At 38.1% G+C, this 288,358-nt stretch overlaps 4 protein-coding genes and 1 long non-coding RNA gene across 16 annotated transcripts; 2 read left to right on the forward strand and 3 right to left on the reverse strand.

The window, feature by feature from the left end:
• Nucleotides 1-1,182: 1,182 nt before the first annotated feature.
• On the forward strand, nucleotides 1,183-117,173 carry PLS1 (plastin 1). 5 transcript variants are annotated; one of them, XM_017658459.3, is made up of 17 exons: nucleotides 1,183-1,374; nucleotides 17,244-17,352; nucleotides 64,894-64,992; nucleotides 74,929-75,092; nucleotides 77,070-77,199; nucleotides 80,580-80,712; nucleotides 82,138-82,219; nucleotides 90,310-90,475; nucleotides 90,557-90,699; nucleotides 92,657-92,752; nucleotides 96,056-96,251; nucleotides 100,834-100,912; nucleotides 103,919-104,033; nucleotides 108,548-108,681; nucleotides 109,078-109,201; nucleotides 115,469-115,593; nucleotides 115,877-117,173. In XM_017658459.3, exons 3-17 carry the CDS (start codon nucleotides 64,923-64,925, stop codon nucleotides 116,010-116,012), a joined length of 1,893 nt encoding a protein of 630 aa, XP_017513948.2. In that variant the 5' UTR covers nucleotides 1,183-1,374; nucleotides 17,244-17,352; nucleotides 64,894-64,922; the 3' UTR covers nucleotides 116,013-117,173. The 5 variants fall into 5 exon arrangements, with proteins under 5 accessions (XP_017513948.2, XP_017513945.2, XP_036852325.2 ...); XM_017658456.3 differs by lacking the exon at nucleotides 17,244-17,352; XM_036996429.2 differs by lacking the exons at nucleotides 1,183-1,374; nucleotides 17,244-17,352 and adding an exon at nucleotides 26,295-26,445.
• Nucleotides 97,108-120,101, reverse strand: LOC108395861 (uncharacterized). 2 transcript variants are annotated; one of them, XR_012129501.1, is made up of 5 exons: nucleotides 119,909-120,101; nucleotides 111,682-111,817; nucleotides 111,431-111,498; nucleotides 104,382-104,438; nucleotides 97,108-97,510 (listed from the first exon to the last, which is right to left on the reverse strand). It is a non-coding gene; the product is annotated as an uncharacterized lncRNA (long non-coding RNA). The 2 variants fall into 2 exon arrangements; XR_012129502.1 differs by having other exon boundaries at nucleotides 104,313-104,438.
• A 15-nt stretch (nucleotides 120,102-120,116) lies between these two features.
• TRPC1 (transient receptor potential cation channel subfamily C member 1) lies at nucleotides 120,117-185,282 on the forward strand. Of its 7 annotated transcripts, none has more exons than XM_036996427.2 (13): nucleotides 120,117-120,757; nucleotides 131,149-131,303; nucleotides 137,210-137,308; nucleotides 143,632-143,834; nucleotides 149,163-149,294; nucleotides 154,829-155,024; nucleotides 163,964-164,300; nucleotides 170,338-170,477; nucleotides 172,471-172,614; nucleotides 180,095-180,270; nucleotides 181,693-181,894; nucleotides 182,197-182,391; nucleotides 183,381-185,282. In XM_036996427.2, the coding sequence occupies exons 1-13, from the start codon at nucleotides 120,586-120,588 to the stop codon at nucleotides 183,606-183,608; spliced, it is 2,379 nt and encodes a 792-aa protein (XP_036852322.1). In that variant the 5' UTR covers nucleotides 120,117-120,585; the 3' UTR covers nucleotides 183,609-185,282. The 7 variants fall into 7 exon arrangements, with proteins under 7 accessions (XP_036852322.1, XP_036852318.1, XP_073088431.1 ...); XM_073232330.1 differs by lacking the exon at nucleotides 131,149-131,303 and adding an exon at nucleotides 135,221-135,294 and having other exon boundaries at nucleotides 120,441-120,757; XM_036996423.2 differs by lacking the exon at nucleotides 137,210-137,308 and having other exon boundaries at nucleotides 120,118-120,757.
• Nucleotides 185,283-192,320: 7,038 nt separating this feature from the next.
• PCOLCE2 (procollagen C-endopeptidase enhancer 2) lies at nucleotides 192,321-254,787 on the reverse strand. Its single transcript, XM_036996432.2, has 9 exons — nucleotides 254,362-254,787; nucleotides 253,220-253,328; nucleotides 214,271-214,526; nucleotides 210,392-210,516; nucleotides 207,217-207,353; nucleotides 201,808-201,962; nucleotides 197,145-197,228; nucleotides 194,943-195,110; nucleotides 192,321-192,941 (listed from the first exon to the last, which is right to left on the reverse strand). The coding sequence occupies exons 1-9, from the start codon at nucleotides 254,442-254,444 to the stop codon at nucleotides 192,811-192,813; spliced, it is 1,248 nt and encodes a 415-aa protein (XP_036852327.1). The 5' UTR covers nucleotides 254,445-254,787; the 3' UTR covers nucleotides 192,321-192,810.
• Nucleotides 253,335-254,348, reverse strand: LOC118967990 (uncharacterized). Its single transcript, XM_036996433.2, has 2 exons — nucleotides 253,760-254,348; nucleotides 253,335-253,618 (listed from the first exon to the last, which is right to left on the reverse strand). The coding sequence occupies exons 1-2, from the start codon at nucleotides 254,169-254,171 to the stop codon at nucleotides 253,371-253,373; spliced, it is 660 nt and encodes a 219-aa protein (XP_036852328.1). The 5' UTR covers nucleotides 254,172-254,348; the 3' UTR covers nucleotides 253,335-253,370.
• Nucleotides 254,788-288,358: the final 33,571 nt, after the last annotated feature.

The following is a 288,358-nucleotide window of genomic DNA, read 5'->3' on the forward strand; positions in this document are numbered from 1 at the left end:
CCACAATTTGTATATCAGTTCACCTGTCGATTGACCTTTGGGTTCCTTCTGGTTTGGGGCCATGTGGAAGAAGTTGCTATGAACATTTGTTTTCAAGTCTTTGTGTGAACATGTGTTTTATTTCTTGGGTAATGCCTATGAATGGAATAGCAGGTTATAAGACAGATGTGTGTTTACTTTTTTAAGAAATATTTTGTAAGTTCTTATACACTTAACTCCTCCTGTATATCTGGGCTCAGATAAGGATATTAAATCCACTAATCTCTCTAGGCGGAATGCAGAGATAAGTCCTTATCAACCCACCTACTTCCATGTTTAACTGCTTATTGATTCCTTTGGGTTCCTAAAATAATTTCAATGTTCTTTTTTCTTCACCTCTCTAGCCCTACTAATACTATTTTAGGATTTCTTGGGCAACTATTTTGTACCCAGTACTATGCTACACTGAGGGCCACACAAGACTATGTGTTAAAGGGGCAGCAAAATAGAGACCAGCTCTTGTTGCCTGGACAGAGCTGGAAGGACAACTCTAGATTATGCTGGGGGCAAAGCACCCAAGAACTCCTGAGGCTGCATTCCTTTTACTTGACTCACTTACTAGAGGAAGAGGAAGTATCCCACCTTTACTTGAGACTGAGCTGTAGTTATTTACTTATGTTTTAAGCTGGTGTGGCTGTTAAATGAAGAGGAAGTGTTACATGAAATCCCCAAAGCGGGAAGAGGTAGAGAAAACTTTCCTTTTTTAGTATCAAATACCTTTTCTTTTGACCAGCGTTTGCCAAGTGTGGTACGGGGACTAGTAGCACCAGATTCCCCTCAGAAAAATGTTAGAAATGCAGATTGTCAGGCCTCACTCTTGACCTACTGAATCTGAAACTCCGGGTGTGAGATCTGTGTTTTAACAAGCCCTCCAGGTGATTCTGATCTGCAATCAAATTTGACAGCCACTGGGCTAAGCTCATTCCAATAGTGCAGATGGTCATCTTTAGGCTTGAGGGCACGTCCAGAGTAACTGTGCTCAACAGGGATAAGATGCTGCAGCGCCCATCCACCTTCCTCCCTCGCCTCTACCAGCACCTGCAACTCCTTGGCCTTCTGTCCTTGGGAATCGCAGCCAAAACCTGGCAAGTGGATTAGCAGTTTGCTGGCCCGGGTGTTGGCCGAGCATGCGTAGTGGCGCAAGCACGGCCCCTAGGCGGGCACGGCGAGGTAGCGGCAGAGTCGACCTGCGGGTTTCTGGATCCCCAGCAGGAACTGCGGGCTCGAGGGCAAGACAGCTGCAGCAGGAACGGGGCGCAGCGGTGGTGTCCGAGAGAAAGGCTGGACCATAGGCACAAAACAAAGCCCTACTTAGCAAACGTGCAGCGGCTCGAGGTGAGTCTCTCTCGGTTTCCTTCGCTGGAAAGGCGGCTCCGTCGCCCGGCTGTGCAGTGCGACGCCCGCCGATACCGGCGCGCTCCTGCCCAGTCCCGGCAGCTTGTAGTGCGGTCAGGTGTTAAATCGTGTATTTATGCCGCTTATATGGAAGTCTGAGAACTGCACTATGATTCCGGGAGTGAGTTAGGCATTTGTTAACTTTTCTGTTTTTTATCTCTCGCTAACTTTGAGTGGCGGCTGGTGAGGCTTTCTGATCCAGCCTGTTTCGCTTGAATTCTGACTGGTTTATTTGCCTTTGGCCTTTTGATGCATAAGATCAGTAGGGCTGGGGTGAAATCACATATGTGGTTTCTGGTTTTGGTGCCTTTCCTGGAGCTAGGGGCCTTTGAATGCGGCATAAAAAATGTCAACTCCCCTCGAATTTGGGTGCCAAAAACTTTTCGCATTTCAGCTGCATTTTTTAAGTAGACTTTCTAAACTGTAAAACTTCCTCATTTACTTTCCTACATTACTGTTATTTCAGGCTTCATTTGGTACTATTAAAAGGAGGAGGTCTTCTAGATGACTAAGAGTTCTCAGTTTTCTCTCCTTTATTTATTCTGACACATTCCATTGCTCATACAGAGATCTCCTACCTGGGGCTGCGGTATTGGGTTCATCTGCATGGAGGCTGTAAGTCTGCTGCACAAATGTCTTGGATAGCCTGTGAGTCAAAAAACTTTAGGCCATGAAAAAGTTCACACACCGAACATTATTTAGGTAAAGTATTACATTTATGATGTGGGAAGCATAAACAGAATTAACAAGTTTAGGAAAAAGAAAATTTTAGTTCAGGAAGAGAAACCTGTATGAAAGCGAATACGGACACCTGCCTTTCCCTCCACCCACCACGATGAATGTTTTAATGGCAGAAATAATATACAGTTGGTTTAGTGTTGGACTGTAGAGCCTTTTGAGGTCAGTCAGTTCAGCTGCTTCAGATTACAAATGAGAAAACCGAGACCAATGAGGTTAAATGACTTGCTGTGGCCTCTGGAGCCCCTCCTTGGGGAGAGCTGGGCCTGGGACCCAGATTTTCTGATTTTCAGGGCTCTATTTACTATTCTCCTGCTGATGCGCTCTTCAGTTTGATTAGCCTATGAAACTTTCTTCTCTTCTATTTCCTTATACTATGTAATCTGGTTTAAGCAGAAAATTAGTTATTCCTGCTACTGAGCTTGCTAATGCCTTGCAGATTCCTTTCAAAAAGTGCCTTCTCACTCAAGCCCCACCTAACAATGTGCTGGTTTTGAAACTGCCTCTTTCCTTGCTTCGTCACAGTGAGCCCTAGACTCAAAATGCAGGGTTGCCTCCTTCCCTGTTGAAGTCCATGCTGCAAGGTGTAGCCCCGGGGTGACTTCCTAGAAGCCTTCCCTCATTACTGTGGTCAGAAAGCAATTCTCCCTCTTCTAAACCCTGTAGCATTTATTACTGTTGACTGTGCTGCCAGTATCCCGTACATCTTTAGTATCTAAGACTGTTGTATTTTAGCACATCCCAACTTTCCAGACCAGTATGTAAGCTCGTAGAGCGTAAAGCCTATGACTTAGACATCTCACCCAGCACAAAGCACAAAGTATGTTCTCAGCAACTGTTTGTGAGAGGGAAGAAGTGAAGTGTGGACAGTTTTATAGTTTGATGGGGTTGTTTCTATAATATGGGGGAAGGCCACTTTGAGCTGTAGCAAGACAGTGGCCAAGTCAAACCAACCTGATGGTATGATCTCATATGTTAATAAAAGATCAAGGATCTGTTAGGGGAATGCTGGGGCAAGGGGTAAAATCATAATAGGCCAGAGTTGCCCAAGACCTGGATTTAAGCAGGTAACTCTTAAGTACAGAGTGGAGAACACAGATTTAAGAAATGATGTAAAGGAAAAAGCATTTGGTGAAAAACTAGATGCAGAGAAGAGAAGACATGTTGAAAACTAGTTTCAGGTTTGGGGTGTTGGTAATGGCTTTTAATGCTCTTTTTTATCTTATTTATAAGTACCTCCAGTTGTGACATTACCTCTTTCTGTTTCTTAACACTTATTGATGTGGTTGTCTTATTTCCCATTCTAGATGATAAGCTCCTTAGGGGATGATCTTTAACCACTTTGCAGCATTAGACACTCAGTTTTTGCATGAATGAACAAGTAAATAAGTGTATTTTAGCATGGGAGAGGTGGACATTTAGTATCTAAGAGCTAGAAGAGAGCACTTTATCCAGACCATCCCCTCATCCTGTGGAGGAGCAACTGAGATATGCTTAACTAAGCTAGTTAGTGGTGTAGGCAGGGCCTCTGCTCAAGTTTCCTCACTACTGGCCCCTAACTTGTCTCGTTAACCCTAACTTTTTGGGATTATTGGCCTCAAGATTAATTTGAGTTGGTGGCAGGGCACTCCGGTTCGAGATATTCTGTGGATTGAAAGCTATCAGAGACCAACCTAGATGGTGGGATTTGATGGCCAATGGGACGATGTCTGTGTTGTTTGAAGGGATGAGACACAAAGGATGACTGGCCACATTTCAAGGCTGAGTCCAGAGTGAGGAGGGGTGAAGCTGCAGTCCTGGGAATCTGCACTCAGTGGAGCTGAAGAAGAGCCTGGAAAGGACACGGTGGCTTCTCTTGTCAGGGGCAGGAGGCTTAAAGAGGTGGTCCTGAAGTCCTTGGACTGGGAGTATATCTGGGAGAGACATTCTACATTACCAGGGGGTGGTGAGTGATGGCCATGGTATTTATGACCCAGGAACTTGGGGGTAATGATGAGGGAGAGAGATAGTATTGTGATCAGACTCTCTACCTGGAAAAACAGGACAGAAGGTACTACTTCTGAACTCAAAAATCCCATTTCAGGTGGTTTGCAATATTTGTTTACTTGGAACAGATATTGCAAATAGATGTTTTGCAAATCAAAACTCAGCCTTTCCATTGAATGGCACTGAGCATCGAGGGAGCTATGGGATCACTCATCCTCCCATGAGAATCACACTGTGGGTGATCATGGTCTGCAACTGGAGATTCTTGTTCTTATGAAAGAATCAAGAAGAGACAGAACTAGAGAGATGATTACTAGGGGAAAGGGAAAGGTTGACCAGGTATACAGGGATTACCTTTTTTTTTTTTTTTAAATCATGCCATTGGTCAAAATTGATTGAACAACCAAATGCAAAATCAGGTCGTAAGTTGAAGTTAATGTTTCATACACTTAAGAAATGCCCAAATATTAAACTCTGGAGTTATATACCACAATCCTATGTAAAATGGCTATATTATATAACTTTCTCAAAATAATAATAGTAATATTAGTATTATAGAATAATAATACTAGTAATATTAGTGTTATAGAATGTTTTCCATGGACCAGACTCTGTATTGAATACTTTACAAGCAATGTGATTGAGTCTTTGCTAACCTTCATGTGAGATTGGTTCAATTACTATTCCATTTTAAAGATGAGAAAACTGAGACTTAAAAAAATCACATTCTGAGGCCACACAGTTGAAAATAGCTGGGCTGAGCTTTGATCCCTGCCTGACTTCATGCACTGAGAGCTCAAATAACTTAATCAAATATCTTAACAAAATGCAAAGTGGTAACTCTAACAGATGCTTAGAATTACCACAGATTTTAGCTAGTGAAACTCCCAACATTCTATGAGCCAGAATTTAATCGAGTAAATGACAGTGATCAATCTTTCTGGTTTTTCTTTTTTCTTTTAAAAGGATTCCACTTAGTCTTTATCTTTTTTATACCCATGAAACATCCCTGGAGTCAGAGCCAGCAGCCCTTTCTCTGGGCACTATTTCTGTTCTGTTCCAACTCTCATTTGGGGGTAGAGCTGGGTGATGGAGGTAAGTGGGTAGTGATTCAGGAGATTCTTCTGGAGTTGTGGGTGGAAAACTTACCCCATGTATGAGCCTAAGGACTCTTGGGCAACCAGGTTTGTAAGAATTTTTAACCATGGGGTGGCAGGATCCACTGCTGGAACCTCCTAGAATATCTGTGTTTCTTGACCATTACCCAGATCTCAGGTCTTTGAGCTGTGTTCAAAACCCCCAGGGAGAATCCAGATCTGAGTTCATTCTCCTGGGATCTCAAGATGGGGGAGTTCTGAAGTCAGTGTGGACTTAACTGCAGTTGGAGGTGGGTGTAAATACCTCAGGGAAGGCCTCAGATCAGGGACAAGTAATTTAGGCAGTACTGGCAGGCCTTGGATTTGACCAGCCAAGCTGGCTAGGAGAAAATGCCCCCCTCCACCTTCTTTGCTGAACCTAATTACTCTTAAGAGAGCCTCAAAATGGCATCTTACTGAGAGCATTCTTCCCCTTCCTGTGCTGTCTGGGTCCTTGTTCCATTTCCTGCCTCTGCTTCACTTTCTTCTGTGCTAGTTCTGTGCTTTCCTGGGGCCTGGGCTCTGGAAATGAAAGAAAAGGCCACCTGCTTCTGGCTTCCACCCATTTCAACCCATCTCAGTGTCTAAGAACTCTTCACGTCACCCAGCAATTTCCAGAGATCCAAATCTGCATTTTCTTCTAGATGATGATGAAAATCACAGAAAGAAAAAGAGGCCTTGTGCTGCATTACAGGTTTATTGGTTATAAAATGGTTATGCAGTTTTGATTGCTGGAAATTTTGCTGACATACAAAATCACAAGATGTGAAACTGTGTCAACTTTGATCATCTTATTTCTTTTCAGTAACAGTGAAAGTGCCTATTTTTTTGGGGGTGGGGTGGGAAACATGTAGCATGGCTTCTGTAAAAGCAAGTTGCTTTTTAGTAATACTGCAAACATAGAAGGGATGAGAGTCAGAGTGACAAATAGAGTTTTTCTCTTATTTAGAACACTTGTTTCATCAGAAAGTATTTTATTTTTTAGAGTTACAGATAGTTGTTCATGAAGTCCAGTTGTGATGGGACTTTAAACTTTACAATAAACCAAATTTTTATGATTGACTCTTTTGAGTAGTTCAGAGCTATGAAAGTATAAGAATATTTGAATGATAATTCAATTCACTGCATACAGATTTGCCTCCTTCAAAAAATCCTAGTGAACCACAAAGAAAACATGAGAAACTTTTACTTTAGTAAAGTAGATGGATGTCTTAGTAAAGTGGAAGAAGGTTTGGGTGGGTGGCGGGGTGCTTCTTCATGATAAAAAGCAGGTTTTTAGGAATGGCTGACAAAATAAACTCAAAATATTAGAGGAAACCAGATTTGCTTTATTATTGAGAAACTCAATAAATAGTTTAAAGTTCTAGTCCCAGAAAATAATACATTTTTAATAAAAAATGATGAAAGCCCCTTCAATATGTTGGAGAACCAAAAAGTGAGATTTTGGTAGCATTTTCAAAATAGAATTTGGATTCAGTTTGAATTTAAAGCATTGATAAATGGGAGTAAAAAAATCAGTCAAGTTAATTAGTCCTTGGACCAAGGTCTACTTGTTTAAACTCCACCCACCCCAACCCCCCTGAATTCCCATGTAGGGCCCTCTGTACTCCATGAATAAAAGAGTAAACCTATTCCCATAGATGGCCATTGTAAGATTCAAAAATGATACATGACAATCTGTGACCTAAAACTGAATCTAATCAAGCAATGCGAATGCCTTGTATAAAAAGTACCAGCTGTATTCACACATTGTTCCCATAGCTGGTGCTCAGAATCTAGATTGAATTGTTCAAATAAAAACACGTTCAGAATTGACTCATTACAGTGAATGATCAAAGGCATGAGTAAAGTTCTTGTCTCACTTCACTTTGTCATCTTAAATGCCATCTTTTATGGCTATAATATAGGTTTCTATATTTTGGTCCTTGATATGTACTCTGCAATGCAAACTTGAATTTTGAAGCTTGATAAATGAGTTTCTGCTTAGGGTTCTAATGCCTTTCATCAATAATTTGGTGGTAATACAGTATCAAGTTAGTGCATAAGTGAACTTTTAGCTCGGTATCAAGTTAGTATTTATAACCTTTGAGAACAAACCAAAATTTCTCAAAGACTCCTGAATTCCTTCCCCTGAGGGCTCTCTCAGCTTCTGTCCTGGTGAAGTCTCCCTTTTCCTTCCTTTCTTCTCAAGTTTAAGGTTCATTGGAATATTCGTTTAGCCCAGTGGGTATTTCCAAGAGGGGCCCAGTTCTGGCAGAGTTTGTATTTCTGGGTCAGAGAGGTGCCGGCCATGAAACATGGCTCATAAAAACTCAATGAGGTATTTTAGTGAAAGTTGTCATGCAAGGGAATTAATTTTGGAAAAACAACAATAATAACAATTTGCTCAGTCTTTTTCCTTATCCTAAGACAGCCCAAGTTAAACCCAAGATCACCATCAGTGATAAAAGGTTATCTGAGAATCTCTGAATGTTTAGTGGTCAATCAGAATGAGCTCCTTAGGGTAGTTTAAAGATAGATATCTGAAATCAGCTGGCCTATGATCAGGGCCATGGATGGGAAGTCAAAGTCTGATTCTGTTTCTGACCTGATGAGAAGGGAGACCTTCTCTTCAGCTACAGGTTTAATGATTAAACAAATCAGTGAATGTGAAAGCAATTAGTAAGCTATAAGGTAAAGAGGTAAGGTATTTATTGGTAGTTGTAATTTTTTGACCTCCCTGCCTTTCCTTGATAAGTAGCCAGGGACAGGCTCCCAGTGCTACAGTGAACACCAGGAGGAAAGGCCTAAAGGAGAGCAGTTAGTTCTGTTCAGGGGGTTCAGGAAGGTGTCAAAGACTTGTGAGCTAAGGCTTGGAAGGAAAGCATGAGTTCAATCTACAGAGAATAGACAGAGGAAAAAGCTTTCCACGTGAAACGGACAGCATGACCAAGGGCACGAGACAGGAAAGAACTGGCCTGCTCTGGAAACTGCAGTTACTTTAATGTGCTTTAAAACGTGAGAATGCATAAGAATCACCTGGAGAGCTTGTTAAAAAGTAATATATCCTGAGTCCCAACTCCAGAGTTTCTCATTCTTTAGGTCTAGGGTGGGACTAGAGAATTTCATTTCAACAAGTTGCAAAGTGATGCTGAGGCTGATGCTCTGGGAACCACACTCACAGAACCACTGGGCTAGAGTGTAGGGTGTGTGAGTGTGGATATAATGAGAGTTCCTGTGGCCAGGATTCTCACCTGGCCCTGGTTGGCTGGCTCACTGCACACCTGTGGGCAATACATTGTTATTGACTCTATACAAAGAGCCCTGCCAGTGCTCTGGGTGACATGGTGGCACGGCTGCAGGAGAGCAGAGCAGAGGCTGGAGTGGTGGCAGTGCCGAGGACAGAGGCCCAGAGGCAGAGACAGGCTTGCTGCACGCAGACTCGCTCTGAGTGGATGGGATTTTAGTGATTGACCTGCTACCATGGGAATAAAGTTGGGTACAACCCTTTCACCCCAAGAATGTTCTACTGTCATTTCTTTGGACACACTGACTCCATAGTGAACTTGTTTGGGGCTGAAACCCATTGGTAAGACAGTGAGATAGATGAGCTAGAAAGAGATTGTTTTCTTTTGAAATTGTCATATCTTCACAAAATTAATGTTTCAGGTATTTTTTGTTTTGTTTTGTTTTTAGTCTCATTTACCAAATGATTTCTGCCCTCTGAAAGTACCTTACCCGCTCCTCCCACACCCCACAAGAAACCAGCCCTTTTCTTGTATTTCATATTTTTAAATAATTCTGTTCACCCAGTATGGCCATTTCACTCATGGAAAGCTGAGTGACTGACATTAGCTAGATGATGTTGGGAGCTGGCCCAAAACAAGCATGGATGACTAATATACTCAAGGGGTATGTATTGGGATTTTATTTGGATAATCTGGCTACAATGGTAAATGTCATTCAACAAGTACTTTTGAAACAGCTGACAAGCTCTGACCTAAGGAAGCAGGATGTGTACAGTTGCAGAAAGTTCCTTCCCTGCCCTCAGAAAACATGCCGTCTTATATAGGAGGATTAAGATGTATGAATTCATGGCTCTAGCCCAGGGCAGCTGGTGCTAAGTGCTGTAAGAATGATAGAAACCAAATGTGGCAGGACTGCGAGAGTGGAAGGTTCACTTTCTGTTGTAACAATCAGGGCAGGCAAGGCAGAGTTGAGGGCATGACAATTTATGCTGCCTTCTGATAAGCCATCTGATGTGAGGGAGCATTTGTCTACATAAATAAAGTAATGGAGGAGAGAGCATCTGAATTCGACATGGAAGGATGGACAGATGCTTACCAGGTAGAAAGTGGTCAGTTGGGGAGAAGTAACAAGAGGCATTCCAGACAGAGGGGCAACTGAACCTCAGAGTGGAGGTGCCGCAGGGAAGTGCAGATTCAGCCAGCGTGAGTGTCCTGCTTCATTTTGGGGAGTTCAGGGAGATGAGACTGGAAGGGCATTTAGGGAAAATTGTGGAGCATTTTGGGCATGAGGTTACAGGACTTGGACTTTTTCTGTAGGCAGTGTTGAGGCGTAGGCTTATTTTGCCTTACTCTGCCAGTTCCCTCCTAAGCCCAGAGCACATCCGAAGAGGAGAAACCCCATTTCTTACAGTGCACTGATATTACAGTGAAATTCATATTCTCTTCATAATCGCTTGGAAAAACACCTTAAAAAGCTTTTCTGGCTCTGATTTTAATATGTGTATTTCAGTCATCTGACATACATGTCTTTCAAAAATAGGTAAAATTTAAAGGACAACCAATTTCAATTTCTGAGAGACAAATTATAAAAATGAGACAGAAATAAATCACTAAGTCTGGTGATTATAGTACTTGTTCTGTGTTTTTCTGGGAAGATGAGGGAATTCAAAAGTTAAGGCTAAGGATACAAATACGGTGTCCTAAATATATACTCTCAAGCTGACTTCAAGTGCTGAAAGATTCCAACAGTAGGGGTGAGTGAATGGCAATGTGATGTCTCTTCAGAATTGCTTTAGCTGCACAGTTGGGAGATGTCCACTCGTTTAGTACTAGTTCAGAAAAGCTTGTCTCTGTGTATGAGAAGGCACTAAGGCCTGGGTGGTCTCTTGAATGTGTGTGTCTCCTAGAAAGTACTCTAGGAGTGTGGAGAACTACAGTGTGGTGAGAAAAGCAAAAGGTGAATTTGTACGAAGTTGCCACCCCGGTGCTGCTGCTTGCCAGCCGACTAATAAAAGAGGCAGCTTAGTGGGTGAGGCAGAGCTGAGTGACTCCCCTTTGCCCAAGATCCGCAGCCGAGGGGCTCAGTGGGTGGGGGAATTTCCAAACCATTCAGCCAGTCTTAACCTTGGTTTTTGTTGTGATGTGATGTTCTTGATGTTTTGTTGTTCTTTTTGAATGTGGATTAAATAAGACAACATAGGTACATTGAAAGATACTGTGCATATTTTAGATCAAAATCTTCTAATACTAAGATTTATTCTAAATTCTTGGGGCCGCAGATATGGCCATGTAGAGTGTGAGCTTCTTGCAGGCAGAATTGTGTCTTTTTCACTTTGTATCCCCATTGCCTGATGCATAGTAGGCACTCGAATGAAAGATAAAAAGGAATGAATGAATGAATAAATCTATACCCGCCCTCATACCCAATATTTTTTAGCTTCTACTTGGCTTACCTTAGAGCCAGTGTGCTTTATTTTCACACTACTAACCTCAGATCTGTGTTTTACTGACAGTAAATCTTGAGAGATACTCCAACCTTATCCAAGAGACAGCTGCAAAGCTTGAATTCAGAATATCAGGATCTTTGTAGATTCATATGCATTCTAAACTAATTCCAGAAATGAATGAAATAATATGTAGTAATAATGTTTTACAGTATATAATGCTTGTATGTAAAACTAATTTCACTTCTAAAACTCTCACATATAAATTGAAGTTATATTCCTGTCAAAGTAGTTTGTTTTAAGGGAAGTCAGATTAGAAGTGAATAGAGTAGATTATAGAGATGCTTAAAGAAATGTATATTAACATACTAAGCTGTTAGAGGCTTAGATACCTGTTTTTCTGCTTTTAAATAAAACAAGAACCAAAAATTACTGTATTCTACCTTAGGTTTTACACTGTCTCTGATATTAACAGTAATAGAGTTCTTGCTTCATGAAATTAGACTTGATATGAAAAATTCATCTTTCATTTTGAACAAAGTAGTTTGATTTTTAAAATTATATTTCCTGTTAATATACATCTGGAATGTATTGGAATAAAAAAATAAACCTTATAAATTTTTATTGAGTTATATTCTACTTAAGTGATATGTATTGTTCTGTGGGACACTAAACTTCAATTAGTATTACATTTCTCATAGGACTAGGACAGTGAATAACAAGAGAACTGAAAAAATTGTCATTTTCTAGTAATTTAGGGGAAAGGACTGCATTCTGAGGTAGTGTACTAAAAGGGTACTCATTTTCGAAGCTTAATTTATTAAATATCTGGGAATATTCTTTTGCATGCTATTTCACATCTCAGGCACACTTTAGAAAGGCCTGATGTTATATGTGTTGCTCATTTGATCTAAAAAGGCTCATTAAACCTTGTGTGCACAGATTCATTCTTTTATGCTTTCACTTTAAGCAAATTTTGCTTGAATAGAACTAAATGGCATTCCATCAGTGTTCTTGGTGCACATGATACTTTTTATAATACCAGCTTTATTGAGGTAAATTCATCTACCATACAATTCACTCATTTAAAGTACAAGTCAGTTTTAAAATATTTTCATCACCCCAAATCCACTAGCAGTCTCTCCACATTTCCAACCACCCCCCACCTACCCTCTGCCTAGGCAACATCAAATCTACTTTCTGTCTATAGATCTGCATATTCTTGAAATTTGGTATAACTGGAATCATACAATTATGGCCTTTTGTGTCTGGTTTATTTCACTTATGATAACGTTTTGAAGGTTCATCCAGGTTGTAGCATCAATACCTCACTCTTTATGGCTGAATAGTCCATTGTGTGGACCACATTTTATCCATTTTTCAATTGATGGACATTTGAATTGTTTCTACTTCTTGGAGATTAGGCATAATGCTTCTATGAACATTTGTGAACAAGGTTTTTTTGGGGGGAGGGGCATGTGATTTCATTTGAGCATATACCTCGAAGTGGAATTGCTGGGTCATACAGTAATTTAATGTGTAACTTTGAGGAGCTCCCAGACTATTTTCGAAAATGACTGCACCATTTTACATTCCCACCAGTAATATTTGAATGTTCAAGTTTTCTAACATTCTCATCAGCACTTGGAATTACTTGTCTTATTGATTATGGCCATCTTGGCATGAAATGGTATCTCATTATGGCGGCATCTTTTTTTTTTTTAAACTAATGAACTTTATTTTTTAGAACAGTTTTAGATGGACAGAGAAATTAAGCAGTTAGTACATAGCTCCCATGTGCCCCACACTGACACAGTTTATTATTAACATCTTACAGTGGTATGGTACACTTGTTATAATTTTTGAATACTGTTACATTATTATTAATTAAAGTCAATAGTTTATTCATATTTCCTTAGTTTTTACCCAAAATCCTTTTACTGTTCCAGGATCCTGTCTAGGATACCATCTTACATTTGGTTGACTTGCCTCTTGAGGCTCATATTGGCTGTGACAGTTTCTTAGACTTCCCTTGTGTTTTGATGACCTTTAAGGTTTTCAGAAGTGGTCCAGTCCATTACAGGGTGCCCCTCTGTTAGAATTTGAGTGTTTTCTTCTTTTCTTTTCTTTTTTTATGATTAGGCTGCGTTGACATTGGTTTCTACTATTGAAAAAAAAATGAGAGCAATTTACTTGGAGTATAAAAATACATGATCAGAATTAGAAATCAGCAGAAGTGTGGTAAATAGGAAATTTTTAGGAATTAAAAACATCAGTTGCCTGTGGAAAATGAGCAGAAATTTAACTTAAGATCTTTTTTTCCCAGTAAGGCTTTGATCACACCGGAAGATGCTTAGACTAGTAGAATTTTTGTGACTGGCATCTAAGGGCAAAGCCAAAGGTATATTTTTCACTACTTTAAATCTATCTGAGAATGTCACTTTGCTTATAATAAAAAATAAAGTTAGTAGAGATTCAGGTTGACTTGAATGAAGGATCCCACAGTTCAAGGCAGTAAGGGTCCAACATATTGTGAGTATTTCCACCTACATCTGTTCCAGTAATCCCCATGGGTACCTGCAAGGGAGGCAGGGAGCGGAGGCTCGGAGAGGCTGTGTCATTGGGCCTGGCTCGCATAGCTTTCAGTAGTTGAGCTGAGATTTGAACCCAGGCCTGTGGAAGTTTATACCCTGCTGTTCTCCAGGCCAGGCCCCAGAGTTTCCACTGGTTTTAAATCAGGAATGTATCGAAGGACACAGGCTTGAGTCTTTATCTTACTGGATATTTTTACTGCCAGCTGGAGGAGATAACATCTTTCTGTGTTTAAAGGCCCCACCGAAATCAGTCTGTCCAATTAACAGCCTACTTGGTGGCTGCTAACAAAGATGAACTGAGCCAGGTTTGCCCAGGGCACTACACCATCTTGTCTGTCTGTAGAGAACTAACACCAGTGCTGTATGTATGTCCTGAAATGGAAGCCCAAAGGTCATGAAGCAGGAAAGGTGCCCTACAGGAGAACAATATATTCCACTGAGGTTTGTCAATGGTTATGTTGTGCAAGGCACATTGCTCAATGTATGTCTCAGAAAGTTTTATGGATAAATGAGTGACATAGAAGATTTGGTTTTAAATATATATCTTTGGATAGGAGTAGGTATGCTAATGATCTGTGAATGCACTTGAAATGAAATAATAAAATTGCACAATGCCTGTCTGAGGAAGGTTTGGGAAATTTTCCTACTTAATTCAGCTTATCCTTGTATATGGTCCAAATTACTTGATCACAGACTGATACAAGGTTTCTTTCTGCTCAGTTTCCATGAGTCAAGGTAGAGTAGGCTATGTTGCAGTAACAAATTAACCTTGAAATATCCATTGACTTCTTGTTAACATAAATGTCAGTGTGCATATGCTTTTCTCCAGGGAAGCTATTCTGTATGCAGTGACTCAGATCCAGGCTGCTGTGATTTTTGTGATTTTTCTGTTTTAACATGGGACTTCCAAATTATCTCAGCAGGATAAGGGGAGCTAGAGGATCACATGCTGGCTCCAAATTACTGTGATGTATAGTGACATAGATCATTTCTACTCACAGCCCGTCGGCTAGAACTGATCCCATGACCTTTCTGGAAGTGAGCTGGTAGCCCACGGCTATTCAGTGAACCATAAATGTCTTTTCCTCACCTCTTAGAGCAAGAGAACTGGTTAGTTTGCGAACAAAACAAAACTCCAGTAAAGATACAAAAGTGAACTGAAATATTTAGTGATAATTACCTGATAATAAATTACTAGTGAGTTTTGCCATTAACTAATGAAATTTGCAATAATTCAGGTATGGCTGATTCAGCAACTTGATCTGCATTTATGGATATCAAGGCTACATCTTCTAAGGGCCAGTAAAGTTTATGTCTTTTACATCATAATTCTTCGGTTGATGGTACTTACTGAGGTATTCTTCTAAGTGTTTTACATAAATTAAATTAATTCAAAATGAAGACTGTGATTTCATCTAGATGGGAAATATTCTCCAGGTCCATCAACTTCCCATGTTTGAAAGGCTAACTAGATTAGACCAATCACCATGCTGACAGCTGTCCTCTAGACAGAAGATTGTCATTATACCCTTGTATAAATGAGGCTCCCTAGTTGAAGGTTGCACTCTGAATGTTGTTTACCTAGTGCAGAATATAGTGAGACCTACTATTTACTGTGATATGGATTCATACTTCTATATGCAATTTAAGATCTTGCAGACTTTTTAGCAGCCCTATCTAAAAATAAGTTTGTGGTGAACTAAAGCCATAGGATATTTTTTTCCTGCATACGTATGTTTCTTCCAAACTGACTCTGTTGTAATGCCTTTTTTTTTTCTTAAAATAGACTGCTAGTAAATGCAGAACTCCTCTGTTAGATTGTCCTCATGATCTTCCCTTGTCCCATTCTCTTCAGGGTAGCCTAAAATTCCACCATTAGAATCGCAAGGTAACAAAGACCCTAGCTGGGCTGCACAAACCGGAGTAGTCCTCTCTTGTTCTCTGCTGAGAAAGGCTCTCTGTTGTTTGAGAACAACTATGCTTAGCACATATGAGGAGCCCCACCTCAGGCTTTTTATGCTGATACCATATTAATTCATCAAATATTTACTAAACACTGTTTGGGTCAGGCACTGAGCTAGGCCCCAGCAGTCTCCACCCTCATAGAAATGATAGTGTAGATTAAGGGTTGGCAAACTTTTTCTGTAAAGGGCCAGATAATAAATATTTTAGGCATTGTGGGCCATATGGTCTCTGTCTCAACTACTAACTGCTCTTGTAGCAGGAAAGCAGGCACAGACAGTATGTTCACAAATGAGCATGGCTGAGTTCTAATGAACTTTATTTGTGGGCACTAAAATTTTAATTTCTTACAATTTTCACATATTTTTAAACTATGATGCTTTTGATTATTTTTCAATAGTTCATGTAAAAACTGTTCTTAGGTCATAAGTTTTGGGCAAGTAGGCAGTAGGCCAGAGTTTATTGACCCCTGGGCTAGAACCAGCTCTATATGGTTTTATTCTCACACACAGATTGTGGACTGCCTTAATGATTATTTAAATTTTTCAAATTCAGTGCTTAAACTTAATTAACCTCATCCAGGACTTTATTCAGTAAACAGCTCTCCTGTCAGTTATTGGTGAGTGTTATTTCTGCAAATTGAAATTTAGCTATCTACATAATACAGAAGTATGCACACACATATATTACTTTTATGTATATGTATATACACATATACATAATATATAAGTTCATACACATATATTACTTCTGAGGACCACTAATTTTATGAAAATCACAAATCACCACTATTTAAAGTAATAGCTAATATCTGTTAGGCACTTAACTATATGTCGGGCACTTTACTTAGTTAGCCCTTTGCTGTTTAATCCTTTCCAAAGCTATGAAGTTGGTAATATTATCATCTTCATTTTTGGCTATGAAAACCAAGACCCACAATGAATCACCCAAGGTAATGTAGTTACTAATTACAGTCTATATTCATTTCCAAGAATTCTAACTCCAGAGCCAGGGCTCCTAATGATGTATTCTGCCTTCCTAGGTACTGAAATACCTGCATTAATTAGATATATTGTGTTTTTTTAAAATTACAATGTAAGAAAACAGAAGTTGTGAATAAGATTAATAAAGTATTTTTCCCAAGAAGCAAGTATGTAATTGAAAAAGGAAACATTTAGGAAGCAAGAGTTCTAATAGTTTTCACTGATTTAATTCTAACTTGTTTCTGTCTGTGAGCAAATATGTCCAACTCAGACTCTAACTCCGGATAAACAGCTGAGCTCTTTCTCTTTTCTAAACAAACTGAATTATCAGTGAGATTCAGGGCAAGGCTAGATTGACAACACCTCAAGTCTGCTCAAAAGTCATAATACAGATATTCGGTATATAGGCTTTACAAAATATGTGAAAATACTCTGCAATCTGCAAATCATCTTCCAGAGGGACCTTTGTTACAGTCCATTCTGGTGGGCCTCTCCATGATAGATACAGTTAGCGGGACTTTCATTGTTCTTCCAGCTGGATCAGTAGAAAAGGTGAGCTCTCAAGCGAATATAACCTGTGAGAGATGCCTGGTGGGGTGTTCAAAATTTCCCGATTTACTTTTGAAACTGTTTTATGTTGAACCAAAAGGAAAAGGACTACAGAATTCATTCTTGCCATGGAAAGTCTCTAAGAAGAAAAGAAAAGTAAGATGTGATACATTTTATTTTCTCATTTAAGTGCCGACTTTGGAAGGAGAGAAGTGAGGAAGAGGAGGAAGAATTTTGAAAATCAAATATTTACCTTGACACTAATCTAATCTTACCGACAAAGGCCAAGAATTCAAAAGGTACCCAAACTTGTGCCCCTCTGGGGTAAGTCTGGATGTGACACTGCAGTCATTTGATTGTGGCATAGTGGGACTTTCAACCAGTTCATTGTGCATGCAAATAACAGATGATTAAAGACAAGGAAAGATGTTTGTGTGGTTTTATTGCAGTGATCGTTTCCTAACTAATAGTTCTCTTAAGTTTTTCAATTGTCTAGCTTATTGCTAAATGAAAAGGGCTGTCTTTCCAGAAAATAAACTTTTATTTGCTTTATCTATAATGTAAGTGTGCCACAAAATTCTATATTTGGTAACTTCTGATTATGAAATTTTTATCTTATAACAATACAGGATATGGCTACTTTTTATTTTATGAGTTATAGCCTATTTATTTTGAGTCTCTTTATCTTCTCTCTCCTCACCATCCACAAGGCTGGGCCACTTTGGGATAAGCACTTGTCCATTTGTTCATGATTCCTACAAGTATGGCTTCCTGACTGAGTGGAAGCAACCACTAGTTGGGGAGAAAAAAAGAACATATTTTTCTTTCTCTCAACTGCACAATACTGTAGTTAGAGTTCAGGGATAGCTCAGGAAATTAACAATGGCAAGTGGTAGAGTTTGTGCTTAACTACTCTTTGTTCGTGTATGCTTCATGGGAGGAAGGCTGTGGGAAGAGGAGCATGGCCGGCAATCATCAGGATGGTGACAAATTTGTTTGCACTTTGTGTAAAGGGAATGGCTGTCGCTGGCCTAACCCAGGGTTACCATGTTGAAATGTGGGCTCAGTATTGCCTGACCTTCTGATTTTAAAGGAGAAAATAAATTTTATTTTAATCTCCTCATTTTATATGTGCACTCTAAAATTAAAAAACAAAAACAAAAACCAGCACTAATGAGCCATAGAGGGCATGTGTCCAGGCAGGATTTGTTCCCTGGTGCCGTTTTGTCCCTTTGGCAGCTAAGAGAGTGTCTTAATTTGGTGAAGAAGTTGCAAGAGCTCTGAAAGGGGTTGCCCTGGGAGTGTAGAGGCCATATAGCAGGCAGACCTGGCATGGGTTTCACCCTATGCTCTCCCTTTCCGCTTGCTGAGGGACTGCGTGTGAGCTTTGCTGCTCTTACGGAAAACACGTTGCTCTCTGTATTTCTCTCCTACGGTAAGAGGGCCTGGGGATGCTGAGCCCTCTTCAGGGCACCAGGAGCAGAGTGAGGCTGAGTAGAGGTGGGGCAAGATTGGTTTCACTGCAGGGGTGGAAGCCTCGGTGTCACCTGAGCATCGAGACTCGCAAATATCTTAGGATCTGGGAGAAAATGGCACAGAGGCAGAGCTGCCAGAACCAAGAATGGGAAGTGGGAGCAGAAGGTGCTCAAGAGGTACTCAACGGGGCTTTGCTTATGTGCGTGTGGAGGGAGCTATTGAACTAGCTAGCCTGGCCTGGACAGTTATTGACGATTGACCCAAAGAAGTCATCTAGGCTGAATTTCCTCAAAACCCCATATCCTCTCTCCATTTACACCCTTTGGTGATAACTGCATGTTCTTCAGGAGCAGGAACATTACTCAGTATGCATTGATAATGTCATCTGGAATTATGGCTTAGACAAGACATGTTGCTGTGATTCCAGAACAAGGCCTCAGCCTTTGGAATTCCTGATCATATTCCCCATCATTCCCATGATCACTATGCTGGATGTGCTTGGGTTGATGGGGCTGGTAATTTGTACTCTCTTCTTTATTTGATGAACTGATTGAGAAATAAAGGCCTTTCAGGGTTCAAAATCTCAACTTTATTCCTGGTGGAGCTGGACCAAGATTGCAGCTGGGCCTGTGGCCAAATGGTCTTCCTCATATCTTCCCTTTCCTCCCAGAATTTTAACTTGTACTCACCCCATCCCAGGCGACCTGCCAGGTAGTTGCCTCTGTGTCGCTCACCACTGTGTCGCTCACCACGTGTCCTGAGAACGAGATCCAGGTAAAGGCTGAGAGGGCCAGTTGGGTGAGGACGGTGATGCGGGCTTCTTTGGCCCTGCTCGATGAAGTGGTGGTTCTCAGGATGGTCCCCAGCCGAGCAGCATCAGCCGCAGCTCACAACTTGTTAGAATTGCAGATCTGTGGTCTCTAGCCTACACAAACAATCAGACCCTGGAGGGTAGGGCCTAGAAGTCTATGTTTTGACAAGCCCTCCTTGTGATTCTGTTACAATTAAAGTTTGAGCACCATTGCAGTAGAGGAATGAGGTTCACTGGACCTAAGACACTTACCTCTCGCCATTGAGATAAGTGAGTTCCCCTCCTTTGGGGGAGAGTAAGAAAGGGGTGTAGAGAGAGAGGCCCAAGGTGCTGTGTTAGCAGCAGGCCTTTGTGGAAACCAAGGAGAATGGTTTTCCCCAGCAGATAATCCTGGCCCCTCTAGGAGACTAGAGCCTGAGAAGGACCAGCAGGTGCAAACATGAAGACTTGCTTTAAATGCCTCTTTTCTCGTTTGTTAATATTTCCTATTATAAAGGATCAAGGAGAGAAAAGGGAATGATGAAGGAATGAATGCAGGCAGAGACGAGGAACACCTACAGATTTAGAAAGAAAATAATGAAACAGGTATTGCATTCCTTCCTGCATCATTCTTTATAATTAATTAAGCACAGGTTTTATATTTCATTAAATTTTTAGTCTGATTATTTTTCTAGTTGTGACCTGAACGACATACCATTTGACTGTGACAGGATCACCTGCCAGCAGTATGGACTCGGCGACGCTGTGCTGTTTGCTTCCTGTTTGTGTCTAAGCAGTTTCAATTGTTTAACTGTATATTGTTCAGTGACATCATTGATGTCCTTCACAGTCACCTGGCAGTCAAGACTATTTCACTTGCTTTGTACCTTTAGCAAGTAATTCAGTTTCACTTTCAGCTTTCCTCAAATCATAATGGAGGCCTTGTTAACCACCAAAACGCTCCGTAATGCAAGGACTGGTTTCAACCATCCATATAGTTGGCATTTCATATTCTAAGGTGAAAAAAAATAAATTTCCTAAATGCTTCTGCTTGGGGAAAATGTCTTTTTGCTTCAGACAATCTTTCTAGAGGTCTAGAGTACAACTGTGCCTCCTTGGGTATATACAGGCTCAAAGACATATGGATATTCTGGTTTCTTTTATTTTCCCCACACCACAACCTCTTATAAACATACTCAATTCCAATGCAGTCCAGAGTAGAAGCTTATTTCCATTTATTTCCAGATTTTGTTACCATGATGAAAAATGCTAGAGAATTCAAACTATGCTTATAAATATGTTGCTGTGACTTAATAAAAAAATAGCATTGTGGTGGTAATAATCATAGTAACTATGAGCATTTCATAATGTATATAAACATCAAATCACTATGTTGTACACATGAAAATAATTTAGTATTGTACATCTCAACAATACTTGAATTAAAAAAATTACAGTATGAATAGTTTGTTACCTATTAACATATTGAATAGTTAATTTGTTTGAAGAACTGTGCCAAATTTGCGTAACACCCATGGGTGAATAGGTCTTGTCATTCCCTTTATACAGATGAGGAAACTGAGGTACAGAGAACTTATGTGACTTGCCCAGAACCTGTCAGTAAGAGGCAAGAGTAGCATCAAATCCAGCTCAGTTTATATCAAAACTATACCTGTCAGAGTCTAGCTTAGTAGAAGGGCCAGCTCCTGACCTAACTCCTGACAGGGATTGCATTTGGGTCTTGGTCAGAATTAGCGTGGTCTCGGGTGGTTGGTGGGAAAAGTGGGGAATGCTTAAGTAGTATTAGTCATTCATTAGGGGACAAAGTTCAGAAATTCTTAATTTTTTTAAGAATTTTTTTTACACTGTTCAGATTCCTCGGCCCTACCCTAAACCTTCTGAATGTGAATCATTAGGGATGGGGCCCAAGAATCCTCATTTAAAATACACCCCCTGGGTTGATCTGATGACTGCTGGTGAGAGCCACCACACTAATTGCTGGCTGGCATTTAATGACTACCACAGTTACCCTGGGCACCCCCACCCACGTGTCGGCAGGTTTAGTGCAAAGGGTGCCCCTGCTCAGCATTATTGGCAGGATCTTGAATATTTAAATTGTTGCAGTGTTGGTTTTTTTTTTTTTTTGTTAGTGAAGTTGCATTTTTTTTTTGAGAGAGAGCATCTCTAATATTTATTGATAAAATGGTTGTTAACAATAAAATTCAGTATAGGGGGGTCAATGCTCAATGTACAATCATTAATCTATCTCAAGCCTAATTCTCATCAGTCTCCAATCTTCTGAAGCATAACGAACAAGTTCTTACATGGTGAACGAATTCTTACATAGTGAATAAATTCTTACATGGTGAACAGTACAAGGGCATTCATCACAGAAACTTTCGGTTTTGATCACGCATTATGAACTATAAACAATCAGGTCAAATATGAATATTCGTTTGATTTTTATACTTGATTTGTATGTTGATCCCACATTTCTCCCTTTATTATTATTATTATTTTTATTTTTAATAAAATGCTGAAGTGGTAGGTAGATGCAAGATAAAGGTAGAAAATATAGTTTAGTGCTGTAAGAGGGCAAATGTAGATGATCAGGTGTGTGCCTATGGACTAAGTATTAATCCAAGCTAGACAAGGGCAGCAAAACATCCACGGATGCAGAAGATTTCTCTCAAAGCAGGGGGGATGAGGTTCTGAGCCTCACCTCTGCTGATCCCCAGTTTCTCACCTGATGGCCCCCCTGCGACTGTGCCTGTCTTAGGTTGTTCCTCCCTTGAGGAATCTTACCCGTCTCTGGCTAACCAGTCATCTTCCGGGGCCATACAGGGAAATGTAAAGTTGGTAAGTGAGAGAGAAGCCATATTGTTTGCAAAGGTTAGCTTTTTACTTCTTTGCAGATTTATGCCCTGTGGCTTCTATGCCCAGCACTTGTCTCGAGGTATCTTTACCACCTAGAGGAATTATGATGCTCGGTAAATTCGATATGAGGCACGAATTCTATTTAAGGGTTGTAATTAGGAAGAAAGAAGAAAAGCTACAGATGTAGCATATGGAAGGAAACATGGGAGGATTGATTATTTCTTTGACATATCTTCTTGTAGAGTACCTTAAGTATGTATAGGTTTTAAACTACTAACTAATTTGCACACACATATTAACATAATAGGAATACGGTGACATAAACAAAGCAAATCTATAATTACCATCCATCTCCAGTGAAGCCAAGAAAACCATTTAGGCACCCTAGGCATTTGTGAAAATTTGTCTATGATATGATGGATATTTTCCTACTGTACTTGAACAGTCTGAGAAAAATCAGACAAATTAAAGCAACCCATTTCTGGGATCTGTTCACCTCCCATATGTTCTTTTAACCGTAGATAGTCTATAGTCATAAGATTTTGGAGAGCTACAACTTGCACCCCTCCCAACTCCTGGTTGAGTTCCAACAGTACAGATCCGGTCAAATTCGTTGTCTCACTGTATGCACATGCCAGCCTAGACATCTCCCTCCTCATTCCAATGGCAAGTCCAGGAAACGGTGGGGTGGACGCAGCCACCACCGCAGCATCGCCCGGATCCCTGTGGAGGCTTTTTGATGATCATCCCCCGGCACAAGTCCTCCAGAGAGTGCTGATGCCGGAAACTCCTCCTCATATCGTATCTTAGTTCATTTTCTGGGTATCCAAGCTAGGCCTTGATCTTCTGCATAGAAACAAACAGACCCTTTGCCCACACTTTGACATGCCCTCTATACCACTGTGCAGAACTCATTGGAGGTCAGCACACAGGGACTGCTTTTTTTTTTTTTTATTAAGAGAAAGGAATATTATCAGAAAAGAGTATCTCCATAGCTGATCATCTGACACCCTTTAAGTGATCAACATTAAGGATATTTAAAGCATGCGTTGATCTTTGATTTACCAATAGTTTTATCCTATCAAGGAGTAATCCCCCTTTTCTTTCTTTCTTTCTTTCTTTTTTTTTTTTTAATCTTTAATCTACACTTACATGAAGAGTACTATGTTTACTATGCTCTCCCCTATATCAGGTCCCCCCTAACAACCACATTACGGTTACTGTCCATCAGCTTAGCAAAATGTTGTAGAATCCCTACTTGTCCTCTCTGTGTTGTGCAGCCCACCCTCCCCTTTCTCCCTCCCCCCACCATGCATGCTAATCTTAATACCCCCCTTCTTCTTCCCCCCCCTTATCCCTCCCTGCCCACCCATCCTCCCCAGTTCCTTTCCCTTTGGTACCTGTTAGTCCATTTTTGGGTTCTGTAATTCCGCTGCTGTTTTGTTCCTTCAGTTTTTCCTTTGTTCTTATACTCCTCAGATGAGTGAAATCATTTGGTATTTCTCTTTCTCCTCTTGGCTTATTTCACTGAGCATAATACTCTCCAGCTCCATCCATGTTGCTGCAAATGGTTGGATTTTTCCACTTCTTATGGCTGAGTAGTATTCCATTGTGTATATGTACCACATCTTCTTTATCCATTCATCTACCGATGGACATTTAGGTTGCTTCCAATTCTTGGCTATTGTAAATAGTGCTGCAATAAACATAGGGGTGCATCTGTCTTTCTCAAACTTGATTGCTGCGTTCTTAGGGTAAATTCCTAGGAGTGGAATTCCTGGGTCAAATGGTAGGTCTGTTTTGAGCATTTTGATGAACCTCCAAACTGCTTTCCACAATGGTTGAACTAATCTACATTCCCACCAGCAGTGTAGGAGGGTTCCCCTTTCTCCACAGCCTCGCCAACATTTGTTGTTGTTTGTCTTTTGGATGGCAGCTATCCTTACTGGTGTGAGGTGATACCTCATTGTAGTTTTAATTTGCATTTCTCTGATAATTAGCGATGTGGAGCATCTTTTCATGTGTCTCTTGGCCATCTGTATTTCTTTTTTAGAGAACTGTCTGTTCAGTTCCTCTGCCCATTTTTTAATTGGGTTATTTGTTTTTTGTTTGTTGAGGCATGTGAGCTCTTTATATATTCTGGATGTCAAGCCTTTATCAGATCTGTCATTTTCAAATATATTCTCCCATACTGTAGGGTTCCTTTTTGTTCTATTGATGGTGTCTTTCGCTGTACAAAAGCCATTCAGCTTAATGTAGTCCCACTTGCTCATTTTTGCTGTTGTTTTCCTTGCCCAGGGAGATATGTTCAAGAAGAGGTCACTCATGTTTATGTCTAAGAGGTTTTTGCCTATGTTTTTTTCCAAGAGTTTAATGGTTTCATGACTTACATTCAGGTCTTTGATCCATTTTGAGTTTACCTTTGTATATGGGGTTAGACAATGGTCCAGTTTCATTCTCCTACACATAGCTGTCCAGTTTTGCCAACACCATCTGTTGAAGAGACTGTCATTTTGCCATTGTATGTCCATGGCTCCTTTATCAAATATTAATTGACCATATTGTTGCAGTGTTTTTAAAAAAATCAGAAAATAACCACACAGGATTCATTTTTTAAAAGGATATTTGGGGCAGATAATTGGCTTTTCCTGTGAAGTGAAGTCTGGGGGAGTGTGGACTCAGACATGGCAGATGTAGGCTTTAGTTAGGAGATTAGCAGAATTCTACGCAACAGCAGCAGGGTCACAAACATTCATAAATGGACCTCCTTGAAATGATGGAATTTCAAATGCAAGAAACATTAATGGTCACTTCATTCAATTTTCAATGGAAGGGTTCCCAAGGCAACGGCATCTGCGCCCAGGAAATGTACTTTGAGCCTGTGTTCGAACAGGCTCAGTGAAGGGAGCTTCAGTGTGTTGGAGGTAGCCTGATCAGTGTGGACCACTTGGTCAATATCTTTTTCCTTATACTGATGCAGAAACATGTTCCTGGTATTTCTCTGCCTAATTGTCTGAGTTCTGCCATCCTGTGGCTGCACAGACTGAGAGTAAGCTTTTTTCCATATAGTTGCCTTTTTAATACTTAAAAATATGTGAGTGTATTTTTAACGATCATTGGGGTATAACTTAGAGATAGTAGACTTTAACCCATGGAGACAATTCTGTATGTTTTGACAGAAGTATACACACAATCACCACCAAGTCAGGATACAGAACGTGTTCATTACCCCAAAAAGTTTCCTTGTGTCCCTTTGCAGCCTGTCTCTCCTTCCTCTCCTATTCATTTGCTTTCTCCATAGATTAGTTTGCATTTCCTAGAATTTGCATGTAAATGGAATCATGCAATATGTACCTTTTTTTTTTTTCAGACTAGCTCACATACAAAACAGCTTTTTCTTTCACTTTATGAAGCAGTTTTATAATAGCCACTTTTCACTTTTATGGACCTATCATAAAAAGTGTTTAAGGTTTACTCTTCAGAGAAGTAACCATTCAGTGAAAATGGATTGTAGACTTTATAACTGAAACTATTCTTGTCTCACTAAAAAGTAGAATTGGACTATAATCTTTGAGGCACTGTCTAGCTTTAACCTGTGTAATTCTACATAACATTTCCAGTTACTATTCGAAGGTAATTTTTTACATTTGCTTGAAATTAGTCCACTGTCTGTAAAACAAAAAACAGTGAAAAAATTCAATAGGGTGTAGGGTTTGTTTTTTTTTAAGTTTAATACAATTTTCCTAGTCTTTCCTGTGTGTACTTAATTGCTTAATGATTTTTCATGTGGTTAAAACAAAGTGCCATTGCAAAATCAAAGTGGCAGAAGAATACTTACAGAAATAGTATAAGATCTCACAGGGCAGTCCCATTCCTTGGGAGGAAGACCTGCTTCAGTGGAATCTACAGGGTTAAAATGAATATCCTGGTATATATTTTTAGTTACAGTCATAATCAAACCAATGGTGATGACATCTACATTTTTGCCTCTTGATTTCTTTATAGTTCCAAACCACACCCATGTTACAAATTGTCCTTTCTACTTGAGACCAAGTTCTTTTGAGATTAAAATCGGTAATAGTAAGCAGAACGCTTTAGTGTGGCCATTGCTTGTTTCCTTGGGTCAAACACTGACTTTGGCAGAGGATTATTTGAGGAGAGACACAGTTTAGAGAAACTGAGTTTTAAATCTTCTGAATTGCTTTCTGGACCGCCAAGTCTTGGGTGTTAATAAGACCAACAGAAGCAGGTATGCAAAAATTTCCCTTATGTAAATAGCAATAATCTAGCCTCAGAGACTGGAGTCACTTCTTCATATGTTTATTAAATTGGTATAAGCCCCTCATGGCTTTTTGTTTTGTTTTGTTTTTAAGTGACTTCTTGCATTAGGATTCTGGGTGGCTTTGCATAATCAATGCAAATAGTAATCACTATTAGTGAGGGTCACATAATTCTTAATTCTCTCTTAATTTTTCCTTTTTGAAAACTATTTCTTCCTTAAGCAATACTTGTTAGGTACGAAAGGACTATTGGTTTATTCAAGATTGGATTTTAAAAAACTAAGTTCATAATTTTTGATTTGGCTTTATTTTCCCTTTATAAGTGTATACACATTCTTAGGAAAATGCTAAGGTGACTGAATATACTCCTTCTGTGTTATCTGGAATGTGTATGTAGTACTGCATCAAAGCCTGATTCTTTCATCCAGTGAACTAGCTCTTCTAGTCTGTAGTTTAATCATAGATAAGCAAAACTGTTCTTTTTTCTAAAGGAACTACACAGATACATAAAACAAATGGCAATAGAAGATATTGCAAGTGCTAGGGACGTGGTAAGATTATATGGAGTCTAGAGTCTGGAGAAAGTATCTTAGTTGAAATAAGTTCTTTACCATTATTTTTGCTTTTCTGCATTGTTAAGTACCAAAATGTGCTTGGACATAGTTCTCTTTCATTAAAAGCTTTTTTTTTCATTGTTTCATTGAATTTGGGAAGAGACTGAAGGCTTTCAGAAAGAGAGTTTCCTTCTAAATACTGTACAAATAAGCATGCAGCCTTTCACTGTGACCATTTTTTATGGTTTCTCAAGTTGGCTAAAGAACCTTATGTCTTTACAGTCCTGAAACTGTAGCAGCCTTACTTTAACTCTTTTCTTAGCAAAGCAAAAAATGAGCGAGCAGTTCCCAGCCATGTAAAGCTGAGAAGGTCTTGAATGATGCATGTCCAGGAAACTTGGATACTGATACTGATGGCAATTTGCATAGATCTTGGTGCCAAAGAATTAAAGTCTCTTTTGTTTTCTTAAAAGAGGCTCGCTTTTAAAAAGTTGAGTACGTTTCCTTTTGTGCAGTGACCTGAGCTCTCAAACTAAAATAGGAAGTTAAGACTTACCTGCTCAGCTTTTTGAAGCAGTCAACCATTTACATTTATTGGTATGCGTCATAGAATAGAGTTACTCTGTGGCTCTTCTTAGAGAAGTGAACATATTATGACCAATTTTTTCTGGAAGTGAATGTGATGGACAAATTTCACACACCTCTTAAAAAAAAAAAACCCTTTATAAAGGCTTTCTTAGGAGCCAGAATTCTCTTCCCTGTATTATACTCTAAGCCCAACAAAACCTCTGCCCTGTGCCAGGCCTTTGATAATGAACCAGCCAAATGCTCAATTGTGTGCTTGCAGAGGAGGGGGATAACATTCCTTTATGATCCTCAGTTTAGATCAGCTTACTGCCCAAAGCATGATATTTGATTACCCTTATTATGTTACTTTGCGTAGTTACAAATGTTACTAATGGTGTGGCCTTATCTCGCCATTTAAAAAGTCCATGTTCACGCCGACTTACATTTGGTGCTGTAAAAGGGCGTATTGCTAAGGACCCCAGAGTAATATGAGCGTGTGGAGGATGGAGCAGCACTTGGGGTTAGGTGTGCACTGTAAGCACCTGTATCTTCAAATTCTGAATATATTACACTGAGTGCTTTTTTTTCTTCTAAGTGCTGATTTTATCTCTAACATTCAGTGTGTCTGGGCCTGAACTGCTTCAAGAATTATAAAAGTTTTGGGCCTTTTCTGAATATCCTTCTGCTGGAATTGAGGTTTTTAGGGTTCCTTCTCTTTTCTTCCAAACACAACCCATTTCTCAGTCTGGCAGCACAGAAGAAATGCAGTCATTAACACAGTAGCAGCAAATGGTGGAAAGAATTCCTATCCTATTTTGTGGTGGATAGAAACCCTATATCCTATCCTATTCCTATCCTGTTTTACCTTACCCCCTTACCTATTTCAGCAGAAGTGGGAAGTTGAGCTCTTTCTCCCAGAAACAGTGGCTCCCATGTTTTAAATTTATTATTCAAGTGCTGCTTAATATATATCTTATGTGTATTAGAGCAGTGGAAGATGAAATCTGAAAGAATAATATGATTTTTAAGAATATGTTGTGAATTTGAAGTGTTTTATAATATCTTTACCTAACATCTCAAAGTACAGTACACACAGTCTATTGCCAGTGACTGTAAAACTTTATTTTACATAGTCTTGGTGATTTTGAACTTTTTGTCTTGATTGTCACATTTGCCTCTGTTTTATTTTCTGATGTAGCTGGCAAAGACTCATTAGGAGTGGAGGTGGCAGCTCCTCTATTTTCTTAATGCTTGGATGAGTAGTGTATTTTCAGCACCCAGTTTCTTTGCAGGCATCATTTAAAGCTACTTACCCATTTAGTGAAGAGAGGTTTAATATCTGCCAGGGCATATAGTCCAGTAACCCACTCAGCCAGGCACACATAAACGTAAGGCAGTGATCGAAAGAGTCCAGCCTCTGCTTTGTGGAGTGTCTACTCCTCTCCTGGGATATCCCTTGAAATTCTTTCTTTTGTGACCTGGGATCATCTGTCATAAGGATCAATGAAGGGTGCTAGCAAAAATACAGATGTTAAGTATTTGTAAATTCCATATCATTCCTTAATGTTTCTTCCTAGTATTACTTACTGCTCTTCAGTGGAGACTTGTTCTTGGTGACTCTGTTGTCTTCTGAGGAACCAAGGATATGGCCACAGTTTTCTCATCTGTACTAGAGGAGGTTGGACTGGGTGACTTGTGAGGGTTTTGTCTGAGATTTTTATGCTTTTTAGTTTTCTGGTGTTTTTTTTTTATTAGTACATGCCTATTAACTCATCCTTTTAAGTAGCTAACTCCCATTGTTTGGAAGTTTCTATAAGGAACAATTTTCATAAAAAAAGACTGACATAGTAGGATATGCCTTAGAAGTCAAGATTTTTGAAATATGTTACATCCCAAACCACGACTTTAAAGGTCAGTTGCCTTATTCTACAGGGCCCACCCAGCTTAACCATTATTCTCTCAGGAAAATCTTTATCAGACCTATTTTTGAAATATTTGCTTCCTCTTTTTCCTCCCATATAATTCCATTTATACATTTTTATCAATAGACATGAATCATGATTATATATGTACATGTTTGTCTTTCATGAGACACATTTATTGCTCAGTTTTATATCAGCAATTCTTGCTGATTAACTGATTGTTTTCCACTGAAAATGTTGAAGAATGCCACTGAGAACATGTTCTTCAAGAAATTATTTTAAAATGTTTTCTTTCAAAGTAAAGTTTTTGGGAAAACCTGGGCTGGAGTTCTTCACCTGGAGTCTGTAGAACTCTATGCGGTCCCTGAATGGGCTTGAAGGTGGAGTGTGCATCTGCAAACTCCCTGAAATCATATGCATAATTTAGATCTTTGGGCATTTTTCTGGGTGGAGGACCTGTAGCTTTTTATCAAAAAGGCTAAAAATCAAAAGACCTTTAAGAATCAATGCCACAGGGAAAATATAGGCATTTCAAATATAAACTATTCATATAAATTTGTTTATTTTCCAATCTGATTTTTCGCTTTTGTATGTTTTCAGCTTTCTGCCACATTTTGGGACCATACTACACAAACCAGCAGTAGTAGTAACAATCCTTAATATTATACCTCTGAAAACACCATGCTTCGTTTCCTATGTACTCATGAGATTAACTTGCTTATCAGTGATAGTTCTAGAATATATAAGTACATATTTTACTTCTTAGGAAAAAAGGGAGAATTGGGGGTTAAATTAGAATTAAGAAAGTAAAAATAACTACATACATTATTGTTTGTAAATCTCTATATTAAGTCATCTAATTTTGATGTCTACATAAAAGAGGCTCAGATCTCTCCCTTGAATATCATGTGAAAACATGATTCCTCGGTTTCCTTGACATCCTATTTTATGTCTTCATTGCTCTTGCACATTCAAGAGTCAGTGTGGTTTATTGAAAGGAATATGAGACAAAAAACTGACACATAATGAAAATAGTACTAGTTTTCATTTACCAGCAGATGACATGGGCTGCAGGTTGACCTCTCTGAGTCTGTTTCCTCATATGTAAAATGGGTATAAAATAATAAGAGGAAATAGATAATACTGTCATATTAATATTAACATAAATGTATAATATTTATATATTTCTATAATTATAACAAAATTATTCTCAGTTCCGTTTAACTGACTGGATTGATGTGAGTCAAATGTGATAATGTATGTGAAAGTTTTATAAATTAGAAATTACTTAAGTGTTAGATGTATTTTCTCCTGATAATGACGTGTTCCTCACAATGTCATGGTGGTCTACTTTAGTCTTTGGTTTTAGGCCACCATGAAGAATCAGTTTCAAACTTATTTTTGCTTTCACAAAGTTTAGGTCATTATTTTTAGCTAAGAATAAAGTCTCTAGTGAATTTGCCTGAAATGCTTATAATAGCTGAATAAACAGACTTACAGGAAAAATCCGTCACATTAAATCACATAAACAAAAAACACTGGATCAGCCAATTAATGTTATTATAAGGCACTGAAATTAACAAAAGTAAAATTTTCTAAGGTTGCGAAAGTTGGGTAAGGGCCAATCTAACTCTGTGAGCAGAATGATTAAACTCTCCTGTGGCAGGTCCAGAGTACTTTCCTGGGCCCAGCCTTATATGGAATAGTAGACACATGGACCTTGACACCATTGTTTGAATTATACAACTCTAGTGCTTACGCGCTGAGTGGTATTGGGCAAGTTATTTAACCTTAGTGATCTTGAGTTTCTTTATCAGTAAAAATAGATGTAACTTCTGCCTTTGGGGGTTGTTTTAAAGATTATAGATAATTTATATAAACTGTCTGGAACATAGTAGATTCTCTTCATACTATAGATAGTATAAGTTTTGAAAAAAAATACCCTATTAATTCCATGTTTGTGCATTCTTGTGTGCAGCCTTCCATTGAAATGTTAGCATTAGGGGACATGCTATGTAATTTGCTTTAAAAACAGGATTTCTGCTATATTTTCTTTTTATTAAGGTGTCATTGATATACACCCTTATGAAGGTTTCACATGAAAAACATTGTGGTTACTACATTCACCCATATTATCAAGTCCCACCCCATTGCAGTCACTGTCCATCAGTGTAGTAAGATGCCACAGAGTCACTACTTGTCTTCTCTGTGCTATACTGTCTTCTCCGTGACCCCCCACAAAGCATGTGTGCCAATCATAATAGTCCTCAATCCCCTTCTCCCTCCCTTCCCACTCACCCTTTCCCACCCCTCCCCTTGGGTAACCTCTAGACCTTTCTTGGATTTCCATTTTTAATTTTTTGAGGAACCTCCATACTGCTTTCCACAATGGTTGAACTAATTTAAATTCCCACCAGCATTGTAGGAGGGTTCCCCTTTCTCCGCATCCTTGCCAACATTTGTTGTTCCTTGTCTTTTGGATTTTGGCCATCCTAACTGGTGTGAGGTGATATCTCATTGTGGTTTTAATTTGCATTTCCCTGATAATTAGCAATGTGGAGCATCTTTTCATGTGCCTGTTGGCTATCTGAATTTCTTCATTGAAGAAATGTCTATTCTATATCCTCTGCCCATTTTTTAATGAGGTTATTTGCTTTTTGAGTGTTAAGGCATGGGAGTTCTTTATATACTTTGGATGTTAAGCCCTTTTGGGATATATTGTTTACAAATATATTCTCCCATAGTGTAGGATGCCTTTTTATTCTGCTGATGGTGTCCTTTGCTGTTTAGTTTACAGTGTGGAGTTTCCTCAAAAAACTAAAAATAGAAATACCATTTGACCCAGTAATTCCAATCCTAGTTATTTACCCAAAGAGAGCAAGATCTCAGATTCAAAAAGACATATGCACCCCTATGTTTACTGCAGCACTATTTACAGTAAGCTTTTTAGTTTGATGTAGTCGCTTTGTTCATTTTTACTTTTGTTTCCCTTGCCCAAGGAGATGCATTCACAAAAAAGTTGCTCATGTTTATATTCAAGAGGTTTTTGCCTGTATTTTCTTTTTTTTAAATTAATTAATTTGGTGTCATTAATATACAGTTACATGAGCAACATTGTGGTTACTAGATTCCCCCCATTATCAATACCCCATTACAGTCACTGTCCATAATCATAGTAAGATGCTATAGAGTCACTACTTGTCTTCTCTGTGCTATACTGCCTTCACTGTGTCCCCCCCTACATTATGTGTGCGAATCGTAATGCCCCTTATTCCTCTTCTCCCTCCCTTCCCACCCATCCTCCCCAGTCCCTTTCCCTTTGGCAACTGTTAGTCCATTTTTGGGTTCTGTGAGTCTGCTGCTGTTTTGTTCCTTCAGTTTTTGCTTTGTTCTTATATTCCACAGATGAGTGAGATTATTTGGTACTTGTCTTTCTACGCCTGGCATATTTCACTGAGCATAATACCCTCTAACTCCATCCATGTTGTTACAAATGGTAGGATTTGTTTTCTTCTTATGGCTGAATAATATTCCATTGTGTATATGTACCACCTCTTCTTTATCCATTCATCTCCTGATGGACACTTACGTTGCTTCCACTTCTTGGCTATTGTAAACAGTGCTGTGATAAACATAGGGATGCATATGTCTTTTTCAAACTGGGCTCTTGCATTCTTAGGGTAAATTCCTAGGAGTGGAATTCCTGGGTCAAATGGTATTTCTATTTTGAGCTTTTTGAGGAACCTCCATACTGCTTTCCACAATGGTTGAACTAGTTTACATTCCCACCAGCAGTGTAGGAGGGTTCTCCTTTCTCTGCATCCTCGCCAGCATTTTTTGTTCTTAGTTTTTTCAATGCTGGCCATCCTTAGTGGTGTGAGGTGGTATCTCATTGTGGTTTTAATTTGCATTTCTCTGATAATTAGTGATGTGGAGCATCTTTTCATGTGCCTGTTGGCCATCTGAATTTTTTCTTTGGAGAAGTGTCTGTTCATATCCTCTGCCTGTTTTTTTAATAGGGTTATTTGCCTTTTCAGTGTTGAGGCATCTGAGTTCTTTATATAATTTGGATGTTAACCCCCTGTCAGATATGTCATTGACAAATATATTCTCCCATACTGTAGGATGCCTTTTTCTGTTCTGTTGATGGTGTCCTTTGCTGTACAGAAGCTTTTCAGGATGATGTAGTCCCATTTGTTCATTTTTTATTTTGTTTCCCTTGCCCGAGGAGATGTATTCAGGAAAAAAGTTGCTCATGTTTATATTCAAGATATTTTTGCCTGTGTTTTTTTCTGAGAGTTTTATGGTTTCATGACTTATATTCAGGTCTTTAATCCATTTCGAGTTTACTTTTGTGTATGGGGTTAGAATATAATCCAGTTTCATTCTCTTACATGTAGCTGTCCAGTTTTGCCAACACCAGTTGTTGAAGAGGCTGTCATTTCTCCATTGTATAGCCATTGCTCCCTTATCATATATTAATTGACCATACATGCTTGAGTTTATATCTGGGCTCTCTGTTCTGTTCACCGATCTATTACTGTGCTTTTGTAGTAGAGTTTGAAGTTGGGGAGCGTAATCCCCCCAGCTTCATTCTTCCTTCTCAGAATTTCTTTGGCTATTCAGAGTCTTTTGTGATTCCATATGAATTTTAAAACTATTTGTTCTAGTTCAGTGAAGTATGCTGTTGGTATTTTAATAAGGATTACATTGAGTCTGTAGATTGCTTTAGGCAGGATGGCCATTTTGATAATATTAACTTTTCCTATCCATGAGCATGGGATGTATTTCCATTCTTCTTAAATTTCTCTCATGAGTGTCTGAATAGGTATTTCATTCTTTATGGTGCAAATTTAAATGGAATTGTTTTCCTGATTTCTCTTTCTGCTAGTTCATTATTAGTATTTAGGAATGCAACAGATTTCTGTGTATTGATTTTATATCCTGCAACTTTGCTGAATTCAGTTATTAGTTCTAGTAGCTTTGGGGTGGATTCTTTAGGGATTTTATGTACTATATCATGTCATCTGCAAACAGTAACAGTTTAACTTCTTTCTTACCAATCTGGATGCCTTTTATTTCTTTGTGTTATCTGATTGCCGTGGCTAGGACTTCCAGTACTATGTTGAATAAAAGTGGTGAGAGTGGGCACCCTTGTCTTGTTCCTGATCTTAGAGAAAAAGATTTCAGCTTCTCACTGTTAATTATGCTATTGTCTCTGGTTTTTTCATATATGGCCTTTATTATGTTGTTGAGGTACTTGCTCTCCCCATTTTGGTGAAGGTTTTTATTGTAAATGGATGTTGAATTTTGTCGAATGCTTTTTCAGCATCTATGGAGATGATCATACGATTTTTGTCCTTTTTATTGATGTGCTGTATGATATTGATGGATTTTTTAATATTGTACCTATACTTACATCCCTGAAATAAATCCCACTTGATCATGATGGATGATCTTTTTGATGTATTTTTGAATTTGGTTTGCTGGTATTTTATTGAGTATTTTTGCATCTATGTTCATCAGAGATATTGGTCTGTAATTTTCTTTTTTTGTGGTGTCTTTGCCTGGTTTTGGTATTAAAGTGATTTTGGCCTCATAAAATGAGTTTGGAAGTAGGCTCTCCTCTTCTACTTTTTGGAAAACTTTAAGAAGAATGGGTATCAGGTCTTCACTAAATGTTTGCTAAAATTCAGCAGTGAAGCCACCTGGTTCAGGACTTTTGTTCTTATGTAGTTTTTTGATTAACAATTCAATTTTTTTGCTGGTGTAATTGGTCTATTCAGATTTTCTGTTTCTTTCTGGGTCAGCCTTGGAAAGTTGTATTTTTCTAGGAAGTTGTCCATTTCTTCTAGGTTATCCACTTTGTTAGCATATAATTTTTCATAGTGTTCTCTAATAATTCTTTGTATTTCTGTGGTGTCCATAGTGATGTTCCCTTTCTCAATCAGATTCTGTTTATGTTTATAGACTCTCTTTTTTTATTGATAAGTCAGGCTATGGGTTCATCAATTTTGTTTATTTTCTCAAAGAACCAGCTCCTGGTTTCAATAATTCTTTCTATTGTTTTATTCTTCTTAATTTTATTTATTTCTTCTCTGATCTTTATTATGTCCCTCCTTCTACTGACTTTGGGCCTCATTTTTCTTCTTTTTCTAGTTTCATTAATTGTGAGTTTAGATTGTTCATTTGAGATTGCTCTTCTTTCTTGAGATAGGCCTGTATTGCTATGTACTTTCCTCCTAGAACTGCCTTCGCTGTGTCCCACAGAAGTTGGAGTGTTAAGCTATTGTTTTCATTTGTCTCTTTATATTGCTTGATCTCTGTGTTTATTTGGTCATTGATCCATTGATTATTTAGGAGAATGTTGTTAAGCCTCCATGTGTTTGTGGGCTTGTTCGTTTTCTTTACGTAATTTATTTCTAGTTTCATACCTTTGTGGTCTGAGAAGCTGGTTGGTAGAATTTGCCAAATTTCAATCTTTGTGAATTTACTGAGGCTCTTTTTGTGTCCTACTATATGACCTGTTCTTGAAAATGTTCCATGTGCACTTGAGAAGAATGTGTATCCTGCTGCTTTTGGGTGTAGAGTTCTGTAGATTTCTGTTAGGTCCATGTGTTCTAATGTGTTGTTCAGTGCCTCTTAGTCCTTATTTCCTGTCTGGTTGATCTGTCCTTTAGAGTGAGTGGAGTGTTGAAGTTTCCTAAAATGAATACATTGCATTCTATTTCCCCCTTTAATTCCATTAGTATTTGTTTCACAAATGTAGGTGCTCCTGTGTTCAGTGCATAGATATTTGTAATGGTTATATTCTCTTGTTGGACTGACCCCTTTATCATTATGTAATGTCATTCTTTGTCTCTTGATACTTTCTTTGTTTTGAAGTCTATTTTGTCTGATACGAGTACTGCAACTCCTGCTTTTTTCTCCTTATTGTTTGCATGAAATATGTTTTTCCATCCCTTCACTTTTAGTCTGTTTATGCCTTTGGGTTTGAAGTGAGTGTGTTGTAGGCAGCATATAGATGGGTCTTGTTTTTTATCCATTCAGTAACTCTATTTCTTTTGATTGGTGGTTCAGACCATTTACATTTAGGGTGATTATCAACAGGTATGTACTTATTGCCATTGCAGACTTTAGATTTGTGGTTACCAAAGGTTCAAAGATACTAACTTCTTTAGTATCTAACAGTCTAACAACTCATTTAGTCCTCTGTTTCAAACACAATCTAAAGGTTTTTTTTCTCCTTTTTCTTCCTCCTCCATTCTTTATATATTAGGTATCATATTGTGTACTCTTTGTGTATTCCTTTACTGAATTGGGTAGTTGATTTAGTTTTGTGTTTTGTTAGTAATTAATTGGTGTACTTCCTTTCCTGTGGTTTTATTTCCTCTGGTGACAGCTGTTTAGTCTTAGTACCACTTCCATGGATAGCAGTCCCTTCAAAATACACTGTAGATGCAATGTGGGAAGTAAATTCTTTCAACTTTTGCTAATCTGGAAATTGTTTAATTCCTACCTCAAATTTGATTGATAATCTTGCCGGATAGTTAAGGCCCTTCTGGTTCATTGCTTTAAATATATCATGCCACTCCCTTCTGGCCTGTGAGGTTTCTGTTGAGAAGTCTGATGATAGCCTGATGGGTTTTCCTTTGTATGTGATCTTTTTTCTCTCTCTGGCTGCTTTTTATACTCTGTCCTTGTCCTTGATTTTTGCCATTTGAATGAATATATGTCTTGGTGTTGTCTTCCTAGGGTCCCTTGTGCTCGGAGTCCTGTGCACCTCCATGGCCTGAAGACTATCTCCTTACTCAGATTGGGGAGGTTTTCATCAATTACCTCCTGAAAGACACATTCTATCCCCTTTTCTCTCTCTTCTTCTTCTGGTACTCCTATAATGTGAATATTGTTCCATTTGGATTAGTCACATAGTTCTCTTAATATTCTTTCATTCCTAGAGATCCTTTTTTCTCTGTGTGCCTCAGCTTCTTTGTATTCCTGTTCTCTAGTTTCTATTTCATTTACCATTTCCTCTACCTCATCTAATCTGCTTTTAAATCCCTCTGTCATATGTGTCATTTTGGATACTGTGTTTTTCAAAGTTTCTATCTCTTGAATTCTTCTTTGAGGTCTTGAATATTTTTCTGTAGCTCTGTGAGCATGTTTATAATTTTTGTTTGGAATCTTTTTCAGTAATATTGGTGAGTTCAGTTTCAATTGGCCCTCTTTCTGGTGTTTGTGGGATTTTCATTTGTACCAGGTTCTTTTGATGGTTCCTATTTGTAAAAATAACTTGGTGTAGGTGGCGCCCTAGTGCCCAAAAGCTCTACTCTGGAGCTGCTCAGCCCCTGGTGTGATGGCAGGTTTTGCAGGCAAGCAGTGCTGGTGCCTGCCAGTCAGGAGAAGCTCTTTCTTCCTTCCCAGTTGCGGTGCATACCTCCACTGCCAGGGCCAGTGGGCTGAGCACCCAGGGAGGAGCCTCTATAGTATTCCCTTGTAGCTGCTGTAGGCATGGCCGCCCTCTGGCTGGCCTCGTGCAGTGGCAGGGGCAGCAGGTTTGGGAGCGGTTGCTAGTAGGAGGATGGAGTGGCAGACTACTGCATATAGCAGTGGGAGGTTTGGAGCTATGTTCCCAGCCAGGGGCATAATGTACCTGAAGCTTCTCAAAGTTCCCAACCTACTGGGCTGAATGCCCTGGGACAATTTTGTCTACTTTTCCTTTCTCCTGAGCAGCAAACTCTGTGCAATCCTTGTCCCTTTAGCAGCCCTCTTGCTGTTGGGAAGTCTCTCAGACTGCCCACCTTTCTTTTGTCCCAGTGCAGTTGGTTGTGGGTACTTTTTCTCCCCAAGCGGCTGGAATCTCAGTGTTTCTAAGTATTCCACATCTCTTAGTTTCCAACCCTACTAATCTCCATAGCACCATGTAAGGTAGGTTCATGCTCCCAGAGCAGATCTCCAGGGCTGGGTGTTCAGCAGTCCTAGGCTTCCACCCCCTCCCTGCTCTGTTTCTCTTCCTTTCACTGATGAGCTGGGGTGGGGGAAGGGCTTGTGTCCTGCCAGAGCATGGCTTTGGTACTTTAGCCTTGTCTGTGAGGTCTGCTCTTTTCCCCAGATGTAGGCAGTCTGTCACAGCTTTTTTTGCTGTTGCTCTTTCTGGATTAATTTTATTTGCTATATTTTCATATTATATGTGGTTTTGGGAGGTGGTTTCTGTCTCACTTCTCATGCCGCCATATTTAAGCAAATGTGTGCTTTTTTTCTTAAAACCAAGTGAAGGTGAATGTTAGGTAAAATGCATTATGGATGGAAGGACCACTGTACAGTTACAGGATGTGCCCTCATGTAATATTATGCTGTTTAAACTTTCCTTCTTATGTTAAATTGTGAAACATGCAAAAGAATAGTGAGAATAATATAATAAACATTTTCTCTACTCAGGTTTAAGATATACAATAATTTACCATTTATTTTATGTATCAGCTTTGTTTTCTGTAAGAAATAAAACATTAGAGTTATGATTAAAGTCCTCCCTCATTTTCATTCTTTCCCTGAACAGCAATCCTAAAGTGCCATGTGTGTTAATTATTCTTCCTATCCATCTGTCTATATTTTTCCAGTAATAATATAAGTTGCTATTTTAAGTGCTTTACAGTTTTCACAAATGATATCCACTCTACACTTTTCTCATTTAACATATATTTCCAAGATTATCTCATGTTAATATAAATATATTCTTGTATTTTAAAACAGTTCATTTTAATGGTTGTATAGTATTGCATGAAGTGAATATAATTATCTAGTCACCTGCTATTGGAATTCAGGCTGTTTCCAAGTTTTTGATACTATGAATTGTGCTGTGCTTTTACTTGTGTTTTGGTATATTTGTGTTTCTCAAGGGTAAAAGTTTCTCAGGGGTAAATTTCTAGAAGTGGAATTGTGGGTCATAGCCTATGATCATCTTCACCTCTTTCTGATATTACCACTTTGCAGAGCAATGTGCTTCTTATTTCTTATATCCTCCCCAGTACTTGGTGGTACCATCAGTTTCATTTTTGGCAGCCTGATGGGTTTAAGATGTTAGGTCACTGTTTTTATTTGCCTTTCCATTTTAAGTAGCTATTAAAATAATGTCTAAAATCTGTTGCATAACTTCTTAAAACATCATACGTATATCTAAGTGAATTCCAACAGCAGGTGGAACAATTTCTGCCTAACAAAACTTAAAAGCCATGCCCAAAAGGATCAAATCTTTCCAAGTAATTTGGCTTCATCTGAGAACAAAGATCAAAATAGTTTTAGGGCATTTTTGTAGAAACAGAAAATAAATGCAAAATATTGTGTTTAATTGCAAGGGATATCAAGTAGTCAAACAATCTTGAAAAAGCACAAAGTTAGAGGCACCACACTTTTTGATTTCAGAGTTTGCTACAAAGCAGCAATAATCAAGTTGTTGTGGTATTGCCATACAGACCAACAGAACAGAATAGAGAGCACAGAAATAAATCCCTGTGCATATGGCCAAATGATTTTTGACAGGGATCTCAAGACTATACAATGGAGAAAAGACAATCTCTTCAACAAATGATACTGGGAAAACGGGATATCCATGTGCAAAAGAATGAAGTTGGATCCTTATCTTATACCATATACAACAGCTTAAAATGGATCAAAGACCTAAAGGTAAGATTCCTAGAAAAAAAACATAGGGGAAAACCTTCAGGACATTGCATTTGACAATGGTTTCTTGGATATGAAACTAAAAGCACAGACAAGAAAAGCAAAACTAGACAGATGGAACTGCATTGATTAAAGACCTCTGTGGATCAAAGGAAACAAACAACAGAGTGAAAAGGCAACCAGCAGAATGGGATAAAATATTTGCAAACAATATAGCTGAGAAAAGTTAATGTCCTGAATATATAATAAGGAACATCTACAACTCAACAACAACAACAAAAAAATAAATAACCCAAATTAAAAATGGGCAACAGTTCTCTGAAGAAGTTATACAAATGGCCAAAAAGAATATGTAAAAATGCCTGACATTACTAGTCATAAGAAAAATGCCAGACAGATGGCAAAATAGAGACACTTAGACCTAACCATATCAATAATCACATTAAAGTTTTACTGGCCTAAACACCCCTAATAAAAAACATGGATGGTCAGATTGGGTAAAAACCGAGCACAGCTGCTATGTGTCTTGCCTTGAAGAAACACACTTTCAACATAAAGACATAGATATATGTAAAGTGTGGGAGCGAAAAAGACACACACTGGTAATACTAATCAAAAGAAAGCTGGACTCTGGCTATATGAACATGAGGCAATGTAGATTTTAGAGTAAAGACTATTCCTAGAGATAAAGAAGGTTATTTCATAATGATGAAATGATGAAAGAGCCAGTCAATTCATATTTATGTACCTAATAGCAGATCTTCAAAATAAATGAAACAAAACTTGATAAAACTGCAGCGAGATAGAAACCCACAATTATAGTTGAGGGTTTCAGTTGAACAGAAGCAGTAGACAGAAATTCAGTAAGGATATAAAAGACTTAGCACTATTATCCAGCTTGACCTTAATAATATTTATAGAACACTCCACCCGATGGCAGCAGAATACATTTTCTTTTAAAGAACACACAGAATGTTTACCAAACTAGATCACATGCTATACCATAAAACAAGTTTCAATAAAGTTAAAAAGATTCAAGTGAGATAAAGCATGTTCTCATTATAATGGTTAATAAATCAAATAAACAAAATCCAAAATATTTGGAAAGTAACACACTTGTCAGTAACCCAGGGGTGAAAGAAAAATTAAAAAGAAATTAAGTATTTTGAACTGAATCAACATATAAACAGCATATCAAAATGTGTGGGACAACCCTAAAGCAAAACTATGGGAAACTTACTACACTAAACAGCCATATTTGAAACAAAGAAAGGACTCAAATCAGTGACTTTACTCTCCTCCTTAAACTAGAAAAAGAAGAGCAAAATAAACCCAAAGCAGTATAAGTAATAATGATCACAGCAGAAATCAGTGAGACAGAAAACAAGAAAAAAAAATCCAACAGAGAAAAAAAATCTGTGAAATGAAAGCTAGTTTTTGAGATGATCAGTGCAACTGATAAAGCTCTAGCCAGACTGATTAGAAAAAAAAGACACATATGGAATGAGAGAGGTGACATCACTACAGACTCTATAATGTTAAAAGGAAAATAAGGAAATATGATGAACAACTTTATTCTAATACATTTGATGACTTAGATGAAGCAAATTCCAAAGCTTATTGAAGAGGAAATACATAACATGAATAGCCATAAATCTATGAAAGAAATTGAATTTGTAATTACAAACCTTCCCACAAAGAAAATTCCAGGCCTAGATGGCTTCTGATGAACACTTAAGGAACTAATAATACTATCTCAATACAAACTCCTCCAGACAAATAGGAGGGAATGCTTCCCAACTCATTGATGAGGCCCACTATTCTGATGCCAAAACCAGACAAAGAAATTACAAGAAAACTACAGAATAAGTATTTGCTAAAGAAAAAGCATATGTCCATATACAAAATTATATATATGATCCTAACAGCTCTTTTGTAATAACCAAAATCTGTAAACAACATAAATGACTGATTTATCCATACAAATGAGTATTACTCAGGAATATATAAAGGAATGAAGTATTAAAACACACAGCAACCTAGATAAATCTACAAATATTTATGCTTTGAGTAAAATAAGCCAGTATAAAAGAGTATGTATGCATGATTCTATTTATATAAAACTCTGGGAAATGCAAACTCATCTACAGTGACATTAAACACATCACTGATTGCTTGGGAACAGGGAGAGATGGGAGTGAGGCATTACAAAGGAGCATGAGGAAGCTTATGGGCATATTATGTCATTATCTTGATTTTAGTGATGGTTTCAAGTGTGTATAGTGTGTCAAAAAAACTTGAAGTTTTGAACTTCATGTGCAGTTTAGTGTATGTCAGTTATACCTTTAAAAAGCTGTTAAAAATAAATGTCTCTAAAATTGAGAGGAATAAAACAATAGAAAAAATCAATGAAATCAAGAGCTGGTTCTTTGAGAAAATAAACAAAATAGATAAGACTCTTGCCAGACTTATTAAGAGAAAAAGAATCAACACACATCAACAGAATCAGAAACGAGAAAGGAAAAATCATGATGGACCCTGTAGAAATACAAAGAATTATTAGAGAATACTATGAAAACCTATACGCTAACAAGCTGGAAAACCTAGAAGAAATGGACAACTTCTTGGAAAAATACAACCTTCCAAGACTGACCAATGAGAAACACAAAATCTAAACAAACCAATTAAGAGCAAAGAAATTGAAGTGGTAATCAAAAACCTACCCAGGAACAAAACCCCCACCCAGGAACAAAACCCCCAGGCCAAATGGATTTACCTCGGAATTTTATCAGACATACAGAGAAGACATAATACCCATTCTCCTTAAAGTTTTCCAAAAAAAAGAAGAGGAGGGAATACTCCCAAATTCATTCTATGAAGCCAACATCACCCTAATACCGAAACCAGGCAAAGACCCCACCAAAAAAGAAAATTACAGACCAATATCCCTGATGAATGTAGATGCAAAAATACTCAAACAAAATACTCAACAAAATATTAGCAAACCAAATTCAAAAATACATCAAAAGGATCATACACCATAACCAAGTGGGATTCATCCTAGGAATGCAAGGATGGTACAACATTCGAAAATTCATCAACATCATCCATCACATCAACAAAAGGAAAGACAAAAAACACATGATCATCTCCATAGATGCTGAAAAACCATTCGACAAAATTCAACATCCATTCATGATAAAAACTTTCAGGAAAATGGGTATACAGGGAAAGTACCTCAACATAATAAAGGCTATATATGATAAGCCCACACAGCCAACATCATACTGAACAGCAAGAAGCTGAAAGCTTTTCCTCTGCGATCGGGAACAAGACAGGGATGCCCACTCTCCCCCCTGTTATTCAACACAGTACTGGAGGTCCTAGCCACAGCAGTTAGACAAAAGAAAGAAATACAACCAATCCAAATTGGTAAAGAAGAAGTTAAACTGTCACTATTTGCAGATGACATGATCTGTACATAAAAAACCCTAAAGACTCCACTCCAAAACTACTAGAACTGATATCAGAATACAGCAAAGTTGCAGGATACAAAATTAACACACAGAAATCTGTGGTTTTCCTATACACTAACAATGAACTAATAGATAAATCAGGAAAACAATTCCATTCACAACCACATCAAAAAGAATAAAATACCTAGGAATAAACCTAACCAAGGAAGTGAAAGACCTATACCCTGAAAACTATAAGACATTCTTAAGAGAAATTAAAGAGGACACTAGCAAATGGAAACTCATCCCATGCTCCTGGCTAGGAAGAATTAATATCGTCAAAATGGCCATCCTGCCCAAAGCAATATACAGATTTGATGCAATCCCTATCAAATTACTGACAACATTCTTCAACGAACTGGAAGAAATAATTCAAAAATTCATATGGAAACAGCAAAGACCCCGAATAGCCAAAGCAAAGCAACCATGAGAAGGAAGAATGAAGTGGGGGGATCTCACTCCCCAACTTCAAGCTCTACTACAAAGCCACAGTAATCAAGAAAATTTGGTACTAGCACAAGAACAGAGCCGTAGACCAGTGGAACAGAATAGAGACTCAAGACATTAACCCAAACATACATGGTCAATTAATATATGATAAAGGAGCCATGGACATACCATGGGGAAATGACAGTCTCTTCAACAGATGGTGCTGGCAAAACTGGACAGCTACATGTAAGAGAATGAAACTGGATCACTGTCTAACTCCATGCACAAAAGTAAATTTGAAATGGATCAAAGACCTGAATGTAAGTCATGAAACCATAAAACTCCTAGAAAAAAACATAGGCAAAAATCGCTTGGACATAAACATGAGTGACTTCTTCATGAACGTATCTCATCAGGCAAGGGAAACAAAAGCATAATGAACAAGTGGGACTATATCAAGCTGAAAAGCTTCTGTACAGCAAAGGACACCATTCATAGAACAAAAAGGTAACCTACAGTATGGGAGAATATATTCACAAATGACAGACCCGATAAAGGGTTGACATCCAAAATATATAAAGAGCTCATGCACCTCAACAAACAAAAAGCAAATAATCCAATTAAAAAATGGGCAGAGGAGCTGAACAGACAGTTCACCAAAGAAGAAATTCAGATGACCAACAGACACATGAAAAGATGCTCCACATCACTAATCATCAGAGAAATGCAAATTAAAACCACAATGAGATATCGCCTCACAACAGTAAGGATCACTACCATCCAAAAGACAAACAACAACAAATGTTGGCCAGGTTGTGGAGAAAGGAGAACCCTCCTACACTGCTGGTGGGAATATAAATTAGTTCAACCATTGTAGAAAGCAGTATGGAGGTTCCTCAAAAAGGTCAAAATAGACATACCATTCGACCCAGGAATTCCACTTCTAGGAATTTACCCTAAGAATGCAGTAGCCCAGTTTCAAAAAGACAGATGCACCCCTATGTTTATCGCAGCACTATTTACAATAGCCAAGAAATGAAAGCAACCTAAATGTCCATCAGTAGATGAATGGATAAAGAAGATGTGGTACTTATACACAATGGAATATTATTCAGCCATAAGAAGAAAACAAATCCTACTATTTGTAACAACATGGATGGAGCTAGACGGTATTATGCTCAGTGAAATAAGCCAAGCAGAGAAAGACAAGAATCAAATGATTTCACTCATGTGGAGTATAAGAACAAAGAAAAAAACTGAAGGAACAAAACAGCAGTAGAAACACAGAACCCAAGAATGGACTAACAGTTACCAAAGGGAAAGGGACTGGGGAGGATGGGTGGGAAGGGCGGGATAAGGGGTTGGAAAAAGCAAGGTGGTATTATGATTAGCATGTAAAATTAGCGTGTAGGAGAGGGCATGGGGAGGGCTGTGTAACACAGGGAAGACAAGTACTGATTCTACGCTGATGGATAGTGACTGTAATGGGGTATGTGGTGGGTACTTGGTGAAGGAGGGAGCCTAGTAAACATAATGTTCTTCATGTAATTGTAGATTAATGATAACAAAATTAAATAAATAAATAAATGTCTAGTTTAGAAAGGATGTTCATGACAAGTTGTAATGTCCTAAAGAAACACTTACAACATAATATTTAAAAGTGGAAAGTTTTATGTGTAAATTATGCTTTAAAAACTCCTGAAAAGCCTATGAAGGTATAGTCCAAAAAGTTAACTTTTGTTTGTGTGTTCAGTATAGAATTAAAAACAGAAAAAGAACAAAGCATAAATTAAAGGATATCCCAAATTCACTGTGCAATATTACTTTTTATCTGTAAGTAAACATCATACCAGATGTCTATACATATATAAAATATGGAGCTGCTTTAAATGCCCAAACTCTTTCCCCATTCTTTTCCTGTCTCCTCACCCTCCTGCTGTCAACACTCCCAAAGAAGCTGGACAACTTCATCAGAAGATGTGATTAGGGACCAGGAGATTTTGTCGTCTCTCAACCTTCTTTCCTGTCTGCTTGCTTCACCTGATGTTTTGAAATTCATTTAAAAGAGAATCAAGCTTTTTATCCTATAATTAAGTCATTTAAAATATATAATCCCCTGAAAGAGACAATAAAGTAATGCCTGACCTTTCACGTATGCTCTCTCATTTGTTCCTGACAACCCTCTGAGATTGGTTTTATTACTTCCAGAGAGGTCAGATGCCCAAGCCTGCACAGCTGGTCAGATGAAAAGCCAGCATTGCATCCTGGATTTGTCAGGTTTCAGAGCGCAGTGGAAGGCAGGAAGCCACAGGATGCTGAGAAGGAAGGCTGGGGCTACTGCCCTGCATTAGGGCAGGAATGCTGGCTTGAAGGATTGCTATATTCAGCAGTCCATGGCCTGCTTAACTGGTCTAGAGCACTGTTTTTGAAATACAGGGAGAACAGTGGTATTTGAGGGCTGGCAGAAACATGCCTGCTTTAAAAAGACTGGGTGTGGTGCTGATGTGTTGAACTCTAACAATACCATATGTGTCTTTGAGGCTCATTTTGGAATGTAATGGTATACTACAATCTTGTATCTGGTTTTTTTTTAAACTTGTGTAGCAAAGATGAATTCTCATACTTTAAAATTTAGGTGTGTAAGAAATGTCTTTCGTTTTCTATGACAGCATAGTTTCTACCATCGGTACCCACATAGTGGAAGACTTTGCTAGTCATACAGGGTAATTCACTTATGGCTGAACTCAGTTGTCTTTCCTGGGTGGTATTTAAGTTTTCAGAAATTTCCTTGTGTCGTGGCATGGCTGTGAGGGTGAGGAGTTTAGTTCAGGGCTCCTTTGTCTGACGCTGACTTCTGCTGAGCCTTAACGTTCCTGTCTAGTTCCTGGGTGTGGATGCCCCTTCCAGCTGACACCTGCTGAAGTGTCTCAGTTCTCACTTGGTCTGTGCTCCTTGTGATATTCCTTCACTAAGGTACTGAGTCCCCTTCAAATCCACTTGCTTTAGTAGTGGAATGGTGGGGGGGATGGGGTAGGGGGTTCTGAAACAGTAAGTTACTAGTTAGCAGGTTTACCCCATTATACCTGACATAACATGTTGTCTCTCCCCAGTTCCCTCTTCTCCCTGGAGCACTTTCTGGATCGTTTGGCTATACACAAGCCTCTCCCTCTTCTCTTAATTCATTGTGTCCAGACCACACTATCTATTCTGTGGCACCTCTTGTAACATCATTTTACATCTTAACATCATTTTAATATCTTTTAGCATTTTTTTTCCTGCTGAATGTTATTGATTACATGCATAATGGTAGCATTTTTATTTAACTTTCTAATTCTCTTCCCCCCAACTAGTTCATAAGCACCTGGAATGCCTAGACGATGTATTAAATGTCCTGATGCTCTATGTACAGTGCTTAGCAGTTGACTAAGTGCATAGCTGGCTGAATGACTTTAAACTTTTGAGTACGGAGAATAAATCTTTCTCATATCTCCTTAACATAGTGTTGAACACTGCACAGTCATAAACTGTTTACTTAATTTAATTGAATTGAGATTATGTTCCTCTTTGCACATGGATTTCCAGTGCCCAAGACAGCTTGGAATGACCATGTTTGCTACAGACAGCTCACTGATGATGATCGAAGTCAGCTGGGAGAATTTTATAGCTTAGGGAAGACAAAATGAGTGTTTACATTCATGGTATGCCAGAGATAGGAAATAATACAAAACCAGAAAAATCAAACACTTGGCTGATAGTATTTGCAATGGCAGTTGTTCAAGAAGATGTAAGTAAACAGTGAGTAGATGAAACTAATTCACTTCTCTGAGACTAAGGGAGGAAAAACTGCACTGAGCAGATGATTTCCCTGACCTTGTATTTGTTAGGGTTTTAATGATTTTCTGCACTTGAATTTATAGAACAAATATTCATTGAACACCAACTGTGGATAAGCAGTGTGTTAGACACTCAGTATTCAGAGATGATCTCAGGTAAGGGGTTTCTTACATCCCCAAAAGCATAGCCCTTGATGGTAGTGAGATACAGTGTGTAAAATGGCATTAACTGAAGTGTTGAATGACTTTCTTTGGCATTGCTGAGGGACTGCTTAGTCTGAGGGCATTGAGGAAACTCTACAAGTGGATGGTATTTAGCTGGATCGGGAATGATTACCCGTAGTTTACAGGGTGAGGAAAGCATAGAGGGAATTCTTGGAAATGGACATGTATAAAGGGTTGGTATTAAGAAAAAACTAACATGTATAGGATCTGCTGGTGTGCTCGGTAGGACTGGAGCCTGTAATGTGAGCAGAGGTGGTGTCTGACTGTGGGTTTGACTAGATTGTGGAGCATTCCTTTAGTTACCAGTTTGGATTTATTCTAGTAGTACTTCAAGGTTCATCCTGTCACTTTTTTCAAGATTATTTTTAACTACCATGTGGGATTGGTTAAATGTGAGTCTTTTCTAGATCCTAAATAGCCAAAGCAATCCTGAGAAGGAAGAATGAAGCTGGGGAGATTATGCTCCCAAGCTTCAAGCTCTACTACAAAAACACAGTAATCAAGACAATTTGGTACTGGCACAAGAACAGACCCATAGATCAGTGGAACAGACTAGAGAGCCCAGATATAAACCCAAGTATATATGGCCAATTAATATATGATAAAGGAGCCATGGATGTACAGTGGAGAAATGACAGCCTCTTCAACAGCTGGTGTTGGCAAAATTGGACAGCTATATGTAAGAGAATGAAACTGGGTTATTGTCTTACTCGGCACACAAAAGTAAACTTGAAATGAATAAAAGGCCTGAATTTAAGTTATGAAATCATAAAACTCTTAGAAGAAAATATAGGCAAAAATCTCTTGAATATAAACATGAGCAACTTTTTCCTGAACACATCTTCTCAGGCAAGGGAAACAAAAGCAAAAATGAACAAGTGGAACTACATCAAACTAAAAAGCTTCTGTACAGCAAAGGACACCATCAGTAGAACAAAAAGGCATCCTACAGTATGGGAGAATATATTCCTAAACAACATATCTGATAAAGGGTCAACATCCAAAATATATAAGGAGTTCACATACCTCAATACCAAAAAAGCAAATAACCTGATTAAAAAATAGGTGGAGGATCTGAACAGACAGTTCTCCAATGAAGAAATTCAGATGGCCAACAGGCACATGAAAAGATGCTCCACATCACTAATTATCAGAGAAATGCAAACTAAAACCACAATGAGATATCACCTCACACCAGTAAAGATGACTACCATCCAAAAGACAAACAACATCAAATGTTGGCGAGGATGTGGAGAAAGGGGAACCCTCCTGCACTGCTGGTGGGAATGTAAACTAGTTCAACCACTGTGGAAAGGAATATGGAGGTTCCTCAAAAAACTCAAAATAGAAATACCATTTGACCCAGGAATTTCACTCCTAGGAATTTACCCTAAGAATGCAGGAGCCCAGTTTGAAAAAGACAGATGCACCCCTATGCTTATTGCAGCACTATTTACAATAGCCAAGAAATGGAAGCAAGCTAAGTGTCCTTCAGTAGATGAATGGATAAAGATGTGGTACATATACAAAATGAAATGTTATTCAGCTGTGAGAAGAAAACAAATCCTGTCATTTGCAACAACCTGGATGGAGCTAAAGGGTATTATGCTCAGTGAAATAGGCCAGGTGGAGAAAGACAAGTACCAAATGATTTCCCTCATTTGTGGACTATAAGAACAAAGCAAAACTGAAGGAATGAAACAGCAGATTCACAGACTCCAAGAAGGAACTAGTGGTTACCAAAGGGAAGTGGGTGATGAGGGAAGGAGAAGGGTATTAAGGAGCATTATGATTAGGATACATAATGTAGGGGGGTCACGGGGAAGGCAGTATAGCACAGAGAAGACAAGTAGTGATTCTATAGCATCTTACTACGCTGATGGACAGTGACTGCAATGGGGTATGTGGTCAGGGACTTGATAATATGGGTGGATGTAATGACCACCATGTTGCTCATGTGAAACCTTCATAAGATTGTATATCTGTGATACTTTAATAAAAGAAATGTGAGTCTTTCTTTCTTCCTTTTTTTGTCTCTTTGTTATAGAAGTAATGTATGGTCATTTTGGAAAATATGCAACTATATAGAAGATAATTATTCATAATCTCATCACCCTTATTCCCCCAATAGCTTCTGTTATCATTTTTGTATAAAGTATTTTTTGCTCTTCTTAAAATATATACTTTAAAAAGTTATGCCTTGTTTTTTTACTTATGAATGAATTCCTTCTTTTACCTTTGAACATTTTAGACATTTACTTCAAAACTATTTCTCTTTCATGATTTACAGTTTGGAAGTCTCTTACTGACTTCTGTGGTGGTGGGTTCTTATATGATTTGTAAGTTTTGTCTGTGAGCTCATGTTGAGAGCATTTTCTTCAGCTGGAGTTCAGCATATACTCTGGTTCATAGAGGTCTTCCCAGTGGCAGTTTTGCTTCTGTCTCTGTTAGATCCATATGGATTCATTGGTTTCTTGGGTTCCTACAGTGATATGATGTGAATTCAGTCCATGTCCTCAGACCCAGGGCAGATTTGGGGTTGATTTCTTATGGGGGCCTTGTTTCTGTTCATAGTCCATGGTGAGCATCTCTCTTTACAGAGAAGATTGCTCCTTCATGATTTCTGGCTTTATGTTCCACTTACAGCTTTCTGCTGTGTTCAAGGCCTGAAATGAATGGTTAGGTTGGCTCTATTTGGGGGAAATATGTTGAATCTGATGGGCTCAGAGTAGGAGCCAAATACTGAATAGAGAGAGTCCAGGACAGCAGAAATGGACTTCCTGAATTAGCCCTGATAAGACACCAGAGTGTGGACTAAGGCAGTGACAAGTCAGGATGGAGAGGAGGGGGATATTCCAGAATTTGGAGGTAAGTGGGGAAGAGGGTCAAGATGACTTTGAAGACCACAGCTCAGGGGATTGAGTACATAGACGATTCTTAGATGACTAGGACTGACCTTGGGAGGTCACTGCTTCCAGACTTGTCATTCAGAGTCTGGATGCTACTGCTTTTGAATGGATGATATGGGCCCAGAAAGGGAAATATTTCTCTTGCTCACTGATGACAGAAAGGGTCTTCTCCACTGTTGCTATTCTCATATAAACTCTGGGGTCCTAGTATATCTCAGAATGGAGAGGGACCTATCTAACAAACATTGGTCTTCCTAAATGATCATGTTGAGTAGGCCTTAGAGCTAACTTTGATTTAATTCAGAAAAATGAGAACTATAATCTAAGAGTTGTAGAAAATTTTATACCTTCGTAATTTACTAATTTTAGTATCCAAAATTTCTTTATACTTTGCTTTGGACTAATTAAACTATCAACAGTTAACAGCTCCTACAGTGATTGTGCTCTTGTTAATTTATTTCTAAAGCTATACAACCCAGGGCATATAAACATTAATGCCTGTGTGTCTTGATTTTGACCGTATTGTTCCTTAGTGGTTTTTATTTCGGGTTCTCTCTCTTTTTTTTTTTTTTTGGCTATCATTAATCTACAATTACATGAGGAACATTATGTTTACTAGGCTCCCTCCTTCACCAAGTGCCCCCCACAAACCCCATTACAGTCACTGTCCATCAGCATAGCAAGATGCTGTAGAGTCACTACTTGTCTTATCTGTGTTGCACAGCCCTCCTCATGCCTCCCACCATATTATAAATGCTAATCATAGTGCCCCCTTTCTTTTTCCTCCCCCTTATCCCTCCCTTCCCACCCATCCTCCCCAGTCCCTTTCCCTTTGGTAACTGTTAGTCCATTCTTGGGTTCTGTGATTTTGCTGCTGTTTTGTTCCTTCAGTTTTTTTCTTTGTTCATACACTCCAGACATGAGTGAAATCATTTGGTACTTGTCTTTCTTTGCCTGGCTTATTTCACTGAGCATAATGCCCTCTAACTCCATCCATGTTGTTGCAAATGGTAGGATTTGTTTTCTTCTTATGGCTGAATAATATTCCATTGTGTATATGTACCACATCTTCTTTATCCATTCATCTACTGATGGACACTTGGGTTGCTTCCATTTCTTGGCTATTGTAAATAGTGCTGCGATAAACATAGGGGTGCATCTGTGTTTTTCAAACTGGGCTTCTGCATTCTTAGGGTAAATTCCTAGAAGTGGAATTCCTGGGTCAAATGGTATGTCTATTTTGACCTTTTTGAGAAACCTCCATACTGCTTTCCACAATGGTTGAACTAATTTACATTCCCACCAGCAGTATAGGAGGGTTCCCCTTTCCCCACAACCTCACCAACATTTGTTGTTGTTTGTCTTGGGCGGTGGCGATCCTTACTGTTGTGAGGTGATATCTCATTGTGGTCTTAATCTGCATTTCTCTGAAGACTAGCAATGTGGAGCATCTTTTCATTGTCTGTTGGCCATCTGAATTTCTTCTTTGGAGAACTGTCTGTTCAGCTCCTCTGCCCATTTTTAAATTGGATTATTTGCTTTTGTTTTTTGGGTTCTCTTTTGATGTAAATACTCTTACCCAACATTGTCAGGAACTCTGAGAACATCATTTTACCCCTCAGTCTAGATGCCAGTTCTCTCATCTATGGGGACTGGATTTTATAAAAGTTATGAATCATTAAACCTCCCTGTGCTGCAACGTCTTGATTCTGATGCCTATATCTAATAATGAGGTAATGGAGGTGGCCCTGCTTTGGAAAGTATATAATGCTTAATAAATATAAAATGCTGATTAATTTTTCCAAAGCCAAGATTCTGGTGAGAGAAAACTTCCAGAGCTTGTAGTGGGTAATGCTTCCTTCCTGTCTCCAATAGCAAAAAGCAAAAATACCTCATAGTTCTTGGGCAAATATCTAGTTGCACTGTGAGGGCGTCCATCTCTTGTGCGTAGGGAAAAACCTCAAACCTGCTAAGTTTGGGCTGGTAGCAAGCAGACTGTTGAAAAGAATGATAAAACAGGATGTTTTGTTGCCCTTGTCTAGCTTGGATTGATGCTTAGTCTACGGGCACACACCTGATCATCTAAATTTGCTCTCTTTCAGCACTAAACTATGTTTTCTACCTTTATCTTGCATCTACCTACCACTTCAGCATTTTATTAAAAATAAGAAGAAGAAGGGAGAATTGTGGGATTCACATATAAATCAAGTATAAAAATCAAACGAATATTCATATTTGGCCTGATCGTTTGTAGTTCATGGTGTGTGATCGGGACTGAAGGTTTCTGTGGTGGCTGCCCTTGTACTGTTCACCATATGGGAACTTGTTCACCGTGTGGGAGCTTGTCTGTTGTGCTTCAGAAGATTGGAGACTGACAAGAATTAGGCTTGGGGTGGATTAATGATTGTACATTGAACATTGAGTCCCCTGTACAGAGTTTTGTTATTGTTAGCAGCCATTTGATCAATAAATGTGAGAGATGCCCTCTCAAAAAAAAAAAAAAGTGATGAAACTGTAAGCTTATTAATTGTATTCTTTAAGAAAACTGTAGCAATAGTTTGATAGTTAATTCTTTATATGGCATCTTTGCATTTGTTTGAAAATATTTTTTGGTACTACCTATTTTTATCTGTAACTTATAGAAATTTAGGATTTTAGGAAAGATTGCTGTGGGTCATTGAAAACACACACACACACACACAAGCTAATTCCTTCCTTTGCCAGTTGATAAAAAAGGTCAGAGTTGAATTCTGCAAATTGTAAAATAAAGTACTGCAGAGTTTCAACTCCTGTAAACACTGTGCTAATATGTATCTTTACCTAAAAAGCAAAAAGCTTCCAGTTTAAACCAATGTGTGTTTTGGAGGTTGAAGTTCAAACCCTGACATGGAAGCACCCTGGGTAGGCTCGCTTGGACACAAGTTGGACTGGAATGTCTGTGTTGCTGTGAATCATTTACATTAGATATTCTTGGCTGGAAATGGAGGAAAGGGGATTATAGCCTAGGAAGTAATGCTGGATTATTCCAGAGCACTTGGAAATGACTCATAGCTTCCTGTTCTCTGACAGGTTTTTGGTGTTGGTATTGAAGCATTCATTCTGAGTGAGACATTTGGCATTATAAGCAGTTAGAATCTGGGCAATTATCTCCCTAATGTATAATTTCCTGTGACTACACACAGGAAATAGGAATAGGTACTTTCCCAGAGGCAAAGAAAAAAATGTGAAATATTCATATTCTCACAAAGTTCATTTAAATCCTTCCCTGAGTTTCTAGTAAGACAGATCACAGTGTGTCCACACTTCACCCTAACCATTCTATACCGGAAAGCCAGATTCTAGGGCAGCTTCTAACAAGAAATGGTCACAGTGTGTAAGTTGAGATACAGGTATGGAAAGGGTTGTATGAAGACCATCACTAGGAAGGCAATATGTAACTAAAGGTGCAGACAGGCAAACTCCCTGGTCTTGGATCCCAGCTCTGCCACTTATTATGAAGTTTTGGCCTCTGTTTCTTTAACTGTAAAATGGGAGTTGTAATATTACTGACCTCATATAGTTGCTCTGAGGATTGAGGGAGATAATATATGTATTACTTAGAACAGTGCTTAGTCCATGGTGAGCACCTATGAATGCTTATTACTGTTAAAGGGAGAGGGAAGTCTCCCTTGCCTTGTTTGAACTGCCATTGTGTGTAAATACTGTGTTTTGTGTTTTCTGTGGAGAGTTTGGGGGAGATTTTAGGAGTCTTGTTTCTATGACCTTCTTGTCACAGGTGTTCTTGATTGGTGTGATGAGTTCAGGTCAGGAGAAGACTGTTAAGTTGGCCTGCTTAATTGCTTGGAAGTCGGATTTAAACCTTTGTGTTTGCTGCATGAGCTCATGCAAACATAGAGACTGTGCAGAAGGCAAAAGAACTTAGGACAAAGCAAGCAATTTTCTACAGCTATAAGGTCTTGTCTTTGTGGAATCCCCTGACACTGGGATGGGCATGTAGCCTGCACTCTGCTTGGTAGATGGTCATCCCCATGTTGTGGTCAGCACAGCTGGAGACAGTGTTGTGAAGTGGCACTTCACAGTTTCCACCCTGGAGCTCCTTAGATCTGCCTGGCACCTGTCCTTCCAGACCCTCCCTTGTTCAGCCCTTTCTTGATTATTTGAGCCAATCCCCAGTCCCCGTCCTGTGTGTTCCTTTTTTGGTACATTTTGCCACAGTCAGTTTTTGTTGCTTACAGTCAAAATACCTTAACTGGTACAAATACCAAGAAGGTAGATTAAATGTTTCCATGGTGTTGGGGTCTGGGTTCCCTTTGAGGTTCTGGGGCAACATGAAGAGCAAAGAAGGCAGCAGGAGTTGTCATGGAGGGTGCTCAAAAGAAGCCACTTTATTCTGCATAAAGCTGTACTTATCACACTACTACAGTGCTAATTCATTGTTGCATAAATATTGGAGATGTCGTGTGGCCTTCATGGCCAGGTGTCTGGCCTTCAAGGCCCTTATCTAGCTCCTTTCCCATGGGTACAACATGCTGTGTTTTTAGGTTTCTCAAGGCCAGACATATTTGGTGTGAAGCAGTGGACAGCTGTCCTCACAGAACAGTAGGAAAAGTGGGGTGTTGGGGGGATTCCCTACACATGGTCAGTAGATAAGGGGACACAGATGAAGCTGAGAGTCTTTAAAGTCAGAGAGAATTCCTTTTTAGATAGTATGGTTTGGAGTAAGAATATCACTTGTTTTCTGAGAAACAGAGAAGTGAATTGTTGACTTGTGAGAGTGGAGAAAGGAGGAGTCCGCAGGCTGGCCAGCATTGGCCTGCTCTAAATACAGACATCTTTGGAGATGGCAGGGGTCATTTTTCATTTCTTATGGATGGAAGTTACCAATAAGCAAAAAGACTAGCAGAAACAGAGGCTTTCAAAGGAGTAACACCTTCTGAATAGGCTCACTCACCATCATTATCACCAGAAAGTTAAAAGTGGAGTGTTTAACTAAATATTTGTATTTATACTGTATCATCTTACCACCTCAAAATTTTTAAGTTTCTTGAGGGCATATATGTTGTATTTTTTCCTATAATAAAATATTACAAGGTGATAAGATGCTGTAATACAATATAGAGAGCTAAGGACTCCATTTTGTTAGACTCAATGCTCTGTGGGGAGACAATTAAGAATTTTTTCCCTTAGCTGGGATTTGCATCTTTTTCTCTCTGCCTGTTCATTTTTCAAGGTCCAGCTCAAATGGTACCTCCTCGGTAAAGTCTTCCTTGACTCTTCCAGTTAGAAGATTCTTCCTTTCCTACTTGTTTCATTCTGGCTTGTATTAAGTTCTGGAGGTGACATTCTAGTTCATTCTGAGGGCTGACCCTCCGGTAGGGCTGTGTGAGGCTGTGGTGAGCAGGGGATCCTGAGGCAACTGCAGGCTCAGTGGGAAAGCGTTGCAGTGGGTGAGTGACCCCTCACTGGGTGAGGGAATCTCGTGTACTCGCCACTGCTGTCATCTGTGGTTTATTGATGCCCTTGCTAGACTGTAAATTCTTTGACAGCCAGATGTGGAGGGTTAGTCATCATTAGACTGCCTCCAACACTTGGTACAACACTTAGCATCTTAGATGTTCTCAATAAACATGTGCTGAAATGAAATGAGGGCAATGAAGAAATTCACTGGAATTTGAGCTCTGCTTTAAGGGCAGGTAAAGATTTGGATGTGGGAGAATACAATTTCTAGGGATAGGAAGTAACATGAAGGGAAGTTATTGGACAATCGTGAAAGGCCTCAGGAGAAAAAGAAGTCTTTTCTCTTGGATATTCGGGAATAAGAACTGTTAACAGGGAAGGATTAGAGTCTAGAGACATAAGTTTGGCTAAAATTGTTGAGGCCATAACCTGATGAATGAAATTGAAGTACAGATTAAAGGGACAAAAAAACAAGAGAAGATTCTGTTGTGGAAGACATTAGCTTTTAGAACATTTTCCTCCTCTAGAGTTTAAAAATAGAGAATAATTAGGCAGCTTGTGTAATTTTGAACAGTGATACTTTGACATCTCATGAAATAATTATGAACTGGAAGTACAAAACAACAATAAAAGCAGCAGATATATATCCTGAAGAAACCTGTCATTTCTACTATTTCTACTTAGAATTTATTTCAGGCCAATTTCTTTGAGAGGTTGCAATTACATTAGACATTTGATCACATGTAAAAATGCAATTACAAGAATAGATGGGGAATTTTGTTTTTTTCATCCTCATTTATTCCTGAATTCCTGGTTACCATGCATCTTTCTTGTTCCCTCTGTTCCTTGGAAACTGCCCCACGGCAAATTAGAACATGGGTGCTGCTGAAGTGTGGGTCCAGTGATTCTTGGAAACTGAGCTAATTTACAGGGATGTGATGTTTGGGGTTGCCTGCTCTTGGTGGGCTGTTGGATAAGCCCACAGACATCTTCAGTGTCTATTCTTTCACTCTCAGGTATTGGGTGAATTACCTTTTCTTTTCTCTACCTGCGGTGCATTAGTCATCCCGATTTTAATGATTTGTTGACTTGTTTATTATTGCAGTGAGAGTGCCCTGTGCCCTGCCCTGCCTCTCACCAGAAGGACTTGCCATTTCTCATATTACTACTCAGTGTGTCATTTTTAGCTACAGATGAAGGAAGAGAAAAATGGGAAGAATCTTTCTGGATAGAAGGAAGGAAAAAAAATTGGCAGAAGGTACAGAGGCCTTTAGGCTGTGAATGTGATCTTCAGCTCTGCCAATTGCTGTGAGAACTAGAAACTGACTGTTCTGTAGTTCACTGATGCATTGAGTTTCTGGGATCAGGTGTAGTGGTAGTAAAATACAAATTATGGCAAAAATAATGCTTCTTACCTAGATGTAAATTTATTCAGACAATATAATTATGTTTAATTTTCTTTCCCAGTTCAGAATGTCCAAATCCTCTCTGTCCTTGGAGGAACTGGCCCTTCTTCCATTTTCTTTTTGTAAATTATGTCTGTTATTGCTCTTTGTGTATCAGTTTGGACTCTTTGTTGCAAGAAATAGAAACCCAGCTTAACTGGCCTAAAAAAAGTATTGTCAAGTAACTGAAAAAGTGTAAAGGCTTTTTAGCACAGTGGGATTCGGGACTCACTCCTGCCGGGTCGTGCTTTCTAAAGTTCACAGTTGGCTCTGCTTTCTGTCTGTTGGTTTTGGCTCCATTCACAGCCCCGGGTTCTCATCTTGTGGAGGCCTGATGGCTGCAGCTGCTCTCCTCGCGAATCTGACCCAGACCCCCGTGTGCGACTCTCATTAAGAAAGTTCCACAAAAGCCTTCTTGTGTCTTCTTGCCTCCCGTTGTGTTCTATACCTATGTCTAAACCAAGTTCTGTGTCCAGAGAATATGATGTGCTGATTGGCTTGAACCTGGAGCTTTACTCAGATGGCGTGGGTGGATTAGAGGGAATGAGTGGGACCCCAAAACTGAAATGGTGCTGTTATCAGAAGAAGGGAAATATCTGCTAGAGAAGTAAACAAAACATCATGAAGAAATTATACTTCAAGTGTTGCTGATATTGTAACAAGGGGAAGAGGGGGAGTAGATGGGATATAAATAATACATGAGGAGTGAAAGATCCTGGGATGGTGGGCAGATCCAGTTTACCTGAGCTAGGAATCTGTGATCAATGGGCTCCTGACCTGCTCGCCCCTCTTAGAGAGGCTGGCAATTGGAAATGCCCCTCATTGGAATTAGAGATGTGATGACTGGTGCGTAAATGCGGTTGGGTATAGACCATTAAGAGACAAAATGTTTTTTTTCTGGCCCTTAGGATGAGCTAAATTGATGGGAATATGTCTAGAGAAAAGCACAGCATTTTCAACAAGGCCCTAAGGAGGCCAAGTGAAGTACTTTAGAATTAGGGAGGTTCAGAACCAAAATGAATAGCCCAAAATTCTAGTGTGACATACATGGTGTTTTATAATAACTCAAATTGTTTGCTAAATTTAAAAATCAAATTTCACATAAAAATATGGATTTCTGGCTTCCCTTTAAAGTTCAGAAGATCTGGCGCCCTTGGCCTAATTCTTCTTGGCAACAGTCCATTGGAGCTCAGAAGCGGCTTCCCCGTGAGCCCCCACTGGCATCGTGAACACGTCTAGAAAAGGGTGCAGGCTGAGGGGTCAGATGTGAGGGCCTCCTTTCTCATCCGGGGCTTCAGGGACCTCTTGGATTCTAGTCAGTTCTCCAGAGAAACACCAACAAGGCTTTTCCCATAAAAGTCAGGTATGAAAGAAATGTATCACATTTCTTTGTCTTTAAAACAACTCTATCTTGACTGTAATACTTCATCCTGCCTGAGTCTGTCTAGACTTTCTCAGGTACCTGACATCTGCCCTTTATCTTCTGTTGTCCTGGAGTCTCAAATGGTGCAAAGGCTTGGAAACCCATCGGCCACCTGGAAATGCCCATTGGCTCAGTCTGTGGGTCCCTCGGGTGGAGGTTCTGCCGCACCCAGTCCTTACCTGGGGCAGCAGTCTTCCTTGCTGGCATCCACAGATTTCCCTCCTCCCCGAGGGAATAGTCTCTCCCTCTGTCTTTGTCATCTATTGGCCTTTCCTGCTGTCTCACTCCCAGGCACCCAGCCTAAGTAAGCCCTATGAAAGTTTGTGCTTCTACCCAAGAGACTGAGGAAGCACATTCCAGGCTGGATTTGCCTTCTGTGCTGCCAGAATTCCTAAGACAAGAAGCAGTTGTTGCTTTAATTGGGGTGGAGAGTGGGAGGAGAAAAAACACAATTTGATATTTCGACATATTATTCTGCAACAACATTATTAACTGTTTCAATTGATCAAGATTTAGGTTCCTAAAACTTTTTCTCCAAGCCTTGAAGGACTTTGGAAGTTTTTTCCTGCTCAAAACATAATCTTGTGTCATCTTTATTATTTTATTATTTTTATTGAGTTTAAACATTTTTGAAATTATGAATTATTTAAAACAAAAAATACTGAAATGTATGGAAACAATAACCAATATCCATATACTTAATGCTCAGGTTGAATAGATGTTAAATTTTGCCATAGTTGTTTCAAATCTATCTTGAAAAACAAATAACAGATCCAGCTTCAGCCCCAGCTCTGCCCTGTGCCTCCCTCTCCAAAGACAACCAGTATTTTGAATTTGTTGTGTCATTCCTATGTTTTTTTTTTAAGTTTTCCTATACATGTATGGCAGTGTAAATGGCATGTACAGTACTTTGTGTTTTTATAATTTACAATAATTGGTACGCTGGATGTTTCCTTTAACAGTTTGTTTTTTCCATTTTCTGTTTTTTAGAAACAGATAGTTGTAGTTCATTTATTTACTAACATATTAATATTCTGTTGATTAAACAATAAACTATACATTCTACTAAAGAAAACAGGCATTTGCCCTTAAAATATAAATGTGGTTGGAATAACGAATACTTTAAGGGTTTATTAGACATTCATACTTAAGTGTGAAGTAGTCATCAATGCTTTCTTTAAAACTACCTATGACACTTGTAGTGAGAGAATAGTGATGTTAATTGAACTACATGTAGAATTTAAGAGCTTGGGCACTTGAAGCAGATTCTTTTTAATTAAAAAATTTTAGTTGCAGTATAGTTGACATGTAACCTTATGTTAGTTTCAGGTGTACAACATAGTGATTCAATAATTTATACATTATGAAATGCTCACCTTGATAAGTATACATACCATCTGTCATCATACAAAGTTATTACAATATTATTGACTATATTCCCTATGTTGTATTATTTTGTCTACCTTTTCTGGCAGATTACCTAATCTCTGTAGGCCTCTAATTTACATTTTAAGGGAGGATGCTTGTTCCATCTGTCAAAAAATAGATAAATACGTACTGAGCTCATGTTTGGGGAGGTTAGCATAGTTCCAGGCCCACGGACCTCAGTAAATATTTGCCATCATTTTTTTTTATATCGTTAATGTACAATTACTTGAACAACGTTATGGTTACCAAACTCCGCCTATTATCAAGGTCCCCCCACATGCCCCATTACAGTCACTGTCCATCAGTGTAGTAAGATGCTATAGAATCACTACTTGTCTTCTCTGTATATACTGCCTTTCCCGTGTCCCCCCTTCACCCCGCTACATTATGTGTGCTAATTGTAATGCCCCTTTTCCCCCATATCCCTCCCTTCCCATACATCCTCCCCAGTCCCTTCCCCTTTGGTAACTGTTAGTCCATTCTTGGGTTCTGTGAGTCTGGTATTTGCCATCATTTTTTACATTAATTACTAGAGAAGGGAGAGTAAGGGAAGGAGGGAATTTGGGGGGATGGATTAGGAGGAAGACTGCCAGACCTGAGTTAGTGGCTACCTTGAAAACTCAGAATGTCAAGTCACCCAGGCCAACACTACAGTGGAAGGAGGAAAAACAAAAGCCGGGAAACCAAAAGGTGCCAGTGAAGGCAGCTTGGGTCCCTCACGTTTGGGAGCTTTACGGTTGATAGAAAGGCATCAAAATCTAGTTGGTGCTCGGCTGTTGCTAATGTCTGTTTCTCTGAAACTGGTCTGAGGGCTTTTGATGCTGCCAATCATTAAGGACTGCTGAGACTTATTTTGGTAAAGCTTTTAAAGGCTAAAGGAAACTAGAAATTTGAGGGAGGATAAAAGATCAGGTCCAATTTCATCTAAATTGAGAAGTTTATTTTTAGAATATACTTCCTTAACTTTCCAAATATATATTTCATTGTGTCAGGGCACACTTGAGGATAGGAGAGCTAAAAACAAGTCTTTAATTGGTGAAAGAAGGTTTCACTTAAAATGGCATAGGCTAAAAAAAACTCCAGAAAAGCAAAGGAGAAAAGCAGTGTTAGAATTATGGAAGAAATATAGAGCCCATGTCAAACTCTATCAGAAGATATATCTATCTACAGAATCCACATAGCCTGTTCTCTTGGTGGGTGTCTGCTCAAGTGATCCTGGCTGCCTCTGGGCTGTATCTTTCAGCACTGACCTTGGGAAACTGTGCTCTTCTGAGCTGTCTCAGGCATCTGTCTCAGGCATTCACGTGTGTATGCTTCAGTGCCAGGTATTTGGGTCCTGGTTAAGTGATCTTCGTTTGTAAAACTGCAAAGGGAATTCCAATTACTAGGTATTCTAGAGTGTTTGAGGACTGACAAGTTCTGTGCTCAATAAATATGAGTTGATCTAGCTAGAATTTTTTTCCCTACAACTGTAAAACTTTACAAAGAATTTTAGAGTGCTGATTCCTTCTAAATTGCAAGCTCTTATTTCATAAGTATATATATGTTTTTCATAATGCATGCTTCATATATTATGTAAATTGTATGATTATCATACAAATATGTATTTATATGCCTGATATCAGGTTATATTTGGGAGCCTGCATTGCATACAGGCCTAGAGGCAGCAATGAGACGGAGCTGGGATCTGCCATAACTTAGCTATGAGACTGAGTTATTTACTTTGCGAACTTGAGAAAGTTACTCAATCCTATGAAGCCTCCAGTTGTCAGTTATCAAAATGAAGATGGCACCTACTTCATGGAGTAGTGAAGATGAAATGAGAATGGATACAAAACACCTAGGTCAGTGCACGGCACATTAATCATGTAAGTGTGCAACTAGTAAGAACAATAAATACTGGATTACTAGATATAGGATCATCGGGCTCTTTTTCTAAAATGTTACATACTGTTTTGAAAATTCAGTGGATGAAATACATTCTTCCATGAATTTTCATATAGTCAGTGCTATTTTATTGTAGCAGAAACTTTTTTTTTCACTGAAAAACCCCATAGCAAGCAATTTATCAAATCAAACAACTGTATTTTCTTCACCAACAGTATATGTTGCTTCCAATAAATTCATTATGCCACATAAAAATGTATGTTGTGTTTAGTTTTTGAATAATCCCAGCATTATCATAATTTTGCAAAAACTTTGGAAAATGTGGATACTATATATTTATGCATGAGTCTTTATTTTAAAAAAAAAAGCAATATATTTTCCACTGACCCCTCTACTGCTATATCTTCATGCCTTTGTGGGAATCTATAAATTGTTTTATTATTTTAATCATAGTATTTTGCTTTGTGTGAAACTAGAGCTGCTCTTATTTAAAAATGTCACACAGATATAGGTACTGTATATATTAATGTTATCAATATTCAATAATGTGTACTTTCAGACCACTAGTATTTATTGTTTCAAGTGTTTAGCCACAATCGCCTCTATTGTTTTTCAGTTATTTTTCATTTTGGTAGGCTTATAGTTTAAAAAAAAGGAATAAAAAAGTATATACTGAAAAGTAAGGCCCTTTCCCACTCTGCTTCCAATCCTCCATTTCCCCTGCAGAGGCCATCACTGCTGCGTTTTTCTTGTATCCTTCTGAAAGGTGCTCTGTAAACAAGCAACTGATGTAGCTCTCCTTTCCCCAACCATACTTACTCTTCTGCTTTTTCTTTTAAGAGTATATCTTGAAGATCATTCTATATTCTTCTGTTTGTTTCATTTAAATGCCAGAGGACTTGAAGCAACTGCTTGTACTAACAAAAACAAAGCTTTAAAAATAAGAAACAATGTTATATGGGTCAACTGCTTTTTCAGTAAGTTTATGTGCTGGTTTTGCCTGATAATGAGGGATTAAAATAGTTTCTGTAATTAACAAATGACATAAATTTGAATAGGTATGAGCAAAATATAGAATCCCAGGTATATTTATCATTTCAATTGCAAGGTCAACACACGGACTGTTAATTTACATCCTTTCTGCGGAGTGCAAATGCTAAAACTGGACCACTATTTTTACAACTTGAGACAAGGGATAGAAACCACTTTGGATATGGGAAAGGATATGCAATACCCAAACCACTGAGGTTCAAAGCTAGCCACCACAAAATTAGCATTTTGCAAAAATGCAGACTTGGGGGATTGTACTTAAAAATCCTAAAAGGACTGCTTAATCTCTTTCAGCACAAAATAAGTATGCCTGGAAATAGTTTTAAATATAGTAACATTCTAAAAGAGAAGTCAATAAAATGTGACTATTTAATACTAAAATGGAAGAAACTGTATCTGGGGAGTAAGATGAATTCCATTTACCCCTTTTTCCTACTTTACTAACTTGAGCTCTTTAGATTTTTTCAGTGGGCAGTGGCATATATATGTTTAAAACCAGAAGATTTAATTATACATTTAATTAGAACCAGGCCTCAGAATAACTGTGAGAGAGAGAAATCTCATTTTGAAATAACACCAAAAATGCTAAACAAGTTGGGGTACAGATCACAAATGACAAATGAGCCATACTCTTCAAGAGCTTCTCAAAATTTGGTATGATTTTTAAGTGACCAGTGAAATTTTTAAATAAATTATTTCAAAAATGATGTGCTTTAGTCTTCTTGTGGACATTATTCGTATCTTCAAATTTTACTTTCTGATTGCTTTACATTTATGAACGCTACACTTTTCCATGTAGCATTGATGTAAGTGAAAATTATGTGGGCTATTGTGAAATGTCTATGCCCTGTATACATGTAAGGACAGGATGTAAACAACAGGTGTCTTTTTTTCCTTTATTGAATCTCTGCTATTGTCTGGCCGACCTATGCTGGGAAGGAGTGCTCCTGGGGATCTATTCCTATTTCTTCTTGTTAGCCAGACCTCTAAGGTGATTCTTCTAGATATTTTATTGCCTGTGTATTCTGTATTGCTTAAATAAAATGTTTCCAAAGGGCTAATGTTCTTTTATGACATTGCTTTTTCTACCTATAAGGACCCAAAGGCAGTCCTTCCTGCTTCAAGATGGAAAATAGTACTACTACCATTTCTCGGGAGGAGCTGGAAGAATTACAAGAAGCATTTAATAAAATAGGTATGCTTGAGAACAACTAAATATGATATTGTTATTCTGCTTGATACCAGACTCCCATGAATGGAATAATACCTTTTATTGCTTCTACCACCTCTCCTAGATGTATTCCTTTTTTTTTCCTATCTAGGTTAAACTGGATTCTTCCTTTCTTTCTGAAAGATAAACTAAGACTGGCTTGAATTTCTAGAAGAATTGGACTTTGAATTCTTTGATGATTTCTGTGCAGAGAATAATCCAGGTTAATAAATGACAGTGTAGCTGAATATGCTTAACATGATATTCTCATTACAGAGAAAAACTATATAGAAATCCTTCCTTGTTTATGAACTGTACTCTGCCCTTCGTGTGCTTGTCACTAACAATAACACTTTCATACTTCATTCAGAATATTTTAAAATCTTAATACTGTTTCAAAGACCATATGTCTTGTTTTCCTTCAGGCATAATTTAAAAAATTTTATTGTTGTTCTTAAAAGCATATGTTTCATTTTTCTTCCACGTTTTGAAGCCATTTAATGTTTTGTCTTATGACATTATTCTGACAGCTCTGTATTTTTCTTTAAAAAAACTGCTTCATATGCTGGATTGTGGTTCTTCTGCATTTTGCTCTTAGGAAACCTGTGAGAAACAATATAAATGCCACCTTTTGCTCTAGTCTGCAAATGCTTGCAGGTCAAAAAGGCGAGCTCAGTGAATACACATAGGATGGTGACACCACCGATCTTGCCCCTTCCTCAGCAGGCTTCTCCTCTAGGCTTTGTCACTTTTTCGTAGTAAAGCAGTCCATGAAAAACAGACTTGGATGGTAGACCATGGAGGATATAATGAACTCCGTTTGTTTTGTGCCTACATTTCTCACAAATTAGTGACTAATGACTAAAGTTAATATAGATGAAATGCAATGCACATTGAGTTTTAGGACCAATATGAAGAAAAAAGACATGAGTTTAAAAAATAAAGTTTTCCAAAAAAAAAAAAAGACTAATACTCTCAGGAAGCTCATGACTTAACAAATCGTTGCTATGAAATAAAGTGAAATCTGCAAATCTCCGGGTACTTTCACTCTTCCCTGCACAACACCCCCAGAATAACTCGTATCTTCCAAATACAATCTGCATGGTAGCAGAATAGGCACATTCACGCCTCAATCCTGTATGCTGACAGGGGGATGGTATATTTGTCATTAGAGTATTACATAAATATGGTATGACTTCTAAAACATCACTGTTCATAAATACCTTTTTTAGAGTATTGTTTGCAGTGCCAGAGTCTCTTCAAGACAAAAATGGGCAGTTACTGGAATATTCTGCTCATTTTGAGCATTGACAGAGAAATAATGAAAATGTATCTTCTAGTTTGGTATTCCTGTTATATATAGGTGGAGTTTGGTAACTTGAATTAAAGTGCTACCTAGGTCTTAGTAAAATGAATGAAGTAGCAATCTATTTTATTTGTTTAGCACACCAACTTGAATCTTCATGATTCATGGATATATAATCTTGCAATATTTATTCAATGATATTTTGAATAAATAATTTACTGGAACAATTTTGACAGCAAGATAATTTGCTCTGTGTGAGGGAAGTGCTAACACTAGCAGAATATGTACTTGCTGGCCTTATTTATAAGATAAATTGCTACTCATGAATTTAATAATCCCTCTGCTAATTTGTACCAAATGACTTTTCCCAGAGACAGAAGGACATGCCCATCCATCCTTTTCAATGGTATATTTTGGGGTCCCTGAGAAGTAGGGGGATTAGAATATTTGTCTTATTTTTTTCTCTTTTTAAAATTGTGGTAAGATAACCATAACATAAAATTTATTATTTTAACCATTTTAAAGTGTACAGTTCAGTGGCATTAAGTACATTCAGATTGTTATGCAACCATATCATTATTTATCTCTAAAATGTTTAAATAGTCCCAAACTGAAACTACACACCCATTAAATACTAACTCCTCATCCCCCTGCCTCCTTGGGCTGCCATTATTCTATTTTCTGTCCATGAATTTGGCTATACTGCATACCTCATATAAGTGGAATCATACAGTATTTGTGAGTTTTAGTAACTGGTTTATTTCACTTAGCATGATGTCTTCTAGGTTCAACCATGTTGTAGCATGTGTCAGAATTTCCTTTTTTTTTATTAAGGTATTATTGATCTATACTCTTTTGAAGGTTTCACATGAAAAAAACAATGTGGTTACTACATTCACCCATGTTATCATGTCCCCCCCATCCCCACTGCAGTCACTGCCCAACAGTATAGTAAGATCCACAGAATCAATATTTGCCTTTTCTGTGCTAAGCTGTCTTCCCCATGATCCCCCTGACACCATGTGTGCCAGTCATGATACTCCTCAATCCCCTTCTCCCTACCTCACCACCTGTCCTCCCCCACCCCTCCCCTTTGGTAACCACTAGTCCCTTCTTGGAGTCTGTGAGTCTTTTGCTGTTTTGTTCCTTCAGGTTAGCTTAGTTGTTGTACTCTGCAAATGAGGGAAATTATTTGGTACTTGTCTTTCTCCACCTGGCTTATTTCACTGAGCATAATATCCTCCAGCTCCATCCATGTTGTTGCAAATGGTAGGATTTGTTTCTTTCTTATGGCTGAATAGCATTCCATTGTGTATATGTACCACATCTTCTTTATCCATTCATCTACTAATGCACACTTAGGTTGCTTCCATTTCTTGGCTATTGTAAATAGTGCTGCAATAAACATAGGGGTGCATATGTCTTTTTGAGTCTGAGAAATTATATTCTTTGGGTAAATTCCTAGAAGTGGAATTCCTGGGTCAAATGGTATTTCTATTTTTAGTTTTTTGAGGACCCTTCATACTGCTTTCTGCAATGGTTTAACTAGTTTACATTCCCACCAGCAGCGTAGGAGGGTTCCCCTTTCTCCTCATCCTCACCAACATTTGTTGTTTGTCTTTTGGATGGTGGCCATCCTAACTGGTGTGAGGTGATATCTCATTGTGGTTTTAAGTCGCATTTCCCTGATAATTAGCGATGTGGAGAATCTTTTCATGTGCCTGTTGGCCATCTGTATTTCTTCTTTGGAGAATTGTCTATTCATATACTCTGCCCATTTTTTAATCGGATTATTTGCTCTTTGGGTGTTGAGGCATGTGAGTTCTTTATATATTTTGGCTGTTGACCCCTTCTCAGATATGTCATTTACAAATATATTCTCCCATACTGTAGCATGCCTTTGTGTTCTCTTGATGGTGTCCTTTGCTGTACAGAAGCTTTTCAGTTTAATGCAGTCCCATGTGTTCATTTTTGCTTTTGTTTCCCTTGCTCGCGTAGTTGCTCATGTTTATGTTCAGGAGATTTTTGGCTATGTTTTCTTCTAAGTGTTTTATGGTTTCATGAATTATATTCAGGTCTTTTATCCATTTTAAGTTTACTTTTGTGTATGGGATTAGACAATAATCCAGTTTCATTTTCTTGCATGTAGCTCTCCAGTTTTGCCAACACCAGCTGTTGAAGAGGCTGTCATTTCCCCATTGTATGTCCATGGCTCCTTTATCATATATTAATTGACCATATGTGCTTGGGTCTATATCTGGACTCTCTAGTCTGTTCCATTGGTCTATAGGTCTGTTCTTGTGCCAGTACCAAATTGTCTTGATTACTGTGACTTTGTAGTAGAGCTTGAAGTCAGGGAGCATAATCCCCCCAGCTTTATTCTTCCTTCTCAGGATTGCTTTGGCTATTTGGGGTCTTTTGTATTTCAGTATGAATTTAGAACTATTTGCTCTAGTTTGTTGAAGAATGCTGTTGATATTTTGATAGGGATTACATTGAATCTGTAGATTGCTTTAGGCAGGATAGCCATTTTGATAATATTAATTCTTCCTATCCATTTTATGATCATTGGATGTTTTTCTATTTGTTGGTATCTTCTTTGATTTCTCTCATGAGTGTCTTGTAGTTTTCAGAGTATAGGTCTTTCACTTCCTTGGTTAGGTTTATTCCTAGGTACTTTATTATTGGTGCAATTGTGAATAGAATTGTTTTCCTGATTTCTCTTCCTGCTAGTTCATCATTTGTGTATAGGATTAAAACAGATTTCTGTGTATTAATTTTTTATCCTGCAACTTTGCTGAATTCAGATATTAATTTTAGGAGTTTTGGAGTGGATTCTTTAGGGTTTTTTATGTACAGTATCATGTCATCTGCAAACAGGGACAATTTGACTTCTTCCTTACCAATCTGGATGCCTTGTATTTCTTTGTGTTGTCTGATTGCCATGGCTAAGACCTCCAGAACTATATTGAGTTAAAGTGGGGAGAGTGGGCATCCTTGTCTTGTTTGCGATCTTAAAGGAAAAGCTTTCAGCTTCTCAAAGTAAAGTATAATGTTGACTGTGGGTTTGTCATATATGGCCTTTATTATGTTGAGGTACTTGCTGTCTATACCCATTTTGTTGAGAATTCTTATCATGAATGGATGTTGAATTTTGTTGAATGCTTTTTCAGCATCTGTGGAGATGATCATGTGGTTTTTGCCCTTCTTTTTGTTGATGTGGTGGATGATGTGTATGGATTTTCGAATGTTGTACCATCCTTGCATCCCTGGAATAAATCCTACTTGATCATGATGGATGATCTTTTTGATGTATTATTAAATTTGGTTTGCTAATACTTTGTTCAGTATTTTTGCATCTATCTTCATCAGGGATATTGGTCTGTAATTTTCTTTTTTGGGGGTGTCTTTGCCAGGTTTTGGTATTAGGGTGATGCTGGCCTCATATAATGAGTTTAAAAGTATTCCCCCTCCTCTTCTACTTTTTGGAAACTTTAAGGAGAATGCGTATTAGGTCTTCACTAAATGTTTAATAAAATTCAGCAGTAAAGCCATCTGGTCCAGGTCTTTTATTCTTAGGTAGTCTTTGATTACCAGTTCAATTTCATTGCTGGTTATTCATCTTCAGATTTTCTGTTTCTTTCCGGGTCAGCCTTGGAAGGTTGTATTTTTCTAGAAAGTTGTCCATTTCTTCTAGGTCATCCAGTTTGTTAGCATATAATTTTTCATAGTATTCTCTAATAATTCTTTGTATTTCTGTCATGTCTGTAATGATTTTTCCTTTCTCATTTTTTATTCTGTCTATGTGTGTAGACTCTTTTTTCTTGATATGTCTGGCTAGGGGTTTATCTATTTTGTTTGGTTTCTGGAAGAACCAGTTCCTGCTTTTATTGATTCTTTCTATTGTTTTATTCTTCTCGATTTTATTTATTTCTGCTCTAATCTTTATTATGTCCTCCTCCTACTGACTTTGGGCCTCATTTGTTCTTCTTTCCCTAGTTTCGTTAATTGTGAGTTTAGACTGTTCATATGGGATTGTTCTTCTTTCCTGAGGTAGGCCTGTATTGCAATATACTTTCCTCTTAGCATAGCCTTCACTACATCCACAGATTTTGCAGTGTTGTTTTATTGTTGTCATTTGTCTCCATATATTGCATGATCTCTGTTTTTATTTGGTCATTGATCCATTGGTTATTTGGGAGCATGTGGTGAAGCCTCCATGTGTTTGGGGGCTTTTTCATTTTCTTTGCGTAATTTATTTCTAGTTTCATACCTTTGTGGTCTGAGAAGCTGGTTGGTACAAGTTCAGTCTTTTTCAATTTATTGAGGCTCTTTCTGTGGCCTAGTATATGATCTATTCTTGAAAATGTTCCATGTGCTCTTGAGAAGAATGTGTATCCTGCTGCTTTTGGGTATAGAGTTCTGTAGATGTCTGTTAGGTTCATCTGTTCTAATGGGTTGGTCAATGCCTCTGTCTCCTTACTTATTTTCTGTCTGTTTGATCTGTCCTTTGGAGTGAGTGGAGTGTTGAAGTCTCTTCCCTTTTAATTCTGTTAGTATTTGTTTCACATATGTGGGTGATTCTGTGTTGGGAGCATAGATATTTATAATGGTTATATCCTCTTCTTGTATTGACACCTTTATCATTATGTAATATCCTTAGTTGTCTCTTTTGACTTTCTTTGTTTTCAAGTCTATTTTGTCTGATAAAAGTACTGCAACACCTGCTTTTTTCTCCCTATTAGTTGCATGCAATATCTTTTTTCATCCCTTCACTTTTAGTCTGTGTATGTCTTTGGGTTTAAAGTGAGTCTCTTGTAGGCAGCATGTAGACAGGTCTTGTTTTTTATCCATTCAGTGACTTCATGTCTTTTGATTGGTGAATTCAGACCATTTACATTTAGGGTGATTATTGATAGGTATGTACTTATTGCCATTGCAGGCTTTAGATTCATGGTTTCCAAAGGTTTGAGGGTAACTTCCTTACTATTTAACAGTCTAACTTAACACACTTAATATGCTATTAGAAACACATTCTCACAGTTCTTTTTTTCCTCCTCCATTCTTTATGTATTAGGTATCATATTCTGTACTCTATCTATCCCTTTTATTACCTTTGATGACAGCTATTTAACCTAAGGAACCCTTCCACCTATAGCTCTCCCTCCAAAATACACTGTAGAGATGGTTTGCAGGAGGTGAATTCTCAGCTTTTGCTTATCTGGGAATTGTTTAATCCCTCCTTCAAATTTAAATGATAATCTTGCTGGACAGAGTATTCTTGGTTCAATGCCCTTCTGCTTTATTGCATTAAATACATCATGCCACTCCCTTTTGGCCTGTCAGGTTTCTGCTGAGAAGTCTGATTTTAGCCCGATGGGTTGTCCTTTGTGTGTGATCTTTTTTCTCTCTCTGGCTGCTTTTAATAGTCTGCCCTTATCCTTGATCTTTGCCATTTTAATTATTAGATGTCTTGGTGTCATCCTCCTTGGGTTGATTGTGTTGGGAGATCTCTGCACCTCCATGGCCTGAGAGACTATCTCCTTCCCTAGATTGGGGTGGTTTTCAGCAATTACGTCCTCAGAGAGACATTCTATCCCTTTTTCTCTCTCTTCTTCTTCTGGTACCCCTATAATATGAATATTGTTCCATTTGGATTGGTCACACAGTTCTCTCAGTATTCTTTCATTCCTAGAGATCCTTTTTTCTTTCTATGCCTCAGCTTCTTTGTATTCCTCTTCTCTAATTTCTATTTCATTTATCATCTCCTCCACTGTATCTAATCTGCTTTTTTTTAGTATCGTCCTTTGTGTTCTTCAGTGATTGGATCTCCACCCTAAATTTGTTCCTGAGTTCTTGAATATTTTTCTCTACCTCCAGGAGCATGTTTATGATTTTTATTTTAAAATCTTTTTCAGGAAGATTGATTAGTTCAGTCTCACTTGTTCCTTTTTCTGGTGTTGTTGAGATTTTGCTTTGAACCAGGTTTCTTTGACATTTTGTATTTGTATGTGGTGCCCTCCATTGCCCATAAACTCTACTCTCTGGAGGTGCTCAGCCCCTGGAGCAATGTCAGGGGGTCGCAGGGGAGCAGCACTGGTGCCTGGGGAGAGAAAAGAGCTGTTTCCTCCTTCCTGGCTGCTATGCCTGTCTCCACTGCCAGAACCAGTGGGCTGAGCACACAGGTGTAAGCCTCTATGCTTTGCATTTGTAGCTGCTGTAGGCTGGGCCTCCCTCTGGCTTACCTGACACCAGGCAGGTTTTGTTGGTTTGCGAGCCAGTTGCCGACTGGCCAGGAGGAAGGCGCAGCAGGCTACATATCACGATGGGGGGCCTTGGAGCTGCATAGCCAGCCAGGGGGATGGAGCTCCTGAAGATCGTGGAAGTTCCCAACCCTGTTCTGTGAGGTCTGTTCTTTTCTCTAGGTGTATGCACTTGCACAGCCTTCTTTCCTGTTGCTTTCAGGATCAGTTGTATTAATTATGTTTTCATATTATATGTGGTTTTAGGAGGAGGTCTCTGTCTCTCTCTCACTCCACCATCTTTAGTCCCCCTCCAGAATTTCCTTTTTAAAGATAAATAATATTCCACTGTATGTCTATACCACATTGTGCTTTTCCATTCATCTGTTGATGGACATTTGAGTTGTTTCTACTCTTTGGCTATTGTGACTAATGTTGCTATGAACTTGGATGTACAAATATCTGTTCAAATCTCTGCTTTCAACTATTTTGGGTGTATACTCAGAAGTGGTACTGCTGAATTATATATAGTAATTCTGTTTAATTTATTGAGGAGCCACTGTACTGTTTTTCATGTTGGCTGCACCATTTTACATTCCCACCAGCAATGTACAATGATTCCAATTTCTTCAAATCTTTGCCAGTACTTGTTATTTTCTTTTTAGTGTCTTTTTTATAATAGCCATCTTCATGAGTGTGAGGCAGTATCTATTGAGATTTTGGTTTGCGTTCCCCTGATAATTAGTGATGTTGAGCATCTTTTCATGAGCTTATTGACCATTTGTTTATCCTCTTTGGAGAAGTGCCTATTCAGGTCCTGTGCCCATTTTTTAACCAGATTGTTTATTTTTTGTGTGTGTTGAGTTGTAGAAATCTTGTTTCTTTTTAAATTTTCCTTATGGTTATCTAATCTATGCCTTGATTTCCTTATCTTTAAAATCATAATAATATTATTAACTATTTCAAGATGAGATAAGGTAAGTCAAGTTCTTAATCACTTGGCACAGAATATGTGCTTGTTAAATGTTAATCTATTGTCATAGACATCCACACTACATAGATCATAGGAATGGATCTGGGATTTAAATTTAAGCACACAGATCTGTTTGTCTTCAGGTCCCTCTTAACTATTCTTGTAGTTCAGCATGATAGTTAGCAGGTAAGAAATTTTTTCTCATTTTTGCTTATTTTTAAGTAGTCTTTACCACAGTGCTGGTGTAGAAGTGAGCTGGCCCAGTCTATTTGTCCATTTCAGAATTATAGGAAACAATTCTGAACTGGTGGTGTATTAAGTAAGGAGCTTTTGCTCTAAATTCAAAGAAAGTAGTATTATTATTGTACTGTCAAGCAAGTTAGCTTCCTAGCTAACCTTTGAGATTATAGCAATATTTTGGTAGCTGGTTGAGTCTAGTTTAGAGGTCCTCCATTGTTCTGAACTGCATTAATTCTAAAATGTATGAGAGTTTAAAAGAAAAGTTTCTGTTTTTATCATTGATTAAGTTATAGTGATGACAGCTCTTTTACTAAGAGGAAAAAAGAAATACAGAAATAATTACCGGATGAGCAAAGAGAGTATCCAAGGTGGATCCAGGCAACTACCCAAGTAATTAAAAGCTCTGTTGCCAACTCTGGGCAGAAATATTTTGTGTGGCCTTTGTTCTCTGTCAAGAGGTGATATCCAGTCTCGAGGGAAAATGCAGGGAAGGGCATCTCAGTGACGATGGGAAAATGCCTGGAAACCTATGTCCAAAAGTGCAAATATAGGTGTGAAATTATTTTGAACACTTAATCTCAAAATGACAATGACATCAAGCATGATTCAGCCTACATAGTGTATCATAAATACATAATGAAGAAGCAATAAATTATTAACAAATGAAACAGAACTGCCACAAACTAAAATGTAGAACAGAAATGCCTTACGTGTATTTTACACGATGCACATAATTTATACAGAATGTGGGCCAGCAGATTCATTTTGTAAATTTCATGAGGAAGTTAAAATTTGGATGGGTATATCCTCATGACCATTGCTTCTAGATATCTGAGACTTCCCCATGCTTAGTTCTGGAAACTTAGTCATGTACTAAACCTGAATTTTTCATCTGTCAGACAATGTCCATACTATCACTTAAAATGCATATGATAGGCCCAAATATTTGGGGATAAAGTTCATTTAAATATGAGTTTTCAAATGAAGTGTATAGAATACTTTGTAGACTTCAGGTGCTTACTGGAGAAAAGGTTACTGCAATTGTGAAATAAATCTGAAGGATTCTGCCTGCCTCTGATGCTCCCAAACAGTCTTCTGAAGTGTACATCTCCAACAGAAAATACAGATGATATCTGACAGCTCGTACTTTCTCTTTATAGACATTGACAATAGTGGATATGTGAGTGACTATGAACTTCAGGACCTGTTTAAGGAAGCAAACCTTCCTCTGCCTGGCTACAAAGTACGCGAGATTGTGGAGAAAATTCTAGCAGTTACTGACAACAACAAAGATGGCAAGATCAGCTTTGAAGAGTTTGTGTCAGTGAGTAATCTACTCTTCTACTGGCTGTTATAGTATTTCAGTAATATCATTCCTCTCTTTGGTTAAATCTAGCCATAGAGACCATAAAAAGCATGACTTTGAAATGATGATGATGATAACCACAACAACAATGTTCATGTATCATCCATAAAACAAAGGGAAAAAGCCACTCTCAAATTGTTGGAATGGAAGTCAGGTTTAGATAATAATAGCTTGTGCTATACTAAAACTACAGTTCAGTTCAATAGCTATTGACTGTCTCTGGGTACAGAATATTTTAATATCCTAGTACTTGGCCTTAAGAAATGACATATTTTTTGTAACTGAAAGGGCTAAGGTATGGAAGCTCTACCCATAGAAATTATTTCCTTGTGATAAGTTATATCTTCAGTTTCAGTAAATGCCACTGATAAATTTTGATGCTAATTACTGTAACACTGTTCCATTATTAAACTACCTCAAGGCTTAGGGAACAGAACAAGATAAAAATAATATATGACTCAATCATTAAAAAAAATAGATTGTAGAATTGAATATTGAAAGTCATGTATTTAAGACCTTTCAGGCCAAGAGATATGACTTGGCTAAGTTGCCACTGCCAGTTGGCAGTTGAGCATGGGCTGTTTCTTCCCCCATCAACACCGCCATGATGGTATTTTTCATTTGGAAATACAACCATTAATATAATTGAGTAAATATTTAGGAAATGTAAATTGTTCAGGTTTGCATTCTTTATTCATTAAGTCAATATCTGAACCCCTCTCCTGCCAGGAGCTTTGCTAAGCACTCTGCATAACCTGATGAACAGTAAAAGATGCGGTCCCTACTCTTCTGGAGTTTTTATGTGGTGGGGCAGAGAGAGTCACACAGATGGGTTAAAGATAACTGTGATAACTGCTGTGACAGAGCACTACAGGTCCCTTGAGAATTTATAGTGAAAGAAATTGAACTTGGTGGGAAGGCTAGAGAAGCCAGGGACTCAGGCAAAGTGTCCTGGAGGCTATGAGGACTAAGCTGAGAGATGAAGAAAGATATTAAACAGGTAAAAGGGGTGGATGAGGAAATGAATAATGTGCGAGGCAGGCTTAAGGGACAACCTGTGTAGAGGCTGTGTGGCTTTAGGGATGGTAGATACTCTTAAGCACTTGAAAAGAAAGGTCAGCATGCCTGGAGCTGAGATAGAGAGGGTAAGGGATAAGGCTTGGTAACTGGGTTGGAGGTCAGGTCATGCAGGGCCTAGGGGGACTTTCACTTTTACTCTAAGAGCAATAGGGAAGCCAGTGATGTGTAGTAGAGTGTGAAGTGACATGTTCAGACTTGCATTTTTAAAAATTCACTCTGGCTTGTTTTTGGAGAACTGATTGAATTCAGTCTAGTCAATCTCTAGAGAGTCCAGTCTGAAAATGAATGGGGGAGGGTGTTTCTCTGAGCCTATGTCATTTGCTACAAGAGCTGACATATTTACTTTAATGGTTATACATTTGAGAACTTCCGACAGGAAAATACCTTCATGAAGGCATTGAAAAACCTTTATCATGTAGTTACTTTTTTTTTTGCTATCATTAATGTACAATTACATGAACAACATTATGGTTACTAGATTCCCCCCTTTATCAAGTCCCCACCGTATAACCAATTACTGTAGTTATTCTTTAGTTATCAGTAGAAAAGATCATGGCAAGTCTAGAAGAATAATTTCCATGTGTTCAATTTAAGCTTAATTATAACAAAATTTCTTTTTGTGGTTGAGGTGCGAACATTGGTCCATTTTGTGTTATGGGTAAAAATGACATGAGCATTATCAGTAACACAAAATGGACCAATGTTTGCACCCCAACCACAGAGAATAAATACCTGGTTAGTTTTTATTTTGATGTCATTTCAAATAAATAAAGAAGCCTTATTTGTTATCCTTTATGCTGCAAGGTTTTTTATGATGATCTGATCAAGGTTTACTTGTACTTCTATCCATTCCAGCTAATGCAAGAATTAAAAAGCAAAGACATCAGCAAAACATTCCGAAAAATAATTAACAAGAGGGAGGGGATTACTGCTATTGGAGGAACTTCATCCATTTCCAGTGAGGGCACCCAGCATTCTTATTCAGGTAACGTCGTACTCCAAAAGTGACCTTTAAGTCATTGATTCATTCAACAAGTCTCATGTTTCATCAAATCTACGATGCCATTCATTGTAGTTCACACCACTGTTTCATGGACCATAGAGGGAAAAATCAGATTAAATTATAACATGCCATCACATTTGAACTGCCTCTCAGTTTCAGAGATGTCAGAATAAAGAATCCTAGAATAATCGAAATCAGTGAGTTCCCACTATGTCAAGCACAGTGCACAACAAAGAGATTAGAAACAACAAAATAGAACTTTATATTTCAGCACTGAATGTGCTTAATCATGATCTTTGAGTGGATTTTTTGTCCTGACTGGTGAGGTGAGTTTCCTTTTAGATGTGATCTAAGAATATGCGCAGAGGCTTATTGCCAGGACGTTTCCCTTCCATTTTCCAAGGAGCTGGGATTCCAGATTCACCTTTTATCAAGCAACCAAGCGACTAGAGAGCACAGCACCTTGTTTGCTTCATCTGACAGAATCACTGGATTGTTTCCCAGTAGGAAATCCAGAGTCACAGTAACTCTTAAGATGAGATGCCTTGCCCCAGGTTAAGCTTACTTCTCAGGGTTGAGGTGTCTAAGAACCTTTGGACAAGTTCTTTTTATTCATATTAACATGATTAAAACTATGCCTTTAAAATTTTTGACAAAAACTCACCGTAAATTCTTCCCCTCTTTCTTCCTTTGAGATCAGAATCCAGTAATTATCCTCCAGATTCTCTTCCTTTCAACAGGATTTTCCTCTCACAATATACTCACACTTCTCCCACCCACTCTATTTTTTTCCTAACCTTTTCCCACTAAGGAAAAGGCAGTGATCTGTAACTGCTACCTCCATTCTTTGAAAAGCATTCACTTCTTAATTCCATCCTGTCTGCCCACTCTAATGAATAATACACATTAAGTTAAGTGCTGTAATCTAAAGTGTACAGCTTGATGAATTTTTACATGGGTAGGCACCCTACAGCTATGTCCATGTAGCTCCCAACCAGGCTGAGTACCCTGAGTGGCTCCCTCATGCCTCAAATAGTAACTGTTTCTCCCCAGAGGTAACTATTTTTCTGATATCTTTCACCATAGTTTTTTTTTTAACCTGTTTGTTGGCATATCAGGCACATAGTAAACTACATAAATTGCATTATTCTTAAGTCTGTAGCTTGATAAATTTTTACATATGAATACATCCATGTAACCATTATCTGGAACAAGATAGGACATTTAATGTTTCTTAAAAGAATGGCCTTATTGAGATATAATCGGAATACCATGCAATACACTCTAAAAGTGTAAAACTCAGTAGTGTTTAGTATACTCACAGTTGTACAATCATCACTACTCTCTAAATTTAGAACCCCTTCATTATCCCCACATGCCCTATGCTCATTATCAGTCATTCCCTATTTCCCCCTTCCCCCAGCCTCTGGCAACCATTCCTACACTTTCTATTTCTGTAGGTGTGCCTGTTCTGGACATTTCTTATAAATGGAATCATACAGTAGTGGCCTTTCACCTGACAGGCTTCTTCACTGGCATATTGTTTTTAAGGACCATCCAAGTTATGGCATATATCGTACTTCATTCCTTTTTATTGCTGAGTAATATTTCATTCAGTGGATAATTTTGTTTATCCTTTCATCAGTTGATAGACATTTGGGTTGCTTCCACTTTTGGGCTCTTATGATAATGCTTATGAACATTTATGTACACATTTTTGTTTGGACATATACTTTGAATTCTCTTAGATATGTATCTTGGAGTGGAATTGCTGGGTCTTTTGGTGATTCTATGTTAATATTTTTAAAAACTAGCAAACTGGTTTCCTAGATTCTCACAAGCAATGTATGAAAGCTCTGATTTCATCACATTCTCACTAAACACTTGTTATCATGTATTTTGTTTATTGCAGCCATCCTGGTGATTGTGAAGTGGTATCTCATTTGTGGTTCCTGTACATGGAACACCCTCTCTCTCCTTGCCCATCATTACCTGTTAAAAATCCATCTTTCAAGGAAAAAAAAGAAAAAACAAAAATATTCATTTTTCAAATAGTATTTTCTCCATATAGCTTTTTTTGATCAGCCCAACCAGAAGTGATTCTTCCTTTCTTTAAATTCTCTAAAACATTGCTTATATCTCTCTTGTGGTGTGTTTATTTCCCTTACATTGCATTTCTTTGTGTGTTTGTCTTATCTTTACATTACATATCTTATCATTACACTAAAAATTACTAGATGGGAGGTACAATATCTTAATGATCTTTAAATCCCTAGATTTTAAGTGAAGTAAGAAGAAAGCAGATTATGATATATACAAAAGAGAAATATTAGCAAATATTTTTGTCTTCATTCACTGTGTATGTGTGTGTGTTTGTGTGATGTATTGAATTTGGGGGTACCTGCCAAAGATGCCCTTAGGAAAATTACCAATTTCTAGGAATTGGGACAATGATGGGGAAGGTCAGCTCAATATATGCTACCCTGCAATAGAAAGGAGAATTTTATTTGCTTTGAGGATTTATATTGTTAAATGACTTTTGTATTTACAGAATAATAATAAAGCAGAGGGACATTTTCCCTTTAAATTTCTTCCTATCTTCCCCACTGCTTATTTTCCCCAAAATTTTCTAACTAGAGATCAGTGTACCCATGCTAGAAGTCATGTGTTGAGAAGTTGAGGATGAAGATGGCTAAGAGTAGTACTGGTACCTAGATTTGTGTCAGAAATTCCATAGAAATGGAGTTATTTTATTCATTCAAAAACTCTTATTGAAATCAGTATTTTGAATCTAAGCCCCAAGTCACAGCTGCAAATTTGGGGGAAGGAATGTGGTGAAATTTATTGCTGAGAATGTTTATTTCCTTTTTTTTAAATTAAGGTATTATTGATATACAATCTTATGAAGGTTTCACATGAGCAACATTGTGGATACTTCATTCCCCCCTATTATTAAGTCCCCAGGATATTTATTTCTTGTGTTTTTTTCTTCTGGCATGTGTGTTCATGCATGTGTGTGTGTGTGTGTGTGTGTGTGTGTAAAATCTGACCTCTGAAGGCTAACTTCTGATTCATTAGCTCTCAGTAGCAATATATATTTAGAAAAATTTTAGAATTATACCAAATATTTATTGTGTTCATTTAAGCTATGTACCTTACTCTCCCCTAATAATATCAGATGAAAAAGTGGAATAAATTCACCTTTCTTCTTAAGCCCCTAAGCCCTCTTAAATCCTTTAGTGTTTTAGTAGAGTTTTAATAATCGGCATTTATTATCTTTGAACATTAATTAAACCATATATTTTTATAGTATGATTAACTTTGTGAAGTGAGATTTGCTAACTAAGATTTTCTGTTTTCAGAGGAGGAAAAAGTGGCTTTTGTTAACTGGATAAACAAAGCGCTGGAGAATGACCCTGACTGTAAACATCTCATACCCATGAATCCTAGTGATAGCAGTCTTTTCAAATCTCTTGCAGACGGCATCCTTCTTTGGTGAGTTGGGCACTGGGTTAAACGGGCAACGTTCTTACTGTCTCCACCGATGAGCATCCAATGAAAGCGACAATTCATCATTGTCTTTTAAAACCAGTTAAGTAGCTACGTCTACACAGGGCTTGAAGAAGTTACGTTGCATTCAAAATTAAATACCATGTTTTCCAAATGGAATCTCTTATTTTTCTGGTGCCTTTTTCATCTCTTTCCCTAACAACACTAGGAAACGTTTGAGTTATTCCTCTGATGTATTTTAAAATGTTCACAAGATTTCTTTCTTCACCTCTTAAGAAGAGATTATTGACTGGGACAGGAACACGGGGAAGTGTAGGAGAAAGATATACCTCCTTTATGCTCAGATTAAATTAATGCTTTAATTCGGTCTTGTCATGTCTTGGGCCCTTTGCAGTCTGTTTCAGCTTACATAAATTCTCTAAGGGCATGTCTTTGTCTTTGTGGTGTTTATAGTCTCAACATACTTTTTGTACAAAGTACGTGTCTTTATTTTTTAATTTATAAAAATATAGAAAATTTACAAAGATGAAAATAACCATCACAGATTTTCTTATCACCCATAACTAGGTGTTATTAACATTCTGCCGCATTTTCTTTGTGTTTTTTTTCTGCGTTTTTACTTAAAAAGGAAAAAGAACCTACCCATGAGTATAGGATATTAGATTTTAGTATATTACATATGAAACATACCTAGACCTGATTCTGTAACATCATTCTACAGTTGATAGGTAGTAACTGCACTAGCTGGGGTGAGGATTTAATAAAACGGGTAACTGTTGAACCACTGTGTTGTGTATTTGAAACCAAGATTTTATAGGTTTTTATGAGATTTTATATCAATGATACTTTAATAATAAAAAAAAATACCTTGACCTGCACCTACAATACTGATTTTTTCCTCTGAAGAATTGAATGGGTATTTTCTCCTATCTTTATTTTAAAATATAAAATCTAAAATACAGAAGCAAAATTTATATTAATTTCTTTAAAGATGTTTAAATTATTGAAATCTTAGGAAAATCAAGTCTCTTATTGCAACAACAGTAATTTTAACACTGTCAATACCATTTTATGAAATACAGCTTCTATAGAATTCCTTTTGCATTTCAGGCTGCTAAATATTGATAATCACTAAATGAAGTAAAGACAAGGCTCACATAAAGAAAAGGCAAGACTATTTTTAAAAATTAGGAGGAAATGCTAAGATTACTATTATAGTGAGTGATGGATTTGTTTAGGTTAGGGAATATTTCTTAGATTTTAAAAATTAAGTCCCCAACATGAATTACAGTATAATATTTTAAAGAAACTTAAGAACTGCTTTTCAGAATTTAACTATTTTGTCTACTTTGTAAAAATCAACTAAAAACATTTCTGGGAGTCTTAAACTAAATTTCCTTTTCTCTCTAGCAAAATGATCAACTTATCTGAACCAGATACAATTGATGAAAGAGCTATTAATAAGAAAAAGCTCACCCCTTTCACTGTTTCTGTAAGTATTTGTCCTGTGCTAGCAATCACGTTACTCTGCTATAAAATGTATGGCCCATATTAATGGATGTTTAGGCCTGAGCAAATTTATTTTCTCCCATTTTTACTATTGAGAAATAATTGACATACATCACTGTATAACTTAAGGCATATAGCATGATTGTTTATGTATACTGTGAAATGATTATCACAATAGATTCAGCTAAATAACCTTCTCATATAGCTACAATAAAAGGAAAAAATTTTCTCCTTGTAATGAGAACTCAAGATTTTCTCTCTTAACAACTTTCCTATATATCATGCAGCAATGTTAGCCATAGTCATCATGTTGTGTATTACATCCCTGGTATTTAGTTATGTTATAACTGGAAGTTTGTACCTTTGGATTACCTTCATCCAACAATTTCCCCTCCCCCAACCTTTCACCTCTGGTAACAGGTCTGATCTCTTTTTCTATGACTTTTTTTGGATTCCACATATAAGTGAGATCATACACTTTCTCTGTTGGATTTATTTCACTTAACATAATATCTTCAGGGTCTGGCTATGCAAAACCTTTGGTTTAACATAATTTTGGTTTCCAGTAAAAACTAGGCTTTACTAAGTAAAAACTCAGCTGCATTTTGTAATGAATGAAATTATGATTCAAATTCTTTGGATGAACTTCTTTCCTTAAGATAATGGTATTAAGGTTATGTTATAATTATTGAGTTATTTTTATTAATGATTCTTTGCTTGATGTCAGTGTTCTTGTTGGTTGGTTGAAATAAGAATACTGAATAGTTTTACCACATTTTACCATTTCACAGAATTTCAAGCTGTTCTTTTTTTATCAGATTGTTCTGCAGTCAGCTTCTCCATTCAGATCTTGTTAAAGTCCAGAAATTATAGTTAACACACTTTTCCCCTCAAAGTCTCTAGATCAATATGTGGATATCATTATTTATATACTTACAAGGAACCAGTCACTATTCTAAACACACTATATGAATCATCCCTTTCATTCTTCCCCACAGCCTTAAAATAAGGTAGATACTGACTTTACAGATGAGGAGAGTGAGTCACTGAGAAGCTGCGTGATAGCAGAGCCAGAATATGGTCCCAGAGGTCTAGCTCTAGAGCTCATCTTTTAATGTGTGTGCTACAGTGCCACTCTGATGTGATGGTAGTAATAGCAGCTAGTTAATGCGCTGGTCACAACGGTAGCTATCAAAAGTGCTACTGATAAACTATTCCCTTCATTTCTGCGGGCAAGCTCAATCCCTGATTTTGCTGAAGTTAAGTCTCTTCTATAGGAAGCTATGTCCTTAGGGCAGTGGTATATAGTTAGTCTTGGACTATCTGAGGAGTACTCCCATTTCCTGTTACTTTTGAGAAGTAAAGAATTGGATGTTGACTAACATGCTTTCTCGTGTCCCAGTTTCCAATAAGCCAGTCATGTTGCATATCCCTAGCAGAAACTACCAATTTCTTTTGAAGAAACCCATTTTGATTGCAATTTATTTTCTTTCACAACTTGTGTCAGGATGCTTCCTCTATCTGATTGCTGAAAATATTCATATGCATCTTATTTTTAGAATACACATCACACATTTTTATATGGCACTGAATCTGAAACTTACCATTTCTTACTGTTCTATAAATGTATGCTTGGTTTTACTTTTCATACTTGTGTGCAGTGTATTAAAGAAAAAATACTCTGTAACTATTTTGCAATAGCTATAGAATGGATCTGAGGGACTAAGACTTTTACAGTTTTATTTTTAGAGAGAACATTCTTCCAGTATGAGTGGTAATAATAGTCTAGGTCTCCAGGAGGCTTAAAAGAGGGCACTAATGTAGAATGAGAAAAGACAGGCCTTTGGGGAAGGGGCAGAGTGTTACTGTGGATATTAAATCTGTCTTGTTTGTTCAGTAACTTTAGAGCTCTGGGAATAGATCTACTAGAAAACCAGTTTCCCATGAAACTTTATTCCAAAGAAGCCTAATTCATTTGTAAAAGATAGTGAAAATATAGTTTTTCACCTTATGATGATGATGATAGGTTTATGCATTATCATGATGTATAAAAGAAAAATATGAAAGGATGAAAGTGATGTATAAAAACCATGAACACAAGGGAAGAGGGTGGACCAGGTAGTAAAAAGCAGGACTCGGTTTTGATCTTGGCAACTTTTTCATCTCTTTTCTTCTACCCAGTGAACTTCTGAGCTGTGTCTTCTTGCTTGTTTATCATTACTGAAAGAAAAATTATTTATGTGAATTAGACTGAAAACATGTGATTTAGGGACCTAAAAAGTTAGGAAACTAACAAAGAGAGGATATAAGAAATTTAATCTGTTCATTATAACATGTTAAAAGCTAGTACAATTAATACACTCATGTACAAAGTATATATGTATATACTTTATACTTGCATATGTAGATAATTATACACACATATATATGACCTTCATTTCACCTTAAATACAATTACAGTTAAAGTAGGGAAAACATGAATCTCATTTGGACATTCCAAATGGAGTAAAAATAAGGATGAAATCTGAATAACCAACCATGCCTTTATTCCTGCTAGCCCAGTAAGTATATAACACAACCCTCTAAAAATCATTAGCAGAAGTGAACTTAGTTGGAATTGAAACAATGGGAAATGGAAATTTGCAAAGTGGCATGAATGAAAAGAAGGAAAACTTGCAGTACCTATTTGAGACTGTCAGTAAAGAATTGGTTAGTTAATTAATCAAAATAGAAGGAACATCAGAAGCCATCTAGAACAGCAGTACAAAGTTTTCTACCTGGTACACTGGGCTATATCCTAGGCACAGACAGTTCACTTATGCAAAGAAAAGATGGGAGACAATGGATGGCTAGCCCAAGATAAACTGCCATGTTTGCTGTGTCTTCTGTTAATGTCTCTGTAAGGTGAGGTATCTTGTTTTACAGATTAGGACACTGAAACACAAGGAGAGACACCTCTGTCATGTCACAGTTGTGGGTGCCCCATTGTCCCTGTTTCTCTTCACAAACACAGGCCTAACAGGGCTTTTGTCCTTATTAAGATTTGGGGTGCAACCTCTTTATGGGGTTCTCCTGTTATTTCTTCAAGATGTTTAGAACTGGCTTTAGAAAACACCTGGTTTTCCTATTCCCTAGTTACCAGTAGGACAATAATGTTTTATTTTCCAGTTAAAGCCTACCATTTATTTGAACTTAAAACTGCATTTTAGCTCCTTGCTTTGAATCCATTTTTTCAGCCAATTACTTTTATTTGCTATACTTGTAAACCCAATATTTTTCAATAAAATTAACATCAAAAGCTGGCTCCCCATATATCACCAACACAACCTGTTGATGAGACAAAGCTAATTTTACTGCTTACTACAGTAAGAGAAAACACCAAAGTCCTGGCAGTATCTTGGAGCTGGGAAAGTGAGGTCAGAGTTTGAGAATTGGAATTGTGGTTTCAGGTGAGTCTTTTAATGTGGGAGAGGGAGTGGGGAGATGGGTTAGGATTGGATATGGAACATGATACCAAAATCTGTATTGGTGGAAATAGCAAAAGGAAGATTTCAAGGTAAAGGAGTCAAAGAATCTTAGAGATGAACTGTCCACTGATGTTTCCCACTGAAGAACTGATGATCTTTTCAAGTAGTACCTGTTATGAACAATCAAACCTCTGCCTTCTTTTCCTGGAAGAATAAGGTCATGCCCATGAAGACAGAGGTATAGCTCAAAGCCAAGTTAATGTGGGGAGTAAAGTGTGGTTTCCTTGCCATTGTCCAGGGAAAAGAAGTAGTAGAAGGTTTGGCTCTCAGTAGTTATTGGGATCGATTTAGTGAAATTACATGTTTCTTTTGGCCACAGTACCATGCTGTGAATGGTACAATGCATGTGAAATGGGTCATTTTGAGATTAATACTATTATTGGAGTAATTTTCTATGTTGCATTGTGGGGAATCACAACTAGAGCAAATATCCTTTATGCTTTTGGGAGACAAGATTGAAAAATATTACTGGTCAAGCCTAAATTGGCAGAAGCTCTCTCTTGTAAGTTATATTGATTATTTTAAGGTAACAAGCACATCTGAAGATATTAAAACATTTTCTAAGGTATCCAGAACGTATTTGAAGTTTACTGATAATATTTTCATATTTACCATGTTCATTTGTAGCGAATTATGAGGTCATAAATATGTTGAAAGATTCTCTGGTTTTGCCTTCTTTTGGGAGAATTATATTTAAGTGAATATTGCTTATTCACTTTTTTGCGATTTTTCTAATTGCAAAATTACTACAAAAAAAATTTAATTCCAAATGCTTACATCAATTACCCCAGACTGAATCCCCAGAGATAGAGCTGTTTATCTGGAGCCCAGTAAGATAAATAGCTTCAGCACACTGCAAGAGGGAGTGAACCTTTGTGTGGACCTATCCCTGTAGAAATAAAAGACAAAGACAGTCTCTACCCTTTCCCAAGAAATAATCAAACACAACAACAAATCCCCTAGTTCTTAAAGCTACCTCTTTTTATCTTGGTGACTTTTTGTCTGACTCTACTGATTATCACCATTAAATGGCCACAAAAATAAGGCCTAGCAGTAAACCGGCCACTGTATCCTTCCAAAAGGTAATGGGGAAAAGAAATCCTCAGTACATACGATGCATTTGTTATCTCTAGAGAAGAAATTGGAGGAAATAAAAAAATCTAAAAGCTAAGGTAAGCCTAAGTTTTTCTAATTCTGTGCCTTTCTCAGTTTGCTTTCTTACGTTGTCCCAAACTGTTTTCTGTGGTTGGTTGTTTTTTTCTTTTTCTTTACATTTGTATTTCTGGTCACTGATACAGTACTAACAGATGGCAACTAAAGGACAAGTTAATTAACATTATTAAATAAATATGCCTTTGCTTAAACCCTTAGTTTAAAATTAGTAGCATGTGGGTAAACAAGTTTTAAGAACAAGAGTTACCTTTTAGGTTTGTTGGAAAATAATTCCAAACTTACAAAGAGTTGCAAAACAAAAAACTGTATAAAACCATAATATACCCTTTACCTAAATTTACCTACTAATGGTTTACTCCACTTGCTTTAGTATTTTCTCTCTCTGTTGCCCTCCCGTCCACTCTCTCTCTCCCCCCCCTCTCATTTGTGCATGTATGTGTGTACACAACATTTCTTTCTTTTGAGGATAAACTACATGCCTTGTGATCCTTTACCCATGAATTCCTTAGCATATATTTACTAGGAATGGAATATTATTCTCTTACTTTACCACAGTATATTTATCAAGTTCACAAATGTAGACATTTAGGGCCATAAGATATCTAATTCTCTTCATAGCTGCTGTTAATTTCTGTCATTCGGTTAAGATGTTGCCTAGTTTCTATGTAATTACTGTTTCCTTTTTCTTTTTCTCCCTTACAACTAATGTGCAGTCTGCAGATACCTTGCTCCGCACCAGAATTTCTCCCTAGACCGACTATGCACTGATGACTCTCTCCTGATCTGGTCTATACCATGATGGTCACACACATTTTCTTTAACTCAGGCTCTTCCTCCATGCTCACGTGTCGTCTAGCTGGCATTCTGCAATAAAGAAACCGCTCTTATCTTCTCTCCCCCTCTCGGTCATGATACGGACTCAGGAATTCCTACTTTTTTCATTCATTCTGTGCTTAATTCATTACTGTGCTTAATTATTTTGGTGCTCAAATTGTCCCAGATTTGGCTATAGAGAGCTCTTTCAAGCTGGCTGTGGGTTTTTTCCCCCACTTTTAAAAAAATTGTAGTAACATACACATAACATAACATTTACCATTTTTAAGTGTATAGCTTGTTGGTGCTAAGTACATTGACATTGTTGTTCACCCAGCACCACCATCCATCTCCAGGACTTTTTCATCTTGCAAAACTGAAACTGCTACCTATCAAACAATAACTCCCCATCCCCCCTGCCCTTATCCCCTGGCTCTATGGATTTCACCACTCTATGTACCTCATATAAGTGGAGTCATACAGTATTTTGTGTATGTGTGGCTGGCTTATTTCATTTAGCCTAACGTCTTCAAGGTTCAATTCATGTTGGAGCATGTATTAGGATTCCCTTTTTAAGGCTGGATAATATTCTATTATATGTCTGTAGCACATTTTGTTCTTCCATTCATCCATGGATGGACTCTTCAGTTGTTACTACTTTTTGACAATTTTGAATAATGCTACTTTGAACATGGCTGTGCAAATATCTGTTTCAGTCTCTGCTTTCACTTCTTTTGAGTATATACCTGGAAGTGGAATTGTTGGAGTACATGGTAATTCTATGTTTAATTTTTTGAGGAATCGCCATACTGTCTTTGATAGAAATGGTACCATTTTACATTTCCCCAGCATTGCACAAGGGTTCCAGTTTCCCCATAGCCTAATAATAGATATCCTAATGGGTGCGAAGTGGTGTGAGTTTGATTGACATTTCCCTAGTGATGAGTCATGTTGAGCATCTTTTCGTGTGCTTTTGTGTATCTTCTTTGGAGAATTTATTCATGTCTTTTGCCCATATTTTAATCAGGTTGTTTTGTTGTTGTGGTTGAGTTGTAGGAGTTTTCATGTATTCTAGATATCAATCCCTTATCAGATATATGATTTGCAGATATTTTCCCCCATTCAGTGGATACCTTTTCACTCTGTTGATATCATCCTTGATGCACAAAGCCTTTAATGAACTGACTCCTTCCTAAAAGTTACCTTTAAAATTCTTGAGAATTAAAACCTGATTGCACATCATTTTTCAAAGAAGTGTTTCTAAATAGGGAGAAATAAAAAAATCATTAGCCCAACACTAATAAACTGACAGTATTAGAATTTCTAGGAGAATATGTTATTAAAATATTTGCATAATGTGATATTATAAAATGTTAATAATAACAATTTCCCTCTTCTTTTTGTGTGTGTGGAATGTTGGGAGATGATCCTAAAGATTTTTGATTGTCATGCTAAGGATTTGGACTTGACCCTCTCCTTTCCCTCTATTTCTTTACTCTTACCCCTTCATCCATTTATTCAATAAATGTTTATTGAGCACATACCATGTGATAAGAGCTGGGAAAACAGTTCCAAGCATATGAAAAGCCTCTGTTGTCATAGAGTTCATACTCTAATTGGTGGTGATGTAATAATAAACACGCAAGTATATAATCTGATGGAGAATGATAAGGAGTAAAACAGGCAATAACAAGTGCCAGCAGAGCTTGTGGTGATGCTTGCTACTTTGTGTAGGCTCATCAAAGAAGGCCATTAGGTGGTACATGTGAGCAGTCTTAAAGGAATTGCGGATATTAGGCGAAAGTGTGTTCCAGGCAGAGGGAATAGCAAGCTCCAAGGCCCTGTATAGCTGTAACAGAGAGGACACAGTGGGAGTGACAGGGAACTTTGAAGGGATTTAATTAAAGCTATACCTTCAGGTATATATATTTTTATTAAGATCACTGACAGCAGAGTATTGTGAAGATGGATTGTAGAGAGTAAATCAGAGAATAGGTGTAAGGAAGGAATGAAGGAGCCTAAAGAAACAAAGGCACTGAGTTTCCAGAGCTATTTAGAAGGTGGAATTGACAGCAATTGGCGACTGGATGTGGAAGGCAAGGAGGAAGGGGGGTCCTACTCATATTTCTGACTTCGGTAGAAAGAAGACAAGAATAAAGGTTGGTCCTATCACCCAAGTTAGGAAATAAATAAGAAAAAGCCAATTTAGACAAGGAATTAAAGAAAGGCCAGAGAAGCATGGCAAGAAAATTGCTTCAGTTTTGGACATGTTGAGTTTGGGGTACTTGTGAAACATTGAGGTAGACATAACCAAGTGAATATATAGGTGTGGAGCTTAGAGTCGGGACTGGAGATATGGGTTGAGAAGTCACTGGTGTATAGAGATGATAGTTAAAATGGTGGGATTTTTTTATTTTAGTAATGGTATTTTGCTTTTAACTACTACTTACATTTAAAAATCTGAAATTTTGCAGTCCTTTGTCTCGTATATACCTTCACACTTGATGACAAGACTTTAGAAAGTCCTTTCTCATGTGTATTTTGCTTTGTGGCCATTCAGGAAAACTTAAACCTAGCCCTGAATTCTGCCTCAGCCATCGGTTGCACGGTGATCAACATTGGTGCACAGGATCTCAAAGAAGGAAAACCTCACTTGGTCTTAGGACTTCTCTGGCAGATCATCAAAGTTGGTCTTTTTGCTGATATTGAGATTTCCAGGAATGAAGGTAAGATCATCAAAAATACTTACTTTTCCCTGACATATTCTTACTACAGGAAGAATTTATATTTCAGTGGTTTCTTCTCAGCTCTGATTGCCTTGCTGAACGAAGGTGAGGAACTGGAGGAGCTGATGAAGCTTTCCCCGGAAGAACTGCTGCTGCGGTGGGTGAACTACCATCTGTCCAATGCAGGGTGGCGTACCATCAGCAACTTCAGCCAAGACATTAAGGTTTATATTTCAATGTTCATTTTGTGACATGAAATAAGGATGAGGAATGTAAAAAAAACTAAAGGGGTTCAGACCTAAATTTGAACTGAAATTTAATTTATAAGGACACAGTAGAAAATGAAATTTTGCATTTCTCTGTCTGAAGTGGACTCTCTCCCCCGATTGTAGTCACAAAACTTTTTATTCCAAAACACTGGTTTGTTGGCTTTCAATAAAGAACAACAACTGGCTGTGAGAGGAAGCAGATGCTAGCCTTAGCCTGTCAAAGCATTCTTTCCCATTTTACATGCCACAGATAGAATAAATTATGAGGATGTCAGTCTTAATTGGGACTGAGAATTCCACCTGTTTGCTGAACTAGAGGCCCATTTGGGCCTGACCAGGTGAACTCTCTTACTCCCACTTTGCCAGTAACCAGCTAACAACAAGCCAAATTATCCTGAGGACACAGGGAATCAGTAGACAAAAGGAGGTCTTCAGGTATATCTCTCAACCAAGTAGCTTAGTAAAACACTTACCTCCTACTGAGAGAGCTCTTTCAAGGAAACTGCAGCGTTCATTCTGCCTAACAACCCTCCCATGGTCACTGCCAAGAAAAGCATTGCCAACTTGGAACCCTGGGACATTTTCTTCCCCATCCTTTTTTTTTCCATACTAATCAGTGTTGGCATTAATTCATATTTTCTCTTCAGGTATATTAACACTATCAGTTAGGTTATGTTCACTTTGAAGTGACATTGTATTTCTCTGCTTTCATCTATCGTATGTTCATTTAAAATTTTATTTTGGGGGGTTCTGTTATTTTAGAATTCAGTTGATCAGATATTTATTAAGCTGCTTTCATCTATCGTATGTTCATTTAAAATTTTATTTTGGGGGGTTCTGTTATTTTAGAATTCAGTTGATCAGATATTTATTAAGCTGCTCCTGTGGGGCATTATGCCAGGCACAGGAGATGCAAAGACCTAGCTCTTGAGAAGCTTACCAAGCTGTCCTTCTAATTTTAACATTACACAGGGAGATAAACATCTAGTAAGTACATGGATGTTGCAGTTATCTACTGTATAACAAGCCACTCAAAACTTAATAGATTAAAATAATGATTTATTGTTTCTCTTGATTCTATGGGTTAATGCAGCTTGAGAGGTGGTTCTGTTTCAGATGGTGTTGGTTGGGATGACTAACTCCTTTGCATTCAGCCATCATTTGGGCTGGTCTGGAAGGGTCCCACTTGCATGTCTGGCCCCTCACTACTTCTCCACAAAGCCTTTCCACATGGCTAGCTTGCACTTCCTCACAGCATGAAGGTCTCAGATAGCTGGACTTCTTACATGGAGACTAACTTCAAGGGGGCAGGAAGCAGAAACTCTAAAGATGGGCTCAGAAACTCCAGAGCATCACTTCCACTACATTCTGTTGGTCAAGGCAAGTCAGGAACAAGGCCAGTCTGAGTTAAAAAGAAGGGGAAATAAACTCTGCCTTTTGATGGGAGGAGCTACCTGTATGTACAGGGAAGAATTATGATAGCTGTCTTTGGAGACAATTTCACTGGATGATCGAATATGCTGTGGTCACAGCTTATTTGTAGAGGTGAGCTGTGCAGTATAGAGGAGGGCCCGTAATTCATTCTAGAGAAACCAGGGGAGGCTTCCAGAAGAAAATATTTGACCCTCAGCTTAAGTGTTACTGATAGCTGGGAGTGTGAACGAATGAAAAGGTGAGGAAGGGTATTCCAGATACAGGGAAAGTGTTGCTAGAAGCTCTGAGATGCAAAACATGGTTGCCAGAAGCTCTGAAGTGAAAACAATATAGTGCATTCAGGAACCTATAAGTAATAAAAGTTATTACGTTCTATGCATTCTTGGAGATGAGGGCAGTTTCTTCAGTTTGAGCTTTTCCTAAATCCAGTGGCGGTTTTACTCGTTTTTAAAATACGATTTCATTTCTTTCCTTGAAGGATTCAAGAGCCTATTTTCATCTGCTTAATCAGATTGCACCTAAAGGTGACCGGGAAAATGAACCTGCCATTGCCATTGACTTTTCAGGATTTAATGTGAGTACAGTTTTTAATTTAAAAAATTTTATTTTGGTAAAATATACATAAGATTTACCACCTTAACCATTTTTAAGTGTACAGTTCAGTGGCATTAAGTACATTTGCATTGTGTGCAACCATCACCACTCTCCACAGTGAAATATGTACCCATTAAACAGTAGCTCCCCAGTCCCTTCTCTCTCGAGCCCCTGGTAACCACTGCTCTACTTTCTATCTCTATGGATTTGATTAGTTAGTGCAGATGAATGTAGAGTGCAATTCTCTATGGCCAGCATTCACAGGGGGAGTCCTCAGCCCTTCATTAAAGCTCAGCCCTCAGCAGCTTTTTTTGCCCTAACCTCCAAATCTCCAGGCCAAGTCATCTGGCCCTCATGATTGAAGAGATGGAATTGTACATCTGACCTTTAGTATGAAATCAACCCTACATCCCCTTTCTCCTGGTGCAGTGAAACTGCAGCTCACCAGGGTGCTTTTGTGACTCACTGTGTACCTTGAAAGAGAGCAACAAGCCATTTTTAAGTTGCTAAGCAACCATCAGTTCTTCAACTTACATTCGTAAATATGCAAAAGATGGCAATTCCTTGTATTAATGGTGTAGGAATGACTGATACAGATCCAAACCCATCTAACACATTTCCTAGAAAGCCCATTCTTTTAGCAAAAGTTTTAAATCCTGGGGATAGTTCTATCCAAACATTAAAATCTGGTCAAACCGTAGAGTTGGTATGAAAATCTAAGTGCTTCAAGTGCAACATCCCTAATATTTAGTTTTAAAAGCAATTTGAGGCATTACTAATTATATTTCAGATTATTATAATGAAATATCTAAGAAACCTAGTATTGAAAATTATGCAAAATTTGCAAATTAGATTGAGTCAAAAAATCAGGAACTTAAAAACTTAAGGAAAATTTCAAATATATACAAAAGTGACCAAACTTAGTCCATTGAACTACCATGTGTCCCATCTCCCAGGTTCAACGACTATCAATCCATGGTGAATCTTTATCATGTACCTATTTCCTTCCTGTCCAGTATAATTCTGAAGCAAATCCTAGATGTCAGTAATTGTGTCAATAAGTGTTTCAGTCTGTATTTCTGAAGGACAATCTGTATAAGGTATAATAAGGTCCAATATATTAGATCTTATCATAGTTAAAAAAAATAACAGTAATCTGTAATACTCAAGTATCTAGTCAATTGACATTTCCATTGCCACATAAATGCCAGATTTTCTTTTTATAGTTTATTTAAATTAAGATCAAATTAAGGTCTACATATGATTAATTTATGTCTATCTTAGGAACTTTTTACTGCTCTTTAATGGCTTTGAACCTACTGCTCTCTCAGATTTCATTTACATTTTTACTTCTTTGCATCACTGGTGTATAGAACTGGATAAGTCATGATCCTTGATCGTGTTAGTCTCATCATGGGTCCATGCATGTCCCTCTTTTCTTTTGTTTTTAGTTGTTTTGAAATTATAACAGGCCTGTATGAACCCTTAATCCAAAAGAAGCTAAGACCCTGACATAATTGACATTTAGCTGTGCCATTTTTTCCCTTCCCATTTCTCTGCCTCACCTTAATGTGATAATCACGGTCTTGAATCTTAGGTTCATTGTTCTTTTGTTTTTTTTCTTTCAATTAAATAAATTTCATACAAAATTAAATTTTTAGTTTTACTTTTTACTTCATATAAAGTTTATGTTGTACTTAGATTTCTAGGACTTATTTTGAGCATATTGATAAGAGTCACTCATATTGCTGTATGTCGTTGTTTTAATATAATACAGTTTATTCAGTTACTCTCCTATTGATAAGCATTTGGCTTTTTTTCCAGGATTATGCAATTGTGAGAAGTGCTGTTCCTTCTAATTTTAACATTTTTTAATATATGTCTCAGCTTGTTTTTCATTGAGAAAAGATCCTACTGGAAATACCATACAGGGTAGAGTGGGTGAGACATCTAAGACTCCTTGCCAGAGGCACTCCAATATGGCTTGAACAAGTTACCTACAAAATTCAACCAGTAGGATCTTATTGATATAATATTTGAGAGTTTGGTTGAGTACTTCAGCAAGGAGGGTGAAATATTCCTCTGAGCCCAGCAAGACTTGTTGATTTAAAAGAAATGGGGAACTTGACTTGTAATTCCTGTACATTCTGAACTTATTTTGAGCTATTATTTGATATGTTTCCAGAAAAATAATTGCTTATAAATAAGTATATCAAAAAAGCAAATAATCCAATTAAAAAATGGGCACAGGATCTGAACAGACACTTCTCCAAAGAAGAAATTCAGATGGCCAACAGGCACATGGAAAGATGCTCCACATCATCAGAGAAATGCAAATTAAAACCACAATGAGATATCACCTCACACCAGTTAGGATGGCCAACATCCAAAATACAAACAACAACAAATGTTGGCGAGGATGTGGAGAGAGGGGAACCCTCCTATACTGCTGGTGGGGATGTAAATTAGTTCAACCATTGTGGAAAGCAGTATGGCGGTTCCTCAAAAATCTCAAAATAGAAATACCATTTGACCCAGGAGTTCCACTCCTAGGGATTTACCCTAAGGATGCAGGAGCCCAGTTTGAAAAAGACATATGCACCCCTATGTTTATCACAGCATTATTTACAATAGCCAAGAAATGGAAGCAACCTAAGTGTCCATCAAGTAGATGAATAGATAAAGAAGATGTGGTACATATACACAATGGAATATCATTCAGCTATAAGAAGAAAACAAATCCTACCATTTGCAACAACATGGATGGAGCTAGAGGGTATTATGCTCAGTGAAATTAGCCAGGTGGAGAAAGACAAGTATCAAATGATTTCACTCATCTGTGGAGCATAAGAACAAAGAAAACACTGAAGGAACAAAACAGCAGCAGACTCACGAAACCCAAGAATGGACTAACAGCTACCAAAGGGAAAGGGACTGGGGAGGGTGGGTGGAAAGGGAGGGATAAGGGGAATAAGGGGCATTACAATTAGCACACATAATGTGTGTGGGGTCATGGGGAAGGCAGTATAGCACAGAGAAGACAAGTAATGATAGCACCTTACTATGCTGATGGACAGTGACTGTAATGGGGTATACGGGGACTTGATAATGGGGGAATCTAGTAACCACAATGTTGCTCATGTATTTGTAGATTAATGATACCAAAATAAAAAATATATATATATGCATAAAAGTAAAAAAAAAATAAAAATAAGTATGTAATACAGTAAAAAATTATGCTAGTCAGAAGTTTAATTTTGATCATTTTTATTTCATTGTTTAGGAGAAAAATGACCTGAAACGTGCTGGATTCATGCTTCAAGAAGCAGATAAACTAGGGTGCAGACAGTTTGTTACTCCTGCAGATGTGGTTTCAGGCAATCCTAAACTTAATTTGGCTTTTGTAGCTAATCTTTTTAACACATACCCATGCCTACACAAGCCTGATAATAATGACATCGATATGAATTTATTGGAAGGTACGTTCTTTCTGCCTTTAATTGGCTCACTGTGTGTATCTTCTTGTGGTGCTGTCCTACTTCACTGTCAGAGGTAGGGGAGTGTGGTGGGACATGCAGTTTATTGTGTGTAGGCCTGTGCATCCATTAGAGAATTCGACTTAAAGAAAGTGGTTACTGGTTTTGATTAACACAGAATGCTGGGGTAAACCTTACTTTCTGCATTTCTCCCTAAGAGTTTAGTGAAAACTATCATACATTTAAAATATTCTCTTCAATGACCACAAAACTCTACCACCAGTATGGACAATAATCTATGGAAAAAAATAGTTTTTGTAGCTTTTTTCTTCTTTGAAAGCTACAGTTTGACTCTAGTAGTGTTCTCTTTTTAATGTTTTTAGTATGCATGAAAAAATTTACAGTATTCATTATTTGTGTGTGGGCTATTCATTATCTGTCTCATGATTTGTAATACTTTCCTGTTTTGCTTCATGAAATGCAGATTTGACCCCTCCTAATGTAGGTACTGTATTTAGTACTTTTCTCTACTCCATATTCATTCTGATTGTTCTTTTCATGAGTACCATTTATTTATTCTTTCTGAGTTGATATTTCTTTTTTGCATTATTCATGCTGTGTTTTTCCTGTCTTAATATGCCTAAAGAATAATGACAACAAGCAAGAAACACAAATGAAACTTAATTAGAATATTAGAGCAAGGCTTGATTGTGTAAACTGTCCACTTAATTTGCCTTCTATAATAATGGAATATGTAATTGTAAACACATTAGAAATCAGTTTTGACAATTGGATCTCGTGATTTTGTATAAAGTCTTTATCCCTCTCCTGTGAATAAACACACTTTTATCACAACAACTCTTTGAAAGGATCTATTTAGGTTCTAAAATAGATTATTTTGTATAATTTATGTTACTTTTACTGAATGTCATTGAAGCTTACAATATATGAATCATTGTAATGACAAAAGCAGTCTCAATATCTAGTTGTTTCTCTTTATCTCTGTTTCCCAGCATCTCTTTTTTCTTCTCCCATTCTCATACCCTTTCTCACAGGCATACAAAGCCCATGATAGTACAAGAAGTAAAAGTAAAAACAGTGGCAACAGTAAGTGGCAGTTGTCAGCGGTAGAGGCCAATCCTAAAATTCTCCATTTGCCCTGGTCCGGAGCAAGTAGTCCTCAGTAGGGATTCTTCTTGATGGGGAGAATTTGATGTTGTGGTGTTCCTTCTCTCTCATCACCGGCCTTGCTCCCTTCTTCCCTAGTGAGACAGAATGAGCAATCAGTTTCACGATCTTTTTTTTTTTCAATTAATGAAAAAAGTTTCAGATTTTACATAAATGTTCTATGACGAATATGATTAGTTCAGTTCACTTTTCCTCAAGTTCAGTAAAATAAAGTCTATATTCTCTACATAGACAATGTAGCGGAAAGGGAAGGTAGATAAAAATGTAGATTTTTTCAGTAGAGAAATTTAGGGCAAGTGATTCGAACTTTAATAAAGTTAAATAAAAAGGAAGACTGCTATGTTTTTATCAGTCTGGAAAATTTCAAAATCCCTCTGTGTCTTACAATAGAAGGCATTGTTTAGAGTGGCATATTAAAAATGATCTGCTTTTTATACTCACTGAATTCTTGCTAGATATCTTTTCCAACTTGCTCGCTTTCCTATTATCACGTTTGAATTCTTTTGCTAGTGTTCAGCATGCTTTTGGAATTTTTCAGTGTGAACAAGATTGCTAAATATTTCCATTAGTATTTACTATATTCATATAAGATACTGTGGGAAATATTTATCAGTCATCTTATTTAGAACATATGTATGTCTTGATACATCTGCCAAAAATGTGTTTGACTTTGACTGTCATTGGAATTTTTTCTTTTGTAAATTTGTCTTATAGATCCTTATGAAATTTGAAGCTTGACCTTATCACATCCCGTATTCACATATTTAGTATCATCATTGGCAAGGAATTTTATCTGTATGGACTTAAAATTAGAAGCCCAAGCAAACTTAAACCTTCATATTAAATTGAGTCAAATACGTGGGCTGCATATAGTGAGAGCATCTCAGAATTCATTTGTGGTGATAGAGAATACATAAGCCATGGAATCAGACTGTTCAAATCATGGTTCCACTATTGAATATCTGAGTGATGACCTCTGTGAGCCTTGGTTTTCTCATATATAAAACAGAACTAATAATACTTATTTTGAAGAATTACAGAGCAAGTTAAAATGACTTTTAGTAAATGAAAGAGTTGAGCATACACTATGTGTGCTCAATACTGAGCAAATCATGAAGAGGAAACAATATATCACTTAGCATAGTAAGAGTTACATATATGTTAACTCCTTTTCCTTCCTCTTAGTAGCCTACTTTTTATTCATTATTTTTTTTCTGAAACTTTTATCAATTTGTGGCCCTGAAAATGAAAAGGGTTTTCCATAGTTCTTTCTTTTATATCAGCAATTCAGACTTTACTTCTAAGATTGTTTTACTTGTCTTCAATCGGGCAACATTTCTAATCTGAAATACATATGTTTTTGTAATGCTTTACCATGGCTTTTGCACAAATGCATAGTGCTTTTTGGCTTTGAGCACTTGTTTACCATGATAATTTGAAATGATACTAGGTAAATAAATGCTCACTTATAAAATCTATTTTACTTTCTAGGTATCAAAAGTTAAAATAATTTTGATATCGAAACAATAATTTGACATAATTAGTTGAGAACGATAGGGAGAAATATGAACCTCCAAAGCTTATAATAGTTTCAGAACTGTCAAAATACAAGTTTCGTGTTTTTTTAAAAATATTATTCACTGTATCATCAGATTCAGCAGAATTTGGATATTACTTTAATTAAAAATTAAACTACTGTTACACTATCAATGTTACTAATTTAAAACCATAATTTGGATATTAGATTGAAATAATGTAAAATTATCTGATTACTATAAAAAATATATATACAGCAAAATAATGTAATAGAGCAACAACTAAGATAAATCGAAGTTAAATGCATCAAGCTGTTGATTATAGTATGTTTAGATTTATGTCAGTTCAGGGAAAGTCCAGATATTTGCATCTATTTAATAATTTGCAAACAAGACAAGCATGGTTTCTAAAAATACTTGGTTCAATTTCATTCTTTTTAGAAAGGTTGTCATATAGCTTACTTACTATAAAGTGGTAGTGGCAGATAGAACATACTGATCATTCATCTTTTATGCAAATCAGAGGGACAAAATTTAAGCAAGAAATTAGTTATATAGCTATATAATTTAATAGAGTAAGTATTAAGCAGAACTCGATTCCCAAAATAGCCATTAGGTAACATCATTGAAAACCACATGAAAATACAGTAGACAGATTATATTCTTAACAGTTGGCATGCAAAACACAATCCTTTAGATTTTGCAAGTTTTGGTTTCTCTTCTGCATATGCAGGTTTATACTATGTGTGGAACTTAGTCTGAAGATGACTGCAGGGATGTCGCTATAGGAATGGGCCTCTGGAGCTTAGATGATTGTAGATAAATGGTTATACATTTATATGCCATATTCTCCTGGGAATCCCACATGAGCCAAAGTCTAGAGAGTGACCTGAACTTGCCTATGGTTTAGAAGTGGTAAGAGGTGTAAACATTTCAGTTTTCCAAAAGTCCGGTGGTGAGATATGGACTAAGCCATTCCATTGTCCTCTAATTTTGCTGAAAAAATAGTCATTTACAGTAACTTAGGACTCTGCAATTCAGGGGATGACTAGATGGCAAACATGGCATGGGGCACCCACATGTCTCTCTCCCTACATTGGGGCGCATGCTTCCCTCATACATGGGATAAGCACTGGTATGAAGGGAATGCTTGGGGAGCTTAGGTAATCACAGGCTACGTAACAGTGCCTGCAGGAGTTTCTTCTTGAGATGATCTTTGAGGTCTAGGAACTTACTCTGAGATGTCTTTCTCTTAGCACCCTGTGTGGGGGCTGTGTCCCTTATGTATTTTCAATGGACAATCTAAAATAACTCAGAAAGCCTGTAAAATAGTTACATCCTCTCATTGCTTGTTTTTATAGTCCCTGTAACCCCTCTTTCATTGCTGTCTGCTGTAATTAAAATAAAGGTTCGTTTGCTCAGAACTTTCCTGTGTAAAACCATAATCTGTATAAACTGAGAAGTACTGCATTGGGAAAGATGCAGCATTTTCATTTCTGTTTAATATGCTAATATTATCCTGACTGCTGAAAGGTTTTATTAATTTTTAGACAAGTCTTTTTGCATATAATCATAACTAGAGATATGACCAGTTAAGTTTATGTTATTTTTCTGAACAGAGGAACCCATGGCTCAGTAGTTCACAGACCATCAAGTAAAGGACTCTAGGTGGAGAAATTTAGAGTAAATGGAGGCTTTCTAGATACAGGGGAAGAGGGACTTTGGTAATAAGAGATTGTAGTATCATAGGAACCATGGCAGAGCATGTATTGCCAGTTTGTACCTGCCAGGATGGTTTAAAAATCCCTTTTTTTAAAGTCCCCTTTGTCCTGAATCATCATGTGAACTTGTGTCTACTATAGGAGAAAGCAAGGAAGAGAGGACATTTCGGAACTGGATGAATTCCCTGGGGGTCAGTCCATACATTAATCATTTGTACAGGTAAATATTTTATTGTGTTTCACCTTATAGGGAGGTTCCAGCTTTTCTATTTTCAAACTGTAGGTGTGTTTACATGAGAACATTTTCTAAAAATCAGAAGAATTTTAGTCAACATTTAGAATCTCAGAATGCTGGAGACTGGCAATACAATGGATTTTAAAAGTAAAATATCACTAAAATAAGAACATGGTAATGTAATATTTTAGTGATGGTATGTTAGCAAAGGTAATCCATCTTTTTTATAATTATTGATCAGGAAAATAAAATTTTCAACTTTAACAAATTAATATTTTGCAAATTGTTCTTGTCATCACATCAATATTTTTCATTATAATTCACTTTATTTTTGCCAAAACTTCAATCATCCCATAATTTGCTGTGTTTACTTTTTGTAGTTTGTAGAAATAACTTGTTTTCCCTGATGTATTTAATTGTTGTAATCTATCTTACTCTTTCTTGTTTAAAAATGACAACACATTAACACTGGTAAGACTAAGAAAATATTTTACTGAATCATTTTCAGTGCTCTCTGATTGTGCAAACAGTATGTCTTCACTTTAGGATAGACCAGCCTGCCTTAAAAAACGCAAAAGGATTCAACTTCAGCTAATTGTATATTTTTTAGAGAAAAGGTCTACTTAACTAAACCTATTAATAATTTACAGACCAAGAAAACTCCTTGATCAATTTTTTACTAAAAATTTTTAATATAATGTATAAATTATTATGAATTGTTACTTAAATATGAACTGAAGATGAATGCTGCCAAAGACCAAGTGCACTGGCTAAGGATTTATGATACAGTAATTTCTGCTTCTAGGTGTATATTTAAAATATACTTTAAAATCTAAAACCAATATTGCCTTGGTATGGTAACTGGCTTTGATGTGATAGGCTCATACTTGATAAACTCTTTAAAAGTGTGTAAATTCCAGCTAGATGATAAACTAGAACCACCATTTTATAGTAGCAGGGCAGTAAAGAATGCAAATATTGGAGGTAAGGAAGAATTAGATCTTTGTGGATAAATTTGAAAGTATGTCTGTTATATAGAATTGAGAGAAAATAATAATAGGTCTAATATCCCATTTTTATTTTGACATCGAGTGTATACACATTTGCATGTGAATGTTTTAAAAATCTGGAGGGATGAATACCAAACTATGCAACTCAGAAAGTAAGAATGGAGAAAAGTGAAGAGACTTTTTTAATCTTAATAACTTATATATATTTTCTTTTTATTTTGTTTTTTACAGTGAACTTGTATTTCTTTTTTAATTAAAAAGTAAGTGTAAAACTAGGGGATTAAGATTTGACCAGACTCATGGTAACTTCTTCATAAATGTCAAGAATAGTTTTCTCTGTGGTTGAAAATAGAGAAGAGAATTGGCCATATATATTTTTTAGTTTAAAGAGTATTTGTAGCCATTTAAATCCTGAATTGCTAGCACAGGATTTCTAGGCATATGTAATTTTTTCTTGGGAAAGGGAATTCAGAAAATTTTCGAAGCAACATAACCTTAAAGAGAACCATTGGACATAGAAAAACAGTAGCCAGAGGCCTAGTTGGTACCAGAACCACATGGCCTTGAATTTGTGGCTGATCATATTCTAAAGTTCACCCCTAACTGATTTTAGCTTCCATCTGTAGTATAAAAAAACCTAACCCAAACCAAAGGATTAGAACAATTTTGACTGATTTTAACTAAAAATTCTCTCCTCTGAACACAAGTTGTTAAATATATTTTAAGAACTATTTAGTCTTAGAATTTTTCTATAACATATTGGTTCCTGGAACACACATTGAATTCTCTGGAAATCATTTCAACTCCCTGGGCCTCATTTTCCCTATTTGTAAAACATGAATAATAATGCCATAACTACATAGAAGTAAGGGTGAATTCACCTTAAGAAGAAAATTCATGAAATAGATGAAATTCCAGAACTTTAAAATATTGTAGTGATTTTTTTAAAACATTCTTCATGTGTTTATAGAAAACCTAGTCAGGTCTTCATGAACTTCGTAATAGACTTTCTCCCTCCATCACTCAGCACAGGGCTCAGCCCCATTCACTGCCACATGGAATGTGCTCAGAGATGCAAAGTAACTTAAATATTAACCTTAGCAAAACATAACTCAATGAACAAGCTGTTGAGGGAGAAAAGCCACATAATACATCAAAGAGCTGACAATTTTTAAATCAGCTTTATGTCCTTAGCATACAGAATCGAAAAAAATCAAGAGACATACTTGAGTCTATTTTTCTGAATCCAAAGTAGTAGTGTTCTTGCCTCAGTAACTCCTGCTTGCTCATAAATTCCTTCCTCTTAACACTCATTATTTAACATGAACAGCTGAGTCGCTATTGTGATAATATAATTTAAAAAAAACTTTTCAAAATCATAATACATAATACATGAATTTATTCTCTTATAAGTTTCAGCAAGTAGATAAGTGTATAGAATTAAAAAAAACACGATTATCTTTCCCTTACTCCTCCATATTCCTTTTTTCCTGCCCAGATGTAATGGCTGTTAACAGTCCATAGTGTAGATAGATATTTAAATACTCTTAATTTTGAAAATAAATTTAATAAATAATAAACTGTATAGTGTTCTGCCACTGGTTCTTTACACATAATATGTCTTAATAAGCTTTTCATGTCAGTTCCTAGAGATCGACCCTGTGATGTCTTATGGTGGCCCTGGAATCCCTGGTATGGATAGTTTATTCAACAGCCCCTACTGCCAGGCATTTAAGTTGTTTCCAAATTTATAAATACTGTGGTGATAAATGTCCTTGTACATATATCTTTGTAAACATTTATGAAAATAATTTGGGCAGGTTCCTAGAGATTAGAAGTTCTGGTTCAAACAGTTCGTCCTGTCATTCTTTAAGCACTAAAAGGCACTGTTTATTTTTAAAGACAGCCCATCTCCAGTGTGCTTAATAAAATTAGGTTGTACAAACATTTCCTCCTCCTTCATCTTCTTTTCCTGTTTTAGTGACCTTGCAGATGCTTTAGTGATCTTTCAGCTCTATGATATGATTCGCGTGCCTGTCAACTGGGACCATGTCAACAGACCGCCTTATCCTGCTCTTGGGGGGAACATGAAGAAGGTGAATGAAATAATGGCCATGGTTATGTTATCATTCTGGTATAAAGCAGAGGATATAAGAGTTTCATAAAGCTTAGTAAAGTGTGGTAGGCCCCACTGTTTAGATTCAAACCAAAATGTTAAACTTAATAGTTTTTTTTACAAGTGTACTTTAATAAATGTTCGGAAAGATGAAGGCATTCCCCCTGATTAGACACTTTACATTAAACATTTAGTCTTTTGCAAGTTGTAGTAATGTTCTTTAAGACGTATCATAAATGTACTCCTATTTTATACTCACCAGAACTTGCCAAATCTTTATTGGTTATTCATTAATATTTCTCAACAAATGTTTAGTGATTACTACTACCTGTACAGTACAATGCAGGATATAAAATAGTACAAGGTATGAGGTCCTCAGGAAGCCCTAAAGAAACGAAATAAGATATGTGTGCAGACAATTACAATGCAGCGCAGTATATACAAAGGTGAATATTATGAGTCCTAAGGAAGAAAAGGCCACAGGCTGCACTTACTATGAGAGGCTTCATGCAGAAATGGTATTTGAGTTAGAGTTGGAGAAATGGGTAGAATTTTGTTAGAAGGAAACTGGAGAGGGAGCTGAGAATTAAGAAAAGGCATAGGGAAGGGAAAGTATAAAATGTATTCCTGGAAATTGGGAAAATTAGTTTGGCTGTAGCAGAGCATTCTGATATCTTGTATCTTCAAGGAGTGTGAACACTAAAAATTTGGAATGGAGGTGTTGAGAACCTTGAATGTCAGATTAAAAAGTTTGGGTTTTAATATATATGCAATAAGAAGCCATTAAACTTTTTTGGGCAGGGCAGTGACTTGATTACAGTTGGTGGGAGAATATGTGGCAAATGAATGGTAAAGAAAAGTGCTCCTCTGTCCTCAAATAGGGGATCTGTGGTATCCTTGGTGTTCATGTTTGTTCTGTTGATTTTAATATTCAGCTTGGTTCTGTTTTTGCTTTTCCCTTCTGTATCAGGATTATTTGCTTTCTAAAATGAAAGTCTGTCGGACTTTAAAATTTTTATGCTTTCATTTAACTTTACCCTTTCATTTAAAGTGATGTGAATAATTTAAATATATAATACGAATTAATGGACTCAAATTGCTCTAACTTATCAGTATGGCTATTATGAAGTCTACCTGCATTCTCAAGACTTAAAAACTATTTCTAGTTGAGTAAGTGAAGCTGTAACCATATTCCTGACTAGAAAAACTAAACATTATAGATATATTAAATTTTTGCCAATTAACTTATAGGTGGAAAATAATTCCAGTTAGAACCCCAGTATGTCTCTTTTTGAGATTAGAACTCCAGTATGTTTTGTGGATGGATTTAGAAAGTGATTCTAAAGTTCTACTGGAAGAAGCAATGGACCTAAATCATTGAGAACATTTTCAAAGAATACAGAGGAGCTGTTAGAAAATATGTAAAAATTTACTATAAAGCTAAAGTAATTTAAGAAGGATAAAGTAAAATGTAACATTTTAAAAAGCGTTTTTAGTGTTTTAGACATGACATGGAAATGAGCAGGATACAAAATTGTCTAATACTAATGAATCTTACTTAAAATACACACACACACACACACACACACACACAAACACACACCACATATGCATTAAAAAGGACTTCTATGTCTTATTCCAGATCTTTAGAATGAATATGTATGTATGTATAGGCTTTATAATTATTTTAAAAAACATTTTTAAAAGAAAAAAGGGATATATAGTATGAAAAGTAGATAAACGGGTAACGTAATTTAAAGAGATTTATATTCATGTTTTTCTGTGATTGGACTGACATTTAAAATTTTATTTGATTTGCTTATAATTCTCATGGTATTAGAATTCAGAAAATTTTGTTACTAATTTCATGTAAATTTTTAAAATAAAAATTTCAGATGCAAAGTATAGTAGGAAAACAAGTTCAACCACTCCTTATACCTGGAATTTTAATTATAAGATGTCATAAGTGAATTATATGTAGAATACTTCCTTTCGAAAAATACTGTTTATAGAGAGTGCAACATAAGGCCTGAAATAAATTCAAGATGTGTAAAAATGAAAAAGCAGTATTTTCATGATACAGTATCATAAGGTCTTGTTTTATAGACTTTGGACATTCATCACCAAACATCATTTTGCTCTATTTGTAAAGTCCATAAACCTGTATCACTTAAACCGTCTTTCTTCATTATTTCTTTCTACTTGGAACCCTACAGTATCCCATTATGTAATTTTTCTCATTTCCCAAATGATCTAAGCTTCACTTTTGTTCAAAGCTTTTGAAATGCTTCATAGTTATTTCTTCCTGTAACTATATAAGACTGCTTTCTTCATTTTTTTCTTGCTTTCTTTGTGTTCATTCTTACCTTTCATAGGTTCTTCATCTTTAAGCCCAACACCTCTAAAAGTTTCCAAAGCTCAGTGCATGGCCCAATGTTCTTAACTTTCTATGTTTACAACCTCAGGGAGCAGATCTATTTTTAGTGCAAAGTACCACCATAAACAGTGCTTGCCTCTAGGAACCTAATTTCTTAGTCCTTCTCTAGTTTGGTACCACTCTTAGAAGTGTTCTTCCAAATTTGGAATCAAATGCTGCCAAAAAATAGAGCACATCTTTTCTCTTATGCTAGCATCCATTTCCAGGTGTCCATTCATTGCTGGTCAAGCAACAACTTAGGTCTCTGGACTAGTAAAGTAACCCTGAACTCCTTTTTCACTATCATTCCCCTCAGGAGTTTTGAGCAAACTAACTGTAAAACAGATGGCCCTTCATTGAAACACATTTTACACAAGTAATTGTTATGAGAATTTGCTAGAAAATGCTGTCATTGACATGGGTGTTAGTGGAAAATATGCTGGTTTTTATCTTTCTTGTTCACACAGTTACATAATCAGAGTTCTGGTATTATTTTTCATAAATTAGGAATCTATTCCACTTTTTTCATTTTCTTTCCCAACGTAGCCAAGTCCTCATTACAAAACAATTCAACCTGAGATAATTTTTTTTTCTATGAAAAAATATATTTCCAGGAAAAGTGAGAAAGGAGCAGATTTGCACTAATGGGCATTGCTCTATATTGTTTGCATAGAAATGCTCTGCACTTCCATTGCACATCTTTCTGTTAGGCAGACTAAACCTATAATATGACTACCTGAAAAAGAAACAATTTAGATTATCATCTCCTTGCATTTTAAAAAAGTGAACACACATCAAAGATTTTATTTAACTTCTAAGGGAACCTGGCAGATGTCATAGCAGGTTCAGAGGCTCTTCTTGCATTTTTATGTGTAACAAACTGACCGTTAGGCATTTGGACTGTCTTTTTTAAAGAACAATACCTATTTATTTGTGCAAATTCTGTTATTTTGTGGTCCCTTTCTCACCTTTCCTGGGAAAGTTTTCTTTTTCTTAGGAAAAAAAATGTATCTCAGGTTGAATTGTTTTGTAGTGAGGCCTTAACTAACTTGGGAAAGAAAATCAGGAGAAACGAGTTATACTATTTTTCTGTAACTGAATGTTTACTTTATTCCACAAAGTATTTAGTAAGCACTCTTTACTACTGTGGTACTAGAAGATTATGAGTGCTTACAATTGCACTGCAGAAAAAGACTCAAATATATAAGAATTTACATATCTATGTATATGTACTAGATGACTGGAAATATTAATCCTTAATAGAGGCCAGAGTAAACAAAAAACTTACTAAAGAAAGGACTTAACCAGAGTTATGTCAATGGAAAGTCGTAGATATGTAGGTAAATAACTTTGTGTTAATTCATCAGATTCTTACTGTAGGCAGGGCACTGTGATGGGTTCTGGGCTGGTGATGGGGAGAATGTTAAAGATTTGTACATGTTATAGTTTTTGTCCTTTAAAGGGAGTTTACCCTATAGTTGGCAAGAAAGCACATAAAATGAAGATGGTACCTAAGCATTACAAAATAAGCTTTTTGGGAGTTCAACAAGGGATAGATGGTTATTAGTTGGTACAGCTTAGGTTAAAACTTTTGTTGAAGAAAGTGGGCTAAAAGATGAATTTCAGAGGATGAGTGAGATCTGGATAAAAGAATATGGGAAATTAAGTTAAATGCCTTAATAAAATAATTTTTTTCTCTATTCCTTAATTTTAAATTTAAACAAAAACAATTTATTACCTCTATTAATGTAATACAGGAAACGTAGGTTTTTAGTTACAGATTTGCTACTAATAAGCTGTGTAATCTTGGACAGGCAAGATTTTTAAGGGTAAGATCTTGAAAGTTTTCAGCTAGTTGTTCCTCTAAGTTAATCCCTTGGTGTTCTGATATCTTAAACTATTAAATAGGAATAATCATTGCCTTAATTTCACTGGGTTATTATGAAAGGATATTCTGTCATATAAATTTAAGGTGTCATCATAATTATCTGTCAGATGACTGAACTATGCTGGCATATTCAAGAGATAGATTTTTTAAAATCTGTTTTTATATCAAAGCTTTTAATTATTACTCATAGATTGAAAACTGTAACTATGCAGTGGAACATGGGAAGAATAAGGCCAAATTCTCCTTGGTTGGCATTGCTGGGCAGGACCTAAATGAAGGGAATTCAACACTTACTCTGGCATTGGTATGGCAGCTGATGAGGAGGTAAAGGCTGATACTTTAAAAGTGACATTTCCTGTTTCCTTCAAAAATCATCTGAACTAAAATTTTAGCTATTTTTGAAGAATTATGAACACAGAATACACAGTGCAACATACAGTAATTTTAAGTGATGTATTGATATTTTGTAAATTATACTTTATCATAAAAGTGGGTTAATATCTAGAAATACAGTCACTTTTATTAATGACTCTTAAAAACTGCTTTGAAACGAGTTTAATTTTTTTTAATACCATATAATGGTTTTGTTTGTGATCACTGAGCTTTATAACTCTGGAATGTAACTAAATGCAAATATCAGACTAAAATCAGCAATATTTAAAGTATGTGGAAGCAAATTTCACCCCTTTCAGTCTCAAATGTACCTCTTTTCTCTTATAGGTACACATTGAATGTGTTATCAGATCTCGGAGAGGGTGAAAAAGTAAATGATGAAATTATTATTAAATGGGTCAATCAGACTCTTAAAAGTGCAAAAAAAAATACTTCTATTTCCAGCTTCAAGGTAATCAAAACTTACTTAAAATTTTTTTTGGTAAGAAATTAAATATAGGAAGGAACTTTTATTGGGAATTATATTGGTGTACATTTGGAATTACATTAATGTTACATCTCAGAAATACAAAATTTATGAGTTTGGGCATATTAATTATTTGGCACATGTAAACCAAAATGTACCAGCTTGAATTCTTATAGTTTTGATTCGTTATCCTATTGAGTATAAATGCAGATTAATATTATCAGACTCTGATAATCTAATCTTAAAAAAGAAATAGAATTGAGCCAAAAAATCCAGTTGTCAAATGAAAAAGATTAAAAAACCATTGTTTATGTGGGACCTATAATGTTTTGTGCTCCCTAGCAGCAGTCTCAGAATTCTATTGACATCATTTCCAAGGCATAACAGAGCCAGCCAAACCGAGTCAAGTGGGAATTGAGAAAACTGGTAGGAAAAAGAAAAATCTTGTCATCTGGCTTCATAATGGCATTTAACACTCACTTTGAGCATTTGTGGATGATTCATGAAGTTCTCAAAATGTAATCTGCACATACATACCTACTAATTTTCATGCATTTCCATTGTGTTCTGCTTTTGCATGCAAGCTGATGTAGCTACAGATAAGCATGTCTGCTTGTACACATTCATTCAGTGAGCCTTGTGTATGTGATTTTATGTGAAAAATCAGCAATTTGTATTTTTTTAGTGTAATAAAAAAGCGCAAACAGGTAAAGCCCTGAGCTCACCTGAGCAATCTACCTATCTTTATTTTCTACTTTGCCTTTGCTCTATGTTAACAACATTGTAAACAGAAGAAATGGCAGAAATTGACATATTCAGTCTTCTCATCTTTACCAAAAACTGAGCCCCAAAGTAGTTTGAACAGGACAGCTGGATTTTGGCAGAGTCCTATCTAGTTCAAGTGGTTTTTTTTTTTCTTTTCCATCTTAGAACTAATGACATTGAGTTTTTAATTGTTGCTTATTTTAAAAAAAGATTTTTTTAGCCCATGATTTGTCTTTATAAATCTTAGATGAAACAAAAAAATATAAAACAAGAAAGTAATCATTAAAATTATACATGAAATTTTATGTGTTTGTACATTAATTTATGGAAAATAAGCAAGTGTATAATTAAACATGAGGAAATATTTAGAAACAAATTAATAAATATTGGACTCTTACTATTAAGTAACAGGTGAATTACTATTTTCATCATTACTATTAAGTAATTTTCTAGGTAAAGAAAAAGATAAAGAATATAAGAAATTAAAAATATATATATAAAAAATTAAATTGCCCCTCAGAGTGTTCACCTATTTGAAAGATAAAATTTGTATATCTGAGGAGTTAACACTACTACAGAGTAAATGATAAAATCCAAAGATGTAATACAATTAATATTATGGATAAGTCTAATTGGTCATTTCCAACTGAATGGTCAGTGACGAGTGGAAAGAGAAACCTGGATTTGATTTGAGCATGAAAGTTGGAGGAGGAATTTGAACTGGTGGAGAACAGGAGGGGGATAACAAGCTAGAAGGGGTCCATCCGGAATAAATGCGAGTCTGAGAAGGTTAGGAGAAATAGTTTGACAAGAGAAGATGATTCCAAAGGGATGTAGAGCAACATATATGCAGGGATCCAGACTGGAGAAAGCCAGCCTTAACAAAGGGTATTGCTAAAGGGAGTAGTGTAAAAAAAAAAGACTTTCTTAGGAATACTGTTCTGAACATTGGTGAGTGGGATGGGTTGGAGGAAGAGTAGTGTAAATGCAAGGACAGTGCCTAAGAAGCTGAGGCAGAACTCATGGTATGAAATGATAAGGATCTGAACAGAGTTGGAGGTGGGCACTGAGAATGTTAAGAATGGATAGTTATTTGCTATTGCAGAAGAACAGGTAGGATTTGGCTTCTTGATTGAAAGCACAGGAGAGAGGATAGTTAAAACTCTTGATGTTTTAGGCCTGGGTAATTGGAAAGCAGATGATAACACTGACAGAAATGGGAATGTAAAGAGGTACAGCTGCTTTCTAGAAAAGGTGACGAATTCAGTTTTAAGCTTGTTGAATTTGAGGTAATTTTCAGGAAATGAGGATTGGATGAAAGGAGATATTAAAACTGGGAATACAGACTTGGTGATCATTTGGATAGAAGAGATAGCTGAAAAATGAGAGTACATACACCGTTTAAGGGAGAGAGCTCGCAGAGGAAAGCAGACCTGAATATGGTTTTACCTGGAACTGAGGTGGTAGAAACATACTGCAAAAGTGCTCAGCATTTAGTAGATGCTTGTCCATAAAATCTTTAAAGAGAGCATAAATACTTAAGAAATGTGGCAGTCTGTGCTCAAAAATAGTTCGGTGGGGAGGTTTTTTCTAACTGTACAAGGCATTATATTTGAAAGCTATAAGTGGTACTAGTAAGAACCTATTATTTATAATCAAGGCAGTGCTATTCCCAGAAATTTTAGAATAGACAAATTTACCTTTTTTAGTTGCGAAGTAATTTTCCTTCAGCAAGAAGATAAGAAGGTGGTACATCAGCCAATAATATTCATAATTACCATTTATTGAGTCCTATGTGTCACTGTTAAGTACTTTATACATTATTCTTTTAATTCTCTGAATAAAATAAAAAAGATGAGCATTAGAGAAGTTAAATAACTTGTCCACTGTCATACAACTATTAAGCAGAATACCTAGATGTCACATCCAGATCTGTCCAACCACAGGCTGAAAGCCAAGTTAACAGAGTTGTTTGGCCCCAGGTTTGACTTTGGCTGAGCCACTTACTGTGTTACATACTGCTCATTCATTCCTTAAGTATTCAGAGTTTACCCTGTATCAGGTGTTTTGCTAGTCATTATGGCTACTTAATGCTGTCAAAGAGCTCACCATTGTTGAGGGAAGGAGGCAAATAAGAAAACAGGAATCACAGCAGGTTAAGCAATACCAGAGAAATCAGGTAAGGGGAGTAGGGGGCACATGAGAAGGGCATGTGTTTTACAGAAACCTTAGTGTTACACTAACAGCTGTGTTTCATCTCCTGGTGAACAAAACTGAATTTACTTCTGACTCACCATTTAGTATCTTTGTGACCTTGGACAAGTTATTAATTGCTATATATCTCAGTTTCCCCATATTTAAGAAGATATAATAATACGTATCTGCTGGGTTTGTTGTCAAACTAAACAAGTTAACAATTGTTAAGAGTTCAGAGTACTCAACACCTACTAAGGGATCAATAAGTGGGGCTTATTGCACTATTGGTACTGCTAATATATAAGGGTCATCATATGTGGAGAGGTTCCTGTTGAGCTTTTTAGGAAACTGTGGCAGCCACATGACTGTTTTTCCACTTTTATTTTTAAAAATGACAGGAAGAACAATGGAATGGAATGTTCTAACAGTATGTGTATCAAATTAAGACAAAGAGGTGGTACAATTCATTATCTTGAAAATCAAGCCAAACTCGAGGCAGCTGTCCTTAAAATACAGTGTCTTTAACACTATATTGAATAATTAAAATTTTCTAAGAGAGCAGAACTTGAATGTTTTAGCCAAAGGAAAAAAAATGTATATATATGTGAGGTGATGGGCACCAACTGGGAAGAATCCCTTCACAATGTATATCAAATCATCAAGATGTACACTTTAAATATCTTACAATTTTATTTGTCAAGTATACCTCAATAAAGCTGAAAACAACGAACAAAAATATTTTCTCCAAACTTAAAAAATACACTCACTAATATACAAATAACCAAAATAACAGTTAAGCCACTTGTCTTTCAATCATCATAGAAATATTATATGAAAAGGAAGCACATAGAAATTTTTAATTTATTACAGAATGACAAAAATGTTTAATTTTAGAAAGAATAATGGTATGTGTTAGAATCATCTAAAAGCCTTATTAAAAAGGTAGATTCCTAGCCCCAACCATAGATAATGACTCCTTTAGTGTAGGGATAAATTTGTGCTTCACCACAAACACCTCAGGTGATTTTCATGTGGGTAGTCAGCAGACTACATATTGAGACTTTTTCATAAATAGAAATGATGCCAAAAAAACCAGATCCAGATTACCAGCATTAAATGAACCTTACTTTCACCCCTTTACTGCTATTCCCACCCCCAAAAAATCTGTTTCATAAAATAAGCATTGTTGAAAATGAAGAATATAAATTTTTCTAAAACTAATAAATTAGTAGTTCATATATCATGCCCCCCAAAAAAGCAGCATGTTACTCTTCTTCACATGGCTTCAATGTTCTATCAAACATTTATTAAGAACCACATTTGGGCTAGGAACTGTACTGGATGCTTTCACTTGTATTCTCTTAATATGGCCAAGAATCCTGTGACACTCCCATTGTAGTGATTAGGAAGGCTATTTTTGACTTTAGGTAACAAACCCAATTTAAACTTTAAACCAAAAGAAAAGGTATAGAACAATGGTAGAAATCCAGAGGACTTAAGTGTTGGTTAAGCCAGTAATTGAAGAATGTCATTCAGGACTCAAGATTTTGTCCACCTCTGCTTTGCCAGCCCTAAAGCAGTTCTCCCTTTGGTCATGGGATAGCTGCTGGTTATTATAAAGGTTTCATCTTTTCATTCACATCCAGGAGGAGGGGTTGCTGGCTTTCCATAGCTCTTCCTGATAAGTAATGGCCTCACATTAGATTAAATTTGGCCCAAATTAATTCCATGGGTGGGATTACTCTATTTGGTTTAGATGAGTGTTTTTCAACCTTTTTTTCATTATTATTCATCTAAGGAGTCTTTTCAAGTACATTCTTCCTAAACACCGCCCCCTCCATGAAATTTTAATGTCATATATATTACTGTATGTCTACTTATGCCCTGTATGCTTTTATATAAAAAGAATAAGCTTATCACACATAATGTAGCAGGGGGTAGACACAGGAATAGCAGTATATACAGAGAAGACAAGTAATGATTCTATAGAATTTTACTACTCTGATGGACAGTGACTGTAATGGGGTATGTGGGAGGGACTTGATAATAGGGGGAGTCTAGTAACCATAATGTTCAAGTAATTGTACATTAACGATACCAAAATAAAAAATAATAAAAAAATTAAAAAATCAAGACACCCATTGAGAACTTTTATGAAGTTTAGGTATTGGACGAAACAGGTGAAGAGGATAAAGAGGTACAAACTTTCTATGTAAATGTCACAGGAATAAAAAGTACAGCATAGGGAATATAGCAAAAAAGTATTGTGTTAACTTTGTACACTATCAATAAACTAAACTTACGCAAAAAAAAAGAATAAGCTTATCAACCCAGCCCCAGAAGTGCATGGCCTAGACAAAGTCACTATCACTCCTGGAGTTGCGGATAGGGTCAGATTTCCTTGAAGCACATGTACATGTAAGGGAGGTGTGTATACAGTGCAAAAAGGCAGGTTCTGTTAGGATGGAGGTAGTAGTAAGGGATGAAAGGATTCTGGGTAGGTAAGCAATGGTGGTCACCGTTCAAGCTGAGACAGAATAGGTCATTTGTTCAAGTACCGGTTAAGTGGTAAAATCAATTCTGACCTGAATTTCTGACTTCGGTGGCAGTACTCTAGCCACTAGAATTTAGTTGTCCATTTTTAGTTCACCTTGGAGGTAACTTCAAACATGGGGAGTATCTTAGGTGTTAGAGTCAGGCAGAACATGGGTTCAAATACTGGTTCTGTACTTACTGGTTGTGTGAATGAGTCACTTGAGATCTTTGAACTTCATGTTCTTCATCTTTAAAAGATATTCTAATTTCTTTGTAACAAGGCTCTTAGGTTTAAACAAGCTGAACATGTAAAGCAACAATAATAATGCATTTGCAAATGTTAGTTCCTTTCCACTATTCACTTTTCTTTCTGAAAAATATTAAGTGAAGGCTCAGGATCCCATGGCCTAAGAAATATAGTATTACTAGAATTTGCAAAACTATTAATTGAAAATTCATCTCTTATTCCCTTTCAAAAGTTATTTTTTACAGAATGGGTACTATAGCTAGCATAACTTTAGGGACTGTCACATCCACAAACCTTATTCAGGTATGTTGACAACACTGTAAGCTTTGTAAAGATCGAAGGAAAAGTGTATTTTAAATGGTTTGTAATATATACTGGTTACAGAAATGATGAATGTTAAGTGTAAAGAAGATTTGTAAATTGCTTATATATGTGTATGTTTATGACCTCCTAGACTGAAATTTATAAAAACTAAAAATGTTCATGTTTATCTATTCTTTAATTTCTAGGACAGATCTATTAGCACTAGTTTACCTGTTCTAGATTTAATAGATGCCATTGCACCAAATGCAGTTCGTCAAGAAATGATCAAGAGAGAAGACCTTTCTGAGGAGGACAAGCTGAACAATGCTAAGTAAGCCTTTATAGTTTACATTAGAACATAGTAACTCTTTAACTTCTTAAATTCATACAGGTAAGGTTACTGGGTTCCTAAAATTCACATATGTGTGTGTATGTGTATATTTATATATATATATATACATATGTACAATCTGTATAAGGAATATGATTTAAAGACTCACAAACTTAGCCTTCTTCTAAACTTAATTTTACCAAAATACTTCATTTATTTGTTAACATATATTAAGTGAAAACACAGATAACAAATACCAAGATATTTTTCTTGTTTTTTCAAGATACGCCATTTCAGTTGCTCGAAAAATTGGTGCCCGGATATATGCCTTACCTGATGACCTTGTAGAAGTGAAACCAGAGATGGTTATGACAGTGTTTGCATGCTTAATGGGAAAAGGACTGAACAGAATAAAATAATGAAACACTGAATATGATTTTCTGCCACATTGTATGCCTCACAGTTTACAAAAATCTGAAATGTAGTGGGTATAAAACCAGAGATTATTTATATGCTCAAAATAATTGTATAATTCAGTAGTGAATTAAGTATCTTGTTCATACTAGTTAGAATTTGTCAACCTTTTTGGATAACACAATTCATTGTCCAGTCAATACTGATAAAGAATATGCTCATTATTAAGCTGAATAGTACATGATCAAATTATTTTAATTTCCTGAAAGTCTCATTAGAAGATAAATTCATTCATTTTCATGGTTCAAAAAGATCAATACAGTAATTTTTTGCAGGTTCCGCTGTGAAATGTGTTTCAGTTTTTGTGTGTGTTAATTTTGATCATAAATGTGTTTAAAGTCATAATCCAGTTTAATTTTTCAATTATTGTTTCTTCCAACTATGTTGTCTAAACTTTTTCTGTAAATTTCTATATTGTCTAAAATTTTTAAGTGACGAGTATTGTTCATTAACATTAAACTTTTTATATACAAGAACTAACTCTTGAATAAACCCTGAAGTTCATTCTTTTGTGTAAGCAGCAGGGGCTCTTTACTTAAAATTTAATTTTAACTGTGTTGATACCTTACATATACTAGTTTGGTAATACAGCTTTAATTATGATATGCAGCATATATATGTTGAAAGGATATTGTTAGAGAAATATGTGTGTGTGTGTGTGTGTGTGTATATATATATATTTGCACTTGAATTACCCTGGCTTTCTTAAATGGTATGTATAATTGGTCAGTCAGCCAACCATTAAGTATTTACTGTGTCCCTACTACATGTGTAACACTTTTCAGTTTGTAGATATCTGGTACATTAAGATTTCTTTTAGAAATATTCATCTTGGATGTGCATATAGTTATTTTTCAACTGACTTCTTCCAAATATTTACAATCAAACACTGGCTAAAATATCTCAAGACATGTTGACACTATACTGTTAACTTCATATTACACGTGCTAATTTTGGTCTATACTAAAGCCCTAAATAATTTAGAAGATGCCCATTGAATATCTTTAATACAAATTAACACAAACTAATATTCAACATAGAGTATTTTCAGTTTTTTCCATAGCTCTTACAAATTGGCAATATTTTGTCAGTGTTTGTGTTAAGAATAGCTAAGCATCAGAGCTATTTTTGTGTTAATTTTTAACAGTAGATCGATTTTGCTGTTAACAACTGAATTCAGCATTCTACTTCCTCGATCTTTTACTGTTAGTGCCAGTAAACAATAATGCTGTGAAACAGAAATACTGTCACTTTATCTCAGTATGAATAAGCAGTCTAAAGCCCTTATAAAAACATACCTGTTGGTAAGAGAGAGACAGGCTCATGTGTTTAGAATAGAATTTTTTAAATGAAATTGTCAATAGGTGGAACTTTGAAATACATTCTTCTATGAAAGAAATTTCCTCTCATATTTTGATGACTTTTCTTATATGAAGATTAAGATGTATTCTTGTTCTTCTGTGAGATTTAAATCATGTTTCCCATTTGATTTTTTTCACCATTACATTTACTAAGTTATGATTTACATGAAATTTGGCACTTTTGAGTGTTCTTTTTCCTCACAAAGTATATTTAATAAAAATCCTGTGTAAGTACAAATGTGTCAGTATTTCTTTTATTTATTTAAAGAAGAATACACAACCTTCAAAATTGACCTATCATAAGCTTATTTTCCAGAAAGGAAGAGAGAACAATTACTAAACTAATCGCTAAACAAAATTTTATTAGATTACTTTTGGAGTAAAAGTGGTTCTCTGGGTCTTCAATATGAAGAATGTTAGTAAAGATCAACTGCATGATTACTACATATCTAGTTTGTGCTAACATAATTCCAGTGACTCAATTCATTACCATAAGTTTTTCTACTATGATCCAGGTATGGCACTAGACACAGAGTATTCAGCTTATAAAAATATATACAAAGTTTCCTGACCTCAAGAATTTTACATCCTAGTGAAGAGAGATGATAAATAGGAATTTTAGATAGTGATAAATGCAGTAGGAGAAATAAAACATGGTAATGTGATAGAGACTGACTTGGGAATGGGGTTAACATTATTTTAGTTTGGGTGGTAAGGGAAAATCTTTTGAAGAATATTATTTGTACTGAGATATATGAATGATGAGGAGGAGCTAGGTGGTAAGTGTTCAGCAGAGGGAACAAGTGCAAAGGCTCTGAGTCAGGAAGAGTCTTGTAGGCATTTTAGGAAAACAAATAGGTTAAATGTGGGCTGAGAGTAGTGAGGAGAAGGGGTAGAGAGTTTGGAGATGTAGATAGGGTCTATTTTACTTATAGGACAAGGTCACTTCTCCAACTGGAGTTGTAATAGCTCTTCTCTTTTGTACCTGGAGTTTGATGAGTTGCTTTAAGTAATGTGCTGCTTCAGAATCTTGCATTCCATTGTTCATCATAACTCTATCATTGGTCTCCACATCATAGAAACAAAATAAAACGGATTATACAGGGGATGTTAAAATACCCCAATTTATGCTAGCTGAAGAATGTACCAGAGAAGCAAGGGAGAATATTCTGCATCTGAGATGATTCAAAAAGACTTCTGAAGAACAGGAGGCAGTTGCAATACCAGCTTACTTTAAAGAAGGAAAGCTCTCTAATACTTTGAAATGCCTCCTAAGATTATCTACTAAAGTAGGCTGGAATTCCCTTGAATTTGAGAAATTAATCCAGCCCCTGTGGGACTGCTCTGGATAAGAAATTACCTAAATCCAGAAACTTGAAAAGACTTTAGAATAAAGTGGTTTTTACAGGTCTGAGCTATCTGAATTTTTACTTTCACTCTGGAACTTTTGGATGGATTAGGGTTAGAGTTCTGCTGAGTAAAAATTTCTTCAGAATGTGTAAGCACACACAGAAACCCAAATATATACCAGTCTATTCAGTGACCACAAATTAACAAAGAACAACTTTGACAACCCACCAAATACACAAAATTGGAACTTTACTAACAGAATGGGGGAGATTTAAGATCATCTAGAGATAACATGATTCAATAGACAACTTTTGAAGTAAACACATGTTTGGAAAGGTGGGCAATCTTGTCATGCACCTAAGGCCTCTTAAAGAAGATCTAAAGAGTACTCTGAATGATGAGAATGATATATTTAGGAAATTTGGGAGTTAGTGTTGGCAGGGATGGATGGAACAAATCAACGTGAACAGAGAAGGAAGTATTTCCCTCAAATATAAGACACTCCGAAGTAAATTTACGTATTGCCTTAAGAACCTAAAGCACTAAGGGCACAATTTAGATTTCTGTATTGTTGGTTGTGGGAAGTAATAGGAATTATTCAAGAGAGATATTTCCAGTCCCGCCCCCTAGTTTTTGAAGGTGCAAGCATTTTAAATATTCAAGGAAGTAGTACTTATTGCGCTTCAATTAGCTGTTGCCTAAATAACACTCAACTTTAAAAATCAGATTTATAAATGTGAAGAGGAACAAGAAACCACTGGAAGGACTGTGACGTCGAGTAGATCCGAAAAGGTGCTTATCCAATAGTTACACGTCGGTACACATTAATTACATGCGAATAAGTGTATGACATCACGAGTATTAATGCCAATTTGGTATCACAGACAAGTTGTTAAAAAAGATAGTCTTTACAAATGAGGGTGGTTAGCCCAATATAAATACATAGAAAAATACACGTCTGGGGGCGTGGCGAGGGCCCGCTCCTGCCTGCTTTAGGCGAAAGATACAGGAAGGTGAAATAATTCGACAGTTTCACAGAGGGTTTCGACTAGACGGTAAGCCGTCAGGGGCTCAATTAACTACACCGCTGCTGCATATCAGGTGCAGCAGGAAGACGGCGGGGAAATTACCTCAAAGCGGCGACCTGGGTGAGGAGACGGCGCGCTGCGCAGTCGCCTTTTCCTCAGGAGATGGAAGCCTTCCCCCCGCGGCCAGCTGGCGAGGGCGGGGGGCGGGGCGCTCGTAGACCCCGCCTCTGCAGTAGGCCCCGCCCACCGAGCCCGCCCCGGTGTCGACGATCTCGCCGAGCGGAAGGTGACGTGAAGAGAGTCGCGAACATCTCCCGGCGCAACCCGGCCGGCGGTTCCCACAACCCTGGCGCCCGACGTGCGCGGAGTCGCTTCTCGGAGCTCTTTTCCTCCTACTGATCTCTCATCCTCCCGGGCCGGGCCGCCCCCGCGCGGCCCTTTTGGCTCCTGGCACGGCCCCGCGCTCGGCTAGCGCCCTGGCGCGCGCCACTCAGTCGTCCCCGGACGGGCGCGGACCGGCTCGGCCCGGGCGCCGGCGGCTGGGGAGGGGGCGCTGGCCCCGGGGTCGCGCATGCGCCGCCACCGATCTGGGGCTTTCAGTGGAGGGCGAGTGCTGGCTCCGAGGGGAGGCAACACCTTTGGGGGCCAACGGGCCGCGCGCTGAGGCGGCCGTGGGAACGACTCATCCCTTTTCCAGCCCTGGGGCGGGGCTGGGGTCGGGGTCGGGGCTGGTGGGGGCCCCGCCCCCGTCTCCTGGCCTGCCCCCTTCATGGGCTGCTATGATGGCGGCCCTGGACCCGAGCATGGACCTCTCGGGCGCTTCCTCCTCCCTGCCTTCCTCCCCATCCTCCTCTTCGTCGCCGAACGAGGTGATGGCGCTGAAGGATGTGCGGGAGGTGAAGGAGGAGAACACCCTGAATGAGAAGCTTTTCTTGCTGGCGTGCGACAAGGGTGAGAGCTAGGCCCCTTTCTCCGCCTCTGGACGCCCCTGCCCTTCACACCCTCCATCCTCTCCCCAGCCTCAACTTGGGGCACTCTTTCCTGTCCCTCCGAGCGTCTGTTCCTGCCGCGCGCGCTGCTTGTCCCGGCCTCCTGGCACCGCCTCTGCCTTGCGAGTGCAGAGCTAGCGGGCGGGAGCAGCCGAGGGTGCCGCCCCCAGGCGCGGCACCCAGGGCGGCGGCCCTGGGGATGGCCTCCCTTCTTGGAGTCCGGTGCTTAACTATCGCTGTGGGGACCTGCACTCTAGGGTTTTGGTCCCACCTGCTTGTGACCACCAGAATGACCTGGCCTTCTCTGGGCTTCGGCTGTTTCTGGAAGCCCAGAAGGTTTGTCTAGTTTCCGACAATCCAAAAATTTCATGACTCTGCTTAAGGTTTCTCGTGTTTATGGGCTCTCGTCTGGCTTTTATTTTCCTTTTTCTTTAAAACCTTCTTTGTTTTATTGAACATCAGCCACCCAGTGCCTCGCTGCTCTGACTGTTGAATGGGATTAGGTATGTCAATATCCTAGGCGGAGATAAAGATAGGACTGGAGAAATTATGTTTTAGCCCTAAACTTTCTCCAAATTTACGGAACAACTTTTATTGGCGAGAAAGGTTATTGTACCTGAGGTAGCTGCCTTTGGGAAGTAAAGGTAGTGCAAAATAGTTACAGGGCAAAAATGTGGAATATATTTAATGTGTTTTCCCTTTTTAAAAAAAATCCAGAAATCCATCACTTTTATGGCCATAATAAAGTCTTTTCACGTAGGCATGCTTTCTATCGATGCATAAAATAAAAGGAATGGGAAATTGATTGCCCTAGGACTGCTTATATTTCCTACGTGTAAAAAAGTGCTGTAAATTCTCTCTTTCTAAATTCATTCAGCTTGCTGTGCAGTGGACTTGCTCACTTAGGAAAACTCTGTTTAGGATCACGCAAACTTCCAAAACGTAAACCAAAGGGTGACTTAATACTGTGAAAAGATTAATGGTAGAGGACTTTTTGTGTGTGTTTATTAAATGACATCCTCTCCAATCTCTTTTACTGCTTTTGAAATAGGATTTTTCTTTACACGACTTTTTGAAAACACATTGACATATAAACAGAGTCCACCTATGTCTGTTGTCAGTCACTTTTATGGTTTTATGTGATAGTATTAAATTATATAAGAGTATTTGTTCAAGTCCACTGTCGACACAGCCTTGAATATAGTTGGAAATGTAAAGAAACAAAGTATGTCTCATCTCACAAAAATCATTATTTGAGGACTATGTAAAATTACTCAGTATTACTGGAGTGGATTGTCTGAGTTTTCTTGCAAAAATTGAGAGGGGAAGGAAAGATTGTGTTGTACTAGAATGAGTAAGTGGCTATTGAATCTACCCTATGAGCTATAGTTATTTAAAAGCAAACAGAAGGTATGTCAGTCAAGAAAGGGAATTTAATGTTCCTGTCAAACTTAGGGCCCAGGAATGTCATAATGGAATGGTTGGAGTAGGTACTTGTATGGTGTGTATATTTAGTACCTGTATGGTGTGTATATTATTGCATGACATCTCAAACAGAAAAGAGTTCTAATATGTGACAGTTTTGTAGCCTATCCGATAGCACCAGTTGAGATGGCTTGATAATTTTTGTCAGTTTCCAATATTATAGCATTATTAAGATCCTTGTAGAGATTTGACTTTGGGGGTGGGGTAAAAAGTAAATAGCATGCTTCCCTCGCCCCCCCCCACATAAATAAATTATTTAAAATGAGTGAGATTAAATTGGTATTTGCTGTTTCAGGTGTGAGTTCTTGGATTAGATTTCTTAACACATACTTAATGGTATAAATTTACATTGAACAAATAAATTTGAGTTGTAGCAAGTTTTTTGTTGTTTTTTTACATCTTTGTATATGCCCTAATATTGTTAAACCTTTTTTTACTGTTACCCAAACCACATGTAAAAGTGGAAAGTTGCCTGAAATACCTATAGCTTCCACTATTACATTGGAGATTTCATCGAACCAAATGGCAAACGTTTACTAAAACAGCTAGCTATTGGGATAGAATACGTATGCTCTTCACAGGTGATTTTATTTAATCTCACAACCCCATGACCAGATCTGTTGTCCCCATTTTACAAATGAGGAAAATGGGGCTTGCAAAATTATAAAATTACTTTGCCCAAGGTTACATTGGTTAGGAAGGAGCAGAACTAGGATCTATCTTACTTAAGCTTGCACTCTTAACCACTGTATTATATTGATCTAGTTGTAGTTGAATGAAAATCATTTGTGCTAGGAAAGATGCATCCACATTTAGACTTACTAGTTGGAGATGAAACTTGCTTTTTATGAATGTTTTATAATCCTTGATTTCTTTGGATTATATTTATCCAATAAAAGTAAAAATCTTTAACAGCATGGAAGTAAATTCACTCTAGAACCTCTGGGTTTCTCATCCTTTGCATTTAACAGTCTCCCTCTACATGTGCAAAATATTCATAATATATTCTACTTAGGGAGAATTCCTAAAGCAGAAACGGTGAGATGAAGAGGTTATGTGTATGTTAGTAGTAGATGGATGGCCCTTTGAAATGTGTGTACTGATGGAGTAAGGAAAAAAGGAGAAAGATTTATTGTTTGTATAGATGCCTTTTATGTAAATGAGTTCAATAGATTTACGCAAGTGCTGAGCCAGTTAGTGGTGGGTTAATAGACATTGTTAATTGATTTTTAAAGTGGGTCAGAATCATGTCAGAGGTAACACTGCTTCTTTTCTTAAAATTCAGAAAAAGTGAATTGGAAGTTCATGTGCCTGGGATATAAAGTTAAGTCTGCCCCCTACCAAGTAAAATTCTCAGAAAGCATACTCATAGTCTTTTTAGACAGAATGCTCCAATTCAGAGGTTAAGGTTAACTGAAACAAGAGCTGGCTGTAAATGTGTTGTTTTATGAAGTATTAAGCAATGATTCTTACCACCCATGTGTTTCTCCTCTTTCATTGAGAATTAGTGTGATAATAAGCCACTTCTATTTGTGGGAGCCTATGGTTTACCTTAGGCCTGCTTGCTTGAGAAAGGTTTAACGCCTTTATTTAGGGAGCACCTAAACTAAACATAGTTCGTGTTAGTTCATGTCTTTTAAAGTAACTGTAGAGTAGATGGTAGCTATTAGTATATATTCATGAGCAAAACCTGTGTAAACCCTTTAATTTGCTGACAATTGGTAATCAGTTTTTGTGCAGTAAAAGGAAATGATGAAATGTTTCAGTCCGGATTCAGTCCCTACCAAATCACCATGAAGACCATTTTCAGGAAATTCGATTTGCAACTGATGAATCTGGATGTCCTTGAAATTTCAACATGGGGTCAGGAGATGGATGAAGAGAGCTGAATTTCACGTTTATTCTTGGTCTCAGTCTAGAGATGTGTGTCACTTTTGTGGTCTGATTTGCTGCATTGTAGAGGGGCTGTTTGATGCGTGAATTCCTACATAAGCTTTGCATACCTTTGGGCTAAGCATACTTCTAAAATGGGCAACATTTCTGGGAGAAGTAATATTAAGCTGCTGTTTTAATAACACCTTAATATATTTAATGAGGTTTTTTTTTTAGCTGTTTGAGGAAGACTTTGAAGTGTGTGGGGTTGGAGAGAATGGAAGTGGAAGAGAAAGTGCAGAGTATTGGGCATTGTCGAGAAGTTTTATATTGACAAAGGGCGCCTTCTAATGTAAAGAGATATTCCTTGGGGGAAGAAAACTTTGCAGAAAGGAGAGGTAAGGAAGGTACTCTAGACAAAATTCGACAAACATTTCACAAATTGTCGTTAGCCATAACATTTAAGTATTTTGTACAGGAGAGTTTTCAAATTACCAATGCTGCCATAGTGTATAGTTTGTGGTTATTTAAAATCTTAATCACCAAAGTCCTGGTGGATAGTTTATGATAGACTAATTGTTGAGCGGCTAGATGCTTCTCAGTACTATACTGGCATTTCTTTGCAGTGATTTCAAAGTGTGATAAACAAGTGTACTTCTTTATTTCACTTTTAATTTGCTACTATTTTCTGTAAGTCACCCAAATATATTTATCAAGTTGTTAATTGTGTTAAGGCACTGGAAAAGTGCCTTATCAAATAACTTTATCAGGAAATCCCTATCCTTTAGGAACTTCTGGAATGGAGATGCTCTCTGTGCTCTTGTGAGGAGTAGTAAGGAAACTAACAAAAAACATGCTTGTGCCTAATATAGATGTCTGAAGGCAAGAAACAAAGGTTCGCTTTAATTTAAATGGCCTTTTCATGATTTGGAATATGGGATATTCTTAGTACACAGTCAATCTTTTATATGGGCAGTAAAAAAAATGTAACCCAAGCCAAACCCCTTTACCTTGTATATTATAAAAATTGGGGGAAGGATGTTAAAAGATGAAATTTTATTGTATGGCTATTGTTGCAACCTAAGAATAATTCCTCTTCTTCCCTACTTCCAGTGCTATAAGTATATTCATAATTGAGCCCACCAAACTAAATCATAGTGAGAACTTTAAAATGTAGGATTAGTAGTTTAATATGTAACAGGGAGTTCAAAAACTATACCTAAGAAGTGTTAATTAGTGACTTTTAGGAGCCTAAATGAATTATCAGGGAAAAAAGAAGTCCAGTACCATATCAATATAGTTATGAGATTCAGCAGAATTTCTTTGGATGCCAAACTTTGTGATCTACAAAGTGGTGATCAGCACTGCTATTAATAGATCCTGTTAATTTTTAGAACACAACCATGTTTATTTTCTGGTCCTATTTGTTGCTCCATCACTAGTTCTTTTATATTTTTTCTAGTTAATTTATATTGACCAATAATGTACTTTTTCAGTCCTATAAATATAAATATAATTCAAATGTATGTGAGCAACACAAATCCTTTATAAAACTGCATTACTACATACCTGATATAAACTGAAGTTTTATATAACTTGAAACATCACTGTGAATTGGATCTCAAGTTGTATACCAGACACTAACTACAAAATAAACATTACTTCTAATTGTTCTTCTAATAAATTCAAGAATACATTGTTAATAATTTTAAACTTGTCAACTAATTTACTGTGAAAAAAATGAGCATTACCTTCTGTGCTGTAAGTATAATTTTTTCCTGCAGCAGTGTGAATCTTTGCTCTTTTGCCCAATGATACTGATTATCATTAACAGTCATGAACTTCTAAGAAATTACAGTAGTAATCATAATTTTTCAAAAATATTCGAAGTACTATGGACAGTTCAGCTTACCATGTTTCAGTTTTGAAGGTTTTGTTCACAATATGATTACAGATATGTTGGGTCTGTGACAAATATTGGGGTCTGTGATGCACATTTGATAAAACTTCATTTTAAATCATCTTCAATGTAAAAGTCTTGTATTTTTTCCTTCTTAGAATTTGGTTCAAATTAATTTGAAGTTTGCTGTAGAGTTAACATTCTAATCAGTATTGTCACTGTATTTCTGGATCCAGCAATTGTATTTGATCATGTCTTTGTATTTTTTTACCTCATCATACTTTTTCCTTTCAATAAAATCTTCTGTTTTAAGTGTGTCTAGTAATAGCTCTACTAGAATATTGCCACACACAAAAAGTTTGTTACAGAAACTTGGTTTGGAAATCTTTACTGATTTTTTGACAGATAAATTTTCTCATACTTCACAATTAACTGGAAATTTAGTTACTATAAAATAAAACTGATGAACATTAATACTCTCATTTCAGTGATGTTGAAATTTACTATCATATGCCAGAAAATAAAACAATATGCCAGTGAAAAGAGGGAGTCACCTGTTCTTAATTGATAGTATAACATTTCTCCATGGCAATTCTCAAGTTACCACAGTTAGCCAGAGTGACTTTGTTGCTAAGGATCCATGATATTACCCTAGTAGTTCATAAACTATTTCATTTTTAAAAATCAGTTAGGATCCATAACATTGATTTCAAGACCGTTAATGGATTGCAACTGGAAGTCTGGGAAACATTGGTCTAGAAAGATCATAGGTGAGTAGGAGAGTGGTACAGGTAAATCCAGAATGGTAGCAAGGCCTGGGTCCCGTAGGGCTTTAGTAAGCCACAGTAAAGATTTTGGCATTTAAGTGTGATAGAAAATCTTGAGTATGGTAAACTTCGTATGATTTGAATTTTAAAAAGAACACTCTGGGTGGAAAGTGGGTTTTAAGGGTGGAGCTGTGGGGGAGTGGGGTGGACAAACTATGGCCCTATGGCCCAAATCCACCCATCACCTGTTTTTGTAAGGCCTGAGAGCTAAGAACAGTTTTTACATTGTGCATTTCAAATGGTTGGGCATGAATCAAAAGAATAATATTTCATAACAGAAAATTATATGAAATTTAAATTTACATGTCCATAAATAAAGTTTCATTGGAGCTCATTTGTGTACATGTGACTGCTTTGTGCTGCAATAGCAGATTTCAGTATTTGCAATTGAGATAGTATAGCCTGCAAAGCCTAAAATACTACTATACGTCTAGCCCTTCACAGGAAAAGTTTGTTGACCCTGTACTAGAGTGAAGCAGCCATGTCAGTAAAGAGGCTATTGTGGAGTCCAGGAGAGATGATGGCTTGCAGGGAGATGGAGGCAGCAGTTTACATGGATACAAGTAGATGAATATTGGGAGATAATTTTGGAGAGTGGGCTGAGAGACTTGCTGTTGAACTGGTCCACTGGTAGAATTGATTGAACTCCTTGACTGAAAAAAGACAACCATCTAGCCAAAAAAGTAAACATATTGTGTTGCATTTCTTTCTTTATGTTATATTTTAAAAAAGAAAAAGATGTAACTCTTAAAAGCAACTTCAGTGTGAAATGAAAAGCATTTATGTATTTGATATATGGCATTTTGAATTGTAATCTTTGTTCTATAATTAGCTTCTTGCTATGTAGTTTAAATTCACTAACCTCTTTGTACATATGCACTCATCATATTTGTTAAGACTGTTCTAGGCTTTTTGAACACAGTGCGTTGTTTTAAATGGCTTGCAAATATAAACTTAAGTGAAATACTTAGAAACCATTCTAGGTTCCTTATAGGTAACTTTTCATTTGCATGAATGTGTCAGCTATGTCAGGATAGAATTTTATTTTTAATGCTGAAAATTAATTTGGTTTTGACTTTTAAGATTTTTTTTTCTTGTATAGCCCCCTGACTGTAATGGAATACAGTCAAACCTTAAAGCTGGAGTATCTGACATTTGCAGTACAATTACTATTTAAACACCAATCCCAGCTTTAAAAACTTGGAACAGTTGTTTTTGTCCATTTGCCATACCTGAAATTTATAAACTTTCCTAAGAATTATATAGTTCTTTATACACTTGTCTCTAGTAATATGGCTGACTAGATGATCTAAAAACTCTTCTGATTCAGTCACCAAGAAATGCTAACTATAATTTAACATTCATTTAAATGAACAGCTGAACTTCAGGGAAGTAAGAGAAAACTAAGGATATAAAAGTAAAGAAAAGACCGAAAAACAGGAGTGTTTGAGCCAACATTTTGTCTTCTGTGTGGGTCAGACAAGAGTTATTTGTTTGGGCATTGTAGGAATTTGAATTTTAATGCCTGTCTGGAGGTAGGTTACAAGCCTTGAATTCCCAACAAAGTGGGAAATTGGAGCAATATCCAAGCATAAAGCCAGGATCTTTGAAGGACAATTCCTTTAAGCAAAAGGGTAGATGAGGAAAAGAACCTGTCCACCAGTGCAATGAGACTACCAAAAAAGTTTGTAAATAAGACTCCCCTAAGAATTTTAACTATGGTCCTGCCCCTTGTTGACTTGGGTTTTAAATTAATACACCTACATGGTCTAGGAAAATCTAAACCAAGAAATTAATATGAAAAGGATTCATAGGGTAGCAAAGCCTCTGAGTTATCTGGAAGGAGCAAACACAAAACATCCTTACTTGGATGAGCTTTCAAACCAGGTTGCCAGGATTTCCGCAGTTAAACTGTATGAAAGAGTTTGCAATACCCAATTAAAAAATTCAGAAGGCAGTCACCCATTATTACCACAAGTCGGTAGACACAATAGAATTAACTACTTAAGACCTTAAGATAATTATCATAGAGACCATAAATAAGTATGTTTAAAATGATAAAAACTGAAAGGAAAGGAAAAGCAGAGAACAAATCAAAATATTTGGAAAGGAATCCAGTAAAACTGATAGAAATCTAAAATGCAGTCATTAACAGTATCAATGAATGGGTTAATCAGCAGAAATAGTTGAAGCAGGAATAAGTGACTAGAAGAGAAAGCTGAAGAAATTACCCAGAATGCAGGAAAGAGAGAAAGAGGAAAAATCTTTAGAGACAAAGGAGTTGGAATGAGATGATCCAACATAATGTCTAGTAGTGAAGTGCCAATAGGAAAGAAGATAATATAGGCATGAAGCAATATTTGAAGAGACAATGGCTAAAAGTACTGCATAGCTAATAAAGTACAGAAGTCCTTTTAGTTTGAGAAAGCCTAATGAGTCCCAAGCAGGATAAATAAAAAATTAATCCTTGCCTAGACACATGAAACCAAAGAAAAAGTAGAGTATAACATTCTACTAAAAGGATAATGAAATAAATTCATCTGAAAAAAGGTTTTAAATCTTATTTTCCAGTAATAGTGATAAGTTTTCACGAGTCTATCTGTGTGTTCATTATCAGTTCAACCATTATCAGTGGTTAAAAGCTTCAATTTTGAAGAGTTTTGTAAGTTTTTGCTATGGAACATTAGTGTCTAAACATTTAATTATTAGTGCTATGAGGAAAATACTTCTTTTTGTGCCTCATTTTCCTCTTAGGAGAACAAGAAATATGCCATCAAGAAAGCTTCTTCCAAAATGAGTGGTAACTTTTAATGTCATTGATTAAAAATAGAAAATTTATTTGAAATTTTGAACAAAAATCTGTTACCTTTCTTACTTAGTTTAGTTTTAGAGTTTTCTCTCTCTGTATCAAGAAACCGTGTCTTTTTTCCTTCTGGTTTCTATTCTGTTCTTTTCCTATTTCTTATTCATAGACTTGTAAGGAACAGCTGTATTTGTGAGTCATTTAAAATGGTTTATTCATCTTATGTTTAAAAAGTAAAATGAAATAAAATCCACCTTGCTTTCTTTCTCTATTAGTATTTCACTTTTGATTTAGTCCCTTTATTACTGCGTTGGTCAGCAGATAAAGTGGGCCATCTGTGAAAATGATCACCTCCATAATTATTCTCATTTTCCTTCATGGGTCAACTGTTTTGATGTGAGCTAGAGGTAGGCAGATGGTAATCTTCATGGTCCTGACAAGCCAGAATTTCACTTTGAGGTATTCTGATTTTGGCCTGGTCATTTAATCTAGCATGCGTGCGTGCATGCGTGTGTGTGTGTATTACCCCTAGTGTGTGTGTGTGTGTGTGTGTGTGTGTGTAGTGTGTGTATGTGTATTACCCCTGGTGTGTGTGTGTGTGTGTAGTGTGTGTGCATGTATATTACCTCTGGTGTGTGTGTGTGTGTAGTGTGTGTGTATGTGTATTACCCCTGGTGTGTGTGTGTGTGTGTGTGTAGTGTGTGCATGTATATTACCTCTGGTGTGTGTGTGTGTGTAGTGTGTGTGTATGTGTATTACCCCTGGTGTGTGTGTGTGTGTGTGTGTGTAGTGTGTGTGCATGTATATTACCTCGTGTGTGTGTGTGTGTAGTGTGTGTGTATGTGTATTACCCCTGGTGTGGTGTGTGTGTGTGTAGTGTATGTGCATGTATATTACCTCTGGTGTGTGTGTGTGTGTGTGTGTGTGTGTGTGTGTGTGTGTGTGTGTAGTGTGTGTGTGTGTGTGTATGTGTATTACCCCTGGTATATAGACATTCACACTGCTATACCAAATGTTTCCCCTTTAAAACTCTTCACAATACCCTTCACTTCTTGCTAGGTCTCATTTTTAACCATTTTGATGTTTGAGTACATGTGTGTATGTATTTGAGATGTAAAACTTAAATCCTTTAAGCTTCTTCTATCTTATTTTATTAGCTTCCAGTCTGTGGACATTCTTTATTTTAAATATCTTCTAAAAGCTTCTCTCCTTATAATCATCAGTTATGAATTTTAAACTAACAAGTTTTATTTCAAACTGCATATTTAAAATTTTTCTGTTTTCTGTTTGCAGCGATGTACATATTAGGGTATATGTTTTCAGCACAGAAATGTTCACGTTTTCTTTGCACATTTCCATATACAAAAATGAGTTTAGGTTATTTAAATCAACAGGCTAAGTTTTCTTTAAAGTCATTTTTATTTAATGTCATGGATATTAAATTATGTTTATATATTGTTATTTAGGTGACTATTATATGGTTAAAAAGATTTTGGAGGAAAACAGTTCAGGTGACTTGAACATAAATTGCGTAGATGTGCTTGGGAGAAATGCTGTTACCATAACTATTGAAAACGAAAACTTGGATATACTGCAGCTTCTTTTGGACTACGGTTGTCAGGTACAAGGCTAGATAATTTTATCCAGTAGCTTCTAAGTACTGTTAGATATGCCATGTGTTCTTTCTTTCTAGTTTCCTTCCTCTCTCCCTTCTTTTTTTCCTTCCTTGCTTTTTCTCTGTCTTCTCTCTTTCACCTTTTATTTGGTTTCAAGCCACTAACAGTTTCAAAAATAAACCAAAAACAGCCTTTTTAAAAAAGTATATTTTGACTTGATTTCTTTTTCCCCCCAACTTTCACCCCTACCCCCCATCTTACAGGTTTTACAGCATCTGACAGAGGTATCATGACTTACTAAAAATAAGTTTGTTTTTATTACATTATTAGTATTTATATTATGTATCTAAAAATAATACATCCATTCTGGAAGTGTCAGGGGGAACAGGTTTTTCTATGGCCCATATAATTTATAGTGCAAGAACAAAATGCTCATGACTCACAGTGCAATTTTCAGTTAGGCTTTGATTTTCTCCTGTTAAATTTTATTAAATCTTCCTTTTTTGTCTAAAATTTGACGTTTGCTTAGAAATAAATGTGAATGAATTTTTTTAACTGGAAAATACTTTCTGTTTGTCTTCATATCAGTGCAGGCATGTATATTTGTCTTGAAAGAGTTCAGTCAAGAGATTCTGAAGGAAATTTAATATATTTTTCCTTTACTTTTTGGTTTTCTTATGATGAGACTTAGCTCATGAACTCGGGCTCTTTTTTTTCTTTCAAAAAGTATGGTTTTTGATCTGTTGTAACTTTAAATTACATATGTATGTGTGTGTGTGCGTGTGTGTGTGTGTGTGTGTGTGTGTGTGTGTGTGTGTTTATATATAGAGAGAAAAGAGAGACATCAGGAAGCATTCATGGAAAATTATAAAATTATCAGTAGATTAGTTCTATGTACATTTCTGTTATACACAGATATGTGTTACAACATATGGTACTATCTTTACATATACATATTTAGAGTAGAAAAATAATTTGCTTTCCCAGCAGTTTCAGTTATCCAAAACACTGAGAATCAGAAAGTAAGTTAAAAAATACTTATGAGCAATCAGAGTAGATGCCATGAAGTCTCCCGTTTATGAACTTTCGTCATAGGAGGAGTACTTCTGAACCCCTCCTTCAAAGTGTATTTTTTCTCATTTTACATTCCACTTCACCAAACTTAATTACTTCATTTTCTAATCCATGGAAAATTAGAGGGGCAATAGAAGGGGCATGAGGACTGCGGTAGAACAAAATGAAGTGTAGCACTTATTTAATGCTGGCCCGTAACATTTCATATATGCTAAACTCTGCGGAGCTATATGTTAGAATAGTAATTAATGTTTATAACAATAGCCCAGAATCAGTAAGGAAAAGTTAAGTTATATTCAGTACCTATTGTTTTAGAAGAAACAATATATATTATACTTCTGAATACAGAAAACTTCCATCAAAATAGTTTCAGTTTGAAAGTTAAACACTTAAAGGCATAAGCTTCAGTTACCTAGAAAATAAGGTTATAAAATCCCTGATGATTCTGGATAAAAGAGGTATATATGGTATAATCGTTTTTGTCTTTTTACATATGTAATTCTTTGTATATAATCATTCTGTAATATAAATGCTTCTTTCACATACCTGATCACACTTGCATATCATAGCTGCCTATATAGATGTTAGATTCTATAGGACTGAAAACTGAGGCTCATAGACTTTAATGAATTGCCCAAAGTTCTAAAATAAGTAAGGGCAAAACTAAGATTTGAACCTGATCTTCTGACAGCAAATCCCATGCTCTTTCCAGTTTACTGTGTTCTGTCTCAGGTTAGTATGTCATATCTGTCAATTGACAGATGTCCAACGCCTTCCATTGGGTATGATTGTGGAAATGAATAAGTAAAACATGATCCTAAAGGCTGTTAAAACTAATTGGACAATTAAAGTGCATATGAATTTCAAATCAGTTAAATAATGCAAAAGTGTCTTTGATAAGTGCTAAGGGGTAATAACTACTTGACCATTGTATATTGCTTTGAGGTTACAAAGTGCTTTCATGTATTTTATCTTCTGTTATACTTCAAACTGGATAATTTTGCTCCTCGGGACATTTGGCAATGTTGGGGACATTCTAGGTTTCACTAGGGGGTGGATTACAACTGGCATGTGGTGGGCCAAGGATTGGAACCTGCTAACCATCCTACAGTGCCCAGGACAGCTGCCACAACAAAAAATTACCCAGCCCCAAATGTCAGTAGTGCCGCTATTGAGAAACCCTGTTTAATACTTTAACTTTTGTGCTTTACACTAAATATTTTAGAAATACAGGAAAGAGGAGATTGCTGTGGTTTGAAGCTATCAGGAAAGGTTTCATAAAGGAGTGTCAATTGAGCTCAGCCTTGAAACATTAATAATTCCTAATATTGATACTGTGTTGTGTGCCAGGAACCTTAAATGTATTCACTTCCTTATTCCTCAGAACAGCTACATATACATACTATTATTATCCATTTTTTAGAGGAGGAAACCAGGGTACAGAAACGTTAAGTAACTTGCCCAAAGTCACTCTATAAATGGTAGACCTGGAAGTGGTATCCGGGTCCTGGCTCCAGAGTCCATGCTTTTACCTACTACCCAGAACTGCTCTCAAAAATATATAGATAGGTCGGGAACAGGGGATGTGAAGGATGTAAAAAAGGCATGTGCAATGTATATTCTTGAAACAGTGAAGTTGACTTAGCCTTTTTGAACAAAATATTTGGGTTGGATAGCAGAGAGAAATAGCTGGAAAATAAGTAATCTAGTGTCTGTGTTCAGTATAGATTAAAAAACGGAAAGTGGGGAAAGCTATAGCTAGGGTTGAGCATTTTTTAATAGTAATCCAGATATGAAGTGGTTAAAGCCTGAGCTGAAATAGTGACTATAAGAATGGCAGGTAGTGGTAGATGTGAAGATGAAGAAAGAATTGGTAGAAAGTAGTGCATGTTGAAATTTGGAGGGAGAATTGAGAAGGACTCCAAGATGATTTGGAAATCTTAAACATGGGTGACTGGGAGAAGAATGAAAGAAAAACAGGAAGTTGATAGAGAAGTCAAGCTTGGGGCAGAGAAATGTGAATTCTAGTTTTATTAGCCTTGTTTATTTTGGGGATACCAGACAGTGTCCAGTGGATAGTTACAGATGAAGATGATGTCTCTAGGGAGAGGTCAGTCTGGAGAGATAAGGCAGTCATGGACATGGGGATGATTACTGACATCGTGAGAGTGGTGCAGTCACAGAAAAGAGCAAAACGACTGGTGCTGATTCTTAGGAAGCACCTACATTAACAGTGAGCATTAGAAGGAAAGAGTTTCATTAAAGGAGTTGGGCTAGTGCAGTGTTGTAAAAACCAAGAAAACTAGTTTTTCTATATGCCTTAGAAATCAAAGAAAATTAGGAAGTATGAAGGGCCACTGGATTTTGAAACTCTGGCAACAGTAGTTAGTGAAAATAATATGTATAGATTTGAGAAGTTTGACAAAGTGAGATGAAGAAAATTTGAATGATAAGAGGAAGATAGGATCAAGTCAAGTTAGTAGAGTGAAGAAGTATTTTGTGTTTTGGGAGGTAGGGGCTAGGCTGATAATTCTGTGAATGAAGTACCAAGGTCCTAAAGAAGGCAGAATAGCCTTAAGTGGAATACCAAGGTGGAAAATTTAGTTTTGGAATGTAAGTAATTTCTTACTCTGAGTTTAGAGGAAAGAGTATGGGAATTGTTGAAAAGACAAATTCTGAGGTGAGAAAGAAGATAGTGACCTCATTAATACGTAACAAGTATATGTATTAAACAGATTTTAATAAGGAATTGTCAAATATCTGTGAAAAATTGGGAAGCAAAACTAATGACATTTTATGTACCTATAAATATTTTTAGAATTCATTTAAAACAATTTTTTTCTTTCAGAACTGCTGCCTTTGATTTATCAGATAACATACCATTTGTGCAGAATAAAGAATAACTCAGTGGTAACTGCTTATGTATGTGACTTTTTTATATACATATTTTTATACCTGAAGCTTATCCTTTTAAGCATTGAAAGATTTAACATAAATATTTATTCTTTTCTAAATAGTGTATCTGAATATAATTTAATTTTACCACCGTAAGTGGGAATCATTGAGAATGTAATCATTGTACTTTGCTTCATATAGTCTGAAACTATTAACAAGTTTTTAAATTATTTTTAACATTAAATGGCTTCAGACTGCTGAGTATTGATAGTGATTTTGCTACTTTTCAATGGTCAATTACTAGCAATTTTTTCTTTCCTTCTCCCTCCTTTGTTGGTTTTTATCTAGTTGTTCCCTTTCTCAGTGAAGACCTGAAGGGTACTTGGGGAAAGCCAGATATCCATCATTTATAGACAACTCCAAGTCCGTGTGATTGAGACAGATCCCTCTGGGAAATAAGGCCCAAGAGTTTAGTTTGTGACATTTTTATATATTTTTTGTTTTTTTTTAATTTGCTGCTGGATCCATGGCTGTGTTTCAGATGGTTGAGATTGCCTGGTGTTTTTATTTTGAGAGTAGTGGCATTACTATAGTTAGCTTTATGAGTTAAAATTAGAAATGATAAATGAAATGTTTAGTAGTAATGAGCACATGAACTTTTGTTTTTTTGTTTTTTTGCTTCACCTGACCAAGTGTCATAAAAACTAAAGAGCAATGATTGCAAAGCAAAAGAAAATAATGCTGGACTAAAGAATAGGCTACAGCCCAGTGAACCCTTAATGTTTTAAGGGATAAAATTATTAAACTTCCCATCAAGGTGGGGAGTGTTTCCTGTGGTAATAGGTGGTTCCTAATGGTTGAATGTCGTCCCAACCCTTTCTTTAGGGTGCTTAGCCCTATTTTGAGACATCTAGATAAAATCTGCCATTTCTAGTCTTATTTTTGACCATCTAAAGTGGATGAAAGCTTTATTCTTTTCAGATACAAAGAATATTAAAATATAAAATATTCATTTTCAAGAGAGAAAATGTTAATTTAAATAAAGATTATAACAGTCAAAAAATGTACAGATCAAAAATAATCAGGACATCTTCTTAAAATAAATTATTTATACCCATGTTTCCCTTCTGCCTTTACAGTTTTCTTGAAATAAAACAAAAAGAACCCCAACAACTTGATATCATCGTTGCCAAGTATCCTAATAGGACTGGGGACTTCGTTACAGAGCCGAGAAGTCCCCATTTCCTCAGCTGGTTACTTTCTCCTCCTGTCAAAGTTGGAGCTTCAAAATGAGCTCTCATTTAGAAGTAAAACTGTAAAGTCACTTCTCTCTCCTGTATCCAAGGACTTCAGGAGCCTACTTCTTTGTGGCTTTACTTGATAAGGTTGCTGATATTAATGTCACATTTGTACCATTTCAGTCAGCCGTTTATGTTTTAAAGAGGAGAACAGAGCTCTTCGCTCTGTTCACATATTTTCCTTTCTCCCTCTCCTTTCCTTATGGTTGTGTTAGCGATCATTTTTCCTATACTGAACACAGTCCTTTGTAGTAGTAGTCCTTGGCAATTTCTTTTATGGATTTGGAATGTTAAGATTCTTTTGGTCCACAGTTCAAGAATAAAGATCTTGAAAAAAAATACCAACTTTAAATACTGCCCGAATCAGCACTATTCAATTAATAAATCCTTCTATCAAGCTGTCATTATTTTACCAACTCATGAAGTGAAACCAGATCAGAAACGTGTGTTGTGGTGCACAGAAGTACTGCTTAGGCAAGCAAATGTACTATTTGGACAGTCTTAAGTTTTTTGAAAATTCGATATTACTGTACATAATACATTTTAGATTTTAAAAAAGAAACTTTTATTTATGAATTAGTAAAAATAAATAGTTTTACCTTTTTATCCTCCATTTTCGTTTGTAACCTTTTTTTTTTTTAAAGTCCACAGATGCACTTTTGGTGGCAATCGACTCTGAAGTAGTGGGAGCTGTTGATATACTACTTAATCATCGACCAAAACGATCAAGACCAACTATAGTAGTTAGTACTCTTAAATATTTATTAATTTGGATTTTTAAACCAAAATAGATCTCCTGCCCCATTGCCATTTTTTTCTTCCAAATTTATTTTGTTTTAAAGAAATAAAATTTTTTTTAACTCTGTAAAAATATTGCTTTAGAGTAAGTAGACACTTGCAAGAATAATATTGCTTTCAGGAAACCTTTTTAAAATTAGCGATAATTACATAATTTTGTCAGTGTGGACCAGTTTTTTAGTTTGGAACATTGTCCAGGTTAAGAATAAAAATACAGATTAGTTTACAGATAGATTTAAGAATTAAATATAAATAATGAAATCATAAAACTGGAAGAAAATGTAGGTAAATATTTAACTGGTTGGGAACGGGAGGACTTTCTAAAGATAAAAGCAATGGACAAAAAGCACAGTGGCATAGCCTTTTGGCTATACACAAGTTACACTTCTGGGATTGACACATCAGGCAAAATTTAGAAAGCAGTTGGATAACTGAAAAAATATATTTTCAGCACATATCACAAATTCATAATATTAGACGAATTGACGAAAAACACCAAAATCAGAAAATTAAGTACAAAATATTAAATCTCACTTATAATCAAATACAAGATACTAATTTTTGCTTATCAAATTAGCAGAGATTTTTTTAAAACAACAGTAATGAAGTAGTACAGTCTCAAATACTCTGGTAGGGAGGATATTGTGGAAAGCAGTTTGGAAGGGTATTGTCATAAACAAGAAGGATGTTCATATTTTTAAACCTGGTCCTTCCTCTTTTAAGAACTTATCAAGGAAATGGTCAGAAATATAGACAAAAATATTCATTATAATCTTATCTATAGCAATGGGAAACCCATGTTACACAAGCTAAACTTCCCCCGAAACAGTCATACCTTGTAGATATAACAGGTTTGGTTCCAGACCACTGCAATGAAGTGAATAGTGCAATAAAGCAAGTTAAATGAATTTTTTATTTTCCAGTGCATACAGAAGTTATGTTTACTCTTAACTGAAGTCTGTTAAGTGTGAATAGCTTTATGTCTAAAAAATGATGTACATTCCTTAGTTTAAAAATACTTGATTGCTAAAAAAATGCTAACCATCATCTGAGCTTCCAGTAACTCAATCTTTTTCCTGCTAGAGGATCTTCCCTTGATGTTAATAGCTACTGAATGATCAGGGGTAATGGTTGCTGAAGGCTGGAGTGGCTGTGGCAACGTCTTAAAATAAGACAACGGTGAAGTTTGCCACACCGATTGACTCTTCCTTTCACCAACAATTTCTCTGTAGCATAGGATATTATTTAGTAGCATTTCACCCACAGTAGAATGTCTTTCAGAATTTGAGTCAATCCTCTGAAGCCCTGCCTCTGCTTTATTAACTAAGTTTAGATAATATTCTGAATCTTGTTATCATTTCAACAGTCTTCACAGCATCTTTACTAGAAGTAGGTTCCATCTCAAGATTTCCTTCTTCTTCCATAAGAAGCAACTCCTCATGCATTCAAGTTTTATTGTGACATTGCAGCAATTCAGTCACGTCTTGAGGCTCGACTTCTAATTCTAGTTCTCTTCCTGTGTCCAACATCTGCAGTTACTTCCTCTACTGAAGTTGTGAATCTCTCAAAGTCATCTGTGAGAGCTGGTATCAACTTTTTCCAAACTCCAGTTAATGTTGATAGTTTGCCCTCTTCCCATGAATCATAAATGTTCTTAATGACATCTAGAATGGTGAATCCTTACCAGAAGGTTTTCAATTGGATTTTGCTCAGATCCATCAGGGAAATAATAATCTATGGCAGCTATAGATTTACAAAGTGTCATTGTTAAATGATAAGACTTGAAAGTTGAAATGACTCCTTGATTCATGGGCCACAGAATGGATGTTGTGTTAGCAGGCACGAAAACAACATCCATCTCTTTGTACATCTCTGTCAGAGCTCTTGGGTGACTGATGCATTGTCAATGAGTAGTCATATTTTGAAAGGAGTCTATTTTCTGAGCATTAGGTCTCGAGAGTGGGCTTAGAATATTCAGTAAACCATGTTGTAAACAAATGTGCTGTCATCCAGGCTTTGTTCTTCCATTTATAGAGCACAGGCAGAGGTTTAGCACAGTTCTTAAGGGTTCTAAGATTTTCAGAATTATCAATGAGCCTTGGCTTCAGCTTGAAGTCACCAGCTGTATTAATCCCTAACAGAGAATGAGCTGTCCTTTGAGGCTTTGAAGCCAGGCATTGACTTCTTCTCTCTAGCTATGAAAGTCCTAGATGGCATCTTCTTACAATAGAAGACTGTTTCATGTACATTGCAAATCTGTTGGGTGTAGCCACCTCCACGAATGATCTGAACTATATCTTCTGGATAACTTGCTGCAGCTTCTCTATCAGCACTTGGTGCTTCACCATGCACTTTGGTGTTATGGAGGTGGCTTCTTTCCTTAGACCTCATGAACTGACCTCTGCTGGCTTCACACTTTTCTTCCGCAGCCTTCTCAGTTCTCCCAGCCTTTACAGAATTGAAGAGAGTTAGGGTCTTGCTCTGAATAAGGCTTTGGCCTAAGGGAATGTTGTGGCTGGTTTGATCTTCTCTCCAGACCACTCGTACTTTCTCCTTCTCAGCAATAAGGCTGTTTTGCTTCCCTATCATTTGTGTGTTCTCTGTAGGAGTGCTTCTAATTTCTGTCAAGAACTTCTCCTTTGCATTCACCACTTAATTAACTGTTTGGCACAGGAGGCCTAGCATAAATTCAGCCTGCCTTGGCTTTTGACATGCCTTCCTCACTAGGCTTAATCATGTCTAACTTTTGATTTAACGTGAAAGATGTGCAACTCTGCCTTTCATTGTAGAGGCCATTGCAGGGTTATTAATTGGCTTAATTTCAGTATTGTGTCTCAGGGAATAGGGAGGCCTGAGGAGAGGGAGAGAGATAGGGGACACATACAGCATTTGGCAATTGAGTTCACCATCTTATATGGGTGCAGTTTGTGGCACCGCATAACAATTAGAATAGTAACATCAAAGATCACTGATCACAGATCACCCTAACAAATACAATAATTTGTTGTAATATTGCAACAGTTAACCGAAATGTGACGCAGAGACACAAAGTGAGCAAATGCTATTGGAAAAATGGCTCTGATAGACTTGTTCTCTGCAGGGTTGCCATAATCCTGCAGTTTGTAAAAAACACAGTTTCTGGGAAGTGCAGTAAAGTGAAGCTCAATAAAACGAGGTATGCCTATAGAGGATTGGAAATGTAAGTAATTACATATATGTTAAAATGGTTTTTTAAAAGAATATTTAGGAACATGGAAAAATATGTACAGGACATTTAAAAAGTGGATAGTAAATGGTACATATATGATGCAAGGTTAAAAATATGCATAGAAAAGGAACTACATGGAAATATAGAAAAACAGCAGGCATCTGAGTGCCAAATTAAGGTTACTTTTTCTTACTTTTTATTTTTCCTTATTGCTTTTGTAATTAGGAAGATAGTCACTAATAAATGAACTCTATTTTAAAAATTAGATATTTGTTGTATATCAAAATTTTTAAATTGTAACATTCATTATTGGTGAGGATGTAGTGAAAGAAGCAGTGTAAGTAACTGTTATGAGTGTAAACTGGCTGTACGCAGAAGAAAAATACTGTTTTAGAAAGAATTATAAATTGGTTGCAGATTATCTGCCATTATGTGAGAACAATGAATTCTAGTAAATTGTATACTTCATGATATATTAACTGAAACATTTTACTGTTACTTAGACTATCACAAAGTTTGTGTAAGTGTGACTTTCTTTAGGAAATAGTACCAAGTGGTTTAAGTGGTGGTCAGAAACCAACAGGAACCAGAGAAAAGAACCAAGAATATAGCTCATGTCCAAAGAATCAGAACTCTCTAGAATCCTATTCAATTTTCTGTTATTTATCCTACAGTTACTGTTACATTTTGTATTCCATCTTCTAGCCTTTTAAGCCATTTACTTTCTTGAGGGAGAGGGTGGGGTGTAGTGTGCCGGAGTATTGGAGCAGCTGACTTTATTTCCTCACCATTGACACTATGAACTGAATCTTGAGTTATAACCTGGGGCAGTCTTCACCTATTCAGTGAAAGACCACTTTCTACTTTATCTCTAACAAAAAAAAGCCTTTGCTTGAATACTTCAGTACCACAAGATCACATTTTAGCAGGTCTGTTATTTCTAGAATGGCAATGTCAAATATTTTTATATACTTTTTTTTTTTTACCATTTCATTGAGTTCATTCTGTATTCTTGGCTTGTTAAAACTGTCTTTTGATACATTTTGACTTTGAACTATGTTTTTCTTAATAGTATGTATATTATATAATAAACAATGAAATTATGAATTTTAATCTTATCTATGTCCAATAGTGTTTTTCATATAGCTCAGTATGTTCCATAGGAAAAATGAGGACCAGTTTTCTCTTACATGATTAAGTATAATTTTCTCTTTATAACCAGTAGTAAGGGGAGAAATGGCTTAATTTTTATTTTTTTAGTTTTTTTTCTGTAATTTTAAAATAAATTAATTTGAAGTCCCAATAAATAAGTGGGAATATACATTTATAAATGTATAAAAGAGAGAAAAAATGAGTTTTTAATTAAAACCATTAAAACTTACCAGCAATCAAAGTAAATTAATATTTCATGACAGTTTTTTTCACTGATTAATTGGGAGTTACTATGCCCAGTATTGGTGAATAAACCTCAAGTGTTAAATGAGTACATTCCAATATTATTGGTGGTAGAAACTATTTAAAAGGACTCTAATAAATGAGCTTCAAAACTGTTTATGGTCTTTAGACTTATAATTCCACTTCAGGGGTCCCATTTTAGCTAAATAATCCTTAATTTCCATAAAGCTGTATTTATAATGAGGTTTGTGATAGTGTTATGTCATTTATTTATTTTATTTTATTTTTTCAGATACAGTGTTATCTAAATAAACCAAATAAAATATCTTGAACATAGGTTCTATGAACTTCATTAACTTGCATGCAGAATTCTTCCTGTACATAATTTTTTTTTTTCTGGAAGATTCTGGCCTTTAGCTTTATGGGATCATTAAAAGGGTCCTTGATCTTCAGAACAGTAAGGACTGTTGTTTTTAATCATTGATGCTGAATCATCTATGCCAAAGATGTCCTCAAAATGGATGTGGACCAGAAGGAAAAACTGTTAACTGTTTTTAGGTAGTAGGAATATGGGTACTTTTATTCTTTCTGCTTTTCTATATTTTTCAGATATTTTATAATGTGTGTGCACTACTTTTATGATGTTAATAAATAATACAAAAAAATCTGTGAACATGATGAGCTTATGCTATGGAACCAAACAACTCTCAGATAAACCTCTGTAAAAAAGTGAGAAGTATTGGGAAGAATATGCAATAGTCATAAAATAGTCAACCTTTTTATTTAATCCTGATTCTTTATTTACTAATGTTTCTTTCCTCATATTATGCCATCACCAGGCCCATGAGCCCATGTAGTGAAAGGAGCTCAGGCTCCAGAGCAATTCAAACCTAGGTTCTGATCTGCAGTACACCACTGTTTTGTGTAGCTTGGGCACATTAACTTCTCTGAGCCTCAGTTTCTTCATGGAGATTATAATGCTCAATTTTGCAGACTATTGTGGGGATTAAATGAGATGGTAGATGTAAAGTGCCTAATGGTTCCAGGAGTTATAAAATAGTAACTCAACTATGATTGTTAGTGTTCTGTGCATTTGTAACAAGAAATAGTAAAGGTAATGATTGGGAATATTAGAGACTATAGAAATGAAGAATGCTTCCTATTTGCTTATCCTTTTCAAGTAGCTGCGTTGCTGTCAAGTGACAAGGTTTGCCATAGGGGCAGAATTTAGAAGGTTTTCCTCATGCATTTATACTGTGCCTCATTTTTAACATTTCTTTTTTTCTCATTATATCCTTTTTGTAAAATTCTTGTTCTTTATCCTTGTCATGCATATTTCTATAGTCTTGTGGAAATGAAGACACTTTGCCTAAAGTGTTTGTCTAGATAGCATCACACTTCTTTGTTAGGAAAACAGAACTTAGTTGTGTGATGTTTCCTATTGAAGATTTGTGTCTCATGATTATATTGCATCAATTAATTAAGATTAAGTTTTGAGGTTTCAAAAAATAATTCAGTCCTAGTGAAATCTATCATATACCTTAAAGTAATTATTATGTTGTTTATGCCTTCTGATTTCATTTCATTCTTTACATCAAAAGATAAATATGGTTCTTTTGTAGTCACAAATAATAACCTTTGGACATTTATATAAATATTTTCCAGAAACTAATGGAGCGAATTCAGAATCCTGAGTATTCAACAACTATGGATGTTGCACCTGTCATTTTAGCTGCTCATCGTAACAACTATGAAATACTTACAATGCTGTTAAAACAGGATGTATCTCTACCCAAGCCTCATGCAGTTGGCTGTGAATGCACACTGTGTTCTGCAAAAAACAAAAAGGACAGTCTCCGACATTCCAGGTTAGATAATTAAGATTTTGATAAACAGACATGTGATGCAAAAAGGTATATGTCAGTGAAGCTTTTTTTGTTTTTCTTTCTATGTAGCTTTCAAGAAATATGGTACTGAGATGTCTTATAAAAGCCAAACTGCTAGCTCCTTTGCTTAATATGAGTTCTCTACTTTTTAGAAATGTTTACTAAATGAGGAATAATTAGGAAATTTCTTTGAATTATGAGTAAGTTTTATCTCATATTCCTGCTGGTGGGGGATGGGAACCCTCTGTTTTTTAGAAAGAGTTTATTAATCTAATAGAATTTCCAAGTAGTGGAAAGGGTAGAAAAAATATTTCCTATCTTATTTATAAGGAAACAAAGATTATTTTCTACCTAACTAAATATTCAATCTGTTTTGTCCCTTCCCCTTTCATACAATATTTTAGTCTTTTCTGTTTCCGTTCGCCCCATTAAAAAATACTAAGAACAACTGAGGAGTGAATGAACAAGATAGTATACCATCTCAGACAGTTTGTGCAAGATCATACACATGGGCATGTTGTATGTACGGTATATGGTTCTGGGCTAGACTTGAGAATCCAATTTTCAGCATAAGCCTTTATATAGAGACACATACATACACACACATGCACACAATACAATCTATATAGTAATCAAATATAGTTGAAATAATATCAAGTGTAACATTGTGGAAGATGCTGTCTGGAAGTCCTGGGCAGCCTGCTGACAAGCTGTTATTTTATTTTATTTTTTTTAAGTTTTGTTTTCTATTAAATTATCATTGATATACAATCTTATGAAGGTTTCACATGAGCAACATGGTGGTTACTACATTTACCCATATTATCCAGTCCCCACACACACCGCATTGCAGTCACTGTCCATCAGCATAGTAAGATGCTATAGAGTCACTATTTGCTGACAAGCTGTTTTTATAGTATATGAAACTAGCTTTAAAGCTACAAACCATCTACCATCACTTCTTCCTCACCATAAGGACAAATCTTTGGTAGACTGACAGTCACAAATCCATAAATTGGGAGAGTCTCCTGGGAGGCAATGTAATGTTTATTTGCAGAAGTTGAACTGATAATTTTGTATTTTCAAGTCTATTTTACAATGAAATCTATGTTTCTCTTTGATAAGATCTGGTTGAAAGTTGTGGTTATATCATTTACAGTTTAGTTTTTAAATGACTAGTCTGTAAAATGACAAGAAGAAATGATCTATAAGATTTATTCTAGTTTTAGATAAGTAGTGACTGTAGCATCTTACTACGCTGATGGAAAGTGACTATAATGGGGTATGTGGTGGGGACTTGATAATGGGGGGAATCTAGTAAACATAATGTTGGTCATGTGATTGTATATTAATGATAGCAAAAAAATTCACTCTTAAAAAAAAGATTTCTTCTAGTTTTAAAGTCCTTTATTGATATTAAATATAAATATTTTCCAAATAGCATGCTTGTTAAATATGTATGTAATTAAAGCAGTTGGGCGGTGGGGGGTTGGGGCTGGAGAGAACACTTAACTTGGCTTGGTTTGAGTGGGGAAAAGGTTGTTCTGGAAGCATTTAGGAGCTTTGGCTTGAGTTCAGTCTTTAAGTAAAGAGTAAGAATTAAAAGGTGATAGGGTTTTACACGGAAAGTACAGTATGTGATTGTGGTTTATTTAGGCAGCTGCAAATAGTATAACATACTTGCAGGAGGTTGAGAGGGTTTATTATTGATGTTTGAGAAAACAACTATAGCAAATGTCAAAGGGCCCTGACAAAAGTCATTTCTAAGAATTCCTAAGTAGACCTGCAGAAGAAAAGGAGACTAACAAAATGAGTAAAAAGGGATATGAATAAAGATTTCAGTGAAGTTGAAGAGCCAGTGTACTGGTAATAAGGCAGTGATGAAATCTACATTTATAAGTTATTAGTTTTAAATGTCAGAGATGGTGCAGTTCCAGGTGATGATAAGGTCTAGGGGTAATCATCTTAAACGGGATAGAGACGGTTAATGGACCTTTATAACTTAGAAAAACATTTTCAGTAATGCAGTTGTTGTGATTTGGTCCTACTGTCTCCTGATCAATCTAAAGGTTAATTGGGGAATGCATTCAGAGTTGCAGCCATTTCTCAAAAGTTCCTTGTGTTTTTCTTTTAATCAAACTTTCCGATAGCTCTGAGTTCTAGGACTTCTAAAAAAATGTCTCTTTACTAAACTTTCTGATGTTCTCCACACACACCTAATTTTTTAGTCAGTGAGGGATCTGTGGAAAGAGCTTATATGAGCCTTCCTATGGCTTTTCGCACTTCCAAGATCTCTCTATTAAATTTCTGGTTGGTCCACTATTTGCTCAGCTCAGACTGCGTGTTCGGCCTTTACAAAGCTGCAGGTTTTGCCTGTTTGTCTCCACCAAGTCCAGCCCTTTCAGCCAGCAGAGTCATTGTTTTTGTCTACCACAAAATTGATTTTTTTTCCCCTTTGGGCATATGGTACAGGTTTACCAGCTTCTGGCTGAAAAATTTATTTCTCATTGGGCCAGTTCTGTGGGGGCAGAGGTGGTTAAAGTAGCCTCAGGCAAGAAGGGTACAGATTCCAGCTGTTCTTGCCTGAAGCCCTGGCAGCTTTTCAATAATTGATTCTCAATAGATAATTTCTGGTGACCTGAAATGGTTGATTTTTTAAAATAATTTTGTCTATTTTTATGTATTTTTTATGTAGTGGAATCACTGATCTCTCCATGTCACTTACTTCTGATAGTGTTTTAAATACCAAAAATCGTAGATTTTATAAAGTGAGCAACCTCATTATTTGTCAGATTAAGTCTAAATGTTTTCCATACAGTGGTACTTCATTATTACTCCAGCACAATTGGTTGCCATTATTATTGGCAGTCACCCTTGCTGTACATTTTGTCATTAATCGTTAGTGTATTTTGAGATATGATACAAAGTCATTTTTAAACAATCTGATAAAATTAATATAGACATTGAAGAAAACAAAGATAAGTTGCTTAACTATATACATAATTTTCTCAAGTTTTTTGGCAGTTTTAGTGTAAGTAAATACTTGTTAGAAATCCTTACAGATAATTGTACTTGTTTACTGAATAGCTAGATTGTAACTAGATTTCATAAATACTATTTTCTTAAAAATACAATACAGGATCTATTTTTGTATCTAAGACATGAAACATAGGTAAATAAGGCTATTTCCATAAATTTGTTTAGATTTCAATATAGAAAAATTCTATTTCAAACAAAGTAAAAAGACAAACTGAAAAAGTATTTAAAACACTTTTGACTAGCAGAAGGCTAATTTCTTTGATATGTTAAGAGATCTTACAAATTCATAAATTAAAAATAAAGATAAAGTGAACTCTTGTAACACTGTTGGTGGGGTTGCAAATTGGTGCAGCCGCTATGGAAAGCAGTATGGAGGTTTCTCAAAAAACTGAAAATAGAACTGCCATATGACTGAGCAATTATACTTCTGGGAATTTATCTAAAGAAAACAAAATCACTAATCTGAAAGGATACATGCATTCCTATGTTTATCACAGCATTATCTGCAATAGCCAAAATATGGAAACAATATAAATGTCCATTGAAAGATGAATGGGTAAAAAAGGTGGTACATACAATGGGCTATTAGCCATAAAAAAGAGTGAAATCTTGCCATTTGTGATAATATGGATGGACCTAGAGGGTATTATGCTAAGTGAAATGTCAGACAGAAAAAAACAGGCATCATATAACTTCACTTATCTATGGATTCTAAGAAAAAAAAAAAACAAATGAACAAACAAAACTGAAATAGACTCAAACACAGAGAACAGACTGGTAGTTGCCATAGCGGAGGGAGGAGTGCGGATGGGTGAAATATTTAATGGTGGAGAGAAAAAAGTAGAGAGAATGTTTGATATCTCAACCTGGGTGATGGTTACATGAGTGTATACACATGTTAAAAGTCATCAAGCTGTACACTAAGATTTGTGCATTTTTATTGTATGTACCCTAATAAAATTTTTTAAGACTTAAGTAAAAGAGAAAAAAGACTTAGAAAAAAATAAACAATTATAGGAAAAATAGACTAATGGAAATGAACAGGCTGTTTACAGAGGTATAATGGTAGTAAATATGAAGGGATGCTTAAGCTTCTAAAGAAATTCACAGTATAACTCTAAAATTCCATTTTTCATCCATTAGAGTGGCACAGTATTAATGAAGATGTGGGGGAAAATGAGCTCTCCTATTGTTAGTGCTTTGGAAACATCTATCAGAGTTTAAAATACACATGCCATTTTATCTGGCAGTTTTAACTGTGCAAAGGATCTGTGAACTAAAGAATATTTATTGCTGCATTATTTTTAGAAGTAAAAAACTAGAAGCAATCTCAGTTTCCATTGCTGTAGATCTGAGAGACTACCATCAAATGGATAACTATCCAGTTTTAGGTAATAATGAGATGACTGTAGTGACCTAGAAAGAGTTGTATCTTTACATATATGTCTGATTATATTTGTGTGTGAATGGAAAATATTGGGAAGGATATTCACAGTTCTCTGAAGTGTGACTATCTTTGAGGAGTAGAATGGTAGAAGGAGAATTGGAAAGTGTCATGATTCTAAACTGCTTGCTTTTTTTTATAACAAGCATGTATTAAATTTATATTTTGAAGAAAAATATATGTTATATAATACTAATCAAATTGATAACTTAAGAATTATATATTTATAAATGAAAGAATTATAGCAAAACTTTTCTGGTTTGTTTCTTATTTAGATACTAAATATGAACATTAATTAGTTTACAGAAGGTAAAGGGAGTACTTTTCCATTAAGCTAGAAATTATACATAAATGAGTAATTTCATTCTTAAGATTTGGAACATGTTTCAAAAAAGAACATGGCTATATGAGTCATGTGTTATAGATATTGAGCATATTAAAGTATTCTTCTCACTGGGAAAGGAAAAATAGAATAATCATCCACATCATATTCAAAATGCATTAGTTATTAGCATATTTCATTTAAAACAATATTGGTTTCAGGAATAGAGTTATTCAAAATTAATTGGATTTGAAGAGTATGAAGTTTTGCATCTATGAAAATAAATGCTAAAACAATTTCCTTAAAAACAATAAATATAATCAATAGGTATAATATTTTCAATGTTTATACATCAAAATATTTTTAAGTATATATTAGAATTGTTTTGGTTTCCTTTAATTTTATACTACTTTAATTTTAAATTTATGAAAATTATAGGTTAAAAATACTAATCATGGGTATATATTAAGTTTATTTTACATTATGGAATCAAATTTTATCACAGGTTTCGTCTTGATATCTATCGCTGTTTGGCCAGTCCAGCTCTAATAATGTTAACAGAAGAGGATCCAATTCTGAGAGCATTTGAACTTAGTGCTGATTTGAAAGAACTAAGTCTTGTGGAGGTGGAATTCAGGTGGGAATGAATGGAAATTGTACATTATATAATGTCTTTTTTTTCCCAAAATCATTTCAGCCTGAGTTTTTTCATAGGTTAAATTATAATTTATATTTATTTACATTTGATCCAAGATGACCAGACCTTGCTGCCACTACTTGGATTTTCCTTCTCGTCAGTGGAATAGGCCCTGGTGCTCCTTAGGCCGCTCCTCTCTTTCTGCCTTCTACCGCTCTTGTACCGCCCTTAAATCCTCACTTTGTTAATACCAAAGGCATTCTAGGGCAGTGTGAAGAGTAATGGAAGTTGTAGCCTTAAGCAAGAGCAAACTTCTTTATAACTACTCTCATTGTCCTACCTCCCCTTATTCCCAGATTCCAAAATCATCCTTGGAGTCTGATCCTTCATAACTTTTAGAGTCATGTATCCCTGACATACATGCTTTCTGTATGTCAGGGATATTCCACACACACACAGACATAATCCATTCTCACTGTTTGGCAAGATTTTCTATTAGAGAAACGTAACAGACATTAAAATGTTACTGATTAAGAGAAACGAATACCCAGTCTGAATTTTCTCCCGAAATGCAGTCATGTGTAAGTCTGGCACTTCATGTACTCAAAAAAATCACTGTTTCCCTTAGAGAGGTAAGTTGTGGGGAGAAAAAAGGCTTTGGAAAAAGAAGCCTACTAAAAAACTGATTTAAACATTTTTTTAAAACTCTTAGAACATTACATTTAGTAGACTTGAAGAAAAGCTCTGAGACTTTCCCATATATTAAAGAATCCCTGGTACCTTCCAAAGAAGAAGGAATTGATTAAGATTTCTTTCCAGTCCCTGCTATGAGGTTTCTAGGGGAAATTATACCTACCCCCACCTTTCCACTCATGACCGCTGATGTTGAAGCCCCAAGTCTTGCATTGCACTCCTCCTTGTGACTTGACAAGATTGGAAAAAGGCTCTCCCCTACCCCAAGTCCCCCCCACAAACCCCTTTACAGTCACTGCCTGTCAGCATAGTAAGATGTTGTAGAATCACTACTTATCTTCTCTGTGTTGCAAAGCCCTCCCCTTTCCCCCACCCCCCACATTATACATACTAATCATAATACCCCCTTTCTTCTTCCCCACCCTTATCCTTCCCTACCCTCCCATTTTCCCCAGTCTCTTTCCCTTTGGTAACTGTTAGTCCATTCTTGGGTTCTGTGATTCTGCTGCTGTTTTGTTCCTTCAGTTTTTCTTTTGCTCTTATACTCCACAAATGAATGAAATCATTTGGTATTTGTTTTTCTACACTTGGCTTATTTCACTGAGCATAATACCCTCTAGCTCCATCCATGTTGTTGCAAATGGTAGGATTTGTTTTCTTCTTATGGCTGAATAATATTCCATTGTGTATATGTACCACCTCTTCTTTATCCATTCATCTACTGATGGACACTTAGGTTGCTTCCATTTCTTGGCTATTGTAAATAGTGCTGAGATAAACATAGGGGTGCATCTGTCTTTTTCAAACTGGAGTGCTGCATCCTTAGGGTAAATTCCTAGAAGTGGAATTCCTGGGTCAAATGGTAAGTCTATTTTGAGCATTTTGAGGAACCTCCATATTGCTTTCCACAATGGTTGAACTAATTTACATTCCCACCAGCAGTGTAGGAGGGTTCCCCTTTCTCCACATCCTCACCAACATTTGATGTTGTTTGTCTTTTGGATGTTGGCCATCCTCACTGGTGTGAGGTGATATCTCATTGTGGTTTTAGTTTGCATTTCTCTGATAATTAGTGATGTGGAGCATCTTTTCATGTGTCTGTTGGCCATCTGAATTTCTTCTTTGGAGAACTGTCTGTTCAGCTCCTCTGCCCCTTTTTTAATTGGATTATTTGCTTTTTGTTTGTTGAGGAGCGTGAGCTCTTTATATATTTTGGATGTCAAGCCTTTATCAGATCTGTCATTTACGAAAAAAATATTCTCCCATACTGTAGGGTACCTTTTTGTTCTATTGATGGTGTCCTTTGCTGTACAGAAGCTTTTCAGCTTGATATAGTCCCACTTGTTCATTTTTGCTTTTGTTTTCCTTGCCCGGGGAGATATGTTCATGAAGAAGTCACTAATGTTCACATCCAAGAGATTTTTGCCTATGTTTTTTTCTAAGAGTTTTATGGTTTTATGACTTACATTCAGGTCTTTGATCCATTTTGAATTTACTTTTGTGTATGGGGTTAGACAGTGATCCAGTTTCATTCTCTTACATGTAGCTGTCCAGTTTTAGCAGCACCATCTGTTGAAGAGGCTGTCATTTCCCCATTGTATGTCCATGGCTCCTTTATCGAATATTAATTGACCATATATGTTTGGGTTAATGTCTGGAGCCTCTAATCTGTTCCACTGGTCTGTGGCTCTGTTCTTGTGCCAGAACCAAATTGTCTTGATTACTATGGCTTTGTTGTTGGCTTGAAGTTGGGGAGTGAGATCCCCACCACTTTATTCTTCTTTCTCAGGATTGCTTTGGCTATTCGGGGTCTTTGGTGTTTCCATATGAATTTTTGAACTATTTGTTCCAGTTCGTTGAAGAACGTTGTTGGTAATTTGATAAGGATTGCATCAAATCTGTATATTGCTTTGGGCAGGATGGCCATTTTGACAATATTAATTCTTCCTAGCCAAGAGCATGGGATGAGTTTCCATTTGTTAGTGTCCTCTTTAACTTCTCTTAAGAGTGTCTTATAGTTTTCAGGGTATAGGTCTTTCACTTCTTTGGTTAGGTTTATTCCTAGGTTTTTGTTTTTTTTTTTTGATGCAATTGTGAATGGAATTGTTTTCCTGATTTCTCTTTCTATTGGCTTATTGTTAGTACAGGAAAGCCACAGATTTCTGTGTGTTAATTTTGTATTCTGCAACTTTGCTGTATTCCAATATCAGTTCTAGTAGTTTTGGAGTGGAGTCTATAGGGTTTTTTATGTACAATATCATGTCATCTGCAAATAGTGACAGTTTAACTTCTTCTTTATCAATCTGGATTCCTTGTATTTCTTTGTTTTGTCTAATAGCCGTGGCTAGGACCTCCAGTACTATGTTAAATAACAGTGGGGAGAGTGGGCATCCCTGTCTTGTTCGCGATCTCAGAGGAAAAGCTTTCAGCTTCTCGCTCTTCAGTATGATGTTGGCTGTGGGTTTATCGTATATGGCCTTTATTATATTGAGGTACTTGCCCTCTATACCCATTTTGCTGAGAGTTTTTATCATGAATGGATTTTGAATTTTGTCGAATGCTTTTTCAGCATCTGTGGAGATGATCATGTGGTTTTTGTCTTTCTTTTTGTTGATGTGGTAGATGATGTTGATGGATTTTCAAATGTTGTACCATTCTTGCATCCCTGCAATGAATCCCACTTGGTCGTGGTGTATGATCCTTTTGATATATTTTTGAATTCAGTTTGCTAATATTTTATTGAGTATTTTTGCATCTACGTTCATAAGGGATATTGGTCTGTAATTTTCTTTTTTGGTGGGGTCTTTGCCTGGTTTTGGTATTAGGGTGATGTTGGCTTCATAGAATGAGTTTGGGAGTATTCCCTCCTCTTCTATTTTTTGGAAAACTTTAAGGAGAATGGGTATTATATCTTCTCCATATGTCTGATAAAATTCTGAGGTAAATCCATCTGGCCCAGGGGTTTTTTTCTTGCGTAGTTTTTTGATTACCACTTTGATTTCTTTGCTGGTAATTGGTTTGTTTAGATTTTGTGTTTCTCCTTGGTCAGTCTTGGAAGGTTGTATTTTTCTAGGAAGTTGTCCATTTCTTCTAGGTTTTCCAGCTTCTTAGCATATAGGTTTTCATAGTAGTCTCTAATTTGGATAAATTAAAGTTTATTTAAACATTTTATGACATCAAGTATATACTCTGATGAATGCAGAAGACATCGTTAAAATGTAACTTGTTGCTTCTTCTAACTTTATTAGCACATGAGGCTGTTAATAAATTATTTCTTTTAAATATGAAGAATTTTCTATTATAATCTCATAATAGGAATTCTAAATTACTATATAAAATAGAATTCATTCAACTCCTTCCAAAAAGAATTTTAAGCTATTGCTCTGATTATGTTGTAATCATAGGATAATAAAGTTAGATTTGAAGTGCTCAGAGAATCCATTTCCTTCAATGTCCTTGTTTTTATAGGCAGAGAAAGTAAGTGACCTGTATAGGTTAGATGTCTTACTGATACTAGGATCTAATTAGAAGCAGAGTTGACATTGAAAGTAGGAGCAGAGTTGTAACTAGAGCATAGTACTCTTGGTTTCTAGTTTACTGTATTTCCACCTAAATTATGTACCCACTTAATAGTCTTTAATAACCTACTAAAGATTAAGCAAATTAGATTAAGAAAATTAGCTTAATTAGTTTCAGTTTTGCCTTTGAATCTAGTGATCTGTCAGTGTTTATCTAGAGATAGGATATCTTTGTAGTATGAATCTTCTACATTGCAATTAGATTTGATGAATGTTCCCATTGCAATTAGATTCCTAGACTAAGAAGCAAGTAATATTTCATTTGTTAAAGAAATCCAACTACTTATTCTTAGGTAGTATTGGTTACATTGTAAATATAAAGAATGGATGAGAAAAATGTTAACTTCTTGGGAAAGTTTTAATTCTTTGAGTTACAGTCTTATGCATCTAGTTCATGGAAAACCCCATAGTATAGAAAAATTAATCAATGGGAAATTTTCCTATTTTTTCCCTTCCTTTCCCTGTAAGGAAAAAGAAAAATAAAAACTGAATAAAAAATAATTTTTTGAAGTCCGACCCCAAGTAACTCATAATGATTTATTTCTAACTTCATTCTTAAGTTATTAAACTCAGACATAAGTTCAATTGTAATTGATATTTTTAAAAAGAATTATCAACTGAAACATCTTAGTACCTCACAGATTGATTTAGATCTGCCTTTAACAGTTAGATCTTAAATTTCAAGGAACAGTGATTCTGAAAGAGAATTCTGTACTAGTCATGTTTCAGTACCTTTCTAACTTGAATTTTATTCAAGTGAGCACTTTAAAAGTGAATCCAAATACTATGTATTTTAATATCAGAAGTAGCATAAACATGTTGACTATTATTTAAAAACCTCTAGTTAAAAATTCTAATATTTATTGGATAGCATTAAAATAGTATTATCTATTGTTCAGATAAGTAATATAAAAGGAAGTTTTATACCAAATTTACAGAGAATAAGGGCAAATGAGTTAAGTGAAGAACTGGTTGACAAATATAATCAGAATTTGTAGGAATATCATTATATATGAGGAAACATTGTGCACATCTAAGATTATCAGTATGAACACAGGGAACATAATTGTGTTATGGTTTTCCCCAAAGCTGTGAAGAATTTATGTACTATTAGGTACCTTTAACTATCACCACAGAATGACTTCAGATTTAATATAGCACTATCAGAAATAAAAGGTTACTCAGTAAGAAATTTTCTAGTGAAAACAGCTTAATTAGAAGGTAGGAATGACATTTCTTACAGTACACTGTTGCATTTTGCAGGAATGATTATGAGGAACTAGCACGGCAATGTAAAATGTTTGCTAAAGATTTACTTGCACAAGCCCGAAATTCACGTGAATTGGAAGTTATACTAAACCATACATCTAGAGAAGAACCTCTTGACAAACGGGGATTACTAGAAGAAAGAATGAATTTAAGTCGTCTAAAACTTGCTATCAAATATAACCAAAAAGAGGTATGTGTTTTTCTGTGACATATACAAATTATTTTGTGCACAGTAGTCTAGTGGCTTAGAGCAAAGGCTTTGGAGTGACACATCTAGACTGAGATCCTAACGCTGCTTCAGAAAAACTGTTTCCTCGGGAAATTTGCTACATCTGTCTGAACTTTATTTTAAGAATTAACTAAGGGTATGTATTAGAGATTAGTACAATGAGTACTAGCATTAAGCAAGTGCTTAATAAATGGTAGTTAGTATTATTTTTAATAATAATAATAATAATATGGATGTTAATGTTTTTGCTACAGTCATAGCTACACAGGTGAGATCGTGTATATAAGCACCTTCAAAATGAAGTTTCCATCTTGTCTTTGTTGTATCAATCTGATTATACTAATAGTGCCATTCTGTTTAAAAATAAAATACTAGATATTATGTTTCTTGATTCTTATTTGTTAATTCATTGTGAAACCCAAAGTGGAGAGGTGCATGATATAACTAAGTTGAATCTGGCTCTTCTGGCATCATCCCTTCCTATTAAGGGAAGTACCTATTTCTACTCCCCATACACACACATGCACATGATTCAGGAACTTGAAGAAGGAAGGTATCCATTTTAAATTTCATTTTTTGAGATGATTTACTAAATATGGATGTTTATGTGTAGTTAATAACATGCAGTCAATAGTATGGTGAATGATATTTTTAAGGTAATACCTCTAAGACCCATTATTTTTATTATCAACATAGATCTTGCAATAAAACTTGCTTATCAAATTTATATTGATATAAAAATGGATCCCATAGCATGTATAATGTGGGGGGGAGGAATGGGGAGGGCTGTGCAACACAGAGAAGACAAGTAGTGATTCTATAGCATCTTACTACACTGATGGACAGTGACTGTAATGGGGTTTGTCGGGGGGACTTGGTGAATGGGGGACCCTAGTAAACATAATGTTCTTCATGTAATTATAGATTAATGATAACAAAATTAATAAAAAATAAAATAAAAAATGGAGTCCAAAATAGGTAATAGTAGAAGGCCAGATACAGGACCTTCTAGAAGCAAAAATTTTTAATTATCTTGGTTGACAATTTGAGCATCACAATAGCTTTGTGACTCAAGAAATTGATACAGAAATTTTAAGATGTTCATTTTCTGATTACCTAGATAGTATATTGCTTATCCAGATCTCTGATTCCAAATCCTATACTTTTTCTAGTATTCAAAGGTTCTTAAGGTAACACAGTAGGAAAAAAAAATTCAAGAAGAATTTGGAACAGTGTAACTATAATATTATAGACCAACAACATATCTATGTGGCCTTAAAAAGGAATATAATCCTTATGGGTATAACTACAAATAGAGAATATAGGAATGCTGATGTAATCTTCCTTTAATAGACATTTTGACTAGATCTTATTGACTAAATTAACTACTAAGTTAATTTATATACTTTGTGTTCCACAACCTTAAATAGACATGAAATATGAGAAATTGATAGAATAAACAGAGAACAAGATACAAAATCAACTTAAGTGACTGAAAAAATAACCTTAAAGAAAGGTGGAAAGAACCAAGATAATCCCAGTTGGAGAAGAAAAAACTAAGAGGCAGTTACCTAATGATATACGTATTTACATATATATATATATCCCTGAATAACTCACAGAGGTTAACCAAATGTTCCATTCTAAAGAAGATGACAGGAAACAAGAAGTAATAGTAATATTTTTTTTAAGGTGTCATTGATATACACTCTTATGAAGGTTTCACAAGAAAAACAATGTGGTTATATTGACCCTTATTAACGAGTCCCCCCACCAAACCCCATTGCACTCACTGTCTGTCAGTGTAGTAAGATGCCACAGAATCCCTATTTGTCTTCTCTGAGCTACACTGTCTTCCCTGTGATCCCACACACCATGTGCAACAATCATGATTCCTCGCAATCCCCTTCTCCCTCCCTCCCACCCCACCGTCCCCAGCACCTCTCCTTTGGTAACCACGAGTCCCTTCCTGGAGTCTCTGAGTCTGCTGCTGTTTTGTTCCTTCAGTTTTGCTTCATTGTTATACTCCACAAATGAGGGAAATCATTTGGTATTTGTCTTTCTCTGACTTATTTCACTGAGCATAATACCCTTTAGCTCCCTCCATCATCCATGTTGTTGCAAATGGTAAGATTTGTTTCTTTCTTATGGCTGAATAATATTCCATTGTGTATATGTACCACATCTTCTTTATCCATTCATCTACTGATGGACACTTAGGTTGCTTCCATATCTTGGCTATTGTAAATAGTGCTGCAATAAGCATAGGGGTGCACATGTCATTTTGAATCTGAGATCTTGCTTGCTTTGGGCAAATTCCTAGGAGTGGAATTCCCGGGTCAAATGGTATTTCTATTTTTCGTTTTTTGAGGAACCTCCATATTGCTTTCCACATTGGCTGAACTAGTTCACATTCCCACCAGCAGTGTAGGAGGGTTCCCCTTTCTCCGTATCCTCGCCAGCATTTCTTGTTCCTAGTCTTTTCCATGTTGGCCATCTTAACTGGTGTGAGGTGATATCTCATTGTAGTTTTAATTTGCATTTCCCTGATAATTAGTGATGTGGAGCATCTTTTCATGTATATGTTGGCTATCTGAATTTCTTCTTTGGAGAAGAGTATGTTCATCTCCTCCCCCATTTTTTAATCAGGTTATTTGCTTTTGGGTGTTGAGGCATGTGAGTTCTTTATATATTTTGAATGTTAACTCCTTGTCAGATATGTTATTTACAAATATATTCTCCCATACTGTAGGATGACTTTTGTTCTGCTGATGGTGGCCTTTGCTGCGTCCCACAATTTTGCGATGTTTAATTATTGTTGTCATTTGTCTCCAGATATTGCTTGATCTCTGTTTTTATTTAATCATTGATCCATTGATTCTTTAGGAGCGTGTTATTAAGCCTCCATATGTTTGTGGGCTTTTTCATTTTCTTTGCCTAATTTATTTCTAGTTTCATACCTTCGTGGTCTGAGAAGCTGGTTGGTACAAGTTCAGTCTTTTTGAATTTACTGAAGCTCTTTTTGTGGCCTAGTATATGATCTCTTCTTGAAAATGCTCCATGTGCACTTGAGAAGAATGTGTATCCTGCTGCTTTTGGGTGGAGTGTTCTGTAGATGTCTGTTAGGTCCATCTTTTCTAATGTGTTGTTCAGTGCCTCTGTGTCCTTACTTATTTTCTGTCTGTTTGATCTGTTCTTTGGAGTAAGTGGTATGTTGAAGTCTCCTAGAATGAATGCATTACATTCTATTTCCTCCTTTAATTCTGTCAGTGTTTGTTTCACATATGTAGGTGATCCTGTGTTGGGTGCATAGATATTTATGATAGTTATATCCTCTTATTGGACTGACCCCATTATCATTATGTAATGTCATTCTTTGTCTCTTGTGACTTTCTTTGTTTTGAAGTCTGTTTTGTCTGGTACAAGACTGTAACTCCTGCTTTTTTCTCCCTATTAATTGCATGAAATATCATTTTCCATCCCTTTACTTTCAGTTTGTATATGTTTTTGGGTTTTAAGTGAGTCTCTTAGGGGCAGCATATAGATGGGTCTTGTTTTTTTATCCATTGAGTTACTCTGTGTCTTTTGATTGGTGCATTCAGACCATTTACATTTACAGTGATTATTGATATGTATGTACTTATTGCCATTGCAGGCTTTCGATTTGTGGTTACCAAAGGTTCAAAGGTAATCCCTTTACTATCTTAACAGTGTAATTTAACTCACTTACTATGCTACTACAAACTCAACCTAAAGGTTCTTTTTTTTCCTTCCCTTTTCTTCCTCCTCCATTCTTTATATATTAGGTATCATGTTCTGTACTCTTTCTCTATCCCTTAATTGACTTTTGGGGTAGTTGATTTGATTTTGCATCTGCTTAGTAATTAATTGTTCTACTTTCTTTACTGTGGTTTTATTTCCCCCGGTGTCAGCTATTTAGCCTTAGGAAGACTTCCATCTATAGCAGTCCCTCCAAAATACACTGTAGAGATGGTTTGTGGGAGGTACATTCTCTCAGCTTTTGCATATCTGAAAATTGTCTAATCCATCCTTCAAATTTAAATGATAACTTTGCCAGGTAGAGTATTCTTGGTTCAAGGCCCTTCTGCTTCATTGCATTAAATGTATCATGCCACTCCCTTCTGGCCTGTAAGGTTTCTGTTGAGAAGTCTGATGACAGCCTGATAGGCTTTCCTTTGTATGTGATCTTTTCTCTCTCTCTAGCTGCTTTTAAAAGTCTGTCCTTGTCCTTGGCATTTGCCATTTTAATTATTATGTCTTCATGTTGTCTTCCTTGGGTCACTTGTGTTGGAACATCTGTGCACCTCCATGGCCTGAGAGACTATCTCCTTCCCCAATTTGGGGAAGTCTTCAGCAATTACATCCTCAAAGAGACTTTCTATCCCTTTTTCTCTCCCTTCTTCTTTTGGTACCCCTATAATGCAAATATTGTTCCATTTGGATTGGTCACATAGTTCTCTTGATATTCTTTCATTCCTAGAGATCCTTTTTTCTCTCTGTGCTTCACCTTTTTTGTATTCCTCTTCTCTAATTTCTATTCCATTTACTGTCTCTTCTACTATATATAATCTGCTTTTAAATCCCTTCATTTTATTTTTCATTTCAGATACTGAATTTCTTAATGATTGAATCATCCTAAATCATCCCTAAGTTCTTGAATATTTTTCTGTACCTCCATGAGCATGTTGTTGATTTTTATTTTGAACTAAGATTGATGAGTTCAGTTTCCCTTGGGCCTTTTTCTGGTGTTTGTGAGATTTATGGTTTGAACCAAGTTCCTTTGATGTTTAAATTTGTATGTGGTGCACTCTAGTGCCCAGAAGCTCTAGTCTCCGCAGCTCCTCAGCCCCTGGAGTGATGTCTGTGTCACAGGGGTGTTGCGCTGGTGCCTGAGGGGAGGAAAGAGCTGTTTCCTGCCTCCCAGCTGCAGTGCCTGTCTCCACGGTCAGAACCAGTGGGCAAGTACACAGGTGTAAGCCTCTGTGCTTTGCATTTGTAGCTGCTGTAGGCAGGGCCTCCCTCTGGCTGGCTTGGTAACAGGGCAGGGACTGTCGGTTTGTGAGCTGGTGTCAGCAGGCCAAGAGGAAGACGCAGCATGCTGTGTGTCACAGCAGGGGGCCTCGGAGCTGAGTAGCCAGCCAAGGGGATGGAGCACCTAAAGCTCCTGAAAGTTCCCAACCTGCTGGGCAGAGCACACCCAGACAACCTTGTCCACCTATCCCTTCTCCTGTGCAGGAAGCTCTGCAATCCCCACCCCTTCAGCAGCCCTTTAGCTGCTAGGAAGGCTTTCAGACCACCCACCGTTCCTATCTCAGTCTCTCCAAGTGTTCCACCTGTCTTAGCTTTGCAACCCCACTAATCTTCAGAGCACCATGCAATGTAGATTTGTGCTCCCAAAGCAGATCTCCAGGGCTCGGTGTTCAGCAGTCCTAGGCTTCCACCCCCCTCCCCACTCTGTTTCTCCTCCACCCGCTGGTGAGCTGCAATGGGGGAAGGGCTTGGATCCCGCCAAATCAAGGCTTTGGTGCATTACCCTGTTTCATGAGGTCCACTCTGTTCTCCAGGTGTATGCAGTCTGGTGAAGCCTTCTTTCTTACTGCTCTTGTAAGATTAGTTGTATTAACTATATTTTCATATTATATGTAGTTTTGGGAGGAGTTCTCTGTCTCTCCTCTCACGCCACCATCTTTAATCTTCAGTATTAGTAATACTTTTAGTTGAAAGGAATATCTGCTGTAATTTTAAGGATGAATGGAAATGTAAATTCGTTTTCTAAACTAGAAATAGTTGGTAGATTTTGTTTAGGTAATCCATCCAGAATAACAAACTACCCTGTTATTTAGTGGCATAATACTTTGTAATCATTTTACAATAATTTCATAGTCATTTTATTATGCTCTTGGATTCTGTAGGTCAGGAATTAGGAAAGAGCACAGCAAGGATGATTTGTCTCTGCTGCACTGCTTTGGGTCCCAGCTGAGAAAACTCAAATGACTGGGAGGCTTCTTCACTTACATATCTGGTGCCTCAGCAGCAGCTGAGGGCTTGAACAGAAAGCTCTGAGTGGGCTGGGTACTCAGGTGTGTGAGTTCATATAAGGCGGGCTTCCTTAGAACACATCAATGAAATTATGAAGGGGCATGGCCATTGTGGTGGGTTGGCTGTGAGGACATGGCCAGGGAAGCCTCTGAGGACTGTCAAGAGTGCCTGTATGTAGCCTGGGCTTCCTCACAGCATGGTGACTTCAGGGTAGTAGAACTTTTTACATGGCAGTTTATGGCTCCAAAAGCAACTGATCCTCCAACAAGGTGGATGGCCTTTTAAAACCTGTCAGAAGTCACATAGCATCACTTCTTCCAGAATCTACTGGTTAAAGCAATCACAAGCTTATTGAATTGAAGGGAAGGGAACCTTGTGACAAGAGGAATATGGAAGAATTTGTGTCCATGCATAAAACCACCACAGACTTAGACTTCAATTGAAATTTTGTTCTTCCAATTACATATTTAACATTACTGTTACCTAAATCATCATTATATGGAGGGATGGCAAGGACAGCTGTCAGTCCTGAGATTGCTTTGGTATTTAGGGGAAGGGTGAAACCACTTAGTTTGGAATATTACTAAACAGGGTAGTTAGTAGGAGGAAAAGCTATTTCTCTCCTGGTAGTTTATCTTGAGGGACAAATTAAGATTTCCCAAGTGGGACTACATCAAATGAAAATGCTCCTTCCCAGCAAAGGAAACCATTAACAAAATGAAAGGTCAACCTACTATATATGAGAGAACATATTTGCAAATGATAGATCTGATAAGGGGCTAATATCTAAAATACAGAGAGAAATCATATGATTGAACTCCAAAGAAACCAATTAAAAAAATGGGAGAGGACTTGAATAGACATTTTTTCAGAGATGTACAGATGTCCAACAGGTACATGAAAAGATGCTCAACATCACTAATCATCAGGGAAATGCAAATCAAAACCACAGTGAGATATCACCTCACACCAGTCAGAATGACCACTATCCATAAGACAAGAAATAAATGTTGGCAAGGATGTAGAGAAAAGGAAACCTTCTTATGCTGTTGGTGGGAATGTAAATTGGTACAGCTACTATGTAAAGCAGTATGGAGGTTCCTCAGAAAATGAAACATAGAAATACCATACAAGCCAGCAGTTCCACTTCTGGGAATTTACCCAAAGAAAACAAAATCACTAATTTAAAAAGATACATGCACACCTGTTTATTGCAAGATACACAAGCAACCCAAGTGCCCATTGATAGATGAATGGATAAAGAACATATGGTTCATATACACAATGGAATATTACTCAGCTGTAAAAAAAAAAAGCCTTGCCATTTGTAACAATGTGGATGGACCTAGAGGGTATCATGCTAAGTGAAATAAGCCAGACAAAGACAAATACCATATGATTTCATTTATATGTGGAATCTAAAAAACAAAACAAACAAAAATAGACCCATAAATACCGACAACAAACTGTTGGTTACCATAAGGGAGGGAGGTAAGTATGGGTTGAAAAGATGAAGGGGATAAAGAGGTAGAAACTTTAATTACAAAACTATAAAATAAATTAGTCATAGGAGTGGAAGTGCAACATAGGGAATATAGCCAATAATGTTGTAATATCTTGGTATTGTTACAGGTGATAGCACTGTGATGAGCATTTAGTAATGTATATAATTATCAAATCACTATGTTGTACATCTGAAACTGATACAGTACTGTATATCGACTATATTCCAATTTAAAAAAACTTTAAAAAAGAAAGATTCCCTAAGAACACTGGAATTTGAGCAGAATAAGGATTGAATAGCCTGAACTGCCAAGAAAAAGTGTATTAGGATATTCCCTGATGATTATAAGCATAATAAACATCAATGATAAAAAAGTTCATTTTACTGTAGTGTTGTATTCTGCAAGTTATATTCTATCTCAGTATAAGTCATTTTAAAACAGAAGATTAACCAAATACTATTTAGATATCTAAGTGATACTATGACCATTTGTTTTACTTTGGTCATTTCAAACCTGATCACATTATTGTATCCAGAGATACCAGAATCCTTAAGTTGTTATTTCACAGCATGAGCATTGTGTTTGGGAAATACTACTTCTGAAATTTGTAAACTAAGAGGTGTAGTAAACTTTGGTAAATTAATTTCTGTACTTGAACTAGAATTTTCCTCTTATTTGGGAATTTTTTTCCTTCTCACACAGAGTTCATTTTTAAGCAAATCTAAGAGTATCTTTTATATATTTTAAGAAATTCTGAGTGTTTTCGTGGAACATATATATATGTCTGATTTAGACCTTGACTGCTCTGCAATGTTGTCATCATGGTTTCTAGAAACTGAAATCACTAGTTTTTCTAAACTGAAGTTTCTTTATGGTGTGTGCTTGTTAACTTGGAAATTTCATAAACATTATTTATGAGTTTTTATAAATTAAATGGTACAAAATGGCTAAACAAGCCAGTAATACTCAATACTTATGTAGCGCATGCTATGAACCAGGCAATATTCTAATAGATTTACATTTATAACAAATTTATGAGTAGATACTATTATTATCCCCATTTATAGGTGGGGGATTTGAGGCTTAGAGAGGTTTAAAAACTTGCTCAAGGTCATTTAGTAAGTGGCAGGGCCTGGATTTGAATCTAGGTGATCTGGCTCCAAAGTCTATGCTCTTAACCTCTACACTCTTAAAACATGTAAGGAAAAAAAACCACGTGGAATATATAGAATTGATGTTACACTATTAAGACTTTGAATATCGGTTAAATAATGGTATTATCAGATCATATTTATAAGTTTTATTTTAATTTTTTTGTATGTATGTCCTTTTCAGTTTGTGTCCCAGTCTAACTGCCAGCAGTTTCTGAATACTGTTTGGTTTGGACAGATGTCAGGTTACCGACGTAAGCCCACCTGTAAGAAGATAATGACTGTTTTGACAGTTGGCATCTTTTGGCCAGTCTTGTCACTTTGTTATTTGATAGCTCCCAAATCTCAGTTTGGCAGAATCATTCACACTCCTTTTATGAAATTTATTATTCATGGAGCATCATATTTCACGTTCCTGCTATTGCTAAACCTATACTCTCTTGTCTACAATGAGGATAAGAAAAACACAATGGGGCCAGCTCTTGAAAGAATAGACTATCTCCTTATACTATGGATTATTGGTAAGTATCAAATTAGTTCAAAAGTTTCTGCCTTTAGCTAGTCAATTAATTCTCCCTTGCTTGGTGACATTATAAACATCTGCATTCAATTTGTAATTTTACACTGTTTACCACAAGAATTTGAACACTTCCATGATCATTGAAGATTTAACTAACAATTTTGTTAAGCTCTATGTTCTAGAACTTCATGATAAAGAAGCTGGTCTCTTATTAAATATTACTTAATTACATGGAAGTTAAAAATTCTATATCTCAGTCTCTAAAATTGTTCATAATTGTTAAACAAAAACAAATTTTGCTGGTGAATGCTTTTTTGGTATAAGAGCATGAACGTTTTTCTTAGGTATTTTGAAATGTAATACATTTTATACTTGGTTGCATTTAAATAGTTAACTATTTTGTTTTATTATATCATTAGTTTTCCTTTTAATGACCTATGAACTTTCTTGTTACATCTTACTTTCTCTCTATTGTACAAGCATTATTTAAATGGTTCCCTGGTGATTCACTCTATAAATCAGTTTTCTGTATGGTAGCCAAATCTCTTTAGAAATGGCAGGTTTCCTTTCTTTTAATACAAGACATTTTATTTTCTAAAACTTGTTTTTTATAAGTATTATGCTGTATAATAAACATTTTTAATGACCTTCTGCAGTTTTTACTGCCCTTGCCCTATTTTTCTTGGCAGTAGAGGTGAGGGGTGGGGGTGAGGGGTGGGGGAAGGAGAGTGGGGAGTTAAAGTATAAACTCATTATTTGTCATCTTTTAGTGACATTTTATTTATTTCCATCTGGATTTTCAACCTTATTTTTAACCTCAGAATTTCCTACCTATCTCTACTATTTGCTATAGAGTAAAAAGATATGAAATTTAGTCTTTTGTTTGGTAAAAAGCACTCACTAAATAATATGTTCTTGATTGTTTAAATTATTAAATAATTTGAGAAGAGCTAAAAAATGTACAGTGTTCACTTTTACTGCTCCTTTAGCTATAAAAATAATTCACATATTTTGGGATTTTTATTTGGAAATTAGTTAATGTCAAGTAACTTGATTTCATTCACAGTTTTACTATTAGAAGTATTCAGTCCATGATGCATTAATGTTTAAAATTAGGTCAATAAAGTAAAAATAATATATATCCAAACTCTTGGTTAAATATAATTAAATAATTTCTTCTTGTTAATATTTTCCTGTTTCTTCTATTTCTATCTTATCTAAAATTTAATATTTTAATTTAGGAAATAGGTTATACCCTATTGTACATAGTTCCAAATTACATTTTTGTACATCTTTCCAATGTGAAATTTGTTTATACTGTTGTTTGAGTAAGTTAAACAATACTAGGCTGAAAGGATTCTGTAAGAAGCATTTTACCTCTATACATTGAAACTATTTCTGAAAGATTGTTATATATACCATAGTCATAAAAAGGAAATTTTATGTCATTTATCTATAACATTATTTAAATAGTAGTGAGAAAGAAAGAATATTTGCTTTGTAAGGAAGATTCAGTTTACTCACATCTATAGAAGATTAAATAAAAGTTTATATTTCTTAGTGAGTAGAAACTAATTCAACTCAAAGCATATCACTCTTTGGACAGCAGAAATATTGCTGCTCTCATTGAATTTCATAATAACGGTAAAATTGGCTGCTCCTTTTTAATCATAATGGTCCTGTTTTAATAACAGTATTGAGCACACATCACAAGCATGCACATGCACACACGTACAGTGTGATTAATTTTCTAATCATATTCTGCCTCAGTAAAAGAGTGTAGTGTAAAGTAAGGCAATAATTATTTTACTTTTCTCAGCACGGTTTTGGCTTTGAAACAATTAGATCTGAATAAACATTGCTGAGGATGTCTTCTAAGCCTATTATGTAATTAGATCAATCTGGACTTCTTTAAATATGTAAATCTGAACTTGCTCTAAGGAACCATGTAGGAATTCTTTGCCCACTTGTCTAATGGAACTCCTTGTATCAATTTATTATAGCACACAATGAGCGCAGTGACTTTTGACTCATGATCCCTGACTTTTGTACATTGTTTTCTGTTCTTTCCCTTAGCCTCCAGAAAAAAGTAGGTCTAAATTATAAAAAGCAAGGTAGGAAAAAGGAAACAATGTGTTGATGAGTGCACAGAATATTAATGGTATTTTTTACTTAGTTTTTTACTGTTAGAATATAGTAGAACAGCTATTATAAAAATGTATTTTTTAAATGCTTTATACCTACTTTGTCCAAGTACAGGCAGAAACAGTTATGGCCTAACACTCACGGAGCTTATGAGCTAATTAAGGCAAAAAACCGATACCTTAAGCAGCACACAGATAATAAAAAATTATAAATGTTAAGTGCCACCAAGTAAAGGTCATGGAGCTAGGAGAGCAAGCATATTATCAGGGTGTTTTGCCTCATCAGGGAGATTGGAAAAGCTATCTTGAGAAAGTGACAAATAGCTAAGATCTAAAGCATAAATAGGAGTTAACTAGGAGAATTGGGAGAGAAAAGTAATCTAGGTTGATGTAAAAGTTACATTCAGAGGTCCCATGGTTAGAGGGAGCCATGGTACAAAGAAGAGACTGAATAAAGGCTGGAGGAAGAACCAGGAAAGTGGAATTCAAGATGAAGCTGTAGAAATGGATGTTGCACCAGACCGTGGACAGCCTTGTAGTTCATGTTAAGTAATTTTGAAGGTATACCAAGAACAATGGAAAAATCATTGACGTTTTTAAGTAGGTGAGTGACATGATTAGGTTTGCCTTGTGAAAAGGTCATTCTGGGCTACCGTGTTGGGGCTGTGATCATAGGGCTGTGGCAAGAATAGGTGGAGGGAGACCAATAAGGAGGCTGTTGCAATAATGCAGATAGAAGCTGATGGTACCTGGGACTTACGATGGTTGTGGTAGAAAAAAAGAGAAGGGAACTGATTTGAGAGATATTTACAGTGTAACAGTACTGGTAAATCAGTAGATATATAGGAAGTGAAGGAGAGGGAGATTATTAAGCAAGGCAGGTATTTTGGAAGAGTCCTAGGTTTAGGGATTTGTGAGACGGTAGATCCGAAGTGTGGTCTGGATAGGATGAAATTGAAAAGACTTTAAGATACCCAAAAGAAGTATCAATCAGAAAATTGAATATCATAGTCTGTAGCTCAAGAGGATGTCTAAGCTTGAGTTAGCAATGTGTGAATAATCTGTATATAGGTTACATAAGAAACTGGGTAAGGATGAGACACTTGAGAAAGTATAAAATGAAAAAAGAGGACCTAGGAGCAGACCTTGAGGATTCCCACCGTGATGGAATGACAGCTTACTAATGTTACTAATTCTGAAAGACAAAAAGGGCCCTAAAATGTAGTACATTGAACTATGTAGTGATTTCATTGCTAATACTAGTTTTAAATCATTTTGTTCTTCCAATCCAATTCAGAAATACGAAATACATCAAGTGTATTAGCTTCATTGTGGTGGGAGTGTTGGGCAGAAAATGGAAACTTCCTGACAGTGGTACTCACTGTTCTTCCACATGTCTGCCTATTTTTAATCAAAAATCTAATCCAACTCCTGTTGTAAGTTTTGTCAAGTTTCTTTAGGCATAATATTGCATAGTAAGCATTCTTCTTAGTTTAGTGTTTTAGTGTTACAATTTTGAGTTAATAAAATATAGGCTATTTGGTTTAATGTTTTCAGATAGGTTTTATCTATTAATTTTAAGTAGAAGCTCACCCAAGTGGAACTTTTTTAATGTTTTCCCTGTCATAATATCTGTAAATATTTTTTAATGTTTTTCCACATGAAATATGAATATTGTATAATTAAGGTGTTATGAACAGAGTGTTTCAAGAATGCTTCATGTGCTTCCCAAAGGAATTATTCTGCCTACTTGTAAGCAAGAGAATGATTCAGACTGGCTTATCTTGATTTCACCTATATGTTATGTTGCAACACTCTATTCTTTTGTCACTTTATATTTTCCTTGAATATATTTTAATGAAAGAATGTATCATAAAACTGTTTAGGATTATAATGTTTTTCTCTGGTAATTCTAGGAACCATGGAGGTACTTTTGACCAAAAAAGGGTAAAGTGGGTTTTTTTGTTTGTTTGTTTTTTGTTTGTGTGTATTTATTCATTTAGCAATTTTTTTGAGCACCCACTTTATATGTGGCACTCTTGAGGTCATTTAGGACATTGGTTAATAAAACAAAGTATCTTACCCTTGAAGAGTTTACCCAAAGTTGGGGGAACATAGTCAATTAACAACAGATATAATAAGTAAACTATATCCAGTGTTTAAAAGTGGTAAGTACTAAAGAAAGAAGCAAAACAGAGTTGGGAGACTGGGAGTCGGGGCATGGGGTTTGCAATTTTAAATAGGATGATCTGAATAGGTGGTGAGCAAAGATGTGAAGTAGGAGTTGGCCCAGTAGGTTTCTATGTGAGGAACTTCCAGTCAGAGAGAAGAGCCACTGGAGAGGCCCTACCTAAGGCAGGAGTCTTGTGTGTTCAGAGAACAGCAAGGAAGCAAGGAGTCCTGTGACCAGAGTAGTAGGAGGAAAGATTGGTAGGTGAAGTCCAAGAGGAAAGGTATGTGGAGCCTTATGGCCGTTGTAAGGCATTTGGTTGTGGCTCTGAGTATAATGAGATAAGAGGGAAGGTGCAGTGCCCCCTCTGCACAGTCAGCAGCAGTGATCTTGTTCTTGTTGCCCTTCACACTCACAGGACACAATAGGCACAAACCTGGCTCCAGATTTGTAGCTTTGTAGAAGGATACGAGACCAGTAGTATGTCAGCATGACAGTTTCAAATACATCATAACTGTCAGTTCTTACAGAAGTCTGGGACTGGTTCCAGCCCCATAAAAGGCAAATTCAGTTGTATGAGATAAGTCCATATGGATGATGAGGCCCCTGTGTTTACTTCTTAACATGTTTTTATATAGTCCTGGCTGTGCATAGTCATAGACTTTCAGGGTCTATGAGTCCATCTCTCAGTCCAGATGCAGTTTCCCAATCGGTGGTTTTTATAGCAGTGTTAAACACAGCTGACCTTCCATATTTTTCTTAACATAGTGTGTTTCCAAGGAAACCACTTTAATAGATGATAACATGAGGTTTATATTCCCATGGAGAAAGAGTTCTGACCAGCAATTAATCTTTTCTTCTCTGGGAGTTATTACAGGGTTTTGAGGAGAGAAGTAACACTTGGATTTTAAAAAGATTACTATGGTTGCTGTGTTGAGAATAGATTTTAGGGAGATCAGGGTAGAAACAGGGAGAACAGGTAGGCCATTTCAGCAGTCCAGGCAAGACAGGATGGTGGCTGGAAGTTGAAGTAGTGAGAAGGGTTGGTTCCTAAATGTATTTTTAAAATAGAGCCAACAGGATTTGCTATTGGTTTAAAAGAAATGTGAGTCAAGGATGATTGAAGGACATTTGGATTGAGCAACTAGAAGGATAGAGTTGCCATTAGCTGAGATGAGGAATTCTTCAATGGCAGTGAATTTGGGGGCAGAGATGAGTTCAGTTTGTACATGTAAGGATAATGAGAGTAGCCAAGTACCTATACAAGTAAGCCAAGTTTTAGGAGACAGGTTTAGAGATACTAATTATTATATAAATACATGTTGAGTTCAGAGGTATTTAAGTTTGAAAGTCAGCCACTTAAAGATGGTATTTAAAATCATTAGAGTAGACTGGACACTGTAGCAGTCAGTGCACAGAAAAGAAAAGGATAAGAAACTGAGCCTCTGGGGAATGTGTGTGTTTAGCATTAATTTATTCATTTTCTATGCTTGCTTCATGTCACTTATTAAAACACTTCTCTGGGAAAGAAACTGTCATACAAAATTTATGGTTATTTCAAATTTTGAGAACGTTTTACTAAATTGTTGTTATTTTTTTCTTCTGGATGAAGTTATAGCTGACGTGTGTGTTATTTATTTAATACTTTGACCCTGAAAGTATTTTTTAGTTTATTATTGAATTAAGAGAGCATTATCTGATTATTTTTCCTTCCTTTTTTTTAGGAATGATTTGGTCAGACATTAAAAGACTCTGGTATGAAGGGTTGGAAGACTTTTTAGAAGAATCTCGTAATCAACTAAGTTTTGTCATGAATTCACTTTATTTGGCAACCTTTGCCCTCAAAGTGGTCGCCCACAACAAGGTGACTATTAACTATGTCAGTTGGAGGTACAAATGAAGTTTTTGTAGGAAAACCCTGACATGGTTAGCTATGTAACTCAAAGTGACATTGGCCCAAATCTGTTACTTGATGTATTTTCATTTTAAACCTATCCTTGTGCAAGGGAACAGTGTACACTGTTTCCTTCCTTTCCAGTGGTTTACAGGATGTTAATTACCTTTAAATGTTGGTTACCTATTATGTGCCAGGCGCCATGGTTGGTGCTTGCTATACTTTATCTCATTTTATCCTCACACGAATTTTATGAGACAGCTGTCCTTATCCCCATTTTCAAATAAGGAAAACAGAAGCTCAGAGATACTAAGTAACTTGTCTAAGACATACAGTAAGAAACAAAGACTGGATTTAAATCTAGGTCTAGCTAGGCATTTCCTTTCTACCAAATGCTGATTCCTTATATCTGAGCTAGGTTCATTTACCTCATTAACCTGTAATACTTAAAATGAGAACACAAAGTTATTTAAATTGATTAGTATTAGTTATTTTTATATCTGCCTTAAAGAAAAGGTTTATCTGAATGGAATTCATTATATAATCTTTTAACACTTCAAATCATGATTATCTTCCACAGCTTAAAAAGTGATCGAAATATAATTGTTTTTCTGATACCTATATATATTTTTTGATATCATTAATGTACAAGTACTTGAACAACATTATGGTTACTAGACTTCACATATTATCAAGTCCCCCCCCACATACCCCATTACAGTCACTGTCCATCAGCGTAGTAAGATGCTATAGAATCATTACTTGTCTTCTCTGTATATACTGCCTTTTCCATGTCCCCCCCTGCTATATTATATGTGCTAATCATAATGCCCCTTTTTCCCCCTTATCCCTCCCTTCCCACCCACCCTCCCCAGTCCCTTTACCTTTGGTAACTGTTTAGTCCATTCTTGGGTTCTGTGAGTCTGCTGCTGTTTTGTTCCTTCAGTTTTTGATACCTGTATTTTTAAATTTAGAATTTGACAAAAATCTAACCATATAGACATGTTAAAATTTTACTTCTGTAAAGATTTAAGCTCCCCTCTTCCCAGAAAGAGTAATCAATTGTATGTTAACCATCTTTGTTTAAACCCTGAGTTTAGAATTCTTCTGAGATACCACATTCAACATATGTTATAAAAGATACAATATTTTGGGGTTTTTTTGACTGATTTATAGACTATAGCAAAAGCACACTGGTTACCTTACATCATTTTACTTTATTAAAAAACTATTTTCCTTCAAATGATCAGTAGTATAGAACATATTTGTTAGATATGTTCACTGACTAGAGTTGTGAAAGTACTGAGAAAATAAAAATTGGTCATGCGTAAATAAATGGCTCAATAAAGAGGTTGAATGTTCTTAGTTTTTTTAGACTGGTCGTTTTAGTTCTTGCAATAGGATGCCCATATAATTTATTATTCAAACCAGGGCACTTTGAGAGTGGAAATAATAATTATGCCAGGAGGGACTGGTATATAATCTGAGACTATCCCAGGCAGTTGGAACATGTGGCCACTCTAAGTCTATATGTAATAATGCACTCTTTTTCTTGTTATTTAGAAGGAAGAAGAACTTTTATGATTCATTCTGGAATTCTGAGCCAAAGGGCTAGGTTAATTTAATATGATAATTAATTGACAGTAAACATACTTAAAAATTTGTGTTGTGGAATTTAAGAAAAACTAGAAAACATTTCATCATAAAAAGTTAAAAAATTTTTTAAACGTAAGAATTTTTGAGAAAATCATTTTATATAGAGTGATAATGCCTCACATATACAGAAATCTTTTATTTAGTTAACATTATTTCTATTAAAAGAAGAGAACTTGATAAAACATAAATGGAGATCCCCTACAAGGAGACATAATTAAAACAGTTTTCTTTCAACAGTCAGAATATTTGTTTCTGTTTCCTAAATTGAAAGAGCTATTTACCTTTGGCTTTTTCTTCCTGCCTTTAGTTTCATGATTTTGCTGATCGGAAGGACTGGGATGCATTCCATCCTACACTGGTCGCAGAAGGGCTTTTTGCATTTGCAAATGTTCTGAGTTATCTTCGTCTCTTTTTTATGTATACAACAAGCTCTATCTTGGGCCCCTTACAGGTAAATAATTAATATTTCTTAAAGAATATTTATTAATGTCAATATTACTACATTTTTTTCTCCTTGTCCACTAGAACATTGTTCTCTATGTTAAAGTTTGGTTTTAAAAATAATTAACAGTCAAAAGGTAACACATAATGTTCATCTACTTTGCTTCTGTCTGAACGATAATCCATTGCTTTCAGGTATTCAAACTTAATAAATGTGGTCCATTGTCGCTCTCCCCTCTCCATAAACCTAGGCATGTTTAATATATAGTTATACTTCAGACAGTAGAGGAACATAAAAATCTGGTTTTTACCAAAATGAATCTCACGTTTAAAGTTTTAAGTGATAAATGTAAAGGAGGTGTTAGGCAAACAGAATTCTTACTTCATGATGATTTTGAAAATATGTAAGGTGTATTTTTTAAAAGATTGTGTCACTTTGTTTAATAAATATTAAATGTAGTAAGTTGGGAAATATCATATTTAGAGCTAAAACATTTCAGAGTTCATGTAATCCAGCTTTGTACTTTATAGTCCAAGAAATTGAGCTTTTGTGATAGTATATGATTTATTCAAAGTAATGTGATTATTAAGCATGAGAGTCTGAGAATAAATTCTAAGTCTCTTTTTAAAGAAAGGATTTTTCTTCGGTTGAATTTACCCCACAGATTTTAGTAGTTGGTTGTTTTTAGAAGATGGAATCAACTCTGCTAGATGACTAGCTGTACATATGCTCTAAGTTTATAAGTTTAAAAATCTGAACATATTCACTTTTCCTTAATAAGCCAAAATTTACTAACAATTTAGATTTTTTAAATATTTTTAAAGGAGATCTTTTTTTTTAAGGCATAATTACTTTCTCCAAATGGAGGAATGAAAATATATATAGGAGCAACCTGGTTTTATCTGGCTTGTACTGTTATCCTGCAACAGTGTGTCCTCAAGTGTGACTCCCTCAACCAAGTCCTGTGAGATGCTCTGAAATAAGTTTGGGACACTGCATTCCATAGAACTCTTTTGGGAATTCACCATGCACATTATCACATTAAAGCCTGTGAGAAAGAAGTAAAAACACTCGTTTACCGTGTTCAAACTATCATTACCTAAATTCATTTAACATCATACCTATTTTTCATTAAATATATTCAAGTCTGTTTTTCTCCATTTTAGACTATTCTTTTCATTTAATTTGGCCACTGACACCTTCTATAAATGTTTAATCATGAGTCAACAGTATTTTTACATGCACATATGTTTGTTTATTTATTTTTGCCCCCCCAACTGGTAATATCACTAAGTTTCTGGAAACTTCTTTATAGATTGCTTCTAAGAGATAAAAAGGAGAAAGTATATTATTATTTCTTATTGAATTATCTGCTTTTATTAAAACTGTTGAGTCAGGTCTTCCTGACTTAATCTCTTCCCAAAAGAAATATAGATGTTTGTACAAATACTGCATGAGTGGGTACTTGTCATTTCAGCTGTTGTGTTTTTCTTCTCCAACAGAATAATTTATATTGTTCTGATGCCATAGAACTAACAAATAATTGAAGTGAAGCCAACTAATATTATGTTCCTATTTCTTAAAAAAGGTCTGCAGGTTAATATGTTTAAATATTATGACCTAGTCCAGTAAGTGATTTTTTTTAATTACTAAGGCATAATTTGTATACAATAAAATGAAGCCATCTTAACTGTACAGTTTGCTGAGTTTTACAAATGTATAAACTTATTTAATCACCACCATAATCAGGATAGAGAATATTTGCAGCACCCCAAAAAGTTTCTTGATGCCTTTTTGCATTTAGTGTTCCCCCTACCCTCATCACTCCAGGCAACCATTATCTGCATGTGATTGTCTGGCATACACTAATCTCAGAACTGAAGGATTTGGAAGTACAAATATAATTAATATGGTATTGCAAAGCAAATCTCAGACAAAAGGTCATCTGCCATCTTCAGAGAGTGACTGGTTCTCATGGTTGCAAGCTCCCTGCTACAGGTCGTGATATCAAGTCTGCATCCAGCAATAAGGAGAAAGGCAGACGGCAAAGGACTGAAAGTATGAGCCAGCTGCCTTTGTGTTTAACAAGAGAATGATGATTTTCCCTGGATCCTTACCAAATACTTCCACTTAGAACTCATTGGCCTGAATTTGGCCACATGGCTGTTTGGAGCTACAAAAAGTCTGAAGAGATGAGTACTTTGAGTATAATTCCCCCCAAGAAATCCAGGTCTACTTTGTCAGGAAAAGGGCAAAACATAGATAAAAATCTACAGAGTCATATTTTCAGGCTTTTACTTAAAGAATTTTTTAATAAAGACATTTGTTTTCTGACATAGTATTATTAACATGACAGACTTGTATTACATAGTAGTACCAAAGTTGTAGAATAATTTTATGTAGAAAATTTATGATATTTTTTTCCATTTTGCTTATAAGTAAGGAACTTAATTAAAATAGAGTGAGCCAGTTATGGATATAAAACTAGAAGAAATGTAAAAAGAAAATTGACAGTAAGTTAACTACTTCATCAAAAGTGCATCTTTTTTCCTTCATGTACATAACTTGCTATGTCAGATAATGTTTTTATGTGATTACTGCAGTTATTAAATTTATCACCTTTTACTAACATTTTTTCCTCCCAAATCTTTGCAGATTTAGAAGTTTATGGGCTTTTATTTTAACTGGTTATATAACCTATAATAAAATCTCTCCCTTAGCTAGAATGATCATTTGTTATACAAACAGAGATACTTTGGGGAATGAAAAGGATGCTATTAATTATAAAATTGGGACAACAGATTAAATTGAGACTGTCCCAGGCAGTCAGAGTCATAGGACTATCAGTAGTGGAATATATGAAACGACCCTATATTCCACAGTGATTGAATCCTTTATCCTAGTTCTTGACATTTTTATGATTGTATTTGTTAAATATGTGACTTATGTGGTAGGTAGGCTTTAGAAAGTGGCCTTTTACAATCTGATCCTGCTTACTTTCTAGTCATCTCTCGTTATTCTCATCTCTCTGCCTCTTCCTGAGATACCTCTCCGTCTGGGTCAAGAGACCAGTTGCTAATCTCACACAAGTCCTGTGCTTTCCCACTTCCATGTCATTGTTTATGTTACTATCCTGTTTAGAATGACCCAGTCATATTTTCTGCTTGTTGAATTTTACTTATTCATCCAACAAACATGTAGTGAGAGTCTGGTAGGTACTAGACAATGGGGATGCTAACATGAGTAAGCTACAGTATCACCTTAAGGAATCATAGTATACTGAGTGTGACAAGCAAGCCAGTGTCATTTAGAGTGCTAAATGCTATAACGGAGAGCCCAGAGGAAGAGCACTCACTTCAGTCTAAAGCATAAGAGAAGACTTTCAAAAAGAGATGACATTGGAATTAATAAGCCTGGAAAGATGAGTAGAAAAGAGGTGGGTGTGGGGCATTGCAGGGAGAGGGGATATGTGCCAGCTTTCGTGTCACCTCCATCTGAAAATCTGTTCCTCCACTCCTCCTGCGTGAAATGAGTAACTCCATCTGATGAACTCAATACTTTGAACCTTTAGTAAGCACATCTTAAAGCTTGTCTTAATTGTAAGACAATTTAAATTTAGCTTGTCATATACTATAAATTATATTGTTTCTATTAAACTAAAAATTCCTTGAGGATGGGGAATATATCTTGATTTTCTCATCTGCACTTTACTCGCTGCCTTGCCATAGTAATTACTTAATGAATGTTGAATTGAAAAACTGGTTAGAATTGGATTGGGTGGAGACAAGTGCAGATTGGTGTGAAGAAAGTAAAAAGCTGATGGAGAAACAAGGCGATCTTCTAGCTGTTGCTGTAGCTGCTTATTCAAATAATAACCACCACTAACCTTTACCGAACATTTTGTGAGGGCCAGGCACTGTGCCAAGTGTTTTCTATTTAATTAATTTTCATCACAACCCTTGTAGTTTTTTTATTTCCAAATGGGGAATCTAAGGCTTAGAGAGGTTAACTGGTTCACAGAACTTCTAAGTGTTAGAATCAAGAATTGAATCTGAGTCTGACTCCAGAGGCCAACCTGCTCTTTGAGTTAGCTCCTCTGCTTCTGTGAAGGATGTCAGCTAACATCCCTCAGCAAACATGAATCACTCTTGGGCCTAAGTCAGTAATGTTACATGTTTTAACAAAAAGAGACATGAAGATAGACTCTAAAATAATGGTGGTAATAGTAATAACAGTGAACCTTTGAGTGCTTACTATGGATACTGTTCAAAGATCTTTATTTACATTTATTACCTCATTTAACCCTCACAACCATTCTAAGAGGCCGACTCTTTTTTTTTCTTTCTTTTTAAAAATAAGGTATCATTGATATACAATCTTATGAAGATTTCACATGAGCAACATTGTGGTTTCAACATTCACCCATATTATCAAGTCCTCCTCTTCCCATTGCAGTCACTGTGCATCAACGTCGTAAGATGCCGTAGAGTCACTACCTTCTTTCCGTGCTTACTGCCCTCCCCGTGACCTACCTTTATTGTGTGTGCTATTTATAGTGCCCCTTAATCCTCTTCTCCCTCCTCACCCACTTCCCTTTGGTAACTGCTGTTCCCTTCTTGGAGTCTGCGAGTCTGCTGCTGTTTTGTCCCTTCGGTTTTGCTTTGTTGTTACACTCCACAAATGAGTAAGATAATTTGGTACTTGTCTTTCTCCAAGAGGCAGACTCTTTTATTTCCATTTTACAAAGGAAAAAAATGAGGCATAGAGACATTAAGTAACTTGTACAGGGTCACACAGGTGGTAAGAAAGTAGCAGAATTGGGTTCCAACACAGATGGTTTCACCCCAGAGTTAAGTCTTAATCACTCTGCTGAGTTGCCTCCCCATTTTCTGTGCTACAGAATAATATGATTCCCTCAGTACCTTTTATTCTATAATACTTCTGTGGGTAGTAGGTTTAATCATTTATACATTTTTTCCTCTTTTATCCACATTTCAAGTGAATTAAACAACCTTTAACACTGGTATTGGGTAATTAGAAAGGACAAGATGGGACCATACAGCTCTGTGACTTACTATCACTTTATCTCCATGAGTTCTGGGTTCTATGCCTGTTGTAAGGATTAAATGTATACGATGCATAGCAGAGTAGTTGGCACATGTTGGACTTTATATAAATGATTAGCTCCATTCCTCTATTCCCTTTATAATTAGCAGAGTTAACTGTAACAGACCTGAAAAATTATACAAGAAAACTTGGCAAGTGAATACAGTGTCTGACACGAGTTCATAGTTTATTCTTAGTAAGTTATTTGGCTTTACTGGGTAATTACTAGATTTAATTTAACCACCTGTATGCCATTAATGGCATATTGTTGTCATTTGTAATGAGCAAAGAGTGGTTTCAATTGTTTTGCATCTTGAAGTATACTGAGAATGGATATTTTTCTCTTTAGAAGCATAGAATGTTAGAACTAGAGGAAAGATTAGAGTCACGTAGTCTAGAGATTCCCAAACTCGTGAGGCTGCAGAATCACCTGGGTAGCACATGAAACCTACATTCTGGAGTCCCTGCCTTCAAAGATACCAATTAAATAGATTGGGGTAAAACCTGGCAAGTTTTTAATAGCTTGTAGGTGAGTGAATCTAATGCAGCATTTGGCCATCCCTGTCAGGAAACTTAAGGCCCAGCTCACACAGTGTTAGCAAAAAGATGTGGTGTAAAATATTAAATAACAATTACATCTTTTTTGGATATTTATTCATTTATCAGTGCAACGAACCCTACTGTGTGGTGGAACTGTTACATAAGAACATAATATTATCCTTAATTGTTACATAAATAAATCCTTAATTGTACCCAGCTCCAAATTTTTAATGGGACAGCTAAGATCAAAATGACCCAGTGATGTTTTAGAATAGCATTTGCAAGGAGTTAGAAGCAAGAATTGAATTCTCACTCCGTCATTGATTAGTTCTGTTACCCTGAGCAATTCACTGAATCTCTTCCTAGCTACAGTTCTGACACTTGAGAAAATAGAGATAATACTAGCCTTCTCCAATTTCTAGGGTAAATAAAAGTACATGATTCCTCTGGGAAAATTGTAAAGAGTTTGATAAAAAGTCATATAAAAGTTACATATTCAAAATTTAATTGATGTGCCAGGCCCTGGAGCTTACTGACCTTGTGTCTTGCCTTTAAAGAATGCTAGAAAAGAGAAACATAAATATTAGTATAAAGTGAAAAATACTATTTTAGCAATTATGTACAAAATACTTTGGAGTGTGACTGAGCAGGAGCCTGGAGTGACATTTGATCTTGGCCTTGAAGGTATGAGAAGCTTGCCTGGCAAAGAACAAAGGAGGAGTTAATGTACAGAGACACAGAGCCATAAAGCATGGTGTGCTCAGAGAAGATGGGGCATCTCTTCTACTTGGACCATGGTTTGCAGTTGGGGAGATTAGGCTGAAAAAGATAGATTAGGCTGGAATAGAAGGTCTGTATGCCAGGAATTGGAATATTATCACACATGTAAAGGGGGTTTTAAGCATGAATGGCTTGATTACTTTTAGACAGATAATGATGGCTTTTTCTGGAGAGAGATTTGGAAGGAGAATGACTAGAAGCTGTCATTACTATTACTTCCTTCTGTCAGCAGCTTTTATAATTTAACACTTGGTATGAACACTATTGATAGCAGGCTTCCCCTTGTCAGGCATTAACATGGTATGGCTTTATTCTAAGCACTCACAGTCTGAATAAATGATTTCTTTTTCAAGGTGAGAACTATTGTTGATTAAGAGGGAAATGTATTTCTTCTGTTTCTTACATATTTTGAGCTTTCTGATTCTAAGTCTCTGTTTCTTCTGTCAGAATTTTGCCAGGGGTCCAAGTGAGGGAAGCATAAGACTTTGAAAAGTACCACATGGACCAGGCACACAGGCAAGGCAGGCATGTTGGGGCTCTCCACTGTTGCAGAGTCCAGGTCACTGTCCTGTGGTGTGCCTGGAAATGTTCAGCACAGCTCTTCTGCTTAACTAGCTGCCTCTCAGTAACAAGGGCCACTTGCTTATTGCTACCACCTGGTATCACTGATGAGTGGCGTATGTTACTTTGTCAGGCTTAGGAATTTTGTTTGAAGTTGAATTTAATTAATTACATGAATTTGACTAAACTTAAAGAAGGATTGTTTTTAAATACTCTATTTCCAACTGAAAAATAATAACTGCATATAATGAGGAAAATTCTAGAGGAAGTCTGACTTTAACCCCTAGTCCTACTTCCATAGGTAGCATTGTAAACTCCCAAGAATTTCCTCTGCATATTGAACCATATTTATATGGAAATATTTATCTGTTCTATCCTTTAAAAATCAGAAGTGGTAGCTGTTATAATACATGTTATAGTCACGTGTTTGTCTTCCTCTTATTGCCTGGTCATTTCTGTTTTCCTGTTATCTTAATGAACACCTATGAAATGTATTTCACAGATTTCAATGGGACAGATGTTACAAGACTTTGGAAAATTTCTTGGGATGTTCCTTCTTGTTTTATTTTCTTTCACAATTGGACTGACACAACTGTATGATAAAGGCTATGCTCCAAAGGAACAGAAGGATTGTGTCGGCATCTTCTGTGAGCAGCAAAGCAATGATACCTTCCATTCGTGAGTGTCTGCAGACATTTTGGTAAACATATCCCTGTTGGGTTATGTATGAATTAGTACCTACAAAAATAGAACTTCAAAATTTCTTTAAGAAATTCTTTTTTAATAAATACTTATTTGTCAACGAATCATTTGATAGTTATCTTTATATATAGAATCATAAGTAATCAGTAGGCCCACGTTAGTACATTGTGTCCCCTCCTGCAGTCCACCTGGACAGAGGAACTTGTGGTATTCTGTGTACTGTGAGCATTTGGGCCAGGACGGTTCTCTGTCGAGCCTGTATATAGCACGATGTCCATTATCTCTGCCCCTCAACTATTAGATGTCAGTCATTGTTACAGCGAAAATGTGCTCTCACATTTTTAACACATCTTATGTCATTAGAGTTGAGAGTCATTAGAGCTTCCTGAACAATCTTTTTTTTCTGATTTACTGTATCATAAGAAATTGAACAACCAGTTGTGAGGCTGACAAATTTCTACCTTCTTTCTTAAATAAAAAAATGGAGAAGGGGTGTGGAGTTACATGTTTGTTGTATTCCTATTATGTGCCAACTATTAGTTACTGAACTTTCACCTTATTTAAGGAATAAGATTAAATGAATAATAAGTATTCATCTAACACTGTCTATATACCAGGAACTGTTCTAAGTGCTAAGTGAAGGAAGCATCAATGAACAAAACTATTTCATGGAGCTTACATTCCAGAGGTGTTACAGGCACTAAAGAGAAAAAGGAAAGATGTAGTATATTATGCAGCAATAAGAGCTAAAGAGACAAAGCTTAGGCTGGGGAGGATATATGTGTGAGAGGATTCAGGTATAGATAGGAGGCTAGGGAAGGCCCCACAAGTGACATTCAAGTAAAGAAGTGACATTCAAGTAAAGCTGGTGAGGGATCAAACCATGAAGAATGTATGTGGAAGAAGAAAACTGACAGCTGGGAAGAGCGGCAAAGACCAAGGCCCTGAGGCAGGAGTATGGCTGGCATGATCAGGGGAAAGCGAGGAGGCCAGTGTGGATGGAATGTAGTGAATCCCAGGGAGAGGGGATGAGATCAGAAAGGTAGTGGGATCATGAAGGATCTTGTCAGGCCTTGTAAGGACTTTGGGCTATGGAGATGGAGAGCTATTTGAAGTTTTTGAGCAGAGGAGTGGCAAAAACTAGATATTAATAAGATCATAGAGACTGCTGTGTTAAAAAATGACAGAAAGGGAGGTTAAACAGGAATATTTTATTGTCCTATTGAGCATATATCTTTGTTTAAGGCAGGCACATCTGTACTATTAGATTAAAACTTACTTATAAAGTATTCTTGGGTTAGCAATGTTTTCTTTGTTTAATGTTGATACTAATGAATTCATTTTTGTGAATTAATTTCATTAATTTCCTTTTAAACAGACATGTAATTATCTTTACAGGTTCATCGGCACTTGCTTTGCTTTGTTCTGGTATATTTTTTCCTTAGCACATGTGGCAATCTTTGTCACAAGATTTAGTTATGGAGAAGAATTGCAGTCCTTTGTTGGAGCCGTTATTGTTGGAACATACAATGTCGTGGTTGTGATTGTGCTTACCAAGCTGCTGGTGGCAATGCTACATAAAAGCTTCCAGTTGATAGCAGTAAGTGTTCATTCTTTTAAAAACGTTATATTCTCCTCTGAGCATACCAAATATAGGCAGAAGGTAAGGCAACCGAAATTATAAAAATTAAGAATTAGTATCATTTTAAAATTAAATACCAATTTTTAAATCTAAGTAATGTATACTAACTGCAAATCTTGAACCAGATTTTAATCTCCAAGGTGTGCAAACATTTGGACGGTACAAACATTCCCTCTTTCCCTCTCATTCTCTTACTGCCCCCCACCACCCACTATGTGTGTATTCGTACCCTATGTTGCTTTTCCACTTGCCTCTTACAGAATCATGAAGACAAAGAGTGGAAGTTTGCTCGAGCAAAGTTGTGGCTCAGCTACTTTGATGATAAATGTACATTACCCCCACCTTTCAACATCATTCCTTCACCAAAGACCATTTGCTATATAATTAGTAGCATCAGTAAATGGATTTGCTCTCACACATCAAAAGGCAAGGTTAAACGGCAAAACAGTTTAAAGGTAAGAAATAAGAATTGCTGTATACCAATGATACTTCAATCAAAAAGAAAATTAGAATTGCAACATGGAAGTTTAACAGTTCCTAATCTCACAAACTTCCTAAAACATAAAGAAATATACAGGCTCTTTACTGCCTGGGACTGTTAAACTTTTGTATCTCTAGTACATGTCCTAGTATCTAACAAAGTAAGGATTCACTAAATACTCAGTGAGAATGAAAATTAAAGCTGCAATATTTTCATAATATCTGTTTTAAAACACTGAAAATCAGAATATTCTGTCAGCATAGATAAAGATTAACTAGTAGAGTCAGTTCATATTTTTCTAGTTCTTCTTGAAAGTTACTCATAACATTAATAATTTCAATACATGTTGCTATAAACCAGAGGAGAGGTAGGCAAAGGTTTTCTATAAAGGACCAAATAATAAATACCTTAGACTTTGTAGGCTTAGACCAAATCAAGTAAAATAACAAAAAAGAACACAAATTTCCACAAAATTTTTGATGAAATTAACAGTGTAATAGTAATTGAGTAATAATTTTTCCTAGAACAAGTCAATTAATGAAAAGAATGGAATTCCAATGGGACAGATAACATTTTGTTTACTTGGGGTTCAAAATTAATGTTTCCTATCATCAAATTAATTACAAAAGTTCGGCTGTAAAAACCATTCTTAGTTCACAGGCCATAAAAAAAACAGCAGTGAGCCACCTTTGGCCAGTGGGTTGTAATTGGCTTATCCCTCTTATAAACTGAGGATTCTTAAGACTATTAATAAATCAAGGTAAGCATACAGGTGAATGACTAAAACAAGTGTGAAGGCTATATTTGTTTTAAACAAGTGTTGAGTATTATTTTGTAATACATGGTGACAAAATATAGCTTAATGTAGCATTAATGTTTGTAATTTGTGAATATTTTTTAAATGTACCTCTTTAAATATTTGTATGCTCATTGTTAATATCATACTGTTGGTTTGTTTTGAAGGAATGGAGAAATTTGAAACAGAAAAGAGATGAAAACTACCAAAAAGTGATGTGTTGCCTAGTACATCGTTACTTGACGTCCATGAGACAGAAGATGCAAAGTACAGATCAGGCAACTGTGGAAAATCTAAATGAACTGCGCCAAGATCTGTCAAAATTCCGAAATGAAATAAGGGATTTACTTGGCTTTCGGACTTCTAAGTATGCTATGTTTTATCCAAGAAATTAACCATTTTCTAAGTCATGTAGAGAATAATTTTCAATAATAAATCAGAAAGACTGCATTTGCATTACTTGCAATTAAATCAATAAGATACTATATTGAAATAAAGAATTACATCAAAGCCATTCTTTAAAATATTTATAGCATAAATATATGTTGTGTAAAATATGTATATAGAATTAGTTTTTTAAAACCCTCTTAGTGGATTTTTGCAGAAGCTAACAGATTAAATAGATTTTGTTTGCATGCTTGGTGTTCTAATTTGGACAGTGCTTTAAATTTTTTCTTCTTTTTATGGTCAAGAAGGGCAGTTATAATTGTACAATAAGGTTTTGTAGAATGAAGAATAGCAAATGTGGGCTGATCTGCGTCCATAGAATATACTTGAAATACAGAAGTCATGGTTTTTTAAATCTGTTTTAGGACTTCACATATAGTCAGTACTTACTGTTTAGGAGTCTTTTTCTTTAAAATAAGTCTATTTTTTCTTTTGTTATAATCTTAAGTAACAAAGAAAAGAACTTAATGAATATTTGAATCTAATAATGAATATAAATTTTAATTCACTATAAATTTAATAAATACCTATACATTTAAATTCAGTTGTTTTTGTTATTCTGTTTACTTTTACATGGTTCTAATCATTTTATATTTTTAATTTTGCTTTTTTCACTTAATAGTGTTTTATATTTAGATTTTCACATATTGATATAGTCCATGTATTTAAATTTTTATAGATTACATAGTTTTTGAAAAGTATAGATGTAGACCTTTCATTTTATAGCTTAGAGTATTTGATTATATTTATAGGTTTGCATAGGTACCTCTCTGAGGTTAGGCACATGGCTTTTAATTTTTCTTAATCATAATAGTGCTATAATCTTTTTCAAGTTGAAGTGAATATTCGTAGATATAAAGCTAACCCAAAATAAGGATTTAGAAGATTCTTGTTTATCATGTATCATATATGGTCACAGCTGGTTTTGTTGTTGTAAACATTGGAAGAGCTTTCATGCAAGGATTTGTTTTATATTTGTGCTAAGGTTCTTGAGCTTATCTCCCAAAGTATTTTCCACAGAATTTAATGTAGCTGTACAAAAGTGACTTCATGCTTATTTGTTGATCATTCTTGCTGCTTAGGATGGAGAGCATTGGGTTTTTTTGAATTGGAAAATAAAATACCTATTTAAATTTTTCTTCCTGTGTTCATGTAAGGGATGTAGTTAAAAAATTTTTTCACAGGCTATTGCTTATATATTCTTGCAGCACTTCCAGTTAAGGGGGTATTCATTATCTTAACTGAATGTCAGATGGTCTTAAGGCCATGGGGTGCAGGTAGCCCTTGGTCTATAAGCACCACCAATCCAGGGATCATTGTCTTAATATGTTAGTATTGTGTTTCATCTTGCTTTTTATTTTTTTAATTTCCAAATTTAAGTGTTCCCTCTTTGGGACAAATTCTTATCAAAATGTTTATTGTAAAGTTATATATTTTGTCTACAGGGATATGCACTTCCCAGTTGGGATTTTACATCAGGATTTTTAGTCATTCTAAAAAATGCCTAATTATTAAATCAAAATATTTATAGAGTGCCTACTGTCTGCATGAATTACTTATAAGGTATATTTTGAGTGATAGCATATTGTAAGAAAAAAGGTAAATAAAAGTTGACATTAGAATATGAATCGAGTTGTCTGTCCATTATCATATATACCTGCATACTTCTTTTTATTGAGGTATAATTTACATCATGAAATTCACTCTATTAAAGTATACAATTCAGTGTCTTTTAAAAAAATCATAGTAAGAAAGGCCTAAAATGCAAAACAACATCAGACCCCTTCCTACCTCCAGTGGCAATCACATTTAACTCTTAGCCTGTTTCTTATATTTGCATGTAATATAGTCACACAAAGACATGTATGTGATGTCTATAGCAGCTTTGTTCATGATCCCAAACTGAAAACAACCAAATGTCCATCAACTATGAATGGATAAACAAATGGTATACCTGTACAGTGCACCACTCCTCAACAATAAGAAGGAATTGTGTCAGTTCAGTCAGAGAAGCAGAACGACTAGGATATGTGCAGGCCCACTTGTATGTTTGTTTGCATAGGTTTGATGTTACAAAACTGGAGCTAGTTAAGAGTATGAAGGTGTTTTGGGAGTTCTGCAGGTAGGTAGTTGGAAAGAGATGATGAATATAAAGTGGAATTAACAAGGACAAGCTGGAAACCATGGGGTGGACTGAGACCCATGTCACTTCTCACTGTCTCCAACTTTGATGACGCGGGTTACCTGTGGAAAAAGTTGCCTTTTAAAAAAATTAATTTTGCCAGATTGCTAAACACACACTTGGCCCAGAAATCAGAAAGGCTGAAGGAGGATCCAAGGAAAGGAGGAACTACTGTAGACCAGACTGCTGTCTGCCCTACACCAGCCAGTTCAGCCTACAGGTTAAGTTACATGCATGAGTTACCGAAGTGCCTGCATAAAAAGCAAAATGGCTGCTGCTTCACTTCTACCCTCCAAATTTCACATCAAAATGTGTCTTGTGGCCTACCTTAACTGGAAGCAGGTAAGGTAGAGAATTCTGGGAAATATAATACAGCCTCACCAAGTTGACACCAGAACAAACTACTGGTATATACAATAACATAGGTGAATCTTAAAAGTCCTATGCTAAGTGAGGAAGCTCATCACTAAAGGTTGTAAACTGTATGATTTCATTTACATAGCCCTCTAGAAAAGATAAAACTATAGAAACTGAAATCAGGTCATTTCATTGGTTACCCAGTCTGGTGGAAGGAGAAGACTGATAGCACAACTCATCAAATTCACTGAACAGGTAAATTTTAATGTATGGAAATCATGCTTGATTAAGCCCAACAAAAATACATAATGCTATGACAATAAGTAAGAAAATAATGAATTTTATAATTCATTATCACTCCAAAAGAAAACAGTGCTTGAATATTCAAGTTGGTAGCCTATCACTCACACAACACACTGGGTGAAGTATGGAAATCCGTAAATGACAAGGTGAAGAATTTTGTTTCATTTTTTTCAAAATTATTTTGCCTATTCTAGCTTCTTCGCTTTTTCACATAAATTTTGGAGGCTGCCTATCCTATCAATTTCTACCAAAAAGCCTTGTTGGGATTTTATTGGAATTGCATTGAAATAGAAAATTTTGTTTTCCTCAGAAAATGTATTTATAAAATGCCAAATAAGCTGAGGTTATAGGCCCTGGGGAGTAAGCCAGTTGGGTCTAATTATTCAGAATTACACTAAGAAAATAATGCTAAGAAGGATAATGGCTGCTCTAAATTTCTGATTTATAAATTACTTCGTTAGCTTTCTGGCATCACTGTCCCTTTTGTAAGAATATTGTTTCTTTAAAATATACTTAAGAATTGCCAGTTACAGCATTTCTCATTTCATAATTTCACATTGTTTTTTCTTCTGCTCTCCCAAACCCATTTGAAATAAGGATTTCAGATATGCAGCTCAAAATTAGTGAGGAAAGGTGTTGTGTTAGCTACATGCTTTAAAAATAACCATCTTTAAGAGACATAATTTCTGATGTAAATTAAATCACAGTAATACAATACAGCAGGTATATTATGTAGGAGGTAAATATATGTTCAAAAAAAAGAACTGTCAGCCAATCAGGTAAATGACAGGTAAGCTCCATTTTCTCCACCCTGCTATCAGCCATCTATAGGTTCCTCTCTCTGTGTGTGTCTCTCTGTGTGTTTCTGTTTCTCTTCATTAGAGAGGCTATTGAATCTATCTTTCAATTTTAGGCAAAATTATTTTCTTTGAAAGATACTAAAATTATCCAGGTACTATTTGAAAAGAATTTCAAGGATGAAAATACATTAGCTGCCTCAATAGCTCATCCAGAAATTGAATTAATTCTTTGAGTTAATTTAAAAATATTTTAAATTTCAATATTTTTAAAAAGCAATTTCTCCCATTTTATATTTCAGTGGAAATAGCCAACAATCACTATATTTTCTGTTTTTTATTTAAGCAAATAAAATATTTATTTAAAAATAAAACAGCCTTCCCCAGGAAGAGTGGACAATCTGGGACTGAAGCACAGCAAGGCTCACTGTAAGACTGTTTTTAGTATTAGCCCTGGCAACCTGGGAGGTGACCTCAAATACCTGAATGGCCTAGGAACAAAGTCTATAAAGATGTCACATTTCTATATCAGCTGAATTTTCATCACAATATGCCTTCATAATAGTCTGGGAAGTGATTTTAGTGAACCAGTTTCCAGAGGTAAGCCTTGAATATTCTCTCATTTCTCTCAGCTCTAAAGTTAAAATATCTTTTGATACCTTACTTTTTGCTAATAGAAGCTTAAGGAATAATCTCTATGTTCAGTAATAATTGTTTAAATGTAGAGGTGTTTTTTTTTAAGCTATAATACTAGGTGGGGACGGTTTTCTTATTCTCTATATCCTCAGCTTAAATACATTGTTGATGTTAAATGGCATAACTTTGCTCAATGAAAATTTAGCCCTTACCTATTTGTGTAAAGATCCTACCAGGACCGACCTCTGGACGTGCCCCTCTAGAACCCATTTCATCAAATTGAATTGAAGAAAATCTAGACCCCCTACTTCAACATTCTCATTCTATGGGTGAGAAAACTGCTGACACTTAAATTTGTCCAAGGTTGTATAATGACTGACTTGAGATCCTGAACCTGTTTGTATCGGGTAAGATATATCCAAAAGCTTTGCTATATTGAATTTCTTGCTGTAGTTCATCTTGGTCAGAGAACAGAATTTAAGATGTCTAGTCCCTTCTTTCCTAAACGAATAGTTTATTAAAGACTTAATTATGTTTGACAAAAGACAAAAACAAACCAATGAGATGAGCAAGAGTTAGAGGGAAAGTATGGACAGTGAGGTCGTAAATAATAACAGAAAATCAGGAGTCAGTCTCAAGAAAAATAACAAGCCAGGCCATGAACGGATCAAGGGTTCAGAATGGAGACACTGGCTAATTTTATTTCTGTGCCACTTTATATCCCAATCAACTTGGTTATTCAAGGATCTAGCAACAACTTAAGACCTATGGGGATCAGAAAGGATCCAGTTGAGCATTCTCGTTTTACAGATTAGGAAACTATAAAGTTCTCCCAACGCTACACCAGGAAGGAGAATCCAAGTCTTTCTCCTCCTCATCCAGGAGGCTCTTAATTGCATTATGTTACTGTTAATATTAATTTCTAGCTATGACATAAATCAATCCGCTGTAGAAAGTCGTACTTTTAAGTTTGTAAATCTTTTCAGTATATTTCTATACTTAAAAGCTCCATCTGGCTGTTCAAATCTGACCTGACCTTAGTATCAGAATGCCACAGGGACATCCTTTAAGCAAAAGATAATGTTGCAAATCTGTATCTAATCAAATTTTAGTCTTTTTAAACCTTGTTTTTAAGAGGAAGCAAATTGCAAAAATAAAGCAAAAGTTAGGATTTTGAATAGTAACTTTAGAATTCCTCAGAGCAAGTTTCTATGTATGTCCCAGAGCTACTCTGTCACCCAATTCTTTACATCCACGTATACTAAAAAGAGGCCATTGGCATGTGAATAATAACCCTCATATATTTAATTCAAGATGCTTATTTATAAAAGATAAAATAATATTCAGTATTTTGTCCTTGGACTAGGGCTTATGTATACATCTAAGGGACAAACTTGTGAAACTATTAATTCTAATCACTTAGTGCAAGTTACTAAGGGTTTTTGATTTAAATAATCCTTTCATCGTTACATTATAATAGTCATGTTTCTTCCCGTCCAATATAATTCTATTTTTCTTGCCTTACTACACTGACTAGACCCACCAATACAATATTTAATAGAAATATTGATTTCAGGCATTCTTGTCTTATTGCTGATCCTAAAGAAAATGCTTTCAATATTTCACCATTAAGTATGAGATCTGCTACAGGTTTTGTTGTCAGCTTAAGGAAGTTCCCTTCTATTTGTAGTTTGTCATGAATAAATGTTGAACTATTATCAAATGCTTTTCTGCCTTAAGATTAAATGATGTTTCTCCTTTAATCCATTGTGAATAGGGCTTAACAGAACCTTTCCCCATTCTGTCAAGAGTTGACCTTTGTTTAACTCCAGCTTAGTTTACCTGGTAATTTGAGCATACAGTATGTCAACTGTGTTGCTAGGCAAACTTGTTTATGGTAAAAATAAACCCAATTGGTAAGTTGCTTTGGACTAGGAGGAATTGTAACTGAAGTGTAAATAGCTGGTAGAGGAGACAGCTTTGGCTTTCCTAAGTGTCTATTTCTTATAAGCAGGCATGTCATCTATGAGGAGGCTGGAAGCTATGTCTGTGGCATTGGTACGAGAGATACTGGCTTCTGAGATGTGAGCATGAAGTGGGAATGTCTGCACCCACCTGACACAGATCTTGTCTCTTGGCATTTGAGACATCCTCCTGGGAGGCAGAAGAAAACAGCTCACGGATGGCTTGTGAACTGCTGCCAGACTGCTGCAAAGACTCCCACAGAAAGAGTCTGACACTGTCCTATTAGGCTCTGGTCCCTGTCTCGATATTTCTAAGGTTGCTGATACTAAGAGAGGCCTGTGGTACTCTCATGAGTCTAAATGTTTAGTTGCAGCTGACTCGCTAGTTGGCATTGCAAATCTGTCAACGCAGTGAAGCATGGTGATCGATTTTCTAATGTTACATCGAGTCACACCTTTCTGGGATAAACCTAACTTCATTGTGACCTATTTTGTTTGCTAGATTTTGTTTGATAATATTTTATTCAGAGTTTTTGCACCTGTGTTCATAAGTGAAATCAGATTGGTGGTTTTCCTAGATCCAATTATCTGCTTGAGTTTTGTCATCAACATTATATTAATCTCATAAAAAGAATTGCTGGGGTTCCTTCTCTATATAATCTAGAATCATATATGTGAGATTGGTGGTGCCTGTCTCTTAGGTGTTTGGTAGGTCTCCTAAGTAAAACTATCTTATGTAAAAAAGGATTTTATATTACTGGTAAATTTCTTTAATGACTATTTAGGCATTCTATTTCTACTTGAGTCTGACTTGATAAATACACCTGCCTTAAAAATTTGTCCACTTCATCTAAATTCTCAATTCTTAATCTAAATTCTATTGAAAAAGTGGTTCATAATATCCTTTTATTACCTTTTAAGATTCTGTCACATCTGTAGTAAGGTCCCCTTTTCATTCCTTGTTTTATTGTCCTATTAGAATTATTTTCTTGCTTAACCTTGTCAGAGTTTTGTCATTAAACCAGTCACTTTAGAGAAACACTTTTTGGTTTCATTGATTTTCCTGTTATTTATGATTACTATTTTACTCAATTTCTGTTCTTCTGCTAATTTTCTCCCACCTCTTAAAAGTTTATTCTATTGTTCTTTTATTAGCTTCCTAATTTATTTCATTCACAAAATTTTTTTTAACCTTTTAAAATAATGTAAACATGTAAAGCTATAAACTTTAAAGTGCTATTTAAGCTGTATTCCACATATTTTAAGGTCTAGTGTTTCTATTGTGGTTTTTATAATTTCTATAATTTTCATGATTTCCTTTTGATCGTGAGTTAGTAACAGCACATTGCTCAATTTCCAACATCTAATATTTTTTTCATCAGTTTATTTTATTAACTTCTAATTACTCATTGTTGAGGCCAGTGAAGCCAACCACCGGCTCCTGTTGTTTGTCTGCGTCCTCAGCTGGTAGATTCTCCATTGAAGCACATGCCCACGGGAGCTTTCAGGAATGACTCCCGACCCTGCCAACCCATCCACATTCAGGGCTTTCTTGTGCACCTTCAGCTGCCAGAACAGGGGGATTCTCCCTTTGATATTTCCATTTTGCTGCTCTTTGGATATCTGGTAACCTCTCCGGCTGGGAATTACTGTTTCCACCCCAAAGATTATTTTCCCTTATTTCTAAAACATTGCTTCTACTATAGGAGACCTTGTGGCCATCTTTGTCCATCCTGGTTTTCCTTCCTGCCTTCTTCAGAGAGGGAGGCTGTCCCCTCCCCCTTCCCCCCAGCTCCCGGCCACCTCCTCAGGGCTGTCCGTGCAAGGGACAGGAGCCCTTTCACAGTTCACCCATCACTGAGGGACAGTAGGTTTTTCAAAGGCAAAGGCAGAATGCATCCTCGCTGGCACGGCCTAGTCCAGTTACCTGGGGATGAACAGGATAGAGCTGTCAAGCTCACTTCTAATTTCAAGTCCTCTAAAATGACCAATTATGACTTAGGCTAGGAAAACAAGGACTAAACTCTGCAAGTCAGGGTAAAAGGGTTTACCTCTGGGGTGGAGACGGCTTCTCCTAGAGGCAGTGAGGGCACTGGGTTTGGAATGAGGACTCTGAATGTGGTTACCCACTTGGTCTCCCGGGAAATATGTGCTCTGGACAAGTCATTGAATATACCTGAGCTTCAATCTCTATTACAAAATGGAGGATTTGAACTGGGTGCCAGAGGGACACTATTCTAGCTCTAACATTCCCTGGTTCTGTGGGACTTCACTGTACGTTACTTTACATCAGGTCTATTTACATTGCTGCATCCATCTAATCCCCAAAGTTCTTGGAATGCTAATTCTTCTAACAAAGTGTAAATTGATACAAAGACAACCTTGTGTGTAAATAGCAGGGAATACTCTTTTTACAGTGTCCCATTTTCTATAAAAACAAGTTTAATGGCTGTTATATAATCATTAACAATATTTTATTAAGCATTGATTAAAAAACGGCAAGAAAAGGATATAACACCTCAGAGCAGATGCTTGAAGGTAAAACAAACGTTGCTATAAATATTGCACTTATAAAATCTCTTTTTTACATCTTCACACAGCTCATTTCTAAAATATCCTTTTACAGAGATTAGTATAAATAAACTGCTTCCAAACTGTCAACGCTTGCTTGATACATTGAGTTTCCTGTCTCCGCACTCAGTCTGCAGGTTTTCAATCAGGTATCTGCTCCTCTCAGTGCAGGCCCAGGACTTCCATCAGCAATATGAGAGGCCTCATACCTACCTCATGTGAAGAGTAAATCTTTCTGGATGCTCAATTTTTAATATTATAATATTTCTTTTCTACTGAGAAAAAATAGATCTTTCAAAGGCAATGACAGAAACACGGCTAAAATCGACACAATTCATTGTTAACATTGTTTGCCTTTCAAGGTATTCAGCAGCTTCTGATTCTTAGTCTTGAACATCATGATAAAGCTGTTTGGCATGATTTTGCCTCGCCCATCTTCACCCACTTGGCCCATAATAATATAATTTAGACCTTTAGAAAAAAGAAGATAAAATTAATTTTTTTCTCTGTGTGTTTGTTGGCTTGAAACAACTCAGACTGTAACTTACTGCTAGATAAATGTTCTGTAAGTGATATAATTATACATTTATTCTGTCTAGGATAAAATCTTGTTTAAGAATCTCATCAGCAAAAATTTAAATATAACTGAGTAAATGTAACTGCTAACATAGGAAACAGGATGGATGGTAAGATACAGATACGTCCTGCTCTGCAGTGCTGTCAGCTGGTGCATTTACTGAGGGTCTAGTGTGAACCATGCACTGTGTTCCTGTGAAAGGCTCTCCTTCCTCTAAGGACCTCTGGGACTCCCCAGCACACCAACCTCAGATGGCCTCTCGGGGTCCCATAATGCTTCTGGATTTCCCAGGCATTTGGCAACTAACAATGACCCGCTGTCTTTGGTTATTGTCATTTTGAACTTTTTTCAACATCCCCAGCATTTACAGTATGTAAGTTTTGTGAGGACATGGTTGGAGCATATACTTCTTTGCATTCTTTGCAAAAAATAGGCACTAAAAAGTACTTGTATCTGTTATACTATTTTTCACATATCAGTGTGTCTGGCTAAGTTAGGCCTAGACTAGGGCCTAAGCTGAGGTGTGTTGGGTTCAACTCTGAAAATTTATATTACCTCAAGAAAATGCCCTAAAGGAAGTGTCTACTACCACCTCCTTTATCCTCCCTCTGCTCCTGCGTGTTGTAAGAGAAATAAATATGTGCTTTCTTTTCATGCTGACATTGTCTTCATAATGGTCTTGAGCCTGTGAAAACTTGGAAGGTTGGGCAGGTGGACACCACCGCAAGGGTGCAGCATTCACATCATTCTGGGACATAACGGTAAGTATCTAGATGCGCATTATTTGCTGTTCCTGACAGTTCTGGAAAGAAGGTTTATCTCTTAAAGAGCCTCTGCTCTTCCCTCTGAAGAGTAATTGTGAGGCTGCTGGTCTTCTGACTTTCGTGAACAATCTGAATTCATAGTGAAGCTTTCTTGAAGTGGACATTCTGTCTCTGTCTCTGTCTCTGTCCGTGGTTTGGTTTGTTTTGGTTGTGGGGGACGTTTGTAACAAGAATGAGGAAGAGATGAGCTGAGATTAGATAGAGAAATCATGGTATATCACACAACAGAATACCAGGCATGATCACCATTCCAGAGAAAGGGAAAGATCTGTCTACATGAACTGCTTATGAACGATGTCTACATATATGTCATGAGGGGGCAAATATACACAGAATATGTATAGCATGACCCTTTTTTTTTAAGTGTGTATGTACATGTTCAAATGGACAGAAATTTTCTGCAAGAAATTTTTCATGGTACCTCTGAGGAAAAGAAAGGGGCTTCATTTTTAATTTATGTTCTTCTCTATTTAAACTTAAAAAACTATACATTATTTTTGTAAGTTAAAGAGCTTGTTTTAAAAAAAGTCATGTGCCTCTGGTTCTGGAGTAACTTTACTTTTCCCATAATTTCTCTTAATAAACAGATTCCCATCTATGGATTTCATGATGTTATACCTGCAAACAATTTCCAAATCTTTAATTCTAACCTATACACACCTCTCTCTTCTGAATTTCAGCTCTGAATTTCCTGTTCCTTGCTGGATATTTCCATCTAAACATAGTATAGGCACCTTATGTGCAATAACTGAAAATCTCATTCTCTTGAACTGCTCCTTCTGTGACTGAACCCCATTGATCCAACTTTAAATGCTTCCTGGGCTCATTCATCAGTTGCACTATCTCGTCCTCTTCTACAAGTTACAAGGCCTGGGATGAGAGCCCAATTCTGCCTGACTCCAAAAGCTTTCCTTCTATACCCAAAGTGGGCAATACATTAGCCCTGACTTTACTTCCCTGAACCAGCCATGGCTCAGAAAGATGGATGACTTGCTCAGAGAGGCTCTCTTGTTCCCCACTTAGACCCTGAAGTTCCCTAGAAGAAAAGCTGAAGTTTCCTTCCTTAGTCACCTCTTCTGAGGAGAGGGCACTGCTTGCAGACCACGATGACCTTGGCGCTCATGTTCTTGCCGGCCTGCTGAACTGCCAGATTTCCCTCTTTATAGATGTTGATGACTGAGACCGTGGCATGCACACTCCCGCCTCGGGTGACGGTCGTGATGACAGTGCCAGCCAATACTGAAGGAAACATTTTTTGAAATAACATAACAGTGAAGGCAAACGTAAGCAGAACTGAACGTTTTACATTCTTCTAAGTTTCAGAGGGGAAACATTTTAATGCTTAAGAGAAGGCCCTAACAGAGCTCTCGAATTTGTGCATGTGTCACCAAAATTCAGATCGAAAAAAGTGCCCAAGGAGCTGCAGTGCTACCCAGGAGAGAAACATTCTGCAGCCCATTGCTGAGATGGAGACTCTTTCCAGGGGTTTATCCAACACGTGCATCAAATACCAAATAAGGGATAGCTTATAAGCCTCTCCCTCTCCCGTGAACACTCACCCAGCCCTTGAATCTTTGGAGGCAATATCACACAAGGAGGCTGCGTGATGGGGGTCTGAGCCTCGAGGATCTGAGTCTGTCGCTCCCCCACCAGGCCCTTCCCTTTACCTCTCTTCTCTCCTTGAACTTGGGTCATCCCATGGGTCCTGCTCTCTCTCAAATTATCAGTAAATATCTTTTGCTGGGCCTTTCATATTCCCTTTCTTACCCACCCTGTTTATCTCATTTAACAAGTCAAAGTATAGAACTGAGGTATAACTTAAAACCTTTCCTTGCTTTAAAAGAAAGAACTAGCAAAATTCAGTTCCCTCTCTCTTTCCATTGTGACACTCAGAGAAAAGAGTCTCACTTCTACGCTGCAGGAAAAAAGATGTTGTGTTTCTCGAAGGCATGCTTTGGGCATTTTGGGGGGCACGATTCTGTGTGGCGTAAGCCTTGCACTGAATGATGCTGTATGAGCCCCGTCCCTCCCAGAAAAACCAGCAGCACGCCCCACTTGGTGTGCCAACCAAAAACTGCCCCTAGAGGAGTGTTACCAATGTTGGGTGAGGACCAATGGCCACAGGTGATACTATTTGGTCATTTTGCTATGTAGGTGAGTCACAATGAGAATAAATCAAGTTTTGGACTTGGTTGATATGACCATTTCGGGATAAAATAAGAATTCACTGCTTACATAGTATGCAAAACACATACAATCAGAATTCTTATCATGCCTTACTTTGATTCTGGTGGGATGTCCACTGGTAGCTAAGTGAGATCAAGTGGCTCCAAAGGACAAGGAGGAGGATGTCCTTAAGCACATTCTCCAGAAGACCAAAGTGGACGTGGCAGCCATGACACCTGGTGCTGTTTTAATTTTTATGCCAGTTATTTGAGTATCAACATGCAAACTCCAGGAAGGTGTAGGGCCCCGGAGTCTTCAGTGCCTTCACGCCTTCACTGTAACAGTTATGGAACTGTCTGGGCTGCGGACAGTTGCCACTTTAAAGTGTAGGCACAGCAAGCAAAGCCTCGGCTGGGAGGCCCCTTGCTTTGTGTAGCCTATTTAGGTTGTAGCAACTTTCTTTTCCTGATAAGATTTTTAAAAACTGTTCCTTTTAAACATAACTGACACAAAGTTGGTCTCTTTTGCTCTTAAGGGGTTTTCACAGAAAGTGCATTTTTTTAAATGGGAAAAAGCTCCTAGAAATTCTAAGTTAATGGGTAATATCTCCTCAGGTCCAATTTATAAGAGTTTCCAAATGGATTTCAGATTTCTAAGTTTTAATTTAGTACTTTGGAAGGACACTATGGAGGAAATACTTGAATTTGTTCTGAGAGAGGCCAGCTTGGCTATGTTTCTAATTTACTTAAGTTGGATTACAGATGTATGAAAAAATACTCAGCACATGAAAAATATGTGAGAAAAAAAAGGATAGATTTTATTTAGGAATACTGAGCCAGCTAGAACACAGTGTTACACTAAGAAGGGCCAGGACTCAAATTATTAAGCTCATGGGGAAAAAGTTTATTTTCTGTATACATGCTGTTCTCAGTTGTGAAATCTAGCACTTTGAACAGCACAAGTCAACATACCTTAGAGGGGAGGAAAATAGCTTCTTGGGTAAATGAAGAGTGTAACTGACCCTTTGCTACCACATTCATTGCAATTCCTGTGAGCTTAAGCATACAGTCTCAAGTTTCTGACTAAAGGCTGGGTTTTATTTCTTACCAAAGTTACTTGAGCAGTAATTGCTCTCCAGAGTCCCTGACCGTCTACATTTCTGTTGACACAGGGCCACAGTGGGTTTCAAACCTTAATTCAAAGAAGAAAGACAAGATTCAGGAAAACGAATCAGGTATAACTGGTGTTTAGATATCAGTCTATCAATTTTAAATTCCCATTTATTTCCTTGAGCAATCTGCCATGGCCATGAAATAAATAAAATGCATGCAAAAGAAATTCTTCATGCTTCCAACTCCTGCTCTAATTTCCTCAGAGTAACTCAATACCCCCTGCTGAATTTTAAACCTAAGATCAAAGATAACTGAAATTTAGCCCTATTCTCCTCTTCCTTTATATATAACTAAGACTACAATCAAAAATACAGTCTTCATGTGCCCTGCACATGAAGAAAAGCTCAGTATGAACAAATATGAACCTGCAATAGTGGTGAATTCTTCACTATATAAAAGGAATCCTATAGTGTAGAGGATGGAGGGAGCTTTCTTGGTGCATGTAAAGTATGCAGTTGCCCAATATAGGTTTTTAGAAACACTGCTCATGTATAAAGTGTGTTATATCTGTACTTAAAGGCAACTAATCACTAAACATTTAATTTGAGTCTGTCATCTAAATAGATAAACACAGTGGTTCTCAACCATGGGGGATTTTGCCCCTTAGATGACATATGGCAATGTCTGGAAATACTTGTCATGCTGAGGGTGGGAGAGGGGGCTAGCAGGGGGACTACTGGCATCTAGTGGGTAGATGCCAGGGATGCTACTAAATATCTCTGAAGCATATAACGAGCAGGAGAGCCCCCAGCAGGATTATCTGCCCAAAATGTAAATAAAGCTAAAGTTGAGAGACTGTTAACAAAATGAAAATATTTAATCCCCATTATCATCATTAAAAATGTTTCAAAGATATTTGCTAATTATTCACTTACATGCAACAATATGATAGGAAGAACTAAACAAAACAACTGTAACAGAATTGTACTTGTCAGGTAAGAATTTGTAATTGTAATATTGCCCTTCTAATATGTTCAGTTCTTCTGTGAATTTACTGCTTGTCCATTTACTTAAGAGTACCCCTACTTAACTCCAAAAAGGATCTGAAGTGGGTTACAGTATTAAAATACATACAATTTAATGTTAAAATACATATAATCACTTACACATATATGTATGTGTGTGTGTGTATATATTTTTTTTTTCCAAAGATGAAGAGCTCAGAGAACATTTAGATGGTGCATTATTCCAGAAGTTCAAGACAGAATCAACAAGGAGTGGCTCTTCCTGTCTGGTGATCATCCTTTGATGTGGACCACTGGAAACCAGCTCCTCCCCAGCCTCAGCAGTCAGTCTGGAGGTGGGGTGCATGTCCCCACTCCACCCCCTCTCCCTGCGGTGGGTCCCTGCCTCCCTGCCTGTAAGTCACCCGCTGCAGCACGAGGACCCTCCCCACCTGGGTGGTCTCCCCTGCCCTGCGCTCCCACGTGGCACCTGTGCTCCTCCTGCCATGTCGGGTGGGTCCGCCTCCTCGTGGACGACCCCTCCCAGGGCGGAGGCCTCACGCTTCCCGAGAGTTCCCTCTGCTCGTCTTTCATCTCCAGTCTCTTGAATGTAGACATCCTCATACCCGGTATAGCTGCTTCTCCTTCAGGCTTGCTTACTTTTTTCTCATGACTACCTTTTTCCCTATCCTGGACCCCTCATTCCCCTAACCCATCAGCCTGGGCCTGTCTTTACTTCCTTAACTCTTCCACTTAGTTTCCACGGTCCATTATTTCAGCCCTTTTCTTGCCAATGCCTTCAGCTCCCGTCCCCTCCCGCCCTCAGCCCCTGCAGGAAGGCTGGAGGAGCCTCCATTTTCTATGCCTGCACTCAGACAGCTGGGTGCACAATGTACCCTCATCCAAGTGGCAGCTGTTGAAAGGATCAACTTGCTCTCCAATTTCCACAGCTGCTTTTCAAATTCTTTTTCATTCTCCTAATCCCCCAGGGATCTCACCTCCCTTCCCAATCTCAGCAGGTGACTTTGCCTATTTTCTAGAGAGAACAGGAGAAAATGTCCTCAAGATCCCCACCAAACCTCCGAAGTCATCTTTGCCTGGATCCTCTGTCTTCTTTCCCCCAACTCGAGACGAGCGTGCCCACCCCTGGTCTGAAATGCACGCTCTGTGAGGCCTCTGGCAGCCAAACCCTCCCACCTCTGCAGGAATTTCTTCCTCAGTTTACTCTTTCCATCTGCCCTGGTGTTTCCTTTGTCGGCTACTTGTCATTAGCTTTCCCATGTTCAAGGCACTCAACGCTCCCTCTCCTTTAGGGCCAAGTTTGCGGAATGAGCTGCTCGAACTTCATCTCCAATCTCCATTTCTTCACCCTGTCCTGTCCCACATGCCCCTCAGCCTACTCTGTCTGGCTCCTGCCTGCACAACTCCACTCACACAGCTCTTGCTGGGATCTCAGGAAATCAAATGGAAACATTTTAGTCCTTCCCTTTTTTGAAATCTTTTGACCACCTTTCTCGAACATTCCCTTCCACGACACATGCTCCTGGTTCTCATCCCTCACCCATAGCTGCTCCTTTCCAGTCCCTTCACCAACATATCCTCCTCTTTGAAGAAGTTGGAGTTTCTAGAGATATAATTCCAGCTCTTCTTTTACGCCTAACCTCTCCCAAGGAAATATCATTCTAGGTCATTGTATCAGCCATGTATATGCTGATGACTCTCAAAATTAAATCTCTTGCTTAAATCTCTCTTCTGGTCTGGAGGCCAGCAGATCAAACTGTCCACATGACATCCCCACTTGAGGGTCTCACAGATACCTTGAACCCAACCCACAGCTTAAGTTATGAATCTACCTCTAGACCCAATGTGAATGGTAACATTATTGCCCAAGTCGAGCAAGCCAGGGACCTGCGAGGCATTCCTGACACCTCCCTGATCTCCCTAGTCCAGGGGATCACCAAGGCCTGTCAGTAACTCCCAAGGACCCCGGCTTGCACAAGAGTCAACATCTGACTGTCATATTCCTGCCATGCTGCACTTCACCTGGACAACCCTAGCACCTGCTGATCCTCTTGACCCCTACCGCCCATTCACCTCACAGAGGCCAGGGTGATTCTTCGTAAAATGTGAATCTAACCCGAACTTTGCTTAAATCCATCGACAGCTTCTCCCACATTTAGGGCAGAATCCAAAATACTTGGAGCATAAGGAGAGAGGTGGTAAGGCCCAAAGATGAAACTAGAAAGAGAGGCTAGGAGCAAAGTGTGAAGGGCCTTACATGGAGTTCAGCTCCTGTGCTAATATGATAGCCACTAGCCACATGAAGCTTTCAGAATTTCATAAAATTAAAATTTCGGTTCTTCAGTATCACTAGCCACATTTTAAGTGTTCAGTAGTGGCTAGTGTATTGAATTAAATGGGACACACTGTTCCCTGTGTGTGGTGGTGAGGCAGTGGGGAGGTCAGAGAGAGGAAGTCAGAGATGACCGTAAGCATCTGGGCACTGATACCGTGGACCATGCTTGGGGAAAATAAGTGGAGAAGCAGGTATGAGATGAAAAATAGTGTGATAAAAACTAGTTGAGTTTGATGTGTGTTTGTTTAAATGTCTAGCAGTTGCAAAACTCTAGGATATAATTACAGATAGTTTGCAATTTCAGAGAAAGTTTAGGACTAGAGATATAAGCCGGGGAGCTACTAGCACCGAGGGTGTGGTCAGCGAATTCACTGGAGGCAGTAAGGCCACCAGGGTCCACGGAGACAAGCTGGAGAAATGCTGCGGCAGCAGGAGGCAGTATGCGCCCAGGCCACAAGGTGGCACACGTGTCGAGTGCTCAGAAACACCAGCCCTTCCAGAAGCGCCCGGACTCCAGGTGCATAAAGAAAATGATGGGTAATAAAGCTGGGCTTATTTCAGCCTATATCCTATCTTAACCTTAGAACCTTCATTCCCAATTTTTTTCTCCTCCTTTGATTTTGATTTTTGAGATCTGGGGCCTGAAAATCCACTGAGTAGAGCTGAACAGGATGTAGACTAGATGCAGAGACCCACTCTTGCCTCCAGCTTTTAGATCATGCCCCAAACCAGTTTCCCACCTTGTTCTTAAATCATCTTCAGCAACAAGATTCAAGTCTTATTATTCAAGGCTTCTATAATACATCAAAGTTTTTTTGTTTGATTTATCCCAATTTGAAAAAAATAATATAGTTTATACGACATATTTTAGAGGGAAGGGAAGCCAAAAAGAAAGACCAGTTAAATACTGGCAGAGGTGAAAACAGGCAGGTATCAAGGCCCTAGAAATTTAACCTAAAATACCATTGAAATGTGATTTAAAAAACACATAATTTTATAAGTGTCAGAAAAGAAAAACTAGGCTTATGAAGATCTGTGCCTATAAGAGGGTTCCTAGTAAGTTTTAAGTAGTCATAATTTTCCAAGATGACATTTAAAAAACATTAGCTTATTAAGTATTCTTACACCTTATACTTTTATTTCATTAATAGAGTCATATCATTCTCCCACATATGTAAGTTTTCATCTTATTTTAGTTTCAAGTATCTTCCTCCTACTTACATTTTTTTTTTTTACTTCAAAACAATTTTTCTTATACTATGAAGTTTGTGCACAAACTTTAAAACAGAAGAACTTACCTGTAGTCACAGGGAATGTGGTGGTAATAGGTGGTGCTGTAGTTACAGGTAGTTTTTTTGGCCTGAATTTGTAGTGACCAATAAATCCATCTGCAGTTAAACTTAAGTCTGATAAAAACTGAATGAGAAGTTCATTTCTCTCAGATACAATTGGCCTAAAAGAAGAAAAGTTTAAGTGGCACTTCTCTGAAATACAGAATTTTCCAGCTTTCCATTAATTTCTGACAACAGGTGCTGTGTTTTATGCAAACCACTGAATTATATCTTCACAATGACCATATTATTAGTTCCTTTTTAGGGAAAAGGCAACTGAAATTCAGAGTGTTGAAGTGATTTGCCCAAGGCCTCACAACAAGTATGTGGAAAAGTCAGAATTTGAACCCAGGACCAGATGACTAGAGACTGGGTAGACACTGGGACCAACGTAAACTTTGAAGCTGTGGCTGGTTCTTCATAAGCACCTTAGGGTTTGACCTCACTTGGGGACCACACAGCTTTTCTGAACTAAGACTCTGGGTTCTGGTTGCCCTGGGGAGCTAGGGATGCTGGCCAAGCAGAGACTCAAGATGAAGAAATTCAATGAAAAAGTTCCCATGCCCTGTGAAGACACTGCCAAAGGGATTGTCTCGGTGGGCTGGCCAGCTGGGGCTAAAAAAGCCATGCAGGGTTTAATGGAGCTTCCATTTCATTTTTAATGAAGATTCTTATGCATGCCTGAAATGGAAACATTCCTTTTTTAATCGTGGTGGCAAACTGCCGTAAAGGAGAAACAAAAGACATATTACTTTGGTGTTCATGACTGACATCATTAAGAACTCTAATTTTAAAGCCGTGTTAGGAGCTTGCTGGTTTGTTGGTACTAAAGATTTACAGGTGATAATAACCAGGGCTCAAAAGCTCTCTTAAATCTTAGGACATAACTGTATTATACAAAATAGTAGCTCCATTTACGTTTTTGCCATTATTATTTAAACAGTGGTTTAAATAAAAGCAGTTTGTCTAGTTCTATTTAAAAACTATTTAATTCAGACATGAAAATAATTAATTAAAAATGTAAACATTTAAATTTAAAAATTAAATAAGCATACCTCATTTTATTGCACTTCGCTTTATTGTGCTTCCCAGACACTTCATGTTTTACAAATTGAAGGTTTGTGGCAACCCTGCATATAGCAAGTCTATCAGCACCATTTTTCTAACAGCATTGGCTCATTTTGTATCTTTGTGTTGCATCGTGGTTAGTTGTCACAGTATTTCAAACTCTTCAAATTGTTATTGTATTTATTAGGATGCTCTGTGACCAGTGATCTTTGATGTTGTGATTTTAATTGTTTTGGGATACCACGAACCACACCATATAAGATGGCAAACTTAATCGCTAAATATTGTGCATGCTCTGACGGCTCCACCGACCACCCATTCCCCATCTCTCTCCCTCTCCTCAGGCCTCCCTATTCCCTGAGACACAACAATACTGAAATTAAGCCAATTAATAACTCTGCAATGGCCTCTACAGTGAAAGGAAGAGTTGCACATCTTTCACTTTAAGTCAAAAGTTAGACATGATTAAGCCTAGTGAGGATGGCATGTCAAAAGCCAAGGCAGGCCGAACACTAGGCCTCCTGTGCCAAACAGTCAGCCAAGTGTTGAATGCAAAGGAGTTCTTGATGGAAATTAGAAGTGCTCCTACAGTGAATACAAATGATAAGGAAACAAAACAGCCTTATTGCTGAGAAGGAGAAAGTACGAGTGGTCTGGAGAGAAGATCAAACCAGCCACAACATTCCCTTAAGCCAAAGCCTAATTCAGAGCAAGACCCTAACTCTCCTCAATTCAGTACAGGGTGGGAGAACTGAGAAGGCTGCAAAGGAAAAGTGTGAAGCCAGCAGAGGTCAGTTCATGAGGTCTAAGGAAAGAAGCCACCTCCATAACACCAAAGTGCATGGTGAAGCACCAAGTGCTGATGGAGAAGCTGCAGCAAGTTATCCAGAAGATATAGTTCAGATCATTCATGGAGGTGGCTACACCCAACAGATTTGCAATGTACATGAAACAGTCTTCTATTGTAAGAAGATGCCATCTAGGACTTTCATAGCTAGAGAGAAGAAGTCAATGCCTGGCTTCAAAGCCTCAAAGGACAGCTCATTCTCTGTTAGGGATTAATACAGCTGGTAACTTCAAGCTGAAGCCAAGGCTCATTGATAATTCTGAAAATCTTAGAACCCTTAAGAACTGTGCTAAACCTCTGCCTGTGCTCTATAAATGGAAGAACAAAGCCTGGATGACAGCACATTTGTTTACAACATGGTTTACTGAATATTCTAAGCCCACTCTCGAGACCTAATGCTCAGAAAATAGACTCCTTTCAAAATATGACTACTCATTGACAATGCATCAGTCACCCAAGAGCTCTGACAGAGATGTACAAAGAGATGGATGTTGTTTTCGTGCCTGCTAACACAACATCCATTCTGTGGCCCATGAATCAAGGAGTCATTTCAACTTTCAAGTCTTATCATTTAACAATGACACTTTGTAAATCTATAGCTGCCATAGATTATTATTTCCCTGATGGATCTGAGCAAAATCCAATTGAAAACCTTCTGGTAAGGATTCACCATTCTAGATGTCATTAAGAACATTTATGATTCATGGGAAGAGGGCAAACTATCAACATTAACTGGAGTTTGGAAGAAGTTGATTCCAACCCTCACAGGTGACACTGAGGAGTTCAAGACATCCTGGAGGAAGGACTGCAGATGTGGGGGAAACAGCGAGGGAACTAGCACTAGATGTGGAGCCTGAAGATGGCACTGAGTTGCTGCAATTTCATGATAAAACTTGAGCCGTTGTGGAGTTGCTTCTTATGAGTGAGCAAAGAAACTGGCTCCCTGAGATGGCTTCTACTCCTGGTGAAGACGCCGTGAGGATTGTTGAAATGACAACAAAGGACTTACAATGTGACATAAACTTAGTTATAAAGTGGTGGCAGGGTTTGAGAGGATTGACTCCAAACAGGATCCTGTGCTGCAGAGAAATTGTTCATAAAAGGAAGAGTTAATCTATGTGGCAAACTTCACTGTGGTCTTATTTTAAGAAGTTGCCACCCCAGCCTTCAGCAACTAGCACCCTAATCGCCAGCAGCCAAACACTGAGGCAGGACCTGCACCAGCAGACAGATCATGGCCCAGTGGGAACTCAGATGATGGTTAGCATTCTGTAGCAATAATGTTTCTGAAATTAAGATGTGGACATTTCTTATGGACATAAAGCTAACACATACTTAATAGACTACAGTATAGTGTAAATGTAAATTTTATGTGCACTGGGAAACCAAAAATCCATTTGACTCATTTTACTGCAATATTCAATTTATTCTGGAGCTCTGGAACCAGGTTGCCTGTATTTGATTAATTGGTGGTTTGACTAAAATCCTTTTTTGAGGCATCTTCTTAACTGAACCACTTCTTGGACATCACGGAGCAAATAATGGGGCCAGCTACTTTTAGTGGGTGTGAGTAGAGGGGAGGTACATTTGTATTTGACTCCAACCAGTTAGAAAGACTGCAGGATATTTTCTGTCCTGAAGGTTATCTTCTGGGACAAGGATGGGATAAACCTAAGAGCAAACTTCATGACCTACATTTATAGTGCTGGACACCCAAGTGTCCGATGTAACTTAAATAATGCTTCTGAGAATCAAGACTTTAACAGAAATATTTTGTCTTGCTTTTGAAAACACATTCCACTAAATAAACACATTGTGTATGAAACACGATTCTCAACTACAATTGCAAATAAAATGTTAATTTTGTTTAAATGATGAAATTGCAAAAGGCACTTATAATGAGCAGCAAAGGAAACCTTAAGACCCAACAAGGTCAGCCTTCTGGTCGTGATATTATAATTATACTGATCACTCACTGCCTCCTCTATGAACTAAACTTAGAAGCATTATAATGAAAGTTGAGTTTTCTCAAGGAAGAGTATTTTAGTAACAAAGACATATTTTTGTTATGCTGCTATGGAGTTTTAGTATGAATGTGACAGAATCACAGTGCCATCAACGTACTGAGGGCCAAGTGGTGTGTCTGCAAATTAGTGTTACAAATAACTAGAAATGCAAGAGGAAATCTCTCCAGGATCCACTCTGCCCTGGCAAATCCCGGGAATGGATCAGAGCTGCTGCGTCATGTCTTACAAAGCTGGCTGTGTTAGCTGCTTCCCCTGTCTTCCACTTTGTCAATCACTACAGCCAGTCAACCACCATGTCTGCCAATTGTGCATCCTAAAGAATTTCTTGATCCACACTGTCCTCTTCATTCACCCTTTCCTACCTCCTCGATTGTACCTAGACCCCTGCCATAGCCCCCCTAGAGCCTGCCTGCTCATCCTGTCTAGGATGGGGGTTCTGGAGGCACTGGCCTATCACTTCCTGCCTCAATGTACTTGGAGGGCTCCCATGTCTGCAGAACATGGACCCCAGCTCTGGCCTCCTTGCCTACTCTCTCTCTAGGTCCCCAACTCAAAGTTTAGGCTGTGGAATAGCACGTAGCTCCTCTGGGTATCTGCATTACCGGAGCTCCCTCTCTCTGGAATGACTCTATCATCCTTTTGACTCTGACTAACTCCAACTCTTCTTTCAAGGCTCAGCTTTAAGAGGTACCATCTCCTCCAAAAAACCTCCCTTTACTCCCCACCACCTGTCCTGACTCCTTGTCAGAAATCCACCCAAGACATTCCTCTGCCAATTAGCCTGGCAGCCCCTTTTCATTCCCTCCCATCACTTATCTTTGTATTTCTGATTTATCTTTTCATTCCAGGTACCCACCACAGTGCCCACCACACAGCTGGGGTGCAGTGAAGGCTTCTGAGCTGCATGCAGAGGTGCTGATAGCGCATGGAAGCAGACCCAGGGAGGGTGAGACGCTGGCCCCCAGCCACAGCGCTCCTCGTCCTATTCACCACGTAACAGCAGAAAAGCTCCCCAAACAGGGTTTCTCATTTTCTGCACTGCCCCACCCCAGGAGTACTCCAACCGTGGAAAAATATTCCTCCAGTCAAGTGTTAGTTGGGCTGGCACTCAGACCGCTCCAAGCCGGCCCTCAAAAGTGAGTCAGCTCCACAGCCCCCTCCACAGCCTCGCCTCCCACCAGCTCTGCGTCTGTTTATCTGTTTGACTCCCCAGACTTCTCTACCCTCTCCTGAATGTTGCCTCACTTTCTGGGTTGGCTACTCCTTGTGCTGGTCCCAAATTGAGACTCCTCTGCCATGGAACCCAAGAATTTGTGAACAGAAGAACAGCAGCATAAAATCTTCCAGAAAGTAAACTATAATCGGGCAATTTAATAAGAAACACACTTAGAACCACCACTAAAATATTAATGAAATGGAAAAGGTGCTACTTACGCAGGTGGACTATCACCACAATACTTTCCAATTCTTTTAGCGTCATTGACTTCTCCACCATTAAACACAGCCACATAGTCATATCGGCAGTAGTTATCGCGTTCCACATCAAACTTCTCAAACTTTAATTCTATAAGCTTCAGTGAAAGCACAACATTAAAAGTGTTGAAAAAAGCAGTGCTGAATAGCCTCAAATGGAAACCATGACTTTCCTTTGTAAAAGATGTATTTATTCAGTTTGTTATGTTTTTGTTTTCATATTTATTCTTTACTGAAGAAAATTGTGGTATACTTTTGCTTTAATTTTTAATCATTCCAGAAGACCATCTTAACCCCAGATCAACCTTAGCTAGGACCTTAAACTCAGAAGCTCTGTTCACTTACAGCTATGGAAGTATGGGAACACTTTGTAACCCCAGCAACCTACTTGCAGACCTTAATTGGGCACATGTTGGAGTGGGAAGGAGGGCTATGTACCAGCTTTGTTTTTCTCTAGAAGAAAACTAATTAATAGAAATACGTATTATATAAAATATCCCCTATGTTAGCGTGTGTTAGGTGGTAGTGTACGCGAATGTGGTTGGGTGGGTGAGATGGAGAGACTTGGTGCCCTTTTGGGGAAAGTAGACTAATATTCCCATCGCACGTAAAGAAGTCAAATTCTTTAGGACCATAGGTCCAGGGAAATGGGAATTCACTGTGATGTCTTCTTGAAGTATGTCCAAAAAATGTGCCTACTGAACACAGCCTACTTGATGATGTGATTGATTTTTGAAGAGACTGCATAAAAGCTCTATGCACAAAATCAGTGTTAGGTTTCTTAAGTATTTCTTAATTTTTTTTGCACCAATACCAATAATAGCATCCTAAATTATTCTAGTTAGTAGGAAGTTTTGTTTTAATAGGCAGTCATTCCCTTACAAACGGATTTTTCCAGATTATCTTCAATGTGTGAATCAAAGGCAATCTCACTGGATTCATAAATACCCATGGCACCAAGACAACTGGACCCTGAACTTTTTTTTAAATTAAAGTATCATTGATATACAATCTTATGTTGGTTTCAGATACACCACACAGTGGTTCAACATTCACCCATATTATCAAGGCCTCACCCCCCCAGTGTGGTCACCATCCATCAGTGTAGAAGATGTTACAGAATCATTAACTGTATTCTCTGGGCTACACTACCATCCCCGTGACCCCCCTATATTGTGATTGTGAATTATCGTGCCCCTTAATCTCCCCCGCCCCCCACCCTCCTCAACCTCTTCCCCTTGGTAACCACTGGAGCGGGACCCCACCCTTGCTGGGTGGCAGGTAGGCAGTCCATCCTCCCTACTGCTTAGGGAAGATGATGGGCATTCATTCCTATTAGGACAGGCACCACTGTTAGCTGAAGACCCCAGACACGGTAATCTGGGTCAAGATGGTAACAGCAACAGCACTGCAGAGGGACTAAAGGTAAGTTCTGGCTTTGAACCTACCTGCCATGTATCTACTTATTTACCCACCTTTTCAAAAAGTCGGCACCAGTGATGGGTGAATAATGGCTTATTCATCCTTAGCACTGCTTTAAATTATATTAAAATAATTTCTCTTTGGGTCCAGCAACTTCTCACCAGTTAGTAATAAAATGCTTTCCAGGTTATTAAAAAACTGGCTGAACATACTCTACTAGAATTAGTGACATAACAACTATTGGAGAGAAGATAAATAAATAAATAATAAATAAATGTTATGAAAAAGGGGAAAACTGTGATTAAAAAACGGAGGTAAGAAGTTTTTAATTAAAGAAAATGTCCACAGACTTGCACAGAAGTTATTTAGGACTTACTTTTCCCATTATATTTATTGTCCTTGGACAGAACTTTAAGTAATTTCAGACACTACCATAATCATAAAAAACTCAATTGGCTGAAGCCAAAAATCTCATTAATGAAATAAAACCCAAATTTACATTTAAATAAAGAGAAGAACAATGGAGAAAAGATGCTGAATTGTAATCTGCAAGTATAATTAAATTGAAATTATTTAGTTCAACATATTTACCTATGTTACAGAGAGAAAAATGATCAATACAATCTCAAGAATTCAATAATGTTTTAAATGTTTGAGAAATCTAGTTTTTTAAGTGTCATTTTGAACTATAAAATGTTCAACAGCTTTATAGAATCATTATTAAATAAATGACAATATTTTTCTTAAAAATAAAACTGAGTTTTGAGATTATGTGCAAAATGCGTGTGCTTGAGTGTGTGTGTTCAAATCACTCACTTGCCTGGCATATTTGCCTGAATAATTTTCCATTAATAAAATGAATATATTTCAAATGGCATTTGTGTAAATGATACAGATCAGGTGTAGAAGATTTTTTTTTTTAAACAATACCATAATGCTCAACACATGTAGTGTTTGATCAAAGTCTGAAGTGTTTGTAATGATAATTGTTTCAAAGTTATTTTCAAAAGTCTACAAAGTAGGCTTGGTCTATCCCCATGCTAAGTTCTGTCCTGCTATTCATATCTGACAGTAGTTCCCAGAAAGGGTAAAAATTCATATAATCTCAAACTAATAAACACTGGAAAACCAGACATTCTCTGCTGATTGTTTTAGAGCAGTGAATAAGTTAGTTGTGGGGAACCTGCACACATTTTATTTTAAATAACCAGAAAAACTACAAAGCAGACTAGCTTTCATGTCAGACCCCTCGCTCTTGGAGGAGATGGTGTGGCAGCTTGTGCTGGCTTTATCGAAATGCTGCAGACTGGTTTTGATGTGGTGATTTGGCTACAGCAGGACATGATGGGTTTGCTATGGGAGAGAATGGTAACATGAGATGTGCATGCCCTTCAGGATTTTTACCCCCCACACTTAGCCACTGCAGCTGCTAACATCTCCACAGGGTTAAACAGTCTCAGTTGGTGCTTGCTTACCATTTGTATTTCAAAACCTGTTTTGAAAATTATGACAGTATAATAGGAAATTAAATCCATGATTTTGCAAGTCAGATAGTGCAAAAGCAACTTCAATTTGGGCCTTCATATGAAGAAATATCTGTGTCCAGCAGGGTCTCCATTGCCCTGCAACCTTAGCCCTTGAGAGTTGGGCCTCTCACGTGGTCTAGACAAGTGACACATGCATACACTTTCTTCACATTTTCAGGGAATCTCACCTGACTCTTTGGGGCTACAATGTGCCACACACAAGTGACTCCTGCAGGGTAATCCCGGTCTGGCCAATTGGGGGTTTTAAAAGAGCCGGAAGGTTTTTCAAGGCGTCCTCCACAATACTGATCCCCTGAAGTTATTAAACATGAAAAGAAATCCAAATTTGTATCTTTATACAGGTTATGGCAATGCAACAGTGAGATTAGGAATCTGGAATACTAGGTGATGTATAGTCAATAAAGGCAGTGGCAGAAGTTCTTAAAGTTTCTTTTAAAAATATGATTAGTTAGATAGTCTCTACACATACACATACACACACACTGAATGAGACCTGTTACTTGACATATTATTAGCACAAGAGAGTAAAGAAGTAGAGTCAGGACCCTAGCTTCTTTTTTTCTTTCATTTTCTTTTTCTTTTTTTTTTTGACAAGACAAAAAAACACTTGGGCTTGACTCTCATTTAGAAATCATGCAGGCCCAACAAATTATATAGATTTTAAGGACCCTCAAGGTAGGAGTATTTATTATTAGGATTAAAATCCATGCCCATGGACAAAATTTGAATTAGCTGGTATAGAAAACTTTCATTACCAGAAAATGTTACATGCTATACATCTTTAACAACTTTTAAGAATAACTGTTTATAAAAACAATACATGATTATAAATTTTCAGAAGTACAAAAAAGCATATAGACAGTAAAAAATTATCCCAAATCTCACCACCTGAAACTAACCACTATTAATACTTGACAAAGATAATTTCAGATATCTCTGTGCAAATTACTGATAGGTTGATAGGAATAATTTCAGAGAAATATTTTAATACAAAGTTCTCAATTTAATTTTATTTGAAGTTACTAATAAAGTGAATTGATACTAAAGGAATTAATATATTTTAATGAAATATTTCTTTGACACAGAAGATAATCATTCCTAAATGAAATCTCTAAATTTAAGAAAATGTATTATAAAAATTGAGGTTGGAATGTTTAAAACTTTTTATTAATGGAAAATTTCAAGCATATACAAAGTAAATTGAATAATATAGTGAACATCTGTGTATCCATCAACAATTATCATCATTCCACTATTCTTTTTATCAATACTGCTGCCCAGTCTCCAATCTGGTAGGGATATAATGGTGTTTCAGTGTGGCTTTAATCTGCATTTCCCTGTTAACTAGTGATCTTGAGCAGTTTTTCATGTACTTCTAGTCATTCATATAACCTCCTTTGTGAAGTATCTGCTTAAGTGTTTGCCCATTTTTATATTTATTGGGATCTCGATCTTTTTATTGCTCAGTTGCATGAGTTCTTTGTATATTCTGAATACAAGTCTTTTATTACATATTTTTGTGAATATTTTCTCCCATTCTGTAGGTTGCTTCTTTATCTTTGTAATAATGTCTTTTTATAAGCATTATTTTAATTTTTATGAAGTTTGCATGACACACATTTTTCCATCCTTGTATGTTCAACCTATTTTGTCTTTGTATTTCAAGTGCTTCCTTGTAAACAACCCATAGTTGGCCTTTGCTTCTTAACTCAGTCTAAAAATCACTATATTTTAATTGGAGTATTTAATCCTTTGCATTTTAATGTATTTATTGATATGCTTGGATTTAGTGTGCCATGTGCTATTTTGTTCTATTTGTCCCACCTCTCTTTTGTTCCATCTGTTCTTCCTTGCCTGTCTTCTTTGGGTTAGTAGTATAATTTTAATATCTATTTTAGTCTTTTGGCTTTCAGCTATAACTCTTGCATTTTTAATGGGTACTCTAGGGATCACAACATGCATCTTTAACTTACCACAATGTGCTTAGTTAATAATGTATTTCTTCATGTACCGCCTATGGATGTGTGTGTATGCACAACAGTATATAGTTTCATTTACCTCTCTATCCTTTGTTCTATTATTGCCAATATATATTACATCGTATCATATACTATTATTACATTATACATTTTACAAACAGTGCTAAGGTTTTGTTTGGAACAGGCATGGAAAGATATAAAAAGAGGAAAATAATATATAGTCTCTCATATTTACTACTTCCAGTGGCCCTCAATCCTTCCATTACCTTTGTGTGGACCTGTGGAACCATTTCCCTTCGACATAAGAACTTCCTTCAATACTTCTTGTGATGCAAGTGTTTATCTGAAAATGTCTTTATTTCACTTTCATTTTTGAAGACTGGCTATAGATTTCTCGGCTGACAGTTTTACTCCACAACTTTAAAAATACTGTTCCACTGTGTTCTGGCCTCCTTGTTTTTGGTGACAAGAAAGTCATCGCTCATACCATTGTTGTCTTGTATATAATATGGCTTTTATCTGATTGATATTAAGAGTGTCTTTAGATTTTCATAATTTGATTTTGATGTGCCTAAGTGTGGCTTCATTTTTATTTATCCTGTTTGGGGTCTGTTGATCTTGTTGGCTGTATACATTGATGTGTTCTTCACTAAATTTGGGGAGCTTCAAGCCATTATTTCTTCAGATATTTTTCTATACTATTTTCCTTTGAGATGCAAATTGCACAAATGTTAGATCACTTGATATTGTCTCACTGGTCTCTGAGGCTCTTTTTAGGAAAATCTTTTTCCTCCTGATTCCTCAGATGGGATCATTTTTATTCAAATCCACTGACTCTCCCTCCTACCACCCCAATCTGCTTGTAAACCCATGAGGTAAATTGTAGAATTTCAGTTCTGTATCTTTCAGTTCTAGAATTACAATTTTATTATTTTTTTAAATAGTTTCTGTTTCTCTTCTGAAATTCTCAATCTGTTTATCTCTTATACACATATTTCCCTTTAAGTCCTTCAACATATTTAGAATAGCTGTCTTAAAGTGCTTTTCTGCTAAATGCAACATAGATTGCAACACATATCTTGGGGTGAGTTTTTACCGATTGCTTTTTTTCTTGAACATGAACATACTTTTCCAGTTTCGTTACATGATTAGATACTGGACATTATGAATGACACTTTACAGAAACTCTAGATTCTGTTGTGTTCCTATGAAAAATGATATTTTTCTAGTAGGCGTTCGCTTGGCTCAATTGCAGCTCTGTGTGTCTCCCTGGCACTGGGCAGCAGCGGTAACCTGGTCAGCTCCTTCATCCCCCAGGTGACGCCTCTCTCCAGCACGTGCAGAGTTGAGCTGTCAGGTGAAGACTTGGGTTGATTTTATATGTACATTTTCTGCCTCAATTCCTCTGTAGCTTCAGGCCAAGATTTCCTCCCAAACATCCTGGCTGCTCTGTCAGCCCCAGACTCTGTCCTCTGACATCTCAAACCAGGAATGATGCACTTTAGCCCAGGGCAAGGGCAGGTTAGGGAGAGCCCTCAGGCAGAAGGCTGCAAACTGCACAGATCTGCCTGCTGCAGTTACCTTTCAAGGGTAGAGGTTTCTACCCTCAGCAGCTTACATGAAAATATCCCAACATAGTATTAGGTAAAAAGAAAGGTTGTGAAACAATATGAAGGTATGATGAAAAGTTATCACAGAAGCATATATGTGTAAGTTCACATAGAAAGGTGAGAGAGCCACCAGCTGTGTTTACTTCGAAGAGGGGACTACAATGGGGTAAAGGGCTGTATTTCTGTATTGGAATGTGTATGCATGTATGCAAGCTTCACACTTTTACTCCATGGATTTCTATATTTGGGTTTTTTCAAGAGCATATGTGGACAAAAAAAAAAAACGGTATCTTAGTGGTTTGGTGGCATTTATTAGCTCTCTTAGAAGAACTACTCATAAACTTTAGATTAATTAAGTAAATACATATAAAGAGCCTAGAACTATGTCTGACACACAGTAAGCATTCAATAACTGCAAGCCACCATTATATGGAAATGCATTATATGGAAATGATACCTCTTTCATTCGGTTCAGCAGCAGAGAACATGGCCATGAAGCCATTCCCAGCTGTGTTGGCATCGGAAATCATCTGTACCATCATCTTGTTACCACTGGACACAAGGGCTCCAGGCCGGAACGTGCCGCAGAAGCGCCCAATACGCTGGCCATTGGCATGGCCATTGTACACATCCACAAAGTCATAGCGACACAGGTTGTCACTCTCAAGGTCTATGAACCGGAAATTAAGAACTACTACTTTTCCTTCAGGAACCTGCCAAGAAAAGGGTGGGTTGGAAAACTGTGTCATGAAAACAGTGTCTGAGGCTTTCACATCTAGCCAACTATTTAAGTGAATGATAAAAGTATAACATCCAAGATGATAGTTCGTTCCCTCAAATCTGAACTAAGCCAGAAGAAGTTTCCTACCCAATGTATTCCTAATAAAACATAAGTATTTATTCTCTTTTGACAAACCCCACAATTCTCTGGAATATACGATCTTATTTCTAGCAAGTGTATCTCAACAAGTTGCAAAATATTGGATCAGTCATATTGATACATTAATTGTTTACAAAGAACACCAGTCCTGACTGGACCTTAGTACACATTCGCATATCCTAAAACACCACGGCACCCAGAGATTGCTGGCAAAGAAACACCTGATGTCACTTTTCACAAACAATACAATAGCACAATCAATAGTTGAATGTTTCGATAAAGTTCAAAATGAAGGGGTTATTTGGCAATCATGCAGTTAATTTATAGATAATTCACTTTGGGTCCTACAAAATTCAGGTCAACTCTCTACACTTACTACATCAGCTGAGTAATTGTTGTGTCATCTCCTCTCAAAGTCACTGAGTTTTTGTGTTTCCCAGGTGAAAACTTTAAATACCAGGCAGCCTTGAAACACAATAACCTGATGGAAAAGATGAGTCTTCACTTTCTCACAACACATTCTTCACTATTAATTCCCTCCACATAATTCTTATTGGTCCCTGAGTAGGTAGAAAAAAAACATTTGGCAGGATTCTAACAAAAGCCCCATTTCTTTCCCAGTTCACACCACCTTTTAACTTCTTTGTTCGAGTTTAATCATAAAGTCTGGATCAGATTTCTTCGCTTTTCAAATGAGATCCCCACTGAACAGTGTAGGAATTTCATTTGGTAGAAACCTGACAGATGACAAAGGCCAGTGATTTTAAACAACAATCCACAACCAACAGGGGTTGGTTTATATTCACCTTACTTAACTATCTCAGACTTGGAAGTCTCAACAGATGCTTTAACAGCCTCCCATGTTGGCGAGTTCAGCGCCATGAATCTGCTTTTTCCTATGAGAAGATGAAGTGTCTCGGTGCTACTTGCCTTGGGTATCAAACACATACACACCCCATGGTAAAAACTCTACAGAGTAGTCACACGACGGGGGATATTTTGGCTTTCCACTGTTGCCTTCTAATTGCTCAAAGCTTATTGAAATGGTGTGAATACCAGAAGCTCCACAGCCACAGTCTAAGAAGCTGATAGAAGAAAATGCAGTTTAATTTTTAAATATTCTCACTGAGATATCTGTTGTAGAACTTCCCTGGTTTTGTTTTTTTTTGTATACGATCTCTGTTTATCCTATGATCAGAAAATTATCAAAATGTGATGCCACATCTATAACCTTAAATATAAGCCAGCTCTCCATGGATCACTGAAACATTCCCAGCCAAGAAAAACATTGTGAACTAAATTAATTTAATTTGCATTATCCCTGCTTGAATAATGGCTATTTGTGTAAAAGTACAGATAAACTGTGTTGAAGGTAATTCAAAGGCGGGAGACCCATCCACCCACAGAGTGAGTGTACACAAACAGGGGAGAGGTCTGCAGATGGAGCCCTGGGGCACTGCGGGGCCATCAGGCCTTCCCGATGAGGTCAAACCAAGGCCGAGACTGAGTCAGTAGGTCGGAGACAGCCAGAAGGCCGTGGTGCCCAGAGGCCAGGTGAAGAGAGCACATGGAGGAGGACGGACAGCTGAGTCAGAGCGGCTGCTCGGTCAAGGGAGATGAGCACTGCTCTTAGCAACCAGAGGTCACTGGTGACGGACGAGGCTGCTTTGGAGGAGCCCGGGAGGACAAAGCCTGAGAAGGGAAGGATCAAGGGAAAATGCAGTGAGAGGATCCGGGGATAATGAATATGGGCAGCCTTTGAAGGGGTTCTGCTGGAAAGATGAACAGAGCAACGAGGGAAGGGCGGGGAGGGGACGTGAGGTCAAGACGCGACTTTAAGAATGAGCGGTAGTGAGGCAGGTTTGCATGCCAATGGGGAAAAATCTACGGAGAGGGCAAAACTGGTAAAATCAGAGCGAGGGAGAACTGCTGGAGAGCAGACAAGGGAAGATTTGGCCCACCAAGTACAGATGGAGGGGCTGGCCATAGACAGGGGCATGGATAGTTCTACCCGGTGAGAAGAGCGAAGGCAGACGCAGGGCGGTTAGCAGGTGAGGTTGTGAGATCATATGAAATTTTTCTCCTGATTGCTTTTCTTGCCTTAGTGAAATAGGAAACAAAGTCACAAGGACCAAGAATGGATGTGAAAGGAGCTACTGAGAGTTGAGAGCAAAGGTGTGCAAATGGGCTCAGGCCGAGCAGTGGGAGCACAGGGAGCCCCGAGGCCCACGGGAAGTGAGTGGGGTGGCAGCGCGCCCTCCCTGCACACCTGTGGCTTTTCCCCAGACGCATTCAGCTCCCTGGGTGGGGGTGTAGCGCAGGCAAGAGTTGGATCTAAGCAGCAGGGTGGTTGGCAGGGGGAGAGGGGTGGAGTCTGCCGAGCAAGGACCCTGGGGGGTGGCAGGGCCAAGAGAGGTGAGGACGCAGGCGGGCGAATGATCACGATGATGGACCGTGGCTTCCACACTGGGTAAGGACAGAAATCACAGCTCAGTGGGGTGAGGACAGTCACCCCCTAGATTGTGGAAGAGACAAAGGTAAGGACAATAGAAGTGGGTGGCTGAGGACCGATGGAGAATAAGCTCATTGGAGAAGAGGAGGTTAAAGACCCAAAAGAATCATCTACATAGATACTGAAATTAAAATCATGACAAGAAAGAATGGTGAAGCAATGACAGTGAGCCACGGGCTAAACTTTACAAGACAGGAGGAAGACGATCCTGGGGTCTTTAGATGATGCAGCAGGAGGAGCAGAGGAGGGTGTTTCACTGGTAAGGTCTCAGTTCTTTGATTCTAGATCATTCTGTTGATTCATTTCTGTAGTTAGGTTGCTGAATGGGATACAGCCTTGGATGCTATGTCCCATGTCCTTCTCAGAAGTTCCTTACATGGTCCCATTGCAATGAAAAGCTGAAACTTCTGTGAGAAGAGACACAAATATGTTTAGCAATAGAAACAAGGTGACATCACTGAATTTTGAACTCATGCTGATCCTAACAATTCTGGCAAAAACTCTTTAGACAGGAGGATGCAGAGGAGATGTGGCTGTGGGTCTACTGTAACCAGAGACGAACGCCATCTTTCACCAAAGGCCTAAGAGAAATTCTATTGCAAGGGAGATGCATACGGCAGGGAACCCTTTCACTATAACACAACCGTCCATGAATGATCAGGATTGTCTGATGCCCTGTGATGAGAAATTTGCTGAGAGTTCCTAGACTGTCATTCTAAAGGACTACGGAAAGATGACCCTCCCATTTGAAAAATCTATAATCTATATCCTTGATTTTCTTTGCTAAGGATATAAAAAAATATATAGAAAGACACAGAGTAATATAACAAACACCTGGATACCAACCATCCAGAACTGGTATTCTTAATATTTTGTCAGCACATCTTTAACTTTCCCTTAATAAAATAAATGACAAATTTCAGATGTAATGACGTTTCTGTTGTCCCCATCCCAGGCCCTATTTCCCCCTCCTTTCTCAGAAGCAACCACTGTCATAAATTTAGTGGTTTCCTTCTGAGACATTCAAAATATTTTTATATAAATGTATATGCTTCTATGCAAAACACAGAGTTGTGTTTTTGTGTCTTTTTTTTTTAATTAATGAAAATAAGAAAATGTTGTATGTAACACTGGACAACCTGGGCATCCTTGAATTTTCTGGGTGAGGGAGAGAAGATAAATTAAAAAAAACACAAAAACCCACAGGCCCTTTACAAGCTGTTCTTTCTGCTGGGTGTACTTTCTCAGTTCTGCCCTTCTCTCGTTTATGCTTAGGGGCTCAGTCACCTCTTCCTGGAGGCACTCTCCCACCTCCTCCTACGATGGGTTCTGCTCAGCGACAGCCTGCCCCCCGAGTCTGTGCTAGGGAAGGCTCACTGTCCGTCTTCCCTGGAAGATGGAGCTCTAGAGGGTGAGGATCCCTCCTGCCTTCTTCACTGTGGCATCCCCAGCCACTGGAAAGTGCATAGCCCCAAACAGAGGTGCACCATAAAGATCTGTCAAATGGATCCTTCAGATGCTCAATACAACCCTTGCTAGATGAGGCACACAGTGGGTGGCCTCACCTCGTGTGTTCTAGTACCTCTTACCCTATTGAGGAATGGACGAATGGCACTCCAGAAGGCTACTCTCCTTTCTAAGTCATTCTTTACAAAAAAGAAGATAGCTATCTCTGGGGAAACTTTATATCTTAAATCACCTGTAATGCTACCACTTAGTGCTGAAACCCCATTAAGACGCTTTTTTGGTGGCAGTTAGACAAAACTACTATTCTGTGAGATTATACTGACTTAATTCATTATTTGCTTGTGCAAAACAATTCTATGTTGGTGTTTTTCCCTATCAACCAATGGGTCCCCTACGAGACAAAGCCTACTGTTGCAACGATGACCTTAGCTCACCCCACAGCCCCTGGGATGTCCTTGCTGTCACAGGCAAACGTGCCAATCTCTTAATGCCAACGCCAGGGCTGCTGCCAGAGAATGAGCGAGGGAACTGTGCTCGAAGCTGATGGCTTGCATTTTCAGGATACTGTGAGCAAAATGCAAATATGAGCCCAGCTTCTTTTGTGTGGAGATTTCTGTAGAAATGGTAATACTCCTTTGTGTCTGCAGCTTTTCTTCCCTCAGCACATCATTTATGAATTTGACCAAAATGATGTTTCTGAAGCATGTCTATTTTTTTTAAATGCCATCATTTTAATCTTTTGAGATTTTCATCTTTCACAAATGCTTTGGGAAACCATGTTCTCGAATGCAGGCCACATTTTATTTACATGAAGTTCAAGAGGTATGGCAGCTTAGTGTCATCTCACATAGACCTCCAAATGTAATCCAGAGAATCTTATATACAAATAATATTCAAATATTTGGCTGTATTTCAAAAGGGGGATAAATCAGAAGCTTACAAGATCTTCTTCATGTATATTCTGTGTATATTTAAAATATTCTTCTTTTTAAAGAATCTTATAAACGTTTGGAGAACATACATTTTGATTAGCAGAAATAACATGTTCTGAATTTTTTTCTTTTTCTGGTTGGGGATTTCACCAACAAACCTTTACACCTTCATGTCTGGAAGGAGGGAGGAAACCCCCAACCACGCCAAGCTCAGTCTAGTGGCACCAGTGGAAATCAGTTCACATTTCTCTGCCGAAACTGTCCAAAACATTTCCCACTGCACTTGGAATAAAATGCTCATCGTATCTATAGTCACATGCTTAAGTGGCTTATTGCGGCCAGGTATTTTTCTAAGCCCTTTACACACATTATTTCATCTAATCCCTTACAGCAACCCTATGAAGGTGATATTATTAGCCTAGTTTTACAGTTTACAGATAGGAAACTGAGGCACAAAGAGGTTAAGGCCCTGCATAATATGGCCCCTGACTATATCTCTCTGACCTCCTCTTTCCGTCGCATAAACAATTTGGCTATTCAAGGAACCCTCCAAGCTGGTTTTCCTTCTCAGGGCCTTTGCACGGCCTGGTCCCTCTGCTTGGCACACCTTGTCCCTGACACTCATGTACTTCCTCTACCCCATCATTTAGGTCTCAGCTCAACCATCACCTTTCCAGAGAAGCCTCTCCTAGGCCCCTCAGTTGCTACAGATCATACAGACCACATAACCATGCTGTTTCTTTATAGATCATTTGTCACCTGTCTCTCTACCAGAATATAAGATCCAGAGATCACAGCTTGGCCACAGCAAGTCCAATGCCTGGCTATAGAGAAATTCAAAAGGTGGTTATTGAATAAATAACTGGGATCCTTGTAATCTTATTATTATTATTATTTTAAAGTAGAGGCCACAACTCCTATTACTAGCACACACATTTATGTAACAGTGTAAACTCACAGGTGCAAGGCAAGCAGTATTAGCACCATTTTGGGAAGGAAGAAGCAGTTCAGAGTAGTTACGATGACTTACCTAAAGCCACCAGCAAGACCGTGGCAAAGTCAAGATCTCCTGACTTCTATCCCCCCGTGTTTTCCTTGGCTTAATGTGGCAGAGACTGAGGAGACACTCGCCAACCTCATTTCCTCTCCCCGGGCACACAGCAGTCGCTATTTCCCAGCCTCCACTGCAGTTAGGTGTGGCCATACGCCTGTGTCCTGGTCAGGGGGACATGGGACCTGAAGACCCCGTTTCCAGGCCTAGCCATCAAATGTCCTATGCAGTCCTTTTGGAGTTCTCTTTTTGCCCTAAGGAAGGGACTCAATGGAGGAAATTGGAATATTCTAGAAGACAGAAGAGCCACATAGCAGTTCATGCTCAAAGGAGAGCTGCCCAGGATAACTATCCAACTGCACTGGACTGGGAAGTGAGCAAGAATTTACCATTTGTTGTGTTAGGCCACTGCATTTTGGGGATTTTCTGTTACACTTTGCACTTAGTGTTAATTACCCTGATTAACAAATGGGTGGTGACACTCACTGCAGTCCTTACCCAGCAGCCCTGTGACAGGCAAATGTGGGGACATTTTTGTTGTTTAGAAGCTCTAAGTTTTATACAAATTAACATTGTAATATGGCCACCAAAGAGTGGAGAGAGTCTCAGGCTGTGCGAACAGCAAGGGAGGCAACAATCTGGAGCAATCCCAAATGTAAGTAAACTCACTGAGGTGTGCGCTGGGACTTCAAGCATCGCGAGTGCCTCCAGCACCCTGGCACCGCCCCAGACCCCTTGTCTGTGGCCAGTCAGCTGAGCTGGTAATGCCAGCAGCAGCCGTGAGTGCTTCCTGAGCTGAGAAAAGAAATGGATCCTTTGACTGAAGACTTGGCTATGGAAAGAACAAGAAGGGGCTTCAGGTCCTGCCTCTTTGGCAAACGCTGCCTAAGGCTGAAGAAGGAAATGGCAGGGGGCAGATCCTGACTGCGGTGAGGCGTTTAGCACCGCGAAGGCTGCTGAACTCAAGTCTGCCAAGAGAAAACACTCCTGGGACAAATTCGAAGGAACAACAGAGCAGAATCCAGAGCAACAGGCACTCAGGTAATTCCAGGAGGATGGGGAGGCAGGCAGTCCTGCACAGAGCTGCTGGGGTGGGTCCTGCCTGGGGGAGGAGATAAAGTCAAGCTTAAATGTAGAATGTTCCTTTTCAGCGATGCGCATGCCTGGCTTCCCTGTGGCTGATGACACCACAAGGACCTGCTGTGGGAGTAAGTGATGACAAATCTGAGCAGCTTAGGCATGCATCATCAGCTTTCTTGAGAACTGGAACTTCACGACTTAATTTTTCATTAATTAGTTGACTTTTTAACTGTGCTCCTGAAAGCATTTACTCTAAAATAAAAAAGCATTACCAAACAACAAAAAAAAAAACACTACCAAAAATAAAATAAAGATTCATAAAACAAAGAGCTATAGCTATAGATTTATGCCAAGCAATAAATACAAAAACCACTCTTGCAGGGCACTCGGAGCATCATACAGCACGACAGCTCAGCCTCCATTTCCCAGCAGGTAGTTCGTGTACGACGAACCTATACTTTCCATGATGCCCACTGAACCTGGTAGCCTGCATGTGTCTCCCTGGCCACAGCCCTGGTGACATGTGGCTGACAAGCAGCAGCACCAAAAACTTGTCCCCCTGCTGCTCAAGGCTGGAAGGAGTAGCTGAACTTGGTGGCTAATGTCCAAGCTGTTTCCTGTGCTTAGTGTGTGTCTTTGAAAAGGTGTTAGTTGTCTTGGCAAAAGAGAGATGGGTTCTCGCGATTACCTTTCATATTTAACCGCATGTTGAGGCGAGGACTCTGGGCAGTGCCCATGTGTGTGATGCACTTCTGGAAAAGAACACGGCCGGAGAGATGGGAAGTGCAAAGAGACGCTCCACCAAATCCATCCTGGATTTTTTTAAAGCAACTATCCAGGCAGGATTGTTCCATTCTGATTTCCCTGCATCTGAGTAACTGAGCCCACATGCAGCAGGGGGGGGGCAGGCATCAAAAAGGGGCAATGAAGGTGAAGAAGGAGACAGAAAAAGTCCTCTTTCTTCACTGCACATGTTTTCATCTCAGATTTCTGAATAGTTTGCAGATTTTCTATGCGTTTTGATTATTCGTTCTGCAAATCAACAAGTATTCATTAAACCAGCTGCCAACACAGCCATACGCATCCAGCTAGGATAGACCACTGACTCCGGACCCCGGCAGTGCCTCCCTGGGGCAAGTTAGGGCACCGAAAGTCTGTAAAAATGCCCATTCACCTTTGTTATAATCTCTCAATCAATGTATGCAGGATTATATTTTTTTTAAGTAAGGATATTCATTTCTTTTCCTTGTGTTTCATGACAGAAGACTGCAGACAGGTCATAAAAATTACATAAAACCAGTATCTTCTCACTTTCAAAAAGTGGAACAAAATTCTTGGGTCATTTTAGGATAACCCCTCAATTCTCCAGAAGTTGTCAATAGGGGTTAATCCAGAACACGAAACATGATTAGTGGAGAAATAGCGTCTCTGCCCCAAGCCACTGGTACCTGCTGTCTGACAGTTGGGCTTACGGGTAACAGACAGAAAAGCCAGGGAGCCTTTTGCTAGCTAGGGGCCTTCCTGTCATACAGCTCCCATGTTTTCTTCTTAATGGTATTGTGAGTATAACTTTTTTTGAAAGCTTTCAAAGGACAGAACTGATTTCTATGCAATGACCTATGAAAAAATGACATTTTCAATTAAGCACTTTTGTAATTTGTAGTTTCATCTGGGAAGTCTGTAATGAGCCAGGAAAACAAAATTATACTATTTTACAAAGAAAGAAACAGAAAGCCCTTCCCTTCTAGGATGAAAGAAATTACAGTAAGACAATAAACACATTTAAAACAGAACAGATGCAAATGTGATCATCAGATGTACTCTGGAGTGAGTAAGAAACAGGGTGTACATGGTGGAATTAGGTTGCTGCATGAGAGAACCAATTCTTTTATCAAAAACATTCATGTCCATAGTTTATAATCTAAAACAGCACTACAAGGCTTAATGAAAAACGACCATCCTTGCCCCTCTCCGCACTCCTGATTCCCACTCCTCAGAGGCAACCAATTTAACTCTTTCTGCTGTTTTGTCTGGCATTTACCTCTTTGCTTCTTAATAAAATGCTGTGCTGCTATTTCTTGATTTTTCCTTTTTAATCTTTTCTCTTTACTCACATTATTGAGGAATGCCTCCATCAAAATTCTGGCTAAATATTCAGGATTTCTATTACTACAGCCACATATATATTATTCATGGCTGAACTATGTTTTACATTTCTTATATAATTTTCTGTTTTTCCTAGGGCTAATAGCTGCCTTGTTCTTTAAGTTTCCTATGTACCCATGACTAAAACCCCACTCAATAATGACCACGCACTGGTATCCTGTCAGTTCCACTTGTTCTTGGAAACATCCGTTCTGGAGCCCTCCGTACTCCTACCGTCTCTCTATCCAGTTTGGACTGGCTTTTCGGCCTGCTGCACAGCTGGTAGGCTGGATCTTTAATTTATCATCAGCTCAGGAAACCCCTATGGGGCTTCTGTAACTTTGGGTGCTTGCTTTATTCTTTCATTTTGCTGAAACTCATCTTGTAGTTTTCTTACAAAGGGTAGACAAAGATAAAAAATCTAAGACCTAGAATTTCTAAAAATGTCTTTATTCTGTGCTCACCTGTGTCTGCCAGTTGGGCAGGGTATAGAATTATAGCTTTAAATTTTTCATCGGCATTTTAAAGGCATTGATCCACTGCCTTCCAGCTTCCAGTATGCTGATGTTCTCTTCCCTTTCCATGATATCCCTCTCTCCAGAAGCTTGTAGGATTTTCTCATCTAAGTTCAACAAAGATGCACCTCAATGTTTGTTTTTTTCCATTCATTGTGCTGAGTTTTATTTCTTTGGTAATTCCCTCTTCTCTCTCTTTGAGGATAATAATAATAGTTTTGAAATTTTCTTCTGCCTTCTGTCTTATTGCTTTTTCTTTGGAGTGTTTGTTTTCTGTCTGCTGGGGCCCCACTCTTTCCTGTTAAGAGGCTTTCCTGGATTCTCTATTCTTATTCAGAACAGAGGCAAGGCCGGCTGGAAGCTCTGTGGCAGTGTGACTGGGGACAGGCTGGTTTTTTCACTGGGCATCCAACAAAATACCCAAATGTCAGTATCTGGAGGTCCTTTCTTCAGGCTGTTCATTTTCTCAAGGATTCTTCAATGCCTTGCCTGAGGGTAAAGACCTTGCTGCAGCTTTCCTGGGAGGAATAGGGGAAAGGGGACTGGGAGGACCTCACAGTTCAGTAGGCAGACTTTAACTTAATTACCCTGTTTTCAGTGCCACTCCTCGGCCTGGCGCCTTCTGTTGGCCTTGCAGTTCTGCAGTCTAGAGCCCCTCGGGCTCCCAGAGAACAAGCCCAGCCACACCGGAGGGTGATGGGACAGGGAGACAGGGCCTTTGCTGCTTGGAGCGGAGGCGGGACCCTGAGAGGTTAACTGCTACCAAAGGCTTTCAAACATAGCTCCAATTTGAACCTTATCTGCTCTGTTGCCTTCCAAGAAACGTGGCGCCTTCTGAACCTGCAGGAGTTCTGGGACACAATCAGCTTGCTTCTCCCTGGCGCCACTCCCCCTGGCAGCCACACTTTCTTTCTTCTCTGCTAATTCATTTACCACTGACTATCTGCTTTTTATCTTCCAGTATTTCCTTGATATCTCTCAAATACTACTAATTCCATCCAGTTCCCTCTGTCTTTGTGGGTTTAAACTGTTTAATTTCCATATTCTAATTTTGGTGGGATTGTGGGAGAGGGCAGAAATAAATGTGTTTAATCCACCATGCTCAACCAGAAGTTACTAAGGAGAGGTTTTTACTAAGAAGTAATAAGAATGATATGGCACTATATTCTGAGGTTATTTATAAAAGTATGTTGTGTGTAACATTATAAAATTACGTACAAGAATATATTTAAAAAATAGAAGCCATATTTTTTTAAGTACCTACCAAATACCAGGAATTATGCTGGATGCTATAAGGACTCAAAAGAACTGAAAGACATTACCACTTTTAAGGGCTTTATTCTAATGTATGCCTGTACCATAATTTATAGAAACAATCACATATTTTTCTATATTTAGTATATTTCTAATTTTTCATTAGCATACATAATGCTATTGTGAACACAATTATAAAATCTTCTTGTGTTTAAGGGAATATTTCTGTAGGATAAACTCTTAAAAATGGATTTGATAAGTCAAGGGATATAGGCATTTTAGATTATTACAGAACACCTCCAAGAAAAACTGAATTAGTTCCCATTCCCATTTTTCACATCCTCAACTACACAGTGCTGTTAATACATACCTATCTGGTAGGCAAGAAAAAGACATCTCATTGTTTTAATTTCACAGCGGACATTTGCATGGGAAAGCTAGGTTCCCTTAAAGTGGCAGAGACAAGATGGATGATGGCAGGTCAGAGAAACTTCATCAGAGATGACCTAGAGGTTTCAACCCCCGCACCCTCCACAGACGCCATCCACATTAGAAAGGCAATGTGAAGAGAAAGGTTTCATATTTTTTTGTTTAGAGGAAAGCAGGCTGGAGGGACAGACGGTATAAGTTTGGTTTTGCACATATCAGGTTTACGATAGTAGAGGTTTATGCTTCAGTATCAACAGGGATTTAGAATGATCATTTGAGGGAGGGAAATGACTTTAAAAGGTCAAGTTCTCTCAGAAAGAGGATGTGGAAAAACTTGCAAGAGAAAACAATCTGAGGTCACAGACAGCTATTACTCTAGCCAGATGTCTCACCAGTGCGTAACCACAGGGAGAGGGTAAGAGAGAAAGAGGGTGTGTGAAGGGCTCCGAGCACTGGGAGCGGCAGCACAAAGGGCATGTCCCGGGGCTGGTGGTGGGCAGCGGGAACAAAGGAGGCAACTTCATTATTTCTACTACTGTCCTCCCAAGCCTACCAACGTTCTAGCTAACTCTGCTTCTAAATTCTCCTTCTCTCAGACTCCTCCAGAAAGCTTTTCAAAAAATGCAAATGGAATTTAAAAACAAAAGAGGAGTGAATAAACTAAGATGCTCTTTAACAAGAGCTTCAGGATTCCCAAAGGAGAGTTTAGTCAGGAGAAACGACAGTGAATTATTTTGCTCAGATAGTGTGACACTGAAATATTCTGTGATAACAACACATTTAGGAAACATCATCGAAAGAAGATACTAGTCGATAGGATAGAGAACATTGGAGAGATGCTCAAAGCAAACTCACTAGTCCAGACTGCATGCAACTGGCACAGAAGGCTTGAAAACTATGGCAGCCTAGAGGTGATTACGTTAAAAAATGCATGGCACTTCCTCCCTGGGGTCCCCTTTAGCTGCAAATCTTGGGATTCCTCGTTAGCAGAGAAAACCCAGGTTTCAACAAGCACCCATTCCTCAAAGCCCTTGGCTGCCAGAAGCGATGACTGGCTTTGAGGGGAGGTGCTATCTTGTGGATTTTCAATTCAAAAAGATAATTCTTAAAACTGAACTGAACGCCCAGCTTCAGACAGCCACTAATCTACTTTCTGTCTGTACAGATTTGCTTTTCCTGGACATTTCAGGTAAGTGGAGTCATCTAACATGCGGTCTTTTACATCTGCCTTCTGTCACTCAGCACAGTGTCGTTGAAGTTCATGCATGCTGTAGCAAGAGTCAGTACTTCATTCCTTTTTATGGACAAGCAATATTCCATTGTATGGATATAACACCTATTATTTATCCATTTAACGTTTGATTTGAGATGCAGCTACTTTTTGGCTGTTATTAGTAATGTGTCTATGAACATTTTCATGCAAGCTTTTTTATGTGGATGTGTTCTCATTTTTCTTGTACCTAAGGGTGCAATTGCTGGGTTGTACAGTAAATGTTTAACTTTAAAAGAATCTGTTTCCAAAGTAGCTACACCATTTTACCTTCCTACCCTTAATGTACAAAAGCGGCAATTTCTCCATACCCTCAACGACACTCTTTATTGTCAGTTTGTTCTGTTTTGTCTCTATCGTCATCCTAGTGGAATCTCTCTGTGGTCTGGGGTCACATTTCCCTAATGACGAATGGTGCTGAGCATCTCTTCATGTGCTTATTGGCCACTCATACATCTTCTTTGGTGAAATTTCTATTCAAATATTTTGCCTGTTTTTTAAACTGTCAAACTCTAAGACCCTTTTTAAATACAAATAGGAAGAAAAGTGCCGAAACTTGTAGTAAAGACGAGCATCTGAGCCAGCCTGCCAAGTCTGGTTTTACACATCCATTCTATGACAAGAGGGAGATGCAAGGCCCCCCCAACAAGCTGGTCTCATGAAGCTACTCTACACACAGTAACCACGAGCGGACAGCCGTGCCTCCTGAAGAATGCACTGGCGAGGAATGTTGGTTTGGCACTTTAATTTCTTGCTCAACAACAGTTTCTAGAGTAGAAAAATAACCTACACCCTGTAAAGGATGGAAGGCCTCTCAACTGCTTTTCAGACACAGTATGAAAAAGCAACAGTTAAAAACACCTGGGGGAAAAAACATGGCAATGTGAGAGGGGAGACAGAGACTTCCTCCTAAAACTGGATACAATCAGAAAATTTAATTGGAGCAACTAATCCTGAGAGAGCAACAGGAAAGAGGACGGCATCAGATGCACACACCTGGGGAAAAGAGCAGACCTCAGCAAACGGGGTAACGTAGCTGTGGCTGCAGGACCCAAGCCCTTCCCCCACCCCAGCTCACTGGCGGGAGGAAGAGAAACGGAGCAGGGAGGGAGCGGAAGGCCTGGGACTGCTGAATACCTAGCTCCAGAGATCTGCGCTGGGAGCACAAACCTACATTTCATGGTGCTTTCATGAGACTCGCACGACTACTGGGTTGGAAAGTTAATACAGGCAGAGTTCCTGGGGAGACTGGGATTCCGGCCGCTTGTGGAAAGCAGGGATCCATATCTGGCTGCTCTGGGACAAAAGCTTATACCTCTGTGCTCGGCCCACTGGTTAAGGCAGTGGAGACAGGCATAGCAGCCGGGAGGCGGGGAACAGCTCTTACCTCCCCCCAGGCACCAGTACCACTCCCCTGCGACACCCGACACTGCTTCAGGGGCTGAGCAGCTCCAGAATAGAGCTTTTGGACACTAGAGGGCGCCATATACAAACATGAAACACCAAGGAACCTTGTCCAGAGTAAAACTGTTAATATAAATCCCTAGAAATATTTAAATGATATGGACCTCATGAAACTTCCTGAAAGGGAGTTCAAAAAAAAAATCATCAACATTCTAATGGAGGTACGGAAAGACATCCAAGAACTCAGGAATGAATTCAGGTCAGAGATCCAATAGTTGAAAAATACAATGGAGGGTATTAAAAGCAGGTTGGATACAGTGGAGGAGACAATAAATGAAATAGACACTAGAGAAGAGGAATACAAAGAAGCTGAGGCACAGAGAGAAAAAAGGATCTCTAAAAATGAAAGAATATTGAGAGAACTGTGTGACCAATCCAAGTGGAACAATATTCGCATAATAGGGATACCAGAAGAAGAAGAAGAGAGAGAAAGAGATAGAAAGTGTCTTTGAGGAGGTAGCTGCTGAAAACTTCCCCAATCTGGGGAAGGAGATAGTCTCTCAGGCCATGGAGATCCACAGATCTCCCAACACAAGGGACCCAAGGAAGACAACAGGAAGACACATAGGAATTAAAATGGGAAAGATCAAGGATAAGGACAGACTGTTAAAAGCAGCCAGAGGCAGAAATAAGATCACATACAAAGGAAAGCCCATCAGGCTAACATCAGACTTCTCAGCAGAAACTTTACAGGCCAGAAGGGAGTGGCATGATGTATTTAATGCCATGAAGCAGAAGGGCCTGAAACCAAGATTACTTTATCCGGCAAGATTATCATTTAAATTTGAAGGAGGGATTAAACAATTTCCAGATAAGCAAAAGCTGAGAAAGTTTACCTCCCACAAACCATCTCTGCAGTCTATTTTGGAGGAACTGCTATAGATGGAAGTGTTCCTAGGGTTGGATAGCTGTCACCAGAGGTAGTAAAACCACGGTAGGGAGGGTGGAGCAGCTGATTGCGAGGCAAATCCAAAATTAAACTGACTATCCCCAAAGTCAATCAAGGGATAGATAGACAAAAAGTACAGAATCTGATACCTAATATATAAAGAATGAAGGAGGAGAAATAGAAAAGAACCCTTAGATTGTGTTTGTAACAGCATACTAAGTAAGTTAAGTTAGACTCTTACATCGTAAGGAAAGTAACCTAGAACCTTTGGTAACCACGAATCTAAAGCCTGAAATGGCAATAAGTACATATCTATCGATAATCACCCTAAATGTCAATGGACCGATCAAAAGACACCAATCAAAAGACATAGAGTCACTGAATGGATAAAAAAACAAGGCCCATCTATATGCTACTTACAAGAGACTCACCTCAAACCCAAAGACATGCACAGACTAAAAGTCAAGGGATGGAAAAAGATATTTCATGCAAACAATAGGGAGAAAAAAGCAGGTGTTGCAATACTAGTATCAGACAAAATAGACTTCAAAACAAAGAAAATCATAAGAGACAAAGAAGGACATTACATAATGATAAAGGGGTCAGTCCAACAAGAGGATATAACCACTATAAATATATATGCACCCAACACAGGAGCACCAGCATATGTGAAACAAATACTAACAGAACTAAAGGAGGAAATAGAATGCAATGCATTCATTTTAGGAGACTTCAACATACCATTCACTCCAAAGGATAGATCTACCAAACAGAAAATAAGTAAGGACACAGAGGCACTGAACAGCACACTAGAAAAGATGAACCTAATAGACATCTATAGAACTCTACATCCAAAAGCAATTGGATACACATTCTTCTCAAGTGCCCATGGAACATTCTCCAGAATAGACCACATACTAGACCACAAAAAGAGCCTCAGTTAATTCAAAAAGATTGAAATTCTACCAACCGACTTTTCAGACGACAAAGGTATAAAACTAGAAATAAATTGTACAAAGAAAGCAAAAAGGCTCACAAACACATGGAGGCTTAACAACATGCTTCTAAATAGTCAATTGATCAATGACCAAATTAAAATGGAGATCCAGCAATATATGGAAATAAATGACAACAACAACACAAAGCCCCAACTTCTGTGGGACGCAGCGAAAGCAGTCTAAAGAGGAAAGTATATAACAATCCAGGCATATTTAAAGAAGGAAGAACAAACCCAAATGAATAGTCTAATGTCACAATTATCAAAATTCTTTTTTTATCAAAAAAAGAAGAACAAATGAGGCCTAAAGTCAGCAGAAGGGGGGACATAATAAAGATCAGAGAAGAAATAAACAAAATTGAGGAGAATAAAACAATAGAAAAAAATCAATGAAATCAAGAGCTGGTTCTTTGGAAAATAAACAAAATAGATAAGCCTCTAGCCAGACTTATTAAGAGAAAAAGAAAATCAACACACATAAACAGAATCAGAAACGAGAAAGGAAACATCAAAACGGACCCAACAGAAATACAAAGAATTATTACAGAATACTATGAAAACCTATATGCTAACAAGCTGTAAAACCTAGAAGAAATGGTCAACTTCCTAGAAAAATACAACCTTCCAAGACTGACCAAGGAAGAAACACAAAATCTAAACAAACCAATTACAAGCAAAGAAATTGAAGCAGTAATCAAAAAATTACCCAAGACAAAAAAAAACCTGGCCAGATGGACTTACCTCGGAATTTTATCAGACATACAGAGAAGACATAATACCCATTCTCCTTAAAGTTTTCCAAAAGATAGAAGAGGAGGGAATACTCCCAAACTCATTCTATGAAGCCAACATCACTCTAATACCAAAACCAGGCCAAGACGCCACCAAAAAAGAAAATTACAGACCAATATCCCTGATGAACACAGATGCAAAAATACTCAACAAATTATTAGCAAACCAAATTCAAAAATATATCAAAAGGATCATACACCACGACCAATTGGGATTCATCCCAGGGATGCAAGGACGGTACAACATTCGAAAATCCATCAACATCATCCACCATATCAACAAAAAGAAAGACAAAAACCACATAATCATCTCCATAGACACTGAAAAAGCATTTGACAAAACTCAACATCCATTCATGATAAAAACTCTCAGCAAAATGGGCATAGAGGAACCCATAGGGCCAATGGAATCCACAGCCAACATCATACTGAAGAGCAAGAAGCTGAAAGCTTTTCCTCTGAGATCGGGAACAAGACAGGGATGCCCACTCTCTCCACTGTTATTTAACATAGTACTGGAGGTCCTAGCCATGACAATTAGACAAAACAAAGAAATACAAGGAATCCAGATTGGTAAAGAAGAAGTTAAACTCACTATTTGCAGATGACATGATATTGTACATAAAAAACCCTAAAGACTCCACTCCAAAATTACTAGAACTGATATCGGAATACAGCAAAGTTGCAGGATACAAAATTAACACACAGAAACCTGTGGCTTTCCTATACACTAACAATGAACTAATAGAAAGAGAAATCAGGAAAACAATTCCATTCACAATTGCATCAGAAAGAATAAAATACCTAGGAATAAAAAACCTAACCAAAGAAGTGAAAGACCTATACCCTGAAAACTATAAGACACTCTTAAGAGAAATTAAAGAGGACACTAACAAATGGAAATTCATCCCATGCTCTTGGCTAGGAAGAATTAATATCGTCAAAATGGCCATCCTGCCCAATATACAGATTTGATATCAATATGTATCTGAAATCAATATACAGATTTGATGCAATCCCTATCAAATTACCAACAACATTCTTCAACGAACTGGAACAAATAGTTCAAAAATTCATATGGAAACACCAAAAACCCCAAATAGCCAAAGCAATCCGGATAAAGAAGAATAAAGTCGGGGGGATCTCACTCCCCAACTTCAAGCTCTACTACAAAGTCACAGTAATCAAGACAATTTGGTACTGGCACAAGAACAGAGCCACAGACCAATTGAACAGAATAGAGACTCCAGACATTAACCCAAACACATATGGTCAATTAATATTCGATAAAGGAGCCATGGACATATAATGGGGAAATGACAGTCTCTTCAACAGATGGTGCTGGCAAAACTGGACAGCTACATGTAAGAGAATGAAACTGGTTCACTGTCTATCCCCATACACTAAAGTAAATTCAAAATGGATCAAATACCTGAATGTAAGTCATGAAACCATAAAACTCTTAGAAAAAAACATAGGCAAAAATCTCTTGGACATAAACACGAGCAACTTCTTCATGAACATATTTCCCCAGGCAAGGGAAACAAAAGCAAAAATGAACAAGTGGGACTATATCAAGCTGAAAAGCTTCTGTACAGCAAAGGACACCATCAATAGAACAAAAAGGTACCCTACAGTATGGGAGAATATATTCATAAATGACAGATCTGATAAAGGCTTGACATTCAAAATACAGAAAGAGCTCACGCACCTCAACCAACAAAAAGCAAATAATCCAATTAAAAAATGGGCAGAGGAGCTGAACAGACAGTTCTCCAAAGAAGAAATTCAGATGGCCAACAGACACATGAAAAGATGCTCCACATCGCTAGTTATTAGAGAAATGCAAATTAAAACCACAATGAGGTATCACCTCACACCAGTAAGGATGGCCACCATCCAAAAGACAAACGACAACAAATGTTGGCAAGGTTTTGGAGAAAGGGGAACCCTCCTACACTGCTGGTGGGAATGTAAATTAGTTCAACCATTGTGGAAAGAAATATGGAGGATGCTCAAATAGACTTACATTTGACCCAGGAATTCCACTTCTAGGAATTTACCGTAAGGATGCAGAAACCCAGTTTGAAAAAGACAGATGCACCCCTATGTTTATTGCAGCACTATTTACAATAGCCAAGAAATGGAAGCAACCTAAGTGTCCATCAGTAGACGAATGGATAAAGAAGAGGTGGTACATACACACAATGGAATATTATTCAGCCATAAGAAGAAAACAAATCCTACCATTTGCAACAACATGGATGGAGCTAGAGGGTATTATGCTCAGTGAAATAAGCCAAGCAGAGAAAGACAAATACCAAATGATTTCACTCATCTGTGTAGTATTAAGAACAAAAGAAAAACTGAAGGAACAAAACAGCAGCAGAATCACAGACCCCAAGAATGGACTAACAGTTACCAAAGGGAAAGAGACTGGGGAGAATGGGAGGGTAGGGAGGGATAAGGGCGGGGAAGAAGAAAAGGGATATTATGATTAGCATGTATAATGTGGGGGATGGGGGAAAGGGAAGGGCTGTGCAACACAGAGAAGACAAGTAGTGATTCTACAACATCTTACTATGCTGATGGACAGTGACTGTAATGGGGTTTGGCGGGGGGGACTTGGGGTAGGGGAGAGCCTAGTAAACATAATGTTCTTCATGTAATTGTAAATTAATGATAACAAAATAAATTTAAAAAAAAACACGTGGGGGAAATTTTCGAAAAAAATGACAAAGAAAGTATTACACACTGAACATGTTAACTCATGATAAAAAATCAAACTAACTATGGAGAGTTTGGAATACTTTGTGTGACGGGGAAGGAAGAAAGGAAATGCAGATATGATAAGAGTGTTTAATCATAGGTTACTTTTTCCCTTTTTAAAAAATTCACTTAATTTCTTGTTGGTATCACCATAGTGATGATGGCCAAAGGACGCCAGTGAGCAAAAGAAAAAACAGTCAGATAGGCAAATAGACCAGTGGGATAGAGCAGAAAGTCCAAATATACACTCACACCTATGTGGTCAATCAACTTCTGGCAAAGATGTCGAAGTACTTCAACAGGTGAAAAGACAGTCTTTTCAACAAAAGATGTTGGAAAAACTGGAAATTCACACATACAAAAATATGAATCCTGACTCCCACTTCACACCATGCACAAATTAATTTGAGAAGGGTGATAGACACAAGTGTAAGAGCTAAACCTATAAAGCTTCTAGAAGAAAATAAAGGAGAATATCTTTATAATCCTGGGCAGCAAGAAAGAACCACTGCAAGAGTAAAAGTTGATAAATTGGCCTTCAAAGATTTTTAAATTTCTGCTCATCAAAAGATACTATTAATGAAATGAGTAGATAATTTACCCCAAGAAAACAAGATCCCAGATTCAAAAAGAGATACACACCCCTATGTTGACCGCAGCACTATTTACAATAGCCAAGACATGGAAGCAACCTAAGTGTCCATCAGTAGATGAATGGATAAAGAAGAGGTGGTACATATACACAATGGAATATTATTCAGCCATAAGAAGAAAACAAATCATACCATTTGCAACATGGGTGGGGTATTACACTCAGTGAAATAAGCCAGCCGGAGAAAGAGAAATACCATATGATTTCCCTCATTTGTGAAGTGTAACAACGAAGCAAAACTGAAGAAACAAAACAACAGCAGACTCACAGATTCCAAGAAGGGAGTAGGGGTTACTAAAGGAAAGCGGGTGGGGAAGGAGGGAGAAGGGGAATAAGGGTCACTATGATAAGCACATATAATGTAGGGGGGTCACGGGGAAGGCAGTATAGCACAGAGAAGACAAGTAGTGACTCTATAGCATCTTACTACGCTGAGGGACAGTGACTGCAATGGGGCGTGGGGGGGACTTGATAACATGGGTGAATGTAATAACCACAGTGTTGCTCATGTGAAACCTTTATAAGATTGTGTATCAATGATACTGTAGTAAAAACAATGGGTAGATAAATCACAGATGGGAAGAAAATATTTGCTATATATATATATATATATATATATATATATATATATATAAAACAATATATTCAGAATAAAGAACTCCTACACTTAATGATAATGATTTAACTCCTACTTTTAATGATAAAAGACAGATAATCCAATAAAATACGTGGGCAAAAGACTTGAACAGACACTTCACAAAGACCAATATGCACATGAAAAGAGTTCAAGCTCATTAGTCATCAGAGAAATGCAAACTTAAATCACAATGAGACATTACTACGCACCTCCTGGAAGAGCTAAAATTAGGAAGACTGATGATACCAAATGCCAGAACGTGGAGCAAACAAAGCCTTGTACCACTGTTAGTGAGAGTGTAAAATGGTTATCACTCTGGAAACTGATCTAGCAGTTTCAAAGTTATATGTGTCCCTATCCCACGACTCAGCAATCCCACTCCCAGGTTTCTACCCAAGAGAAAAGAAAACATATATGCATTAAAAGCCTTACACAAGAGGATTCCTATACAGACACTTTATTCACAACAGCTTCAGTCTAGAAGAAGCATAAATGTTCATCAACAGGAGAATGGATAAACAAATTGTGGTGTTTTCATACAATGGAATAGTACTTAGCTATGAAAGGAACAAACTACTGACACTCAGATAAATCCAAAAGCATGCTGAGTAAACTATGGAGGAAAGAAAAGAGTACATTCCACATTATTCCATTTTTATGAACTTCTAGAACAAGAAAAACTAATCTCTGGTGCTGGCCCCTTGGACGGAGCAGGGATCAGTTGGGGAGGAGCAAGAGGGAAGGCTCTGGGTCCTGGAAATGTTCATCTTGATGGAGGTATCGATGACACAGGTGTACTCATTTCTCAAACGCCTTGAATTGTAAATTTAAGATTTGTATATTTCACTGCATATAAAGTGTACTTAACAACCCCAAAACTAAAACAAGCAGAAACATACTGCCATACAGGTGGTATGAACATATATTTATCAATCTACTGAATTTAGGAAAGCACTTACTGCTTACTGAATGCCCAATAAATGTTGGCCAAAATTACAAGTATTATCTATCACAACAAAGCCACTAGAGAAGTGCCACCTACGTCATTGTGCAAACCTGAAACATGCTATTTCGTAAAGTATGAAAATGATAGGAATCTCTGTAACAAATTGCTCTGAAACCCAGTGATACTCCATCACTCTGTGCTGTCATACAAATCCCATAATTCACTACATGTGACATCCAATTTATCCTGTCTTGTTAATATCAACTGCATCGTTAATTTGAAGTAACAGCCACTCCATATATAAATAAAGAAGAAAATATCAGCACTTAATTTGATAGTTGCCCAAAGGAGCTAAAGTTGAGTTGCTGTGGAAGGTTGTGACTATGGTTCCTGGTCTCTGCTCAGAGAAGGACCTGAGACACGTGAGATGACGGAAGCAGGAGTTGATGAAAACTTGTGAGTAAAACCCAGTAATGCAATGGCTGTAAACGCTTCTCAGATGAATGTAGGTTCTATGCGGGAAGGGCATGGAACACAAGGGAACACAATAATTCTTTAATTTCTTCCAGGAAGGCTATCCAATTTTTTTAAATATATTAATCAAATATTTATCAAATACCTACTGTGCATCAGGTCACAGGCTAGGTTCTAAGGAAAAGACAATAGTAACTGTGGCTCCTGCTGTTAAGGAGAGCATTGTCCCAGATACTGTTTCTCAAGTATTTAGCCTCCAAAGTCCATTTAGTGGATTTTAGGAATAAACACAGTTTAGCAATGTTAGGCCTGTTTTCAAAAGTCTGAAATGAAATGACTATCTTATTTTAATACTATTTTCACATAAAGCAAGAAGGATGATTTCAAATTACATTTGGTAATAGTCCCAAAGGCAGTCAGTTTTAGTTTTTATTCTCATCTCCACATGGTAGAAAAGCATAACTAAGAATAAGAGGATGTCAAGCATGGTAGCAAGTGTTTGCTGGCTTTGTAAGATAGTTCTGGATAGTCAAATCAAATTAGGACCCATTATAATGGAATGATTTCTCATTAGAAACTGCAGTGTTCTGTAAATAGGCCAATGGACATAAACTCAAGACCTAAAAAGCTGCCTGTTTCAATTTGGGTGAAAGCAGTGAATGGATTCCTGATTCTAGCTCTAATAACACTTAGCTCTAGAAAGTTCTTTTTCATCTTCTGCTGCAGCATTTGGGTGTGGCTTTGAAAATGTGGCCAACACTAAGTTATTGATTCATTTCTTTGAAAAGTGAAGAAAAACATCCCATATGCCAAACTCTCAGCAACCCAGCCCCTTTGTATCATAGCTCAAGCTACAAAGATTCCAATACCTTACTTTCAATGCAAAACAGCAGCATTTTGGCTTTGAATAGCCCAGGCAAGAAATGGGGCTTACTGCTTCAATAAAATATGTGGGCTGTCTTCATTTCAAAATTTTGCATGAGCCCCTTCACCTTCTAATTTTTGTTATTTCCTCAAGCACCAATGCAAGAATAGGGAGCAAATTGTTACCTGCTGCCTGTTCTCTGTTGGACGACCAGGATTTGCTGTGGGGTCCGACGTAGCCCTCAGCATAACGTGCCGAACCAGAGCATCTGATACCGCGCCGGAGCCACACCCACCTCCACCTGTCACCGCTAAGCCCAGCGCCATCCTAACAGTTTGCTCAGGCCAGTAACTTTGAAGCCATCCTCGGGTCCTCTCTTTTTCTTCCTCCTCACATTTTGCCCACCAAGAAGTCTTAATGGCCCTGTTTTAAAGTATATCCGGAAACTGACCATCCCTCACCACCTCCATCGCTCCCACACTGGTCCATGCCATCATCATCTCTCACCTAAATCACAGCAACAGTCAGTCCACTAACTGATCTCCTTGCTTCCACCCCCAGCACTTCATCCTCTTAACACAGCCTCCAGGATGACCCTTTAAAAACACAAGCCACGTTACCTCACTCCATTGCCTAAAACAGTGGCTCTGTGACGGTTAGTTTCACATGTCAACGTGGCTGAGCTGCAGTATACAGCTGTTCAGTCAAGCAGTCAGTATTGCTGTGAAGGTATTTCATAGACGTGTTAACATCTAAAATCCGCTTAATTTAAGTAAAGGAGACTTGTCTTGATAGTGTGGGCAGGCCGCTTCCAATCAGCTGGATGGCCTTAAGAGCAAAACCAAGGTTTCCCTGACAGGCAGCATGCCTAAAGACAGCACCAGTGCCTGACAGTTCCTGCTCGCCGACCTGCCCAACAAACAGGGGGGCAGGCAGCCCCCACAACCATGCAAACCAATTCCTCAAAATGTCTCTTTATATAAGTATGTATTCATGTATGCATATGTATCCGTGTATTTACAGGTATATATGTGGATACACCTATGTACACATGCATATGTTTGTGTGTATGTATGCATGTATGTATACATATGTATACACCTCTCCCACTGCTTCTGGTTCTGTGGAGAACCTGCACAGGTGCCCTGTGTCAAACATCTTCCATTTGCCTCTCTGGATCCATTCTCCACCCATCTCTCCCCTACTCTCCTCCCTGGGTGGCTGACCTGGATGAACAAATTCATCAACAGCTGTCTTCCAGTTGCTTGTGGCCAATGGGAAGCCCCAACAGGTCACTGAAAACAGGGAGGAGAGTTAGGTCGGGATACATATTTACTTCCCTCTTTCTCTAGGAAGTCACCTTGGGTTGACTCCTGGGTTCCAGCAATAGCTCCCTCCTCTAGGCTTCCCTACCCTTTTTAAACAGCCTTTTTGTAAAGAAACCCTTCCTGAGCCATCCTATTTTGACAGTGCTGTTTTCTACTGGGGCCTGACAGACAGACTGAGTATCTCACTCACATGGGTCTACAAGGCCTCACAGGGTCTGCCACACCCTCCCTGTCTGGCCTCAGCTTCCACTAGCCCTTTTGTTCTCTCCACAGCCCTCCTGGCTGCCCCAGTACAGGCACGTAGAGCCCCCTCAAGGTCAAGAGTCTCTGTTTACCTGGCTCACTGATGTATCTCAGTGACTAAACAGATGCCTGGAGCATGGTAGGTGCCCAGTAAATATTTTTTGCATCGATCAAATAAAATAATTTCACTGATTCCCATACCAGCTGCCTTTGTTATTGTAGCCGTAACTGGCACTCCATCTTCTGTCTTCATCACCACTCACAAAATGATATGGAATGAGGAGCAGGGTCTTCCCCTGCTGCATGGCTCTGCAGTACGAGCTCCCACGTCTGCTTCCCTTGCAGACGCGCCCCTGGGCCACTGACTGCATGTCTGCGGTAAGCGTGAGGGTCACTGTTCTGCAAGTGTCATCTCAACAGGATGACAAAGGTACTGTCAGTTCATCCTCACAAAATGCTAAGAATTCCCCCAAAAATAACTTTTTTCCTATAAATATTTATGGCCTAAAGGGAATCAAATACCTCAACTTAAATATAGTACTTCAGATGATGTTGTTTAATGTTACAATGGCCAATTCACCAAACAACTATACAAATGTTAGAATAATGATATAGTCTGACCTCTAACATTCAGCCTTATATTACCTATACTTTCATAAGCATTTGTTAGCTTAAGGACAAAATAATGTTTTTTCTGAAGTTAACTAGGTATTCATATCTATTTCCCTATTTAACTATTTACAAGTTCCACCCCAAAATGGCTTTATACATGCAGTTAATAGCTTTCAAAGTCAGAGTTAATACTGCTGCATTATACTGTTGCATATGCAATAAATATAATGTACATTTATACTTCAGCTGAATAGCGGAATGTCAACACAGAAAACATTCACTCCATGATGCATCGGAATGATCACTGTATTGGAAAGTAAATATTCAGAAATCAGCATTAAATCCGAAGGGTGTGTTCCTCTGTTTATGTCACTGGTGGATGCTGACTGGTGGCCAACCAGTTCACCACATGGTGACTGGTAACGCACAAACTCGAGGGGGCAGCGCAGACGGTACACCTATGGAACACAACCAGAGACACGTGGGGAGGACACAGGAAGAGACGACGTCTTTCAACGGTAGCATTCTATAGACTACAGACCTTTATGCAATGTCTCCTTCCCCAGAAACCTTTGGCAACACACGGGTATTTTTCTGCAGAGAACCGTAGCTTCTGTGCTGTTCTGCCTAAACGCAGGGGGAGTAATCAACCTATTCATTCACACATTTTTTTCACTCAGCTGCTACTACATGTGTCAGACATTATCCCAGTTAGCTACTGGGAAGACAGACATGAAAACAAGGGGTTGCCTTCAAGAGCTTTACAGTGTACTGGAGGAGGCAGATTAGTAAACAGATGCTTAGTGATCAGCGCTACAGCACAGGTACACCCTGGATGCCATGGGCCACAGACGCAGTGGATGTCCATCCCCTTGGGACTCTCAGGAAGGCCGTCTGGTAATATCTTTGGGACTTAAATAAGTCTGTGATGTTTTCTATTTTAAGAAAACCAGTTTTGTTATTTTCAGATTTGTAGCTAAGATTTATAAAGAGTACTGAAACAATATATGTATTGCTAAGATTTATAGGGATAAATAAATAAATACACACACACACACACATATATATCTAAGGTTTATGGAGAATAAAACAAGTTCATTAAAATTATAACTCACAATTATAGTAACAAAAACAAATACACTGGGCATCTCTTAAAGTAGCTTCCTGGCTCCTGATGATTCCCCTTGCTTCATTTTTTTTTTACCAGCTTTTTTTACCACTTTTGGGAATATATATATTCCCAAACAATGTATGCTTAAAGAAAATAGCGCAAGTTCCTACCAACTTGATGACTATGCCAGAACCCCCCTAAGATCCCAGTTGTTCTGGAGTATCTCCCAGGAGTGTCTACACAGGCCCATATGGCAAGCTGGCTCCCTAGTGATCACGATCACCATGTCTTTTCACTCTTATTACTGGAAAACACTTCGGTGGCTCCTCCAAAAGCTAAACACAGAATTGCCATATGATCCAGCTTAGGAGTATGTCCGAAGAAATTGAAGGCAGGGGTTCAAACAGACACTTGTACCCGATGTTCATGGCACCCCAAATGGAAATAACCCAAATGTCCATTAACAGATGAATAATCAAAACATTCCTGCTGATGGACATGCCCTCCAAGTCCCCCAGACTGGCTGGTGAGGAGGAAGCCTCTGGCGCTTTCACGTGCGCTGTTTCCCGATGCCCCTAACAGTCCACGCCCTCCCATGGGTGCAGACGCTTGTGCATGGGGAGGAAGACAGCCTCCTGGAAACTCTGCATCACCCTGGGACCCGAGGCACACTGCTCACAGGAACACAGCCCACAGCTCCTCCCCTCTCCACCTCGCAGGTGTCAAAAACCCAACCAACCAAAGGAGCAAACCAAATCCATGACCTTTGTCCATGAGCAAGGCCTTCCCATTCACAGACATCCAGAAGACATTTTGTACTCTGTCAGGGACAAGAAACCTCAGAGGCTGCTTAATGCCACACACCAGACTATCCGCATTCAGAGCACTGGTGATTGCACAATTTCTCCAAGAACCATCAGTGAGTAGATGTTTTGCATCATCCAGGTTTCAGCCCGTATGTCATACCATCAGTGTCAGTCTCTCTTCTTCACCTTGTTTTACTGTCTTCATGGGACCTATTCCCACCCTTCGCTTTTTGATCTACTGTATTGCCTCTCTTTGCCCTCTAGAATGTAAACACTATCGGGGCAAGGACCTTTGCTATTATATCCTTAGAATATAAAACAGGGCCTGACACATGAAGGAATAATAATTTTTTTGAGTGTTTACCACTGTTCTTAATACCATACATGCAATAACTAATTTAATCCCCTCAGTGATCGTAGGAGTATAACTGGCCACATTTTGTAGGTGAGGAAATTGGGACAGGTCAGCTAACAAACTCAAGGTCATACAGCTGAAGGAAGTAATTATTTTGGTAATCTGTGCCTGCATAACAAACACCCCCAAAATTAGTGGCTTAAAACAACAAAGTACTCTTATTTCTCATGGTTCTGTGAGTTCACTGTCCTTAGCTGGGTGCTCTTGCTTGAATTATCTCATGCAGTATTACCAATTAAGTGAGGGCTTAAGTCTTCTGGAGGCTTAACTGGGCTGCTCCTCCAAGACGACTTCATCACTCCCACGCCTGGCACCTCAGCTGGGAAAACCTGAACAACTGGGGGCCAGGTGGACTTCTCTCTCGCCTCGATGCCTCTCCACAGGGCTAGCTTGGGCTTCCTCATAGCATGGTGATCCTTACATGGTGACTAGCTTCCCCCAGAGTGCGTATTTTGAAAGGCTAAGGCAAACCTTTAAGATGTCTTGTGCCCTGGCCCCAGAAGTCACGTAGAGTCACTTCTGCCCTGTTCTATTTGTTTCATGGGGTCAGCCCAGATTCAATGTTTAGGGGTACTAGAAGGCATGATTACTGGGGGGAGGGGGTCTCATCTTTGGAGACTCACCAAGACACCAGTAGAGCTGGCATCTGGACACAGGCCACATGGCTCCAGACACTACATTCTTAACTACTGTATCATGGGCTGTCTCTATTAGGAAGTAATGAATAAACTCATTAGTTAATCTGTATAACTAGAGGGGACTATTCTGGTGATTTGGGGCTGCAAAGGTGAATTAAATGCTCCACTTTTAAAGATGGAAAATTATTTGCAATTTTTAACTGACAATCCTTTCTCTGCCTCTAAATACCCTGGTTTCCAAAGGTAAGGGACACATAGGGTCGGTGCTGGGCCAGAGGACGCTGGTTGGGGAATATGGCTCGAGGAGAAGCGGGGAAGGTTTGGAAGCACTTCTGTGGAAAAAGTCTTGTGAAAGATCATATTTTTACATGAAGAAAGGACATAGTGAGGAGGAATGGGTATTTCCAATGGGAGCTAGCCATGCCCCAAAGGGATTGCCATCCAGCTTGAAAGACATTGGCTTATAGACAAGCTCTACACAAACACCACACTTTTATGCCTTATTACAGCTCTGGAACAGAGGTTGAAAAAATTAGTAATTACCACCACCACCATTTACTGAGTGCCTGCTTGCACCAAGCACCATATTACAGGCCTTTCACCCATGACCTCCTTCAATCTTCACCATCACCCTTAAAGGCAGGTTTGACCATGATAACCAACTTTGGAAAGTTCTGGAAACTGCATCACATTCACTAGCTATTAGTAAATGGTTGACCAATGTGTCAGTATGACTCTCCAATGCCCATTCCTCTGCTCAGGGAACAATGCAACACGTACAGCCCCCACCACGAACCTTGTTGCTCTGCACCGTTGATACCTGTGTCTGGGGCACCTCCTGGCCTCGTGAGAGCCTCCTTGCCCCCTAGTCCCACTCAAAGATGTGGTTTTCCAACCTCTGCAGCCTCTGTGCCCAATGCAGCATCTGACCTCTGGTAGGAACTCTAAAAATGGTCTTAATGAATTATGATTTCTTCAGAGAAGGTCAATTATAACCCAGGGCTTTTAGAAAGTCTGTGTCTAGCAATCATTTCTAGGAGCTGTAAGCAGCAATAAAATTTCCGCCGGCTCCCCTGTGCCCTCTTCTCCTCAGCCTCATCCACGGAACAGCCCATCTCTGCTAAATGGCCTCTCCCTCCCTCCATATTTTAGGAAACACTATTTTATTATATGTAGTGCTCAGGAGTGTCCTGGCCATGAAAGAGGTGATATTCAGAGGCAGGGCTGTGCAGCTTTAACTCCAACTCCCTCTGTCTCTGTGGGTGTTCCCTTTATTTTTAGATGTTTATATTGGTTTTCCAGAGACTTGCCACACTGCCTCTCATATCTAACAAATAACATATCTGGAGAAAACATTTCTGTTCTCCCAAGCTCCTAGAGTAAGAAATTCAAGAATACCCAGAAACATTACTTATTGCCCCTGTTCATAAACCTGCTAAATTAGAAAGATCTACTGTGTAAGTTGAAGGTAATGATTACATTTTTCATAGGATCAAGGAACAATAATCCATAAATATAAAACCTCACTATGCAAAGAACATGGGACAGCAACTACCAACAGGAATACTTTTCTAACTAAACAGAACAATGGGTAGGAGAAAAGAGAGAAACCCTTGGAATTAGGAGCCCCCTAAATGGCGCCAGCATAAAGCAGCCAACAAATGACACCACTCTTGTTTCTACTGCCAATACCTGATAGATTTTAAGGAATCTGCCAATTTATGCAATTTCACATCATAAATTGAACTCTAGAGGTGGGCAAGGGATGTGAAAGTAATCCCTTCATCTTTTTAGTAATACATTTAAAGAACTCCTTTCTGGGTGTGTTACCTTTGTTAAATGCCTTCTCAATTTATACTGTTTTTTAATAGCAGGGTTTTAAATGTGTTCCATTGTTATGTTGCTATTTTGGGGAAAAAATGACTTTTCTTGGTCATTAATACATTATTCAAAAGACTCTCTTTCAGAAAAAAAGAAGTACCCAATGAGGACTTGATTTTCATGGTTTCTCATTTTCTTTTCTACTCATGAAGCCCTTTCTGAGGTATCTGCCTTAGCCCAGCACTAAAAATACAAGCAGAACAAATAAGCACATTTATAAAACATCAGGTTTTTGACACATAAAAACACATTTGATTTCCCTGGGTAAGAGCAAAGAAAAACAAAACAGAACCAAGCAACAGAAGCCCTTAAAAGCAAGCAGAAAACTAAACAAATTTAGAAAAACTGGATCAAGGCCCCAATGGGAAAACATCAACTTCTTGCTTATTTATATAGGGTTTATATTCTCCCTGCTACCCAGAAGGTTTAAGGCAGCAAGGAAAATGTTTTAATTCTCTCAGTATCTTTTCAGCTGAAACCAAATCGGGACAGTTTAAGTGTCCTAAGAATCACAAAGTCTCGAATTAGACTCTTAATGAAAAACAAAACCAATTAAAAACAGCTATAGTGCTCTTATGCCTTTCAAACTGGTGCTCAAGCTTGGGTGTGCGGACATTTTCTGTTAATTATACTAACCTTTACTAAGGAATCAGATGTAAATAATATTAAGTGAAGCACAGGGTTAAATTACCATTCAGGCAGCTGAAATAACCAAGCCTAGTCCCACAAATGTACATATCTATTTTTTTTAAAAACCCATGGTTAAGACCGGAATGTAAGTCTCTATACAATTCTAAACCCTACATGTAGTTTAAAGCCAGGAAATATGTGTGTAAGGCCAAAATTCCGTGCGCTTATCTGTCCTCTTGTGGTTATGCCAGGTAAATAATAGTGTCAGTAATCTTGGAACCCTTTGCTATACCCTTAGGTATAATTAAATGACTTAAATATTGAATTCCTGTCTAAATTCACTGTTTTCTGAAATAATACACCTTTCACTAATGGTACTAGAACACCACCGTGTGTTTCAATTTTCACACAGCTCCACGTTTCCATTACCACCAGCTTCTCATGAAGCCATAAGGTGACTGAGAAGTCATAATTCCTAATCACATTTTTAATCTACCATTTCTTTAAACTAAATGTGAATGCCATTTAAATTTAATGAGACTTTTGGAGGACAGTTTCAGTATGACAACTTTAACATACTTTAGTAGCAAAATTATCCATAAGGCAAACGGTACAGGAATGCCTTTATGTAATTTGTTAGGCATATCAAGGCATGGGCTGTAAAATAGCCCTGTGATAAAAAGGGCATAGCAACACTTTCTCAAGTCTTAAGAGCAGCACAGTTGGAAAAATTATCACATGGGGCAATGATTATTTTCATTTAAATAATCCAAGATCTTCAATGATTTAAAAAATGTATATACACCTTATTCCACATTATCAATACTTAAAACTTCTCACAGTGACCATCATCATTATTTACAAATATAACTGCTACTGGTTTTGTCTGCTCCCTACCATATTATAAACAACCCAAGGACAAAACCATAGCTTGTCATGTTCCCTCCAGGGCCCACCTAGGGCCAAGAACAGAGGTGCTCACTAAGCCTTGGGTGACTATTTATTTACTTGCTAAATAAGTGTATAATAGTGCATTTGTGTGCACCAAGTAAAAAGATTTTGTGCTAGTCGTTTCATACCATTTGCAGGCATGATGATATTAACCGAGATACAAGTTCCTTAGACCTCAGTTTCCCTACTTGTTAAATGGACATATTAATATGTTTCCCACCAACATCACGGAATTGGATAGGAATGAAATAAAATGATACAATATATTTGAAGGTAGGCTGAAAAACATACATTATTACTTTAGATCTATAATCTATATGATAACAAGTATATTTAATGTCAACTGAATAGAAAAAATAAGTAGTTATCAAAATGTTGGTACATGCATTACCTGGGAAATCTGAAGACCTTTTACATATGATAATTTGTGCTTTGCTTCTTGTGCATTAATTAGCTACATATGGACAGTCCTGCCACATACTTTCAGCTTAAATGGAACTGTTCCTATTCATTGCTATACTTCTATTCCTATTTTTGGCAAAGGTCTGTGACTTTCCGACCCTCTCACATTATTTACTTCAGTTAAACAAATCTCCAATACCAAATTTTAAACTGCTCAAATGTTTACTGATTTTTCCCAAACCAGATTTCTCCTGAAAATAATAACTAAAACCTTCAATAACTGACTCTCTTAAAATTATTTTGGAAATAAGGAAGAGACATAACTAATAAATACCTTGTAATTTCAATAATGATTTTTAACAGTAGGACCACATACATGAATGATCTCATTTTGAAAGCTGTTTTGTAAATTATTCCCAATTAAATCCAAGAGCAAAATCATTTTCACTGATATCTGCATGCCAATTACTGTTTCTGTTAGATAACAGCAACTGCCTAACACAGCAGATATACTACTTAGTTTTAATTTCAGGGACCAATTTAAAATAACAATTCCTACATAACTATTCCAAGAGAGTTCCCAGAAGGTTCTAAGCTTCAAGTTTCCTCTAATTTTCATAGCTGCTAAAAACAAAGTTTCAGCTGGTTCCACTCAATCAGCCATACCATGTAGCCAAAGTTAAAATCTGAATAGGATGGCTCTCACCAGGTATTATTTGGCTATGAGTGCCTTTTTTCTTATTTAAATAATTGTGTCAAGTCATCAGTATAAATCTCTCATTCTAATATGGGACTGTGAGCAAGTTAAGGATACCACAGTCATAGAACAGAAGAAGTATTGGTGATTCACCAAGTTTGCAATGAACTTATAATGAAATCGTTAATGGAATGGATCTTCATGTCTTCCTGGGAGCCGAGAAGGCAAGGGGTCCGTTGGGCTTCCTCTCACTTCCCACTGAGCTTGGGGAGCACATCACCGTGGGCAGCCCCTCATGCTCATAACTCCTACGTATTCACCGGTGTGCCTCCAGCACCTAGCCCACCGTGCCTGGTGGGCTATTCTTAAACGTGTCTTGCCAATGCAGTGAACTAAATCATGCTGGTTGTGTCCTTGCTGACAATGGTCCACTCTCCCAGACTTCCTTTAGGGATCTCAGACATGTGTCTCCTGCTATCGTCTTGCCCTTATGGACACATACCCAGCAGGAGGGCCGCTGTGAGAGAGAGGTCCGGGTGGTGATGTGTCAACACGTGGAGTTTCATTTCTTGTTGTAGAGCTTGGTACAGGTGGAGGGACCGGTTCTTATCCTTAAATCAGTTGGGTGACTTTTGTCTCAGCCCAATCCTGTTGTCCTTCCAGGGTTGCTTAGAAGAGAACGAGCCACCATCTTCTAAACGATTATACATACCTTAGCTGCCAAATTATACTTAGGAACTCCCCCTGCCACTGACACACACCTAGACTAGGTATTTTACGCAGATGCTTCTCAGGCTACAATCCTGAAAATCAACACTTACGGGAAACTAAGGAACCCTCAACCCCATCATGGACTAGAAAATATTTAATAATTTCTTCACCCACAAATTGTCTGATTTAATCACTAACTGTACATGTTTGAGAATACACTCAGCAATATCTAAGACTAGTTGGAGGACACTGGCTTGGTGGCCAGAAGATAAAGCTGAGTCAAAAGGCTTGAGGTCCAGTCACAGCATCAATACTACAGAGAGCAAGCGTCAGCTTCCCCGTCTGCAAAGCAGAAGTACAACTGAGCAGCATGAAGTGCCTGCACGCTCAGCATATCTTCACAAGTAAAATTAACCTCAAAAATTCTCTAGAACAGCACTGTTCAAAGGAACTTTCTGAGATGATGAAAATATTCATATTATAAACTGTCTATATGGTAGCCACATGAGGCTACTGAGCACTGGAAATACATCTAGTGTGAATAAGGAATGGAATTTTTAATTTTTTATTTCATTTTAACTAATTTAAGTTTAAATAGCCAATGAGGATAGTGTATTGAACAGTACAGTTATCCAAGAAAGAGCTACAAAAATTTTAAAGTACTATAATTTAGAGACAAATCTACATTTCCAGTCTGCAGGCTGTACTTCGATTCCAGAATGTTCAATACAGTTGGCTAGAAAGTTTGGTTGTACAGCTAGTATTCACCCTTCCCAAAGCAAACATGCTAACATCAGACTCTCCAATCCCCACTGATAAGATACAGTTTAATGAAAACGTTTTTGGGGTGAAAGTGACCTCGCTGGGACACGTCTCCAGTCTGGAAGAGTGGAATGTGGCAGGTGAGCGGTGAGGGGCACAATATTTTCTCTTCAGCCACAGGAACTCGAGTTTGAGGGCTACTCTGAAGCTCTTCCATCTTGAGGGGTCTCCCTGATGTTTCAATAAAGGTGATACTGAATTATCCAGTGGAAACTCTATTCTTGGTCTACTGACTGCAGGAGAGGAAGATGCAGTGGGTCCACTGACTCTGGGAAAGCCTTTGATAGACTGACTCCGGTGAGGCCGCCCTGACCACTGTCCCATTTGGAGCAGCTGCCAAGCGAGGGTCCAGCGCCTGGTGTTCTGGCCTCGCAGCTGGGGCCACTGCTGCCTAACTGCATTCAGAACTGCTAACACGAAGGCTCCAGGTGGAGGAGTCCACGTCTCTCCATCACCTTTGTTACAGCCCTTGTCCACTCCATTGTCTTCTCTTCCTGGTACCGCAGTAGCTTCCCAATGGGTCTCCTACACTGCCCTGTGTTATTTTATTTTAAAAATATTTTTGTTGTGGTAAAATATATATAGCATAACATTTACCATTTTAACCACTTTAAGTGTACAGTTCCATAGCATTCAGTACACTGATGCTGTTGTGCAACCATCACCACTAAGAAGTTTCTCATCTTCCCCAAATGTAACTCTGTGTCCATTAACTATTAACTCCATTCTCCCCTCCCCAGCCCCTGGCAACCACCACTCTACCTTCTATCTATGAATTTGACTACGCTAGATACCACATATCAGTGGAATCCTATAATATTTTTTCTGTTATGACTGGCTTATTTCACTTAGCACGATGTCTTCAAGATTCATCGATGTTGCAGCATGTGTCAGAATTCCCTTACTTTTCAAGGCTGAAAAATGTTCCTGGGTAGGTTACAATCACATTCTGTTTATCCATTTATCTGTGCATAGGTGTATGGGTTGCTTCCGTCTTTTAGCTATTGTGAATAATGCTGCCAGGAATATAGACATATAAGTATCTGTTCAAGTCCAGGCTTTCACTTCTTTTGAGTCTATATGCAGAAGCAGAATTATTGGCAATATAGTAGTTCTATGTTTAATTCCTTGAGAAAAGGCCATACTGTTTTCCACAGCAGCTGCACCATTTTACATTCCCACCAGCAATGCATGAGGATTCCAAATTTTCTACATCTTTGCCAACACTTGGTGTTTTCTGTTTGTTTTTTATAATAGCCATCCTAATGGATGTGAAGTGGTATCTTTTATTGTTATAACACATTTACCACTACCCAATATTTTCATGTTCACCTGTTTGTTTAAGCATTAACTGCCTGTCTCCCCAAACCAGAGTGCTAGCTGCACGAGGGCCAAGAGCCTGACTGGCTGCCCTGTTTGCCGTCATGACCCAAACAGTACCAGCACTGAACACACATTCATTCCATGAGTGAGGGACCTCATGGCCACCAGCTTTGGCTCTACCACCGTTCTCCTTTGTATTAACCCCCGCAGGGGCTACCGGAGCTGGGGAGCTCTCTTCTGCTACTCTGACAGAGCAGAGGTCTATAAAGAACTGGTAAGATTTTTACAACTGAATTAGTCCTATTCCTTGTGAAATATAAGGGAATAAAGATGCTGTCACAGTGAGCCCCTGAAAGCACCCAGGGCCTTTATGAACACTCTGCTGAGGCTGTAATTACAACCAAGAGAATGTGCTGGGCTCATCTGGAAGGTCCTGGTAGCCACTCATATGCAAACATAAAGGAGGCAGCCCCTTGGAATAGAATAAACTTAACCAGTTAAGATGGAAAAATATAAAACTTTTAATTGGAAAAGCAAATTGTTTAGTCCTTTCTTCTGCATTATCTATGCTTTCTAAAAATATGCTTTTTTCAAAAGAGCCTGGCATTTGCTACTCAAATTCATGACTATGAGTTTAGGCAGTCTGGGCAAATCACAAATATGTCACAGATACTGCTTGTCCTCTGATTGCTTTCCCTTCTTTCCCCAGTTGATAAAAGAGATAATGATTTGAAGCTGTCACACCCATCTTGGACTGTCTACCTTTAGCTTCCTTTACGTGAGAGCGAATCAAACTTCTGTTTGAGCCATCGGGTTGAGATCGGGTCTCTGTTACTGGGAGCCAACCTAGTCCTAACGCACATGGAATCTCTCCAGTGAGAATACAGGAGAAGTCAAGCACAGAAATAAGTTCTTTCTAGGGACAAATGACAAAGTAGATCGTTTCATATAAGTCCAAGTTGTTTTTAGCTAATGCCAAGCCCAGCTCAGCCAGTGTGGTGAGGGGGTGGCAGTGATCTGCCATATTGCCTGTGGGTCAGAAGGAAGGACAAGTCCATTCCTACAATAATGAGGGTAATGAAAATGGTAAGTGTGGCTAACATTTTTCGAGCATTTATTATATCCCAGGCACTGAGCTGAAGGGCATTATATGTACTGTCTCATGTTATCTTCACAGTAATCCTGAGGTTTAAAGAAGATAAACCCTGGTCACACAGCTTATGAATGCTGGAACAAGAATTTGAACCCAGGGAAATCTAAGCCCACAGGCCTCACTTTTACGCTGCATCCAAATAGAACATCTATCATATTTCCCCCAGACACACAGAAGAGTGAGGGAGTCAGACCTCCCCTCAGGCACACCACTCCTTTACCAAGGAAAAACTTTCCCTGGACACCCTCCCCTGCATCAAAGTTTGATGCCATACCAAAAACACGTGGCCAGCCATGAATTTCTACTTGTTAGGTGCATAATGCCTCTTAATCACTAATTTCCTTGGATCGTTTTTTAACTAATAGTCACTTAAAAACACCTCTCATACAAAAACCAAGTTACATGTTTGTTTTCGAACCTTATACTTCACGTTTAGGATACTATCAATATTTCAAAGCTGTTTTTTATGACTTACTCTCTCTTGGCCCCATGTGTTACAATAACAATAAAATCTGTACTGTTCATCAGATAGTATTTTATAGGAGAGCATCAATGCATATAGGAGCCATGTTTTGTATTAGGGAGGGGGACCCCTCATATTTGACCTGGCAAAAAACTTCTTGGTGGGAATGCCTCATTGCAGAATAAATTTCACTGTAGTTGGGTAACAGCAGATTAAACAAATTTTTGATCAAGTCAATTTATGTAATTTTTTTAGGCCTCACCTTCCCTCCCCAACTATAAAAAGGGGATAATAATAATTACTCTCTCAGAGTGATTTCAAGGATGCAGTAAAATAAATTATGCTTGTTAACTACTTAGCACAATACCTGGCACATAGTACGTGCCCAATAAGACTGAAGCTCAGTGAGTGGCACAACCTGACTGAGGCTCTCAGCAAACCAACGTGTTCAATGACCAAATCACTTCCCAACAATGAAAAAATGAAGAAGATAACAGTCACTACTATGGTGACAGGAAAGATGAGTCAGTCTAGATGACTCTAAATCCAGACTTTTTTTCAAAAAAACTGTCTGTCTCTATAACTCTGACTTATCTTGACTCAGCATACCGTATGCCATGCTAACCAGCATGGGCATTTTAGGAGCCTTTGCTTGATATCTAGGCTTTCCTCCCCCTCAGTTATTATGATTCTCTATTTTTAGAGAATTGCCTTTAGTGCTGGTTTCAAGTCAGGAACATTAAGTGAGATTTTTTTTTTGCCTTGTTCTTTTCCCCTTCCCCCCCTATGGGTGTAAATAGTCAGGGCTGAGCACTACCTTTGATCTTCTATTTCCCACTGGGAGACATTTATGCAAGGCCCAGGCAACAGAGAGCTTCTAAAAGTCATCACAACAGGCCTTTGACTGGAAATAGCCTTAATTTTGAATCCATGACACTCAACAGTTAAGCTGGGTTTTCAGAAACACATCTGCTTTAAGAGTTTTCTCTTTCAAGTGTTATCTAGCACCCTTTCTAATCGCTTATGCAGGACACCACTTGTTCTATTAATAAAAATCTCCCAAAATTTGAGGTAAATCCAATGTTTCACTATTTCAAGCATTTGCTCTGACTCAAATCCTGACCCCAGAAAGAAAAGGCAAGCAGCCTTCCTGTTTCCAAAACACACTTCAAGAGAATACCCTTAAGAAAAAAATGCTTACTGTGATTTTCCAAGTACATTTGGTATTTGGAGGGTACACTCCAGGAAAACCTTGGCTGCCAATAAATCCAGACTCTCCAGTAAGAATGCCGCCACATGTGAAAACAGGCCTGGGAAAATAGAGCAAAGGAAACTTAATTTAAAACAGGGTCTCACAATCTAACGTCAGCTTTAGAAAGGTGTAGTCCATTAATATGGACACCGTTAATATTGATTAATAAATGCCTGCACCACCAGATGAGGGATTTTAAATAGTTGCTAGATCTTAGAATTCTATTTAAATTATAGCCTGATGAAGGATTCGGTGCGGCTGCCATCTGTCTGTATCGTAATAACACAAGATCAGTCGATCTATCCATCCATCCATATGCAAGCAAGTCCTCCACGGACTGGTAAGATCCTATAGGAAAATGGTAAACGGAAAAATGTAACTGGAGGGAGTGAGAGAGGGTGTGAGCTGGCTATGTGAGGTGCATGATTTTAAAGCTAGACAAGCAATTGGTTAATTAGCTGTTTTAATTTCCTGCATTTGGAGAAATACCTAGTTCTCTTCCTTTATTCTGAAAATCGCTGGCCATTGGCAGAGCCTCCCACTGAAAAGGAAGGCTGATGGTGGTGGAGGTGGACGAGGAGATGCCAAAGCTGGCCTTAGGGCAAGTCCCCCTGCCAGGTCTGGGGCCAGGCGGCAGTTCAGAGGTTGGCGAAGAGTTAACTTTCGGTGAGTGGCCCCCAGGGCGCCACGCCACTCGGGTTTTTTCCCCAGGCTTACGTCTTCGGGCAAATCCTCTCCGGGGCTGGGAAACAGAAGTAAACCGAAGTTCACATATTTGGGCCCCAGTGCTTCCCTCCGCCCGCAGAAACCTTCGGGGAGAGGAGCCGCGGGTCAGATAAGCCCCGCCACGTGGTGGCCGCGCGGGCGGCCGGCCCTCGGGCAGGCAGCGCTGCGGGCGCATGGGGGGCCCCGTGGGCAGGCGCGGCCCCGGCTCCTGGGAGCGGCCCGCGCGGGGGCGCCGGACGCCCGAGCCCGGGGAACGCGCACGGTCTTCCACGCGCCCCGCAGCGGATTGAGAGAAGCAGCCGCTAGGCTGCCGGGACAGAGGGCGGAAAGAAAGCAGAGAGAGAGCCCGGGCGGGGCGGCGTTACCTCTCCGGGGACTGCGGCCGCGCAAGCTGGGCGGAGGCGGCCAGCAGCAGGCAGAGCCGGGCCCAGGCGCGCGCGCCCCTCATGGCCGGTGTAGACGCTCGCCGCTCGTCCCCACGCCGGCGCGCGCACCGGGACACACGCCGGTCCGCACGCACCCAGGCTCACGGCCCGCACCCGCGCGCACAAACCCCGGCCCCTGGCCCGCACCCAGCCCGGCTCGCTCGCCCTAGCACAGCCGCGGGGCAGCCCAAGTATCCGGGTGTGCGCGGCAGGCGGGGTGGGGGCTCTTTTAAAAGTGAGTACGGTGCAGTCTGACTCTACGCTTCATTTCCCCCTAGGAGTTGCTCTGGCAGCCACAGGCCACTGCTGAATATCCCGTTTGTTCTCCGGCGTAGGGAGGGGCGGCTCCCAGGCCAGCGCCACCTCCTCTCCTGGGGCGGGAGGGCGTCTCCTCCCTGGCACCCCCGGATCCACCGCCCCTGTCACATCCCTCCTGCAGGGCCTGTGGGGAGAAGGGGAGGGGAACCCCTGCCGAGTGGTACCCAAGCGGGACCTGGCTCCCGGGTTCCCAGGCGATTCACAGGGAGGAGCTCATGGTTTGCTCTGGGGAGTGTTTTTCCCTAGTTATTTTTAAATGAGTATCAACGCCTGTGGGTTGCTGGAAAACCTCGGGTTCCTTCTCTATTTCTGTCTCCTACAAGCACCCAGACCTAAGGCAAAAAAAGGGATTCTATCATATTTTAACTCCTGTTCTCATACCCTTAACTTTAAGCGCACACACACGCACACACAGAGTAGGTTCCTTTCTGTTTTTACTCGTGTATGAGAATAGGGAAATAGTTTCTGTCCGGAGATTTAGAAATGCATTTTACGGAGGGATATGTGAGTGAACTGTCATTAACTGTATCAAAAAATGAAGACAGAACCTGAATCATCATAGCTCACCGTCCCGTGTTGTTCTGAAAATGGTGTTTCTTTGCAGGCATCTCTGTTCAGATCTTTTACAATTTCTTCTGTAGTATTGACGAGTTAATATTTACAGAGCATTTGTTTTTCTAAGAAAAATTCCAGCCTTGTGGAATCAGGCTTTCCTTTATTTAGTTACAGAAAAATGATTTTAAACCTTTATTTTGTTAAGTGCTTCCCAATAACCAGGGAATAATAAAAGGAAAACAACAGAATGGATTCATTGAGATTTTCAACAGCCACACCACCGCAAGAGGAATATAACTGAATTTAGATGCCTCGTTTGTGTTGTCCCCTCTAAAACTATTTTCACCTCTTTAAGCAAAAAAAAAAAAAAAAAAAATTAAGCATTAAGATAGTACTTATCAACACTTCATTTCTAATAATGTGTTTACAATGTTTAAGAATATAAACACTCCTTGCAAGGAAGTAAGTAAAAACCAGCTGCAATGAATAATCTGACTTTTAATAGTGGGGGAACCCAGGAGCCAAAAGCAAGAACCCAAATTTCCCTGTGGGATTTAAATTATCTTACTATTTTTTAAAAAGTGAAGGAAAAAAACACCAAGAAATACAACTTTAAAAAAAATTCTCTAACAGTACCACACCCTGTATGACATTAAAAAAAAAAAAGAAGATTACAAACTTTGGCAAACTACATAATATACTGAAACCTACACCCTCAACCCAATAAAAATTGTTTTGACAGCAAAGGGGAAAATAAACGCTTGTTTATTTTGCACACATTTCAAGAATATGCTATCCAATAGATGATATCAGATGTGTTTTAGATGGCATTTTATTACAAAGCCAAAGTGTTACATTATAAAGTAAAAATATTGCTCAATTCACTTTCTGGCAATGATTTGAAGTCATCATAGCCAGAAAATACTTAATTCTTAGGACCAAGCTAAGTCTTCAAAATTAAAATAAAAACAAAGTATTAAATGTGCCTAAATGCATAGGAAACAATTTGAATGTAACTATGCAACAGTAGGTTTTCTTCCTAATTTATAAACTGATGACTGTGTTCGTATCCTCATTAAATCGTTGTAGTTCCAACACCGATAGTTCTGATGTTGGAGACACATAGAAAGACGTTGATGTTACCATGTGATTTTAAAAGTTTACTAAAACCCATAGTATTTGCTCTTACAAACACATATATGACTTGGAACTACAGTTCTGACCAAAATTACAAACCTTAAATGTCCTTACAAACCTTAAATGTTTAGTAACTATGGGTTACTAAAACCCATAGTATTTGCTCTTACAAACACATATATGACTTGGAACTACAGTTCTGACCAAAATTACAAACCTTAAATTATGCAGATTAATATGTTAAAATTGAGCCCCGGAAACCCAAGTGAACTCTGAAGGTGTGTGTAAGGGCCATTTCCGTGAGACGAATTTCTGGACTCTAGAGATGGAGAACTGTTAGGATGGTCAGTGAGCCACAGAACTCTAGGGAATAAGAAGGGGAAAAGGTAGAGAAGCCCAAGCCCAGTATATACTGTATTTTCCAGTCTCTGCAGTTAACCAGGTTGCACAGAGAAAGCTGTGGCTGTGGGAATATGAAAATATTTGCTAACAAACTGACCCCTTGTAAAATTTGACCCCACTGAAACATTCCTGGCTGCATAATATGACCATCTAGACGGGCCCAGTATTTCAGCATCTTTGTTGTTTCATCTCCAATCAAATCAACCTACTAAACATCTTGAAAGCGCAATGTAAATACATCTTGAAAGCACAATGTAAATACACTGTTCATTCAATCCATAGTCCAGAAGTGATCTTGCAAAAGATACAGAATTTCATAAAATGGATGCAAGTTGTGGGACTTATGGGATAAATACACAAATCAAGTAGAATAGAAGTCAAATGTACAAATACATATGACTTGATTATTTTTCCTACAACCGAATGATTACAGCCAAAACAGTTCCTATAGCTCGTGACCACCCTCACATGGTTTAGGTATCCTTGGGGAGCGTCACACCCTAGGGCTAGACTCAAGGTCAGATGATGCTTGTGCGTTGATCATGTGTTGAACCCCCCACTCAGAATTCTTTAGATGTTTAAGTTCATTTGCTCAATAAATATGAGGAGGGACTTTCGACATTACGTTTGTGCTGCAATGCATTGAGTCCCCTGGCAGGCCTTTCAGATCTTCAGCGTTTCATCGCATCTCCCCAAAATTTGGGCGTAAGAGGGAGGGAGGAGCCGACAAGGGACCTGAAGCTCAGCAGGGAAGCTTCTGAAGGTCGTCGATCCAGTAAGACTCCCAGGAAAGCATACGTACAGACAGGATCAAGATGTCAGAGACACTATAATGGGCCAACATGAAACTAAAGCAGATAAACTGCAGGATTACTTAAAATTTCTCCATGCCCTCCTAAAAACTTCAAGAGTGAAAATTTCTAAGAAAGGTTTTGCTCAACTTCACAAATGTATTAAAAAACATTGTTACTGGTTGCCCCCACAAGGAACCCTCAGACAAGCTGATTGGAGCAATGTATTAAGAGATTTCAAAAAGCCTCAGACAGGAAATGTTATCCCTCTTCCTATTTGGGTGGATCAGTGGCCCCTCAATAAAGAAAAACTGGCAGCGTTACACACATTAGTTCAAGAACAGCTTCAGTTGAATAGATTAGAATTCTCCACGAGCCCGTGGAATTCCCCTGTATTTGTTACAAAAAAGAAGTCTGGAAAATGGAGACTCTTATATGGCTTAAGACAAATTAATGCAGTTCTTAAATCTACAGGACCTTTACAACAAGGCCTCCCTTCTCCGGCTGTGGTTCCAAAAGACTGGGACATGGCTACCATTGATCTTAAAGATTGTTATTTTTTTAACAATTCCTTTAGCTTTGGCAGATAGGGAAAAGTTTGCTTTTACTGTACCCTCCTTAAATGTACAAGCTCCTTCAAAAAGATTCCAATGGAAAGTACTTCCTCAAGGAATGTTGAACAGTCCTACAATTTGTCAAAATTATGTGCACAGGGCTCTCTTGTCACGCCAGGAGCTCTGTCTGTCCTCTCCCTTTATCTCTAAATAAAAGCCTCTGCCTTGCTCTCCTACCTTGGGTGATTGCTAAGTTCATTCTTCAACTCTGCAAACAAGAACCCCAGCATCATCTTTGGGGGCTCGTCCAGGATAACTTCGGAGGTGAGTATCGGCATCCAAGCCTGCCTTTTCTTTCACTGTCCTTTTGGAAGGGAGCCATCTATGGCACACAACGTCGGGCTCTCATCAGCCACTTAAATGGGACTAGCCCGGCTGCCATTCTCAAAGTCTCGAGCAACAGGTACCCTGCGTGTCCCTCAGTGGATCCCCCACCTCCCTTGGGAGCCGGGAACATCACCTGAGTGGAGGCCAGGATTCCCTTTCAGAGGCATCTCCTTGGATGCGAGGGACTGAGGAAGGCCGTGGGCACCTGTGAGAGTCTAGGCTGAGGCCACACTTCAGCGGCTTCTCAAAGGGCCGCATGTCTGGAATCAGACCCCGACAGCCCGACTGGGTGTCCATGAGGAGTGACTCTCTCTGTCTCTCTGGCTTCCAGCCTGCTTCTTCAGGCCACCCTGGCCTCCAAGTGAGGCAGGTGACGTTCCTGTCTTCTAACTTCATCAGTTTCACAGACCTGATGCCCAACACCGCAAGGTAGGAGATCCACGCTCTGCTCTTATTCCTGACTAAATGCTGACTCTGTATCTCATACAACGTGTCTGGGCACCCGTTAGCCACTTAAAAGACGATTAGCATCTGCTACCAGCCTTAAGTCTCATTAGAAAGGCTTGGCCCCTGAGACAACTATACAATATAATAAGGTTATGCAGCTAAATATATTTTGGTGCAAAGAAGGGAAATGGTAAAAAAAAATCCCGTAGACTACAATATGGAACTAATTTTCTAAATTTTTTTGGTCAAAATCTATTCTACTTATTGGGTTCATCATGATCTTCATAAATAGGGAAGTTTTTAAACTAGACTCCCTGAAATGGAAGAAATTTATCTTCTGCAATTCAGCTTGGCTTTAAATAACTGGTGCTAGAATTGTACTTGCATTTCATTTCCAGCCCCCTGGACACACACAGTCCCTATCAGGACAGAGCCTTCATTGGCCCTGTTCATCTGGGGCCGTTTAAACCTTTACCCAGTTACGTAAACTGCTCACCCGTAGAGTGTATTCTTGAAAATGGAGTCACTTTTCATCAAATAAGCTAAAAAGAAAGAAGGCAATTGAGTATCAGTAACTCAAATCTTTGTATCAGTTTATCTGTCTGTATTTATGTTCTTTTATGAAAAGTGTTGCTAACTGTAGTCATTATGTCTCACTGTTTGTGTGTTTAAGTGTGTAAATGAAAAATATTTTTCTACCTCCAGATGGTATTAATAAGAATTAACTGATGTAAAAACAAGCACTTGTAAAAATTGGGCATTCTAAAACTTTCAGAAAATTTGGTAGAAGATATTAAGCATTAATGCTAATTTAAGTTGAACTAAAAATGGACTTGTCTTTATGGTTATCAGCTACCTAAGTTTACCTAAGTCGTTAAATTGATGTTATCTGTTAAATCTTTCAAGAATAAAATGCTTAGAGGCTTGACTTTGTCTAATGTTTGGTAAAAGTTTTGTAAGTAATCTAGCATAGTTGTTAGGAATGAGTAAACTAAGTAAGTGTAACAAGTGAACACCTCAATAATTGTGTGTTACAGTGTGTATACCTACAAACAGCCTGAGAATCTCTGTGGTAACCTAAAATCTTAAAGTTTTGTTAAGTTAAGTAGACATATTTTGTGATTCATGAGAGATTGTGCTGTAAAGCACATGGTTCCAGGAATTATAAAATGTGTTCATAAATTTGTCAATCTAAAGAATGCTAGTGTAAGTTTACAGGAGTCTACTCAGTGTTCACTGAAAATTAAAGTTCCCAATGGTTTTAAGTTCTAATTAAAGCTACTTAAAATAATAAGGAAAACCTTTCTTTCTGCATGCTAAAGAATGTGTCTTTTGATAAAAGAAAGTAACTTAGTTCTGAAGTACAGCTGTTTATTTAAAGAGGAAGAACTCTAAATGTAAAAAAAATTATAGGAACTTTGTGGAAGAATTGGTATGGTCATGCTATGTGAAATTAAAGCAAATGAGTCTCGATATCAAGTACACAGCAAATTAGAATTTTGTTTTCAGTTAAAAGGACAAAGTTTTCTTAAACTGTTAGTCTGCTCTTAATGTTGAAAAATTGCAAAAGGTTTTCTAATTGTCTTATCAAAGCAAGTTCTTAAAGTCTTAAAGTCTCAATGACTTGTCTGAGTATTTAAGTAAATGAGATCTTAATATTAAAAGGACTAAAAGCTGAAGTTTGCTAACAACTGTGTAACCTTCCACATTTGCCTTTGAGTATTTTGTTGTCATTCTGGTTAAATGGATAAGTATTGCTTCATGGCAACCTGTAGTCTTATTTAAGCAAGTGTCAGAGAAACTTTCTTCTGATAACTTTTCAAAATCAAATTCAAAAAGGTGCTTTTACCTCTAGTTTACTCTAATATTTTCCAGAGGGCCCCTGGAACATGTCAGAGGAATTTTATCTCATTGGGGAGAGTATTTGGCTAATTTGGCTTATTTATCTGATATATAATTACCTGCTTAATTACTTGGAAAGCTCCGTCAAAGGAAATGATGCTATACTTTCTTACTAAATGTTTTGTGTTACAGAAATATCCAAATTTCCTTATGTCAACTGTCTTATAGTAAGCTCTCATCAGATATTTAGCCATTGTCATTTGTAAGTCTTTTGTCATTTATAGTGACTGTTTTATTACTCCTAAACTAGTAAAGAACTAGATTTCAGCAGAACAGGTATTGGTTACATAGGATTAAGTAAACTAAGGAAGATGATTTTGTGGCATTTTGTTTCAAATGTTTCCTGTAATGTGTTTTAAGCTTTTTCTCTTAAGCTGACAACAGTTTAATAAATGACAATATCTTTATAAGCAGAATTGAAGCATTTATCTGTCTCTCTACCTAATCCCTCCATAATTTAAAAACTCTCAGTGACTATTTTTGTATTTCATGGCAGTATGTTTATTTGCATAAGTTCAATAAGAATCTGCTTTCCTGTTAGAGAACCAATTAAAAACACAGGTTATATTACCAAGGCTTTGACTGAAATGTCATACCTGAGAGACACGTGCAAAAACTCAGATATGAACAGACAGTTTTAAGGAACTAAGGTTGACTTTATAGAGCCTACAAAGCCCCTTGAAAGAACTGGCCTGGTACCTTGCTTACAGGGTTCCCAGCAGCCTTACCAGGGGAGTAAGGAAGGTCACTTCCTGGCAGGTGCAGGAACCTCAGGAAAATCTTGGGAACCTCAAGAAGAGAGGAATTCACCCAAATCTACAGGTACTGCAGGCAAAACCTGAAGGCAAGTCTGGTGTGGCTTTCTGGCCTTGAGAGGCCTTTAAAAGTCCAATCTGAAATTCCTTCTAAAAAGTACCAGCAAAGCACATTTAAAAGAGCCTGTGTCATCAACTGCTCTACTTGCTGCATTTATGCAAATAATCAAGCCAAGTGTTCTTAATTTGGTTACTTCTAATAAAAATGAAGGTGATTTTAGAGAAAAGTATTGTTCCAATAATGCAGCCTTATCTATACTGAATCCTAATACTAGTCATTGGGATATAGATTATATCCAGAGTTCTAGTTTCCCCAAAATATCTGGCTATGAATTCTCCAGATGTTTTAGTTTTCTCTTATCATTTCAATTAAAGTTTTACTATTTCTAGTTCTCATATTCAGCCATGCATTCTTTTTTTTTTATTAAGGTATTATTGATATACACTCTTATGAAGGTTTCACATGAAAAAACAATGTGGTTACTACATTTACCCATATTACCAAGTCCCCACCCATACCCCAGTGCAGTCACTGTCCATCCGTGTAGTAAGATGCCACAGATTCACTGTTTGCCTTCTCTGAGCTATACTGTTTTCCCCGTGATCCCCCACACCATGTGTACTAAACATAATACCTCTCAATCCCCTTCTCCCTTCCTCCCTACCCACCCTCCCACACCCCTCCCCTTTGGTTACCACTAGTTCCTTCTTGGAGTCTGAGTCTGCTACTACTTTGTTCCTTAAGTTTTTCAGCCATGCATTCTTAATCTTATCAAGTTGATCCAAAATGGAAAATCCAACTCCAGATGTTGCTACTTAACCTACTAACACAGCTTGTTCTATCTTGCCTAGAAGCCATAAAACTGCAAATAGTAATAGAAATGGAACCCAAGGTGGAAGCGCCCATCTCCCAAGGCCTCTCGACCCACCAGTGATGGAGACCTAACTGCACCCCTTCCTGCATCCTGGCAGCCGGAGCGGTTGTCGCCCCCTTTCCCTAGCAGCAGCTACGGTCTCCATTTGTAGAGGGGGGAATGAGACAAGGACCATGGGTGTAGGCAGAGTAGGGTGAGGGCCTCCGGAAAAAGCAAGGCAGGGTATGTACAGTCAGAGCAATGTAACAATGGGCAAAGAAATCCCTATCGAAACTCTGTGTTAAGTATTATGTAAAGTAAAGGTCACATTAATTCTCTAGGGTAAAGACACCATACGAGGAATATAGACATCTTCAGTGAGATCAGTTAAAGCTCAAAAGGCTAGGAGCAACTTGGCCTGAAATGTTTGAGCGTTCTGCAAATAAAGAAGGGTATCTCAGCATAACCCGTGACCTCAGTGCAAAGAGCCCTGGCAAACAGACAACAACTTAACCCACCTTGGCTGGGGGGCATGTGGTACAAGTCCGCACCCTAAGCCCTCTCTTCACATTATCAAGGTATATGTGGCGTGGGATGCATCCTTCCTGCTCTAATAGATTATCCTGGCAATAGTTATGAAAGATTTCTCCAAGCTCCGCCCTCTGATTGTGACAACAACTTGAAGCTTTTAGATGCCACCTCTGTTGCAGTTGCAGCTGCATTCATCCTGCTGGTTCCTGGACTTGTCAGTGGAATGCAAAAAGAAATAACTAAGCTGGCCTGTGCATATAGTAAGACAATGAATTTGACTGCTTCCATATTATCTGAACTCAATCAAGAGCTAGAAGTACAAATTGCAGTACTTCAAAATCGTGCTACTATAGACTATCTGCTGTTTAAAGAACATATGGGATATGAACGATTTCCAGGAATGTGTTGTTTCAATTTGTCTGACTTCTCTCAAACCATTCAAAATCAACTAGACAATATTCATAATATTATTAATAAGTTTTCACAAATACCTGGGTTGCTTAACTGGTTTTCTTGGTTTCATTGGATATGGCCCTTAATTGTAGGTCTGCTTTTGTTAGGTATCTATATTCCTGTTCTGCTAATGTGTGTACATAATTTAATTGATAGTCTGTTAAAACCTATACAGGCTTATGCTACTCTACAAGAAGTTATGTCATAGAAATAATCAATCTTCTCACATTTTCCTTCCATTTGCTACTTCTGTAACTTTTCTTCTCCCTCCCTGAATACAACCCTTTTCCAGAGTTTGTGTCTCATACATAGAATTGTGGTGCATCAAAGCCTTTCCAGCTATTGAGAATACCTCAGGACAAGTGCTGGGCATAGTAGCCATGAAGCATAAATCTTCAAAAAGGCAGAAAGCTAACCTTTTCAAAGAATTCTACTTCTCTCTCTTACCAACTTAACATCTCCCTGTATGGCCCCGGAAGATGACTGGTCAGCCAGAGATGGGTAAAATTCCTCAAGGGGGGAACAACCTAAGACAGGCACAGTCGAAGGGGGGCCATCAGGTGAGAAATTGGGGATCAACAGAGGTGAGGCTTAGAACCTCACCCCCCAATTCTGAAAGAAAGTTTCTGCACCCATGGCTTTTTTGCTGCCCCTGCTCAGCTCAAATCAAAACCCAGTCTGTAGGCATAGACCTGATCAGCTGCAATTACCTTCTAATTGCACTAAGGCTACTTTCTATCTTTATTTTACATCACGTAAATTCAAGAAGTAGACTTTTATTTTATACTGCAGAATGTGGAGAAGTAAGCTATGTTAAAAAGCCTTCTGTTAGAAACTGTCTACTTGCTATATTCTTTATTGTATCTATCTACTACTTAGAAGAAAAGGGGGAAATGTGGGATTAATGGGATTAATACACAAATCAAGTAGAATAGAAGTCAAATGTACAAATACATATGACTTGATTATTTTTCCTACAATTGAATGATTAGAGCCAAAACAGTTCCTACAGCTCGTGACCGCCCTCACATGGTTTCAGTGTCCTTGAGGAGCATCACGCCCTTGGGCTACACTCAAGGTCAGATGATGATTGTGTGCTTATTTTGTGTTGAACCCCCTACTCAGAATTCTTTAGATGTCTAATCTCACTTGCTCAATAAATATGAGGAGGGCCTTTTGGGCATTACTCTTACGCTGCTGTTGGGAAGGAAAGGACTCGGCTCAGTGTCAGCAGGGAAGTCAGATACAGTGAAACAAGAGGCCAAAGTCAAGAAAGCAAAGTCAGTTTTAATACACTGCATAGAGTAGCAGAGCGGGCCTGCCTCAGGTGAGACAGGCAGGCATGGGTGCTTATTCTGAGCCTGCTTTTATGTGGTTCTGGCAGATCAGAGAGGTCCTTGATTGACAGCGATCAGCTCTCTAGGCTTGTTCTGATTGGTGAAATGGGGACAGGGGGTGTGCTGTGCTTGCAACTCTTGATATTTCTTATCTGGGGGACCCTGAACATTTGCTGAGTCACTCTTGGACCCTGTGGCTTCTAGTGATTTACTCCTTAAGTCATTTCTGGCTTCCTGGTTCTGTTTGATCAACTCCCTGAGTCATCTTTGGGGGGCCATTTCTCCTCTTCATCCTGCTCATTTCTGCATTGCTATGTCCTGAGTCCCCTGGCAGGCCTTTCAGATCTTCAGCATTTTGTCGCGTTTCCCCCTAAATCTGTGGGTCAGAGGCAGGGAGGAGCCAACACAAGTTTTTGTTGAAAAAAATGGGATAATGACAGGCTTTTCTGATGAGTGAAGATCTGGATGAGTTATTCCAGTGAATAACGAAAGGAAAGAATCTAAGGGAGAGTTGCTGACCAAACAAAAGTCCCTTCAAAAGAGAATGATTTTTCCTCCTATACTGCTGGTGGGAATGTAAATTAGTTCAACCATTATGGAAAGCAGTATGGAGGTTCCTCAAGGAACTCAAAATAGAAATACCATTTGACCCAGGAATTCCACTCCTAGGAATTTACCCTAAGAATGCAGCAGCCCAGTTTGAAAAAGACAGATGCACCCCTATGGTTATCACAGCACTATTTACAATAGCCAAGAAATGGAAGCAACCTCAGTAGATGAATGGATAAAGAAGATGTGGTACATATACACAATGGAATATTATTCAGCCATAAGAAGAAAATAAATCTACCATTTGCAACAACATGGATGGAGCTAGAGGGTATTATGCTCAGTGAAATAAGCCAGGCAGAGAAAGACAAGTACCAAATGATTTCACTCATCTGTGGAATATAAGAGCAAAGAAAAACTGAAGGAACAAAACAGCAGCAGAATCACAGAACCCAAGAATGGACTAACAGTTACCAAAGGGAAAGGGAATGGGGAGGATGGGGGGAAGGGAGGGAAAAGGGAAAAAAGGGGGAAAAAAAAAAGAATGATTTTTAATGCCAAAATATTAAAGAGAAACCCATGAGAAAAATGAAGCCTTATAATACCTGTTGCAAAGTTATTTTCTAGATTATAACTCTGTGAAAGTCAAAAGGGAAGGGAAGAAGAATGTTTGTATTTTGCTAGAACACATTTTTGTAGGGAATATCATGTCCAAGAAAACCCACATTTGATTATTCTTTGTTCATCAGAGAAGAGGCATGCAGTCGCAAATATAAATGAAATTTAATTAAGTACAAAATTTTTTAATTTTCAGTTTCATTTTTGAAAATAAAATCCTAAACAATTTTTTGATATCTGCTATAAAAATTTGGAGCCTATTTTAAGCAAAATTTAAGTGAAGATAAAATCCTAAACAATGAAAGGCATGAAAAGTAACTAGAGAGCAATTAGTAACTGGAAATTCTTTTATGTGGCACAAGTTAGTGACAATATAATGTTCATGGTAGTTTCATAATATCTGTAGTTTACAGGACTACAGAACTGGAATTTCTCCATATTCTTTGATCAAGGGACAGTAATAGTGTAGTTATGCCGTCAGTACTTTTGAGTGGTGGAAATGCCTTTTCTGAATTCAGCTTTTTAGATACTGTCAACATTTAGGAACTCCATGTAATGTTTAAATTCTTGTGCACAGACCCATCAGTAGATAATTTCTGTGAACAAGGATTTTTAGAATTAAAAGTTGGTTCGATACTTTGTGATGTTTATAAACATACATTTGGAAGTACATCTCCTCCACTTCCTGCCAGGAAGAAACACTGGAGGGGAATTGTACTGGTCAGGCTTCTTAGCTACAAACAACTGAGTCCACACTGTCTAGTTCAAGCAATAGGAGAGATACATTTTAAACAGAAAAAAGTTCCCATTGCCATTAAGAGAACTGCAGAAATCGTTCTAAGGCTAATTTTCCCAGAATAATGGCTGAAGCCTGGCATCAGAAACAGCCTGGTGAGAAATCTGTTGCTATTGCTTCCACCAAGATGAAGCACTGAAGGCAAGACTCAGACTCACCACTGTTTGCTAGGAGCACAGCAGATGCGTCTGCCCTGGGAAACTCAGCCCTACAACACTCCCACCCCAAAGGCCAGACGAGAGCTCATCATCCTTGGATCTGTTGAATCAAGGAAGTTGATCTCTTGAATCAAAGTCTCACACAGGTACATGTGATTGGTGATGTCTGTGTCACATGTCTGCATCTCAGCTCAAGGGAGGCTAGGAATTAAAGTCTTCCTTGGAGGGTGAGTGCTACATACCATAGGAATTTCCTTGAATACTAAAATAACGGGCAGGCACAAGTATGATTAATGCCCGTGACAGGGATCTACAAAGTTCAATTAGCCTGTCTCCTTGCATCCCCTTGCAGGGGAAAACAGCCCCAAGGGACGTTTTTATGTATAAGAGTGCCCAGGCAATGGAATGTGTGTTGAATGAAGCCAGCTTCACTCACCTGTTCACATCAGACAAAGGAGTCTGCTGCTTTTTTCTGGTTTGAAATGAAACTTTGTCTAATGGAGGCACTTCACAATGAATCAGCATTGTCCTCATCATCCCTGTCACTGAGTACTTATTATATACTAGGAACTGTGATAAATGCTTTACATTATTTCATGTAATTCTCTCAAAAAACCTGTGAGTTAAGAATAATTGTCACCATTTCACAGATGAAGATTCTGAGATTTAGAGAGACTAACCACAAATCCAAACCTGCCATATGCAAATGAAATGCTGGGACTTGAACCCAGGCTGGCCCACTAGAAAGTTCAAGCTCATAACCAATACTGCAGACCAGTCCATCAGAGCCTCCCGGGACCCACGAATGCTCAGGGCACATGGAGATGGCAGGTGTACCAGACGGACATATGCTGTTCATCCACCCAGGATCATTGCTTTCAGTCTTTGCTTTCAGTCCCGGCTATTCAGTCAGAGGGCAATCCAGGACTTTCCTACTGGATGTATTGCGGAAAAGCTTCTTTTTTCCTTTGGAAGCAGTGTGTAAGCAAATGTTTTCCTAAGAAAGGGAGATGGATGCCTAAGAGCAAAAGCTACTCACCAGTCATGTGGAGATGGACTCCCAAGAATTTGAAAAAGACTAGTGAGAACTCAGGATTCTACCCATAAGATGAACACTTGGGCATGAGGAAAGATATGAGGATGAGTGTTAATTAAAAAAAAAGAAAAACTAACTTGATCCTAAAAAATTCTTCACTGTGTGGGCCATTGATGGTAATGAGGCCCATGAAATGAGGTGTATAATTAACAAACAACACCAAATCTGACCAGAACACCTGGGAATCATTTTATTAGGTTGACTTTTGGGGATGAACCTTGGCCTGGAAGAATGGTTAGTACAAACTGTAGGTAAGAAACATCTTTTCATTTGTTAGATATACTCCCCATATTTAAATAATCTTATCCATAGATTGACCCAGTTGAGTACTTTTTTGGCTGACACATCTGGCTATCTCACCAGGACTCAATGTTGCTCATAAGCATGAGTCATAGCAAGCTGATAGTTGCCTGCTAGGAAGGCAATGTCATAGGGCTGCTTGGGGAAGGGCCGGGACCCAAAGATGAGAGGGATGCCACCAAGACTGGCTGCTAACAAGTAGCCAGAAGCCTAGAACAAGAAATGCCCAAGTACTAGAGGGTATTAGCCCAGATCCCTTTGTCCTAAGATGGCTGATTCTCAAAGCATGGGCAAGAGTTGCAGCATGAGCAGCCTAGGACCTGCCCCACGCCGAGATGAACACGGAACCTCTCTACGTAGCTGTGTGGGGTTCCATCTTTGGTTACCATCTTTTCTTCTTTTTGTGTTCTAAATAAAAATTTCCCTGTGTATAAAGGAAATATATGCTAATTACATAAAATCTGGAAAATATAAAAAAGGAGAAAGAAAAAAATCACCATTAAGTTTGCCACCCAAAGAAAACAGTGTTTGCTGCCGCTTTTGGTCCCCCTTCCATTCCGAAAGGTCTCTTCAGCAATAAAATTATACCAAGGGCTTTGAATAGTTAGTTTTAATTCTAAGTCCTTCTTTGCTTTTGGACGATCAATGCTAATGATTTTATTCTGTCAGCTTTACTGCAATAACAGTCTGACTTAGCATGACTTCCTGAGAGCAATGATAGTGGATGTTTTTCTATTTTAACTTCATTCATAAGTAACTTCCTGTTTACTCATTCCTCTTCTGAACCGCTGTTTGGAGAAACCAATTCTAATCACAGACAGAGCCGACAGTCAAATCTACCTCCATTCAAATGTCTCTTTATTTGTTCCTCAAGGAAAAAATTCACATTCATTGCTCATTAAACATGTAGAAAAAAAGAGTTTGTATTTCCAATTTAAGCCTGGTTTGTTATGAGTTGCAAGATTGCTTAAGGGTTATTGCTTTTGAAAAAATAAGGCTACCTAAAAGGCATTATCCAAATAAATATTATATGCAAACAAAGGCATTAGAACTATGAGGCTGAGTCACTAAGAGACTCTTTAAAGTTCTGAGCTTAAAAGAAAACTAATTGCAAAATTCACAAAGGTACTGGTTTTTCTTTTAAGAATTTCACTGAAGAATTTAAGATTTAAGAATTAAAGAATTTAAATTAAATTAAAATGTAAGAATTTCTCTAAAGAACTTATGTATATTTATTGTATACATTTGCATATATTTTAATAATTACATATATTTATGAAATTATGGCTATGAACATGACCCTAAATCCATGCTATTAATAAAACTAGCTTAAAGTTTGTTCCCTTAGACCTTTGCCCACAGAATTCCAAAAAATTTTACAATCTTGTAAATGCTTTTGAAATAATCCCAACAAAAATTTCATTTTTCCCAAGAAACAAGTAGAACTCCGAGTACACATTTTTCCACTGAGATAATTGCAAAAGAAGATACATGTGGAAAAACATCACTGTCAGTAAACTCTAAATAAAGCCAAAATGCTTGCACATCAGCATATATTTATTGTTAGTATTAAATGGTTATTAATTTTAAAAATTAGCATGAGAATTATTTGATGGAATTTAATAGGATTACAGCTCTTCATGGACTCCAGAGCCTTTTCTCAGGGACACTGCAATTGCAGCTTAACTGAGGGATATTTGCCAAACGCTAATGAGAGGAGTACCCTGGCCCATCGCGTAGGACTAAGTGCACAAATGGCAAGTCGTAGCAACAGAAGCACTGTCTCTGTTGCCTGGCGCTGGCAATTTTCTCTGTTTTCTCAGTTGGCAATTTTCCACTGGCAGTATCTAGAGGACATCTTTTGGTTCATTTCATTTTCCTTTTACCTTTATGGTATATTTAGGTATCATTTGTATATTTGAGAATTGTGAGAACAATAACAGGCATGTAAATATATGTTTAATATGCATATTCCTGCATATTATGTAAATGCACATGTAGATGTGGATGCAGGCATGAATGTGCGTGCATCTGTGTATATACAGGCATCTTCCCCAGACCTGTTGGAGATACACTAGCAAATTTTCACTTGTTGACATTCTAAATGCCAAACTGATCATCCTCTTGTGTCTACATGTCTTTCTTTATAATGCTACAGCTTTATCCCCCCAACATTCACTAAAACTTGAGTAATTTTTAATCCCAGGCAGTCCAAAGCCTTCTCTCCCTGCCTTCCTTTCTTTCATAAATTACTTAGAGCTTGCTTTATGCTAAGCGTTGCACTAGGCCCTGGAGAAACAGAGCTGAATAGAATAGGCCTGGTTCGCCTCCCCAAAGTGAAGCATGGCCTTTAAGGTTATTTCTTCAAATAATCAATGTGGGTAAAGTTGTAATATTTCCAGAATAACTTGCCTGGCTTTAGTACATCTGCATATCAACAGGCGCTCATGGGTGGAGAGAAGTATGGCTTTAGGGCATTTGCATCATTTCTCAGGGATGGAGAGAAGTCCATCTCCATGTCATTGGGCTGAGGGCGTGTCTGAACCTGAGAGGTTAAGGGGAGGGGGCTGGCTTGCTTGCTGGCTTGCTTCTTCAGGAGCAGAGGAGAAAGACAGCCCTGGACTGCAGTTTGTAAGCAGTAAACAGGTTTTAAACTTTATTTCTCCCTTTGACTGATTTTGGTTTTTAGAGGTATTTTGCCCTGGGATTTCCTCTCCCTGGACTTACGATCAATCTCACTCATTTTGTATCGTGTTGATTTGGGTTCTCTGCAGGCAGACACCAGTACAGACTTAGATGTGCAAGAGATGCATGGGGGAAAAGGCCTGAGGAGCACAAAAGGGAGAGGAAGCACACGTAGGGGCGGGTGACATGAAAGGAGTAAGAGAAAGAAGCAAGACTTGACTGGAAGAGCTTCAGACCACATGCAGCCCAGAGTCAAGTCTTGGCCAGGGCAATAAGTTGCTCTAGCGAGGAGCCAGTTACAGGAAACTGGCACCTGGTAGGAATGGTGAGGCTATCATAGTCCTGTCTTGCTCAGCCACTGGCTGGGAGCAGCCTGGGGAGAGGCGGCCTTGGCACATAGCCTGCAGCAGATCCTGGAGGTACAGCAGCTGATGACGGTCTCTACAGCAGGTTCTCTCCTCAAGGGAAATCTATATGGTGCACACCCCTGGCTGCCTTATAGATGGGTTTCAGGGTTTTATCCTCAGAGGCAACTTTATTTTCAAGTTCTTGGGAGTAGGAGAAACATTTCACAGCTGGCCTCAGGCAATGACTGCTGATATCAAGAACTTGGTCACACTCCCATGAGTGTAAACCTGTCTGCTTCCCAGTTTTATCAGAGAGGTCATTACACTGGGTGGGGCAACACACTGGAATCCGGTTCCCTTGGAAGTTGATGTAGGGTTGTCCGTAACGATGCATTTCTTAGTATGCCTAAGGCTCAAAATCCTATTTTTCATTCTTATTCCACAACAGACATGTTCTAGCTGTCAGGTATAGAATTAGATACACAGCAGGCATCTGCGTCATCACTTCTTCCAGATTGCTCCTGTCGTGGTCCTTCTGATGCCAGGGTTCTTGTTTGCAGAGTCAAAGAATGAACTTAGCAAACACCTGGGAGAGCCAGGGCAGAGGCTTTTATTTAGAAATAAAGTGAGAGGAAAGAGCTCCTGGCTCATGCCAGGAGGGGACAAGAGAGCCCGGGGTGGTGTGTTGTCTAGGGGATTTATAGGCAGTAGAGGATTTTGGGGAATTGAGGGCTTAGGGTGTGGACTTGTGCCACCTGCCCTGCCCTCAACATCGGCTGGTTTATTGTCTGTTTGCTAGGGCTGTTTACAGTGAAGTCACAGGTTATGCTGAGATACCCTTGGGGAACACTCAAACATTCGAGGCCAAGTTGCTCCTGGCCTTTTGACCTTTAACTGATCTCACTGAAGGTGTCTATATTCCTAGTCTAGTATCTTTACCCTAGAGTATTAGTGTGACCTTAACTTTGCATAATGCTGAACACAGAGTTTCAATAGGGACTTTACATTGTTACATTGCTTTGACTGTAAATATCCTGCCTTGCTTTTTCCGGAGGCCCTCACCCTACTGTGACTAAGCCCATGGTCCCTGTCTCACCTCATGGGCCTACAAAAATAAGGACATCTTTGTCTCCAAGAGAGGGACATTTACCCTCTCTTAAAACAAAATAAAACCCAAAACACACTAACTCACAACACCAATGGCAAAAGATTTGTAGCAGAGGAAAAGAAAGACCAAGAAAGAAAAATGAATTGAAAAAGAAAAACTGCAAAAACACATGACTGTGTCTGGAGGAGTTAAGGCCCTGCGGCCCTTGGACGGAGCCCTCCGCTGGGTGCCCCTCTCACCGAACAGCTCTGGTGGGTCTGAAAACCTGGCAGCCCAGAGTATTGTAACCAACAACATATCAGGCAAATAGCTCTCGACCTTCAAAATGACTACCACCAGGAACAATTTGAAATACACAAACCAGCAGTTAGCTGAACTCTTTGGGGCAAAAACAAACAACTGAATCAGTAAGTGTCCAGGTGGGTAGCAGTTCAGGTGAAGATCTGGCATTTGGACTCTTTTTTATCTCTGCAAAAAACTCTACAGAAACAGGAGAAACTAGCTTCTTGGCTTCCAAAAAAGGAAATATGAGAACATTGGACACAATGAGCCGCCAGGGTGATCAGGGATCCTCTGTAATTGCTGCTTCTCCTTTATACTTTTTAGGGGGTTGGATCTGCTTAACGAAACACCTATGTCTATTACATTAATTCTGAAACATAACTATGGTTACTTCAATGTTTGTTCTAAGAAATGGTAAATTAGAATACTCAGTATAATTTATAGATCTGTGCTGCCCAATATGGCAGCTACTAGCCACATGGGGCTATTTAAATTTAATTTATATTAACTAGAATGACATAAAGTTTAAAACTTCAGTTTCCTGATTTACAAGTCACTGTTCGAGAGCCTAACAGCCACAGCTATTAGACAGCACTGATCTGGGTGATTGATTAGATTTTAAACTAAATTGACCTTGTATATAGGATCGTCAAACAACTTCTCATTTGCAAATGGTTAAACAAATAGTGCATTTGACTTAAGAAAGTGCTTATAACTTTTTTTTGCTGTGAGAACTCCCTTTCCTGCTTTCCTTCCTCTCTTGTCCTTCCTGCCTTTCCTTTATTTTATTCTGTTGTCAGTAAGAAGAGTTATGCTCCTAAAATTCTCAACAGGATTAGCCTACCCTCCCACTTGCGGTGTTTAAAGCCCTGGGGAAAAGGTAGACCTTAGATCAGTTATTTCAAAATGGCAATTGACAGGACATTGCTTCCTCTTGAAATGAGCTTTCTGATTAGTTTAAATTTACACTGGTTTTTTTCACATTACAATAAAACGTATCTTAATTCTACATTTTATTTACCCAAGTAAAGATTAAAAAGGCTAGAGTAAAAATGGAAAGTATATTTGAAAATTAAGAAGAACAGTTTAATTATATTTTCAGAAGAGATTTTTAAAACTCAATGGCTTCTTTTTAGAGACATATTTTTACAATATGTAATACTCTTACCAGTGCTTTAAAGAAATCAGAAATATTTTTATATTTTGTTTGGCCAAATGTCATATGTACAATCAGGCACAAAAATCCTATTGCTTAAATCACTGATAAAATGTGTCCATCAAACAGACACAAATTTGAGTTGAATAATCCTTATGTGAATAAAAATATTCATTTTATCAATTGTACAGCACATATGAATCTTGCAGTGCTAGAACTAAGTGTAACAAAAATGTAACTTTCTCTATTCCTCTGTTGCTGCAAATTAAACCATCCCTCAAGCCCTAGATGGCAGAAAGCCCTATCTTGCCTGTCAAACTCAATCAAACCCAGATTCTTCTCAGTTTATTTTTGGTGATTAGTCAGGGAACTCAGTGATCATTACTTCCCTTCTCCCCTTCTCTAAGGGGTGATCTCATTCATTCATTCATCAAATACTTGTTGGGCTTCTACTATGTACTAGGAACTAGGAATTGAGGATATGGTGGTAAAAAGACAAAGTCCTTTCTCTTGTGGAATATGTGTTCCAGTGGGGAAGATGGATAATAAGAAAGCAAACAAATATATAAAAAATATCAACAGTAATAAGAGTTATATAGAGAAAAACTGTGTTGTAGAAAGACCTGGGTGAGTGGGGAATCCTCACCGCAGTAGTATTTAAGCTAAGAACTGAACAGTAAGAGAGAAACAGCCTTGAGAACAGGATAGGAGCACTTCTGGTGAAGGAAGCAGTAAGCAAAGAGGTTAAAGTGAGAAAGAGCTTGGCTTCCAGTTTCGGAAGGTTTCGGTGATTTGCCGGCAGGCACAAAGGGGCTACTGCATCTTCTCCCTGACCAGGAACAATGCAAGGGGCTGCCTTAGTAAGGGAGGGACCTGGGCAACTAGGAAATTTTAGGAGAGAAGTGTCAGCATTATCTTAGAATTTTATAACATGGGAGTAAACATTCTTTGATAAACTTGTACATGTCTTCCTTTTTATCTTATAGTGCTTGCATTGTTTAATTTTGCCTTTTAGTAGAAAATGGAAACGATACTAGGGAAGTCTAGAGCTTGGACTAGCATAATTTGAAGAAAGAGACAAGGAGCCTTTCTTTGACAGCATGTCGTTTTTCTTGCAGGACCACACTGGCCATTTGCTGCTCTTGCCTCAGTTGAGGACTAAATGAGAATAAATATCACTTAAGTTAGGGGCCTTTTTTATCTTAATGGGATTTTTAAAAACATATCACAAATAAAATAAATCTAATGTCCTCCCTGCATTCCTTAAGTTATTATTTATTCCTTGAGGCTATTTCATCTCTCCATTCATCCATCCATCCATCCAACCACCCATTAGGGGAGCTCCTTCTCCCTTCAGCCCTCTCTGACTCCAATCCACACTCATCTCCCTTCTCTCAAAGTCCCTAGAGCCCTTTTGCCATCCTGCACAATTTAGCACTTTATGATACATTACATGCATTATCCCTTCCAATTGTTGCAATGGTGGAGAGAATTAGAAAGGACTGGTATTATTCCCATTTTGCTAATGAGGGAACCAAAGCTTGGAATACTGAATATATGATTGCTTCATTCTATTAAATACCCATCTGCACAGTTTCTTATAAAGTTAAACCTACTTTTGAGTCAGCAATCCCACTTCTAGTATTTTGCCCAAGAGAAATAAAAATGTATGTCCACACAAAGATTTATATATGAATGTATACTGCAAGTTCATGCAGAATGGCTCACAGCTAAAATAGCCCAGGGGATCATCAATAGGAGAGCAAATTGATTGTGGTATGTGCATACCATGGAAAATTCCTCAGCCACAAAAAGGAACTAACTCCAGGTAAATGCCAGAACATGGATGGATCTCAAAAAAATTTTGCTGAGCAGAAGAAACCTGACCTGGAAGAGTACATACTATATAATTTCATTTAAATGAAATTTTACATCAGGCAAAACTGATCTGGGAGTGGCAGGAAGCATATCAGTGGTTGTCTGGGGCCAGAAATGGGGGTGGGGAGTGGGTGAGTACAGACGGCCGAGGAGTACAAGGGAACTTCTTAGGGTGATGGAAATATTCTCTATCTTAATTGGAGTGATGATTACATTGGCAAACATCACCCTGTAAAACGGGTGCATTTTATTGTATGAAGTTTATATCTCAATAAAGAGAATCTGAAAATATACATCTATCTATAAATTATACACTATATATGTATATATATGTGTATATAACACATAATAAAATAATATATAAACATAAAATATATAATATATAATATTAAAATTTCCCCCTCATCTGTATAAGAAGGGCTGTGGGGATAAAGGGAACTATATATAAATCACAAAGCTCCTGAAGAGGAAGAAACTGTAATAACAATGAGGATATTTCTTAGTTTTGAGGATGCCATGCCATAAGCAGGTAAAAAAGGTTCCAAAATACAGGAGAGAGGCCAGTGCACAAACCTGAAGCTCAGCAGCCCCTGTGAGATGAAGCCTCTGCTGCTCCAGTAGCTATAGATTCCAATCACGTACAATAAAAAAAAACAGTACACTGCAGCGGCACCACCTGTGGCCTGGCCTTGGTACACACAGGGACGGAAAGGGGAGGAGCTGGTGGCAGAGCAGGAGAGGGGAGAAGGAAAGGGCAGTGTCCTGCCTGGGGAGTCGGCAAGGCCACCCCTGTGACCCCAGGAGCCCCTCCATGGCAGTTGCTCACTCGCTCCCCCAGAGGCTGGGGCTCACAAGTGGAAATGCAGAGAAACCCTCCCACAGTGCAGACCCCACTGAAAGGAAGGCTCCTCCAGCCAAAAGGAATAGAAATCAGTCCATTTGGAGAACGTGGCTTGATGCTAGTCACCAGGGTCTCTGTGGTGTTGAGCTGCTCGACTCCAGATGCCTGGTCAGAGCGACATGGAGCAAGAGGGCTCCACAGGACTAGGGCTGAAAAGAATGCTGGCTGTCAACCCCCCTTTCTTGTGAGAATAGCTGCCTGGATTGTCCTTCCCCACACCTAGTCCGAGTTGTGGTGAGGACGGCTCCACCCTGGCTCGCCGGGGAGAGCCATAACTCAGGCCACAGTTAATCTGAGCTCTGCACACCCCTGACCACAGTGATTTCCGCAGTGATGGACAGAGACTGCCCCCTCCGCAGAGCCAATGAGGCGCCAGAGACGTGTCGGAGGAGCGCGGGATGTGGTGGTACTTTTTGCTCTGAAGCTGAGATCTGAGAGGATGTAGGGGCAGATCTGCTGTCACCACCTCGATACTACTGGCGCCATCTCAGAGGAAATCAGATGAGAGACAGAGAGAAATCAAGTCCTGAAGACAGTGCTTGGGCCTTGAATCCAGCCGTGCCTGCCGAGTCTATCCTTGGACGTTTTGTTTTCTCAATTGCCTAGTAAATTCCCTTCATGTTTCCTTCACGAGCCCCTGTTGATTCCTCTGCCTGCAGCTCCTCCACCCCACCCCACCCTACTTGCAAACACCTCCTCTTTCAAGTCTCACTTTAAGCACCGAGCCCCTCTGTGTCTTTCCTGCTCCCACATGCAGGCAGAACTGACCACTCCTTTATTTTCCCCCACTGTATTGTGTACACACTTTACCACAGCACCTAAACTGCTTTAGAATCCTTGTTCTCGTGAGTGTAGCGCTCTTTCCACGACACCATGAAGCTGTTGAGGGCAGGAGCTTTGTATCCTCAGTCAGCCCAGCACCTGACACATAGTAGATGCAGGACTAGTTAGTACTTGTTGCATGAGTGAATGAATGAATGAGGGCAAGGGTCTGTCCCCACATTTCCCAACAAGATGTATTTGCATGTCAGCTGACAGGCATAGCAAGGCCGTGGAATATTTGGAATGGACAATGGAAAGAACCACTCTGTCTATTTGCCCGTCAGTCTGTCTGTCTTTCTGAATGCCCTTGGGCATCATTCAAAACTAGGACTCCTAGACTAGGAGAGTGACTCATGCTTGGGAAAAGGAAACTCGGGACTGTTTATAGGCCACTACACGTAGTACTGATTTTTATGGCAACTGTTTCTGTGGTCAAACTGCTCTCAGGTGGGGCTCCCAGTGGGCAGCCCTGGAGAGCCAGGGACACAAAAGCTGAGGAAATGAGTGGAGGGGGTGATGGAAGAGTTTCTAAGTATTTAATAAACTATTACTGATCAATTGAATTCCTTTCTTACAGGCACTTTTTAAAATCTCCATTAATATGAAAAATTGTTTGGAGTTGCAAATATGACCAGTAGCAGGATAAAATGACATTCATAGATGTAAAGAGAAAATGCCTGAAGCAAAATTATTTTCTGAAAGTGTCCTCAAGAGAATATCAGTAAATAGGTCTGATTAACTCTCATAGTTTGGTGTACTGATCTTGTTGATTTTTCCTGTTTCTCAAGTCAGAAGGTCACCAACTCCAAGCCAAATCATCTATTAACTAGAAGACCCTGGGCAGGTCATTTAGCATATCAAGGGTGTAATTTTATCACCTTTTCAGTGGGACAATAACACCATCTTCCCTACTTACATCTGTAGTTGTGATGTGGATTAAATAAAGAGATGGGGAACTAAAATTAGCTTGCATGCCTTTTATGTTCCTGGTCCTGTGCTGCTTGTTTTATAGACTGCATCTGTCTTGATTTTCTTGGCTGCAAGGGACAGAGAAAAACAACCCATAGAGCCTTAAACAACAACAGATACACTGGATCTCATAACTGGAATATCCAGAGGGAGGCTCACGGTACCGTGGAACCCAGTCACTCTGTCTCACCTCTGCTCTCCTCCACATTGGCTCATTTTCCAAACATTACTTCCCCTGTGGCCACCAAGATGCTTCCAGCAGCAGCTGACTTCATTCAAGTTTATTAGAAAGGAATAATTATCCTTTCTTAGGATTCCCAGCAAAAACCTCAGTGTGTTTTATTGACACTGTTTGGGTCATGTGCTCAACCCCAAACCCCACTGTGACCGAAAGCAAATCCTATTCTTTCCTATCGGCTTGGCTAAGTCACATGCCCATGCTGAGCCAAGGGTACAATCGACCCCATCATCATTTTATAAACTGAGAGAAAGAGTTGGTTCCCCTCCAAGGGAATTGTTCTAGAGTTACCAGGAGGGACAGTGGAGGCTGAGTGACCAAACCACAGATGTCAATGACCATAAGTGACCCTCAATACCTTAGGCCACCCAAGGGTGGTGGTGGTACTGGAAGGAAGATGGGAGAGACAAACAGGGATGGTCCTAAGAACGTACCTCCTAGAATTCCTCTGGCTTCTCCCCCCAGCTATGTGAGAACTCCAGCCCTCAGCTTCCTCCCAGGTTATTCTGGGAGTCCGTAGAGCAGTCAGTGAGGAATCTCATGTGTCCCTGTGAAACAGCTCTTGTGGGTAGTGCTCAGGACCTGTAATGTCTCCCCCTTGGCCGTGGCTTCCTGTGATGTTGCCACGGCTGCTGAGGCCGAGGTACCTGAGCACAGTGCTGCTGCAGCCTCCATACCATAGAGACACTGGAGACGCTGCTCATGTTGCTGAAAGGACCAAACTCTTTAAAAAATGGTGTCTCTTTCCACTTCTCCAACAGGGACTCTGCATGACGACAGTACCCTTCACTCCCATTTCTGCCATCCAGTCCCTTTTACCTGACAAGAGGGGGTCAGGTGGTAAGCACCCAGCTGACAGGGAAGCCTGGGACTGGGGCTGAGGTGCAACAATTTGCGGTTGTAAAGCCAAGGGTGTGGAGCCATGGAGCCAGAGGAAATTGCTGCATGCAGAGCCCTGTTCGAGCCCCAGTTCAGAGCCCAGGTGCATGGAGAAGGGGGAGCAGATAGTTGAGGAGCACCAAGGGGGAGGGATGGACTGGAGCTTGAGTTGATTGCCTGAGTATCCCTCAGCTGCTCTCTGAGAACTGCTGGTCTGGGCAGCCATGGTATTCTAGAGTGGCTATGCGTATTTGGCCACAGAGATTTTTAGTCAAACAGCCCTGTGTGTTATTATTTACTCTTTCTTGCTGTCCTCTCACACTGAGTCCCTGGGAGCTAGCCATCAGTCTACATGGTAGACTACTGGGAACCATGCTGTTCCTTCAGGGATAGCTTATTATTGCTCTTGGGCCAGGCCCAGTGTTCCAACTCTTTCTCCCTGAGAGGCGTCTCTCTCCTTCATTCAGATCCCTGCTGATCCTCCAGGCAGTCCCCAAACACTGCAGAGTGGGCATTATAATAATAATAATAACAACATCTAATACTAACTGAGAGCAGGCAGAGTTTTTAGGGCTTAACATATGCTATCACATTTGCTATTTACAGCAGTCCTATGAGTTAGGAACCATTACTATCCATAGTTTGTAGGACGAGGTCACTGGGGCAAAGAAAGGTTTGGTAAGTGTGACTCTATCTTGAATCCAGATACTTGTCAATGATTGTCTATCACAGTCATTGACATGGTTCCAGTGCCTAGCACAGGGCCTGACTTATTCAATAAATACTTTTTATTTACGGTGGTGGCTGCTCTGGTGGGCCTCTTTGATTGCTCATTTAGAACCATGGTATCCATTTCCCCAGCTGCTGGGGTGTCAGCTGCTAAGGGTTCTCAATTGGCATCTGTTTAGGAATTTCCCACAGGACGAGCTGTACAACTCTGCCACAAGGACTGCACCCAGCAGCTGGTCTGTGCAGGAGTTAGAAGATCAGCCCCATCTTGAGACTATTCTGAAGGACCCACTGGGTTGCAGTTCCCACTGAGGATGGAATCATCTAGGCCTCTGTTGCATCTGCGCAATTCCTCCTTCTGCCCAGTCTGGCTTTGCTCACTATACCCCTCAGTGAATCACCTGCCTGCACATCTCCACCTCGGAGTTTGTCTCCAGGGAACCAGTCCCGAGGCAGGTGGACGGTGCCCTGTGACTCTCACCTCAGCAATCTTGTCTGTAGATTGGCTCTTTTTCTGGAGCTTGTTTGAGGTGATGGCAGCTGGCTGTCCCACCATGTCCTGTTGCTGCTGCAGAAGCCTTTGCTATCCCCACTGAAACCTTGACATCTCAGGCAGATGCCACTTCTCACTGGAGCTGCTCTCACTAAAGCTGGAATTCTTTGTTCAGCCCTGGGTGAGATGTTCTCATCCCAGTGCAGATCCCTGCTGCTCAAGACACAAAGAAGGATGCTTCCTCCATTCAAGATTCTCTCAGAAGCTCCCCTGAGCTGTAGAGCCCTTCCTGTGTATTGGCCACCTTGGCATCCATCTCAGGTCGTGCCAGCTGCCAACACTTTAAGGACCAGCACCAATGGCATCTGAGCCACTAGTTCAGTCTCCTTCCTGCAAAAGGGAACTCCCTTGGAGCTCTCTCGCTCTTCCTTCTCATCTGCCTGTTGTCAGAGCCACATTATGCACTTCTGAACTACAGAGTGGGTCTACTTCCTCCCCTGGGCTCCTCTGTAAGTTTGCCTGACTCTCCACTCTCCTTTCTTCTCCACAGGAACCATCAAGCTCTTTGAATATTAAATATATTAGAACAGAGAAGGAAGATGAGGGTGGGAGGGGCAACATCTGCTTACAGAGACACCATTCAGATGTTATATACAGCAGAGGAATTAGGAAGTCAGATAAATCTGGCTTCTTTACTTCCCTGTCTGTAAAATGGGGATAATTCTCTGAGTTATTAAGATAAATAAGGTGATGCATTTAAAGCACTTAGCACTGTGCCTGGCATGGAACGAGTGCTCAAGACATGGTATTGTGCCAGTTGCTAGGTTTTGTCTCTCAGTTCCAAACCCATCCTTCTGTCCTCTGCTTTGTGGTGCTGGGTCTGTGTGGGACTCTGAAGCCCACATTTCTGCTTTATCAGCTATTCCCTGTTGGGCTCTTCCAATGGGGAAACCAAGTAGAGACTACAGGCTGGACAAGGGGCAAGGAACTTGTTTCTTCCCTACGGGCCTGCATCTACTTCCTCTTCCATGAGCATCATGCCAGCAATGCTTGTTCTTCCCAGTAGAGGCAGTTCCTTCCTGGAGTGGCATCTGAACTGGTTCTCAGTTTCCCCCTCCCTAGCAGGCACAGCCTCACTGCACCCCTCATCAGTGCCAGCACCAGCCTGCTGGCACCCCATCCTCAGGGGTCTTGGGTCTCTCCTGTAATGCCTCTCTCTCTTCCCCATCTCTAGGGCGGGTAGCTGTTTCCTGTAGTTGCTACTTCTGTTATTTCTTAGGGTCTCCTTTTTACCCTTTTGGTCATCTGGTTAACAATTTTATACCTAGTTAATAGGTATAAAACTATTCATTTTTCATATTAAATTCTTACTGTTCAAATTACTGGTATGGTTTCTGTCTTCTGACTGGACTCTGATGGATGCAGCCATTTTTCCATTTTATGAATAAGAAAACAGATTTTACCTTGGCTAAGGAATTCCCCAAGGTCACAGAGTGATTCTCTGGGATTTGAATCCAGGTCTACCTGATGCCAGAACTATACTGACATACTGTGTACTGTCTGACACAGCTGAGATGAACCATGTGGCTCCCACTCCAGGTCACTGTCACATTTTGTCCCTGCCTCGGCCTCACCCAGCTGCATGATGAGATGGACTCCACCCACTACTCTGGGGCCTGGACTGAAGGATAAAGTGCAGCTGCTGCAGGGCTGAAAATGTAACACTGAGTGGCTCCAAAAGGGAGGTCCCTCTCCAAGATCCTCTATTTAAGAAAAGTGTCTTAACCAACTTCTACAATTTTCATTAAGTAAAAAGGAATAAATAATAAGTCAGTTATTAAACTTTTAAGTGCTAGTGAATCTCAAAAGACTTGTTATGGGTTATAAAATTATCTTGACCGAAACTGATTCTCTGGGCCTGGCCCAGAATTCTGTGGAGAGAAGAATATTTCAAAATACATTTATGTATTTATTTATTTATCTATTTAAATACATCTATTTAAATTTCACTTTTATTTTAAAAAGCATTTCACGAAGCACTTTTTGATGGAAGACAGGTGGTCAGAGAAGAGGAAGGGAGTTAGGCCAAAAGAGAGATCTTTCACATCTAACAAGGATGGACTACACTTGAAAGATGAAAACCAGCATTCTAATGGATTGTGTGGTGAAGAGGCACCGTAACATTATTGGGAATCTGGCCGAAGTAGGGACTATTACTGAATACTTCTGACTTTGTTGAAAATATTCCTGGAACTCAATGTCTTTATGATGCCATAGAGATAGAATTTTTTCCTAATATGAAGAATGACAGAGTCCATCAGTGGAAATTGAGCTATATTTTTATTTTATTATAATGAATATCTAATTAGAAATGGTATGACAAGGGAAAACAAATGAGTTGTTAAATAATCTTTGTCAAGAAACAATGAGTAATATTATTAGATGAATGGAAAAAGGCCCATTGCAATGTGTTTGTGAAAACGGCACAGAAAATACAGTCCAACTTCTGGATCATTACCTAGGAATGAGGGCAGGGTTCTCATTCCAAGCAGTGATAAGTTGTTATGCTTGACGTTTCTCTTCTAGAAAAACAAAATCATGTAAGCCAAGAGTCATTTTTACAAGTTTAAAGAAAGAAGGCCACCTAATTTTGTGTCACCATGAAATAATGATCTCAGGAAATTCACTGACAAATATGATTTCTGTAAGAAATTTGTTCTTAAAATCATGTTAGGGTGTTGAACATTCAGAATTTATTAAATAGTAAGTGTTGCCAAATAAAAGCCAAAGAAAAGTGAATATTTTCTTATCTAGCTGCTTCTCTTCTTTCCAGTAGTCCAAGACTTTGCTCTTTCACTACTGTATTCTACCTGGGATATTTCTTGGAGGTTGAGATGCTTGGAGTTTATGCTGCTTACTCATTACTAAATTTTATAGAAGGCAAAATGACAGAATCTACTGACTTTCCTAGTGGTCTGAGAGGGCTTCCTAAAGTAGCATATTTTATAATCTTTTGTATGACCCTTACTGAGAACATTGTTAGAATATTTCCTAAAATCACCCTTCTTCATTCTTCAAGTCGGCAATGAAAGCAGAGAGAAATCAACGTCATTCTGTGTCCTGTATAAGTTCACAAGCTCCAAGGGCCAAACGATTTGAATTTAAAGTCTTGGTTCAGCTATTCACTGGCTGTGTGACTTTGGACATGTTACTTAACCTCTCTGAGCCTTAATTTCATCACTGTCTTTTCCTGGCTTCCATAACTCAGCATTTCCTTGGATTTTACCCAGCATCTCAGGCTGCTCTTTCTCATCACAGCAGGCTCATCTCCCTCTGCCCATCCTTAATTCTCAGTCTGCTTTGGGTATCTGACCACATGCCTCCCCCCTCCTCCTCCATCTCTCCCCAAGGGCTCTTACCACGTCTCTCAGTCCCACATTATTTGCCACTTCCGTGCTGAAGATCCCCAGATCCCCATGTGCAGCCCAACCCTCTCTGCTATGCTTCTGAACTAAGTTTCTGCTCATTTTACAGACAACTCCACTTAGATGTCCCTCAGGCACCTTAATCCCACTGTGTCCAACTGAACTCATTAGCTTCCCCCATCTTGGGGTCTCTGCCTTAATAAATGTGCACACACATTCCCTAAGCCAGACATCTGCTGTCATCAGACTTTCCTTTCCTTCGTTTCCCACATCCAGCCGCCACAGCTGCTTCAGTGCTTCTGCTTGTGCCTGCTCCTTCAACCATCTGCCTCTCTTCATCCCATTGTTACTGTCTTCTATTCTCTGCTAATCCCAAGTGGTCTTCAGTACAGCCTTTTCCTTCCATCCATTCTTCACCTTGCAGTCAGATTGTTTTTGTTTTGAAATGCAAATATTGTCCTTACTTAGAACCCTCAGTGATCCCAATTACTCTTAGGGATGAGCTACAGACTCATCACAGTTTACAGGCCCTACAGGATCTGCAGATTTAATCCTGAAATAGCAAGTAAGTGGGTTTTATCCCAAGATTGTTTAATGGCTCCCCATTGCCCTCAGGATCCAGGCCAAATGTAGGCATCCATAATACCCTTCATTCCCTGGCTCCTGCCTGTCTTTCCAGTTCATCCCTGGACTCTCAGCCACATGCACTCTGGCCTCCAGTCTTCCTGAGCCTCTTGCAGGGCCTGGGATGTGGCGCCGTCTTCTCTGTGCCCAGCCTGTACACCTGCTGCTTCCTCTGCATGTAACAGGTGTCTTCCCTTCTGCACCTGGAATGATCTGTTTATTTTTAGTGAGTTTTCTTGGTCTCTCTTCTTCCAGGGAGCCTTCCCAGATTTTCAAGTCCAGGTTAGCGGCCCCTGCTGTGTGCTCCAATAGTCTTTTTTGTTTCTCATAGTCAAATCAGTTGTCAGGTTTCCCCTTTGGACTGTAAGCTCTATGTGGAAAGGATGGTACCTCTCTTATTCATTGCCATATTCCCAGCAGCATCCACCAGTGTGTGGCACATAGTAGGTACTCAACAAATATGTGTTAGGTAAATGAATTCAGCAGACGTTATTACTGCAAGAATAAAAATATTTAGAAACAGCTGTTTTTAAATATTATAGCTAATCATTCAATCACTATTTACTAAGGACTGGGTTAAGAAACTCATTATTAAAAAAGCTATAGAAATATGGAAACATGTTTATAATGCAGTCTAATGTAAAATAAGTAAGCAAAACCAGAATACAAAACTTCACATACACTATGATTACAACTCTATAAAACATGTAGGAGGCGGCCTGGTGTAGTGGTTTTTAAGGTTTCCTATTTTTAGTTAAAGGCTTTTTGTTCAAATGAAATCTTAGAAACCCCAAATATGAAACAAAAAAGCTGAGATTTCCTTCTGGATAAAGGGGAGGGGGTCAAAGCCTGCCCACACTTCTCTTCCTGTTTTCTCCTCCCACCCCCCCCACCACCGCCCCCCCCCCCCCCACACACACACACACAGAGGCCGGAAGGCAGACGCTGTGGCATGTCCAGAGAGGATGATTTGAAAATCCCCAGAATAGACTCTGGTTAAACCCTGCCATTTAATAACATGCACTTTTCTTTGATCCCTTCCAAAATGCCACTAAAATGGCAACAAATAAGCCCCAAAGGCCCAAGTCCACAAGGACAGAGAGGATGGATGAAGAGTCAATGTCAGCTCTTACAGGAACATAGGCAGGGGCTAGAGGAGTGGAGGCCAACCCAGCAGAGCTGAGAAAACAGAAACCTGAGGGTCTGCAGATGAGGGACAGTCAAGAAGGAAGCCAGTTCATGGCGCAGCAGCCCACCCCAGAAAGGCCTGGAATTGGAGGCACAGATTCTTCTGGAAGAGAGGGTAAGAGGCAGGGTTGCAAAGAGGAGGTTTACGGGAAATCTTTTGAAGGAACAGTCAGACCCCTGGGTTCCTTCTCTTTCTTTCAGCAGCCAAATGACTACCCTTCTTCTGCCCCAGCAAAAGCCAGGTTTGTGCTCTGGGGAAAGTCAGCCAGAAGAGGCCCCAGAGTCAAGGACACAGGCCAGGTGAGGGGGGGGCAGAGCCACTTTACCGAGAGAGCAGAATTAACCGATTGGCCGAGGGTTGGACATGTGACCCAAACTGGGCCAACTGGTTCCATCTTTGGCATTTTTATACTCTGAGGCTGGGAGAGAAAAGCAGAGTTGGAAGCCGTATTTCCTGTCCACAGAGAGAAAGCCTGTCAGAAATAGAAAAGAATTAAGTCAAACAGATGAAAGAGAGAGAGAGAGAGAGGGAGACTGTGTGTAGTGTCTGTGTGTGTGTCCTGGGCATGTAGTAACCCTTTCTCTACTCCTTGGGATGACTGGTGTTAACTGGTTCCTGTAACTTTCTTTCAATTCTGTTAACTATCCAGTATCCTGTATTTGTTACTAGGGCTGCCATAACAAAGTACTGCGGAGTGGGTGACTTAAACAACAGAAATTTACTTCCTCAGGCTTTAGGAGGCTAGAAGGCCAAGATCCGGGTGTCAGCAGAAATGTTTTCTTCTGCAGCTTCTCTCCTTGGCTTGCGCATGACTCTCTTCTCCCTGCGTCTTTACGTGGTCTTCCCTCTGAGTTTCTGTGTCCTAATCCCCTCTTCTCCTAAGACACCAGTCAGCGTGGACTAGGATTTACCTTAATGATCTCATTTTACTGTTATCTCTTTAAAGGCCCTATGACCAGATATAGTCACATTCTGGATATTAGGACTTCAATATATGAATTTTAGGAGGACCCAACTTAGCCCAATAAAGCTCATATGGGCAGCAAGTAAATAGCTTTTGAAATAACTTACGCTATATCTGACTTAGTTTCTGCTGCTTGCACCCAAAGAGCTCTCACTGACCATTCAGTCAGCTCTCGGGTACTGCCTTGTGGACACCTTAGTCTTAACTGTTCTTTAAATTTGCACTGACCTTCACTTTTTCTTATGCTTACAGTCCTTAAAACAAGTAGATCATTGTTTGTACAACCTATGGAGTCAGATGATCAGATTAGTAGAGCTCTGTTTATTAGCTGTCTGATCTTGGTGAAGTTCTCTGTGCCTCAGTTTCCTCACTTGTAAAATGCAGATGAAGAGAACAGCAGGTTGTTGTGAAGATTCAGTGTGTTAATGAACAGAGAGCATTTAGAACAGAGATTGGTATATGGTGAGCATTAATGTAAAAGTGCTATTATTTATTTATTCAGTGGTCTGTACAGGAAATAACTGTGTCACATGCATGGTAGATGCTTAATAACTATAGATTCTACTTCATAAATGTATGTGCTATAATAAATGGTTCATAAAGGTACCTTCAAATCTTCATTAATCAGTATATTGTTATCTGCCAATAGATGGATGTCTTTATAACATTTTTCATTGTTTAGTCAATGGCCACTATAAATAGCTGTAACTCTGGACCACCTACCTTAAATACTTTCAGCAGTTTGATACAATAAACAAGTGTAGATCCACTTGCTTGGGCCTTAGAAGCTCTGTCATTTAGGAGGAGAGACTGGGGCAAAAGTCAGGGTCGCTGGCTTCGGGTCTTGGCTTTGACCCTGTACTATGAAACCAGACAAAAGTCTTGTGTTCTCAGGGCTCTGGTTTCTTCATTTACAGGCTGAGGCTGGACTATGAAACCTTTAGGTCTTGAACTCTAACGTTCTATACCACTTATCTTTGAAAGAACATCTTACATTAGCTGCATGGATCCTTTAAAAGTTACATTCTCCCTCATTTCCTACTTTGAATATACCCTTAGTAATTCTGACACATAGTTAGATGTATTCTTGGGCATTGGTTACATGAATGAGGAATACATTATTGAAATTTGACAAAGATTAGTATCAGTTATAGTATCTTTTAATAAGTTCAGTGTTTTCATTTTTTTTAATTTTTTTGTTTTGGTATCATTAATCTACAGTTACATGAAGAACATTATGTTTACTAG

This window comes from Manis javanica, chromosome 3 (assembly GCF_040802235.1).
Source record: "Manis javanica isolate MJ-LG chromosome 3, MJ_LKY, whole genome shotgun sequence".
Lineage (NCBI taxonomy): Eukaryota > Metazoa > Chordata > Mammalia > Pholidota > Manidae > Manis > Manis javanica.

Coding starts and splice junctions, on each gene's coding strand:
- PLS1 (XM_017658459.3), top strand. CDS start 64,923: ATGGAAAATAGTACTACTACCATTTCTCGGGAGGAGCTGGAAGAATTA. Junction 64,993..74,928: donor AGAAGCATTTAATAAAATAG/GTATGCTTGAGA, acceptor TTCTCTTTATAG/ACATTGACAATAGTGGATAT. Junction 92,753..96,055: donor TTGACTTTTCAGGATTTAAT/GTGAGTACAGTT, acceptor TTCATTGTTTAG/GAGAAAAATGACCTGAAACG.
- TRPC1 (XM_036996427.2), top strand. CDS start 120,586: ATGATGGCGGCCCTGGACCCGAGCATGGACCTCTCGGGCGCTTCCTCC. Junction 155,025..163,963: donor TCAAATATAACCAAAAAGAG/GTATGTGTTTTT, acceptor TGTCCTTTTCAG/TTTGTGTCCCAGTCTAACTG. Junction 180,271..181,692: donor AGCAATGATACCTTCCATTC/GTGAGTGTCTGC, acceptor TTATCTTTACAG/GTTCATCGGCACTTGCTTTG.
- PCOLCE2 (XM_036996432.2), bottom strand. CDS start 254,444: ATGAGGGGCGCGCGCGCCTGGGCCCGGCTCTGCCTGCTGCTGGCCGCC. Junction 210,517..214,270: donor TGCTGAACCGAATGAAAGAG/GTATCATTTCCA, acceptor TAATAACTTCAG/GGGATCAGTATTGTGGAGGA. Junction 195,111..197,144: donor TTACTGCTCAAGTAACTTTG/GTAAGAAATAAA, acceptor TGTTTCCTTCAG/TATTGGCTGGCACTGTCATC.
- LOC118967990 (XM_036996433.2), bottom strand. CDS start 254,171: ATGCGCCCGCAGCGCTGCCTGCCCGAGGGCCGGCCGCCCGCGCGGCCA. Junction 253,619..253,759: donor GAATAAAGGAAGAGAACTAG/GTATTTCTCCAA, acceptor ATTTTCCTATAG/GATCTTACCAGTCCGTGGAG.